The 241,213-nt window shown below is 45.6% G+C and overlaps 4 protein-coding genes and 1 long non-coding RNA gene across 5 annotated transcripts in view; 3 read left to right on the top strand and 2 right to left on the bottom strand.

Moving 5' to 3' along the window:
• Positions 1 to 14,066: 14,066 nt before the first annotated feature.
• On the top strand, positions 14,067 to 87,503 carry LOC129701297 (atrial natriuretic peptide receptor 2-like). The gene is made up of 27 exons (XM_055642464.1): positions 14,067 to 14,319; positions 14,569 to 14,883; positions 34,061 to 34,158; positions 43,467 to 43,557; positions 44,468 to 44,600; positions 45,212 to 45,223; positions 45,387 to 45,510; positions 48,534 to 48,638; positions 49,367 to 49,469; positions 51,740 to 51,885; positions 53,581 to 53,653; positions 53,742 to 53,886; positions 55,372 to 55,458; positions 58,836 to 58,979; positions 59,977 to 60,098; positions 62,416 to 62,557; positions 63,037 to 63,085; positions 65,509 to 65,523; positions 68,527 to 68,613; positions 70,588 to 70,707; positions 72,800 to 72,893; positions 73,653 to 73,740; positions 74,190 to 74,329; positions 76,714 to 76,866; positions 78,576 to 78,674; positions 82,549 to 82,640; positions 84,374 to 87,503. The coding sequence occupies exons 1-27, from the start codon at positions 14,067 to 14,069 to the stop codon at positions 84,431 to 84,433; spliced, it is 3,090 nt and encodes a 1,029-aa protein (XP_055498439.1). The 3' UTR covers positions 84,434 to 87,503.
• Positions 87,504 to 88,070: 567 nt separating this feature from the next.
• On the top strand, positions 88,071 to 115,587 carry LOC129700685 (lysophosphatidic acid receptor 3-like). Its single transcript, XM_055641266.1, has 3 exons — positions 88,071 to 88,321; positions 94,913 to 95,669; positions 115,035 to 115,587. The coding sequence occupies exons 2-3, from the start codon at positions 94,934 to 94,936 to the stop codon at positions 115,409 to 115,411; spliced, it is 1,113 nt and encodes a 370-aa protein (XP_055497241.1). The 5' UTR covers positions 88,071 to 88,321; positions 94,913 to 94,933; the 3' UTR covers positions 115,412 to 115,587.
• A 5,213-nt stretch (positions 115,588 to 120,800) lies between these two features.
• On the top strand, positions 120,801 to 168,546 carry LOC129700684 (uncharacterized). Its single transcript, XR_008724088.1, has 3 exons — positions 120,801 to 120,993; positions 164,949 to 165,070; positions 168,426 to 168,546. It is a non-coding gene; the product is annotated as an uncharacterized LOC129700684 (long non-coding RNA).
• LOC129700683 (di-N-acetylchitobiase-like) lies at positions 127,276 to 156,688 on the bottom strand. The gene is made up of 5 exons (XM_055641265.1): positions 156,203 to 156,688; positions 150,214 to 150,382; positions 148,696 to 148,793; positions 138,726 to 138,887; positions 127,276 to 130,236 (listed from the first exon to the last, which is right to left on the bottom strand). The coding sequence occupies exons 1-5, from the start codon at positions 156,323 to 156,325 to the stop codon at positions 130,051 to 130,053; spliced, it is 738 nt and encodes a 245-aa protein (XP_055497240.1). The 5' UTR covers positions 156,326 to 156,688; the 3' UTR covers positions 127,276 to 130,050.
• A 61,105-nt stretch (positions 168,547 to 229,651) lies between the features above and the next one.
• The window catches only part of LOC129700682 (di-N-acetylchitobiase-like), a 14,674-nt gene continuing 3,112 nt past the window's right edge, over positions 229,652 to 241,213 (bottom strand). The window contains exons 2-5 of the mRNA XM_055641264.1: positions 239,972 to 240,143; positions 239,798 to 239,895; positions 233,324 to 233,482; positions 229,652 to 230,475 (exon numbers count right to left, since the gene is read on the bottom strand). Coding sequence (XP_055497239.1) covers positions 230,290 to 230,475; positions 233,324 to 233,482; positions 239,798 to 239,895; positions 239,972 to 240,143 — 615 coding nt within the window. The 3' untranslated portion in view covers positions 229,652 to 230,289. The remainder of the gene's footprint in view (positions 230,476 to 233,323; positions 233,483 to 239,797; positions 239,896 to 239,971; positions 240,144 to 241,213) is intronic.

Genomic DNA, 241,213 nt, shown 5'->3' with positions numbered 1-241,213 from the left:
TTGGACAGGCTAGATGCAGGAAGATTATTCCAGATGTTGGGGAAGTCCAGAACTAGGGGTCACAGTTTAAGGATAAGAGGGAAGTCTTTTAGGACCGAGATGAGAAAATCATTTTTTACACAGAGAGTGGTGAATTTGTGGAATTCTCTGCCACAGAAGGTAGTTGAGGCCATTGGCTATATTTAAGAGGGAGTTAGATGTGGCCCTTGTGGCTAAAGGGATCAGGGGGTATGGGGAGAAGGCAGGGATGGGATACTGAGTTGGATGATCAGCCATGATCATATTGAATGGCGGTGCAGACTCGAAGGGCCGAATGGCCTACTCCTGCACCTATTTTCTATGTTTCTATGTTTCCTTCTTGATCTTACCGTCTCTCTATGTCTAATCTTTATCTGTGTGCTGCATGGCAAGACAAATTTCACTACACCATTTGGTGTATGTGACAATCAATGTCCTTTGTCCTTTGTCCTTGACCTGCATGGGTTTTCTCCGGATGCACTGGTTTCCTCGCAGTCTCCAAAGACGTACAAGTTTGTAGGTTAATTGACTTCTGTAAAGTGTAAATTGTTCCTAGTGTGTAGGATAGTGCTAGTGTACGGGGTGATCGCTGGTCAGTGTGGATTCAATGGGCCAGAAGGCCTGTTTCCATGCTGTATCTCTAAAGTCTAAATTAAACTCTAAAGTCAATTTGTATCAATTTCAATCTGCATAACACAAAAAAAAATAATTTGCCTTCATACTTAATTAAAAACTAAATTTATCACATTAAAAAAAATACATTTACCCTTGATCCAGGAAGTTCCTTATGGAATTTTTCAAAGACTTCACGAATAGCTTGAGTTATTCCTCGTGACTCCTTAGAATATTTAACAACACGCTCATTGACGTGTAAACTCAATCCATCCATACCTTTACTTTTTACTAAATCCACATTTTTTTTAATCCAATTTCTTCTTTTCCGTGCATTGTTTCGAATTTTCAATGGTGGGAGAGTGGCTGATGAATCACAAAGGTCATTGGTTATGAATGCAGTTTGATAAGATCAAAGATCCCCAAATAACCCCAATATTGAGTATGCAGTTGTGTTCGATAAATTCAGACATAAGAGTTTGATTCACTCAGTAATTTATGACACTACTAAATAAGGCACATGCACTCACGTATCCCCAAATATCCCCGATTGCACTCGCAAACCCCGAGTGTACAGCAGAGCACACCGCAGGAGGTTATGTTCAAGATCACCTGGCACCGTTCGCGACACGGTCCAAGGCTGGGGCTCTCTTCCCGAAACGGCGCCCAACACCATCTTTTATGGCATTTCTTATCAGAGCAGATCATGCCACTGCCCCCTACCCTAGCCAGTCATAAGCTCCCCTTGTCTGCAATGTTTCTGAGCGGCAGGGGGGGTGCGGGTGGTCTACCCATCGATTGCTGTTGTGTTTTGTTCACCAACGCTATGCTTTCCCATAGAATGGCCTGAGAAAGGCTATGCTCTGAGGCAATGAACACAGGTGCAAGGTCAATTTTTGGAGAAATTGTTTTCAAGTGGCTATGGAATGGAGGGCTGCAAATGTAGCTGATAACTCAATTTCACATTTTAGCTGAAATAGTCTGTTTAACCGTTACACGACATTTGCCTACTTTGCACTGTGAAATTTCATCAAGGTATGCCTACTTTGAAGAAGTTCTCCTCCTCACTTCGACCAGAGTTCTGCACCACCCTCTTTCGCTGCCTCCCCTCTGTGATTCTTCCTGCTCTCCAGCTCTATGGCCATCAACTGCTTTGATCTGTCGTTTTCACAGCTGACATTCTCTTTGAAACCAACCCTTCCATACCGTCTGGTTTCCCTCTTCCCTAATTCTCAGTTTGAAGAATGGTCTCGACCGGAAATCACCCATTCCGTCTCTCCAGAGATGCTGCCTGTCCCGCTGAGTTACTCCAGTATTCTGTGTCTATCTTTGATTTGTTAGGCAGAGCTCCCAAAGTCAGGGGGAAGTCAGAGCGAAGGTTTAGTGCAGTACAACACAGGAACACAACTTTGATCCACAATGTTTGTGCCGACCTTGATGCCAAATTAAGGTACCCCTATCTTTCTGCAGTGTTCCATACCCCTCCATTCATGCCTGCCTCTTAAATGCAACTATCATGTACTATATCATTTACTAGAATGTTGCCTGGGTTTCAACAACTAAGTTACAGAGATAGGTTGAATAAGTTAGGTCTTTATTCTCTGGAGCCCAGAAGGTTAAGGGGGGACTTGATAGAGGTCTTTAAAATGATGCGAGGGATAGACAGAGTTGATGTGGACAAGCATTTCCCTTTGAGAATAGGGAAGATTCAAACAAGAGGACATGACTTCAGAATTAAGGGACAGAAGTTTAGGGGTAACATGAGGGGGAACTTCTTTACTCAGAGAGTGGTAGCGGTGTGGAATGAGCTTCCAGTGGAAGTGGTGGAGGCAGGTTCGTTGGTATCATTTAAAAATAAATTGGATAGGCATATGAATGAGAAGGGAATGGAGGGTTATGGTATGAGTGCAGGCAGGTGGGACTAAGGGAAAAAAAAGTTGTGTCGGCACGGACTTGTAGGGCCGAGATGGCCTGTTTCCGTGCTGTAATTGTTATATGGTTATATGGTTATCATTTCCACCCCTCCCCGCAACATGTTCCAGGCACCAACCCACACCTCCAGATTCAGGAACAGGTTGTTCCCAGCTGTTATCAGGCAACTGAACCATCCTATCACCAACTAGAGAGCAACCCTGAACTACTATCTACCTCAATGGTGACCCTCTGACTATCTTTAATCGGACTTTACTGGCTTTATCTTGCATTAAACGTTATTCACGGTATTTCCAATTATCATGTATCTGCACACTGTGGACGGTCAATTGTAATATTGTAGTGTCTTTCCGCTGACTGGTCAGCACGCAACAAAAGCTTATCACTGTATCTTGGTACACATGACAGTATAATACACTCAAACTCCATTGTGTAAAAAAAAACTTGGCCCTCTCACCTTGAACCTACCCTGGAGAAAATACTCCAACTATCTACCATACCTGTGCCTCTCCTAATTTTCTACACTTCTATCAGGGTTTCCCCTCAGCCTCCATGTTCTAGAGAAGCCAATCCAAGTTTGCCCAACCTCTCCGCATAGCTAAAGGCAGACACAAAATGCTGGAGTAACTCAGCGGGTCAGGCAGCATCTCTGGGGAAAAGGAATAGGTGACGTTCAGGATCGAGACCCTTCTTAAACATTTCCCATCCTGGTGGAGCGCATACGGACGTGAAGGGGGGGGGGGGGGGGGAGGGTTGGAGGGGGGGGGGGGTGGGTGGGAGGGGAGGGACGAGCAGACCTGAAAGGATGAGACGAGGATGGAATTCAAAGCGGACGTGATAAAGTGATGTCCGAGCGGACCTGGGAAGATTACGGCAGGTGCAGCCTAAGCGGACGTGAAAGAGACTGGGGTTCGATCTTGCCCACGGGTGCTGCCTATATGGAGTTTTGTACATTTTCCCCCGTAACATGTTTACTCCGAGAGCTCCAGTTTCCTCCCACATCTCCAAATACACCGTTCGTAGGTTAATTGGCTTGGTATAATTGAAAATAGTCCCGAGTGCGCGTTGGGCAGTGTTAGTGTGCGAGGATCGCGGGGCAGCACGGACTCGATGAGCCGAAGGGCCTGTTTCCACATTATATCTCTAAAGTAAACTGGTGGCGGGTGCAGTGGGAATCTCATTTCTGTTCTGTCGAGGGGAGGTGGAGTGAGGATATGGTGGGACAATTAACGGCAGTGGGATGGGAGCCACATTTCCTAAAATAAAGTAGAAACAGCACAGAAACAGGCCCTTCGACACAATTGGCTCATGCAGCCCATGATGGCCCATCTATACCAGTCCCACTTGCCACGTTTGGCCCATATCCCTCTAAACATTTCCTATCCATGTACCTGGCCAAATGCCTTTTAAATGTGCCTCTACTACCTCCTCTGGCAGCTACTTCCATATACCCACCACCCTCTGTGTGAAAATGTTGTCCCTCGGGTTCATATTAAATCTTTCCCCTCAGCCTCTGGTTCTTGATTCCCCTACTCTGTGGTAAAAAAACAATGTGTGTTCACCCTGTGTATTCCTCTCATGATTTTACACACTTTCATAAGGTCTCCCCTCATCCTCCTGCACTCCAAGGAATAACGTCCAAGCCTGACCCACCCCCCCCCCCCCCCCCCCCCTGTAGCTCAGGCCCGCTTGTTAACGTGTTGGAGATGGCTGGAGCAACTCGAGGTACCAAGGCTACCCTTGTGCCTCCCTTGGTCATTATCTTAGATCTGTGACCCATCATCTTCAGGATGCAGAAAAACATTTCATATTTTTGAAATAAAATTAATTACCTCGAATAACAACTCGAACACCATTGGCATGAGCATGGCACAGGAGTTCGGGATTATATTTCCCCATGGCCACAACAGTCGTAACCTTAGGCCAATTATAAAACATCCAATCTGTTCCTCCAGTGTCAAAGACAAAGACCTGGTACAAGGGGTGTCAGTTACACATTACTGTTACATTTGCAAATCGCAGAGTTGTAGATGTAGCCCAGTCCATCACACAGACCATTCTCCTCATCATTGACTCCATCTGACCTACATGTTACCCCGGGAAAGCAACTAACCCAATCAAAGATTTGTCCCAGTACACCCAGTATTTCGGGTCTGGACCCTTCTTCAGACTGTCTAATTATCTGCTATGGGTATGAAAAGCTTTTCACCGTGCCTCGCTCCATGTGACAATAGTATACTGATACCAGGACCAATTTATTAACTTAGGAGGATTGTAGTATTTGGGCCAGGACTTTACTTGCCTTTTTTTTTTGGTTCAAGATTCCAGCACAGATTAGAGATACAGCACGGAAACAGGTCCTTCAGCCCACCAAGTCCACACTGACATTTGATCGCCCGCCACACTAGTTCTATGCTATCCCACTTCCTCATCCACTCCCTACACTCTGGGGCCAAGTAACCGACAAACCAGCATATATTTGGAGGAAACCGGAGCACCCGGAGGAAACCCACGTGGTCACAAGGAGAAGGTGCAAACTCCACACACACACACACACACACCTTACCACCCGAGGTCAGGATCGAACCCGTGTTTCTGGTGCCGCGAGGCAGCGGCTCTACCAGCTGCGCCACTGTGCTGCCATCTCTTGCGCCTTCATGCCAATACACCCTAGCCCTCGCTCCCCCCCCCCCCCCCCACCCTGTAAGCCCGTTACATAGCAGTACGTGTCACCCACCTCCACTGCATGGTGAATCTTCTGGGGTATAGGTTGGCAGAGGGCTGCATGAATACATTTACATTTGTTGCTTGGTTTCCCAGATCCACTGCCAGCCCATATCACCAGCACCGCCAAGACCACATCCAAACCTCGGCACATGTTGTCCTCCGCAGCTTTGTCCTGTCCTCGGGACCTCCGGCGGATTTCACTTAAGCCAAGTGAACCGTTGACGCAAGTTTCAAACCATCCTCTGTCGAAAATGGTTTGTAAAGTGTAAAGTCTTTCCAAAGAGTAGCTCCACCCTCAGCAGAAGATAAGATCTGAATGGTGGCCTCTCGGGCTTTTGATCAATGTTTATTTGGTTCTCTCTGTCCGCTGTGTTGCAGTTCCACGGTGATAGCATCAGGCAGCAAAGAACAGCACCGTGCTAACGCCAATAGAACTGCCCTGGACAGGTCTTTACTGCGCAGAGATGGAACACACAGATTGCGAATCCCTGCTAATGGCAACACGGGAATGTATCAAAGAGAAATTGTAATGTTTGGCCCATCTGAAACTGAGAAGGTGGCATGCATCATTCCACAGAAGAAGGGTTCCGACCTGAAATGTCCCGCCACTAATGCTGCCCGTCCCGTTGAGTTCCTCCGTCACTTTGGCTTTAGCTGGAGATTCCAGTTCTTCGTGCCTCGCTGCACAATTTCTGTTGGATTACGCAGCTCACGTACATCTCTCCAGTGTCCCATTGTGGTTACTGATATGCCCAGCTCATCCTGTTCCATGGGCAGGCCTTTGTACAGGTTTGAAGGAAGGAACTGTGGATGCTGGTTTAAACCGAAGATAGATACAAAAAGCTGGAGCAACTCAGCGGGTCAGACTGCGTCTCTGGAGAAAAGCAATAGTTGATGTTTCAGGTTGAGACCCTTCTTCACACCATATTTCAGGTCGAGACACATCTTCAGATAGGCTGAAGAAGTGTCTCGACCAGAAACGTTACCGAATGCTCGTTTCTCCATAGATGCTGCCTGACCCTCTGGTTTAGCCCAGCATTTTGTGTCCATAGTCCATTCCAAAGGGTTACAGCCATGATAATGATGGTTTCACTGGTCCCACTTGTGCTCATTTACAGCAAGCACATTGCCCTTGGGAGGATTGGTAGTCAACCATCTTCTTGACCTGCTGCGATCCCTCGGATGGAGGACTTCCTCCTGTGGTCCCAGGCGTCAACTCAGTGACGGTGGAGGATTTAGAAAGGATTTATATCAGGATGCATCACAGCTTTGTTTGAGAACAGCTCCATTCAAGACCGCAAGAAATTGCAGCGAATTGTGGACGCAGCCCAGCCCATCACACAAACCAACCACTCTTCCATTGACTCCATCCACACCTCAAGCTGCCTCGGCAAGGCCAGCAGCATAATCAAGGACGTCACACCCTGGCCACTCCCTCTTCTCCCATCTCCCGTCAGGCTAAATGTATAGAAGTGTGGAAACACACACATCCCGATTCTGGGACAGTTTCTTCCCAGCTGTTATCAGGCAACTGAACCATCCTCCCACAACCAGAGAGAAGTCCTGAACTACTATCTACATAATTGGTGACCCTCGGACTATCCTTGATTGGACTTTATTGGCGTTGCCTTCAACTAAATATTAATCCCTTATCATGTATCGGTACACTGTGAATGGCTCGATTGTAATCATGTATTGTCTTTCTCCTGACTGGTTAGCATGCAACAAAAGCTTTTCATTGTACCTCGGTACACGTGACTATAAACTAAACTGAAACTGAGGAGCAGAGTTAGACATTCATAGCCTGATGGAGTGAGGGGCGCCTGCAGGTGGTGGCGTACCTGCGTGCCTGCCGCCCTCGTGTTGCTTGACGGTGGAGGTGTCGAGACTGGGAGATGGAGATCCAAGTTGAGCAATGGCTAAGACACAGGCTCCAGACATGCGCACTGGCAATGGAGAGGGTGGACCATTGGATGGATGAAAAGCGCAAACTAGTGGCCTGCATTGTCCTAGATTAGACTGAATGTGGTTACAACTGCACGGTGGCGCAGCAGTAGAGTTGCGTCAATCATGGCTGATCTATCTCTCTCCCCTAACCCCATTCTCCAGCCTTCTCCCCATAACCCCTGACACCCGTACTAATCAAGAATCTATCTATCTCTGCCTTAAAAATATCCATTGCCTTGGCCACCACAGCCTTCTGTGCCAATGCATTCCACAGATTCTCCACCCTCTGACTAAAGAAATTCCTCCTTATCTCCTTCTTAAAGGACCATTATTTAATGCTGAGGCTACGACCTCTAATCCTAGACTCTCCCACTAGTGAAAACATCCTCTCCACATCCACTCTATCCAGACCTTTCACTATTTGGTACATTTCAATGATATCCCCCCCATAGCCAGTGAGTACAGGCCCACTGCCATCAAAGGCTCATCATGTGTTAACCCACTCATTCATGGGATCATTCTCATAAACGTCCTCTGGACCCTCTCTAGAGCCAGCACATCCTTCCTCAGATATGGGGCCGGAAATTGCACACAATATTCCAAATGCGGCCTGACCAGCACCTCAGAGAGCCTCAGCATCACATCCCCATTTTTTGCATTCTAGCCCTCTTGAAGTAAATGCTAGAATTGCATTTGCGTTCCTCACTACCGATTCAACTTGAAAATGAATTTTTAGGGAATCCTGCACCAGCACTCCCGAGTCCCTTTGCACCTCCGATTTCTGGATTACTTTGTACTACCTGTTGAACTTGTGCGTGGTTTAATTGCACACATGTATGTAATGACCTGAATGGATAGCTTGCAAACAAAAGCGTTTCACAGTATCTCAATGCACATGACAGTAAGAACGCAATATTAATAGTAAAAGACTGCAGGCATAAAATGGAGAAATGACGACAGATGAGGACAAGGTTCAGATACGGAAACAATTAAAGTCTAAATTGTAAAAACATACAGATCCTTGGAAACCAACTGATAAGGAATTGTTTTCACAGACAGCGAGGCAACACTGGGGACACCATGTCTGTCAGCCTCCTGAAAATAAAATTATTGACAAAGCGATTCAAAGAATGAGATTGATCTGGCGAGAAATCATGTTTTGCATCAAATGTTTAACCCTCTGATGGGTGAAATTTAAATGGTTTTTTTTTCAGTTAAGTTTAGAGATACAGCACAGAAACAGGCCATTCGGCACTCCGTTTCTGCACCGACCAGTGATGCCCGCACAATATCCTACACTCGAGGCAATTTTTACATCAATACCAAGCCAATTAACCTACAAGCCTGTACGTCTTTGTAGTCTTGGGAGGAATCCGAAGGTCTTGGATGAAAACACACGCAGGTCACGGGGGGAATGTACAAACTCCGTACAGACAGCACCTGTAGACAGGATTAAATCCTGGTCTCTGGAGCTGTGAGCGCTGTATGGCAACAACTCTACCTCTGTGCCACCCAAGCGTAAGTTTTAGGGTAAGTTTCTGGGAAACATTGTAATCCAAGATTTATTAAAGTGGAGACGGTGCAGAAAAGTTGCACAAGGAAGTTGCTGGCACTGGCCAGATAAGAGGTGAGAATGGATACATTGGGACTATTTTCCCTGGAGAGAAGGCAGCCTTGTTGAGGTTTATAAAGTCACGAAGGGTGTCGATATGGCAGTTTAGTATTACAGATTACAGATTTTACCAGGTTAGGAGAGTCTAAAACTTGAAGGTTTAGGTTTAGTGCGGCACGATGGTGCAGTGGTAGAGTTGTGCCTGACAACGTCAGACCCCCATGTTTGACCCTGACTACGGGAACAGTCCGTATGGAGCTTATACATTCTTCCCGTGAGCGCGGGGGTTTGGCTCCGTTTGCTTCAGTTTCCTCCCACATTCCAGAGATGTACAGGTTTGTAGGTTAATTTGCTTCTGTAAAATTGTCCCTAGTGTGTAGAAAAGAGTTAGTGTTTTCGTGATTGTTGGTTGGCACGGTCTCAGTGGGCTGAAGGGCGTGTTCCGTGCGGTTCCTCTAAAGTCTAAAATCTAAAGGTTAACTTTAGATTTAAAAGGGACCTGAGGAATTGAGAAAGACAAGAGAGGAGATTACTGGGTCAATGATGAAGACCTTTGTATCATCTCTAGCCACAGGTAAGGTCCCAGAGGACTGAAGCGTAGCCAATGATGTTAGGAAGGAAAGGTGGTATATTCCAGGGAATTACAGAGCCTCATGCGAGTGATAGGAAGCTGTTGGACAGGATCCCTCGGGATAGGATTAACTCTCATTTGGATGAAAATGGGTTAATTAGGGACAGGCAACATGGCTTTTTATGCAACAGCTCGTGTTTTAGTAACATTATTGGGTTTTTTTTTCAAGGAGGTGACAAAGATGATTGATGAGGATAGTGTAGTGGATGTTGTCTACATGGATTTCCGTAAGGCATTAGATAATGTCCGCTAAGGTAGGCTGATCGAGAGGATTATGGTGAATGGGGTAGTGGTGACATGGTGGCGCAGCGGTAGAGTTGCTGTCTCACAGCGCCAGTTTAATCCTAACTATGGGTGCTGTTATTTTCCCTTTTCCCTGACGTATGTAGTTTATGTATAAGGAGGAACTGCCAATGCTGGTTTAGACCAAAGATCGTCACAACATGCTGAAGTAACTCAGCGGGTCAGGCAGCATCTCTGGAGAGAAAGAATGGGTGGCATTGCTTCTGCCTGCTCCTGTCCCACTGAATTCATTTCCACACACCTCGACTCCAACCTAACTGCCCTGGCCCAATTCCTACCGACCTATGTCCAGGACACCACACACACTCTTCGTCTCTTCAATTATTTCTGTTTCCCAGACCCCCTCTCCAGGGGCAGATTAACCATTAAGCAGACTAAGCACGTGCTTAGGGCACCAGGGCCAAAGGGGGCACCATAAAGTTGGGAAAAGGGTGAAAAGAAAAAAAAACGAATGAAGATTTGTAAAAAAAAAAAAAAAAAAGTTTGTACTGCTGCAACCTGCATTGTATATCTGGTCAGACAGGTCAACAACTAAAATGGACTGGGTCAGTGTGGAAAGGAGGGGGGCACCAAGATTGGTCAGTGCTTAGGGCACCAGTGAGCCTTAATCTAGCAATGTTACAAAATTTTGAGATTTAAAAAATCAAGTCTGCAATTTATCCCATCAGATAAAGCATAACAATAAGTTTAATTTGACACCAAATTCACTTTCATATCTCAAGTATTAAAAAAGTTATGACCATTTTCATACTCGGAAATTAGCATCTTGTTCCCTATTGATTTTCAATGGACATTACAAAAAAGCTGTGATCTTGGATAATCAAAAGCCCATTTCTTAAGGAAAGATTAACATTTTTAAATAGCCTAAGTGTCCAAAGATTATTCACAAATAATTCACAATATAACATGATTTATTTATAGGCCAAATGGAAGGAATTTAGTGTTCAATTGCTGTAAATAAATGCCCATTTAAATCGGCTTTCTAGTGGGTTCATGTGGAACGCGCTGGTTTAGAACGTTGACATAGCGCTGGATTAGTGCCCTCAAATGCCGAGAAAAATACTGCGGGATATAAAAAGCCCAAAATGAGCTACTCGCTATAGATAACTTGATATATAGGGTTATATATATGCCCCATTTAATGTAAAAATAAGGTACATACCTTTAATTGTTTGCTCTATAAAACCCTGGGGCTGCGAGAGGTTGCGGAATGAAACAGTAATTTTAAAACTATTAGAACTATATTATCGAGGCCTATAAAACTAATAATACCTTTTGCGACCGGGTCTTGCAGCGATTTTTCATTAATGATTTACTAGGCTGAACATGTGCGATTAGTACAGCCTAGTAAAAATCGCGTTTTAAACCCGCCCCCTCCAAACAGCGCCAAAATCGCGGCCATGGCTGAGGGCAGATTCCCAATGACGATTCAGGTAGGTTTTGTAACATACCTACTTAATCTGCCCCTGCCCCTCTCCCTCACCTATCTACATTATACCAAGGCTCTTCCCTTTGTTCTTAACATTCTAAATGTCTGTGTGAGCCGGGCTTGCGTTGGCTTTCTTTTAATCTCCTTAATTTGTATCTTCTTCCAAATGCTAGGCCACAGCCTTCCCATTTTCACACATGCCACTCACATGTTCTCCCTCAACAGGATAAATATTTTCCTGTTACATTCCAACCTATATTTCCAAAGTTTTTAAAGTTTTAATAAATTATTTCAGTGGGAGACTCTTGCAGCACTTTCCATTGATGATGTCACAGTGCCTCCTCACAGACGTCCAATCACGATGGACCTAATTGGGACAGGGGTGGAAGATTGCAACCCCCACGTGGTCCACCCTGTTTCCACCAATCTACTCACCCCTGGCATGCACAATCAAATAAGATCAAATAAAACAAGTTGTCCTTCCCCTTCCTCTCTTTCTCCCCTCCGTATCTACACCCTCGCTCTTAACCCCCCTTCCAGGACAAGGGGTCACAGCTTAAGGATAAGGGGGAAATCCTTTAAAACCGAGATGAGAAGAACTTTTTTCACACAGAGAGTGGTGAATCTCTGGAACTCTCTGCCACAGAGGGTAGTTGAGGCCAGTTCATTGGCTATATTTAAGAGGGAGTTAGATGTGGCCCTTGTGGCTAAGGGGATCAGAGGGTATGGAGAGAAGGCAGGTACGGGGATACTGAGTTGGATGATCAGCCATGATCATATTGAATGGCGGTGCAGGCTCGAAGTGCCGAATGGCCTACTCCTGCACCTAATTTCTATGTTTCTATGTTTCCTCTCTATCCCCTACCCTCGCTATCCTCTCTCTCTCTACCCCCTCCCTCCTCTTCCCTCTCTACGCCTCTTTACCCCCCTCCCTCTCTGTCCACCTCTGCCACTCCATCTCTCTGAGTTCCCTCACGTGCTCTCCCTAATACCCCATTTACTGCTACCTCCCCTAATTCCCCATTAACCTACAAACCTGTTGTCTGGAATGTGGGAGGAAACCAGAGCACCCGGAGAAAACCCATGTGGTGATGGGAAGAATGTACAAACTTCATACAGACAGCTCGTGTGGTCAGCATGGAACCTGTAAATCAGCAACACTACCGCTGCGTCACTGTGCGCTCTCCGAATACCCCATTTACTGGTCCTCTTTCCCCCATTCCCTATTCTTCATGTTAAATATTTCGCCTCTCACCTTAAGTCCTGAAGTTGACAACCTGGTGCTCAGAAAACAATCTGGCTCTGAAAACCAGGAAAGCAAAAGAGCCCATTGTCGACTTCAGGAGGCACAGCACCGACTTAGTCCCCCTACATATCAACGGCGAGTGTGTGGAGAGGGCCAACACCTTCCGGTTTCTCGGGTCCATATCGCTGCTGATATCTCCTGGACAGACAACACGACGGCGGTCATCAAGAAGGCTCAGCAGCGGCTGCACTTCCTGAGAGCCTCAGGAAGCACAACCTGGACTCCAACCTGCTGCTGACCTTCTACCCCTCGTCCATCGAGAGCCTGCTGACATACTGCATTACAGCATGGTATGGCAGCTGCACCATGGCAGACAGGGAGAGGCTTCAGAGGGTAACTAGGACAGCACAGAAGATCATTGGCTGCCCTCTCCCCTCCCTGATGGATATTTACACCTCCCGCTGCCTTAGCAGGGCAAAGAATATCATCAAGGACAGCTCCCATCCTGCGTTTGGACTGTTCGACCTGCTGCCCTCTGGAAGGCACTATAGGTGCATCAAATCCAGGACAAATAGACTCAGGAATAGTTGTTTTCCGAAAATTATAACTACTCTTAACTCACACATGCACTGACTTCACAGCCCAACACCCGGACTTCCATCTGTATATATGTATATAGCGCCGCAGAATTGTGCACCTATACCCCCCCCCCCTCTCTCCCTTCTGTTTTTGTTTTCTGTTTCTTGTTTTTTGTACTAAATTATATGTATGCACTGAGTACAAGCAGCTTTTAATTTCATTGTACATGTATAGTGACAATAAATGGCATATCTATCTATCTAAACCTATCCCCTCTGGTTCTTGATCCCATACTCTGAGTAAAAGATCTTCCCCTCATGATCTTATACACCTCTATAAGATCACCCCTCAGCCTTCAGAGCTCCAAGGAATAAAGTCCTAACCTGCTCAAACTCTCCCTATAGCTCAGGCCCTGAAGTCCTGGCAACGTCCCCTTAAATCTTCTCTGCACTTTTTTCTCTAACAGGATGACCAAAATTAAAAGCAGTAGTCCAAGTGCAGCCTAGTGATAATTAGCTGACAAATCTGTACATCTTTGGAGTTCACAAGTTATAGGAGTAGAATTAAACCATTCGGCCCATCGAGTCCACTACCGATGCCATTGAAACATGGTTGAGCTCTGCATCTTAATCCCATTTTTCCTGCCTTCTCCCCATAACCCATGACACCCGTTCTAATCAGGAATTTGTTTATCTCTGCTTTAAAAATATCCACTGGACTTCCGGTAGGCAGCAGAGCATGGTGGCTGATTAGATAGAGAGCTCCATACAGTCAGATAAATAAACCTCCCCTAAATTCCAAGTAAGCGAGTATTTAAGTTTTAATGAGTACAGTATGAGTGGGGGAGTCAAAACAAAGAGCAGAAAGATGCAAGAAAAGATGCTGGAAAAACAAGAAACAGAAGGACAGGCTTGAAGCGACACAGACAAAGACAAAAACAAACTGGCTGGTGGGGACGATGCAACAGAGGCCCTTCATGAAGGATTAAAAAGCATAATTCACATCATTCAAAGACGAATTCAAGCGGGATATGAAAGAGCTGGCTGGACTTAAACATGAAATTAATAATCAGATGGCGGCAAATGTGCAAACAATACAAGACCAAAAAATGGAAAAAGCCGCCGCCCAAATAGAGGAGCTGGAGGCATGGAGTGTCGCTGCAAACACCCTACTCCAAGAAACACTGAAAGACCAGAAGTTACTTGTCGACAAATTGAACGATCTGGAGTCCAGATCCCAAAGAAATAATCTGCGGATATATGGTGTGCCGGAGGGTGCGGAAGGTAGCTCAGTATCTCAGTTTGTGGAGAAACTGCTCAGAAATGTCAATCCTTGAAATCACAGATTTACAGATTCAACAAGCACATAGAGCCCTGGCACAGAAACCAAGCCCTAGCTCCCCTCCGAGATCCACAATTGTCCACTTTCTCCAGTTTAAAGTTAAAGAGATGGTTATCAAACAGGCATGGCAAAGGAAGATCCAACTTAAGAACGAATACTGTCTTTTGACCACGACTATACTACCACTGTAGTACAACAAGATAAGGCATACAAACATGTTAAAAGCATCCTAAAAGAGGAAGGAATCCGCTTTTTACCAAGATACGTATTCGCTGGGACAGCGGACGCTAAACCTACAACAATGCAAGGGAAGCCGTGCGATAGCTACAATGTGGAAGAGCCGCGGGGAGACACGGATATGCCGCCGCTGCGTGAACAACTCCGCCAAACGGTGCTGTGGCAGCTCATCGAGAGACATGGAGATCAGAGACAATCAGACGGGCACGGGAACACCTTCAAGAATTGCAACGAAAGACTCATGCTTGAACTGAGATATGATTATGAAGGTACACATAGACATGGATAATGCAGTGGTCCCCACCACAATATGTTAGAATACTGAGTTGTTATGGCATCCTAATTTTACAAATATGTGTATAGATATGCATATTCATAGACAGATCTGTTTATGCCTGATTCTAAAAATATCACCAAGCATCACAGACCTCATGTGAGTGTAATAGTAAGATTAAACAAGAACTTACCAGTTTGAAGTTTGATCTTTATTTTATGAGGAGTTACGATGAGCGATTACGTGAAGAAGAACCCCGCCAGTCCGCATGCGAGTTAATCTTCAAAGCAGCGGTGTGAAATCACAGGTAACAGTAATTGAAGTAACATAGTAAGATCAGAAACCTAGAATTACCAGATGACCTTTGTGACATGAGGGTTAGGAGCGGTGGGCATGTAATCGCTCATCGCAACTCCTCATAAAATAAAGATCAAACTTCAAACTGGTAAGTTCTCATTTAATCTTACTATTTTACTTCGGAGTCACGTGAGTGATTCCGTGAAGATTTCAAAGCTCTGTGATTTCATGCCGTGAGAAACGAGTCTACACAACCACAACCGCTTCATTGACAGATGAAGGAAACATTCATAATAATAAATAATAATAATAATAATAATAGTTATCCCCTCTCATCCTGGAGGAAACTATACAACTGAACCTCAAAATAGTTGGCAAATACCCCTGGTCTGGCAATGGGTTATTATAAAATGTTTGGAAGGTTCGTTCATTTGACCATCCTGCAGCCGCTAGGAAGTAGTCCAGCGGAACAAAAATAACCCTTGCTGCTGATGTCATAGCAGCCCTGGTGGAGTGAGATTTGAAAATTAGTATCTACTCCTGCATAAACCAAACCCCTTTTTCACCACCTGGAGATGGTCTGAACTGATACCTTCTTATAAAGTTTTTTGTAACTAACAAGCATTGCTAGTTCAGAGCCTCTAAGGCTCTTGGTGACCTTGACGTATTGTTGTATATTTGTGCCTTCACATAACCGAAGGTCCCTGGGTATGCCATGAAACTAGTTTGAAACCTGACGCCCCTTCTGCTCAGCTTAACTAAATCATAAACATAAAATATTATATTATTTACAGATGTAACCATCCTGTCCAGTCGCAATTATGTAGCGACTGAACCCGTTGCGCTGAAACCAGCGCCATGAGGATAACTACTTTATGAAAGCCGGCCACAGCTGAGGATGTAGCTGGAGCCCCCTGGTGAAGTAGTGTTAACACAATGTCAATATCCCATACTGCCCTGTACTTGTCCTGGGAAAACTTGTGTTAAAGATATCCTTTACAAACTCGATATCCAGGGGTGAAAACCTCAGAGTGGGTCACGTTTGCTGCAGCAAATATGATGGGAAGGCACGTTGGGCACAGTTAATGGCCCTATTGACTCAATTATTGACAAAAGACCAATTTGAAAATGAACTCTAAGACATCAGTAATCTGTACCATATTAAATATAACATTAGCATTAAACAAAACGCTTCCCATCTCCTGAAGACGAACTGTACTGCTTTTTTGGTGCTATCCCTGCACTCTGCAGTGAGCACATACATGGATCGGTGCGACAACCTGAGCCATAGGAGAAGTCTACTCAGAATCTGCAAGTCAATACATTGATTGTATCATGCAGTGGCTGGTTTCCCAAGCCACAGGCTGAACGAGTAAAGTTTTACATTTAGAATAACCATATACGATTGTATTATTATTCCTGACAAAAGCGGGAATCATGGCTGCATAGGCCAGTCAGACAGTATGAAAACCTAAAGCGGGATCTTGCTACTTTATTTCAAGACCCGACTGATGAGGCAAAATGAAGGAAGACATAGAAGAATGCATCTCTCGCCACTGTTATGCCACATATTTTTGCAACCAGTGAATAAGCATGAAAACAACATATCGATATTCGGTGTTCCATTGAACCATAATTTCATAAATACTTTGTGATCCAACACCCATTCTGTGTTGTCATTGATCTGTACTTGATGATACACCAGTGGCAAATGAGATTAGGTAGATTATTACAGGATACTTTTACTTGATTGTACCCATGTGACTAACATATGCCACCACCATAGTGTATCAACTTGAAGTTGAGCATGCAGATTATGTATATTCGCTCAATAACCCTTTAACCCATAGAATGCACCTAGTGTCTATAGATAGTTGATACCAATAACTGAAGAATTGGCATCTCCTCCATCTCCGAACTAGAGATGACATTCGCAATTGTCCGCCTTAGAGCACTTAGAATCAGTTTGTAATATAACTGAAATTTTACTGACCAAACTACTGGAGCAATGCTGAATATTGTTCGTCCATCATTGTGACTTTGGTAGCTTCAACTGGTAATAGCATAGGTTTGTTAACAATGACCTACATGGCACTTGAGAGGTTGCTACTTTGCACAATGTCAGTTCCCCCACTTACAGCTGAATTTGATTTGATTTGTTTTGATTCAACTTTATTGTCATTGCACAAATACGAGTACAGGTACAACAAAATGCAGTTTAGCATCTGGTCAGAGTGCAAGATTGTAGAAATAAAAATACTGGTTAGATAATATGTGCAATGTGGATGAATTAAACTAGTACATAGGAAATAAATGTATGCAGATGGGAGAGTATAAAAGATAGCTAGCGTCGGGACTGTTAGTTCAGCAGTGTAATGGTGTTATTGAAAAAGCTGTTCCTCAGCCTGCTTGTGCGAGACCTGAGGCTCCTGTACCGCCTCCCTAATGGGAGGAGGATAAATAGTTCATGGTTAGGGTGAGAGGGGTCCTTGATGATTTTCCTGGCCCATCTCAGACACCGTTTGCGGTGGAGGGCATCCATGGCAGGTAGCGGGGCTCTGATGATGTGCTGAGCGGTTTTCACCACCCGTTGCAGTGCCTTCCTGTCAGCTGTGGTGCAGCTGCTGTACCATACCGTGAAGCAGGTGGTCAGGATGCTTTCGATGGTACAGCGGTAGAAGTTGGACTGGATCTGGGGGGACAGGTGAGCTTTCTTAAGCCTCCTCAGAAAGTAGAGGCGCTGCTGCGCCTTTTTGAACAGTTTGGTGGTATTGAGGGACCAGGACAGCTCCTCTGAGATATGTACCCCGAGGAATTTGTAGTTGGAGACGCGCTCTACCTCAGTCCCGTTTATGTGGCTGGGGGTATGTCTGCCCCTCTGGTCTTCCTGAAGTCAACGATGATTTCCTTCGTCTTCTTTGAGTTGAGGACGAGATTATTATTGGTACACCAGGTTGCCAAGTTCTGGACCTCCCCCCCATAGGCTGATTCATTATTGTCCCTGATCAGTTCTACCACCGTGGTGTCATCGGCAAGTTTTATGATGGCGTTGGAGCCATACATAGGGACGCAGTCATGGGTGAAGAGGGTGTAGAGGAGAGGGCTGAGCACACAGCCCTGTGGCACGCCGGTGTTCAGTGTCAGAGTGGAGGAGGTGAGGTTGTTGAGCCTAACAGACTGGGGTCTGTTGGTGAGGAAATCCAGTGCAGAGGGAGGTGGTGATGCCAAGTCCACTGAGTTTGGTGATCAAGCTGGCGGGGATGACGGTATTAAATGCGGAGCTGAAGTCGATGAACAACAACCTGATGTAGGAATTGTTCAAGCAGGAACTGCAGACGCTGAAAGGCGGGAAGGAGGGAGAAAATAAAGACCAAAGTATCTTTGATGGTGCACTCCCATAACTATTTAATGGTGCCCTCCTTTAAATATGTAATTATTTTGTGGTCAACACTCCCACCTAGTGGTGTCTGGCCACAATGACAGGTCCCCTGTAATTTATCTATAACACTTTAATTCATGTTCACAATAGCTAGGAGGAAAATTAGGCCATTCCGCCCATCTTGCCTACTCTGCCATTCAATCGTGGTTGAGCTATCTTTGCCTCTCAACCCCATTCTCCTGTGAAATGGCATAAATTCAGCTCTGAGAACTTAATGAACATAAAGTTAAAAAGTTATCTACCTACCTCTATACTTATAAAACTCTGATCTTGGATGTGTATTTATTTTTGTGACATTCGTGTGCATTTCACATCTCCTCGAAAACACAACGCGCTAATGGTGAAATATTAACATATTCCGATTTACTCCGTGGTCAAAAATCGCCTTATCAGAAAATGTCATGCATTATTTCTCATAGAAACATAGAAAATAGGTGCAGGAGTAGGCTATTCGGCCCTTCGAGCCTGCACCGCCAATCAATATGATCATTGCTGATCATCCAACTCAGTATCCCGTACCTGCCTTCTAACTCCCTCTTGAATATAGCCAATGAACCCTGATCCCTCTAGCCACAAGGGCCGAGTTTTTCTCATCTCGGTTTTAAAGGATTTCCCCTCTATCCTTAAGCTGTGACCCCTTGTCCTGGACTTCCCCAACATCGGGAACAATCTTCGTGCATCTAGCCTGTCCAATCTCTTAAGAATTTTGTAAGTTTCTATAAGATCCCCCCTCAATCTCCTAAATTCTAGCGAGTACAATCCGAGTCTATCCAGTCTTTCTTCATAAGAAAGTTCTGACATCCCAGGAATCAGCCTGGTGAACCTTCTCTGCACTCCCTCTATGGCAATAATGTCCTTCCTCAGATTTGGAGACCAAAACTGTACGCAATACTCCAGGTGTGGTCTCACCAAGACCCTGTACAACTGCAACAGAACCTCCCTGCTCCTATACTCAAATCCATTTGCTATGAATGCCAACGCCATTCGCTTTCTTTACTGCCTGCTGCACCTGCATGCCTACTTTCATTGACTGGTGTACCATGACACCCAGGTCTCGTTGCATCTCCCCTTTTGCTAATCGGCCACCATTTAGATAATAGTCAGCTTTCCTGTTTTTGCCACCAAAGTGGATAACCTCACATTTATCCACATTATACTGCATCTGCCATTCATTTGCCCACTCACCCAGCCTATCCAATTCACCTTGCAGCCTCCTAGCATCCTCCTCACAGCTAACACTGCCCCCCAGCTTCGTGTCACCCACAAACTTGGAGATGTTGCATTCAATTCCCTCGTCCAAATCATTAATATATATTGTAAATAGCTGGGGTCCCAGCACTGAGACTTGCGGTACTCCACTAGTCACCTTCTGCCATTATGAAAAGGACCCGTTTACTCCTACTCTTTACTTCCTGTTTGCCAGCCAGTTCTCTATCCACATCAATACTGAACCCCCAATACCGTGTGCTTTAAGTTTGTATACTAATCTCTTATGTGAACCCTGTCGAAAGCCTTCTGAAAGTCCAGATATAACACATCCACTGGTTCTCTCCTATCCACTCTACTAGTTACATCCTCAAAAAATTCTATGAGATTCGTCAGACATGATTTACCTTTCGTAAATCCATGCTGACTTTGTCCAATGATTTCACCACTTTCTGAATGTGCTGCTATCCCATCTTTAATAATGGACTCTAGCAGTTTCCCCACTACCGATGTTAGACTAACTGGTCAGTAAATCCCCGTTTTCTCTCTCCCTCCCTTTTTAAAAAGTGTAGTTACATTAGATACCCTCCAATCCTCTGGAACTAGCCCAGAATCTAAAGAATTTTGAAAAATTATCACTAATGCATCCACTATTTCTGGAGCTACTACCTTAAGTACTCTGGGATGCAGCCTATCTGGCCCTGGGGATTTATCGGCCTTTAATCCATTCAATTTACATAACACCACTTCCCGGCTAACCTGGATTTCACTAAGTTCCTCCAACTCATTTGACCCGCGATCCCCTGCCATTTCCGGCAGATTATTTATGTCTTCCTTGGTGAAGACGGAACCAAAGTAGTTATTCAATTGGTCCGCCATGTCTTTGTTCCCCATGATCAATTCACCTGTTTCTCATTGCATGGGACCTACATTTATTTTCACTAATCTCTTTCTCTTCACATATCTATAAAAACTATTGCAGTCAGTTTTTATGTTCCCTGCCAGTTTTCTTTCATAATCTATTTTCCTTTTCCTAATTAAGCCATTTGTCCTCCTCTGCTGGTCTCTGAATTTCTCCCAGTCCTCTGGTATGCTGCTTTTTCTGGCTAATTTGTACGCTTCATCTTTTGCATTGATACTATCCCTGATTTCCCTTGTTATCCACGGATGCACTACCTTCCCTGATTTATTCTTTTGCCAAACTGGGGTGAACAATTTTTGTAGTTCACCCATGCAGTCTTTAAATGCCTTCCATTGCATATCCACCGTCAACCCTTTATGAATTAATTGCCAGTCAATCTTGGCCAATTCACGTCTCATACCCTCAAAGTTACCTTTCTTTAAGTTCAAAACCATTATTTCTGAATTAACAATGTCACTTCTCAAGTTATTTATGAAAATGTTCAAAAATCTCTAAAAACATGGAAAAAACAACTGTCATTCACATATTCCCTGTTACTTAGCCCTGCTCGCAACATTGTTGGTATCCAAGTACACTGAGTTCTGTTAGCTAGAAAGTGCAAATGCATTTTTTTTTAAACTTAAAAAATGAGGGAAGCTGAATAAGGCGAAATGAGCATCCATTGTGCAGTTGACAGCTATGGGTGGGTGCTGGAATATTGCGTTGGGGGAACGGGTTGTGTTGGAGAAAGGGGAACGTGTTGCATTGGGGGACCAGGCCTCCCTTGGGGGCTATGGGTGAGTGGTGGAATATTACGTTGGGGACTGGGTTGCGTTGGGGGACCAGGCCTCCCGTGTGACAGGGACCCAACGTCCCACTTGGTCTAGTATACATAATTTTTTTTAATTTTTATTTATTAGAAGCAAGTGTACAAAAATATAACCAATGGCATATGACATAATACAGTTATTGTACTGCTTTAATTTTGACTTTTAGCTATAGTTAGAAGAAAAGAAAGGTGAAAAAGCAAGAGAGAGAAAAAGTGGAATGTGCAAGGATAGAACCCCTAGACTTCCAAAGTGGTGTAGCTAAAGAGTGAGTAAATAAAAGAAATAAGAAAGGAATAAAAAAATAAAAAGACAAAAAAGAAAGAAAGAAAAAAGTGATGATATACCTGCCTCGCATCCCTCCCCATCCATCACCCAACCCGTAATTAGATTTAACTCCAAAATTGTGTTGTACCATACTATCCTTGTAATAAATCAATGAATGGTGTCCATGTCTTCGAAAAATGATCTGGTTTTTCTGCTAAGTCAAGTCTGATATTTTCAAGATGTAGCGTCTCAGACATGTTTGTAATCCACATTTCAAGAGTAGGGGCAGATGTATGTTTCCAAAACTCTCTCTCCATTATTAACCAATTTACCTATTGGCCTGTATTGTCCAGCCAATAAATTACATTTTTAATATTCGTTGCACAATAATAGTATAAGAAGTTGGGGAGAGCCAATCCACCAGTTTCTTTCGTTTTACATAGATGCCGTTTATGAATTTTATGTGTTTTATAATCCCAAATAAAGTATGTAATCAGAGAATCAAGTTTTTTGAAATATTTTTTAGGAAGATATATCAGTATTGATTGGAATAAGAAGAGGATTTGTGGGAGGAAGATCATCTTTATAGCATTTATTCTACCTATTAGAGACATCGGAAGTGTTTTCCAAAATTGATTTATATATTTAGTGTTTTGCTATTATTCAATGAATTTATTGTCTCTTCTAATTCTTTAATTGAAATCTGTGCTCCTAATTCATCTCGTTCCACCGGATTAAGTGTCGGAATATTAGTTATCAAGAAAGTTTGTAATTTTTCTCCTTTCTGTTGATGTTTTGGATGTATATAAATGTTGATTGAATTGGGAAAATCTTTCATTAATGTCTTTTGGAAGTGTTAACAATACACCTTTATCTGATTTGATTTTTTGGATAGTTTGGTCCTTTTCAACTTTTCTCAACTGGCATGCTAGAAGTTTGTGTGGTTTGTCGCCAAATTCAAAAATTTCCTGTTTAGTAATTTGAAATAGTCTGACAACTGTTGCAGAGAATATTTGATTTAGCTTAAATTTTAATACTGTTATCTTATTATGTGTATCTATAGTCGGATCTATCGCGTTTTCTGAGTCAAGTTGTCTGATCTGTTCTTTTAGTTGCAATTGTTCCATCCTATTCTTTTTGTTTTGGCATGCTTGATATGAAATGATAGAACCTCTAATAAAAGCCTTAAAAGATTCCCATAATAACGAGGGTGAAATACCTGGAGTATCATTGGTCTCAAAAAAGAGTTCCATCTGTAGTTTTAAATATTTACAACAATCTGGGTTATTTAGTATTTGAGGATTAAACCTCCAGAACGATTTTTTATTAAACATTCCTTCTAGTTTTAAGGAGAAGGTTAGCGGGGAATGAAATAGTACTATTATGGTATTTAGGGTTAGTTGTGAAGGGTATTAATTTAGTGTCCACTAGAAAGTAGTCAATACGTATATAGGTTTCATGTACTGATGAAGAGTATTCTCTTCCCGATGGGTGATCGATCCTCCATACGTCTGTTATATTTGTATTTCTTATATACGTATTTAAAAGTTCATTGGATTTTGATTTTGTATTATTCAACATTTTATTAAAAAATTGCGGGTTATCGAAGTTAGGAACATAGATATTTACCATAGTGAGTGGGGTAGAATATATCTCCCCAGAAACTATGACTTACCTGTAAAAATGACTTATTGCACACACAAGTATTTTACTGTAACTGTTTATTAAACTAACTCTTTACACTAAGCTGTAGCTGTCCGTGGTCATCACTGGAGCTAGAGAGCGAGCTAGAGGTGGGGACACTGCAATTATACTGGAGACAATGGGGAGTGGTTAGTAGTGGGGAGGTCACTATGGTTAAAAGAACATGCACTGATCTACATCCTTCCTCTTAGAAATAAAAGCATGGCAGGTAATATACAGAGTGACCACGGCTCATACGCTACGAACACAAACCGCACCAGTAACAGTTTAAAACTATGCGAACTCCCCGTAGCGGACAGGCGGCTTGACCAGCCGGCCAGAGCGGGTGCGCAAACCGCACTCCTCCTCCTCGGCGGGAACAGAAGGGACGGCAGCCGGGGCATCGGCAGTAAAGGCGGGCGGTGGAAGGAGAGGAGACGGCGGGGAGCCGGCCGGGGAAACCGGTTTGGCAGGCGAGGCAGGTTTGACAGGCGAGGCAGGTTTGACAGGCGAGGCAGGGGAACGGGGCTGTGGGGAGCGGGGGACCGATAGTTGGGAGGGGAGTGTGCGCGGCATACGAGGAGTTGCTGGGGCCGGCGGGGCAACTGGAGTGCTAGATGGAATGGGGGGGTGGAACGGATCCGCGGGAGGCGGAGTGGGCTCGTTCACGAGCAGCAGGTGCTGGCGGGAGCGACGGTAGATAGCCCCCTCGTAGTCGACGAAGTAGGAACGCGGTGAACCGGCGTCACCGACCACGACGGCCAGGCGGTAATGACCCGAAGGGGACTGCATGCGAACCACCTGCCCCGGGAACAGCCGTGGAAGGGGCCGGGCGGACTTGTCGAAGGAGCGCTTCTGGGTCTCCTGCTTTTGGACAATGCGCTCAGTGACAGTGGCAGGGTTCTGGACCGAGGGTTTGAGGGACTGTTGAGAGACCGGCAGGGGAGGTCTGGTGGTGCGGGACATGAGGCGCTGGGCAGGGGAACCGAGCGCGGGGTCGCGGGAAATGTTGCGGAGGTTAAGCAGGGCAAGGTGGAAATCGGAACGGAAAAGGCGGCAGTGTTCCAGCAGCTCCTTGGCACTGCGGACGGCCCGTTCAGCAAGTCCGTTGCTTTGAGGATACTCGGGGCTGCTGGTGATGTGGTGAAAGTTCCAACGGGCAGCAAAGGCACGGAACTCAGCGCTGGAAAATTGGCTGCCGTTGTCCGACCGGAGGGTCACCGGGGAGCCGAAGGTGGAAAAGTGGCGGCGAAGCTTCCCGATGACAGCGGCAGAAGTGATGGAAGGCAGCTGATCCACCTCGAACCAGCTGGAATAGGAGTCCACCAGGACCAGGAAGTGCTTACCGCGCCACTCGAACAGGTCAGTGGCAACGGCCATCCATGGGAGCTCTGGAGCCGGCGGCTGCAGGAGAGGCTGGCGCTGCTGATGGGGATGCAGGGTGTTGCAGGCAGCGCAAGCGGAGACTCTGTCACGGATGTCTTGAGCCATACCTGGCCAGTAGAATTGGCTCTGGGCCTGGGACAAAGTAGCTTCCACCCTGGGGTGGTCGCTGTGAGCAGACTGGAAATAGTGATCCCGCAGAGCGGCAGGCACCACGACTTTGTGACCCTTCACCACCACGCCGGCGTGCAGCACCAGTTCATCCCGAACCAGGAAGTAAGGTACTGCGCCTGCAGGCAGTTCGGAGCGTCGGTCAGGCCAACCACGGCGGATAACGTCCGCAAGTTGTTGCAGGGCAGGATCATCAGCAGTATGTTTGACCAGGGACTGCATCTGCTGTGAAGGAACAATGTTAACGTTCAGTACCAGAAGAACCGACGATTCGTAGGGGTGACGGGCAACGGAAGGCAGCGGAGCACGAGACAGGGTGTCAGCTACAAACATGTCCTTGCCCTTACGGTAGACGATCTGGAACGTGAAACGCTGGAGTTGCAGCATCATCCGCTGCAACCGAGAAGAAGCAACATGGATGGGTTTATTCAAGATCGTGACCAGCGGCTGGTGGTCAGTCTCGATGGTGAAAGAGTTGCCCAGGATGTAGTCCTTGAACTTGGAACAAGCGAATACCACGGCAAGCAGTTCTTTCTCAATCTGGGCATAGCGTTGCTCGGCAGGGGTCATGATGCGAGAAGCGTAGGAGACGGGTAGCTGCAGGCCGTCATAAAGCTGCAGACAAGCGGCACCGAGACCGAACTTGGAGGCATTGCAAGTGAGGACAATGGGTCTGTGCAGATCGAAAAATTTCAGAGTCGGAGTAGCGGCAAGCTTCAATTTCAGAGTCACGAAAGCCGACTGGTGATGCGGGAGGGACGTCGCTGAGCACGACCTGAACCTCCGCAAAGTCCTGGACAGGGCTCGGGAGATAAACCTTAAGCTTAACCCGAAGAAATGTCGATTCCGGGTCCCGGAAGTCACTTACGTTGGCCATGTCTTCACGGCAGGGGGTCTCAAGCCCGACCACCAGAAAACGTCGGCGGTCACCGAAATGCCCGCTCCTACCGACGTCCCTGGCCTGCAGCGCTTCCTGGGCTTGGTCAATTACCTGGGTAAGGTCATACCCGACCTCAGTGAACTGAGTGCCCCCCTGAGGGAACTAATCAAAAAGGACTCCGCGTGGGTGGTGTTAAAGGAACATGCACTGATCTACAATACCTACCATCTTTGTCTGCTAAGGTGTTTTTATGTTTAAATGGTATGCCCTTACGGATCATAATTGCAGTGCCTCTGGATTTGGAGAGATAAGAGGAATGATATATTTGACCGATCCAGTTAGCCTTCAGCCCGGTCTGAGCGTGATCTTTAAGGTGCGTTTCCTGTAAAAATATTATATCTGCATTAGGTTACACAGAAAAGCTGGAGAAACTCAGCGGGTGCAGCAGCATCTATGGAGCGAAGGAAATAGGCAACGTTTCGGGCCGAAACCCTTCTTCAGACTGATCAGGGGTGGGGGTGGGTGGGGACAAGAAAGGGAAAAGGAGGAGTAGCCGGAAGGCTGGAGGGTGGGAGGAGACAGCAGGGGAGCTGAGGAAGGGGAGGAGACAGCAAGGACTAACAGAATTGGGAGAAGTCGATGTTTATGCCCCCGGGGTGCAGACTCCCCAAACGGAATATGAGGTGCTGTTCCTCCAATTATATCTGCATTAATTGATTTTAATTGGGCAAGAACCGTACCCCTTTTAATTGGCTCGTTAACGCCCCTAATATTCCAGCTACAAAAAGCAATTCCTCCAGTTTTCTCCAGAGTGTCGTCTTCCATTATAGCTTACATGGATTCCCTTGCTTCAGATGGTGCAACACAATAACTCAACCTTCTGGGTATTGGGTGGGTGATCCCAATTTCAGAACTCTGATGGTATATCCCAAGGAAAGGTGCCCTATGAAGAAAAAGCAAAACAAGTGACATAAATGATACAAAAAAACAGTAATTAAGTAAACTGTGTGTGTCCACCCCCTTTTCAGGTGATTTCAGGTGAGCTTCCGTAGGTGTTGATTACATTTAGCTCCGCCCCTTACAAAATAATATTATGGAAAAGAAAAAACAGGCCAGAACAGAATATTATAGGCACAGAAAGAAAACAGAACAAGTACTGTAAGTAATTCATCTTATAGCTTGGTGTAAGTAGGTATTTACTATTTAAATACCGTATTTAAATTAACTAAAATTTTGCTTATTGATATTCATATATTAAACAGTCAAAGACTGTGAATAATTTCCTCTAAGAGGATTACATTTCTTCATATAACTAGGTCTAAGTGGGTAATTACTATTAAAATACCCAATTTTAATTAACAAAATTTCTTACTTATTAGTATTCGTATATTAAACACATACTCGGTTGGAAATCATCGGGCTTGAAGGGGTTAATTGAAATCACCAGCATGCCGGCCAAACGAGATCTCTCTCTTTCTCTCTCTCTCTCTCACTCACTCCTCCCCTCTCCAATCACCGTCACCTCCCTCTCGCTTTGGCCTGGCAGTTGCTGGAAGCTCCAACCCCCCCAATCGGATAGATATTAAACATATTTTAAATATAAACCGATACATTGGCCGTTGCCTAAAGGTCGTAAATCTAGTAACTGTTAGGTATTAGCTTTAAAAAAGAGCGGATTAGCATTAGGTGTTAACATTAGGTTTTAGGTTAAAGTAAACGGTTTAGTACGTTTGTTAGTTTTTTATGTGTTTTTTTTTGTTTTGTTTATTTTATTAGAAGTTAATACAGTACAAAACAGTACAGTGGGAACCTAATTTTAGGTGCCAACTATGTCATACCGTAATCCATTCTATGTACAACCTCTAGTTTTATGTTATGAAAAGGAAGTAAGCAAGACAAGAAAAAGAAAACAATAGAAAGAGGAAAAAGTGGAAAAATAGATGGTAGAGAGTAGAAAAACGTGAAGTGTGTATATAAAAAAGAAAAAGAAAAAGAAAAAGTGGAAAATAGAAATAGAAGAGAAGGCCCCTTAAAAGAGAATTTTTCAAAGAAAAATTCAAAGAGTAGGAGTAAACGGGTCCTTTTCACAATGGCAGGCAATTATACTCTCTAGAATTTAGGAGATTGAGAGGGGATCTTATAGAAACCTACAAAATTCTTAAGGGGTTGGACAGGCTAGATGCAGGAAGATTGTTCCCGATGTTAGGGAAGTCCAGGACAAGGGGTCACAGCTTAAGGATAAGGGGGAAATCCTTTAAAACCGAGATGAGAAAAGAACATTTTTCACACAGAGAGTGGTGAATCTCTGGAACTCTCTGCCACAGAGGGTAGTTGAGGCCAGTCATTGGCTATATTTAAGAGGGAGTTGGATGTGGCCCTTGTGGCTAAGGGGATCAGGGGGTATGGAGAGAAGGCAGGTACGGGATACTGAGTTGGATGATCAGCCATGATCATATTGAATGGCGGTGCAGGCTCGAAGGGCTGAATGGCCTACTCCTGCACCTAATTTCTATGTTTCTATGTTTCAAATCCGTATTCGGAGATGTAGATCTATCCACGTCTTTCATTCGGGGTACCTAGTGGGTCGGCTCCTACCGTGATAGACAGGGCTTTTATAGCATTCATAGCAAAAGGATTTGAGTATAGGAGCAGGGAGATTCTACTGCAGTTGTACAGGGTCTTGGTGAGACCACACCTGGAGTATTGCGTATAGTTTTAATCTCCTAATCTGAGGAAAGACATTCTTGCCATAAATGGAGTACAGAGATGGTTCACCAGACTGATTCCTGGGATGGCAGGACTTTCATATGAAGAAAGACTGGATAGACTCGGCTTGTACTCGCTAGAATTTAGAAGATTGAGGGGGGTTCTTATAGAAACTTACAAAATTCTGAAGGGGTTGGACAGGCTAGATGCAGGAAGATTGTTCCCGATGTTGGGGAAGTCCAGAACAAGGGGTCACAATTTAAGGATAAGGGGGAAGTCTTTTAGGACCGAGATGAGAAAAAAAATTTTCACACAGAGAGTGGTGAATCTCTGGAATTCTCTGCCACAGAAGGTAGTTGAGGCCAGTTTATTGGCTATATTTAAGAGGGAGTTAGATGTGGCCCTTGTGACTAAGGGGATCAGGGGGTATGGAGAGAAGATTGGTACGGGATACTGAGTTGGATGATCAGCCATGATCATATTGAATGGCGGTGCAGGCTCGAAGGGCCGAATGGCCTACTCCTGCACCTATTTTCTATGTTTCTATGTTTCTACTAATTCTGCCACCATTGTCAAAGTAAGCTGATTTATCTAATAAATAGTTGAACGAAAGGTCTTTCCATATTCAACATATTAAGCAAAAGTTTATTCAAATCATGTGCAACAAGGCAAGAGCATATTGAGTTGCTGCTTTTAAGGAGTTACATTTGCACAATGACAAGCCCTGTTATTCCCAGCTCAACACTCCCACCCAGTGGTGCCTGCCGCAATTACACGTCCTGTCATTCCCTGCTCAACACTCCCACCCAGTGGTGTCCCGCCGCAATTACAGGTCCTATTATTTCCTGCTCACCACTCCCACCCTATGGTGTCCCGCCGCAATTACACGTCCTTATTATTCTCTGCTCAACACTCCCACCCAGTGGTATCCCGTCGCAATTACATGTCCTTATTATTCTCTGCTCAACACTCCCACCCAGTGGTGTCCCGCCGCAATTACAGATCCTATTATTTCCTGCTCACCACTCCCACCCTATGGTGTCCCGCCGCAATTACACGTCCTTATTATTCTCTGCTCAACACTCCCACCCAGTGGTATCCCGTCGCAATTACATGTCCTTATTATTCTCTGCTCAACACTCCCACCCAGTGGTGTCCCGTCGCAATTACAAGTCCTTTCATTTTTGTGGTAAACACTCCCACCCAGTGGTGATCCGCAGCAACGACACTTTAATTCAGGTTCATTTGAGATAGGAGCAACATTATGACCCACCAAGTCTACTCCGCCATTTAAACCTTGGCTGATCTATCTTTCCCTCTCAACCCCATTCTCCTGCCTTTGCCCCAGAACGCCTGATACCCGCACTAATCAAGAATCCGCTCCTCCAATTTAATGAATTTATAAAGTCACCTCTGGGTCCACAATCCATGAAGGCTTGTCATCACAAGCAAAATCCACAAAAAAAAGCTAGATTTAGATTTTAAAAACTATTTTATTCATAAAATATCCTGATATCTTTAAATACAGATGTGGTATGAATGTCAAAGTGACAACAAAATAACAGGACCTGTAATTGCGGCGGGACACCACTGGGTGGGAGTGTTGTCCACAAAATAAAGGGTCAGCCCTTTCAATCTTAAAATAATCTTAGGTTACACAAAAAAGCTGGAGAAACTCAGCGGGTGCAGCAGCATCTATGGAGCAAAGGAAATAGGCAACGTTTCGGGCCGAAACCCTTCTTCAGACCTTAAAATAATCTTATATTCCCATATATTATATTCTTTATATATCCGGAAGTTGTTAGTGAATGGGGAACCTGCATATGGAGTATTATGAGTAGTTTTGGCCCCATATCTGAGGAAGGTGGTGCGCTGATGTTAGAGAGGGACTAGGGGACATTTAGTTTGATTTAGTTTAGTTTAGAGATACAGCACAGAAACAGGCCCTTCGGCCCACTGAGTATGCATCGACCAGCGATCACCCCGGACACTAAAACTACACAATAGGGACAATTTAATATTTTCACCGAAGCCAATTAACCTACAAACCCGTACATCTTTGGAGTGTGGTATGAAACAGGAGCACCCGGAGAAAACCCAAAGCCAATTAACCTACAAAATCCATACAGAGAGCACCCATAGACAGGGGGAACCAGGGTCTCGTTCCCCCTCTCTTTCTCTCCCCCTCTCTCTCCCTCTGCCCCTCTGACCTCGTCAGCCAAGCTTCCTTACATTTGCCTGTTTTGCCTTTCACTCCAACAGGGACGTACACATCCTGAGCTTTCTTCAGTACACTTTTAAAAAACATCCCACTTGGCCGATGTTCCTTTCCCCTCAAATAACCTGCTCCAGTCAACTTGAGCGAGACCTTCTCTCATACCCACAAAGTTGGCCTTACCCCAGTTGAGCATTTTAACACGTGGACCCTCTCCGTCCCGATCCATAACTATCTTAAACCTAATCGATCTGTGTCCCAAAAGGCTCCTCTACACACACTTCATTAACTTGCCCTTCCCAATTTCCCAATACTAGATCTGTGCCTCTTCATCCTGTTTCAGAAAACTCTCCTGAACACTTTTGAGGAATTGCACCCCAATTAAACCCTTCACACTATGATTTGTCCCAGTCTATATTGAGAAAGTTGAAATCCCCCACTACAGCCACCTTATTTGACCTGCAGCTGTCTGCAATCATTTGTTCTTCTAATTCCTGTTGACTATTCGGGGGTCTGTAGTACACCCCCAACAAGGTGATCATCCCTTTATTGTTCCTCAGCTCTACCCATATAGCCTCACTAGACGAGCGTCCATAATGTCACCTCTGAACACACCCTCCCCCAAACACCCCCCCCCCCCCAACACCCCCCCCTCCCCCCACACCCCCACTCCCGTCCCCCACACACCCCCCCCCCCCCCGCCCAGCCCCCCAACGGGCCCCGCCTGAAGCCATCCCCATCCCCTGACTGCAGGACGCTCCCCACCTGAAGCCGTCCCCGTCCCCAGCTACAGAACCCTCCCGCCGTTGCTTTGGGGGAACAGGTGAGTGGTGGAATATTGCGTTGCGGCATGTGTTGCGTTGGGGGACCAGGCCTCCCGTGTGACTGAGACCCAACGGGCCCCACTTAGTCTAGAGTACTGTAACAATGTTTAAATGTTGTTATAGCATCTGCCTCAAAACCCTCCTCTGGCAACTTGCTCCAAGTGCTAGTGTAAGGTGTGATTGCTGGTCAGTGTAGAGAGAGTGGGCCGAAGGGCCTGTTTCTGCGCTGTATCTCTAAACTAAACTAATTTCAACTGTAATAAACAACTTGCCATAAACCCCTTTTGCATGCGGGTTATTTTCCAGTTCTGAAGTGTTTCAGCTCAAACCTCTTCTGGAGATTTAGGGTGAAGAAGGTTCTTAACCCGAAACGTGACCTGTTCTTTTTCTCCACTGAGCCGCTGAGTTGCTCCAGCATTTTGTATCTTTCAACCAGAGATGACTTCAACAGACTCTTTATAGAATGGACTCACCTCCACTGGGTATTGCTATTTTGGGGACAGAGGCTGGCACAGTGCAGTCTTTGTGCGTTACAGAGCCTGGCACAAGAACTGCTTGTGACCCATAGTGCAAGCACAGCCAGAGACAAGAGTCCTGCCACACTCCTGCACATCTTCTCCTCCAATCCTTGCTGGACACAACGGACACAGCACGGCTACTTATGTACCGAGCGGCAACACAAGATGACGTCTCCTTGATCTATTCATATCTTGACGATGTTGCAATTGTGAAATGCTGACGTGAGCTTCACGTTGTCAAATGTAACTTTGTCTATAGTCAAGTCAAGTTTATTCGTCACATACACATACGAGATGTGCAGTGAAATGAAAAGTGGCAATGCTCGCTCGTGGACTTTGTGCAAAAAGACAAAACAAACAAACAACCAAACAAACTACAAACAGAATCACGTATAACTCTCCTATATGTATCTCCTGGACAACATTTAGTCTTGACCTTCTGTATTAATCAGGCACAGATCATGGAAACTGGCCTTGTGCCTTTTAGACAAGAGGGATATGGGCCAGACATAGGCAAATGGGCCAAGTTTAGATGGGACATAATCTGTGGAATTCATTGCCACAGACGGCTGTGGAGGACGTCAATCAATATTTTTTAGGTGAAGATTTGCAGAATCTTGATTAGTATGGGTGTCAGGGGGTTTATGGGGCAGAGGCAAGGGGATGAGGTTGAGAGGGAAAGATGGATCAGCCATTATTGAATGGCTTAGACTTTGGGCTGTGTGGACTGATTGGAGAGGATGGGACGCGGTGAACACATGACGGGTAAGATCAGACAGTGTGATGCTTGCAGGATGTGGCAGCCCAGGGACACGGATGGAGCCTCTGGCTGCTACAACTGTGGCAAGTGTGTCCAGGTTCAGCTCCTGAAGGACCGTGTTGGGGCACTGGAAAAACAGCTTGGTGACCTCAGGGCCATGCGGGAAAACGAGAGTGAGTTTGTCACACCAAGGATACGGGAAGAACGAAGGTGTGTGACGGAGAGAAAGGGTGGAAATCGTGGAGTGCAGAAGACCCAGTTGGCCGTGCCTAATGAAACCAGGTACGCCCCCTTGGGAACTATCCGGAGAGACATAGAAACATAGAAACATAGAAATTAGGTGCAGGAGTAGGCCATTCGGCCCTTCGAGCCTGCACCGCCATTCAATATGATCATGGCTGATCATCCAACTCAGTATCCCGTACCTGCCTTCTCTCCATACCCTCTGATCCCCTTGGCCACAAGGGCCACATCTAACTCCCTCTTAAATATAGCCAATGAACTGGCCTCAACTACCCTCTGTGGCAGAGAGTTCCAGAGATTCACCACTCTCTGTGTGAAAAAAAAGTTCTCCTCACCTCGGTTTTAAAGGATTTCCCCCTCATCCTTAAGCTGTGACCCCTTGTCGTGGACTTCCCCAACATCGGGAACAATCTTCCTGCATCTAGCCTGTCCAACCCCTTAAGAATTTTGTAAGTTTCTATAAGATCCCCTCTCAATCTCCTAAATTCTAGAGAGTATAAACCAAGTCTATCCAGTCTTTCTTCATAAGACAGTCCCGACATCCCAGGAATCAGTCTGGTGAACCTTCTCTGCACTCCCTCTATGGCAATAATGTCCTTCCTCAGATTTGGAGACCAAAACTGCACGCAATACTCCAGGTGTGGTCTCACCAAGACCCTGTACAACTGCAGTAGAACCTCCCTGCCCCTATACTCAAATCCTCTTGCTATGAAAGCCAACATACCATTGGCTTTCTTTACTGCCTGCTTCACCTGCATGCCTACCTTCAATGACTGGTGTACCATGACCTCGCTGCATCTCCCCCTTTCCCAATCGGCCACCAATGTTTGTGTTTTCAAACAATGTTTTCAGTCCGAGCGGCGGACATGTCGGTGGCTCCCATCCTGGAGACTCGACCGGCAAGACCGACGTCGGGCAGAATAACAGTGGTCGGTGACCCATTGTCCGAGGTGCGGACAGAAGATTCTGTGGCGACATGCAAGACGCGACGATGGTCTGTTGCCTCCCTGGTGCCAGGGTTCAAGATGTCACAAACCAAATTCAGAACATCCTCGAGAGGGAAGGGGAACAGCCGGCAGTAGTTGTGCACGCGACAAGAATGACATCGGGCAGAAGAGGAAGGAGAGCCAGTGGATGTAGTGTACCTGGACTTTCAGAAAGCATTTGATAAGGTACCACACAGGAGATTAGTGGACAAAATTAGGGAACATGGTATTGGGAGTAGAGTTCTGACATGGATAGAAAATTGGTTGGCAGACAGGAAACAAAGAGTAGGGATTAATGGGTCCCTTTCAGAATGGCAGGCAGTGACTAGTGGGGTACCACAAGGCTCGGTGCTGGGACCGCAGCTATTTGCAATTTACATCAATGATTTAGATGAAGGGATTCAAAGTAACATTAGCAAATTTGACTATGACACACAGTTGGGTGACAGTGTGAACTGTGAGGAGGATGCTATGAGAATGCAGGGTGACTTGGACAGGTTGGTGAGCGGGCGGATGCATGGCAGATACAGTTTAATGAGGATAATTGTGAGGTTATCCACTTTGGTAGCAAAAACAGGAAGGCAGAATATTTTCTAAATGGTGTCAAGTTGGGAAAAGGCGAAGTACAACGGGATCTGGGGGTCCTTGTTCATCAGTCAATGAAAGTAAGCATGCAGGTACAGCAGGCAATGAAGAAAGCGAATGGCGTGTTTGCCTACATAACAAGAGGAGTGGTGTATAGGAGCAACGAGGTCCTTCTGCAGTTGTATAGAGCCCTAGTGAGACCACACCTGAAGTATTGTGTGCAGTTTTGGTCCCCTAATTTGAGGAAGGACATTCTTGCTATTGAGGCAGTGCAGCTGTAGGTTTACAGGATTAATTCCAGGGATGGCGGGACTGTGATATGCTGAGAGAATGGAGCGGCTGGGCTTGTACGCTCTGGAGTTTAGAAGGATGAGAGGGATTCTTTTTGAAACAAGAGTTCAAGAGTTCAAGAGACATTTATCATCACATGCACCAATTGGTACAGTGAGATTAGAATTACCATACAGCCATACAAATAAAAAAAAACACAATACACGATAGAATTTAACATGAACAACCCCTCAACGTTTCCCAAGGTGAGGGAAGGCAATCAAGTTCAGTAATCTTCCTCTGTTCACCTGTGGTCGGGGCCTTCATTATTATTATTAAACAGCAGTCCAACACTCGGGAGCTCCACATGGCTATCCCCGGTAAGGCATCGTCCCGCTCCGCGATGGAATCCAGTGCTGCGCTGCTGCTGAAGCTCTGGCTGGTCTCCGGTAAGAAAGGCTGCGCCAATCCAGTTGGTAGGCCGCGAGGAGGGGGCGAAGACGCATCCTCGACCAGGAAGTGACTGAGAAAACAGTTTCCCCTCTCCGCCCCTAAGTACCATCTATATCTCTTGTCCCCCTTTCCCCGACTCTCAGTCTGAAGAAGGGTCTCGACCCAAAATGTCACCTATTCCTTTTCTCCAGAGATGCTGCCTGAGTTACTCCAACTTTTTGTGTCTGTTGACTACTTTCTCTGCAGCTTGTTCCATACACCTACCACTCTGTGTGTGAAAAGGTTGTCCCTCAGGTTGCTATTAAATCTTTCCCCTCTCACCTTCAACCCATGTCCTCAGGTTCTGCAGATGCTGGTTTACACTGAAGATAGACACAAAATGCTGGAGTAACTCAGCGGGACATGCATCATCTCTGGAGAGAAGGAATGGGTGACGTTTCGGGTCGAGACCATTCCTCAGACTGAGAGTTAGGGGAGAGGGAGACATAGAGATATGGAAGGGTAAGGTGTGAAAACGAGAGATCAAAGGGGACGATGTTCAAGGAAATGTAGAATGGTTCATTGTTAGCTATGGGGAAGGTGACAACAAGGCATATAATCAGTAAAATATAGTCGGCAGGACAGTGAAGCTAGTCAGAGAACTTGGATGGAGAGGGACAGAGAGAGAGAGGTAAAGCAAGGGTTATTTAAAGTTAGATCTCTCCTTTTCACACCTTACCCTTCCATATTTCCGTGTCTCCCTCTCCCCTGACCCTCAGTCTGAAGAAAGGTCTTGATCCAAAATGTCACCTATCCCTTCTCTCCAGAGATGCTGCCTGTCCCGCTGAGTCACTCCAGCATTTTGTGCCTAAACTCTGGTTTTTAATTCTCTTCCAGATGGCGGTCAGCTGGAGAATTCTCTCTATTATTTCTGCCTCTTCCCTGACAATGAGTGGTGATTACAACTCTTGACTCTCTTGACTCTTGATTGACCCAATTATGTAGAGCGGAGAGCAGCAATTTGACCAGCCTATCATCTGCGCACTAATTACAACGCGGGGACAGAGGGGTACAAATCATTATCTCACCGCGGAGAGGCATGAAGATCACGCGGGACACAATGACAGCTGCAGGATGCTGCAGGGAGCGGGATCAGAATAATCTGCCCCAAAACCTGGCAACAACAGGACAACAATCTCTACTCTCCTGGGACCACAGAAATCAACTTATATAGGGAAGGTAGACACAAAGTGCTGGAGTAACACAGCGGGTCAGGCAGCATCTCTGGAGAACATGGATAGGTGATGTTGCAGGTCTGAACCCCTCTTCATTGGTTCAAAAGTGACAGGAGCAGAATTAGGCTATTTGGCCCATCAAGTCTACGCCATTCAATCACAGCTGATCTATCTTTCCCTCTCAACCCCATTCTCCTGCCTTTTCCCCATAACCCCTGACACTCTTAATAATAAAGGATCTATCTATCTCTGCCTAAAAAATATCCAATGACGGCCACCACAGCCTTCTGTGACAATGAATTCACTGTACTGAGGTACAGTGAAAGCCTTTGTTGTGCGCTAACCAGTTAGTGGAAAGGCAATACATGATTGAAATTGACATCTACAGCGTGATTAACGTTTAGTGCATGAGAAAGCCAGCAAAGACCAATCAAAGATAGTCCAAGGGTCTCCAATGAAGACTTTGGGTTCTGGGCATGTACTCGCTGGAGTTTAGAAGGATGAGGGGAGAAACTTGTTGAATAGTGAAAGACCTGGATAGAGTGGATGTGTAGAGGATGTTAGTCTACACTAGTGGGAGAGTCTAGGACCAGAGGTTATATCCTCAGATTAAAAGGATGTTCCTTTAGAAAGAAGATGGGAAGAAATTTATTTAGAGAGAGGGTGGTGAAGATGTGGAATTCATTGCCATAGACGGCTGTGGAGATCAAGTCACTGGGTATTTTAAGGTGGAGATTAACACATTTTTGATTAGTACGGGTGTCAGGGGTTATGGGCAGAAGGCAGGAGAATGGGGTTAAGAGGAAAAGGTAGATCCGCCATGATTAAATGGCGGAGTAGATGATGGAACAAATGGCCTTGGTCTGATCCTAGCACTTACGAACTTATAACGTAGAACTAATGTGAATGGTTGATCAATTGTCAGTGTGGACTTGGTGGGCTAAATGGCTGTTGCCATGCTGTCCTGGGGCCGGTTTGAGTCCTTGTCCTATAATGTGGTGAGAAACCTGTTTTGCTACTTCTCTTGCTGAAGAGAATGCATGACACTTTCCGTGGCTTAGTGTACTGAAGATCGAACTCAGGTTGGTAATTGTATCCCCCAGGAGGAGGGATCATTTCAATTAAAGATGTTGCTACGTGCAGTTAAACATAAACCATTCTCTCCCCCCCCCCCCCCCCCCCCCCCCCCCCCCCCCATGAATTCACATCTGGATTGAGTGCCCCGGTTAGTTTGAACACAGAGTGTTTCTGTAATCACGCTGGCTCCCTTCCTTCCTTCCTTCCTTCCTTCCTTCCTTCCTTCCTTCCTTTTCCTTCCTTCCTTCCTTCCTTCCTTCCTTCCTTCCTTCCTTCCTCCTCCTTCCTTCCTTCCTTCCTTCCTTCCTTCCTTCCTTCCTTCCTTATTTACTTAGTTACTTACTCAGTTACTTACTGACTAACTGACTGACTTAAGGGCCTGTACCACTTTGTGATTTTTTTTGTCGACTGGCCGCATAATTGATTGACGTATCGAGTCTCCGAAAAATCTGTGGCGTGATGCGGTGTGATGCGGCGTGGTGCGGTGGTGACACGGCGTGGAGACCTTTATTTTGGCGCCGCTGGATTTTGAAACGTTCAAAATCTTTTGGCGACCCTGATATGACGCCGGCAGTCGCCGAAAAAATCACCAAGTGGGACAGGCCCTTTACTTACTGGAGATGCGGAGGCCGAGGAGCCTGAAGCTTTTGACCATCTCTACAGCAGCTCTGGTGATGAGGAGATATCTGTGTTCATCCTCTCATGTCCTTCGGTTAACCATCAACGCTTTTTGGCTTGCTGAAGTTTTGGCTAATTGGCCTCTGTAAATTGTCTCTTGTGTGTAGGGATTGGAATGGAAAGTGGGATAACATAGAAGAAGTGTGAAGGGGAGATAAGATGGTCGTCATGGACTTGGTGGGACAAGGGGTCTGTTTCCATGCTGTAGTTAACCTCAATTATGGTCTATGCTACAGCTGGTGATCACTGAGGCAGGTCACTTTACTTTTCTTTGGGACTGAACTGATGGAGGTTTCCTTGAAGCAGATAGAGTACAGCAGACAAGAAATACAAGGAACTGCAGATGCTGGTTTACGAGAAAAGACGCACAGTGCTGGAGTAACTCAGCCGGTCAGGCATCATCGTTGGAGAACATGGACAGGTGACGTTTTGTGTTGTGACCCTTCTAAAAGTAGGTTGAAGTGAGAGCATAGAGTCATAGAGTAATACAGTGTGTGAACAGGCCCTTAGGCCCAACCTGCCCACACTGACCAACATGTCCCACCTGCCTACATTTGGCTCATATCCCTCTAAACCTTCCCTAACCATGTACTTGTCTAAATGTTCCTTAAATGAGAAGTTGGGGGAGATGTCAGTGAAGGCAGCAGAAGGTGGAATTTAGCTTTCTATCCCAGATTCAGGAGCAGTTTCTTCCCAGCTGTTATCAGGCAACTGAACCATCCTACCACAACCAGGGAGCAGTCCTGAACTACTATCTACCTCATTGGAGATCCACGGACTATCTTTGATTGGACTTTACTGGCTTTATCTTGGACTAAACCTCGTTATTCCCTTTATCATACACCTGTACACTATGGATGACTCGATTGTAATCGTGTATTGTCTTTCCGCTGACTGGTTAACATGCAACAAAAGCTTTTCACTGTACCTGAGTACATGTGACAATAAACTAAACTCAACTAAACTCAACCATATTGCTGGCGTTGAAGGGATGGTGACAGAGGTGGTGAATGCTAAAGTTAGCACAAACCCAGAGGAGGCAGCGAGTCTCACTGATTAGCTCTTCAGAGGCATTTAAGCAGTCAAGTGGCTTCTATTCCATGCTTTCCTTTGACATCAGAGACCTGTAATCACCATCACCAAGGGCGGAGATTAATCTCCCCCCCCCCCCCCTCCCCCCCCCCCCCCCCTCCCACCTGTCAGGGACTGAGAAAATACAGTGCCAAGTGCTAGCGATGACCCAGGCTGGTCACAGTAGCTGGAAGATCAGCAGAGCTGAGCCCATGGATGCTCCAACAATGAGCAGGATGAAGCACACAGCTCTTTTCCAAATCTTTTCCCTCTTCCTCGTGGTGAGTATCATCCTCCTTACACATCGCTGCTAATCCACTGGTGACCCTCGGACTGTCCGTGATCGGACTTTACTGGCTCTACCTGGCCCTAAACGTTATTCCCTTATCCTGTATCTGTACACTGTAAATAGGTCGATTGTAATCATGTATTGTCTTTTCGCTGACTGGTTAGCACGCAACAAAAGAACCGTAGGGTGGCTCAGTGGTAGAGTAGCTGTCTTACAGCGCTTACAGCACCATTCCCAGATTCGATCCCGACGACAGGTGCAGTCTATATGGAGTTTGTACGTTCTCCCTGTGACCGCGTGGGTTTTTTCTGAGATCTTCGGTTTCCTCCCACACTCCAAAGACGTACAGGTTTGTAGATTAATTGGCTTGGTATACATGTAAATTGTCCGTAGAGTGTGTAGGATAGTGTTAATGTGCAGGGATCGCTGGTTGGTGGGGACTCGGTGGGCTGAAGGGTCTGTTTCCGTGCTGTATCTCGAAAGCAAACTAAACTAAACTAAAAAACTGAACAATAGCTTTTCACTGTACCTCGGTACACGTGACAATAAACTTAACTGAACTGGTGAACAATCACCTCTCGGACCTGCCGAAAGAAGTCCTGCTTGGATCAGCCGGGGTCTTATTTCCCAACAACCTGCTGGCAGCGAAAGGCTGGGGATTTTGAATCGTTCTCCCCTTGACCGTGTGGGTTTTCTCTGAGATTTTCGGAATCCTTCCACACTCTAAAGACGTACAGGTTTGTAGGTTAATTGGCTTAGTATAAAATGTAAATTTCCCCTAGTGTGTGCAGGACAGCGTAGGTGTGGACGCGGTGGGCCGAAGGGCCTGTTTCCGTGCTCTATTTCTAAGCTAAACTAAAACTGTAGATGCTGGTTTCCAAAAAAAGACACAAATGCTGGAGTAACTCAGCGAGTCAGGCAGCATCTCTGGAGAACATGGACAGGTGAGAGTTAGGGTCGGGACCCTATAGAAATGGTTCAGATATAGATTGAAATAACCGGAGAGTGTGGATGATAGATAGTCCTCTAAAAAGGGTAGGGGAATCACAAACCAGGTTTAAGGAGACAATTAGGTTTAAGAAGACATTGGCACTATTTCATAGTAACCTGAGGAGCAACTTTTTCACTCTAAGGGTGGTAAGTGTATGGGACGAGCTGGCAAAGGAGGTAGATGAGGCAGGTTGTATAATAGCATTTAAAAGACGCCTGGACAGTCAAATGAATAGGAAAGATTTAGAGGGATAAGAGCCTAGGGGGACTAGATTTTGGTCGTCATGGACAAGTTGGACCGAAGGGACTGATTCCGTGCTGTACGACTTACAACATGACTTGACAAATGAAATCGGAAAATGCTGGGAGCACTCGGCAGGTCGAGCAGTGTCTGTGGAAAGGAGAACAGAGGTAAAGTTTTCAGTTGAAGACTCTCTGTTAAATAATAATAATAATAATAATAATAACTTTATTTATAAAGTTAAATCCAGGAAGGGTCTTTGATTTGAGATATTAACTGTATCCGGCGGTGCAATGGAAACTGTGATGCAGACATCGAGAGGGCAAGGTTCTTTGATCTGAGATATTAACTGTATCCGGTGGTGCAATGGAAACTGTGATGCAGACATCGAGAGGGCAAGGTTGTTAGTTGAGGGAGTCAGGGACCGGGGTAATTGTCTTACTTTGCTGGGTTCTCAGTGTTGATGAACTTGGAGCCTGGCTTTGAGGCACGTTGACCTCAATTTTGATCTCAGGGATATAAATTGCACGGTCGATCATTCTTCAATGCTGACTGGCTTAGTTTTAACTCAATTAACATGTTGTTTAGTTTAGTTTAGTTCAGTTTAGTTTAGTTTAGTTTATTGTCACATGTACTGAGGTTCATCCAGATGTTTCCAACAAAGATAAGAATGAAGGGTTGACTGCTGATGTAATCGAGTTGGTTAGGGGACGGGATCTAGTGATTAATGAGAATGTCTTTCCGGGGGGGGGGGGGGCTAAAAAAAACAAGGGAATCTTAAATCCAGCAAAGGAGTAAATCAGTGGGTCAGGAAGCATCTCTGGAGAACATGGATAGGTGACATTTTGGGTCGAGACCCTTCTTTAGATGGAAGTCCGAAATTTCAGCTAGTCTGAAGAAGGGTCTCGACCTGATACCCCACCTATCAATCTTCTCCAGATACCCCACCTACATCGACCGGCGATCCCCGCTCGCACTTTGTGGATGGGGTCCATTGACCCCATGCTGTGATTTATATCTGAGATAATGGTTTCAGAACTCAACTGGGCAGATGAGGTAAATTGAGAAATAATTGAACTTAAGAGTGGAACTGCCCCAAGGGGCTGAACATAGAACAGTACAGCACAGGAACAGGCCATCCAACTCACAGTCCCCACTGAATATGATGACAGGTTAACCTAACTGCATCTGCCTGCCCGTGATCCATATCCCTGTATTGCCCACATATCCATTTGCCCATCCAAAAGTCTCATTAATGGCACTATCTTATCTGCTTCCACCACCACCCCCAGCAGCGTGTACCAGGCACCACCATCCTCTGTGTAAAATAACTTGCCTGCACAACTCTGTTGAACTTTTTCCCTCTGACCTTAAACCTCTGCACTCTAGCCTTTGACATTTCCATATTGTGAAAAAGGTTCTGATTGTCTACCCTATCTATGCCTGCTAATGTTAGTCATTTTGCCAGGTCTCCTCTCAACCTCTGGCATTCTGGAGAAAACAATCCAAATTTGTCCAACCTCTCCTTGTAGCTAGTAACTCAGCGGGACAGGCAGCATCTCTGGAGAGAAGGAATGGGTGATGTTTCGGATCGAGACCCTTCAGAATGAGAGTCAGGGGAGAGAGAAACTAGAGATATAGAGATGTGAAAGCAGACGACGATGAAGGAAATATAGAATGCTTCATTATTGGCTGAGGGAAGATGATAACAAGATTAAGGGGGGTCTTGATAGAGGTCTTTAAAATGATGAGATGGATAGACAGAGTTGACGTGGGTAAGCTTTTTCCATTGAGAGTAGGGAAGATTCAAACAAGAGGACATGATTTGAGCATTAAGGGACAGAAATTTAGGTGTAACATGAGGGGGAACGTCTTTACTCAGAGAATGGTGGCTGTGTGGAATGAGCTTCCAGTGGAGATGGTGGAGGCAGGTTCGATTTTATCATTTAAAAATAAATTGGATAGGTATATGGACGGGAAAGGAATGGAGGGTTATGGTCTGAGTGCAGGTAGATGGGACTAGGGGAGAATAAGTGTTCGGACAATATGGACTAGAAGGGCCGAGATGGTTCCATGCTGTAATTGTTATATGGTTAGATGGTTATACAATTAGTAAAATGAATCAGGACAGTGAAACTAGTCAGAGAACTTGGATGGGGAGGGACTGAGAGAGAAAGCAAGGGTTACTTGAAGTTAGAGAAAACAATATTCATACTGCTGGTTTGTAAGCTGCCCAAGTAAAATATGAGGTGCTGTTCCTCCAATTTGTGTGTGACCTCACTCTGACAGTGGAGGAGGCCCAGAACTGAAAGCATCCCAACACCTATGAACAGAAAGCATCCTACATATATGTTGTCATGTGTCTGGCTGAGGTGATGGGTCTGTCTGTAATCTCCCTCCCAAGGTTGTACACGGCTGGCATGACCTGGACAACAGTGAATATGACTGCTGGCCCATGAAGAATCCTGATGAGCAGAACATGATTGACTGTGCTGGTAAGGCCTGTACGCGATAAGGTATATTGATGTAACGCAGTAGAGGGTGGCACGGTGGCGCAGTGGGTAGTGCCGCTGCCTCACAGCGCCAGACACACGGGTTTGATCCTGACCCCGAGAGCTGCCAATGTTTGCACATTCTCCCTGTGACTGCGTGGGCTTCCTCCAGGTGCTCTGGTTTCCTCCCACATCCCAAAGATTAGATTAATTGTAGATTAATTGGCCCTCTGTAAATTGCCTCTAGTGCGTGGGGAATGGGTGAGAAAGTCAGATATCATAGAACTATCATATACCTACCTATACACTGTAAATGGCTCGATTGTAATCATGTATTGTCTTTACTTGCAGCTACTAATTTCCCTCATCCATCCTACCAAAAACTAGAGAGCAGTCCTGCACTATTAGCTACCTCATTGGTGACCCTCGGACTATCTTTGATCAGACTTTATTGGCTTTACCTTGCACGAAACGTTATTCATGTTATTTCCTTTATCCTGTATCTGTACACTGTGGACGGCAAGACTGTAATAATGTATTGTCTTTCCGCTGGCTGGTTAGCACGCAACAAAAGCTTTTCACTGTACCTTGGTACACGTGACAATAAACTAGACTGGAACTGAACTGATACTGATTGTAATGGGACGACTACTCCGGCATGCAATACACATGAGTGAATGATTGATCAGCCATGATCGAATGGTGGAGTAGGCTCGATGGGCCAAAATCTGCTCCTGGAACTTACGAAATGACAATCAGATTAGATAATACTATAAATAAATACAATCAAGTCAAAAGTACGATATAGGAAAGGGATACACAGATTATAATTCTCGGCATTGTAGAAGATTTAGAAAATGTGCTGTACTTACAGCTACTAATCTCACTGTGATTTCTGTCCATGTTCTTCCAGGATTGGAGATGAGTTGGGTAGTTAGACCACCGGAGAAAGTGCGGAGTGGAGAGGAGTTTAACGTCACTTACGCTGTCAGTGCATCCAATGCCTTCTATGAAATGGCTGTGAAAAATGGTATCCTGAAGCACAGGTGAGGAAGAAGCTGGAACATAGAACAATAGAACATGTGTGGCACAGTGGCGCAGCGGGTAGAGCTGCTGCCTCACAACGTCAGAGACCCACAGTGCCCGGTTCGATGCTGACCTCGGCTGCTATCTGTGTGTGGACTTTGCATGTTCTCCCTGTGACTGCATGCTCCGGTTTCTTCCAACATCCCAAAGACATGCGGGTTTGTACGTTAATTGTCCCTCTGTAAATTGCCCCTGGTGTGTAGGGAGTGGATGAAAAAGTGGGATAACATAGAACCAGTGTGAAGGGGTGATCGATGGTCGGCACAGACTAGGTGGGACAAAGGGTTTGTTTCCATGCAGTATCTCTAAAGTAAACTTCATTATGGTCAATGTTAGAGCTACAGAGCGGTGGGCACTGAGATAGGTCACTTTACCTTTCTCCGGGACTAGAGTGACAGAAGCTTCTTTGAAACAGATGGGCTACAGTAAACTGGAAACACTAGGAACTGCAGATGTTGGATTACAATAAAAGGCGCAAAGTGCTGGAGTAAGTCAGTGGGTCAGGCAGCATCTCTGGAGAACATGGATAGGTGGTGTTTTGTGTTGGGACCCTTGTAGACTACGGTTGAAGTGAGATCACAGAGTCATAGAGTCATGCAGTGTGGAAACAGGGAGTGGATGAGAAAGTGGGATAACACAGTAGTAGTGTGAACGAGTGATCAATGGTTGGTGGGCCGAAGGGCCTGCTTCCATGCTGTATCTTTCAAAACATTTTTTAAAATGTCTGCTTTTTCACTTTGATGCAGCAACGCCAGCGAGGCCAAACGGTTCTGTGAAGAAAACGAGTGCCCATCTGAGTGGAAACACGCGACAGAAAGCAATTGTTGCATTTACCACGCCAACATCCACTCCTGCCCAATGGCATTCATGGTGGGTGGCTCTTTATACACTCTCACCATTATTCACTGGACATCCGTACCCCCCTTCTGTCTCCGTGAACCCCTCCAGCCCTACGTTACTCCAAAACTAAGATGGAAAGTGTGCACACAAACCAACCTCCCTTCCATTGACTCCATCTACACCTCACGCGCCCTCGGCAAGGCCAGCAGCATAAACCAGGACCTGTCTCACCCCGGTCACTCCCACTTCTCACCTCTCCCATCCGGCGAAAGGTAAAGCAGTGTGACAACGCACACCTCCAGATTCAGGAACAGTTGCTTCCCAGCTCTTAGCAGGCAACTGAAACATCCTATCACCAACTGGAGAGTGGTCCTGAACTACTATCTACCTCATTGGAGACCCTCGGATTATCTTTGATCGGACTTTACTGGATTTATCTTGCACTAAACACTATTTACATTATTCCCTTTATCATGTATCATCTTAAAAGAGAGTTAGATGGAGTACTTGGGCCTAGCGGAATCAAAGTGTATGAGGAGAAGGCTTATTGATAGGGGATGATCAGCTATGATCACAATGAATGGCGGTGCTGGCTCAAAGAGCCGAATAATAACAATAATAATAATAATTATAATAATAATAAATTTTATTTATGGGCGCCTTTCAAGAGTCTCAAGGCCACCATACAAAAATTTAGCAGGTAGAGGAAAAACATGTAAGGGGAATGAAATAAATAGTAGAGATATGACTAGTACACAAAGTAAAGACAGAATACAATTCAAAACACAATATGAGGCAATTAATGCACAGATGAAAAGGGAGGGGGACGTGGGGCTAAGGAAAGGCAGAGGTGAAGAGATGGGTCTTGAGGCGGGACTGGAAGATGGTGAGGGACACGGAATTGCGGATCAGTTGGGGGAGGGAGTTCCAGAGCCTAGGAGCTGCCCTGGAGAAGGCTCTGTCCCCAACACTGCGGAGGTTGGACTTGTGGATGGAGAGGAGACCGGCTGATGTGGATCTGAGGGACCGTGAGGGTTGGTAGGGAGAGAGGAGGTCAGTGAGATATGGGGGGGGCAGATGGTGGAGGGCTTTGTAGGTGAGGATCAGGATTTTGTAGGTGATCCGGTGGGAGATGGGAAGCCAATGAAGTTGTTTGAGGACTGGAGTGATGTGATGCCAGGATTTGGTGTGGGTGATGAGTCGGGCGGCTGCGTTCTGGACCAGTTGGAGTTGGTTGATGTAGGTGGAGCTGATGCCAAGGAGAAGTGAGTTGCAGTAGTCCAGTCGGGAGGAGATGAAGGCATGGATGAGTCTTTCAGCAGCGGGAGATGTGAGAGAGGCCTCCTCCTGCGCCTATTTTCTTTGTTTCTATGTTTGAGTTGATTGAGTTGTTTATTGTCACATACCGAGGCACAGAGAAAAACTTTTGATGTTTGCTAACCAGACAGTGGTAAGACTATACCTGGTTGCAATCGAGCCATCCACAGAGTACAAATACATAGAAACATAGAAGAGTCAAGAGTCAAGAGGTGTTTTATCGTCAAATGTCCTTTTCTTTCTTTTCATTTTTCTGAATTTTTGTTATATTATTTATTATAATTACATATTCTGTTGTGCTGCAGCAAGTAAGAATTTCATTGTTTTAACTGGGACATATGACGCAGAACGCAGCCGCCCGACTCATCACCCACACCAAATCCTGGCATCACATCACTCCAGTCCTCAAACAACTTCACTGGCTTCCCATCTCCCACTGGATCACCTACAAAATCCTGATCCTCACCTACAAAGCCCTCCACCATCTGGCCCCCCCATATCTCACTGACCTCCTCTCCCCCTACCAACCCTCACGGTCCCTCAGATCCACATCAGCCGGTCTTCTCTCCATCCACAAATCCAACCTCCGCAGTTTTGGGGACAGAGCTTTCTCCAGGGCAACTCCCAGGCTCTGGAACTCCCTCCCCCAACTGATCCGCAATTCCGTGTCCCTCATCATCTTCCAGTCCCGCCTCAAGACCCATCTCTTCACCTCTGCCTATCCTTAGCCCCACGTCCCCCTCCCTTTTCATCTGTGCTTGAATTGCCTCATATTGTGTTTTGAATTGAATTCTGTCTTTAATTTGTGTACTGGTGATGTCTCTACTATTTATTTTATTCCGCTTACATGTTTTTCCTCTACCTGCTAAATTTTTATAAGGTGTCCTTGAGACTCTTGAAAGGCGCCCATCAATAAAATTTATTATTATTATTATTATTATTATTATTATTAGACAATAAAACACTCTTGACTTGACTCTTCTACATTTCTATGTATCTGTACTCTGGATGGCTCAACCAAGAATCGTCTTACCGCTGTTTAGTTAGCATGCAATAAACGTTTCTCTCTGGTATATGTGACAATAAACCAGACTCAATCAACTCAACTCAGAAGATTTACAAGGATACAGGGGCTTGAGGGCTTCAGCTATAGGAAGAGGTTGGGCAGGCTGAGGCTTTATTCCTTGGAGTGCAGGAGGCTGAGAGGTGATCTCATAGAGGAGTATAAAATCATGAGGGGGATAGATAGAATGAATGCACAGAGTCTTTTACCCAGGGTAATCAAGAACCAGAGGGCATTGGTTTAAGGGGAAATATTTAATTGGAACCTGAGGGGAAACGTTTTCATACAGAGAGGCGAGCACTGTATATGGACCGAGCTGCCAAAGGGGGCAGTTGAGGCAGGTTGAAAAGACATTAAAGGATTGAAAGGTTTAGTGGATGGACCACATGCAGGCAAGTGGGACTAGTGTAGATGTGGCATCTTGGTCAGCATGGGCAAGCTGGGCTGAAGGGCTTGTTTCCATGCTAACTGACTCCATGAGATTCCTGCCTTTGTCCATTACCAGCCTCTGTCTCCATCCCTCCAACACTGGTAACAATCTTCTGTTCCTGACCACTCCACTATCTTCTAGCATTGCCACCAACCCTGACCCTGTGACCCAGAGCTATAGATGTAGCCCGGTCCATCACACAGACCAGACCTTAGCTTCAATCCCTAGTGTTCTCTGTTTCAGAAAAAAGGTGGAATCTGTGGCCCCTGGGTTCCAGATGATGGGAAACTAATGACCCACACTGTGTCGCAAGCTGGGAAGATGTCCCAAAAGAACTGGACAACTAAGGTACAATCTCAGGACCACTTGGGTTGGTAATTTGACCCGAATAGTTGCCTCGCAACAGTTTGTCTCGTCCTTTTCTTCTTTGTTGATTTTGAGTATGTGTTAAATGTATGTTTTAGTGCTCTTTAGCTTTGTTTTATGTGGGTGGTGGGGGGGGGGGGGGGTGGGGGGGGAAACTTTTTAAAATCTCTTACGTCATTGGAGATGCGATTTTTTTTCCGTATCGTATCTCCGTCCGCACTGTGGCCTAACATCGAGGAGCTGGATGTTTCTTGCTGGGGATCGAACTCGGGAGCTCCAGCCGCAGGGGCCTGCGGTCTTTAAAATTGTTGTGCTCGCGGTCCCTGGTTGGGGACCGACTTCAGGAGCTCCAGGCCGCAGGAGCTTCGACCGCCCCGATCGCCAAAGTTTTGACCGCCCCGACTTGGGGGCTTCAACTGCCCTGACCGCGGGAGAATAAAGAGTGAAGATTAGATTTTATTGCCTTCCATCACAGTGAGGAATGTGGGGAATCCATTGTGGCGGATGTTTATGTTATCTTTTTTGCAGTTGTGTGTCTTGTTGCTTTTTTTAGTATGGCTGTATGGTAAATCGAGTATCACTGTACCTTAATTGGTACATGTGACAATAAAATACTCTTTTAACCCTTTGATCCACATTGTGTGGCTTTGCTAAGATCGTAGACCAGGCAGAGGCTTGATGCAACTGACTCAACTCCTTTCTGTTTCCAGGTTGTGCTGGTCCAGATTGGGGTGACTTCAATGATTGCACACGTCAAGGTGGGACGAATGCACGGGGCCTTGGAGGCAAAGACAAATGTACAGAGCGCACAAGGTAACAAGCTCTTTGCTACTACAGGGGCATTCCTGGGCTGTTTCACGCTTGTAAGTGGAAGTTTTATCTTAGACACACCCGCACTTGCACTTGCACACATACACACACAAGTATACACACATGCACACACACACGCACGCACACGCACACAAAAACACACATGCATTTCCACTAGCGGGTGAGTCCAGGACCAGAGGGCACGGACTCAGAATAAAAAGACGTACCTTTAGAATGGAGACGAGGAGGACTTTCTTTAGTCAGAGGGTGGTGAGTGTGTGGAATGGTGGTGGCCAAATCATTGTGTATTTTAAAAAGCGAGATTGATAGCTTCTTGATTAGTAAGGGCATCAAAGGTTATGAAGAGAAGGCAGGAGATTGGGGCTGAGAGGGAAAACTTATCATTATTGTATCATTGTGTTAAACCTCCTCTGAACCCTCTCCAAGCCTTCACATCCTCCCTGCAATGGGGCGGTCAGAAATGTAAGCGATATTCCAAATATTCCTATAACCAAAGTTTTATAGAGCTGCACCATGACTTCATTGACATCATTGGTGACCCTCAGATTATTTTTGATCGGACTTTACTGGCTTTACCTTGCACTAAATGGTATTCCCTTATCACGCATGAATGAATGAATAAATGAATAAGTTTATTGGCCAAGCATTCACATACAAGGAATTTGCCTTGGTGCTCCGCTCGCAAGTAACAACACGACATATAGTAAACCATTAAGAATAAAACATAAAACATTAAGGATAAAACATTATAGTTTAAACATGTGAATTTAATAAAATGCCAGAGCAAAAGGAGACTACAGACTTTTGGTTATCGAGTAGAGCCAGTGCTCGTGGAAAAAAAGCTGTTTTTATGTCTGGTTGTGGCGGCTTTGACAGTCCGGAGTCGCCTTCCAGAGGTAAGTGATTCAAAGAGTTTGTGGCCAGGGTGAGAGGGGTCAGAGATGATCTTGCCAGCTCGCTTCCTGGCCCTTGCAGTGTACAGCTCCACAATATAGGGAAGGTTGCAGCCAACAACCTTCTCAACTGATCGAACGATTCGCTGCAGCCTCTGGATGTCGTTCTTGGTGGCTGAGCCAAACCAGACCATGATGGAGAAGGTGAGGACAGACTCTATGATGGCAGTGTAGAATTGGACCATCATTGCCTATGGCAGATAGCGTTACCTCAGCTGTCGCATGAAGTACATCCTCTGTTGGGGAGAAAATAGGTGCAGGAGTAGGCCATTCAGCACTTTGAGTCAGCACTGCCATTCAATATGCTATTGAGGGAGTGCAGTGTAGGTTTACAAGGTTAATTCCCGGGATGGCGGGACTGTCATATGCTGAGAGAATGAAGCAGCTGGGCTTGTACACTCTGGAGTTTAAAAGGATTAGAGGGTATCTTATTGAAATATAAGATTGTTAAGGGTTTGGACACGCTGGAGGCAGGAAACATGTTCCCGATGTTGGGGGAGTCCAGAACCAGGGGCCACAGTTTAAGAATAAGGGGTAAGCCATTTAGAACGGAGACGAGGAAACACTTTTTCTCACAGAGAGTTGTGAGTGTGGAATTCTCTGTCTCGGAGGGCGGTGGAGGCAGGTTCTCTGGATGCTTTCAAGAGAGAGCTGGATAGGGCTCTTAAAGATAGCGAGTCGGGGGATATGAGGAAAAGGCGCTGATTGGGGATGATCAGCCATGATCACATTGAATGGCGGTGCTGGCTTGAAGGGCCGAATGGCCTACTCCTGCACCTTTTGTCAATTGTCTATTGTTTATTGTCTAATATGATCATGGCCGATCATCCAAAATCAGTACCTTGTTCCTGCTTTTGCCCCATATCCCTTGATTCTGTTAGCTCTAAGAGCTGTATCTAACTCTCTCTTGAATATATCCAGTGAATTAGCCTCCACTGCCTTCTGTGGCAGAGAATTGCACAGATTCACAACTCTCCGGGTGAAAATGTTTTTCCTCATATCAGTCCTAAATGGCCTACCCCTTATTCTTAAACTGTGACCCCTGGTTCTGAACTCCCCCAACATTGGGAAAATGTTTTCCTGCATCTAGCCTAACTCTGCACTGTAAATGGCTTGAATGTAATTGTGTATTGTCTTTCAGCTGACAGGCTAACACGCAACATAATCTTTCCACTGTACCTCGGTACAAGTGACAATAAACTAAACTGAATTGAGCTTCTTGTCGGTGTTGGTGAAGGGGGAGTGGGTCTCCAAGGGGCAGATTGTAACCTGTGCTTTCTGTTTCCCATTTGACCTTAGTGTGCGATGATGGTGTATGTGACGTGGATGAGCGGTGTGACACTTGCCCGGCTGACTGTGGGCCGTGCCCCATGACCATCGGCATCAAAGCTGCCATAGGCCTCCCAATTGCCCTCTTCAGCACCGGGTTCATCCTCACGGTGGTGGTAGGTGGACTCCATCCCCCGACCCACTCTTCAGTCAATCACTGAGACCGTTGACCTCATGTCTAGAAAGGAACTGCAGATGCTGGTTTACACCGAGGATGGACACAACATTCTGCAGTAACTCAGCGGGACAGGCAGCATCTCTGGAGAGAAGGAATGGGTAACGGATTCGGGTCGAGACTCTTCTTCAGACTGAGAGTCAGGGGAGATGGAGACACAGAGATAAGGAAGAGTAAGGCATGAAAGTGAGATATCAAAGGGGATGTAGTTCAAGGAAAATGTAGAATAGATCATTGTTAGCTGGGAGAAGGTGACAACGAAGCATGCAGAGATAAAATGTAATCAGGGGAACAGTCAGTCTGGTCGGAGAACTAGGAAGGGGAAGGGATGGCGGGAGAAGGAAAACAAGGGTTACTTGAAGTTAGAGAACTTGACTTCTTTTTTGTGATCTTTTTATTTTATGTTCTATTGAGTGACGAATTTACAAACCTGAAGATCGGCATAAAAAGCTGGTCAGGCAGCATCGCTGGAGAAAATAAATAAGTAATGTCCTCAGTCTGATGAAGGGGTTTGGCCAAAAACGTCACCAATTCCTTTTCTCCAGAGATGCTGCCTGATCCACCGAGTTATTTCAGTGTTTTGTGACTATTTTTGGTTTGGTTAAATCAGCATATGTGGTTCCTTTCCTATACATGTTTAAAAACCTATTGTGTTGCTGCAAGTGCAAATTTCATTGTTCTGTTTCGATACTTAAGACTATAAAATACTCGAGTTGACTTGAGCTGCCAGAGGTGATCATTGAGTTATAGAATCATAGAGTCAGACAACACAAAAACAGACCCTTCGGCTCATCTCGTCCATGCCAACCAAGATATTCCATCCCATCTACCCAAGTATGGTCCATATTTCACTAAACATTTCCTATCCATGTACCTGTCCAAATGTATTTTCAATTCTGTTATAGCACCTGCCACAACTATCTCCTCTGGCATCTTGTTCTATACACCCACCATTATTTGTGTCAAAAAGTTATCCCTCATATTCCTACTAAATCCTACGTCCTCTGGTTCTCGATTCCCCTTCTCTGGGCAAGAGATACTGTGCGTCATTCCGATCTATTCTTCTCATGATTTTATACACCTCCATAAAATCACCCCTCATGCTCCTGGGCTCCAAGGAATAGCGTCCCAGCCTAATCAACCACTCCGTATAGCTCAGACCCTTGAGTCTTGGAAACATCCTTGTAAATCTTCTCTGTATCATTTCCAGCTTGACAACATCTTTCCAATAACATGGTGCCCAGAACTGAACACAATACACTAAACGTGGCCTAACCAAAGTCTTATATGACTGCAACATGACCTCCCAACTTCTATACGCAATACTCTGACTGATGAAGGCCAATGTCCCAAAAGCCTTTTTGACCATCCCATCTACCTGTGATGCCACCTTCAGGAACTATGTACCTGCACTCCTAGATTCCACTGCTCTACTCTGCTCCCCAGAGCCCAGCCTGTGTAGGTCCTGCCCATGCTAGACTTCCAAAAATGCAACACCTCCAAAACTCTGCTTCTATGTCCTATGATCTTATGGTCTGATGAACTGCACTTTTCGGACAAATGTACCTCAATGAGTGCCTTGGCGATTATCCCTTTACCCCGTTCTTCTCAACTGTGCGAGTGCCTGTGCTTTCAGTGGCTGCAGTACCAGAAGCGGAAGATGCTGTGGGATGAGAGCTGGATCATCAACCTGAAGGAGATCAGCACAGGTACCTGAGCCCATTCACAATGCCTCACATACGTTCTCCACTTGTGTTCCCCCTTTTCTCACCTCATGTTCCGACCGTCCCATTTCAGGCAGCAAGTTCCCTCTGGGAATCGGCAGTGCCGTGACCATCCAACAAGCCAACGGCACCTCCGTCCCAAGTCTCCATGACGACTCGGCCAGTGGATACATTGACAGCCCGGACAACAAGCAGGGCTTCATACAAAGCGGAATCTAGTAAGTCCAGCCTCTGGTTTTAATGCAAGGTGCACATTTTATTGAACTTTAGTTTGGTTTATTATGTTATCTATTGAGTACAGTTGTGTTATGTTGTTATGCTGCTACCTGTACAAGAAAGAAAATCATTGATCCATTTTGATACCTATGATGATTAAACACTCTTGACTTGACTCTTGACAATATGGGCAATCATGATTCAGTCTCCACATGTGTTAGTTAAACACACGTGGAATATCTGTGGAATTATTTCCAGTGGAAACGATCAATATATATTAATAAGGCAGAGATAGATACTTGAGGTTACCTTGATTAGTATGAGGAGATGGCAGGAGAATTGGGGTGAGGGAAAGATAGATCAGCCATGATTGAATGTCAAAGTAGATTCGATGGATCTCCTCGCTCTCCCCCCCTCCCCCCCCCTTCTCCCCTTCTCCCTCTCCCCTATGGATTCCCTCCCCCTCTCGTAGCCACTAGTACTGGGATTGCCTTAATTTGAAAAAAAAAGTCAAGTCTGATTGGTTTGTAGCCCCATTTAATTTGAACCTAATGCCCTTTCCCCAATTATGGCCAATTTACTCGAATAGCTAGTTATTGTTTTCTAGATAAACATGGAGCTGGGTGAGCCTGGACTAAAAGCCATAACCTTCTAGATAGGTAGATTGAATGAAATTTTCAGTTATCATAGATTGAAGCATTCTGAAACAAATAGAAAATAATAGACTTGGATGACCTGAAATTAAAGAATATAATTAGGTAGTTACCCAGGAGCTAATTTCAAACTTCAATTACCAGATCTAATTCGGCCTTTCGAGCCTGCACCGCCAAATAATCACAATATGATCATGGCTGATCAAATCTCAACTCAGTATCCCCAAATGTACCTGTTTTAAACCTTCTCTCCATAAATCCTTTCCTTGTGAACGCGCTGGTTTAGAACGTTCACATTGCGCTGGATTTGTGCCCTCAAGGCCCACAAATACTATATAAAGAGCTCAAAAATGACCTACTCTTAACATATACAAGCAATGTAAAAATAATCTTGCCTCAAACTACCCTCCCTGTGCGCATAGAGATTTTTACCCTCTAAATCAGAAATATTCACCACTCTCTGTGCGAAAAAACAGCTTTCAGCGATTTTCTAATGATTGTTGAACAGCCTAGTTAGTTTTTAAACCCGCCCCCCTCTAAACAGCGCCAAAATCACACACAGGGGGTAGGGCAGATGCTCAGCCACGATTCAGGTAGGTTTTGTAGCAATTCTTAGATAGCCATGGCCAGATAGATTGATCCCTCTGTTCTACATTTGTTGTTGTTAGCTAGATCAACAAATCTTTGTATTACTAATGTACTATCTCTCTCTCACTTGAAAGAGTGAACTAGATAGATCTTGCGAACTCGGTCTTGCAAACTAGATCTTGCGAACTAGATGCAATTAACAGAGGGCCAATAAACCTACATCTTTGGTGTTTCTCTTTCTTCTAGTGATGGTCGGACAGTGGCCATCAAAAGGATACGGAAGAAAACCTTTACCCTCTCAAAGATCGTCCGCAAGGAAGTGAAGCAAGTGAGGTATGGCACACACCAGGGGATTTAGCAATCCTTCAGATTCCTATTAAATATTTTCCCCTACATCTTGAACATATGTCTTCTGGTTGTCGATTCCCCTACTCTGGGCAAAAGTCACTGTGCATCTACCCGATCTATTCGTCTCCTGATTTTGTATACTACTATAAGATCTCCCCTCATCCTCCTGCGCTCCATGGAATAGAGATCCAGCCTACTCAACCTCTCCCTGCAGTTCACACCCTCTAGTCCTGGCAACATCCTCGTATGCCTTTTCTGAACCCTTTCAAGCTTCACAATTTCTTTCCTATAACTTTTCAAAAGTCTTTTTGACCTTATGTATCTGTGACTCGACCTTCAAGGAACCATGCACCTGTACTAGATCCCTCTGTTCTACAACATGACCCAGAGGGCTACCATTTACATTTGACGTCCCAAAATGCAACACCTCACACTTTTCTGTATTAAAATTTAACAACTATTCCTCCGCCCATCTGGCAAATCAGTCCTGATCCTGCTGCAATTGTTCACAACCATCTTCACTATCTGCAAAACCACTAACTTGTGTATCATCAGCAAACTTGCTAATCTTGCCCTGTGTATTCTCATCCAAATCTTTGATGTAGATGACAAACAGTAACGGGCCCAGCACGAGCCCTGAGGCACACCACTAGTCATAGGCATCCAGTCCGACATGCAACCTTCCACCACTACCCTCTGCTTCCTTCCATGGAGCCAATTTGCTATCCATTCAACTATCTCTGCTTGGATTCAATGTGATCTAACCTTCCAGAGCAGCCTACCGTGCAGAACCTTGTTGAACGCCTTACTGAAGTCCATGTACACAACGTCTACAGCTCTGCCCTCATCAACCTTTTTGGTAATGTCTTAAAAAATAATCAATCAGATTTGTGACACACGACTTCCCATGTACAAAACCATGCTGACTATCCCCAATCAGCCCTTGCCCATCCAAATGCCTGTATAACCAAGCGCACCGGCCTATAGTATCCAGTGTTTTCCCTGCCACCCTCCAGCACCGCTCCTGTATTTAAAGACGACTCGTAAATGTCAACCAGTGATCCCACAATTTCCTCTCTAGTTTCCCGCAATGTTCTCGGATATATTTGATCAGACCCTGGAGATTTGTCTACCTTCAAACACGACCGTACCTTCAGTACTTCTTCGACGGTAACAATGACTACTCTCAAGACACTTCCATTAACTGGCCCAAGTTCCTCCTTCCTACTGTTTTTCTCCTTGGTAAATACAGAGGAGAAATTCTTATTTAGGACCTTGCCCATCTCCTTTGGCTCCTCACAGATGTGACCACTTTGATTCCTGAGAGGTCTCACTCTCTCTCTAGTTACGTTTTTCCCCCTTACGTATTTATAAAATCTTTTGGGATTGCCCTTAATGCTACCCGCCAGAGCTATTTCCTGGCCCCTTTTAGCCCATTCTGAATTCCTTTTGCAGTAATCTCCTTAGTTCCCAAAACTCCTCTAGGGATGCACTTGATTCCAGCTGCCTATATCGGTCCATGCTTCCTCCTTGTTTTTGACTAACGTCTCAATTTCCTTCTTCCGCCAAGCTTCCTTACATTTGCCTGTTTTGCCCTTCACTCTAACGGGGATGTACACATCCTGACTTTCTTCAGTACACTCTTAAAAACATCCCACTTGGCTGATGTTCCTTTCCCCTCAAATAACCTGCTCCAGTCTACTTGAGTGAGACTCTCTCTCATACCCTTTAGTTGAATTTACCCCAGTTGAGCATTTTAACACGTGGACCCTCTCCATCCCTATCCATAATTGCACCCCATCTAAACCCTCCACACTATGTTTTTCCCAGTCTATATTGGGAAAGTTGAAATCCAAGTTCAAGTTCAAGTTACATTTATTGTCACATGCACCAGTTGGTACCGTGAGATTTGAGTTGCCATCCAGCCATACGAATAAAAGGAACACAATACTCAATAGAGTTTAACATAAACATCCCCACATTTCCCACTGTGAGGGAAGGCAATAAAGTTCAGTCAATCCTCAACTACAGCAATCTTATTTGAACTGCAGCTGTCTGCAATCTCCTGGCACATTTGACTATTGGGGGGTCTGTAGTACACCCCCAACAATTGATCATCCCTTTCTTGTTCCTCAGCTCCACCTATATAGCCTCACTAGATAAACTGTCCACACTGTCACCTCTGAACATAGCCGTGACATCCTCCTTAACCAACAATGCAACTCCTCCTCCTCTTTTTTCCCTCACCCCTGTCTCGCCTGAAGCTCCCGTACCCCGGAACTGAGTTGCTAGTCCTGTCCCTCTGTTAACCAGGTTTCAGTCAAGGCTGCAACGTCCCAGTCGCTCGTACCTATCCATGCCCAAAGCTCATCTGCCTTACCCGTCAGGCCCCTTGCATTAAAATACATGTAGTTTAAACCAACCTTCCTTCCTCATTCTCCTATCGTCCATGAACCTTTCCCAAACCATACCATCCTTTAGCCTCTCACGTGCCTCTGGCCTGCACGAGATTCACCCCCTGCCAATCTAGTTTAAACCCTCATGTTGAAGAATACTTGAAGAATCTAGTTTTATTAATCTCTAAAAACTGTGTATGTTATCAACATTGATAGATTCTATCAAGACCATCTCTCCCAGCTAAAACAGTTATTGAAAATAACTCTACATCCTCGTGCAGTTTGATTTCTATTGTTTGAACATTGAAGCTTCTAAGCTTAACAGGTTCTTCCCAGTGGCCATCAGGCTCCTAACCCAGCCTACGATAGAGTCACAGAGTCATGCAGTGTGGAAACAGGCCCCTCAGCCCAACTTGCCCAAACCAGAACCATGCTCCATCTCAGCACAGAGTCATGGCCGTTTGTATTTTGGTGGCACTATGTACTTCAGTTTGCTAGGAAATGGATGAAGAGCTGGAGGTGAGAAAAGACCAGGTCCATGGCCGGCAACAGATGACCTCAGGTAAGGTAAAGTGAATTAAACTAAAATGTGCAGCAAAACGGTTACTGAGTTTATGTTTGGTCTCGCTGATGTACAGGATCCACAGATGCTGCTCAATCTGCTGGGTGTTTCCTGCACTCTGTTTGCTTTGCACCATGACACGAGTTGTGATTAGGATGTAGGTCGGTTAATGGACCATGCAGGGTTCAGAACTCAAAGCTGCTCTGTGGTAAATATTGCACATTCCATTTGTTGCGTGCACTGTTCTGCTACTGCTATATACGTACTGTATCTGAGATGCTTATCTAAGATGTATCTAAATGCTTAGGTGCAGTGATACTTGTACTGAACTGTATATAAATGAATTTCACTGTACCTCGGCACATGTGACAAATTAATTACCATACTATTTCTCATTGTTCCAGGGAGCTGGATCACCCAAACCTGTGCAAGTTTATTGGCGGCACCGTGGAGGTCCCCAACGTTACCATTGTCACCGAGTATTGTCCTAAAGGCAGCCTGTTTGATGTCCTCTACAACGATGACATTCCCTTGAACTGGGGGTTCAGGTAAAACCCTTCATCAACTTCTTCCCCTCATCAATTCTTGAGTCAAGGGAGAAGAATTTGGCCATTCGACTGATCGAGTCGACTATGCCATTCAATCATGGCTGATCTATCATTCCCACTCAATCCCACAACCCCTCACCCTGCCTTCGCCCCATAACCTGAGACGACCTTACTAATCAAGAACCTGTCAAATTCTGCTTTAAAAATACATACCCAATGACTTGGCCTCCACAGTCATCTGAGGCAATGAATTCCACAGATTCACCACCCTCTGACTAATGGCATTCCTCCTCATATCCTTTTTAAAGGTACATCCTATCATTTTGAGACTATGCACACACATCCTAGACACTCCCACTAATGGAAACATATATCCTCTGTCTCTCTCTGTTTTTAGGCTTCTGATGGTCCTTCCATAAGCTAGGGTTCTGTTTGATTCACATATAGACCATTGCGAACTTTGGACTTTGTCTCTGGAGCTGATGCACTACAATACTGAGAGCTATATTCTGCACTCTGTATCTTCCACTTAGCTCTAACTGTGGTACTTGAGTTTGACAATTATATTTATGTATGGTATTGGTATGTCTGGTCTGTTTGGATAGCATGCAAAACAAAGCTTTCCATCGTGCCTCGGTACACGTGACTATAATAAACCTAAACCTACACCAACATCACCTTCCCTCCAAGCCTCTACCTTGTACTTCTCTTTCTCCTCAAAGTTCTCCTCAAAGTTCTCCTCATGGTGGGAAACTTGGACACTCTTTCCTACCCTCCCTCCCTCCACTCCTCACCCTCAACACACCTCTCGTCCACTATCCCCATCACCAATATCTCTTTCCCCTGAGACAACCTGTTGGTCCATCTCTTGCTCACATTGCTAAAGGCAACGTACATGGTCTCAAGGCACAACGTTTATATAGGTGGGGGGGCTTTGACCAGCTTTCTCTCTCTGTTGATACTACTGTGTGACTGTGCATCCTTGTTATTGCTCCAGATTGTCCTTTGCCACTGATATTGCACGTGGCATGGCCTACCTTCACCACCACAAGATCTACCACGGGAGACTGCAGTCAACCAACTGTGTCATCGATGATCGATGGGTGTGCAAGATCGCAGGTAACCTCAGCGCTTATGTATCCCTGGCATCTCACCGTCCTTACCACCTGGAGACATAGAGCAGAACAAACAAACCAACCTCCCATCCAATGACTCCATCTGTATCTCACGCTGGCTCGGCAAGGCCAGCAGCATAATCAAGGACCAGCCCCACCCTGCCCACTCCCTCTTCTCCCCTCTCCAATCGGGCAAAAGGTATAGAAGTGTGAAAATGCACACCTCCAGATTCTGGGACAGTTTCTTCCCATCTGTTATCAGGCAACTGAACCATCCTACCAACAACTGGAGAGCAGTCCTGAACTACTATCTACCTCATTGGAGACCCCCAGACTATCTTTGATCAGACTTTACTGAAGTCCTTCTTGCACTAAACGTAATTCATGTTATTCCCTTTATCCTGTATCTGTACACTGTGGGTGGCTCGATTGTAATCATGTATTGTCTTTCCACTGACTGGTTAGTACGCAACAAAAGCTTTTAACTGTACCTCAGTACACGTGACAATAACCTCAACTCAACTCAACTCAACCCAAACGAAACGGTGCCTTTAGCCTACTTAATCCGTGCTGACCAAAGTTGGCAATTTGGTCTAACATGGAATAAAAAGGAACTGCTGATGCTGGTTTACACCAAAGATAGACACAAAATGCTGGAGTATCTCAGCGGGTCAGGCAGCATCTCTGGGGAAAATGGATTGGTGACATTTCTGATCTGAAGAAGAGTTTCGACCGGAAACGTCGCCTATCTATGGTCTCCAGAGATGCTGTCTGACCTGCATCTAGTATTATGTGTCTATCTTTAGCAAATTGGGTCATTCCAATTTACCTGCTTTAAAAGGCCATCAATTATACCAGTGCCCAAGAAGAGTAAGGTGATGTGCCTCAATGACTATCGACCAGAGACACAAACATCTGTGGTGATGAAGTGTTTTGAGAGGTTGATTATGGCGCATATCAACTCCTACCTCATCAAGAACCTCGACCCACTGCAGTTCGCTTACCGCCACAACAGATCAATGGTGGATGCGATCTCACTGGCTTGCCACTCCGCTCTGGACCACTTGGACAACAAAAACTCATATGTCAGGCTGTTATTCATTGACTACAGCTCGGCGTTTAACACCATCATCCCCTCCAAGCTGGTTACCAAGCTGTCAGATCTGGGTCTCTGCGTATCCCTCTGCAATTGGATCCTCAACTTCCTTATCCACAGATCACAGTCTGTCTGTATTGGTGGAAATGTGTCATCCTCGGTACTCAAGACTGCGTGCTCAGCCCCCTGCTGTACTCACTCTATACTCATGACTGTGTAGCCGGACATAGTGTGAACTACATCATCAAGTTCGCCGACGACACCACTGTTGTGGGACGAATTAGTGATGGTGATGAGTCAGAGTATAGAAGTGAGATCAACCAATTGACCAAATGGTGCCAGCACAATAACCTGGCTCTTAACAGCAGCAAAACCAAGGAACTGATTGTGGACTTTGGAAGAGGTAGGATAGGGACCCACGATCCCGTTTATATCAACAGGACGATGGTGGAAAGGGTCAAGAACTTCAAATTCCTGGGCGTGCATATTTCCAAAGATCTTTCCTGGTCACAGCACACTGATGCAATTTTAAAGAAAGCACATCAGCGCCTCTACTTCCTGAGAAGATTACAGAGAGTCGATATGTCAAAGAGGACTCTCTCGAACCTCTACAGGTGCACAGTAGAGAGCATGCTGACTGGTTGCATCGTGGCTTGGTTCAGCAACTCAAGTGTCCAGGAGCAGAAAAGAATGCAGAAAGTTGTGACCACTGCCCAGTCCATCATTGGCTCTGACCTCCCACCATCGAATGAATCTATTGCAGTCACTGCCTCAAAAAGGTGGCCAACTTCATCAAGGAGCCACACCATCCTGGCCACACACTCATCTCTCTGCTGCCATCAGACAGAAGGTACAGGAGCCTGAAATCTGTTACATCCAGGTTCAGGAACAGCTCTTCCCCACAGCCATCAGGCTATTAAACTCATCATCAAACAAACTCTGAACTGTAACAGCCTATTGCACTTTATCTGTTTATTTATGTGTGTATATATATGGTCTATGCTGCATTGACACACTGAACTGTTCTGTATTTATGCTTACAATATTCTGTTGTGCAGCAGCAAGCAAGAATGTCATTGTCCTATCTGGGACAAACTACAATAAACTCACTTGACTTGATATCCCTCCAACCCCTCTTTATCTGTATATCTGTGAAAATGTCCTTTAAACTTTATAGTTCACATCTACCTTATCAACTCACGCGGTGATCTGTTTTTTTGTGTAGATCATGGGCTAGCAGTCTATAGGAGGGATGATTTCGAAGACTTGACCGATTCCTTTATTCCAAGAGCAAGCCGCATTCACTGTGCTCCCGAGGTGATTGCAGGGATCGCAACGAACATGTGCCCAACAGTGGATGTTTACAGGTGAGACCTCCGTAGCTTCAACTCCTGTTCCCATTGCAAAAACCAAAGTAGGCTGAAGAAAGCTGGAAGAGAGGTGAAGGTGGGACAAAGCTTGGCAAGTTATAGGTGGATACATGTGGGGGGGGGGGGGGGGGGGGGGGGGTATTGGTAGATTGGTGGAGTAAGCGTAGATGCTGAAAACATGAGATAAAAAATAAATACTGGAAACATTCAGAAGGCCAGGGAGCATCTTTAAAGAGAGAATCAGAAATGACGATACATCATTGGTGGAAGGGTGTTCATTATTTATAAGACCTAGATTGTTTGATTGCAGCATAATTGTATTTGTTTTTATGTTGTTAGAATCATACAGCATGGAAACAGGCCCTTCAGCCTATTTTATCCATGCTGATCAAGATGGCCTATATACACTAGTATTTATTACATGACCATAAGCTAGCAACCTTCTAAAAAACTCTGTATTGTCTCTGTATTTCTAGCTTCTCCATAATACTGCTTGAAATCGCAACACGGAGTGACCCATTGCCGGTACGTACAAAACTTTCTTGATTATCAATTTTAAATCAAAGTCACGCATGGTGTGAGCATAGGAGCAGTTCGAAACTGCTCTGGCAAGTAAGGGATTTTTGTTTCAGGAACAGGCTGCTGATCCGAAGATAGGTACAGCGGGCCCCGAGAAGCTGGCACAGCCTGTGCAGCTGCCGCTGTGGAGGCTCCTTAAGGGGCTGGTGGCGGGAATTAATCGGCTGATGGCTCGGCCGGTGCAGTGACATTCACAGGATTCTCCAGTCAGATGCCTGTGGAAGCAACACCTGGCTCAGGGTTGTGTTATATATCTCCCGCTCAGAAGAGGGGAAGCAATACCTGGCTCAGGTTTGCGTTACAATATCTCCCGCTCAGAAGAGGGGAAGCAACACCTGGTTCAGGGTTGCGTTATTTTATCTCCCGCCCACTAGAGGAGATAACTGGAGATTATTACATAAGTAACTTCGACTATGGGGTGGTCGTCAACGAATTTGAATCCCCTGAACTTATGGGGGATATGCTGCAGTTTAATCATATGAAGGAGTTCCGGCTCTTGTCACATAATTTGGAATCCCTTCGGGGATAGGACATCCACTGGAGGCGATCTGGCTAAGAGCATCAGTGATTTAACTCCTCATCAGCTAAGGAGGTATGTGTTGGATACGGCTGGGAAATATACCAGTCCAGATGAACTGCCAGACTTGGGATGTTCCAAAAGTCAATCTCACCATTTGGGATATCTCAGTGGTGATACGTGGGCAAGAATTAAAATTTCAGTGTATCCAAAGACTATTAACTGATGTCATTTCGGCCTTTGCAAGGGCAGTAGATGGGTTCAGCTCTCGATAGTGCAGAAGATGCTTTAGCACTTCTATGTAATACGCAGTTGGAGCTAAATTGCCTCCGCAAAATGCTATAAGGCCTGAGGTAATTCCCCCCAAAATTGCTCATTCATGCAGGGCCAGTAACATGCAGCCTGCAATGTACCTCTTCGGCGAGGACTGATGTTAGCAAGTTTAAGACTTGCATGGAGAAATTTAGGCGACTGCGGGGGTGGTAGAACCATACTATGTGGGTAGGGCACCAGTATCTTGGCGGGCATATCACCTATATATATAAACTAAAACTGGAATCGCTGCTCTGAGGCTGGTTGGAACACCTGTCCTACCTAATTCAGATCTAGCCAGAGGCCTTTGTTAGGCCCAGGGCCAACGCACCCACCTTGGTGAAGGGAATGTGCTGCGCTCTCTGTCGACTGAGATAGGTTGTTCCAGGCAGAGGACTGCGTCAGCAATTCCTGGTTCAGGGTTGCTTTATGATATTTTCCACTCTGAGGTTGACTCTGACTGTGAGGAGTCGACAGGGAACTCGTGTTCCCACACCAAGCGGCTGCTACGCTTCAATTCTAGTCGCATAAGGATCTGATGTATGTTCTGATCCAGTCAGACACTGGAGGTTGTAGGTTAATGCCATCAGTTAAGGCAAAATCTAAGTCGAAAGGCTTTAACCTCAGACTTCTCAGGGAAGGATTCACCTTGTACAAGGTCAGTAGAGGGTCTTCTGTGTTATACGCAGTCTAAGCTCAATTTGGCTAGGATGGTATAGGCCTGAGGCCTATCCAATTTATGCTAAAATTTCTCAAGAGTAAGAGGATACCACTCCACAGTGGCTGGTTGGAGCACCAGGCCTACTCTTCTATCAAAGCCAGTGGGCTTTTATCCGCAGGTTCAGCGCTCACCATGGTTGCTGTGCTCTCTTCATACTCAGTACTGTTCCCAGCGGGTCATGGTGTATGTGCAAAGGGACAGAGCAAAGTCTAGGATCAGCTGACTTAGTCTTCTGTCTGATGCCAAGGATCTTCTTGGTGGATTTTATAACAAGTGCTTTCTCAGAAACTGCCTTGATCTCATCTTCAGTCATCGTCTTCTCATGGACAGCAAAGCAACATTGAGCTGAAGGTGGTTTGAGTATGCAAATTTCATTACATTAATCACATGAGAACTGCTGTCGATATTTAAGTCAGGGTTCGACAAACAGGTGGGGACAGATAACCTCTCGAATTTTCCAGTTTACAAATCACAACCAATTATAAGATTCATTTTCTGGTTGATCATTCCTCTGTGGCAAGAGAAGCCAAATATTCCGTTCTCATGGGCAATAGAGGAAACTAAGGCTATCCAAGTGGAAAAAGAGACATCTCACAAAGGATGAGTAGTCTGCCCAAAAACAAGCGGGGTATATTTCTAATAGTTTCTCAAGGTTGAAGAAAAGTGGAGCATGCCAAATCAGGTGATGATTTGGCTAGTCTGATCATGTGTTTGGTTAACCAGTTTAAGATGGATAATTGTCTTTTAGCAATTTAGCTGATTCAGAGGATTTAGGGCCTCAATCGATCTTGAAGGTGCATATTTTTCCATATCTATAAGGCACAGGAATATCTGGTGTTTTTGACTACAAAGCCAGTGGTGGAAATTTTAGGCTCTAGCTAGAGGTTGTCTTCAGGCCTAGGCTATTTACAAAGATTCTAAAGCTAATGCTGCCCTACTCAGATCAAAAGGGCATTGTGTCATGGAGTTTATAGATGACATGCTTTTGTAGCTGATAAGACTCAGGGATGTTATCAGTATATGGCTCTTACGATATTAAAGATGAGGCAACATGAATTTTAATAGTGCCAATTTGGCCTACTCATTCAGGGTGTCTATTGTAAAAGGTGGCTGAAAGAAGGTCCTATTTACTCGAAGTCACGAGTGATGGCTAGTTCAGCCTATTTCTCGTGCAGCTAGCTCTGCACGGTTGTATGGGAAGTTTGTGAAGAAGACTCATGTGAGCTACTTTTAAACAGAAGTAGCAGAGGTTTGTGGTTCTTTCAGTTTAGGCTTGGAGAAGTGATTATGTTATCGCACAATTGACACTGCTCGTGCTGCTTTGTCCTTTCTCATACTATGTGGGACAATAAATGATTGGTTATTCACTCACTGTTGACTAACATTATGCAAGGTGCCTTTTATATGAACATTCTAAAACCTAGACATAGTAGTGTGGACTGTGTATCAGTAAAAATTATTATGCAGATATTCATCTACTGTATTCCTAATGGTAGCAGTATCTTTTAAGTTGATTATGCTTTTAGCAACTGATTTCAGCACAAAGAACACAGTATTTACTCAATCTCAAGCTCGGTCTCTGGGTCATAACTGACATGGGGGTAGCTTGTTCTGGGAATGATCTCATAAAGCAAAACAGGCATGGTTGAGTACAATTTGGAGGTGACAGCATACCTACCAGATCGGAGATTGTGGGTGTTATTATGTATACAGGTACACGGCGCTTACTAGTACCTATGAGATGAAGGATAGTTTCTTCATTGTTATTTAATAATTTACTCAAGAGATGGCTGGTGCAGACTATCTCAATATGAATAGAGTGTAAGCTGCTAATAGCAGGTGTGAATTCAAATAATTTCAAGTCTCACTCTTCCAAGGGGGCTGGCTCATTAGCAGCCAATAGAATGGATATTCTCATTTGATCATCTTGCAACAGCAGGAGGCTTACATAGTGCACTTCCAGAAGTTATAAAATTTGGTTGAATATGTCTCGATGATTGCAGATAGAATTCTGAACAGCTATTGTCTAACTCAAAGCCAATTGGGACCGTGGTCCAATTATGGGCAAGGGACATGTATGTAAGTTAGCATCATGTTGTTAATAACCCATGTCTTTTCTACCATTTATGGTTTATCTGTTTAAGTGTTTCACACACAGATTGGTTTACTGCATGAAACCACAAATCTTCGAAGGCTTCACGTAGTCACTCACGTGACTTCAATATCAAATAGAAAGATTAAATGAGAACTTACCGTTTGAAGTTTGATCTTTATTTCATGAGAAGTTGAAGTGAGGGACTACATGCCCTCCACTCCCAACCCTGAATCTCATAAAGATCACACGGTAAGTCAAGGGTTATTAATCTTTCTATAGTTTAAGTTCGTGCAAGTGGTCTGTGGTTTCATACAGTTGTTCTGAAGATTGACGCGCATGCGGGCTGGCGGGCTCTTCACGTAGTCCCTCACTTCTCATAAAATAAAGATCAAACTTCAAACGGTAAGTTCTCGTTTAATCTTTCTATTTGATGTTACAATTCATGTACTAATTTAATTTAATTTAGTTTAATCAAGTTTATTGTCACATGTGCCGAGGCACAGTGAAAAGTTTTTGCTGTGTGCCAACCAGTCAGCAGAAAGACAATACATGATTGCAATCGAGCCATTTACAGAGTATAAGTGCATGATAAGGGAATAACGTTTAGTGCAAGGTAAAGCCAGCAAGGTCTGATCAAGGATAGTCCAAGGATCACTAATGAGGTAGATAGTTTAGACCTGCTCCCTGGTTGTGGTAGGATAGTTCAGTTGCCTGATAACAGCTGTCCCTGAATCTACAGGTGCGTGTTCACACAGCGTACAGATACAGGATAAAGGGAATAAGAGCAGAGTTAAATTAAGAAATGCTATTGGAGTAAAGGTTTAAAAGAGTGGATTGTGATCATGAATATAATGCGTGATTGCAGATCCACTTCTGTGACTAGCACACAAAGAGTCGCCCGGCTTGGTTTATTATTGTCACCGGTACTGAGGTACAGTGAAAAGCTCTCTTCTTGCATGCTATCCTGTTGCTATTGTCTGTTAGCACGCAACAATAGCTTTTCACTGTACCTCGGTACATTGAAGGGTGTAGTGGGGACCTCATTGAAACTTACCGAATAATGCAAGGTCTGGATAAAGTGGATGTGAAGAGGATGTTTTCACTAGTGAGAGAATCTAGAACAAGAGAGCACAGTCTCAGAATAAAGGGACATAACTTTAGAAAGGAGATATGGAGGAATTAATTTAGTCGGTGGTAAATCTGTGGAATTCATTGCCATAGAAGGCTGTGGAGGCCAAGTCAATGGATATTTTGAAGGCAGAGATTGATATCTTCTAGATTAGTATGGGTGTTTGAAGTTATGGGGAGAAGGCAGGAGAATGGGGTTGAGAGGGAAAGATAAATCAGTCCCGATTGAATGGCAGTGAATTGAATTGATAGAATTGAGGGGTCGAATGGCCTAATTCTTCTCTCATAATTTATCAACTTATGAAATTAAACTCAAACTAATCAAACTAAACTCAAACTCAAACTATCCAATCAGCAAACAAACTACACATGATTAATCAAGCCGTCCACAGTGTATAGATACATGATAAAGGGAATAACATTTATAGCAAGATAAAGTACAGTAAAGTCCAATTAAAGATAGTTTGAGGGTCTCCAATGAGGTAGATGGTACGTCAGGACTGCCCTCTAGTTGTTGACAGGATAATTCATTGCTTGATAACAGCTGGGAAGATGACCCCACACCAATCTGTGTTTTCCCTTTCTGTGTCAAGGACAATGTTGACCTGGCCAAGGTGGAGTTGACCTGGCGACCCAGTCTTCCCGAAATACACACCAGCAAGTCCGACAACGATTGTCCCAGCCAGGAGGAGTATGCTGAGGTAACTCATCAGAATTTTGGAACTAAGTCTTCTGCACTCTTGCCCTCATCGGTGGTGTATAAGAGTTGGGGCACCATGCCACGATTGTCCAAAACGTTGGGTAAATTGCACTTGGAGCACAGTGAGCAGTTCTGGTCGCTACACTATAGGAAGGATGTGACAGGGTGCAGAGGAGATTCATTAGGACAGGACACAAAGTGCTGGAGTGACTCAACGGGTCAGGCAGCATCTCTGGAGAACATGGATAGGTGACTTTATGGGTCAGGAACTTTCTTCAGACTGGTATATCTGGATATATACTTTCCCTACACTCACGGAAACCTTATTTAAGGAATCCATTGTGGGGTTGTGCCAGCTTTTACTAACAAGGTCAGTGTGGCGCTTTCTCGTCTCTCCATCATGACGTCAATGGAGCGTCGGGGTCACCAATGTGGTGCGTGGGTCTCAAAAGGAGGCACGAAGTCCAGTGTTTGAGAAGCACCTTTATTGTATTCCTCCCGGTTGAAGGGAAGACGAAACCAGAGGAAGATGGCACCCAAACCCTGCCTTTTAAACCCTCCGGCTGAGGGCCGCCTCCGGACTGCACCACTCCTGTGCCGAGGGGTTCGGCAGTATAATGGCACGACCCTTAGGAGCCGCCACATCAGGACCCTTCTTCAGATTGATTGTGATGTGCAGGGGTGGGGGGGGTGAGAAGGAGAGGTGGGGGCAAGTCAAAGCCTGGCAAGTGATGGGTGGATACAGTTGAGAGTTTTTTCGATTGCCAGAAGTTGGACAAAGAGTAAAACTTAAAATTAAAAACATGCAAGATAGGGTTATAAGGGGCATGACATGTGAAGTCAGAGGAAGGAATATAGGTGGAAGGGGGAAAGAGTAAGGGGAGAGGGAGAAATGGGTGTTTATTCAGGTGTAGTACAGAGAAGAGGGGAGAGGGGGTGTGTTCCTCCAACATTCCTGAGAAAACAAGTCAAGTTTGTCCAAATTCCCCATTCAGATATTACCCTCTATTCAGGTGGCATTCTGGAAAACCTCATACACTCTCTCCAAAGCCTCCACATCCTTGCTGTAATGGGACGACCAAACCTGCATGAAATACTAAAGGTTTATCGAACTGCAAGATGACTTCCTGACTATTACAATCAATGCTTCGCCCAATGAAGCTCAGCCTTGTTTACCAGTCAGCCGTCTTGTGCTGCCACTTTCAGGCAGATGTGAACTTGGACCCCAGGATCCCTCACCAAGATAAATGATTTGGTTCTGCTTCAATTTCCAGTTCCACCAAGATGCATAGAAACATAGAAAATAGGTGCAGGAGGAGGCCATTCGGCCCTTCGAGCCAGCACCGCCATTCATTGTGATCATGGCTGATCGTCCCCTATCAATAACCTGTGCCTGCCTTCTCCCCATATCCCTTGACTCCACTAGCCCCTAGAGCTCTATCTAGCTCTCTCTTAAACAGCAGTACAGAATGCTACAGGAGATTCTTTGTCCCTGTGGCTATCAAACTGTACAACTCCTCCCCCTAGGGTAGACCAACTTCCCCCCCCCCCCCCCCCCCCCCCCACCCCCTCCCCCCCTTCCCCTTCACCCCCTCCCCAATCTATGCACATCCCCAATCCTTTCCCCTCATCACTTTAATTTCATGTTCCATGTATCTTGTGTTTTATGAGTGTCGGCAGACCAATTTCCCTCCTGGGATAAATACATTTATATCGTTTGGTATCATATCATATCGTAGGTTCTTGAATGCCAAAGTTAATTTGACAAAGTCTTCAAAAACCCACAGAGTGATGAGAAAAAAGAAAGAAGCCAGGGACTAATTGGAGCTCACACAAAGAAACTAGCATTGACTCAATGGGCTGAATGGCCTCTTTCTGTCTTGGGTCATTGTAAGATTCTATGGGACAATCCCAAAAAGTACTCATTTGATTTTAAAGGCCATTATGATATATTTTTCTATTTTCTTTTTCAAAGTTGATAAAGAAGTGTTGGGCTCATAATTCTCTCCTGCGGCCAACGTTTGAACAAATTAAGAAGATGCTTGAGAAGATGAACCCCAATAAAGTCAGCCCGGTGGATATGATGATGACCTTGGTAAGAACCTTGGATGTTGCATCCTTCTCCTGTGGGTATGTCAGGTGATAGGAGCAGAATTAGGCCATTCGGCCCATCAAGTCTGCTCCTCCATTCAATCGTGGCAAATCTATCCTCCCTCCTAACCCCATTCTAAAGCCTTCTCCCCATAACCCCTGACACCCGTACTAATCACGAAACTATCTATCTCTGCCTCAAAATATACATTGTCTTGGCCTCCACAGAATTCATGGCAAAGAATTCCACAGATTCACCACCCTCTGACTAAAATAATTCCTCCTCATCTTCTTAAAGGTGCGTCCTTTTATTCTGATAAAAAGACATCCACTCTATCCAGGCCTTTCACTATTCGGCAAGTTTCAATGAGATACCCCCTTGCTCCTCCTAAAGGATGAGCAATCCTTCTGGTTGATCTTGTGTGGGCCAATAGCTACTTAGCTGGGATCATGGACCAGTCTCATAGGACCACAACATCCTTCACTCTGTCACAGGATCTCCAATGGATCCCACCCCCAAAACACTCCTGACTGACAGCTAACAAAGCCCCGCCCCAGCTATGCAGACTGTCAATGGATTTTAATTGTTGAAACATATTGAAACAAAGAACTGCTTTGGTAGTTTAACCGAAGATAGACACAAAGTGCTGGAGTAACTCAACAGGTCAGACGACATCTCTGGAGAAAAAGGATGGATCCTGACCCAAATCTTCACCTATCCACTTTCTCCAGAGATGCTGCCCGACCTGCTGAGTTACTCCAGCACTTTGTGTCCATCTTAAGTTTTAATAACTTCTGACTTTCAGAGTTCTTTAAAAAAACATGAAAATTGGTTATACTGGGGCTGCAGATGCAGGTTTACAAAAAAAGGCACAGTGCTGGTGTAACTTAGCAGGTCTGGCAGCAACACAAGCGAACATGGAAAGGTGACATTTCACTTTGAAAGTTTTCTTCAGACTGATTATACTGCAGGGGGAGGTGTAAGAGAGGTGGCGGCAAGACAAAGCCAGGTAATTGATTAGATTTGTTTAGAGCTACAGCATGGCAACAGGCCTTTCAACCCACCATTATCACCTGCTCACACTTGTTCTATATTATCCCACTTTCTCCCTGCACACTAGGGGCAATTGCAGAGACCACAACCCCGCACGTCTTTGTGATGTGGGAGACAGAAGAGGCAAATTCTACTTCAGGGAGGGTCATGGGGCTATGAAACTCTCATGTTCAAAGGAAGGTGGAATCAGAGGTTGTGAATGGTGTAAAGGCACAATGAGATAGATTCTTGATTGCATCAGAGGCAAAGGTTACCAATGTAGCTGGGGTTGAGGCATTGAGGTTGCAATTTGGTCAACCATGACAGTGTGGGATAGACTTGAGGGGCCGGGTGGCCTAGTCCTGCTCCCATTTCACATCATGGAGTCATAGAGTTGTACAGCTCGGAAACAGGCCCTTCGGCTCATGTTCGCCTTCACAAGTGTGCATGAAGGAATTGCAGATGCTGATTTAAACCAAAAATAGACACACAATGCTGGAGTAACTCAGCGGGACAGACATGCTGCCTATCTTCGCCTTCACAAGTCTGGATGAGCAAGACTTAGATGTAATTTTTATTCTGAGATTCCTGAGTTTTACCCCACGCTTGGCATCAAATTCTGTCAGTGAGTCGTTGTTAATGTCGCCGACTGGCTCCTGTGTTGCAATCAGCTCACAGTGGGCGGTGGGGGCCTGGAACACGTTGCCAGGTGTGGTACTGGAGGCAGATGCGATAGTGGTGTTTAAAAGGCTTTTACATAGGCACATGGATATGCAGGGAATGGAGGGGTATAGATCATGTGCAGGCAGAGGAGATCAGTTTAACTTGGCATCAAGTTTGGTACTGACATTGTGGGCCGAAGAGACTGCTCCTGTGCTATACTGTTCTATGTTCTTTATTCTATGTTCTGTGTTATGTTCTGTGTTCTGTGTTCCATGTAACATGTTCTGTGTTCTGTTCCATGTTGTAGGTTCTACGTTCCGTTCTATGTCCTATGTTGTATGTTATGTTCCATGTTCCATGTTCAATGTTCCATGTTCTGTGACCTTACCCTTTGTTCCAGATGGAAAAGTACAGCAAGCACCTGGAACTCATCGTTTCTGAGAGGACTCAGGATCTACTCCAGGAGAAGCAGAAGACGGACTCGCTGCTGTACAGTGAGGAAGCTCAGTCTCACAGCACGGACACAGGCCCTTTGGCACAAGTCGCCCATGATGACCAACATGCCCCTACACTAGTCCCAAGGCCTGCATTTGACCCATATCCTTCTATCCTATCCACGTACCTGTTCAAGTATTGTTTAAATGTCATTATAGTTAATGCCTCAACTACCACCTACGGCAGTTCCATACACCCACCATCCTCTGTGATAAAGTCACCCCTCAGAGTCCTATTAAATCTTTCCCCTCTCACCTTAAACATATCCCTTCTAGTCCTTGATTCCCCTACCCTGGGTAAAAGATACTGTGCCTTCACCGTATCTATTCCCCCACACTGGGTAGAATACACTGTATATTCACCCTATCTATTCCCCTAACCTGGGTAAGCGACTCTGTGCATCCATGCTATCTATTGCTTTACTCTGGGTGAAAGACTGCATTTACCCCATGAATTCTCTTAGCCTGGGTTAAAGACTCTGCATTCACACTGCCTGTTCCTCTGCACTGGCTAAAATACTGTACATTCACCAAACCTATCCCCATACCCCGAGTAAAAGTGTGCATTCACCCAACTCTGGGTAAACTGCTTTATTCACTCAATCTATTCCCCTACCCCGGGTAAAACACTCATTCATCCTCAGTGTGCATTCATCCTAGTAGACTCTGTATTCATTGTTCGCCCGGGACTTTGGGACTGTGTGTAATTTGCTGGGACGTTGGGACTGCCAGTAACCTGACTTGGTGTGCTGTTTTCAGGCATGTTACCCAGAGCTGTGGCCGATAACCTCCGCCAGGGGATTTCTTCGGAGGCGCAGAGTTACGCCAACGCCACCGTCTATTTCAGGCAGGTTGTCCGTGCGGATTGCGGTCGTGGCGATGAGAGTGTGTTTGCTGGATTCGCTTTAGCCGCTGCTTCAGTGGGTTGTGGGAGTTGCTGCTTCTAAACCTTTGGCGAAACTGGGGGAGAAAATTAAAGACCGATCCAGCCAGGGTCAAACAATTCTGCACAGGAAGTTTACAACGTAGCTCTCCCCCCTTGCCCCCTACTCCACCCCAGTTGTTGACCACAGTTCCCCACATGGTATCGTTCTTGAGATCACACCTGCTCTGGACAACTATGAGCCTACCAGGCACCACCTTGCCTGAAGTCATTTGTTGCCGGCCCTTATTGTTCCTGTTCCCGCGCTGTATCTCTAAAATACACTAAAAGCTCATGGACAGAATGTGATCCTGAGTGTGCGGTGTAAAGCTCTGGTGGGTGATGGTGGTAACGGCGGTGTCTGCTCTCCACAGTGACATTGTTGGCTTCACCAGCCTGTCCAGCGCCAGCACTCCGTACCAAGTGGTGGACTTCCTCAACCGCCTTTACACCACCTTCGATGACATAATCGACAACCATGACGTCTACAAGGTGGAGACCATTGGAGATGCCTGTGAGTGGACTGCATAATCTGATCAAATGGTTAATGGGCCAATAGGTCAATAGGCCAATGGGTCAATAGATCAATGGTTCAATAGATCAATGGTTCAGTGGTTCAAGGGATCATGGTCCTTTATTACCACGTGTACCTAGACACAGTGAAATCCCTTATTGCATACAGCTCAGTGAGATTATTGCCATACAATCCCTGATAAGCACCAAATGCATAGAAACATCCACTGTGTCCATATGCAAGAGTGGCCCGTTTTGGCACCATTCCACAGTCCCAGCTGCAGTTGGCCATAAAGGCACGTTGCAGCCGTCGCCTCAGTCCGGGTCGTCCCGCGAACCGTTGTCTCTCTGCTTGTCCGGCTACCTTCAACCCACGTGCCCTGGGGGTGCCTCCCGCAGCCGATCTTGAGGGCGCAGAAGGTAATACCCCCCATTCTTCTTACCGGCCCTTTGTCCGACTTCCTCCACCCTCCTCTCTGGTTCCCAGTTCCTGGTCTTCAGAGCCGAGCAGGAGATGAGGCTCGGATGAGGGGATTGGCAATGGCCAACGGCCTGTCGGCAACCTCTGTCATGTGTGGCCCTCCAGGAAATTGATTGCCATTGTTTTCTGTCCTTGGGCTTTGCCCTTGGTAAAGAACGGTCCAGTGGTGCAGCGGGTAGAGCCGCTGCCTCACAGCAACAGAGACCCGGGTTTGATCCTGACCTTGGGTGTTGTCTGAGCAGTGTTTGTACTTTTCCCTCTGTGAGCGCGTGGGTTTCCTCTGGGTGAATCAGTTTCCTCCAAAAGATGTGGGGGTTTCAAGGTTAATCGGCCGTCTGTAAATTGCCCCAGTGTGTAGGGAGTGGATGAGAAAGTGGGATATCAGAGAACAAGTGTAAGCCGGTGATCAATGGTCGGCATGGATTCAATGGGCCGAAGGACCTGCTTCTGTGCTGTATCTTTCAGGTAGATAAGGTGGTTTAAAAGGCTTTCGGCACTTAGGCCTTCATCAGTCAGAGTATTGAGTATAGAAGTTGGGAGGTCATGTTGCAGTTGTTTAAGACGTTGGTGAGACCGCATTTAGAATATTGTGTTCAGTTCTGGGCATCATGTTATAGGAAAGATATTGTCAAGCTTGAAAGGGTTCAGAAAAGATTTACAAGGATGTTGCCAGGACTGTAGGGTGTGAGCTATAGGGAGAGGTTGAGCAGACTGGGTCTCTATTCCATGGAGTGCAGGAGGATGAGGGGTGATCTTAATCATGTACAAAATCATGAGAGGAATGGATCGTGTAGATACACAGAGTCAATTCCCCAGAGAAGGGGAATCGAGGACCAGAGGACATAGGTTCAAGGTGAAGGGGAAAAGATTTAATAGGAATCCGAGGGGTAACTTTTTCACACAAAGGGTGATGAGTGTATGGAACTAGCTGCCAGAGGAGGTAGTTGAGGCTGTGGTAATCCCATTGTTTAAAAAACAATTAGACCTGGATAGGCCACATAGGTTTGAAGGAATATGGACCAAGCACAGGCATGTGGGACTAGTGTAGCTGAGACATTGTTGGCGTGTGTGGGCGAGCTGGGCCGAAGGGCCTGTTTTCACACTGCATCACGCTATGACTATGACTCAATCAAAGTGTGTCTTCAATCATAGAAACATAGAAATTAGGTGCAGGAGTAGGCCATTCGGCCCTTCGAGCCTGCACCGCCATTCAATATGATCATGGCTGATCATCCAACTCAGTATCCCGTACCTGCCTTCTCTCCATACACCCTGATCCCCTTAGCCACAAGGGCCACATCTAACTCCCTCTTAAATATAGCCAATGAACTGGCCTCAACTACCCTCTGCGGCAGAGAGTTCCAGAGATTCACCACTCTGTGTGAAAAAAGTTCTTCTCATCTCGGTTTTAAAGGATTTCCCCCTTATCCTTAAGCTGTAACCCCTTGTCCTGGACTTCCCTAACATCGGGAACAATCTTCCTACATCTAGCCTGTCCAACCCCTTAAGAATTTTGTAAGTTTCTATAAGATCCCCTCTCAATCTCCTAAATTCTAGAGAGTATTCAAATTATATAATGTTATAAGATACAACTGCAGATGCTGGCTTATATCAAAGATAGACACAAAGTTCTGGAGTAAGAACAGGTCAGGTAGCATCACTTGTGAAGATGGATAGGTGTCCTTTTGGGTCTGAAGAAGGGCCTCGACCCGAAACGTCACCTATCCAAGCTCTCCAGATATGCTGCCTGACCCGTTGAGTTACTCCAGAACTTGGTGTCGATCTTCAATAAAATTATGCCAGGCAAAATGCAAAGTGCCGATGGATCAGTGTCGGTATGCAGTTGGAGGAAGGTCACGGTGGCCTGGAGTTGATGGCTTTGTCTTGTCTACCTCTCTCCGCAGACATGGTAGTTTCGGGGGTGCCCAACGAGAACGGGCTGAACCATGTGGCTGAGATTGCCAGCATGGCACTGGACCTGGTCTCCGTCTGCAGGTCCTTCGTCATCCCACACAAGCCCGACGTCAGGCTGAAGATCCGTGCCGGAATTCACTCAGGTAATGGGACCGGTGCAGGGGTGAACCTTCATCCCAACTTGCCCACACCAGCCAACATGCCCCAACTACACTGGTCCCACCTGCCTGCGCTTGGCCCACATCCCTCTAAATCTGCCCGATCCATGTACCTGTCTAAATATTTCTTAAACATCGCATTAATACCTGCCTCAATTACCTCCTCCGGCAGCTCATTCCATACACCCACTGCCCTTTGTGTGCTCTGGGATTTAACCCAGATCATAACCCATCACTAACTCACTCCGTCCTAAACCCGATGATAGACACAAAAAGCTTAAGTAACTCAGCGGGACATCGCTGAGGAAAAGGAATGGGTGACATTTCAGATCGAGAGCCTTCTTCAGTCCTTAACCCTTTGCTAACCTATCCTCAACATAACCCACTGCTAACTCATCATAACTATAACCTGTCATGAACTTGCCTAACTATAACCCACTCAACTATATCCCTAATTCAATATAATTTTGATGGGTTATTACCCTAACGCATTCCTTATTCACCCTAACTCTAGATCTGATACTAATGTACCCTAACCCTAATGCACCAAATTCCAGCTCTAGTCCTAACACAAATGCCATCTAAAAATGCATCTAGACAGTAACTCCATCTTTATGCTTTGCTAAAGAATCCTAAGCTTGACAAAAATGCTGGATACGCTCAGCAGGTGAGCCAGCATCTATGGAGCAAAGGGAATAGGCAACGTTTCAGGTCGAGAGACCCTTCTTCAGACAGATATGAGGGTGGGGTGGGGGCGGGAAGAAGAAAGGAAGAGGCGGAGACAGACATTGACTTCTTAATTTCAGGTAGGCCCTGCTTTCTTCTCCCCATCTCAGCTCTCCCTCAGCCCACTGTCTCCGTCTCTTCCTTTCTTCTTCCCACTCTCCCCACCCTCACATGGTCTGAAGAAGGGTCTCGACCCGAAACGATGCCTATTTCCTTCACTCCATAGACACTGCCTCACCCACTGAGTTTCTCCAGCATTTGTCTACTTTCGATTTTCCAGCATCTGCAGTTCCTTCTTAAACAACTAGTCCTAAGCTTAATGTGATTAGTCTACCCCAACCCCAGTCACTAACTCCAGTTCTAATGCACCACGACCCTCACACACACACTCTCAGCCCCTTCCCACATGCACACAAACCCTGAACCTATTCACAACACATCCAATACCTAATCCTAACCCAACGAACTGTAATCCTAGAACTAACCCTATCTGCCTGGAACCCCACAGCAACTTATAAGACCAAAGCTCCCGCACAATGCCATGCTAACATTGAGCCCAAAACTAGGCCAAGTTACAAAACACAATCCGTCACAAAGTCACCATGAACCCCTCTAGCATTACAACCACGAAGGAGGCTTGATGGGCCTAATGGCCTAATTCTGCTCCTATAACTTTTGAATTACCATGAATCCCCTAAAATTTCCAAAGCGCTCTGAACCCCCTTAAAGTATCCGAAACATTTTGTGTTGGGACCTTTGTTTAGACTGTTTGTGGTACTGGGGAGAGAGGTGGGGGCAGGCCAAAGCTTAGCAAGTGATAGGTGGATACTGAATATGCCACGAGCTATATGTATAGACATTAAAATTGTATTGAGATTGCGTACGGTTTTTGTTTTGTTCATATATTTTATTAAGAATTTTTAAATAAAGAAATCTTTCATCTTTTTGCCTTTTAATGATTTTGCAAGGTCCTGTTGTGGCCGGTGTGGTTGGAACCAAGATGCCTCGATATTGTTTATTTGGAGACACAGTAAACACTGCGTCAAGAATGGAGTCAACCAGTGAAGGTAGGTTCTCTAGTGAGACGCAAGCTCATCAGGGCTGGTTCAATGACAATGGATTATTATTATCACATGTGCAGATAAAGTGAAATAAATGTCTTGCATACGGTTCAGTAAAGTATCTCCATACCTAAGCACAATCCCTAATTAGTGCAAAAGTCTATAGAAATAGTCCACTGAGACCGCATGCAAGAGTCGCCAGGTTTTTGCGCCATTTTCAAGTTCATGTTCTCGGAACAGAATTAGGCCATTTAGCCCATCAAGTCTGTTCCGCCATTGAATCATGGGTGATCTATCTCCCGCTCAACTCCATTCTCCTGCCCTCTCCCCATAATCCTCACACCCATACTAATCACAAATTATCCATTGACATGGCCTCCACAGCCGTATGTGGCAATGAATTCCACAGATACACCACTATCTGTCCAGTCCGATCCGTGCGCTCGGTCTCAAGTCCCAGGCTGCTGCAGGGTCTCCAGCCGTCTCCTCCATCCAGATCATCCAGCGAACCATCGTCCCTCTCCTCACCTGGCCCCGTTCAACCCTCGTGCCCAGGGGGTGCCTCCCGCAGCCAACCTTGATGGCACGGAAGGTAAGATGCTGGTTCGTAACACTCATACGAGACTTTGCTCCTCGTGCCCGCCATTGCCGACTCCCTCCATCCTCCTCTCCATTGTCCAGTAGTCAGATGAGCAGGAGCCGGGTCCTTCCTCTGGCCACATGTCCTGCCCATGGATGTTCTGGCTGCTTAAGGAGTATATTCCCAAAACAGGCATGTATCAAACTTTGGTTGGGACACATTTGGAGTATTGCATGCAATTCTGGTTGGTCCATTACAGGAAGGATGTGGAGGCTCTGGAGAGGGTGCAGAGGATGTTTACCTGGACAAGAGAGTATTAGCTATACAGAAAGGGCAGATAAAACCAAGTATAAAACAAACATTTTTCAACAAAACCTTTACAGGGTGAGGTCAAACAGTGTGTCATTGTATAGTGGTGAGTGTGCAGATATCAGGAAGGTTAATGTTTGAGAGACCGTGATCTGAACCGTGAGATCAAGCGAAGGTAAGGTCATGTTAAGACTCAACATTTTCAAGAACTTTGGAACTTGAAGGATGCAAGATGATGCTGGAAACGTGGCGAGTCGCGTGGCGAGTCAGTGTGATCTACTATCCTTACACTCAAAGGTTCAATGGTTCTTTATTCTCACGTATGCACAGCACAGTGAAATTCTGTTGCACAATGCCCAAATGCACAGTCACCATATTTTGGCGCCGTTTACAAAGAACAACTCTTCTAAACGAAGGAAACTCTGACCGTGTGGCCCTGCCTCAGTTCTTCTGTGGAAGTGTTGGGCTTAGATCTCTGAGGTGGGACTTGAACTCATAACCACATTCATCAACAGCTACAGACTTCCCAACTCCCTCGATAGCACAAGATAATCGGACAGTAATTGTGCAACGTAGACTCACCAGGTTAATTCCCGGAATGGCAGAACTGACATGTTGAAACAATGGATTGACTGGGCTTATATTCACTGGAATTTAGGATGAGAGGGTATCTTATAGAAACACAGAAACATAGAAAATAGGTGCAGGAGTAGGCCATTCGGTCCTTCGAGCCTGCACTGCCATTCAATATGATTATGTCTGATCATCCAACTCAGATCCCATCCCTGCCTTCTCTCCATACCCCCTGATCCCTTTAGCCGCAGAGAATTCCACAGATTCACCACTCTCTGTGTAAAAGATGATATAGAAACATATAACATTTATTAAGGGATTGGACTGGCTGGATGCAGGAAAAATGTCCAGAACGAGGGGTCAAATTTTAAGAATAAGGGGCAGGCCATTTAGGACTGAGATAAGGAAAAACCTTTTCACCCAGAGAATTGTGAATCTGTGGAATTCTCTGCCACAGAAGGCAGTGGAGGCTAATTCACTGGATGTTTTCAAGAGAGAGTTAGAGATAGCTCTTAGGGCTAACGGAATCAGGGGATATGGGGAGAAAGCAGGAACAGGGTACTGATTCTGGATGATCAGCCAGCAAAGAGTAGGAGTAAACGGGTCCTTTTCACAATGGCAGGCAGTGACTAGTGGGGTACCGCAAGGCTCAGTGCTGGGACCCCAGCTATTTACAATATATATTAATGATCTGGATGAGGGAATGGAAGGCAATATCTCCAAGTTTGCGGATGACACTAAGCTGGGGGGCAGTGTTAGCTGTGAGGAGGATGCTAGGAGACTGCAAGGTGCCTTGGATAGGCTGGGTGAGTGGGCAAATGTTTGGCAGATGCAGTATAATGTGGATAAATGTGAGGTTATCCATTTTGGTGGCAAAAACGGGAAAGCAGACTATTATCTAAATGGTGGCCGATTGGGAAAGGGGGAGATGCAGCGAGACCTGGGTGTCATGGTACACCAGTCATTGAAGGTAGGCATGCAGGTGCAGCAGGCAGTAAAGAAAGTGAATGGTATGTTAGCTTTCATTGCAAAAGGATTTGAGTATAGGAGCAGGGAGGTTCTACTGCAGTTGTACGGGGTCTTGGTGAGACCACACCTGGAGTATTGCGTACAGTTTTGGTCTCCAAATCTGAGGAAGGACATTATTGCCATAGAGGGAGTGCAGAGACGGTTCACCAGACTGATTCCTGGGATGTCAGGACTGTCTTATGAAGAAAGACTGGATAGACTTGGTTTATACTCTCTAGAATTTAGGAGATTGAGAGGGGATCTTATAGAAACTTACAAAATTCTTAAGGGGTTGGACAGGCTAGATGCAGGAAGATTGTTCCCGATGTTAGGGAAGTCCAGGACAAGGGGTCACAGCTTAAGGACAAGGAGGAAATCCTTTAAAACCGAGATGAGAAGAACTTTTTTCACACAGAGAGTGGTGAATCTCTGGAACTCTCTGCCACAGCGGGTAGTTGAGGCCAGTTCATTGGCTATATTTAAGAGGGAGTTAGATGTGGCCCTTGTGGCTAAGGGGATCAGGGGGTATGGAGAGAAGGCAGGTACGGGATACTGAGTTGGATGATCAGCCATGATCATATTGAATGGCGGTGCAGGCTCAAAGGGCCGAATGGCCTACTCCTGCACCTACTTTCTATGTTTCTATGCCAGTGATGCAGGGGAGGGAATGGTCACAATTGTTCCACGGGCTTTATTTATTAATAACAGCAGTGAAAATGATTTGAATCAATCGATCAACTGAATGTGTGAATAAATTAATGTAAAAGAAAAGCAGGAGATGGGTGAAATATCTGTGTCCATTAACGCAATTTTGGATTATACAAACAAACTGTACTGGAGGAATTCAGCAGGTCAGGCATCACTTGTGGAGAGAAGGACAGACAACGTTTCAGGCTGGGACCCTTCTTCAGACAGACGGAGATGTAGGGACAAAGACTGGCGAGTGACAGGTGGATACAGGTGAGAGGCTGTGAATGGCAGATGGGTGGAGTGAGAGATGAAGGTGAAAAGGAAACAAAAGGGTGTTAGATAAGGAGAGGAGGAGGAATTAAAATGTAAAGCTAGAGGGAGGGATATGGGTGGGAGGGGATGGGGGAAGGGATAGAGGTGGGATTAATACAAGGGGTATTGGGGGATTCGGGATGGGAGTTGATTGTAAGGAGGAGAAGAAAGGAGCAGGGTGGTTCTTTTCCAGCTTTCTCCCCCAACTCCATCAGAAGGGTCCTGACCCAAAACTTCATCAGTCCAATCCATCCACAGAGGCTACCTGATCTATTGAGTTCTTCCAGCACTTTGTTTATTGGTCAAGATTCCAACATCTGCAGTTCCTTGTGTCTCCATTGGATTGTACACGTATAAATATGATTTTTAATTTCATGAATGTTGATGGTTGCAAATTTTCCTTTCCAGCACTCAAAATTCAATGTAGCTCCAGCTCGTCAGAACTGCTGAAGGAAATTGGCGGTTATCTCCTAACCTGCCGCGGCCCGCAGATCGTGAAGGTACAAGTCGACTGGTCACCGCATTAATATTTCTATTAAATTATTCCACACACTATTTATTCCATAGGTTCATGTTCATAAGCTCCAGGAGCAGCATTAGGCCATATGGCACATCGAGTCTTTTCCGCCATTCAATCATGATTGATCTATCTACTCCGTTTAGTTTATTGTCATGTGTACCGAGGTACAGTGAAAAGCTTTTGTTGCCTGATAACCAGTCAGCAGAAAGCTCCTAAACCCATTCTCCTGCCTTCTCCCCATAAACCCTGACACCCGTACTAATCAAGAAACTATCTATCTCTGCCTTAAAAATATCTATTGACTTGACCTCCACAGCCTTCTGTGGTAATAAATTCCACGGATTCACCTCCCTCTGACTAAAGAAATTCCTCCTCATCTCCTTTCTAAAGGAACGTCCTTTAATTCTGAGACCGTGACCTCTGGTCCTAGGCAATCCCACTAGTGGAAACATCCTCTTCACATCCACTCTATCCATGTTCTGGCTTTGGTAAGGGCTTGAAATGTGCCCATCACAAGTCATCAGCATACTTTAGTTTAGTTTATTATTATCACGTGCCGAGGTACAAGGAAAAAGTTTTATTGTTGAGCTATCCAGTTAGCAAAATGGCTATATATGATTAGAATCGGGCCGTCCACTGTGTACAGATACAGGATGAAGCAAATAACGTTTTGTGTCTGTTGAAGTTAGTCCGAGGTTAGATGGGAGATCAGGACAGCTCTTTAGTTGGTGATAGAATGGTTACGTTACCTGATAACAGCTGGGAAGAAACTGTTCCTGAATCTGGAGGTGTGTGTTTTCACATTTCTGTACCTCATGCATGATGGGGGGGAAGAGGGAGTGACCGGGGTGAGACCGGTCCTTGATTATGCTACTGGCCTTGTAGAAGCAGCTTGAAGTGTAGATTGAGTCAATGGAAGTGTGATGGTCTAGGCTGCGTCCACAAGTCTCTGCAGTTTCTTGTGGACTTGGATGGAGTTGTTCCCAAACTAAGTTAGAGCTGTTCCCACTTTATTTAGGTGGTACAGTGCTAGGTTACCGGACTTGCAACCAGAGGCCCAGCCCATCTCTGGAGGCATGAGTTCAATCCCATAATGGTGGCCTGGAATTTCAACATAGAACATAGAAGAAGCTTAAAAATCGATAGAAAGTACTGGAGTAAATCAGCAGGTTGGGCAACATGCTTAGAGAACATGGAGAGGTGACGTTTTGGGTTGTGACCCTTCAACAACATTTAAAAAATATTTGGACAGGTACATGGATAGAAAAGGTTTAGAGGAATATGGGCCAGGCACGGGCAAATGGGACTTGCTGCAGAAAATGGTTAGCATGGACAAGTTGGGCCGAGGGGCCTGTTTTGGTGCTGTATGACTATGGTTTAAGTGGGAGACTCCAGACCTGCCAATGGTAGCTGCTGCACAATTATATTTTGAGCAACAGCAGCAAGGGATGGACAAGAAATGCCCACCATCCCTGGCATTTCCATAGCCTGTGAATGAATGAAATATCCTTTAGGGTGGAATCAAGAGAGAAATCCTCAAAGGGGAAGTGGATTTGCTTTGAGTTTATTTAACTTATGAGTAGAGACCAGTTTCTGAAACACGCAAATCCCTGCCTCAGATTGCATGGATTTGGTGGGCCGAAGAGTCTGTTTTCATGCTGTACCTCTTTGACTTTCTATCACCGAGACTACATGCTATGCTTTTCCTTACAGGGAAAGGGCGAGATGATCACCTGGTGGCTTGATGGGAAGGAAGGTGATGTATCAGAGTGAGTCATGGTGCCAGGAAGGGCAAAACCAGTCGAGCATTCGATCCTGACCAAAGGCAGCCGTTTCTTCTGAAGTTCGTCAAGTTCAGACTCCAGACGGCATTGGATATCCCATTGAATGTTTCATAACCACATCCTTGTATGTAGCTTGTGCTGGTTTGTTGAGGCGTTCCCCACTTTTGGTGTTTGTTAGATTTTAAGCTTTAGACTTTAGATATACAGACTTTTCACCGAGTCCACGCCAACAGCGATCACCCCGCACTATCCTACACTTGAGAGACAATTAACAATTTTACTGTCGCTAATTAACCTACAAACCTGTACATCTTTGGAGTGTAGGAGGAAACCGGAGCACCCGGAGAAAACCCAAGCGGTCACAGGGAGAACGTATAAACTCCGTACAGTCAGCACCCGTAGTCAGGATCGAACCCTGGTCTCTGATGCTGTGAGGCAGTAACTCTACCGTTGCGGCACCGTGTTGCCCCAATGTTGTTCATAGCCTTTGTGTCGTCCCATCTCCTCAACACGTCACCAGGGAAGGAGCGGAGACAGTCCCTTAAACTATGAAAGCCCCTTGAAAAAGTAATTCAAAATCAGTGGCACAGACAACAGTCTTGGTGGCACTGTTCCAACAACTTACACTTCCGATGTTTATCAAACCTGCACTCAGCATGAGATAGATACATGTTCCGGTTTAGGCTTATTATTGTCAAGTGTACCGAGGTACAGTGAAAAGCTTTGTTTTGCATGCTATCCAAACAGATTGGATAATACCATACAATCAAGTCTAGTTCAAGTACAATAAGCTATTCCCATTAATACCAAGCACATATTGCATATTGCACAACAGATAAACAGTAGGTAGAGCAAAGGGGAAGATGAAGAGTGCAGAATATAGTTCTCAGCACTGTAGTGCACCAGTTCCAGAGACAAAATCCAATGTCCGCAATGGGGTGAATCTAATGGGAGGAAAGAAGCACGATGCTAATATAGACGATCAAAACATCCATCACACAGACCACACTCCACCATTGACTCCATCTACACTTCACGTTGCCTCAGGAAAGCAGCCAACATAATCAAAGACTTGTCCCACCCCGGTCATTCTTTCTTCTTCCTGCTTCCATTGGGGAGAAGGTACTGAAGCTTGAAAGTGCACACCACCAGACACAGGAACAGCCTCTTCCTGTTCTGAACAGTCCTTCCATAAGCTAGGGCACTTTCCAATGCACTGTCCCATGCTAGTCTAGTTTTAGAATCCTCTCTCTCTTCCTGAATAGGTGTTGAAGCAGAATCTTTAAACAGTTTGAAGGGCAAGGTGAGAGAAAAACAGTGAGTGTTCACTTTATACATGTCCCTCATGATCTTGTACACTTCAATAAGCTCACCCACTGTGTGGAGTTTGCACATTCTCCCTGTGACCACAAGGGTTTCCTCTGGGTGCTCCGGTTTCCTCCCACATTCCAAAAACATGCAGCTTTGTAGGTTAATTGGCTTTTGTAAATTGCCCCTTGTGTGTAGGATAGTGCCAGTGTACAGGGTAATCATTGGTTGGTGTGGACTGGTTTGGCCGACGGGTCTGTTTCCATACCATACCTCTAAACCTAAAACACCCCTCAGCCTCCTACACTCCAAAGAAAAAAGTCACAGCCTGTCGAACCTCCCACTACAACTTAAATCTGCAAGCCCAGGTAACATCCTAGTGAAACTCCTGCATACATCACACCCATTCCCTGTGGAAAGAGGTTTTTCCAGAACTCGGCTCCTGATCAGATGTATTGAGAACTGCATATTTCTGATCCAGGTTCATAGGTTCATGTTCATAAGTTATAGCAGAATTGGGCCATTTGACCCACCAAGTCTACTCCGCCATTCAATCATGTCTGATCTATATTTTCCTCTCAACCCCCTTCTCCTGCCTTCTCCCCCAAACCCCTGACACATGTACTAATCAAGGATCTATCTCTGCCTTAAAAATATCTATTGACTTGGCTTCCACAGATTCACCACCATCTGACTAAAGAAACTCCTACTCATCTCCTACTGAAAGGAATGTTCTTTAACTCGGGTCCTGGACTCTCCCCCTTTGATCTGTCATTTTCACACCTTATCCTTCCATATCTCTGTCTCCCTATCCCCTCTCTCAGTCTGAAGAAGGGTAATGACTCGTAACGTCACCCATTCGTTCTCTCCAGGGATGCTGCCTGTCCCACTGAGTTATCTTCGAGAAAACAAATCACCTTTATTTTGCTGCATTGAGTAATAAGTATCCAAAATAAATAATCAGTAAAGGATGTCTTTTGGTTTCTGCCATTTGGCTTGATGTTCAGAATTCTACAAGAATCACTCACCGCTTGACCTTGACTCAATACTGATGATGGGGTCACTTGAGTTGCAATATATCTCATAACTATCAAATGTCAATGCCTGTAGATTCAAATCTAAATGTGCAATATGTTTCCTTGTGTTTCGTGAGAAACCAAATGCTGAAGTAATTCAATTAATCAGGCAGCACCTGTGGAGGGAAGGATGTGATGTTTTGGGCCGGGACCCTTCTTCAGACTCAACATCCCTTTTCAGTCTGAAGAAGGGTCCTGACCCAAAACATCGCCTGCCTATTCCCTCCACAGATGTTTTGGGTCGGGACCATTCTTCATAGATGTTCTCCCAGATGTACTCCCCAGATGCTTGAGTCCAGTCTGAAGAAGGGTCGTGAGTCTGAAGATCGGGTCCCGACCCAAGACCTCACCTACCGATTCCCTCTACAGATGCTGCCTGATGCGATGAGTTCCTCCAGCACTTTATGTGTTACTCTTAGGATTCCAGCATCTGCAGTTTCTTGTACCTCCCTTTGTCGGTGATTAGGTTTGTGAGTGTATTGTGTATTGTGAATGTACATGACCATACATGGATAGTGTGTTCGTCAGTAAATCACAAGCAGTGAACGTTTCTCAGTCCCATGGTGTAGAGAGTGGCCACGGCTACCAACATCCCACACATTTATCATCACGAGGACTTTGTAAACCCGCAGAGTTACCACCGCCTTCAACGCTGTACTTAGCAATGCGTACAATAAAAGATGATGCTGAAAATATGAGTTGGGATTTTTTGCAAGTTTCTTGCCTGCTTTAAAACTTCAGACTTCTCTTCTCAAAATGGTGCTGGAGGCTGTCACTGTGTCTACTCTCTCTCATTGATGACCCTCAGACTATGTTTGATTGGACTTTGCTGGCTTTACCTTGCACTAAAAATAATTCCCTTATTATGTATCTATACACTGTAAATTGCTCGATTGTAATCATATATTGTCTTTCCGCTGACTGGATAGCAGAAATGGCCTCATTATGTATCTATACACTGTAAATTGCTCGATTGTAAATTGCATATATTGTCTTTCCGCTGACTGGATAGCAGAAATGGCCTCATGCTGAGAGAATGGCCTCCAGATGGCCTAATGCTGAGAGAATGGTCTCCAGGTGGCCTAATTCCACTACTATCACATCATGACCTTATGACCTAATTAAATGTGGGCACCTTCTTCCTCCCTCGCCCCACAGTCCCTGTGCTTCTGTCAATAAACTCAACTTTGACCCTTCATTCCTCTATCACCTGGAGGAGTTGAATCCGACTGTTGCTCAATGAAGCAGCTGCCCGGCGGATCCCTGCGACCTGTTGAACGAGTCGGCTTGATACCGCCTTGCCTCCCGCCCTGATGCAAGTGTGTGTGTGTGTGGGCGAAGCTACCTACAATGACCCAGCCCACACTTCCTCAAGCTCACCCAGCCCCGGCATGCAGACTACACACACACACGGGCTGTATTCAGAGGGCATCAAAGGGCGACCATAGCCTCGCACCGGCCGCGGGTGAAGAAGCGACCTCCTATCTCTCCAGGTGAGTTACCTCCGCGCTGCACCCCTCACCTTCCCAAGGCGATTTTAACTCGGACATCCGCCGTCCTTTTCTCCCAATCTCTGCCCGTGTCCCAGGAGTTAACTAACTGTGTGCCTCTGGGGAAATCTTCTAAAGGCAGCCGAGTCCCCCATACCTTAACTCCAACTTGCTATGAGCTGTCTATTTTATTTGTGACAGGGGATATACTCAGTTTCAGGTCGGTACCTTCTTCAGACTGATAAAGTGGGGGGTGAGAGAAAACTAGAGAAGAGTCACCCTCTTTCTTTCCCCCTTCCTACACACATCTTCCACCCCTCCCATCCCAAGTACCTATCTCCTATTTAATCTCCCCCCCCATCATTCCTGTTCCTCAGTACACTCATCTCCCATCCACCAGTCCTCCATTTTCCTTTAATCCCTCTCCTCCACTCCCCTGTCCCCTCCACACTCTCATCTCCCACCCCTTCCATCCTTGTCCCATATTTCCCTTTTATGTGCATGAGTAGTGTGCATGTTTGTGTGGCTGTGCGCAAGTGTATATGTGTTTGAATGTATATTATGTGTGTGTTTTTGTTTGTTTGTATGTCTTGTCTGTGTGCATTTATGTGTCTCAATGTATTGACGTCTACGTGTGTTTTGTGTGTCTGTATTTAAGTATGTGTGTGTGTGTGTCTGTATTTGAGTATGTGTGTGTTTTTGTGTGTGTGTCTGTATGTATTGATGTGTATGTGTCTGTATTTGAGTGTGTGTGTGTTTTTGTGTGTGTGTGTATTTGTATGTGTGTGTGTTTTTGTGTGTGTGTGTGTGTGTGTGTGTGTGTGTGTGTGTGTGTGTGTGTGTGTGTGTGTGTGTGTGTGTGTGTGTGTGTGTGTGTGTATGTGTATGTGTGTGTGTGTGTGTGTGTGTGTATGTGTGTGTTTTAGTGTGTGTGTGTGTGTGTGTGTTGTGTGTGTGTATGTGTGTTTCAATGGTTCAAAGCTGTTTTATTATCACACGTGCAGAGTGGAAACGCACGGTGTAATTCCTGTCTTACAAACAGTCCAGTGTAGTATCACTATACCATCCCCAGTAAGTGATTGTACAGAAATAGTCTACTGATCCCGCATGCAAGAGGCACCATGTTTAGGTGCGATGTATGTGGGGAAGGGGCAGAATTGTTGATGTTTCTGTCAAGACCCTGCATCAAGATGTTATGTGCTTGCTTAGTCTCCCAATCCAGGTCCTACAAGTGCCTTGGAGGTCTTTGCCCTGTGCTGTAGGCATAAGGTGAATGTTTTATGGCTTCTTGGACAATTTACTTTCCTCCAGAAGTTTCAGTTCAGTCTGAGTTTAGTTCATTGTCACATGTACTGAGGTACAGTGAAATGCTTTTGTCGCGTGCTGACCAGTTAACGGAAAGACAATACATGATTGCAATCGAGTCATTTACAGTGTATAGATGATACATGATATGGGAATAATGTTTAGTGCTAGGTAAAGCTAGTAAAGTCCGATCAAAGATAGTCTGAGGGTCACCGATGTGGTAGATAATTTAGATAGTAGAAGTAGATAGACAGTTTGCCTTTTGTCTCTGGATTCCAGCATCTGCATCTTCTTGTGTCGTCCTCGCTCTGTATCAATGTAACTATAGATCATAAGGTCATAAGTGATAGGAGCAGAATTAGGCCATTAGGCCCATCAAGTCTATTCCACTATTCAATCATGGCTGATCCATCGTTGCCTCCTAACCCTATTCTCCTGCCTTCTCCGCATAACCCTTGACACCAGTAGAGATGGAGGTTGCAATCATCAGAGTGCAGCTATGAGTTTCTCCTTACCCATCACTATATTCCACTTTATGAGTTGCTCCTCTGATCCTAACCATCAACTCGAGGCCAATCCAAGATCATCCACAGCCATGACTTCTAGTGGCCCCCCATCACCTTTCCCAGACAACAGCGAGCTCATGGCTAAACTAACAGGATGGCTGGCTTAATGTATGAGGAGTGTCTGAAGGCTCTGGGCCTCTACTCACTGGAGTTTAAAAGGATAAGGGGTGATCTCATCGAAACCTACCGAATAATAAAAAGCCTGGATAGAGTTGATGTGGAGAGAATGTTTCCACTTGTGGGAGAGTCTGGGAGCAGAGGGCACAGCCTCAGAATAAAAGGACGTACATTCAGAATGGAGCTGAGGAGGAATCTCTTTATCCAGAGGGTGTGGATCTGTGGATTTCATTGCCACAGATTACCGTGGAGTTTGACATTGTGCATTTTTAGAGCAGAGAGTGGTAGATTCTTGATTAATAAGAGTGTCACAAGTTACGGGGAGAAGGCAGGAGATTGGGGTTGAGAGGGATAGCCACGGTTGAATGGTGGAGTGGACTTGATGGGCTATATGACCCATTTCAGCTCCTAGGGTGTAATTTTGCAGGAACATCACACCAGGTATGATTATCCTCAATTACAAAGTCCCCGTCTGATCTAACACCTTCTTCCTCCCCTGCCCCAGAGCAATACAGTCCAAACACATCTTGCACGCACTTCCCACCTCTGCCTATCTGTGTCAGTCATTATATTACACTGTAATAATTTGATTAAAATTACAGGTGATTACTTCAATTACAATGGAGTTATATTTTAAGTGAGAAACTGCAGTTTCGATAGTGACATTTCAGGTGGGGAAATTATAAATTCCCACGAGCTCTAGACTGCACTTTTTGCAGGTTGTTTCCTTGTTATTAACTGTGATAATTGCACTCTGTTGCTGATGAAATGCCAGTAAATAAGTAGACATTGCGCAATGTTGGAGTTTTGACTGGAACAACTTTGTTCATACATTGTCGTTGTTCACGTGACTTTTAATGCAACAGTTGTTCAACCAGTTTCCAAATACTTTGAGTCTGAATCCAGATATTTTGGAGGTCTGGTTGTTTTGTGTACTTCATTGGTGTTGATAGAGGCAAAGAAGAGTCATAGGGTCAAGAGCTAAGTGTTTTATATTTGTGTTTAGTTTAGTTTAGAGATACAGCACAGAAACAGGCCCTTCAGCCCACTGGATCCCCCTACACTAACATTATCCTACACACACTAGGGACAATTTACTATTATACCAAGCCAATTAACCTAAAAACCTGTACGTCTTTGGAGCGTGGGAGGAAACCGAAGCACCCGGAGAGAACCCAGGCAGGTCACGGGGAGAAGGTACTAATTCCGTACAGACCGCACCCGTAGTCAGGTTCGAACCCGGGTCTCTGGCGCTGTATGGCAGAAACTTTATCGCTGTGCCCCAAAACGGATCAATGAAATTCCTACATGCAGCAGCACGAGATTTATAAACACAGTACTCAATTGAAAATATACTAAACAATGTTTGTTCATGCTTGATGCCTTAGTAAACTGATCTTATCTGCCTGTACTTGATCCATCTAAGGAAGTGGAGGCGTTGATGGGCTTTCTCTATCCTGTGATAAATCAATCATCACGAGCACAGAAAAAATGTTCTTTGGTGAAAGTCATCTGTACCGATCACATTGCCCTCTCATAGCTAGACACCCGCACATGTTTGCTCCAAATCCCTCTACACCATTCCTATCCATGTGCTTGCGCATTCAAGCCATTCAGCCAATGAAATCTACTCTGCCATTCAATCATGGCTGATCCATTGTTCCCTCTCAACCCCATTCTCCTGCCTTCACCCCATAATGTGACACCCTTACTAATCAAAAATCTACTAATCTGTGCTTTAAAAATAACAAATGTCCCCTGCCTCCACAGTCTTCTGTGACAATGAATTCCACAGATCCATCACCCTCTGACTAAATAAATTCCTCCTCATCTCCATTCTAAAGGTATGTCCTTTTATTCTGAAGCTGTTCCCTCTGGTTGTTAATAAAGAGGAATGTGAGGTGTTGTATTTTGGGAAGTCTAACATGGGCATGCCCACACCATGAATGGCAGGCCTCTGGGGAGTGTTGTAAAGCAGAGGGATTTAGGAGTGCAGGTGCATGGGTCCTTGAAGGTGGACTCACAGGTAGATAGGGTGGTCAAAAAGGCATTTGGCACATTGGCCATCATCAGTCAGAGTATTGAGTGGGGAAGTTGGGAGGTCATGTTACAGTTGTATGAGACTTTGGTGAGGCCACATTTAGAGTATTGTGTTCAGTTCTGGGCACCATGTTATAGGAAAGATGTCAAGCTGCAAAGGGTACAGAGAAGATTTGTGAGGATGATGCCAGGACTAGAGGGTCAGCTATAGGGGAGGTTGAGTAGGCTGGGACTCGGAGTGCAGGATAATGAGGGTGATCTTATTGGGGTGAATAAAATCACAAGGAATAGATCGGGTGGTGTGAGTTTGTTGGGTAATTAGGTTCTCTAAATTGCCCCTAGTATGTTGGAAGTGGATACGAACTAGTGTACGGATGTTCGTTGATCGGCATGGACTCAGTGGGCTGAAGGCAACAGTTTCCATGCTGTATCACTAAACTAAACTAAATATACCCATCTTTAACCAAACGTTTAGCATAGATTGGCCATTTTGGTGAGCAAGGATGAGTTGGGCCGAAGCTCCTGTTTCCGTGATGTCAAGTCAAGTCAAGTGAGTTTATTGTCATGTGTCCTTGTATAGGACAATGAAATTCCTGCTTTGCTTCAGCACAACAGAACATAGTAGGCATTGACTACAAAACAGATCAGTGTGTCCATATACCATTATATAAATATATACACACATGAATAAATAAACTGATAAAGTGCAAATAACAGGTAACGGGCTATTAATGTTCAGAGTTTTGTCTGAGCCAAGTTTAATAGCCTGATGGCTGTGGTGAAGTAGCCGTTCCTGAACCTGGTCATTGCCGTCTTCAGGCTCCTGTACCTTCTACCTGAAGATAGCAGGGAGATGAGTGTGTGGCCAGGATGGTGTGGGTCCTTGATGATACTGCCAGCCTTTTTGAGGCATGTATAACTCTATGCTCCACGACTCTATGTATCGAACCCCAAGGCTGATCTGCACTGAGCACCATGAATCAGATTGCATAATAACACTGTTAAACAATCATGCTCAATACCACTGGATTAGGAATTTCCTGATGATTTAGTTTAGTTTAATTTAGAGATACAGCATGGAAACAGGCCCTTCGGCCCACCGAGTCCGTGCCGACCAGCGATCCCCGCACACTAACACTATCTTACACCCACTAGCGACAATTTACATTTATACCAAGCCAATTATCCTACAAATCTGTATGCCTTTGGAGCGTGGGAGGAAACCGGAGCACCCGGAGATAACGCACGTAGGTCCCAGGGAAAAAGTACAAACTCCATGCAGTCAGCACCCGCATTCAGGATCGAACCTGGGTCTCTGGCGCTGTGAGGCACTAGCTCTATCGCTGTGCCACGGGTTTGGCTCTGGGATCAGGGAATTTCATGGGATACTCCCCACAGACGAAGGCAAGCAAAACATGCAATAAATAAGATCGCAGGCAAGAGAACACCCTATCCAAACAGCAGCCTCATCAAATAACCAGTCCATTGCTCACTCCAAGCACGTTGCTCCAAGTTCATGACGAGTCTGGATCCTGGCCATATGGAGGCACCAGAAACTGCAGATGTTAGAAGCATGACCAAGATACAAAGTGCTGGAGGAACTCAGCAGGTCAGGCAGCATCTGAGAACATCTGGAGAGAGGTCTCCACCTGAAATATTGCCTATCCGTTCCTTCCACAGATGCTGCCTGACCCATTGAGCTCTTCCAGCACTTTGTGCGGAGAGGCGACATTTTGGGTCAGGTCCCCTCTTCAGGCTGATATATCGGGTTATTGGGACTTAATCCTTCGAGTGCAGGAGACTGAGGGGTGAGGGGCCAAAGCTCCTGTTTCTGTGCTGTACAACTCTATGACTCCGTAGAAGTGTATACAATCATGAGAATAGATAGCGTGAATGCAAAGTCTTTTACCCAAATGTAAGGGAATCAAGATGCAGATAACATAGGTTTAAGTTGAGAGACGATAGATTTAATAGATCCCGAGAGGCAACTTTTCCACTCAGATGGTGGTGATTTAACGGAATGAGCTGCCACAGGAGGTAGTTGAAAAAAGTCCAATGACAATATTTAAGAGGTTTAGGTTTATTTTTGTCATGTGTGCCAAGATCAGATATTATGTGATAAACTATATAATCAATTCAAACCCAAATACAATACTGTAGATGGAGCATGGGGAAGATACAGAGTGCAGGATATACTTCTCAGCATTGTAGCGTATCAGTTCCAGAGACAAAGTCCAATGTCCACAATGGGGTAGAGGTGAATTGGACAGTACCTTAGCTTATTGAAGGACTGTTCAGAAGCCTGATAACAGAGGGGAAGAAGCTGTTCCTGGGTCACGTGGTGCACGCTTTCAAGCTTCTGTAACTTTTTCCAGATGGGAGTGGGGAGAAAAAGGAATGACCAGGGTGGGACAAGTTAATGGACATTTGGACAGGCAATTAAATGTAGAAACAATGAACTGCAGATTCTGGCATATGAAAAAAAGATGCAGAGTACTGGAGTAATTCAGCTGGTCAGGCATCATCTCTGGAGAGGTTACAATCTGATTGCAATTCTTGTTCACAGATAACCACCTCAGTAAGAAAGATGTCCACCTGCCACTATAACGAGACCATGCAGTTCTTTTACAGCCTGAGCCGGACTGCCGGCCAAGAGGACAGCTCGAAGACTGCCTATTACATTGCATTGGTGATTGGCGCCATCTGCATTCTGCTCATCTTCCTGAGCAATGCCTCCATCATCTTGGTGATTGTGCTCAACAGACAGTTCCACTTCCCCTTCTACTACCTGCTGGCCAACCTGGCAGCGTCTGACGTCTTTGCCAGCCTGGCTTACATCTTCCTCTTGCTCCACACGGGCAAGCCGGCCAGGATGATGTCGGTGCAGCTCTACTTCCTCCGCCAGGCGCTGCTGGACATCAGTCTGAGCGCATCCATCTACAACCTGCTGGTCATTGCCATCGAGCGCTACTGCTCCGTCATCAAGATGCAGCTGCACAGCACCCTGTCCAAGCGCCGGGTTTTCTGCCTCATCCTCGGCATCTGGACGGTGGCCGCCCTCATGACCGCCATCCCCAACATGGGCTGGAACTGCATCTGCAACATTAGCACCTGCTCAACACTGGCACCCATCTACAGCCGCAGCTTCCTGGCCTTCTGGTCCTCCCTGAACCTCCTCACGCTCTGCATCATTATGTCGATGTACTTGCGACTCTACCTCTATGTGAGGAATAAAACGTCCAAGATTTCATCCCACACCATCGGTTCCATCAAACGTAGGAAATTGCCAATGAAGTTGGTGAAAACCATTGTAACTGTGCTCGGTAAGTCATTTAGTCACTCAAACTGTATCATCTCGTAAGCAGAATCTAGTAGGCTTGTGTACAGCGTAGAATCCTGGAGCAGTAATGGAATGAGTTGCCAGAAGTAGTGGGTGAGGCAAGTGCAACAACATCATATATCGATAGATACATGGGTGGGACAGGCTTAGAGGGATATGAGTCAAATCGAGCAATTGGAACCAAGTCAAGAGTGTTTTATTGTCATATGTCCCAGATTGAACAATGACATTCTTACTTGCAACAGCACAACAGAATATGTAAAGGTAGACAAAAATGCTGGAGAAACTCAGCAGGTGAGGCAGCATCTATGGGGCGAAGGAATAGGTGACGTTTCGGGTCAAAACCCATCTTCAAAGTCTGAAGACGTAGAGTGAAGGAATAATTTTGGGTTGAGACAATAGATAATTTCACACTTATTTCACACAAATAATAGACACACTTTTTCACACAGAGAGTTGCGAGTCTGTGGAATTCTTTGCCTCAGAGGGCGGTGGAAGCCAGTTCTCTGGATACTTTCAAGGGAGAGCTAGATAGGGCTCTGAAAGATAGCAGTCAGGGAGAAGGCGGGAACGGGGTACTGATTGGGGATGATTAGACATGATCACATTGAATGGCGGTGCTGGCTCGAAGGGCCGAATGGCCTACTCCTGCACCTATTGTCTATTGTCAGAGACATCATTTCAATCCTGTCTGTTGGTGCTGTCTTCATGGAGTCTGCAGATAAACTCTGGTCACCGAACACCCTTCACGGGGATGGTAATGAAGGAGGCTTGTGCCTTGTTAGGAATGAAACAGTAATTTCAGTCCCCCACCACCGATAGAGTTCAGAATGAACAGGACACTTGAAAACTACCCAACTAAAGCTTTGCTCAACACCAGGTCAGAGTAAGAAATGCTGTCGGTGAAATAAAGAGTGGGCTTGGTTTGTAATAAATGATTGCAGATCCACTTCAGGGACCAGCACGCAGATTTGCTTGGCTTTGGCAGAGCCGCCAAGTAGTACAGATTTTCTGTATTTCGTACAGAAATACGATAAGAATACAGAAGTACGATTTTGCGTTGTTAATACGGATTTTTAAAAAATCCGACCATAATCGTAACAACAAGTCACCGCTGTAAAGGCCGAGGAACAACCGAGATCGGCCCGACTTCCTTTCATTAACATACCACTCGCCATTGGAAAAGTAATAACCCGGTGAAATTGACAAGATCTTGGTGCTCAAAAAATGCAAGGATATATAGTCATACTGTACCTCTAAAAAATTATAGGAGATTAAATATATTAGTATTTTAAATTTCAAGATCTGGATGATTATTTTTGTAAGCGTTAATCTACCACAGTGCTCGCGGTTAAGAGGCAGGGATCTCTCTATGTCTCGTTCCTTCTCGCTCTCTCTCCTTCTCTCCCCTCTCTCTCCCTCTGCGCTGTATTTCTGTCTTTCGCTCTTCCACTCCCTCTCCTTCTCTCCCCTCTTCTCTCTCCCTCTCCCTCTCTCCCCTCTCCCTCTCTCCTCTCTCCTCTCTCTCTCCCTCTCTCCCCTCGGCATTCCGGAATCATTTGGCGTTTTGCAAAGACAACTGCATCTGCAGTTCCTTCTTATAGAAGAAGAAACTGGCCCGAAACACCTAATAATAAATTTTATTTATGGGCGCCTTTTAAGAGTCTCAAGGACACCTTACAAAAATTTAGCAGGTAGAGGAAAAACCTGTAAGGGGAATTAAATAAATAGTAGAGACATGACTAGTACACAAAGAAAAGACAGAATTCAATACAAAACACAACAATAAGGCAATTAATGCACAGATGAAAAGGGAGGGGGACGTGGGGCTAAGGATAGGCAGAGGTGAAGAGATGGGTCTTGAGGCGGGACTGGAAGATGGTGAGGGACACGGAATTGCGGATCAGTTGGGGGAGGGAGTTCCAGAGCCTGGAAGCTGCCCTGGAGAAGGCTCTGTCCCCAAAACTGCGGAGGTTGGACTTGTGGATGGAGAGGAGACCGGCTAATCCATTCCCTCCACAGATGCCTCCTAGCCCGCTGAGTTCCTCCAGCACTCTGTGTGTTTTATTTAACTCTGAAATTGAAGATAGATACAAAAAGCTGGAGTATCTCAGCGGGACAGGCAGCGACTGGAGAAAAGGAAAGGGTAACGTTTCGGGTCAAGAGCCTTCTTCAGCCAATCACAAGTACTCTCACCGACGAAGTTTCAGCTCTGTCTGAAGAAGTGTCTCGACCAGAAACATCACCCATTCCTTCTCTCCATAGTCGCTGCCTGTTCCACTCCAGGTTTAAACAGAGCGCTGTCAGTTTAACAATAGACAATAGGTGCAGGACAAGGCCATTTGGCCCTTCGAGCCAGCACCGCCATTCAATATGATCATGGCTGATCATCCCCAATCAGTACCCCGTTCCTGCCTTCTCCCCATATCTCCTGACTCCACTATTTTTAAGAGCCCTATCGAGCTCTCTCTTGAAAGCATCCATAGAACCTGCCTCCACCGCCCTCTGAGGCAGAGAATTCCACAGATTCGCCACTCTCTGTGAGAAAAAGTGTTTCCTCGGCTCCGTTCTAAATGGCTTACCCCTTATTCTTAAACTGTGGCCCCTGGTTCTGGACCCCCAACATTGGTAACATGTTTCCTGCCTCTAGCGTGTCCAAACCCTTAACAATCTTATATGTTTCAATGAGATACCCTCTCATCCTTCTAAACTCCAGAGTGTACAAGCCCAGCTGCTCCATTCTCTCAGCATATGACAGTCCCGCCATCCCGGGAATTAACCTTGTAAACCTATGTTGCACTCCCTCAATAGAAAGAATGTCCTTCCTCAAATTAGGGGACCAAATTAACGTGTGGGAATTTAAACAAAGAGCTGTTGGCTGCAGCGCTATGGGTTCTAAATGCAGCGATAAGGGCTGGAGCGCTATGGGCTTTAAACATAGCACTATGGGCTTTACACATAGTGCTATGGCCACAGCGTTATGGGTCACAGCGGGAAAATTCTCATATAGCAATGAGTCCTTGGAATTCTCTTTCTCAGTGGAAGTTGAGCCTTTGATTATTTTTCAGGCAGTGGTAGAATTCTTGATAAGCCTAGTGTTGAAAGGTTACCAGGGAGATTGCAGTTACATTGGGATTGGCCTTGATTTTGTAGAACCATGTGTGGGCTCAAGGGGCAGAGAGGGAGGGGTGGAGAGAGGGGGGAGGGGGAGGGGTGGAGAGAGGGAGAGGATGGAGAGGGGAGGGAGAAGGAGAGAGGGAGGGAGAAACGAATAGGGGGAAAGGGGGAAGGAGGGAGGGAGAGAGAGCAGAGACTGAGACACAAGAGCAGGTTGAAAAACCGAAGACAATGAAAGGTGTTGGAGGCAACGAAAACTGCCTTGCATAACACTCTACAAGTGAGTAACAGAAGCAGGCAGACATGGTGTAGTTACATAAATCTGTTTTGCCCTGTTCTTCTTTGTGTTGTTAACGTGTGCCCGTAAAAATCCCCAACAACAAATAGCACGCAGGAAACATTTTGAAAATTTCAGGAAATTTGCATTATGAATAAATATTTTGAAAAAGGGCGAAGCAAAAAGTAGCACGTGCTCTGGAAAAGTTTATCATAAAATAATTGATCGGAAGGGTGTGATTTTCAGTCAGGACGTCTGTATCATTCAGTCAGTGAGCTGTAGATGTGGACGATATGACGGTAATTGCGAGCATATTAAGATGGCGCGAAAAATTACCCATGACGTACTAAGGCTTTGATCTTTGGTCGGGGCGTCACAGGCGCTCGCGCGCGTTACGTACCACGTGCCTGGTGGATGTGAAGCTGTTGCAAATCGAGGGATGAGGCGCGACAAGATTAGAAAGAATAGGGATTAAAAATGCAAAATGGCTTCTACATCATCATCTGGTGCTAAAAGCAGGAAGTAGCCGTTCAAACAGCAGTATACAAAGAGATGGCAATGAATGCAGTCAAGTAAGGTGTGTAGAAGACATTTCAATTGGTAGCAAAGTTATGTATTCTTGCACTCTTGTATTCTTGTACTCTTACATGGGTATGACCGTACGTTAAAAAAAAACATTTTTTTCAGCCAAATGGCACCGCATAAAAATACTGATTTCCTCAGCAAAATACTGATTTTCAGGCACTAGAATAATGAAATGCTCTGACAAAACTTGACAGCTCTGCTTTGGTGCCACCTTGCCTAAGCGCCATTATTTCCCAGAGACCTCTGTCATTTTGCACAATTTGAAAGGGAGAACAATGCCAGACCAATGAAGCTCCACTCAGACCCGACCATTTCTGAGGCCGAACGTCAGAGCATCCTTCAAGATGGTGAATCCAGGCAAAGTGTCCGGTACAGATGGTTTAGCCGGCAGCTGAAGACCCGTGTGGACCAACTGACCGGACTATTCAAGGCAACTGCAACCTCTCGGTGGCGCAGTGGTAGAGTTGCTGCCTCACAGTGCCAGAGACTCGAGTTTGATCCTGACTATGCATGTTGTCTCCCTGTGACCTGCGTGGGTTTTCTCCAGGTCCTCCGGTTTCCTCCCTCACTCCAAAGATATACAGATATACTAGTGTGTGCAGGATAGTGTTAGTGTGTTTGGATCACTGGTCAGCGCAGACTCGGTGGGCCGAAGGGCCTGTTTCCATTCTGTATCTCTAAACTAAAACTAAACTCTTGCTTCTGCAGTCTGAGGTTCTCACCTCTTTCAAAGGGCTTGTAGCATATGCAAGGTGAGCATTGTGATCGGCTTCAATGACTACTGTCTGGCAGCACTTACTGTACATCCACCATATGAAGTGCTTCGAGAGGTTGGTTATGGCCTGAATCAACACTTGCCTCAGAAATGACCTGATCCACTACAATAAGCGAGTTCGGTATTCCGACTGAGCATACTTAGGTCATAGGTCACTCGCGATAAACATTCTCGGCAGCTGTGCTGCTGCATTTGTGCAGGCCTGTGTTTCGACTGTGGTCGGGTCCGGATCTCTAGTGCTGCGGGCGCTGTTGCGTTGCTACTGGGCCGTTCCCGTCCCCTCCCAGGTGTCCCGTCCCTGTCCAGGGTGGCACTGGGCTGGCGTGGCAACCCCAGGCTTGCAGTCGGCGCGGGGGGGGTGGAGGCGCTGGCTCCAGCTTGGCTCTGCCTGTCCTGGCGTGGTGGCCGGCACCCCTGGACTGGCGGGGCGCTGGCCCGGAGCCGTGGCGACCCCGTGCTTGCAGCCGGCACGGGGAGCACTGGCTCTGGCTCGGCTCAGCTCGGCTCTTCTCCGGCTCCCAGGGGGCCTGTTCCCCGGCGGGTCGGGGACCATCAGCTGCGCCTCTCGCCTTGTCCGGTGGCTGTCGGTTGGCCCTCTCGGTGCCGGTGGGGACCGAGCTTCGGTCATCGGCGGGTATACACATGGGGTGACGTGGTGGCTCGGCGGGTCAGGGAACATTTCTGGAAAAGGGTCTCGACCAGAAACGTCACCCATTCCTTTTCTCCGGGGATGCTGCCTGTCCCGCTGAGTTGCTGCAGCGTTTTGTGTGTGTCCCTGTTGATGGCTGATGCTCAGCTTTCGCCAGCGCCGGGGGGGGTTGGATTGTACCCAACCTCTGAAAAACAACAATGTCAACACACTAGTAATTAGTGTGACACATGTTATGTTGCCAGAATGCTGAAGTATTAAATACAAGGATGTCTTGCTACAACTGAATCGAGGACCAGAGGACATAGGTTTAAGGTGAAGGGGAAAAGATTTAATAGGCATCTAAGGGGTATATTTTTTACACAAAGGGTGGTGGGTGTATGGAACAAGCTGCCAGAGGAGGTACTTGAAGCCAGGACTATCCCAACGTTTAAGAAACAGTTGGACAAGTACATGGGTGGAAAGATTTGGAGGGATTTGGACCAAACACAGGCAGGTGGGACTAGTACTATGTTATCGCACTTTCTCATACACTCTCAAGTTGGGCTGAAGGGTCTGTTTCTACACTATCACTCTATGACTCTATAACTGCACAGGGTGTTGATAAGAAAAGTTCCCAACACTGAAGCTGGACACGTCCTATCCCGGTTAAGGACAGCTAATTAAAACTACCATGACTAATTGTCATAATGTTGCACAGCAACAGAAACCCTTCAGCCCACCGTATCCATACCCCCTTCATACCAATCACAGCCCTTGATCCATAGTCTTCCCTGCCTTGGAAATCCAGGTTCCAGTCTAACTTAGCACCTGGAACAGTGTAGCACAGGAACAGTCCCTTTGGCCCACAAGGTCCGTGCCGAACATTATGCCAAGTTAAACTAATCTTCTCTGCCTGCACGGGATCCATGTGCCTTCATTCCTTACTTGTCTACCGGCTTCTCAAACAACTGTTGTATCCACCTTCATCACCACGCCTTTATGGTTCAGGTTTAGGTTTATTATTGTCGCCTGTATTGACATGTTGTGAAAAGTATGTTGTGATTGTATGTGACGTGTATGTCACATGTTGTGAAAAGCTTTGTTTTGCGTGCTGTACATTATTTACAATCAATTAAAACACAAGTACAATAAGTAGAGCAATGGGGAAGATTCAGAGTGCTGAATATAGTTCTCAGCATTGTAGCGCATCAGCTCCAGAGACAAAGTCCAATATCTGGCAGTGTGTTCCAGGCAGCCACAACCCTCTGTAAAAAAAAAATGCCCCACGTATATCCTTTAAATTTTGCCCCTCTTGCTTTCAAGCTATGCCCTCTAGTCTTTGATATTTCCACCCTGGGAGAAAGGTGGTGAGAGTCTACCTCCACCAGCCCCTCATGTCTCCATCCACTGGATGAAGAAAAATGTATTCCTCTAAACGTGCAAATTAGGACAGTGCAGTGCCACAGTGGTAGAATTGTTGCCTTATGGCGCCAGAGACCCGGTTTGATCCTGCCTACAGGTACTGTCTGCATGGAGTATGTATGTTTTCTTTGTGACCACGTGGGTTTTCTCCGGGTGCTCCAGTTTCCTCCCACACTCCTAAGCGTGCAGCTTTGTAGGTTAATCGGCTTTGGTAGAATTGTAAAATTGTCCCTAGTGTGTAGGATGTCGTTACTGTATGGGGTGATCGCAGCTCTGCGCGGACTCGATAAGCCGGACATAAAGACAAGGTGTAATAAAAATAAACTGCAAAGATAGGCACAAAATGCTGGAGTAACTCAGCGGGTCAGGCAGCATCTCTGCAGAAAACAGACAGGTAACATTTTGGGTTGCGACCTTTCTTCAGACAAGACAAATGGACAAGGTGATGTTTCTAGAGTGGGCGAGTTGGTGAGTGGGCAAATGCATGGCAGATGCAGTATAATGTGGATAAATGTGAGGTTATCCACTTTGGTGGCAAAAACAGGAAAGTAGATTATTATCTGAATGGTGGCCGGTTAGGAAAAGGGGAGAAGCAACGAGACCTGGGTGTCATGGTACACCAGTCATTGAAAGTAGGCATGCAGGTGCAGCAGGCAGTGAAGAAAGCGAATGGTATGTTAGCATTCATAACAAAAGGATTTGGGTATAGGAGCAGGGAGGTTCTACTGCAGTTGTACAGGGTCTTGGTGAGACCACACCTGGAGTAATGCATACAGTTTTGGTCTCGTAATCTGAGGAAGGACATTCTTGCCATAGAGGGAGTACAGAGAAGGTTCACCAGATTCCTGGGATGTCGACTTGGAGAAGGTTCACCAGACTGATTCCTGGGATGTCGACTTTCATATGAAGAAAGACTGGATAGACTCGGCTTGTACTCGCTAGAATTTAGAAGATTGAGGGGGGAATTTTATAGAAACATACAAAATTCTTAAGGGGTTGGACAGCTAGATGCAGGAAGATTGTTCCCGATGTTGGGGAAGTCCAGAACAAGGGGTCACAGTTTAAGGATAAGGGGGAAATCTTTTAGGACCGAGATGAGAAAAACCTTTTTCACACAGAGTGGTGAATCTCTGGAATTCTCTGCCACAGAATTTAGTTGAGGCCAGTTCATTGGCTATATTTAAGAGGGGGTTAGATGGGGCCCTTGTGGCTAAAGGGATCAGGGGGTATGGAGAGAAGGCAGGTACAGGATACTGAGTTGTACGATCAGCCATGATCATATTGAATGGCGGTGCAGGCTCGAAGGGCCGAATGGCCTACTTCTGCACCTATTTTCTATGTTTCTATGTTTCCCTGACCTTTCCCTGAGGCTCACTTTGATATCCTGCATTTTTCAGTGTTTTTAGGTATTTGCTGTTCTTCCTTCTCGTTGACCTCTTTGCCAAGCCTCCCGCCTGCCTCGGTGTCCTGGTGAGTCACCGCAGACTATTACAGCCTGCGGTATCTTCCAACCTTGTTCATTCCCCTCAGCATCAGAAGGTGCAGGTGTCACCATGCATCACTAGCCCTGGCCAGACACACCCTTAATAATTGCAGGCCTCAACAGGCCACAGTCCTCACACAACAAATTCCTCATTGTCCTCCTCACTGACTCTCCTTTCTTTACCGAAGACCCACTAAACTGGTTCTGCTCCTCTATTTCACAACCTCTCTCCACACGTGACCCAGTCAAAATTCCACACAGAGAGTTGGTTGAGCTCCCAGTCTAGATGTAAGGGGAAAGTATTCAATTAATGGCATGAGCCTTAACAATATTGATATACACAGGAATCTTGGGGGTCCATGTCCATAACTCTCTGAAACCTGCAACACAGGTAAATAAAGAAGACATATGTTATGCTAGCTTCCATAGGTTAGGGCATAAGGAGTTATAGTTATAGTTAGGGCATAAGGAGTATAAGTGTCAGAAAGTCATGATGGAGCTTTACAGGACTTTGGTTAGGCTGCATTTGGAGTATTGCATGCAGTTCTAGTCACCTCATTACAGGATGAATGTGGAGGCTTTGGAAAGGGTGCTGAGGAGGCTTACCAGGATGCCTGGAATAGGTATTAGCTACAGGAAGAGGTTGGACAGACTTGGATCGTTTTCTCTGGATCTTTTAAGGTTGCGGGGAGACCTGATTGCAGTATAGAAAATTAGAAGAGAGATGGGTAGGGTAGACAGAACCTTTTTCCCAGGATGGAAAATTCAAATACTAGACAGCATAGCTTTAAGATGAGAGAGGAAAGTTTAAAGGCAATATGCTGGGAATGTTTTTTACACATAGGGTGGTGAGTGACTGCTCACTACCAGGAAGGCACTGCTGGGGGTGGTGGTGGGGGCAGATACGATCGTGTTGTTTAAGATACGTTTAGATAGGCTCATGGATATGCCAGGAAAGGTGGGGTGTGTTTCTGACGTGGGAAGAAACTAAAACTCCTGGAAGAAACCCACATGGTTACGGGGAGAAAATACAAACTCCACACAGATAGCACCCAAGGTCAAAAACTGTGAATAACTTGTTTAAAATCTTTAATGTAATAACAAAAGAACTGCAGATGCTAGTTTATACCAAAAATAGATACAAAGCGCTGGAGTAACTCAGTGGGTCAGGCAGCACCTCTGGGGAAAATGGATAAGTGACGTTTCATAAAGGATAGGAGTAGAAATAGGCCATTCAGCCCATCAAGTCTACTCCGCCATTCAATCATGGCTGATTTATCTCTCCCTGCTAACCCCATTCCCCTGCCTTCTCCCCATAATTTCTGACACATGTACTAATCAAGAATATATCTATCTCTGCCTTATAAATATCAACTGGTGGCCTCTACAGCCTTCTGTGGCAAAGAATTTTACAGACTCACCACCCTCTGACTAAAGAAATTTCTCCTCATCTCCTTCCTAAAATAAAGTTTTTTTAATTCTGAGGCTATGACCTCAAGTCCTAGATTCTCCCACTAATGGAAACATCCTCTCCACATCCACTCTATCCAAGCCTTTCCCTATCTGTATGTTTCAATGAGGTCCCCCCCCCCTCATTCTTCTAAACTCCAGTGAGTTCAGGCCCAGTGTTGACAAATGCTCATCATATGTTAACCTACTCATTCCTGGGATCATTCTTGTAAACCTCCATTGGACCGTCTCCTGAGCTAGCACGTCCTTCCTCAGATATGCTGCACAAAGTTGCTCACAATATTCCAAATGCGGCCTTCCATGAGCCTTGTAGAGCCTCGGCATTACATCCCTGTTTTTGTATACAAGCCCTCTTGAAATAAATGCTCGCATTGAGTTTGCTTTCTTTACTACTAATTTGACTTGCAGATTAACTTTTTGGGAATCCTGCACCAGCACTCCAAAGTCCCTTTGCACTTCCGATTTCTGGATTCTCACCCCATTTAGAAAATAGTCTACGCCTTTATTCTTACTACCAAAATGCATGACTCCACACTTTGCTGCACTATATTCCATAAGCGACTTCTCTGCCCACTCTCCCAACTTGTCCAAGTCCTTCTACAAAGTCCTTGCTTTCTCTACACTACCTGCCCATCCACCTATTTTCATATCATTCGCAAACCTGGCCACAAAGCCTTCAATCCCCTCGACCAAATCATTAATATACAACTTGAAGGGTAGCGGCCCCAGCACTGACCCTTGCGGAACTCCACTAATCACTGGAAACGTTTCGGTTTAAGACTCTTCTTCAGACTCGCTTTGATGTATCTGGACATAAAGGTGCCCCACACTCACGTAAACCTTATTTAATGAAATCTATTGTGCGGTTGCGCCAGCTTTTACTGACACCAAGTTGTAGAGTCAAACAGCATAGATGCAGGCCCCTCAGCCCAACTCATCCATGCTGACAAAGATGCCCCATCGAAAGGTCTCACCTGCCAATATCCCTTTAAAACTTTCCAAAACCATGTAGCTGACCAAATGTCTTCTAAATGTTGTTATTGTACCTGCCTCAACTACCTTCTCTTTCAGCTAATTCCATATACCCACCACACCTCATGTCCCTATTAAATCTTTCCCCATACACCTCCAATGAAGCTTCCAAGACGGCGCAGTTTTGGTCTCCAAATTTGAGGAAGGACATTCTTGCTATTGAGGGAGTGCAGTGTAGGTTCACAAGGTTAATTCCCGGGATGGCGGAATTGTCATATGTTGATAGAATGGAGCGACTGGGCTTGTATACACTGGAATTTAGAAGGATGAGAGGGTATCTTATAAAAACATATAAGATTATTAAGGGATTGGACAGGCTAGAGGCAGGAAACATGTTCCCAATGTTGGGGGAGTCCAGAACCAGGGACAACAGTTTAGGAATAAGGGGTATATTTAGAACAGAGATGAGAAAAAACGTTTTCACCCAGAGTTGTGAATCTGTGGAATTCTCTGCCTCAGAAGGCAGTGGAGGCCAATTTTCTGGATGCTTTCAAGAGAGTTAGATCTTAAGATAGCGGAGTCAAGGGATATGGGGGAAGGCGGGAACGGGTACTGACTGTAGATGATCAGCTATGATCACAGTGAATGGCGGTGCTTGCTCGAAGGGCTGAATGGCCTACTCCTGCATCATTGTCTATTATAGAAACATAGAAACATAGAAATTGGGTGCAGGAGTAGGCCATTCGGCCCTTCGAGCCTGCACCGTCATTCAATATGATCATGGCTGATCATCCAACTCAGTATCCCGTACCTGCCTTCTCTCCATACCCCCTGATCCCCTTAGCCACAAGGGCCACATCTAACTCCCTCTTAAATATAGCCAATGAACTGGCCTCAACTACCCTCTGTGGCAGAGAGTTCCAGAGATTCACCACTCTCTGTGTGAAAAACGTTCTCCTCGGTTTTAAAGGATTTCCCCCTTATCCTTAAGCTGTGACCCCTTGTCCTGGACTTCCCCAACATCGGGAACAATCTTCCTGCATCTAGCCTGTCCAACCCCTTAAGAATGTTGTAAGTTTCTATAAGATCCCCTCTCAATCTCCTAAATTCCAGAGAGTACAAACCAAGTCTATCCAGTCTTTCTTCATAAGACAGTCCTGACATCCCAGGAATCAGTCTGGTGAACCTTCTCTGCACTCCCTCCATGGCAATAATGTCCTTCCTCAGATTTGGAGACCAAAACTGCACGCAATACTCCAGGTGTGGTCTCACCAAGACCCTGTACAACTGCAGTAGAACCTCCCTGCTCCTATACTCAAATCCTCTTGCTATGAAAGCCAACATACCATTCGCTTTCTTTACTGCCTGCTGCACCTGCATGCCTACCTTCAATGACTGGTGTACCATGACACCCAGGTCTCGCTGCATCTCCCCCTTTCCCAATCGGCCACCGTTTAGATAATAATCTGCTTTCCCGTTTTTGCCACCAAAATGGATAACCTCACATTTATCCACATTAAACTGCATCTGCCAAACATTTGCCCACTCACCCAGCCTATCCAAGTCACCTTGCAGTCTCCTAGCATCCTCCTCACACCTAACACTGCCCCCCAGCTTAGTGTCATCCGCAAACTTGGAGATATTGCCTTCAATTCCCTCATCCAGATCATTAATATATATTGTAAATAGCTGGGGTCCCAGTACTGAGCCTTGCGGTACCCCACTAGTCACTGCCTGCCATTGTGAAAAGGACCTGTTTACTCCTACTCTTTGCTTCCTGTTTGCCAGCCAGTTCTCTATCCACATCAATACTGAACCCCCAATGCCATGTGCTTTAAGCTTGTATACTAATCTCTTATGTGGGACCTTGTCGAAAGCCTTCTGGAAGTCCAGATACACCACATCCACTGGTTCTCCCCTATCCACGCTACTAGTTACATCCTCGAAAAATTCTATAAGATTCGTCAGACATGATTTACCTTTCGTACATCCATGCTGACTTTGGCCAATGATTTCACCACTTTCCAAATGTGCTGCTATCCCATCTTTAATAACTGACTCTAGCAGTTTCCCCACTACCGATGTTAGGCTAACTGGTCTGTAATTCCCCGTTTTCTCTCTCCCTCCCTTCTTAAAAAGTGGGGTTACGTTTGCTACCCGCCAATCCTCTGGAACTACTCCAGAATCTAAAGAGTTTTGAAAGATTATTACTAATGCATCCACTATTTCTGGAGCTACTTCCTTAAGTACTCTGGGATGCAGCCTATCTGGCCCTGGGCATTTATCGGCCTTTAATCCATTCAATTTACCTAACACCACTTCCCGGCTAACCTGGATTTCACTCAATTCCTCCACCTCCTTTGACCCGCGGGCCCCTGCTATTTCCGGCAGATCATTTATGTCTTCCTTAGTGAAGACGGAACCAAAGTAGTTATTCAATTGGTCCGCCATATCCTGGTTCCCCATGATCAACTCACCTGTTTCTGACTGCAAGGGACCTACATTTGTTTTAACTAATCTCTTTCTTTTCACATATCTATAAAAACTTTTGCAGTCAGTTTTTATGTTCCCTGCCAGTTTTCTTTCATAATCTATTTTTTCCTTTCCTAATTAAGCCCTTCGTCCTCCTCTGCTGGTCTCTGAATTTCTCCCAGTCCTCCGGTATGCTGCTTTTTCTGGCTAGTTTGTACGCATCATCCTTTGCTTTGATACTATCCCTGATTTCCCTTGTTATCCATGGATGCACTACCTTCCCTGATTTATTCTTTTGCCAAACTGGGATGAACAGTTTTTGTAGTTCATCCATGCAGTCTTTAAATGCCTTCCATTGCATATCCACCGTCAACCCTTTTAGAATTACTTGCCAGTCAATCTTGGCCAATTCACGTCTCATACGCTCAAAGTTACCTTTCTTTAAGTTCAAAACCATTGTTTCTGAATTAACAATGTCACTCTCCATCCTAATGAAGAACTCAACCATATTATGGTCACTCTTGCCCAAGGGGCCACGCACAACAAGACTACTAACTAACCCTTCCTCATTACTCAATACCCAGTCTAAAATAGCCAGCTCTCTCGTTGGTTCCTCTACATGTTGATTTAGATAACTATCCCACATACATTCCAAGAAATCCTCTTCCTCAGCACCCCTGCCAGTTTGATTCACCCAATTATCTATATCTATTGTCTATTGCTGATTGCAGAAGTGGATCTGCTATCATTCATTGAAATCTCTCCTCTCTTTTAAATCTTAATTTCAACAGCAGCAATTCTTACACTACTGAATGTTTTACCCTGTATCTGTACACTATGTATAGCTTGATTGTAATCATGTGTTGTCTTTCCTCTGACTGGATAGCATGCAACAAAAAAACTTTTCAATGTACCTCAGTACACGTGACTATAATAAACTAAACTAAACTAAACTAAGTGAAGCTGTGGACCAGTGCCATGGTGGTTTAGAGATACAGCGCGGAAACAGGCCTTTCGGCCTACTGAGTCCGCGCCAACCAGCGACCCCTACATATTAACACTATCCTACACACACTGGGGACAATCTTTACATTTACCAAGCCAATTAACCTACAAACCCGTACGTCTTTGAAGTGTGGGAGGAAACCGAAGTTCTCGTAGAAAGCCCATGCAGGTTACGGGGAGAATGTAAAAACTCAGTGCAGTCACAGCACCCATAGTCGGGATCGCACCCATAGTCAGGATTGAACCTGGGTCTCCAGCGCTGCAAGTGCTGTAAGGCAGCAATTCGGCCACTGCGCTACCGTGCCATCCTAATCTGCTCAACCACACTCTTCCACCGATGCTTTTGTATTCAACAACATATTTACAAGGATGTTGCCAGGACTCGAGGGCCTGAGCTACAGGGAGAAGTTGAGCAGTCTAGGACTCTATTCCTTATTTTTAAACTGTGGCCTCTGGTTCTGGACTCCCTCAACGTCGGGAACATGTTTCCTGCTTCTAGCGTGTCCAATCCTTTAATAATCTTATATGTTTCAATAAGATCCCCTCTCATCCTTCTAAATTCCAGAGTGTACAAGCCCAGTGGCTCCATTCTTTCAACGTATGGCAGTCCCGCCATCCCGGGAATTAACCTCGTGAACCTACGCTGCACTCCCTCAATAGCAAGAATAAGCGATAGCAAGTGACGTTAGAATGTTTTGTGCCTTCTTCCTTAAGGGCTTATTACAAGGTTATTAATTAGTTCTTTCTCGTTGCACAAAATTGAATCTAAAATAACCTGGTCTTCAACATATTGATCTTGAAAACAATCTTCTTATACTTGGAACATAGAAAATGGACCAGTACAGCACAGGAACAGGCCCGTCAACCCGCAGTGTCAGTGCGGAACATAATGCCAAGTAAAACTAATCTCCTCTTCGTGCCAATGATCCATATCCCTCCATATCCATGTGCCTATGTAAAGGCCTCTTAAACGTCACCATCATGTCTGCCTCCACCATCATGTCTGCCTCCACCAGCAGCACTTCCCTTGTCAGTGCACTCACCGATCTCTGTATAAAACACTTGCCCCACACATCTCCTTTAAACCTTTCCCCTCTCACTTTACAGAAATGCCTAGTCTTTGCCATTTCCACTCTGGTTAAAAGGTTCTGACTGTCTAATATATCTATGCCTCTCATAATTTTATAAACTTATATAAGGTCTCCCTTTAACCTCCAATGTTCCAGATAAAACAATCCAACCTCTCCTTATAGCAAATATACTCTAATTCCCGCAGCAGTCTGGTGAACTTCTGCACCCTTTCTAAAGCCTCCCATCTTCCTCTAATGGGGCGACCACAATCTCATACATTTCATAAACGTGTTCCGTCCCTTAAGATTGTCGATTTGTCTTGTCCTTCCTATACACAGATTAAAGTTTCTCGCACCATTTCTTTAGGAAAGAGATGAGGAGGAATGTCTTTAGTCAGAGGTTGGTGAATCTGTGGAATTCATTGCCACAGAAAGCTGTGGAGGTCAAGTCAATGGATATTTTTTAGGTAGAGATAGACAGATTCCTCATTAGTACGGGTGTCAGGAGGAGAACGGAGTTAGGAGGAAGAGATAGATCAGCGATGGTTGAATGGAAGACTTAATGGGCCAAATGGCCTAACTCTGCTCCTATCACTTATGAACATATGAATTTATGAAGAACAAGCAACTATAATTCCCGGATTAAATCAGTCCAAAAAAGACACTAAATTGTGGGATGAGTAGTTGTCCTGTCATGAAAATCTATGCCCTTTGAAGTAGAGAAGTATGAGGAATGATCTTACTGAAATCTACATCAGGTATAGGTTTATTATTGTCATGCATACTCAGGTACAATGGAAATCTTTTACGAGAACAGCAGAAATTGTGCCTAGTTGCATTGTAAGTGGTGCCATCTCTACCCACTTGATCTCTTCTGCCAGGGCTCTCAATGAACTGGCACCCCTGCAGCAATGATCTTGTATCAACCTCCACAGAGGCACCATATTAAGCATCCTATCGGGATGCATCGCATCTTGGTTTGGCAGCAGCTCTGCTCAAAACCGCAAGAAACTTCAGCAAGTTGGAGCTCAGTCCATCACACAGACCCCCCCAGACCCCCCCCCCCCCCCCCCCCCCCCCCTCCATCACACTGCCATGGGAAAGCAGCCAACATAATCAAGGACTGAAGAAGGATCCCGACCCGAAACATCATCTGTCCATTCCTTCCACAGATGTTGCATGACTTGCTGAATTATTCCAGCACTTTACGTTTCACTCAAAGTTTTAGCATCTGCAGCTCCATGTGTCACTATAATCAAGGATCACTGACTTCTCAGTTATTCCTTCTTCTTCCTTCTCCCATCTGGCAGAAGATACGAAAGCTTGAAAACACATGCACCAGATTCAGGAATAGATTCTTCCCCGCTGTTATCAGACTATTGAACAGACTTCTCACAAGCAAATTCCCAATCTACCAATCTACTTCAATGCAGCACTTGCAGTCTTTTTAACCTCTCTCCAGTTTTATTATTCACCTGATTAATTTAACTGTGTGTACGCCTCATTGTCACCTTCTCCATAGCTAACACCGAACCATTCTACATTTCCTTGATTGTCTGCTTTGATCTGTTATTTTCACAACTTACCCTTCCATATCACTGGTTTCCCTCTCCCCGACCCTCAATCTGAAGAAGAGTCTCGCCCCGAAACGTCACCCATTCTTTCTCTCCAGACATGCTGCCTGTATGTGGAGTTTCTCCAGCATTTTGTGTCTATCTTTTTCTGTAGCTGTTTATTTTCTCTTTTCCAGTACCTGTTGGCCTCACGTATCGCATGACTTACTTGGATAGCACACACACAAAGCTTTATCTCGGTACACGTGATGATAATAAGCTGGTACCAGTGTAGGGAGAATGTGCAGCCATGTGCCAGGTAACTTTGGCTCTGCTCCCGTATGCAGGAAAAGGTTGATTTGGCTTTGATGTCCCTCTTTCACAACACTCCAGGCATTCCTTCCTTCAATTCTCCCTAACATCTCTTCCCTTTGAAACCCACAGCAACAGTAACGATGGAAACATAGTCTGAAGGCTCCAGATTTGAAAAAAAAGTGATTTTTCTAATAATTTATCAGCCATGCCGTGAAAAATCATGAAACTGAATGCTCATTGATTGATAGTGTGGAAACAGGCCCTTCGGCCCAACTTGCCCACACCGGCCAACATGTCCCAGTTACACTAATCCCACTGCCTGTGCTTGGTCCATATCCCTCCAAACCTGTCCTATCCACGTACCTACCTAACTGTTTTTTAACCATTGGGATAATCCCTGCCACAACTACCTCCACTCGCCGCTTGATCCATACACCCACCACCATTTGTATGAAAAAGTTAATCTTCAGGTTCCTATTAAATCTTTTCCCCTTCACCTTAAACCTGTCTCTGGTCCTCGATTTGCCTACTCCGGGCAATAGACTCTTGTGCAGCTACCTGATATCATTCCTCTCATGATTTTGTACACCTCTATAAGATCACCCCCCATCCTTTTGCGCTCCAAGGAATAACATCCTAGCCTCCTCAACCTCTAAATCATTAGAAACGATTGAGGGAATGTTTGGGGACCAACAGTTATGTGATTCACTGCCTGGTTCTCTATCCAACGTTGCTGCCTGTCCCGCTGAGTTACTCCAGCAGTTTGTGTCTGTCTTCGGTGTAAACCAGCATCTGCAGTTCCTTCCTACACATTTGGTCTGCCCCCACTGCGAAATCTCCTCAAGGTATGCCTGCTTTGAAGAAGTTCTCCGCTCTCCGACGAGAGTTCTACCCTTTCATGTCTCTCTCTCCTCTGACTCTCAGTCTGAAGAAAAGTCACCCATTCGTCACCCGAAACACCACCCATTCTTTCTATCCAGAGAAGCTGCCAGACCCGTTGCGTTGCTGCAGCATTTTGTGTAATCCTGCATCTATAGTTCCTTCCTTCACAAAACATCTCGGCAGACGGACCAGTTTTAGTCAGCCCCCGCACATCCAGCAGGGAGGCTCCAGCTCACAGGTTGGGACTGGCCCAGTGACGATCCACACACACACTGCCAACTCCCCATGTTGTGTGCAGAACATGTTTGAGAGAATCTAGCATGTTGTTGTCAACAGGTAAAACTGCCCGGAGCAGGATCGGGCAAGCCCACAAGGAGAAATAACTGCCAAAACAATCCAAAATGGGTGGGGCACAGTAAATTCCTGGAAAATGCCACAATTCACAAAAAAACAAGATTATAACATCTGAAGGATCAAAGTGGGAGTTTTTTAAATAAATGAGAAATGCAGGAGAGGTAGAAGTGGGCTCAGAAAGGCAGCCAGCATCATCAAGGAACCACACCAACCTGGCCACCCTCTCACTTCATTCCCGCCATCGGGAAGCAGGTACAGGAGGCTGAAAACTTTCATAGAAACATAGAAAATAGGTGCAGGAGTAGGCCATTCGGCCCTTCGAGCCTGCATCGCCAATCAATATGATCATGGCTGATCATCCAACTCAGTATCTGTACCTGCCCTCTCTCCGTACCCCCTGATCCCTCTAGCTACAAGGTTCAGGATCAGGAGCAGTTTCTGCCCAGCAACAATCTGGCTCATGAACACTACTATACTGTGAACTGTCTTGGTTACGCGAGGGACTTTGTATATTTTTCACTAATATTGGTTTGTTTTTAAGTTGTTGAACCTTGGGTGGGGCAGTACTGAGGGAGGGCTGCACTGTGGGAGGGGATAGTTTAATTTAGTTTAGTTTTTGTCACGTGTACTGAGGTTCGATCCTGACTACGGGTGCTGTCTGTACGTAGTTTTTACGTTCTCCCCGTGACCTGCGTGGGTTTTCTCTGAGATCTTCGGTTTCCTTCCACACTCCAAAGACAGACAGGTTTGTAGGTGAATTGGCTTGGAGTAAATGTAAAATTGTCCCTAGTGTGTAGGATAGTGTTAATGTATGTGGACCGCTGGTCGACGCGGACTCGGTGGGCCCAAGGGCCTGTTTCCATGCTGTGTCCCAAAACTAAACTAAATCACTTATGACCTTAAGCTGTAATGGGGATGGGATTCCAAAAGGTTGCGCTAACACTTACACTGTCTCTGTGTTCCAGGTACGTTCATCATTTGTTGGACTCCGGGGCTGGTCCTCATTCTTCTGGACGGCTTCCACTGCACTAGCTGCAGCCTGGAGAGCTTGAAGAAATGGTTCCTGCTGCTGGCTTTGTTGAATTCCCTCATCAACCCCATCATTTACTCCTACAAGGACCAGGAGATCTGGAAGAGCATTAAAAGACTGTTGTGCCAAGGCTGTGTGCGGACTTCTAACGCAGACCACGATCATTTAAACACGAGCTCACACAGGCAAAGCACCGTGTCTGAAATTAATGGGCCGAGTTTCAAGGCCTACGGACATCAAGCCACCACTCGGCAGACTGGCAATGCATCCAGTCTACCTACCCCAGGAATTGCTAAACTGCCACTGAGCTAATTTGACGAAAGGACGTATGAAATTCTGTAAGCTTCTCACTGCCTTTTGGGTGATGCAATAATTGGGGCTCCATGGGTGTAAATTGGTCTGAGCTCCTAACTGAATCTCACTTTCTCTAAATCATCCACTGAGCAAGCAAAGATTTCCCCTTAAAAATAAAGACTTCTTGGTTTTAATTTTTTTGTACCGAGAATTTCTCATTCAATGGTCCTTTATTGTCACGTGTGTACTGCACAGTGAAATTCTTGCATCCGTCGCCAATTTTGGCGCCATTCCCAAAAGAGAAAGTCCGGTCCGCATGCAGGATGTACTGGAGCGCCCGATCCCGTAAGCCCCAGGCTCTTGGAGGGCCCCTTCCGTCGCCCTCGATCGGCTTGGCCCGCCGTCCGAAGTCCCTCTCCTTGCACGACTGTCTCTGTGTCCGAGGAGGCTCCTCCTGCAGTGACCTTGATGGCACTGGAAGCAATACACCGGTCCCTCTCCAACCGGCCCACTCCTTGCGTCCATAGTCACCAGCCGCTCCCTCCTCCTCCACTCCTCAGCCTTCGAAGCCGAGCTTGGCTTCTTCCGACCTTCCCTTGCAGGCAGCGGCCCATGACGGCAAACCAGAACAGCCGCTGCACTAGGCCGCGGGCGGCTGCTGGGTCTGTCATTGAAAGAAGGCAAACGCAATGCTAGCATTTATTTCGAGAGGATTGAAAACCAAAACAGGGATCTAATGCTGATGCTTTTTAAAGGCGCTGGTCAGACCTATTTGGAGTATTGTGAGCAATTCTGGGCTCCATATCTGAGGAAGGATGTGCTGGTGCTGGAGGATCCAGAGTAGGTTTATGAGAATGATCCCAGGGATGAGTGGGTTAACATATGATGAGTGTTTGAAGGCGTGGGCCTGTGCTCGCTAGAGTTTAGAAGGATGGGGGGGGGGGGGGGGGGGACCCTAATTGTAACAACAAATAGTGAAAGGCCTGGATAGAGTGGATGTGGAGAGGATGTTTTCATTAGTGGGAGAGTCTAGGACCAGAGGACATAGCTTCAGAATGAAAGAATGCTCATTTAGGAAGGAGATAAGGAGGAATTTCTTTAGTCAGAGGGTGGTGAATCTGTGGAATGCATTGGCACAGAAGGCTTTGGAGGCCAAGTCAGTGGATATTTTTAAGGCAGAGATAGATAGATTATTTATTAGTACGGGTGTCAGGAGTTATGGGGAGAAGGCAGAAGAATGGGATTAGGAGGGAGAGATAGATCAGCCACGATTGAAATGCGGAGTACAATAATTTCTACTTTCCACTTTTTCTTTTTCTTTTTTATGTTTTATATACACACTTCATGTTTTTCTACTCTCTACCATCTATTTTTCCACTTTTTCTTCTTTCTATTGTTTTCTTTTTATTGTCTTGCTTACTTCCTTTTCATAACATAAAACTAGAGGTTGTACATAGAATGGATTACGGTATGACATAGTTGGCACCTAAAATTAGGTTCCACTGTACTGTTTTGTACTGTATTAACCTAATAAAATAAACAAAAAAAAACAAAAAAAAAGAAATGCGGAGTAGACGATGCACAGAATGGCCTAATTCTGCTCCTATCTCTTATGTCTTTTGTGACTTTTGTGTGTACAGGAAGGAAATTGAGAACCTTGGAGTACAGGAAGGAGATTGAGACAACAACTTTTCTCTCAATGCCAGCAAGGCAAAGGAGACATAGGAGATAGTGATCGACTTCAGGAAGCGAAGCGGTACACATATCCAGTTTGCATTGACGGTGCCGATGTGGAGATGGTTAATATCATCAACAACTTCTCTTGGTCAAGAGTCAAGTCAAGAGTGTTTTATTGTCATGTCCCAAATAGGACAATGAAATTCTTACTTGCTGCCGCACAACAGAATATGTAAACATAGTACATAACGGGAGAAAAAAAGTTCAGTGTGTATATAGACACAAACACATACTAAATAAATAAGCAAATATAGTGCAATAATAATAATAATCTGTTGTAGTTCAGAGCTTATTTGTGGTCGTGTTTAATAGCCTGATGGCTGTAGGGAAGAAGCTGTTCCTGAACCTGGACGTTACAGTTTTCAGGCTCCTGAACCTTCTTCCCGATGGCAATGGTGAAATGAGTGTGTGGCCAGGATGGTGTGGGTCCTTGATGATGTTGGAAGCATTTTTGAGGCAGCGACTTCGATAGTTCCCTTCGATGGTGGGGAGGTCAGAGGACTCGGCAGAGATCACAACTTTTTACTATCTTTTCCGCTCCTGGACGTTCAAGTTGCTGAACCAGGCCATGATGCAGCCAGTCAGTATGCACTCTGCCGTGCACCTGTAGAAATTCAAGAGAATCCTCTTTGACATACCGAATCTCCATAATCTTCTCAGGAAGTAGAGGCGCTGATGTGCCTTCTTTATAATTGCAACAGTGTGCTGTGTCCAGGAAGGATCGGAAATATGCACACCCAGGAATCATTCCATTGATATAAACAGGGTTGTGGGTCCTCATTCTTCCCCTTCCAAAGTCCACAACCAGTTCCTTGGTTTTGCTGGTGTTGAGAGCCACGTTGTTGTGCTGGCACCATTTGGTCAGTCGGTCGATCTCATTTCTATACTATGACCTATCACCATCTGTGATTCGTCCCACAACAGTGGTGTTATCGGCGAACTTGATGAAGAAGCTCGCACTATGCCTGGCTACACAGTCACGAGTATAGTGTGAGTAAAGCATAGGGCTGAGCAGGCAGCCTTAAGGTGCACCCATACTAATTGTTTCTGAGGATGAAGTTTCTGAGGATGAAGTATTTCTGCCAATTCGAACAGACTGTGGTCTGTGGATGAGGAAGTCAAGGATCCCATTGCAGAGGGACGTGCAGCCACCCAGTTCCATGAGCTTGGTAACCAGCTTTGAGGGGATGATGGTATTGAACGCAGAGCTGTAGTCTATAAACAACAGCCTGACATAAGTGTTTTTATTGTCCAATGTGAGTGGAAAGCCAGTGATATCGCATCCTCCATTGACCTGTTGTGGCGTTAGGCAAACTGTAGTGGGTTGAGGCTCTTGTCGAGGTAGGAGTTGATATGCATCATAACCAACCTTTCAAAGCACTTCATCACCACAGACGTTAGTGCCACTGGTCGATAGTCATTGAGTCACATAACCTTACTCTTCTTGGGCACGGGTATTATTGATGCCCTCTTAAAGCAGGTGGGAACCTCAGACCTCAGAAGCAGTTGAAAGCGTCTGCAAAACCTCCAGCCAGTTGGTCTGCACAGGTTTTGAGAACTCGACCAGGTATACCATCAGCTCCAGGCGCTTTCCGAGGGTTCACCGCCCTAAAGGATCTTCGGACATCAGCCTCTGTGACTGACTGTAATACCATCAGGGCGAATGGAGGCTCGGGAAGGCACATCAGTGTTTTCCCTATCGAAGCGTGCGGAGAACGCATTGAGCTCGTCAGGGAGTGATGCTTGGCTGTCGTTTGAGCTACCTCCTGATTCTGCCTTCTAGGAGGTGATGGCATTCAAGCCCTGCCACAGTTGCCAAACATCAGTCTCATCCTCTTGGCCTTTTTGATGGCCTTATCAAGATCGTATCTGGGCTTCTTATAAACTTCTGCATAGCCAGACCTGAATGCCCAGGATCTGGTCTTAAGCAGAATGCGGATCTCATGGTTCATCCAAGGCTTCTGGTTAGGAAACACTCGGAAGGTTTTTGGAACACTTGGAACAGTCCTCCACACATTTCCTTATGAAGTCTGTAACGACTGGAGAATTCATTCAGGTCCGTTGCCGAGTCCTTGAACATTGCCCAGTCTACGGACTCCAAGCAGTCCTGTAGTTGTTCCTCTGCCCCCCCCCCACCCCACCGACCAGCTCTGTACAGTCCTCACCTCTGGGGATGCTCTCTTCAGTTGCTGCCTGTATGCAGGAAGAAGCTGCCTGTATGCACTGCTGAATGGTCGGATTTCCTGAAGTGAGGGCGAGGGATAGAGTGATCGGTGTCTTTGATGGTTGTATAGCAGTGGGCAAGGGTGTTTAATCCTCAGGTGCTGCAGGAGACATGGTGATGGTAGTTTGGGAGTGATTTTTGCAGGTTGGCTTTGTTTAAGTCCCCGGCTATGGTGTTAAAGGCTTTGGTGTAGGATATCTGGTGCTTGTTGACCACGGCGTGCAGCTCCTGGAGTGCATGGCGGATGTCTGCCTGGGGTGGGATATAGACTGCAGTCAGGGTGATGGAGGTGATTTCCCTCGGGAGGTATGTGGCGGCACTTCACTGCCAGGTGTTCCAGGTGCAGAGAGCAGGAGTTAGACAGAATTGCCACATCTGAGCAGAGTGTGGGGTGAGCAGAGTGCAAGCTGCGTCTGCGGTGACCACAACCACAGCCACCACACCCCTCCCTCTCCCCCCCGTGCCACACAAGCCTCTCCCAATGGTGGGTCGGGGGGTAGGCCCCCACACACACCCCCCCTCCCGCACACCCCTCTCCCCCACACCTCCCCTCCCCCACATTCCCTCCCTCTATCCCCACCCCCACATTCCCCACACCTCCCCTCCCCTTCCCCACACCTCCCCCTCCCCACACCCCCGCACATCACCCCACAATTTTTCGCCACCTTACTCACAATTTTCCTGTGCTGCAAATGCACCAAGTTTTGTTCCGATCGGTTATATACTTTTAAACTTATTATGGTTTAAAAATCTACGCTGTCAGTCACCGGCTGCGGCCCACCTCCCTGCCCGCGCCCACCTTCCTGCCCCCTAGCGCGCCGACCATGCCGGGGATCCCCAGGCCTGGGAGCCGACGGCCGCTGCCCCTCTGGGGCATGCAAAAGGGAGAGGAGAAGACAAGACAAGACAAGACAAGAGACATTTATTGTCACACGCACCTATTGGTACAGTGAAAATTGAGGAGAGGCAACCTCGAGATCCTGGGGAGGTGAGGAGGGAGAGTGGGGGGTTTGAGGGAAAGGAGGAGGTAGGCAGAAAGGGAAAGGGGAAAGGGGGGAGGTGAGGAGGGATGCTGGAGGAGGATGGGGGGTAGAGGGAGAGGTGGGGGAAGGGAGGGGAGAGGAGTTATGGAGGAGGGGAGGGAGTGACTGAGGGTAGGGGAAAGGGAGGGATTGAGAGAGGGTAGGAGAGGGGAAAGAAGACTGAGGAGGGAGGAGGTGAGGAGGGAGGAGGGGGAATATAGGGCACTCCTTCTTCTTCTTATAGGATTCCGGCAGTGTAGACGCTGCTAAGCGTATTACTGCCCTCCACAGGTCAAAGTTTGAACTAAATTCTTACATACAGTCCTGTAACTTGCAGGAATTGAAATAGAGGGCTCCTCCGAGCACATTGAGTTTTGTTCCGATCGGTGAAATAGTAGAAAAGTTTAGGAAGGTTGAAGAAATCGTGAGAACAGCCGATTGGTCCTCGCCTGTCAGTCACCATGAAGGTAACGCCCCTTCCGGTACCCGCAGAGAATAAAGTCCTGGAGGCGGGTCTGAGTCTGTGTGCAGGCAGAAACAAGTTGAACCGAAAGCCTCTGAGTGAAGTTGGAGTGGGACCGAGAGCTGTGCATGATGCCAATAGCTGAAGGCGCAGGGTGAGCAGAGAACCCACACCCTACTTCTCACATGCACTAACTCCCCATCCCCCACACACACCTTCCTCTCCCACACACCTCCTCCTTCCCCACACACCCCCTCCTTCCCCACACACCCCCTCCTTCCGCACGCACCCCCTCCTTCCCCACACCCCCACATCCACAAACCTGCCCCATGAGGGGTGTGAGGGGGATGAGTGGAGTGTGGGGCAGGGGGGGGAGAGTGTGGAACCAGGCCCTCCATGTAATTAAGTTGGACCTAATAGGTCCCACTTAGTCTAGTATACTATGAAAAGACTCATCTTGTATGTATGTAGGTGTGTATCCGTGTGTGCATTTGTGTTTTTCTAGCTTTGTCAAATCGCTACTTGCTAGAGTCAACATTTTTACTGATTATTACTCACATTATCCTGGTCGACGCAATAAACAGATTCCCTTCACATTCCATGCTATATTCAAAAGTTATTCACCATTAAAGTAAAAAAAAGACAACCGAACCTGCCTTTCAAACAGCAGCGGTAGGCCACGGCAGCGGGGGTGATAGTCAGCGGCAAGGCTAGGCAGGGGTAAGCAGTGGCAGCGATAGGCCATGGTAGCGGTAGACCACGACACTGATACGCCACGGCAGCACAGGCCACAGCAGCGGTACCAGTGCGGAGGCAGGCCACGGCAGTGCCCCCCTGCAGGCCCCGTCTGGTGCCGTCCCCCTCCCCTTGCTGCAGGATGCTCCCCGCCAGCCCCCGCATGAAGCCGTCCCCATCCCCCTTCTGCAGAACGCTCCCACCGGCCCCCGCCTGAAGCCGTCCCCCTCCCCCGGCTACAGAACGCACCCTGCCTGATGCCGTCCCCGTCCCCAGCTGCAGTCTATTTGGGACACAACGCCCGTACTAACCCAATAAATGTACATTCAGCCGACAATGTCTTACTAGCTTTCCGGAAACCAGTCCCTCTGGCCAATACAGTCCCTCTGCCCCCCGACAGCCCCCGCCTGAAGCCGTCCTCCTCCCCTGGCTACAGGACACTCCCCCCTCCCACACCGGCCCCTGACAGACCCCGCCTGAAGCCATCCCCCTCCCCCGGCTGCAGGACGCTCCCCCCTCCACAGGCCCCGACAGCCCCCGCCTGAAGTTGTGCATGAGTGGTGGAATATTGCATTGGAGGACCAGGCAACCCGTGTGTGAATGGGACCCAATGGGTCCCACTTAGTCTCGTACATAACTAAAACTATGATCTTGTGCTCTTCTGGTTTTGTGTTTTTTTCTATTTGCGCCAAAATGGTACGCGATAGCAGTATGATTTTTCGCCACCTTACTCACCATTCTCCTTATCTACAAGGGCCACAACCTTTGCTCCGATCGATGGTATATTTAAAAAGTTATTACGACTAAAAATGTTAAAAGCCGCGCATGCTCAGATTGGTCTCCTCTCCTGTCGGTCGCTGGGACGGCACCACCCCTTCCTGCACCATCGTTGCATTGATTGGCCGGGTCCGCTGTCAGTCACGCGTCACTCATCTGTCTCGGTGAGGATATAAAGCTGAAGGAGCGGAATGAGCATCACTAAAGCTCCGCCGGCTGCAGGTGTGTCTGCAGGTGCCTCCATGGTGCCGAGCAGGTGAGCGGCTGAGTCCACTTCACGGCCTCTGTGGTGTCCAGCCGCGGGCACCATCGGCTGCTTCATCCATCCTGGGCTGCTACCCACGAGGGCCGGGGTACTACTATGCGGCAATCAAAGAGGCATCGAGACCACGGCAGTGAGGCCTTACGACGATGATGCCGCCGTGGCGGTGGGGCCTTACCAAATTTCAAAATCCGCGGAGAAATGTATTTCTTACTCTTTTTTTTTTGTTTTTCCCTGTCTCATGTCTGGTGGGACGAGGGGGGATAGTGGGAGAGGAGGGGAGTGCAGGAGGTGTGGACGGATAGTGGGGGGTATAGGGGGAGGCGAGGAGTCGGGATAGAGGGATAGGAGTGGGGTAGGGAGAGAAGAGTTATGGAGGGAGGGAGTGACTGAGGGTAGGGGAAAAAAGAGGGTGGGAGGGATTGGGGAGAGGAGGTGACAGGAAAGAACCTGGGGAGTTGAGAAGGGAGAGAGCAGGGGGATTGAGGGAGAGGAGGGAGAAGGGGGAAAGTGGGGGCGGTGAGGAGGGAGAGTGCGGGAGGAGGGGGAATAGAGCAAGAGGAGGTAGGGAGTGTGGAATAGAGGGAGAGGAGGGCAGTGGGGAAGGTGAGCAGGGATAGTGGGGGTGATAGGTTAGGTGAAGAGTGAGGGAGGTGAGGGAGGTGGGGGATAGAGGGATACCAGGGAGGTATAGAGGGTAGAGCAGTTAGGATGGAGGGAGGGAGTGACTAAGGGTAGGGGAAAGGTGAGGGATGAAGAGGTGAAGGATGAGGAGGTCAGGGATGGATTGGGGAAGGGGAGGAGGAGTGGGGAAAGAAGAGGGAAGGTGAAAAGGAAGGGAAGGGAGTCCTGGCGGATGAGGGGAAATGAACTGCGCGTGCGCAGTTGGGGGCGATGCGTGAGTGGTAGAATATTGCATTGGGGGAACGGGTTGCTGCAGATTATATAGGCATGGATTAATATAGTTAATCTCCACTACACACTCCAACTGGAGGCGTGGGTTCGAATCCCACTTTTGACATGATGTAAACAAGATATTCACATGATATGTAATCCAAGATCATCTTTAATCGTTATGCAAACTATAGCAGTACAGTAGATCGTTAGTTGTCAGAGCATCCTGACTGCTTCCAGAACTGAACGGTGTAGGAAGTGGGTGTTAATATAAATGGTACAGTAAGGTGAGGTTAGTGATGCTAACCATGACAATTGGTTGTCATGCATAAACCAATCTACAACTTTGTAATGGATTGCATTCAGACTTGGTGTCAGAGTGCTTGAACTATTTCTCCAGCTTGTTTTGCCTGAGTTTATTTTCAGATTCAGATTCAGATTCAATTTTAATTGTCATTGTCAGTGTACAGTACAGAGACAACGAAATGCATTTTTTTTTTTTTTAAACCATCAGGCAGCGCCCGTGGGGAACAGAGTGGAACTTGTGATAAGTTGGTGCTGCGATGTACCCACTGAGCTAAAGCTGGACGGCATTTTAGGGTTTTATTTGTGCCACAGATTCTGTTCCTTGCCATGGCTGGGTCTTTTCGCAAACCTGATCCTTTGGTATTCTACGGCGACCTCGCAAAACATTGGCACATCTTCGAGGTGGAATTTGGAGTTTTCATTTGTGCAGCCCACCTTAATGCTACCCCCGAGGTAAAGGCCTCCATCCACCTCAATGTGGCTGGAACTGAAGCCACTCTGCGGGCACAGGACTTCCATTACACCCCAGTGCAACATGATCAGGCAGGCCATGTTGTAGTCCAGGCAGAATCTATTGACGACCCTGTCTGCCTCCTCCGAAGGTTCCGGCAGTTGTGCCAATTGCACACCAACGTGATGATTGAGCACCACAGATTCTTTTCTTGCAGCCGAAGAGAGGATGAGACAGTCGAATCCTGTATTCCTTTGCTGAAGAGCATCGCTGGTAGATGTTAATTTGGCGACCTATATGACAATCTCATCCGTGCCAGACTCGTATGGCATCCGGAATGACAAGGTGAGAAATGAACTGCTCCGGGATGAGGAGCTCACCCTAGAAAAGGCTGAACGTACCTGTCGGGTTGCAGAACTAACTGATAACCATACCAAATCCCTGGGGCTGGGACCCCATTCTGCCTACAATGTTCATGTATTCTATAAGTCTCCACACCAGCCACAAACTGCAAGATTTTGTAATGAATGCCCCGCTTACGGAAAAATTTGCCATTATTGTAAGAAAATAAACCACTTCAAGCGATGCTGCCGCGCTCGTGGGAACAGAGTTCAGCCACACCAAATTCTTCATACACTTGAGCCCGTGCTTTCTGATGAGGCCCTAGTGGGCATATTGGCACCTGCTGCACAGGTATCGTATGACTCACAAAACTGGAAAAAATATAGTATCTTTTCGGAGAATATTTGAGCAAGCAAGTAAAAAACCTGCAAGAGAAATACAAGGCTGCCGGGGGTGTGGCAAAGACACCCTCTGTGGATAAGTCTCGCGACTACCGGCATGCATATCATCCCTACCAAGCTAGTGGCAGAAACCGCTACACTGAGGCTGGTTGGAGCACCAGGGCTACACAACCTAGACAGAGCCACAGGCCTTTTTTAAGCGCAGGTTCACAGCGCCCACCATGGAGGCAGCGTGTTCCACACACTCAATCTCGACCCCCAGCAGGCCACAATGCCAGAGTCAAAGGGAGGGGACAGGACAAAAACTAGAGTCAGTAGACGCTACCGGTCAACCACCTAAGCCAGTTGCAGCAGGTGAATGTAATTCCTACAGCTGCATGAAATGTGCTGAGGAATTTCAAGTCGGAGGAAGATTGAGCCTGTTCAAAAGCACGTGGGGAAAAAGTAACCACTTACCCTTTCATTTTACACCATAAATGGCTATAAGATTGAGTTTCTGTCTGACCAGTTTCCTCCATGGCAAGAAAAGCCCAATTTCCCGTACAATCGGTCTGCAGAGGGTGTTGCCGGGGTGTCGCCTGTATGGTCGTCAGTAGTCTCCTCAGTCGCCCAAAGAGTACTAGCGTCTTTCTGTTCGCAGCTGGATTTTCAACATAGAAATTTTTCAGTGACCTACAACAACCTATGACCTATGCCTAAAAAGTCGCGTAGGCTGGACAGGCCCATAAGGCTCTATCTAATGGGTTGAGTACAGCCCCTAGGCTATTTACAAAGATCCTAAAGCTAGTGTTTGCTTTACTCAGAACTGAAGGGCATATTGTTGTGGGATTTAAAGATGACATACTCATTATGGGAAAGACAAAATGTAACATAGACTTAGCTGTTTCAGCAACCAAGACACTCCTTGAAGATCTCGGATTTGGTATTCATCCAGGAAAGTCCATGCTCGAGCCGACAAAATATCGCATATCTAGGATTTGTCATAAACTCTTCAGATATGTCTGTGACCCCATCCACAGATAAGAAACTGAATATTGTAGATGCATGCAAAGCCTTACTTAAAAATAAGAAGTCTACTATACGGCAGGTTGTGAGGGTGATAGGCAAGCTGGTAGCTGCCTTCCCAGATACACAAAATGGGGCCATGCATTATAGAAGCCTGGATTGTGAGAAGGTTTTTGCCCTAAAATTGAATAAGGGACATTTTGATAGATGCATGAGGCTGACGATAGAGTCGATATCAGAGTTATAGTGGTGGATTGAGCACACACACGAGTGTACAGGTTTCATTGTACCTGGTGAACCCACAATGACATTATAAAGTGATGCTAGTGGACAGGGCTGGCGTGCAACTGACACCAATACTAGTAGTGGTGGTGGGCGGAAAGAGGACGAGTTGAGGCTTGGCCAAAAGTATGGCATCAACCTTTTGGAAATGCTAGCAGCATGCCATGCCTTGAGAACGTATTGTGGGAATGACCATGATATGCATATCAGGTTACAATTGGGAGCTCATGTTGTCGACCTCCCCGTGGTGAGCCCCGTCTACTGACCTCAGTCAGGCGAACGACAACAAACAGAGACAGCAGCAGCGCCGCAGCTTGGTGCCAACCCAGAACATGCGCCCTTTTTAGGGTGGGCACCAAGGGATGTTGAACCGGATGGCATCACCCTGCTGCAGACTTTTGCTGCCTCAAATGCAAGACAAAGAAGATTTCAATTGGACAACACAACAGCAGTAACGTATGTAAACCATATGAGTGGCTCTAAGTTTCAATCATGTGATGCACTGGCAACGTCCATTTGGGCGTGGTCTGTAGAGATGAGAATATGGGTGTCAGCTGCAGACCAGGTAGATACAACATTGAAGCAGACACCAGGTCAAGAAAATTCAATGAACGAACAAAATGGCTGTTGAATCAATCAGTGCTGAAGATAAAATCTCGATATGGAACACCTGAGGTTGATCTGTTTGCTTCAAGACATAATAATCAAGTACCAAGATATGTAGCCTGGCAACCAGTCCCAGCGGCAGAGGGAAGGGATGCGTTTTCTTTGAACTGGAGAGGATTAGCATTTTATGCTTTTCCCCCCATTGTGCCTTATCGGAAAATGCCTGCAAAATATGATTCAAGACAAGGCAACAGGAATTATAATAGTAACAAATTGGCCTCCTCAGCCATGGTTCCATTATTAAAAGGACTGCTGAAAGAAGCTCCTATGATTGCTCACACACACAAACAGTTGTTGGTTCAACCTGTCACTCGTGCGCCTCACTCACTGCATGATTGTATCGATTTATTAATTTGCAGGATTTAAGGAGAGCCTTCAAGCAAATAGGAATATCCAGCAGGACAGTTGATGTGATCACTGCAGCTTGCCAAGTTGGCACAAGAAGGCAGTATATAACCTACATAAAACAGTGGAAAAAGTTTTGGGATGATACACATGTGAACTACTTTAAAGCAGAAGTAGCAGATGTTTTGGGATTTCTTTCAGTATTCTTTTATGAGAAGTGACCAAGTTATAGCGCAATTAAAACTCCTCGCAGTGCCTTATCATCGTATCTAGTGCTCGGAGTAGGACAACAAATGATTGGCACTCACACACTGGTGACAAAGTTTATAAAAAGGTGTCTTTAATATGAACCCTCCAAAGCCTAGATACAAAGAAGTCTGGAATGTAAAATCAGTATTAAGATGTCTACGTAAATTAGCACCAGCTGCATCGTTAACGTTGGAGCAGCTCACTCATAAATTACTGATGCTTATGGCACTTACTTCAACAGAAAGAGCTCAGTCTTTACACAAACTTCGCCTGGATAACTCTGTCGTACCTGACAAGAAGATAGTATATTATGTGGATGAACTCATAAAGCAGAGCAGGTCAGGCACGGCTGGGTACGTTGGAACTGGCAACATAACCACCAGATTGGAGATTGTGTGTTGTTAAATACGTCAAAAGGTACATTGCGGTTACTAAGAACCTACAATATGATGAAAAAGCTTTCTTCATAGTTTTATAAAAAGCCACACAAGAGTGTCGGTACAGACTATTTCAAGATGGATAAAGTGTACGCTGTTGAAAGCGGGAGTGAATCCAGATATTTTCAAGTCACACTCCACCAGGGCTGCAGCCACGTCAGCAGCCTCTTGATGACATTCTTGCAACAGCAAGATGGTCAGATGAACGCACATTTTGGAAGTTTAATAATAAATCGCTTAAAAGGTCTGGACAATTTGCGGATGGAATTCTGGACAGTGCTACATGTGCTATTTGTAACTCCAAGGTAATGGGACTGCGGTCCTGTTAAAGCCAATGTACATGCATGTAGTTTTATGAACATGTGTTGATGGCCTATGACACATCTACCATCTATGGTTTATCTGTATAGATTGGTTTACTGCTTGAAACCCTAGAGCTTTGAAGGCTTCACGTAGTCTCGTAATGAGACTTCGAAATAAAATATAAGGATTAAACAAGAACTTACCATTTGTAGTTTGATCTTTATTTTCTGAGAAGTTGGAGTGAGCACCTACGTGCCGTCCACTCCCAACCCTGAATTTCATAAATAACATTTGGTAAGTCAAGGTATATTAATCTTTCTATAGTTTGAATCTGGTTCAAGTGGACTGTGGTTTCATACAGTTGCTCTGAAGATTGACGTGCATGCGTACTGGTGGGTTCTTCACGTAATCTCTCACTCCAACTTCTCATAAAATAAAGATCAATCTACAAACGGTAAATTCTTGTTTAATCTTTCTGTTATTACGCCACATTTACATAATAACACACAAATGATTAGTGATACAAGACGGCATTAAAATTATAGACAAAATTGTAGTGACAGATTTTACATCATTTCAATGATTTAGTCCTCGATAGTCACTATAATTGAAGACCGTGGATCAGAAGGCAATCTATATGCATCCACGAGCTCTCCACGAGACATTCAACGCCGTCGAAAGATAAATCTTCCGAAAACTGTCTTTGGATTAATTAGTTTCTTTATTGTGGTTGTACAAGCAGTAAGGAAATCCTAAAAGCTTCTTCTTGTATAAGTATATTTCAATCATACTCGTGGTCATGCTCGTGCATGATCAAAAACGATGTCTCTTCCCCGATCTTCATTGAACTAAACTAAACTCCTACGGAGTCTGCACCAGAATCCCAGTCACGACCAAGCCCCAGACTATGTATAAATCCCACCCACATAATTACAGCCATGCAGATAAAATTTAAATGTAACTGGTTATAGTTATAACATACTGAGTTAAACTAAATGACTACTACATACTGGCTCCTAATGTTCTGAGTATATAACGAGGCAATTACCAATAGACATTAAAAAAGGAGTTATAAAAGCTTAACATATATCAAAAACTGTAGATTTTTGTAGCAAATTGCGAAGAAAGCCACAAAGTGATTGTGTAACTCATTGGGTCAGGCAGTATCCTTGGAAAACATGGATACGCGATGTTTTAGGTCATGTCCCTTTTTCAGACTGATTGTAGTAGGGGGTAGAAATCTGGTTGAAAGGTGAGGGCTGGACAAATCCTGCCAAGTGATAGGTGGTGATTGCAGGTGAGGGGGATTTGGGGTTCCATTGGCAAATGTGCGGTCAAAAGTCAGAAATGAAATGTCAAAAGGCCATGAGATAATAAGACAAGAGGAATGAATTGTGAAGCCAGAGGAAATGATATATAGGTGGAAGGAGATAGGGGAAAGGGGACTGTACATATGTACAGATGTAACATGCCAGATCTGGACTCATAAGCAAAGGAAAAGATAAATTAGTTTCACTGGGTTATAAGAATTTAGGTGAGGGGAAGATTATGCAGTTTGAAATAACTGCAATTATAAAGCCTCTTGAAGTTGTAAATCTTCTTGTGCAAACCTATAAGTACACATGGCTTTCATTAAAGGGAAGTTTGCTTGATGGATCAAACATTACACAATTGACCAGATCCATGCTTCTTACATTTCTCTTGCTCACTAATACTTGCAGCTTAGAATTATGGCCTTAAGTGCTCTGCACTATCCTCAGGGAGGGCACAGAGCATTCCACATTGCCTCAGTCTGCATCAAGGTCCAGGCATTACTACCGTAGTTAAGGAAATTTGCAGCCCACACACCAATGCCGCGCAGTTTGAGCCTCTTCAAGATAGTTGACTTCATTGAAATGCTCTCTGGATCGTCATACCAGACCTCGTGGTAGGTTTTGCCGTTCTGTTGTAAAACCAGAGAGAGTTACACAGATTAGAAGACAAGGTTGGGCCAATGTACATTCCCATGCACAATGCTGAGATTGTTTATCAGAACTTTTCAAGACACATCAAGCCTGCAAAAATAGGACAAGTGGTTAGATTCAGCAAAAAAAAGGCAAGTCAGGTGGCACCGCTGGTTTGGAGGGCTATGAGCCAAATGTGGGCAAATTAGACTAGCTTAGATGAGCATCTTGGTCGGCATGGACGAGTTGGGCCGAAGGGCCTGCTTCTGTGCTGTATGATATTAACCTATTTGGCACCGGAGATATTTCCTTTTTCTCTCCCCATTCTTTCCCCAACTTCTCAACTACACAAAACTAACATGTTTTTTAGCAGTTTTCACAAAGGATCTTTGGACTGAAACATTAACTCATTTTTCCTTGGGCGGCACAGTGTGTAGCAGCACAGTTGCAGCCTTCCAGCACCAGAGACCGAGTTTGGTCCTGACTACAGGTGCTTGTTTGGAGTTTGTACATTCTTGCTGTGACCTGCATGGGTTTTCTCCGGGATCACCGGTTTCCTCCCTCATTACAAAGACATACAGGTTTGTAGGTTAATTGGCTTGGTATAATTGTAAATTTGTCCATAGCATGTGTAGGATAGTGTTAGTGTCCAGGGATCACTGGTCGGCCAGACTTGACTGGTCAAAGGCCCTATTTCCGCACTGTATCTCTAAACTAAACGTTCACAGATGCTGCCTGACCTGCTGAGAGCTTTCCAGCATTTTGTTTCCAGTTAAGTTTAGAGGTATAGCATGCAAGCGGGCCCTAGAGCCCACTGAAGATAGAGTCACAAAATGCTGGAGTAACTCAGTGGGACAGGCAGCATCTCAGCCAACCCAATCCAGGTGGTAGGCCGCGAGGAGGGGGACGAGGACATTAGCTGCATCTTTGCCAGGAAGCGACTGGGAAACTGTTTCCCCCTTACCCTACCCCTCTCCCCCACATAGAAAAGCTAAAGAATCCCCCAAGAAATGTTAAGACAAACTAAAATTTAAAAAAGATAGAAAAAAACGGACAGACTGTAGGCAGTGTCTGCCTTCAATGCAGCACCCCTAGTGGACAGGTATAGCATATAAGCGGGCCCTACAACCCACTGAAGATAGAGACACAAAATGCTGGAGTAACTCATTGGGACAGGCAGCATCTCTGGATAGAAGAAATGGGTGACGTTTCCGGTCGAGACCCTTCTTCAGACTGAAGATGGGTTTCCACCCGAAATGGGTCTCACCCATTCCCACTATCCAAAGATACTACCTGTCCCGCTGAGGTACTCCAGCATTTTGTGTCTATCTTTGGTGTAATCCAGTATCTGCAGTTCCTTCTGACACCCCATTGAGTTCACGCAGACCATCGAACTCCCGTTCATACTAATTCTATGTTATCCCAGTTTCTGATCAACTCCTTACGCACTAGCGGCAATTTACAGAGAGCCAATTAACCTACAAACCCATAAGTCATTGAGATATGGGAGGCAACTGGAGCAATCGAAGGAAACCCACGTGGTCACAGGGAGAATGTGTAAATTCCACACAGATAGCATCCAAGATCAGGATTGAAACCTTGTCTGTAACACAGTGAGGCAGCAGCTCTACCAGCTGTGCCATTGTACTTATTCATTAAAGGAAATAAGTTAGAAACATAGAAAATAGTTGCAGGAGTAGGTCATTCGCCCCTTCGAGCCTGCACTGCCATTCAATATGATCATGGCTAATCATCCAACTCAGTAACCCGTACCTGCCTTCTCTCCATACCCCCTGATCCCCTTAACCACAAGGACCACATCAAACTCCCTCTTAAAATAGCCAATGAACAGGCCTCAACTACCTTCTGTGGCAGAGAATTCCAGAGATTCACCACTCTCTGTGCGAAAAAGGTTTTTCTCATCTCGGTCCTACAAGACTTCCCCCTTATCCTTAAACTGTGACCCCTTGTTCTGGACTTATCCAAAATCGGGAACAATCTTCCTGCATCTAGCCTGTCCAACTCCTTAAGAATTTTGTAAATTTCTGTAAGATTTGCCCTCGATCTTCTAAATTCTAGCGAGTACAAGCCAAGTTTATCCAGTCTTTCTTCATATGAAATTCCTGACATCCCAGGAATCAGTCTGGTGAACCTTCTCTGTACTCCCTCTATGGCAAGAATATCTTTCCTCAGATTAGGAGACCAAAACTGTACGCAATACTCCAGGTGTGGTCTCACCAAGACCCTGTACAACTCCAGTAGAACCTCCCTGCTCCTATACTCAAATCCTTTTGCTAAGAATGCTAACATGCTTTCTTCACTGCCCGCTGCACCTGCATGCCTACTTTCAATGATTGGTGTACCATGACACCCAGGTCTTGTTGCATCTCCCCTTTTCCTAATCGGCCACCATTCGGATAATAGTCTACTTTCCTGTTTTTGCCACCAAAGTAGATAACCTCGACAAGTCACCTTGCAGCCTCCTAGCATCCTCCTCACAGCTAACACTGCCCCCCCCCCCCCCAGCTTCGTGTCATCCGCAAACTTGGAGATGTTGCATTCAATTCCCTCGTCCAAATCATTAATATATTAATTATTTAACTTAAGGTCACATCAGAGAAATTAGAAAAGGTAGAATTGAAGGCACTGGATGAGAATTCATAAATATCTTACAACAGATAGAAAATTTAATAACACAAATATCCAAGTTTTAGAATGCAGTTGAGGACTTGCCAGCAAAACATTACCCAGGCAACCAATGTTCAAATGCTTAACTTCATAAAATTCACATGGGTAAATACTGACATTTCACTTTAGGTGGGCACGAGGAACTGCAGATTTTATATCAAAGTCACGTGTGACTATGTGAAGAGCCCGACAGCCCGAATGTTCGTCAATACGTCAACTCATGGCACGAGAATCGGAGCAGTTCGAAACTGCTCCGACAGGTACGAGGAAAATGTTCTTTCAGGAACGGGCCGCTGCTCCGAAAATAGGGGCAGCGGTCCCGGAGAAGCTGGCACAGTTTGTGCAGCTGCCGCCGTGGAGGCTCCGTGGAGCTGGCGGGATTAAAATAGCAGCGGCCGGCGTGGCTGGGATAGCGAACGCTGTGATGGCTCCGTGAGAGCTGGCATTCTAAAAATAGCAGCTGCCGGCTAAGGCCCGGACAGCAACCGCTGTACAGGCTCTGTAAGGAGCTAATGGCTATAAATAGCGCAAACGCCGCGGAAGCTCATCAGGAGTTGGCGGTTTTTAAAAATAGCACTGCCGACTCGACCGGGACAGCGGCTGTCATGGCAGAATGGGGCTCCACTGGAGCAGCGGCTGTTCGGAACATCTGACGGGCCATGCCTGTACAGATTGGAGCTCTGAAAGGGAGTCAGCCAGAGGCCTGAGGAGGCAACACCTGGTTCAGGGTTGCGTTCTATTTCCACCCCTAAGAAACTCCGTAGAGGCTCCAGAAGGGAGCAAGGACTTGGAGTCACTAGCAGGCGCAACTTGTCTAGTAAGTTAAATAAATAAATAAATAAATAAACAGATATATAAAGAAAAAATAAATGGATGAATAAATAAATAAAATGGAAAAAGGAAATGTGTTCCTAGCTCAGGAGACATTTACAGGCTGTGTCAGTCAGGTGCCTGTGGAAGCAACGCCTGGCTCAGGGTTGCGTTATAATATTTCTCGCTCAGAAGAAGGGAGTGTTGGAGTTTCTTACAGAGATGACTCCAACTATGTGGATATCAATAAGGAAATTGAATCCCTGAACTAATGGGGATATGCTTCATTTTATATCATATGAAGGAGCTACTGGCTCTTTTCACATATTTGCCATCCCTCTGGGGATAGGAGATTCACTGGAGGAAGATCTGGCTAAAAGTATCCGGGAATTATGCCAGTCCAGATAACTACTAGACTTTTGGATGTTTCCATACGTCAATTTCATCAGTTGGGATATCCCAGTGATGATATGTAGGCAAAGAAATTATGTCAGCAAGTCCAAAATCGCTCTGGAGTCATTTCAGCCTTTTGCAAGTCAGTAGATGGGTCTCAACTCTCGGAAGTGCAGGAAATTGCATTATCACTTCTCTGTAATACTCAGTTGGGGCTATTGCCTTCGCAAAATTCTATAAGGCATACAATAATTCCCAAAATGGCTCAATTTTACAGGGCCAGTAACGTGCAGCCTGCATAGTACCTCTTCAGAGAGGACTTGCAGGGGGAATTTAAGGCGGTTGCGGGGTGGAGTACCATTCTAGGTGGTTAAAGGTCCAGTATTCCGGCTAATTTTCACCCTGTATTCAAGCAGGAAGCGCCATTGAAGCTCCGGTAGGAGCAGTCGGGAGTCACTAGCTGGCCTTGCAAGAACAGCTTGTTGAACCAGGCTTGCAGTAATGGCAGGCATGACCTGTCCAGTCAGCCCCACTAAGGCTCCGAAGGAGCAGCTGGCCAAAGGAGCAGCCTGTCGATCCAGGCTGGGAGAAACTGGCAACGCGACCTGCACAGTCAGCTCCAGTCAGCTCCAGCAAAGGCTTCAATAAAGGCAGAAGGCCACAGAAGTAGCCTGTCGAGGCAGGCTCGGAGTTATGGCAGGCGTGGCCTGTTCAGTGAGGCTCCGAAGGAGCAGAAGGGGTCGAAAGGAGTGGCCTGTCTAACCAGGCCGGGAATAACTGGTAGCGTGCCCTGCACAGTAAAGCTCCAGCAAGGCTCTAAGAGGCTGTAGGCCGAAGAAGTAGTCTGTCCGATTCGGCTCAGAAATGCTGGCAGGCGTGCCTTGCACAGCAATATCGCTTTTGAGCTCCGGAAACGAGCTGTTTGGCAAGCGTGGGGCTGAAGATGTGGTCAGACAGGGTCTGCAATGGAACTTCCCTGAAGCTCCAACAAGCAGGTCGACCCGGTTCAGAGACGCTGGCAGGTAAGATCTCTTTATTAACCTCCGTAAACTCCGAAATGGAGCGGAGTGTCGGCCCGGGTTTGGATTTACTGGCAGCATGGGCTGTCTAGTATCTTTCACTGGCTCCGGAGAAGATCAGGTTGATGCAGAGACATTGGCAGGGTGCCTTGCATAGTAACCTCTGTAAGTTCCAAGTAGGAGCAGCTTGGTTCAGGGTAGACCATCTTGGAACTGGCTGGTCATAAGGGTCATATTGACCAGGGGAGCACTGCCTCAACATCTGTGATTGAGGTTATCAGGCAGCTCAGTAGAGTGAAGTAGTTGAAGTTTCCGTCAACACATGTTTATTTTTTTCAGCTCAGTTAGTCGAGTTGCCAGTTCGTTGGAAACATCATTGCCATCCTTTCTGGGGCAGGTAGCTACCGGCAGGAAGCCGGTCTGGCATGTAGCATTTTTTATCTGACCTGCAGGTTCATGTTGTGAATAAAAAATGTATATATAATAATCTGTAGGCTCTCAATACCAGTATTCCTGATTGAGTGGTTGGTCGAAGAGATTGTGTTGCGCACGCTGGCGACTGAGACAGGTGGTTTCAGTCAGTGGACAGCGGAGCAATTCCTGGTTCAGGCTTGCATTATGCTATTTTCCACTCTGAGGAAGAACGCTGAGGATTCATGGTGACTCTGACAGTCAAGAGTTGACTGGGAACTCATATTCCCACATCAGGTGGATGCTGTGTTTCAGCTCTAGTCATAAGGTTCAGATTATATGTTATGAGTGAAATAAATGAATAAATAGATAAATGCATCTTCCGTGGCAAGAGAAGCCAAAAATTTCAGTCCGTACGGTCAATAGAGGAAACGATGGTTCCAAGTGGAATCAGAGACATCTCACAAAGGATGAGTAGTCTGCACAAGAACAAGAGGGGTATTTTTCTGATATTTCTCAAGATTGATCTATACACGAGAGGCACAGATATATCTGGTGTTTTTATAACAAAGCCAGCGGTGGAAAGTTTAGGATCTACCTAGGGGTTATCTTCAGGCCTGGGCTATTTACAAAGATTCTAAAGCTAATGCTGCCCTACTCAGGTCAAAAGGGGATTGTGTCATCGGGTTTATAGATGACATGAAAAATTTGTAGCTGATAAGACTCAGGGGTTTTATAAGTAGATGCCTCTTACGATATTAAGGATGAGGCAATATGAAATTTAATAGTGCCAACTTCACCTATTCATTCAGGGTGTCCATGGTAAAGGCGGCTGAAAGTCACGAGTGATGGCTGGTGCAGCTTTTTTCTCGGGCAGCTAGCTCTGCACGATCGTATGGGAAGTTTGTGAACAAGACATGTGAGCTACTTTTAAACAGAAGTAACAGAGGTTTGTGTTTCTTTCCGTTTGGGCTTAGAGAAGCGATTATGTTGGGCTTAGAGAAGCGATTATGTTATAGCACAATTGACACTGCTTGTGCTGCTTTGTCATTCTCTACAGTCCCATAAGTGGGACAATAAATGATTGGTTATTCACCCGCTGTTGACTAATGCTATGCAAGGTGTCTTTTTGTATGACCGCTCTAAAAGCCTACTCATAGTAGTATGGAATGTATATCAGTAAATTATTATGCAGATATTCATCTACTGTATTCCTAATGCATAAAGCAAAATGGGCATGGTTGCATTCAATTTGGAGTTGACAGCATACCCACCAGGCGGAGATTGGGGGTGTTATTATGCATACAGGTACACTGAGCTTGCTAGTACCTATGAGATGAAGGATAGTTTCTTCATTGTTATTTAATAGTTTTCTCAAGAATTGTTGATGGCTCATTAGCAGCCAATAGAATGGATATTTCCTTTTCATACAGCAGGGGGCTTACATAGTGCACTTTCAGAAGTTATAAAATGTGGTTGAATATGCCTGGATGTTTGCAGATAGAATTCTGAACAGTATTGCATGAGTTATTGTCTAACTCAAAGCCAATTGGGACTGGTCCGATTAAGAGCAATGGCCATGTCACTAGTCAATAGTCAATAGTCAATAGTCTATTTAATTATCATTTGGACCCCTGGAGGTCCAAATGAAATGCCGTTTCTGCAGCCATACAATACACACAAATAGACCCCAGACACAACATAATTTACAATTTTACATAAACATCCATCACATAGCTGTGATGGAAGGCCAAAAAAACTTATCTCTCCACTGCACTCTCCCCCCCCCCGATGTCAGAGTCAAAGTCAAAGCCCCCGGCTGGCGATGGCAATTGTCCCACTGCCATTAAAGCCACGCCGGGTGGTGCGAGGTCGCACACCGGGTCTTGATGATGGAGACCCCGGCGTGCGCTCGCAGTCCCGCGGCCATTCCAAGCCGCGCGGGGCAGTGATGTAGGCCCAGCTCCAGGAGCTCTTCGACCCCGCAACTCGGGCGGGAGAAGTCGCCGTTGCAGGAGCCCTGAAAAGCGGTCTCCCTCCAGGGACCCGCGGGCTCCCGGTGCCGCCGTCCGCAGACCCGCAGTAGCAGCCTCCGCAGCAGCAGCAGCAGCGGCAGCAGCAGCAGCAGCAGCGGCAGCGCTCCTCCACTGCTCCGGCCTCGGCCAGCTCCGCGACGGTGAGGTGAGTTGGCACCTGAGTCCCCGGTCTCTTCCTGTTGGAGGCCGCTCCTCGTTGCAGCCTCAACGCCAACTGAGACCCGACGAGAAAAGGTCGGGTCTCCAGTGCAGGGAGAGATGCAAGTTAGCATCATGGTATTAATAACCCATGTTTTCTACCATTTATGGTTTATCTGTTTAATTGTTTCACACACAGATTGGGTTACTGCATGAAAGCACAGAGCTTTGAAGGCTTCATGTAGTCACTCATGTGACTTCGATATAAAATAGAATAATTAACCGATAACTTACCGTTTGAAGTTGGATCTTTATTTCATGAGAAGTTGAAGTGAGGGATTACGTGCCCTCCACTCCCAACCCTGATTCTCATAAAGATCATCCGGTAAATCTAGGGTCGTTAATCTTTCTATAGATTAAGTCCGTACCACTGGTCTGTGGTTTCATACAGTTGCTATGAAGATTGATGCGCATGCGGGCTGGCTGGCTCTTCATGTAATCCCTCACTTCAACTTCTCATAAAATAAAGATCAAACTTCAAACGTTAAGTTTTTGTTTAATCTTTCTATTTTGGTTAACAAAAAAAAACTGGAGTAACTCAACGGGCCAGGGACGTTCTCTGGAGAACATGAAGAGACTACATTTCAGATTGGCTTCTATCTTCAGGCTGATTATGGGTGCAGGATAAAGGCTGGGAAGTGACAGGAGGATACAAGTGAGTGTGGTTTAATTGGCAGAAGGGATGAAGGTTGAAAGAGACTGGTGGAGAAATGTATGTAAAATATATTATGATGAAAAGTACAGAGGTATGCAGACACAACAAACTGCAGGTGCTGGTTTATAAAAAATAACACAAAATGCTGGAGTAACTCAGTGTGAGTCAGGCACCATCTTTGGAGAACATGGAGAGGTGACGTTTCATGCCGGGACCCTTTCTTCTGAAGTTACTCCGGCACTTTGTGTCTTTATTTTCCCAATTGGCGCTTGTCTTACCAGATAAACAAAATAAGGGTTATGCAAATCATCATCCCAGATTCTGCCTGTGATGGACTTTGATAGAAGCTGCATGATACCTTTAAAGGTAATGGAAGATACAGAAATTTTATCACAGGTTGTTTTGTTGTCAGAACGATGTCCCAATTCGCAAAAGCCTGCCTGAAAAACACAAAAACAAAAAAATTAAAGGTAGACAAAAATACTGGAGAAACTCAGCGGGTGAGGCAGCATCTATGGAGCAAAGGAAATAGGCAACATTTCAGGTCAAAACATTTCTTTAACAAAAAAAATAATTTTTACTCATGAACCAGCTGCTCCAATGATATAGAAACATAGAAGTATAGACATAGAAAATAGGTGCAGGAGTAGGCCATTCGGCCCTTCGAGCCTGCACCGCCATTCAATATGATCATGGCTGATCATCCAACTCAGTATCCTGTACCTGCCTTCTTTCCATACCCCCTGACCCCTTTAGCCACCAGGGCCGCATCTAACCCTCTTAAATATAGCCAATGAACTGGCCTCAACTACCTTCAGTGGCAGAGAATAGTAAGATTAAACGAGAACTTACCAATTTGAAGTTTGATCTGTATTTTATGAGGAGTTACAATGAGGGATTACGTGAAGAACCCGTCCAGCACGCATGCGCGGCATACTTCAAAACAGCAGTGTGGAATCACAGAAAGACACAATAATTGAAATAAATATAGTAAAGAAAAGGAAAGCTTAAATACCAGTTGATCTCTGTTATTGAGGGTGGGAGCGGAGGGCACGTAATCCCTCATCGTAACTCCTCATAAAATACAGATCAAACTTCAAACTGGTAAGTTCTCGTTTAATCTTACTATTTTACTTTGGAGTCACGTGAGTGACTACGTGAAGATTTTAAAGGTCTGTGATTTCAAACCGTGTAACAGTTCATACTTCACTCACTGCCAAAGTCGTCGACGGAGGAAGTATGTTATCGTAATCGTTATCGGAATCTGTTTGTAAAAACAATAATGGTGTTTATTAAACAATAACAAAAACCAAATAACTCCTCCGCGCTAAATTATATATTTGCAGATTCTAATATTTTTTCTGCAAATGATGCAGTTTCTGCCAACGGCTTATTATAAAAAGTTTGAAACGTTCTTTCCCCAGACCACCCCGCTGTAGCCAAGATGTAGTCTATTGGTACGTCCATTCTCTTAGCCGCCGACGTGGATGCTGCCCTGATGGAGTGAGATTTATACATGTTAGTATTTATACCAGCGGCTTTCAGCACCTGCTTGAGCCATCTTGAAATGGTTTGGCTTGTCACCCGACCATAAGGTTTCTTGTGGCTGACCCATAAGGCTTTTTCTCTCCCTCGAGGGATTCTAGTTGTGTCAATATAGTTCAGTAAGTGGGTCATGGCACATAACCATGGTTCTGGTGGGTAACCCCGGAATTCCATGACTGGGTTTGATGTTCCTGGCCTGCTCTGTTTGACCAGTCCCTGGATAGTTAATGAGACATGGTCTGGTGTTACAACCATGTTGTCCAATCGTAATAGGTGAAGTGACTGGACTCTTTGTGCTGACAAAAGTGCCATCAGCATGATCGTCTTCAGAGTTAATTGTTCCAGGGTGAGGGACCTAGCTGGTGACCATCCCCTAAGGTATGTCAGGACCACACTGACATCCCAGATTTGGGTGTACCTAGGTCCGGGGGGGATTGGAGTTAAATATCCCTCTCATGAGCTTGATCACCAGCGGATGGGATCCCATGGCCTGTTGTCCTGGTGCCTGGTGATGCAAATAGGCTGACAGAGCACTTCTGGTTGTATTAATGGCACTGTAGCAGAGTCCTTCATTGTGGTGAAGGCCTGCCAGGAACTCCAGTACAATGGTTACAGTTGTAGTTGAGTATGTGGTTCCTGTGTCCGAACAGTATTTTTCCCACTTCTTGATACTTGACAAGTATTGTTTCCTTGTGGATACACGGTGGGATGCTGTCATGGTGTTGATGGTGTTTTCTGACAATCCCAGGCCCAGCAGAGGCTTTTTCAAAATCTGCAACCCAGGAGTTTAATTTTATCGTGGCATGGGTGGCTTATGCCAGATACTGGGTGAGTTAGCAATTTTGGGCTACTGGGGGAAAGTCATTGGGGTCTCGACGACCATGTGGGGAGCACTGGGAACCATGGCTGTGTAGGCCAGTCGGGTACTATCAAAATACCTGAAGCAGAGTCCATTTGTATTTTGCCTAGTACCCGACTGATGAGGCAGAAGAGAGGAAATGCATAAAAGAAGAATTTTCCCCAGTCCAGCGCGAACGCATCTACCGCTGCTGCCTCGGGGTCTGGTTCCCAAGCGACATACATAGGAACCTGGTGATTTAGTCTGGATGCAAATAGATCGATATCTGGCATGCCATATTGTTTTGTAATTTTAGCAAATACTTTGGGATTTAACATCCATTCGGTGTTATCATTGAATTTGCGTGACCTGGTGTCTGCCACTGTATTTAGCTTACCTGGTAGGTATGTTGCTGATAGCCAATATTTCTGTCGACACACCATTGCCAGATTCGGTTGACCAATTTGTCACATAATATTGATTTTATGCTGCCCATATGGTTAATATAGGCCACCACCCTGGTATTATCTATTTGTAAACGAACATGCAAGTGATGCATATTTGTTGAATATGCTTTGAATCCATAAAATGCACCCAACATTTCTAGATAATTTATGCCCAGTGTAAGTAGTAACGATGACTCTAGGTTAGTCCATCTACCACCTGTGCTGGATATAGAATTAGTTGCTCCCCAGCCTTGAGCACTGGCATCTGTTTGAATAATTAATGTAAGGTTAATGATGATGATAGGGCTGGAACTATGCCAAATGTTCTCTACCCACCACTGTAACTGATATTGCTTCAGTGGGTAATTTCATGACTCGGTCAAAGTGACCTGCATTTCGCTCTTTGTAAGTTTTGATAGTGCAGAGGTCCAAATTGTATAGCTGGAAATGCTGCTACCATCTTTCCAATTACTCTTGCCACTTGTCGAATGGTTGGTCAATCGTTGACCATTAAATTGTTACATGTTTGTGCCAATTCTGCTGCTTTGTCTTTTGGCAAAGTTACAGACATGTGGACTGAGTTAATTGTGAATCCCAGATAGTCCATGGTTGTGGATGGCATCAACTTAGATTTATCTGGATGTAAGACAAATCACAAGGTTTCAAACAATTGTTTGTTAGCTGACACAGCTGATTTAGCCAATTTCATGGTTTTGCCTACTATTAAGATATCATCAAGATATGCCATGACAATATGTTTTTGTTTTCTTAATATTGCCAAGGCTGGTTTTAATATCTTGGTGAATAATCTTGGGGCTGATGTTAATCATTAGGCAACGCTTTAAACTGCCATAGTTGCCCCATCCAGGTAAATTTCAGTTATCTGCGATGATCCTTTTGAATGGGTACTGAATAGTAAGCATCTTTAAGGTCGATGCTTGCCATGAAGTATCCTTTGGAAATCAGTTGTTTGGCAGTTACAAATGTTTCCATTTTGAAATGTATATACTTAACGAACATATTTAGTGAAGTTAAGCCAATGATGATGCAACGTCCACCATCTTTTTTAGTTTTAGTGAATATATTAGAGACAAATTCCAAGGGTTCATGTTTGGTTTTTTCAATGATACCCTTTGTAATTAGCCTCACCAGTTCAGCTTGTCCCTCTCGTTTTTCTTTAACTGAGAGGTAAAAGACCCTTTGGGGTATATGCTGAACTGGTGGCATGTTTTCTTGAGTAAATTCTATTTTGTATCCACGAATGCTGTTGAGTATATATTTGTCATTTGTGATAGACCTCCATGCTTGCACAAACAGGTGTAATCTCCCCCCTGTTAGTATAGAACCCCCACTTTTTATATGCTGATAGGAACCAGACCCACCTACCTCCATGGTTACGGGTGTTTCTTTGTCGGACAATGTGTTTTCTGATGTGTTGCTGGTTGGGGGGTGGCACATTTTCCATGGGGTCTGCTCTGGGCCCTGGCCTAAAAAAGGCTTCCGGTGGTAATGTGTGGACCCCGAGCTTTCACCAGTCCCATAGGGTTGACGTCGACTGGTGGATGCGGTGGGGTACTGCCGCTTGGGTTTTGTGGGTTTGCTCGTCCCGGGGCCTGCCCTCATGAGGCCAAATGTTTTGGATTCCTCCTCCATGTCCTTTACTTTTTTGGAGAGGTCCTTGCCGAAGAGCAGGATTTCTGGCTCTGTGGCCGGCGTTTTGCACAAACCCGCAAATTTCGGGTTGAGGGCAAGTCTTATTATCTCCTTACGGAGGTTGTTGATTTCGAATTGGGTATTGCACAGCAGTGCCAGTGTACCCTGCTGATTCGTGGTCATTTTCACCCCATCCACAGAACGAGCATAGGAAGTGATGGCTGACGTCAGGAGCCTGAGGATCCGCTGTAGTTTTAGTTCTTGGTTGCGGATGTTTGGCCCAACGTGTCCCCAGAATTGGCTATTGACGGCCGGCACGTTGAGCGAGGCGCAATTCTCTGGGGCCGAATACAGCTCTAGGGCCTTATTAACTACCTGCTCCTGTAGGGGCTTGAAGGACAGGTAATTAATGCTGGTCGCCAGTTTTGGCTCTAATGGCCGTCCTGCTCGTGGAGCTGCCACGTAGCGGTCTACCACACCCGGCAGCTCTTCCTGGTCCTGTACCCCAAGCGTACTCACGACAACTTCGGCCAGTGACCCTTCTTCTTGACCAGCCCAACCCAGGTCGCCAAAGCTGCCCTCGGTTGAGGGGGAAGCGATGGCCAGTGCGTTGTGAGGCACTGTGGTGGGAGTGCCTGAACTCCCTTTGCGAGACTGCTCCATCTCCCAAAGCAAGTCTCGCTGGAGCCTTTGCTCCATGAGCCGCTCCATGCGGCTCAGGCGGCTGTCTCTGCCCCGCATGGGCGGCGAGACGTCTCCATCCGAGCAGTCGGATACCACCGGCCGGTTGGTCTTCCGTGCTGATTTACATCCAGCCCGCTGCTCAGGCTGCGCTAGCGGGACTGGGCTCGGCACGGTGTCGGGGATGGCGGACCGCAGGGTTTGCAGTACTACCGCCTCTTGCCCCCCCACTGATGGAACGCTCCTCTGTTGGAGCACGGGGTTCGGACTTCTTGGCTTGGCTTGTTTTGCTTATATTCCTGGTGAGACAAAACAAAACAACTTCTTTTTGGAAAAAACGACCTCAGAATAAACCCCTATCAGTCTGAAGAAGGGTTTCGGCCCGAAACGTTACCTATTTCCTTTGCTCCATAGATGCTGCTGCACCCACTGAGTTTCTTCAGCATTTTTGTGTACCTCAGAATAAATTGTACTCCCGTTCGTTGCTGTTGCACTGCGTGAACGCTCATGTCGCGCATGCGTGCTGGACGGGTTCTTCACGTAGTCACTCATGTGACTCCGAAGTAAAATTCCACAGATTCACCACTCTCTGTGTAGAAAAATATTTTCTCACCTCAGTTCTAAAAGACTTCCCTCTTATCCTTAAACAGTGACGCCTTGTTTTGGACTTCCCCAACATCGGGAAAAATCTTCCTGCATCTAGCCTGTCCATCCCTTTAAGAATTTTGTAAGTTTCTTTAAGATCTCCCCTTAATCTTCTAAATTCTAGCATGTACAAGCCAAGTCCATCCAGTCTTTCTTCATATGAAAGTCCTGCCATCCCAGGAATCAGTCTGGTGAACACTTCTCTGTACTCCCTCTATGGCAAGAATGTCTTTCCTCAGATTAGGAGACCAAAACTGTGCGCAATACTCAAGGTGTGGTCTTACCAAGACCCTGTACAACTGCAGTAGAACTTTCCTGCTCTTATACTCAAACCCTTTTGCTCTGAATGCTAACATACCATTCGCTATCTTCACTGCCTGCTGCACCTGCATGCCTACTTTCAATGACTGGTGTACCATAGCATCCAGGTCTCGTTGCATCTCCCCTTTCCCTGATCGGCTACCATTCAGATAATAGTCTACTTTCCTGTTTTTGCCACCAAAGTAGATAACCTCCACAAGTCACCTTGCAGCCTCCTAGCATCCTCCTCACAGCTAACACTGCCCCCCAGCTTCGTGTCATCTGCAAACTTGGAGATGTTGCATTCAATTCCCTCGTCCAAATCATTAATATATTAATTATTTAACAAGGTCACATCAGAGAAATTAGAAAAGATAGAATTGAATGCACTGGATGAGAATTCATAAATATCTTACAACTAGATAGAAAATTTAATAACACAAATATCCAAGTTTTAGAATTAATGTAAATGAGATTTAAAAATCTTGTTTTATTGTGAATTATTTGTGAATATTATTTAGACACTTAGGCTATTTATTAAGAAATAGATAGATGTTTAGATCTAGTAATTGAAATTTGAAATTAGCTCCAATTGGGTAACTAACTAATTATATGCTTTAATTTCAGGTCATCCAAGTAAGATTGATTTATATTTGTTTCAGAATGCTTCAATCTATGATAACTGAAAATTTAATTCAGTTCTCTTCATTTTTAAGAAAGTTATGGGCTTTTGACTGTCCACGATCACAGCTTTTTTGTTATGTCCATAGAAAATCAATAGGGAACAAGATGCTAATTTCCGAGTATGAAAATGGCCATAACTTTTTAAATACTTGAGATATGAAAGTAAATTAGGTGTCAAATTAATTTTTTATTATTTTATACTTATTTTTATGCTTTATCTGATGGGATAAATTGCAGACTTGATTTTTTAAATCTCAAAATTTTGTAACATTGCTACTAGGACACATTAAAAAATAACAAAAGTGGACAAAACACACGCGCTGCTGCTGGGCTGCTGCGTACGGCACCACATTAGAGGTAAAAATCCAGGACCAACTATAATCTGGCCACCACTAATATCCTGCCTGCAACAGCGCAGGAGAGAAACCTATTAGGGGGGTTGCACGAAAGGTCACTGGGTCAGAGGGCTCGACGCGCGCAGCCGCTAAATCCAACTGGAAGACATCCGTCACTTCCGATATGTTATGAATGCTAGAAACGCGTACTTTCCTACCTGTGATAGACATGTACCCAACTTCAGAATTCCAAACGTGAAGCGAAATGAAGGTATAGAGAAGCGAGAACTGAAGGGACAACAGCAGCTAAAGTGCTTGGTAAACATTGAAAATATTGGGAATTATCGCGTTTGCTCACTGTAGCAATGTTACAAAATTTTGAGATTTAAAAAATCAAGTCTGCAATTTATCCCATCAGATAAAGCATAACAATAAGTTTAATTTGACACCAAATTCACTTTCATATCTCAAGTATTAAAAAAGTTATGACCATTTTCATACTCAGAAATGAGCATCTTGTTCCCTATTGATTTTCAATGGGCATTACAAAAAAGCTGTGATCTTGGATAGTCAAAAGCACATTTCTTAAGGAAAGATTAACATTTTTAAATAGCTTAAGTGTCCAAAGATTATTCACAAATAATTCACAATATAACATGATTTTTATATCTAATTTACATTAATTTATAGGCCAAATGGAAGGAATTTAGTGTTCAATTGCTGTAAATAAATGCCCATTTAAATCGGTTTTCTAGTGGGTTCATGTGGAACGCGCAGGTTTAGAATGTTGACAGCGCGCTGGATTAGTGCCCTCAAATGCCGAGAAAAATACTGCGGGATATAAAAAGCCCAAAATGAGCTATTCGTTATAGATAATTATAATTATAGGGTTATATACATGCCCCATTTAATGTAAAAATAAGGTACATACCTTTAATTCTTTGCTTTATAAAACCCTGGGGCTGCCAGAGCTTGCGAACTGAACGAGAGCTTTTAAATTTATTATATCTACTATTCGAGGCCTATAAAACTAATAATAGCTTTTGGGACCGGGTCTTGCAGCGATTCTCCGTTAATGATTTACTAGGCTGAACATCTGCGATTGGAACAGCCTAGTAAAAATCGGGTTTTAAACCCGCCCCCTCCAAACAGCTCCAAAATCACACACAAGGGGTGGGGCAGATGCTCAGCCACGATTCAGGTAGGTTTTGTAACATACCTACTCACTGCATTTCATCAAGTAAGGCATTATTTGTGTTTTTTCTTGTTTCCTTTGGTATCTAAAAATTCTCAGAAGTGATAAATCTGGCTGTAATTTTTTCTTCAGATGTCCATTTTCATTTTGTATGTAAAAACCCACGAGAACCATGGGCGATTTAAAAAAATTACAGCCAGATTTATCACTTCTGAGAATTTTTAGATACCAAAGGAAACAAGAAAAATCACCTGAAACTTTTTAGATGCCAAAGGAATCAAGAAAAAACACAAATAATGCCTCACTGTTGATGAAATGGAGTGAGCAAACGGCCAATGTTCGCCAAGCACTCGGTCGGTTGTCCCTTGAGCTCTCGTTTCTATCTACCGTCATTTCCCCTCACTTTTGGAATTCTGAAGTAGGCTAAATGTCTCTCACGCTTATCCCGATTTCCACAATTATTTACAGCGCAAAAATTGACAATTTCAGCGGGTTTTTAACGAGTCAGCTACGCTGGAAACAATGGTAAGTGCCTACCTGCAGCTCATCGCGTGTACTCCATTTGCAGTAGCGTGGCAACAGTACGGGTCATGCGTTGTGACCCGACTGCCGTGAAACCTCCCTATAGACTAGGAGAGAGAAGACACAAAGTGCTGGAGTAGCTCAGCGGGTCAGGCAGCATCCTTGGAGAACATAGACATTAACATTTCGCATCGGGTCCCTTCTTCAGCCACTTAATCACCTAACAGCGTTTTCCAGCAATCCTGCTTGACCTGCTGAGTTACTCCAGCACTTTGTGTCTTCTTTCGTAAACCAGCATCTGCAGTTCCTTATTTCTACAAGCCATGTCATCTTCCATTTTTCAGCTTTCTTCCACCAACTGCATCAGTCTGAAGAAGGCTCCCAACTCGAAAAGTTGCCATGGAGTCATTTAGCACATAAATTGGGTCTTGAGCCCATGATGTCCATGCCGACCATCTATACATCCTAGTTACCAGCACTAGGTCTGTAGTCTTCTCTGCCTTAAAAAAAGGCACAGAGTGCTGGAGTAAGTTAGCGGGCCAGGGAGCATCTCTGGAGAAATTCGATAGGTGACATTTCGGGTTGGGATCCTTCTTCAGTCTACTAGCATTTGCAATAAAGCAGCATCTACAATTCCTTGTTTCTACCATTGGACCAGCCATTTGGATCAATTTTGACAAATTTGGCAGGATAGCCCCGGGTGATACTAGCTTGCCAGACCTATGAGTGCAAAAACCGAAGTCCGTAGTGAAACTGAAGCAAGGTCCTTAAAAGTTCATAGTTACTGAGGTAGGGTTGTGGCTAATGTAATTTCTTATATAGCTCAATGCTGGACTGCTGTCATTGATTAAACTTGGAACACATTTTGAAGTAGTCCATTGACAGGACAAAACAGATATTGGGCTGTTCACTTCACTGAGTAACTCAGGAGGACAGGCAGCATCTTTGGATAGAACGTATGGATGACATTTCGGGTCAGGACCCTTCTCTTCCCAACAACCATCAGGCTGTTGAACTCTACGAACTACAACTAAATTCTTAACTACGAACTGCCTGGGTTGCACTCGGGACTTTGGGCTTTGTTTTGTTTTTGCACTACATCAGGTTTATTTATTTATTTTACTATTTTTCCCTTTGTTTATCATATTATCTATTGAGTACTACATCTACAAACCTGTCGTGCAGTCGCTGCGACTACATATGCTCAGGACATATGACAATAACACATTCTTGACTTAAAATTCAGCTGTGTTTTGTGGGCCAATCAACATGCCAAAGGAATGAGCTATCAGTGAACTGATTGCTTTGCTATCTCCTGAGAGAATTCTGCAGAAGAGAATTATCGGGCCTTTGCAAGGCCACAATAAAATTGAGAAGGATGTTTACTTGATAGGACTAACTTACCTCATGAAAGTGGCTGCAAGTGAAGTCCTGACCAAACCATGGAACTGCCATCAGGATCTTTCTAGAGTCAATGCCCATTCTTATATAGGAAGAGAGACCTGAAAGGGCAAAAACAATTATTTAGATTTCAATTAGTCTCCTATACTGGTGTCAACATGTTGCCTGGTTTCTACAGGTCTTGAACTTCTACAGGACAGTAAAGAACATATTGAATGTTTGCATCACAGCTTAGTTTTGGAGAATGCAGGAATGGGGTACTGATTCAGATGGGCGGAAATCACTTTTAAAATATGGGGGGGACACATTGAGGCCTGACATCTAGGACAGGGGTGGGCAACCTACGGCCCACGGGTCGGATCTGGCCCATAACCCGAAATCATCCGGAATGCAGTCGTATTATTTTTCAATTAGTTTTCGTGACCTGGGAACTGCAGGTAGTCCCGGGCATGCAGGCAACCTGGGAACTGGAGCCCGGCCTGGGGCAAGTGAGCTGACCTGGGCATTACAGCCAGACCAGCCAACTGACCTGGGCACTACAGCCAGTCCCAGGGCAGGCAAGTGGACCTGGACGCGCAGGGGACCTGGGAACTGCAGGTATTTTGGCCCACCATGTCCGCACCGATCAGCAATCACCCCATACACTAGCACCATCCGACACTCTAGGGACAATTTACCGAAGCAGTTAACCTACAAACTTGTTGTAGCTTAAGTCCCTCTGTTCCCCCCCCCCAAGATCCGATGATCAGCATGATCATATTAAATGGTGGTGCTGGCTCAAAGGGCTGAATAGCCTACTCCTGCACCTATTTTCTATGTTTCTAACACGAAAGTCCAGGAACGAAGAAGATTGCAAAAAGTGAATACTGCCTGCTCCATCATGGATACTGACCTCCCATCGTAGTGATCTACAAGAGTGTCTGCTCCAAAAATACAGCCAGAAACATTAGAGACCCACCCTGGCCACACTCTCATTTCACTCCTACCATCGAGAAGAAGGTATGGTAGCCTGAAATCGGTAATGTGCAGGTTCACGAGCAGCTTCTTCCAAACAACCATCAGATTATTAAATGCTACCACCTCACACTAAGCTCCGAACTACATGAGGGCATTGTTTTGTCTTTACACTATTATTGTTTTTTAAATTTACCAAACCTTCTGGTTGATTATTGCATTTACTGGGTTCTATGTTTAGTACGACATAAGGATGGTGCGATGGCGCAATGGTAGAGTTGCTCCCTTACAGGGCCAGAGACCCAGGTTCGATTCTAGATCATCTGTGAATTGTCCGTAGTAGGTAGGTGCGAACTAGAGTAAGAAGATCGCTGGTCGGCATGGAGTCAGTGGGCCGATGGGCTTGTTTCCACGCTGTAGCTTTGAAACTAAAAATAACTAAAACTATAATCTGTTGTGCTGCTGCAAGTAAAAATGTCATTGTTCCGTTTCAGGATATATGACAATACAATACACTGGACTCTCTTTCTTGTGATGCATTGAAAGTGGAGGTCTTGTTGAACATACCGTCAAAGACATCGCGGTAGGCAGAAAATGGCTTTGCAACACAGTCATTCAAGTATTTTGGAATATCAAAGGATGTCACAAATAGAATGTCACTGTGGTGTGAGATTTCTTGAAGGGCAGCGCATTGTGTCACAGAGCAGTCTGGACGCCAAGGGACCATCATGGAGATCTAAGAGTCAAATGTAACAAGAAGTTAATTTCATTTACTACCACATATAATATTTTATATGCCTCCTGGCATGCATAAAATGTAGAACAGTACAGTACAGAAACAAGGAACAGCAGGTGCTGGATTACAAAAAAGACTTCCAGGTTCGTAGATTAATTGGCTTGGTATAATGTGAATTGTCCCTAGTGTGTGTAGGATAGTGTTAATGTGCTGGGATAGCCCGTCGGAACTTGGTGGGCAGAAGGGCCTGTTTTTGAGTATCCCTAAAAACAAAAAATCCCACAGTGATGGAGTAACTCAGTGAATCAGGCAGCATGAAGCAGGATCTGAAGAAGGATCCCTTTTTTAGATAGCATGCAAAATAGTAAGATTAAACAAGAACTTACCAGTTTGAAGTTTGATCTTTATTTTATAAGGAGTTATGATGAGGAACTACGTGAAGAACCCCGTCCAGCCGCACGTGCGTCAATCTTCAAAGCAACGGTGTGAAATCACAGATAATAGTGACTGAAGTATAATAATAAGATGAGAGAATACTAGAACTACCAGATGACATTTATGAGGGTTGGGAGCGGGGGGCACATAGTCCCTCATCATAACTCCTCATAAAATAAAGATCAAACGTCAAACTGGTAAACTCTCGTTTAATCTTACTATTTTACTTCAGAGTCACGTGAGTGACTATGTGAAGATTTCAAAGCTCTGTGATTTCATGCCGTGAGAAAACGAGTCTTCACAACCACAACTGCTCCATTGACAAATGAGGGAAAACATTCATAATGCATACAGTCATGACATAGATTTAAACATGCTGATGCTGTTAAATGAAGTAATAATAATAGTCACATCTCTCATCCGGATGCAACCTATAACAAAACGTAAAATAAAGTTGACAAATACCCCTGGTCTGGCAATGGGTTATTATAAAATGCTTGGAAATTGGTAAGTTTGACCATGCTTTTAGGATGTGGTCCAGAGGAACGTAATTAACCCTAGCTGCTGCTGTTGTAGCAGCCCTGGTGTAGTGAGATCTGGAATCAGTATCTACTCCTGCATAACATAACTCCATTTTGACACCTGGAATGGTCTGAACAGTTGTATATGTGTGCCTTCACATAACAAAAGGTCCCTGGGTATGCCTTGACCTATTTTGAGACCTGACACCTCTACTGCTCTGCTTAAATAAATTATAACATAAAATACTATACATATTATTTACAGATGTAATCATCCTGTCCTGTCGCAATTATGTTGCGACTGACCTGTTGCGCTAAACCAGCGCCAGGAGGATAACTACCTCATGAGATCTGGCCAAAGCTAAGAATGTAGATGGAACCCACTGGTGAAATAGTGTTAACACAATGTCAACATCCCATACTGCATTGTACTTGTCCTGGGAAACTTGTGTTAAAGATATCCTTTACTAACTCGATATTCGGGATGCACCCAACAAAGTGGATCTCATTTGCTGCAGCAAATCTGATGGAAAGCACATTGGCACAGTTAATGACCCTATAACTCAATATTGTCAAAGACCATTTAAAATGAACTCCAAGAGCTCAGCAATCTGTACCATTTTAAATGTAATATGAGCATTAAACAAACGCTTCCCATCTCCTGAAGAAGCGAAGTACTGCTTTTTTGGTACTATCCCAGCACTCTGAATACATACAAGGGTAGGTGTGACAACCCATGCCGTAGGCAGTCTATTGAGAATCTGTAGAACATAAATTGATTTTATCCTGCAACGGCTGATTTCCAGAGCCACAGGCTGAACCAGCAAAGTTACGTTTAGAATAACCAAATAAGGTTGTATTACTATTCCCGACAAATCGGGAATCAAACTGCATAGGCCAATCACACAGCAGGAAACCTAAAGCGGGCTCTTGATTACTTTATTTCAAGACCCAACTGATGAAGCAAAATGGAGAAAGACATAAAAGACCATTCCTCCTGCTTGTAGCGAGAATATATCATTCGCCTTAGTCATGCCACATATTTTTGCAACCTGTGAATTAGTATGAAAACAACATATCTATACTTGGTGTTGCATTGAATCAGAATTTCATAAATACGGTGTGGTCCAACACCCATTCTGTGTTGTCCAACACCCATTCTGTGTTGTCATTGATCTGTACTTGATGATACTCCAGTGGCAAATGCGATTATGTACCTATTACAGGATTCTTTTACTTGATTGCACCCACGTGACTATCATATGCCACCATCATAGTGCATCAACATGAAGTTGAGCATGCAGATATGCATATTCGCTCAATCACTCTTTAACCTATAAAATGCACGTAGGGTCTATAGATAGTTGATACCAATAACTGAAGAGTCAATAACTCATGCAAATCTCCTCCACCAAATAGAGATGACATTCGCAATTTCCCACCTTAGGCCATTAGCATCATTTTGCAATATAATGTAATATTTATTGATCAAACTATTAGAGCAATGCTGAATACTGTTTGTCCATCACAGTGACTTTAGTAGCTTCAGCTGGTAATAGCAAAGGTGTGGTATCAATGACCTTCATGGCACTTTAGAGTTTGCCATTTAGCATGCTGTCAGTTCTCCCACTTGCACAGCTGCATCACATTTATTACATTGCCAATTAGTCTAATGAATAGAAAGCTGCTTTATAACAACAAGGATGTTCCAGGTTTCTATTGACTCCAATCTGTTGCCCAGGGCGGAGGCACAGGCACAGGCACAGGCACAGGCACAGGCACAGGCACAGGCACAGGCCAACTATCCATTTGATAACAACTTGATTTTAACTGGATAGAGGAGCCCAATTTCTCAAGTAGCTTGAGATTGAAATAGTGGATTTTAGTCAAATACAGCATCAAAAAATCATCCAGACAATACATAACGTGTTTTTGAACTCTGAGTAGTCCTCTTTGAATGATTTATTGTCATCATACTGTTAAATTGCCTCATCACAGCAATGCCTCCAAATATTTCCGATGATCACTGTAAATGGAAACACCCTATGAAATCAGTTTAATAAGCCATCTTTCATAATGAACAGGCCACGCCTGCCATCATTTGGAGTCTGCCCTGAACTACAACTTTGGCCCGATTACCGACAATTCTAACTTGACCCAAGACCACTCTTGCCACAATTCTGACCCTGCCTTGAAAGACATTTCTGCCTATATTTCCGAGCCTGTCTCGAAGGCAAACCTGGCTAAAATACTGAACCTACCTCAACACAATTCTGGCCCAATTCCAACCTGCTTGGAATGCTAGTAATGTCCAGTTTACCTGGTTAAATGTCTCTGAGTAGATGACAATGTCTTAATCATTTGTGTATTGTACAACCAAGTGTAAATCTTACCAACTTGTAAGTGGTCCCCTAGTTGTAGAGTAACTGGTAGAGTGTGTGGACCCTCTGGCCAGCTTTCATGCTGCTACCAGCTTCAGTGAACCGCTTACTGCCGATGAAGCCGTGGGGTGGTTTGTCACCGAAACTATGAAACCTTGCTCGTCGTTGGCCTAATTGGTCCAACCGCTTACGCTTTGTCCTCCAGGTTTTGCATGTGGAATAGGTCGTACCTGAATAGAAGATTCGGCGGGTAGCTCTAACCTCCCCTGATTCTAACGTTCACTGCATTGTGTTGGGATGGCAACCTTGCTGCCAGACACGTGCCCTTCATCCCTTGGGGCGAAAGATGGCAGATGGAGTTTAATGCTGATAAGTGTGAGGTGCTACATCTTGGCAGGACAAATCAAAATAGGACGTACATGGTAAATGGTAGGGAATTGAAGAATGCATTTGAACAGAGGGATCTGGGAATAACTGTGCACAGTTCCCTGAAGGTGGAATCTCATGTAGATAGGGTGGTAAAGAAAGCTTTTGGTGTGCTGGCCTTTATAAATCAGAGCATTGACTGTAGAAGTTGGGATGTAATGTTAAAATTCGCATTGGTGAGGCCAATTCTGGAGTATGGTGTACAATTTTGGTCGCCTAATTATAGGAAGGATGTCAACAAAATAGAGAGAGTACAGAGGAGATTTACTAGAATGCTGCCTGGGTTTCAGCAACTAAGTTACAGGGAAAGGTTGAACAAGTTAGGTCTTTATTCTTTGGAGCGCAGAAGGTTAAGGGGGGACTTGATAGAGGTCTTTAAAATGATGAGAGGGATAGACAGAGTTGATGTGGATAAGCTTTCCCCTACTCGGGAATGCCAGCATCTATATGCATATCGGAGGGAAAACCCTCCCGACACCCGGTCTGCTGGCTGTCCCCTCCCCTTGAACCCCAGCATCTTTAAGTTCAAGTTCAATTTCAAGTTTATTGTCATGTGCCCCTGATAGGACAATGAAATTCTTGCTTTGCTTCAGCATACAGAATATATGCCTATTGGAGGGTAACCCTCCCGGCACCCGGAGAGCCTGGATGTCACTGACCACCTTGTCACGTAACCCGACATTCCCCAGCTATCCGCTTCCGCGGCGAGAACCGGGGTTTCCCCACAGCCCATAGCTGGTTCCCTCGTCGGCCCTCGCGAAACATCCAGCAGGAAACCCCTGCAACAAGAGGTTCCTGCAAGAAAACAAAACAGGTAAGAAATACAAGCTTACCTGAAGTTTAAACTTACCGCTGGAGGAGCTCTGCTGCTCCAACCGATTGCCTGCACCAATGCGTCTGACATAATGATGCACGTACGGCTGGACGGGGTTCTTCACGTAGTCACTCACGTGACTCTGAAGTAAAACAAGGCTTTTCTCTGTACTGTGGTATATGTGACAATATTAAACCTAAACAGTGTGCAAACCCAGTTTGCGTGCTTGTTCAACATTTGCACCATCCAGGTTTGGGTTCCAAATAGCAAACCGATGGTTCCTTTGCTGCTCCCACTTTTCTGACCCAGTGACAAGGGAGGTGGGAGCTGAGATCTGATAACCCAGCACTGAGCAGGGTCTGCATGGCTCATAGAACCACAGGCTTCACCACAGCTCAGCAACACCATCACGCCATTCTAGGGCAACAGCCCTGGAGTGTGCACTTTTTAACAGCAAGTAGTTTCCCTCTACTTTCACCCCAATAAATGCGGAGAGCAGTTTCTTTACCTGTTTTAATTGATTGATTGAAAGATGCAGCATGGAAACAGACCCTATGGCACCGAGCATGCCAACCATCATTTACCCATTCACACTGGTTCTATGTTATCCCACTCACTCATCCAGTCCCTACAAACTAGGGGCAATCTTACAGAGGCCAATTTACCTACAAACCCGCATGTCTTTCGGATATGGGAGGTAACAGGAGCACCCTGGGGAAACCCACGCGATCATAGGGAGAACATGCAAACTCCACACAGACAGCACCCGAGGTGAGGAACGAACTCAGGTCTCTGGCACTGTGAGGCAGCGGCTCACATTAGCAGCGGCTCACAAGACCTTTCCATGTCCTTCAGAGATGCTGCCTGACCCACTGAGTTACTCCAGCACTTTGTGTTCTACACAAGACGCCAGCATCCACGTCTGAAGAAGGGTTTCGGCCCGAAACGTCGCCTATTTTCTTCGCTCCATAGATGCTGCTGCACCCGCTGAGTTTCTCCAGCAATTTTGTGTACCTTCGATCTTCCAGTATCTGCCGTTCCTTCTTGAACACAACAGCATCCACAAGTCCTTGTGTTTTTGAATGAAGGGAGATTGGTGCGTTAAGAGGGTGAGTTACTAGAAGCCACAGCTCTAAACTCAACCATGAAAAAGCAATGTTGCAGAGATACACATCCATCAACTGAAACTAAAATCTATGATTGCTATTGATATTCACATAATTGTTAAAGCATGTGTCTTTACCTGAGATCCAGGTATTTCGTTATGGAATTCTTTTACGACATCTTGAATCAAGCCGTTTATTTTAGCATATCGATTCTCATCTGCTAAAACAGCACTGCTCACACCAAAAATGATACCATCCATAAATAATCTTTTTGTCTCCTCGATCCACGTTCTCACAGTTTTTCTTTCAATTAAGTTAGCGGATGTTAGGATTTCTGACAAAGGATGAAGAAACAATATCAATTAACCAGCAGGGTACAAAGTGCTGTTATTACAGGCAGCATTTCTGGAGAAGATGGACAGGTGACGTTTCAGATCGAGACCCTTCTTCTTCAGGTTTTTCAACGAAACATCATTAATTCATGCTCCAAAGATGCTGCCTGACCTGCCGAGTTACGATACGATAGAACTTTGTTTATCCCAGGAGAGAAGTTCATTTGACTATCTATCTATCTATCTATCTATCTATCTATCTATCTATCTATCTATCTATCTATCTATCTATCTCTTGCTCGGGGATGAGGGGAAATGAGCTGTATCTGCACAGTTTGGGGATAAGGGTGAGTGGTGGAATATTGCTTTGGGGGAATGGGTGAGTGGTGGAATATTGCATTGGGGAATGGGTTGCGATGGGGGATCAGGCCTCCAGTGTGTCTGGGACCCAACGGTCTAGTAGTCATTAAAAACACAAAATACATGAAATATAAAAATAAAGTGACGAGTGGTAAGGCTAGGTTCAGCTCCAATTCAATAATTAAGTTTGCTGATGACACTGTGGTGGTGGGCCTGATCTCAGACAATGATGAGAGGGCCTACCGGGAGGAGGTGGCTGATCTAGCACTCTGGTGCCAGGAGACCAGCCTCCTCTTGAACATCAAAAAAACGAAGGAGCTGATCACCGACTTTAGGAGGGCACATCATCCGAGGACGTACACTCCATTGAGTATAAATGGGGATCCTGTGGATAGGGTGAACTGTTTTAAATATCTGGGAGTCCACATCTCTGAGGATATGACATGGTCATCACACGCCTCAGCACTGGTGAGTAAGGCAAGGCAGCGCCTTTACCACCTCAGGCAATTGCGGAAATTCAGAGTGTCTCTGAGGATCCTCCAGTGCTTCTACGCAGCAGCGGTGGAAAGCATCTTGTCCGGGAACATTACCATCTGGTTCGGGAATTGCTCTGCCAAGGACAAGAAGGCTCTGCAGATAGTAGTGCGTTCGGCCGAACGCACTATGGGAACTTCACTCACCCCCCTGCAGGATCTATACAACAAGAGGTGCAACTCCAGAGCAAACAAAATCATGAGAGACCTCTTCCACCCCTGCAACAGACTGTTCCAGCCGCTGCGGTCAGGCAAACGCCTCCGTTGCCATGCAGTGAGAACGGAGAGGTTGAGAAGGAGTTTCTTCCCAGAGGCAATTCGGACTGTAAACGCCTTTCTCACCAGGGACTAACTGTACAGAACGTTTTTCCTTCTATTATTTATTACGTAAAATAATATGTGTGTTATGATTGTGTTTATAATTTGTTTGGTTGTTTTGTTGTTCCGCGAGCATTGCCACTTTCATTTCACTGCACATCTCGTATGTGTATGTGACAAATAAACTTGACTTGACTTGACTTGACTTGGGCTTTGGTAATATGCAAAGATTGAGGATGTGAGGCGGCGGGGGAGGGGGAGGTCAGTTTCAGTCTACCCCATGACAGAAGGGTGAGGAGTCGTACAGTTTGATAGCCACAGGCAAGAAGGATCTCCTGTGGTGTTCTGTCCTGCATCTTGGTGGAACCAGTCTGTTGCTGAAGGTACTCCTCAGGTTGACCAGTGTGTCAAGGAGGGGGTGAGCTGTATTGTTCAGGATGTTCCACAGTTTGAGGAGCATCCTCCCCTCAAACACCACCACCCAAGAATCCGACTCCGCCCCCACCACTTTGTGACTTTGACTGAAGGGGTCTGAAAACTTGGGGTCTGAAAACATAATTTTGGACCAGTTTAGGTGTAGCATCTTGGTCAGCATAGACCATGGAGTTGGGCCAAAGGGCCTGTTCCAGTGCGGTGCGACTCCACAACTATGACATAGGTAGGAGCCATGGTTCAGAGGGCTTTTACTTTTCCTGCTCCCTTTCAACTCACCAGGTTCATTAGAAATTTTATACCAGTTAATATAACTCTACTTATAATACAATAATTATATTATTGAATCTTTCTGTGTATAAACGAGTATCTGCTGTTCTTTATTTCTTCAATTAAGCAGCATTATTCACAGTATCTTTGTGTTCCAAGAAACACTGCAGAATTGAATAGTCAAGAGGCTGAGCGTCAGAGGTGGAGACCTGGATGGGATTCACATTTGCCAGCGCTTCCCGCAGGGGTTTTGGAATAAGTCCTCCATCGTTGGTGTGTACAAATTATAGGAAAGTCAAAGTCAATTTTATTCGTCACATGCACCCGAAGGTGCAGTGAAGTGAATTTGCCAGCAGCGATACACTTAAAAAGAACACACAATACACAATAAGATTTAACACAAACATCCACCACAGCATTCTTCACTGTGATGGAAGACAACAAAGTTCAGCCAGTCCTCCTCCCTTGTTCGCCTGTGGTCAGAGCCATGAATCCTCCGTAGTCACCACTACGGACGGCCTGATGATAGGCCCTCTCGTCGGGATGATCCAAACTCCGATGTCGGAACGGTCAAATACACTCCGCGGCTTGGAGTGCCCGATTCGGCACTCTCCTACTGGAGACCATGGCTTCAGGATGTTATAGGCCGCAGGCTGGCATTCGGAGCGCTTCTCCGGCAATCCCCAGCAAAGGATCTCAGACACCGCGATGGAAAGTGTATGCCGCGCCCGTGGTTAGAAGCTCCGCAGACAGCAGCTTCAGGATGTCGTAGTCCGCCGGCCAGCGGTCGGAGCTCTTCTCCGGCGATATCTGGCAAGGGATCCCAAGCTCCAGATGGTAAGTCCATGCCACGCCTACGGCTAAAATCTCAGCAGACCACAGCCCCATGATGTCAAAGCCTCCAGGACAGGGATTGGAGCATTCTTCTCTGGCGCCCCCCGGCAAGGGTTCGCCCGCTCAGCGATGGAAAAGTCCACGCTGTGCCTGCAGCTGAAGCTCTTGGGCCCAACTCCGGGAAAGGCCGCTCCAATCCATGCTGTTAGGCCGCGAGGGAAACGACATGGAGAAAGCCGCCTCACCGTCGAGGAGGCGACTAAAAGCGAATCGCCCCTTACCCCCCCCCCCCCCCCCCCCCCCCCCCCCCCCCACCCCACCCCTCCTGCACAAAACATACCGAGAGACATTAAAACAAAACAAACATTTGGACACACCAAAAATAACGAACACACTGTTGGCAGGACAGCCGACTCGCAGCGCCCCCACCGACAAAGCCCATCCATGCCGCTACTTCCTTGGAAGATTAAAGGGACTTTTGGAGTATTATGCTCAGTTTTTGGTCACCTTGCTATAGAGATGATGCCAAGTTGGAAAGTGTGCAGAGAACATTTACGAGGATTTTGCCGGGACTTGAGGGCCTGAGACATAGGAAGAGGTTCGGCAGGCTAGGACTTTATTCCATGGAGCGCAGGAAGCTGAGTGCTGATCTCGTAGAGGTGCATAAGATCAGGAAGGGAATAGGGAGGATGAATGCGTAGAATATTTTACCCAAAGTAGGGGAACCAGAGGATATAGGTTTAAGGTGAGAGAGGAAAAATTTAATAGGAATCTGAGGGATAACATTTTCACACAGTGGGTATATGGAATGTGCTGCCAGAGGAGGTACTTGAGGCGGATACTATAACTTTTTAATATATAATTAAAAAGAATTGGACAGGATCATAGATAAGAAATGTTGAGAGGGATATTGGCCAAAGATGAGCATGTGGGACTATTGTAGTTGGGGTAGCTTGGTCGGCAAGGGCAAGTTGGGCCAAAGGGCCTGCTTTCTGACTATATGAGATTTGGTACTTCAACGAATACTCTCTTGAACTTGTACATGAGTACGGTAAAGAGCATATTGACTGGTTGCATTACATAATCTCATTCACCAAGGAACGAATGAGATTATAATGAGATAATGCTAGAGGAACTCAGCAGGTCAGGCAGCATCTGTGGAAGGAATGGACGGACCATGTTTTGAGTCATCGCCCTTCTGGAGTCTGAATGAGGATCCTGACCCAAAATGTTGTCTGCCCATTTCTTACATAGTTTCCACAGTTTAGTTTATCACGTGTACTGAGACTAGCCTTTATGCAAATAGCTTTTTTGTTGTGTGTATTCAGTCAGCAGAGAGACCAAACATGATTACAATCAAGCCGTCCACAGTGCACGGATACAAGGTAAAAGGAATAACGTTTAGTGCAAGATAAAGGCCAGTAAAATCTGATTAATGATAGTATGAGCTGAGTTCCACCAGCACTTGGTGTTTTATCCATTGAATCTACTTTTCTGGCTGCCAACTCAAAATGTAACACAAACTTCAATTAGTGATTGCAGCCTTCATGTGGTCCGTCCTGTTTCGATGAATGCAACCAACGCGGCGTACACAAACAAATAAGATCAAATAGAACAAATTGTCCTACAACTTTAGGCTGTGCACGCACTACACAATAAGAAGAAAAATGGTGATCGTAAAATGTGTTTATCTCTTTGTTACAAAGTTACTTACTATAATTGATGAGTCGAATATTGTGTGCGTGGGCATGACACAGAAGCTCAGGGTCATATGAAGCAATATTAACAACTGATGTGATCTTCGACCAATCATAAAACTTCCAATCGCTTCCGGTTTCATGAAATACAAAGACCTGGAACACAGATAAAGCTGTGAATGCAATTTAATGTCTATTATCTATATGGTGGCATATTATCTAAATGGTGGCAGATTGGGAAAGGGGGAGATGCAGCAAGACCTGGTGTCATGGTATACCAGTCATTGAAGGTAGGCATGCAGGTGCAGCAGGCAGTAAAGAAAGCGAATGGTATGTTAGCTTTCATTGCAAAAGGATTTGAGTATAGGAGCAGGGAGGTTCTACTGCAGTTGTACAGGGTCTTGGTGAGACCACACCTGGAGTATTGCGTACAGTTTTGGTCTCCAAATCTGAGGAAGGACATTATTGCCATAGAGGGAGTGCAGAGAAGGTTCACCAGACTGATTCCTGGGATGTCAGGACTGTCTTATGAAGAAAGACTGGATAGACTTGGTTTATACTCTCTAGAATTTAGGAGATTGAGAGAGGATCTTATAGAAACTTACAAAATTCTTAAGGGGTTGGACAGGCTAGATGCAGGAAGATTGTTCCCGATGTTGGGGAAGTCCAGGACAAGGGGTCACAGCTTAAGGATAAGGGGGAAATCCTTTAAAACCGCGATGAGAAGAACTTTTTTCACACAGAGAGTGGTGAATCTCTGGAACTCTCTGCCACAGAGGGTAGTTGAGGCCAGTTCATTGGCTATATTTAAGAGGGAGTTAGATGTGGCCCTTGTGGCTAAGGGGATCAGGGGGTATGGAGAGAAGGCAGGTACGGGATACTGAGTTGGATGATCAGCCATGATCATATTGAATGGCGGTGCAGGCTCGAAGGGCCGAATGGCCTACTCCTGCACCTAATTTCTATGTTTCTATGTTTCTATGTTAAAGAATCCTTTCCCAAATATCATCAATCCCTCGGGATCTGAGGTAAAGGACGTGCCCATGAATTAAATCTGAAATCAGCAACTGTTCATGTTCTCCATGGATGCTGCCTGACTCATTGAGTTACTCCAACACTTCCTATTATTCACAAGATTGCAGCATCTGCAGTTCCTTGAGCCTCCTGTGTAACAATTGGCAAGTAATTTTCCATGTATATTTGAAATTATTGAGTAGGGTCTATCAAGGACCATTGCTCTGGTATCTTAATATGTCCAGACCTATTTATACTATCTACAGGTTGATAAAATCATCCAGGGTGGGTGAATCAAGAACTAGAGGAAATAGGTGGTGCATATATGAAACGAGCTGCCAGAGGAGGTAGTTGAGGCAAATTGGATTACCTTAGATGGGGCATACAGGTAAGCATGGACAAGTCGGGTCAAAGGGCCTGTTTCCATGCTGTATGACTTGATGACTCTAACTCCAGGAAGCTTAGAAAATAAGTGTAGTAGGCCATTCAGCCTTTCAAGTCAGCACCTCCATTCAATATGATCTGATCACATGGCTGATCATCCAGAATTGGTACCCTGTTCCAGCTTTCTACCACATCCCTTGATTTTGTTACGGAAGTTTGGAGGCAGAGGAAACTGTAGGTGCTGGAATTCTGAACAAAACACAAAATGCTAGAGGACTGAAGTTGTGCCTCAACTCAAAACGTCGTCTTTCCAATTCCCTTCTCAGATGCTGCCAGATCTGTTGATTTCCTCTTGCAATTTGTGATCCACACCGGCATCTCAAATTTACGTTGTGTGAATAATGCCCCATGTTAAACAGTGATGGCTGATTGCAAAACATTGAAAACTGCGCTGCGGCAAAACATTTAATAAAGAACAAAAGAACCTTTGTCGTAAAAACAAAAGCAAATCCAAGTCCCACACACAGATGGACACACAATTACTGAAAGTGAGATTATAACGCGGACCTAGTGGCAGTTGCAAGACATCCTTTCTGTGTCTTACAGCTGTACGCTCCCTTCCTTATCCCCAATCGGCCCGACCCCTGACTTGTGTACCTCCAATGCAGAGCCCAATCAAATTAAGTCCACCCCAGCACTTTGGGTGTAAAGGACCCAGACTCTCAGAGGAGAAACACCTGCTTGTGATAAGCAACTCTATCTTAGAACATAGACCCTTCGAGTCTGGACCCTTCATCACGTTGATTGTGGTGGGGGGAGGAAGCTTGGTGGAAGGGGGTGGGGGGAGAAAAGGTCAAAGTGATCAGTAGATACAGGTGACGGGGAAAGTGGATCGCTCAGCAAATGGTTAGACAAAAGCCAGAGATGAAAAGATAGAAAGTGTGATATAAGTATACAAGAGGTGATATGAGGAGAGATAAAAAAACAAATGCCAAAAGGAACTGTGGGTCCAGATGGATCTGGGGACAGTTGACATTTCATGTTAGAACAGATTCGACCTCAATGTTTGACCATCCCCATGCCACCTCACATGTAGTTTGACCAGCCATATTCCTTCAGCGGTTTGTTTACTGCCCCGGTCAAAGACAACTAAATCCTCTTATTCCCCAGACTAGCTGAGAGAAGATGCGAGCAGTAGCTTAATTTAACTTAATTTAATTTAGATTTGTTTAGTTTAGCATGGGCCGCGGAACTGGGGGGACTGAGAGGTGGGGGGGTTGCAGCACCCCCACCCCCCCTTTTTTTGGCTTGACAGGTTTCAATGTTTCCGGCTTTGGACGAGGGCGAGCTGAGCTCTGAACAACCTGGTCCTGAGTGTTGGAGATCCAGGGCGGATGGAGGGATGGAAGCAGAAGCAGCAGTGAGGGCAGATGCGGATGGGGAGCCAGGGCTGGTGAGTGTTTGCCAGGCTGGCGGGTCGCTCGCTAAAGGCTCCGGCCATGGAGCAGCCCCAGTGCAAGAGACTAGGGCCGTCTGAGGTGTCGGAAGAGTTGCACCGCTGCCGTGAGAGTCTCTGTGCCAAATTCGCCCTGGTGACCGGCATGGACCAGGCTGCGGCTTGGTGCATCCTGGAGGACAAGCAGTGGCTGCTGGAAGTAGGTACCAAGAACAAGAAGGGTAGAAGTGATGGAAGATAGTGGCCTTGAAATGGGAGTGGTTGGAGAAAGCATCCTGCTTGCCTACTAGATTTTCACTTACTGTAACTGCAGGAAAAATGTTCCCGATGTTGGGGGACACCAGAACCAGCGGGGTCACAGTTTAAGAATTACACCATTTAGGACTGAGACTAGTCTAAGTGGGACCCATTGGGTCTCATTCTCACACGGTAGGCCTGGTCCCCCAATGCAATATTCCACCTCTCCACCTATTCCAATATTCCACCACTCAAGCATAGCCCCCAACCATGCAAGCGCGGCTGATGGGTTCCCGTTGTGACATTCCTGATCCGCCCTCTTCCTCTCACCCTCTCCATTCCACCCTTTGCCCTTCCCCCTCATGCACTCACTCCATCCCCAATCCACTAGTAGCGCGATTTGGCGGCGCAGCCATTCCCTCCCATTGGGTTCCCATTGTGATGTAGAACACTCAGGTATTACTGCTCAGGTGCAGCTGATGGGCACGGCAAGCGGAAAAGGGATTTATTAAAGCTTCAAATGTGAATAACTCTTAAAATATAACAGCAGTTTAACGTTAAAGAGGAAATTTATTGGGGTGTGGGCATGGGTGGTGAGCCCTGCCAACGTCCAGCCCCGCCTGCACCCTGCCCCACTAGCGCCCGGCTCCATCAATCCTGACATTGCCTGTCAGTCACCACTTGAAATTATAACACATTTAAACGTTTTTTGTCAAATTTTCCACACCGTGGAAGGTACTGACGTCGATCCAGGGGGAACACCCCACTCCCACACCCTTCCCCCAGTCAGTCACTCCAGTCCCTCACCGGGTACCACCAAGGTCACCGATCAATGATGGCTCAGGCTCCCGTTTCAAAAACGCTCCACGGGCCCTGTTTAGAGATGCAGCATGGAAACAGGCCCTTTGCACACCGAGTCTGCGCTGATTAACGATCCCCGCACACTAACACTATTCTACACACACTAGGGACAATTTTACAATTATACCAAACCCAATTAACCTTTTACTCTGTAGGTCTTTGGAGTATGGAAGAAAACTGGAGATTCCGGAGAAAACCCATGCAGGCCACGGGGATAACATACAAACTCTGCACAGACAGCAACCATAGTCAGGATGGAACCCGAGCCTCTGGCGTTGTAAGGCAGCAACTCTACCTCTTCGCGACCATGCCGCCCTAAACAAAGTTTATACCATTTCACTGAACACTTAGAAACATAGAAAATAGGTGCAAGAGTAGGCCATTCGGCCCTTCGAGCCTGCACCGCCATTCAATATGATCACTGCTGATCATCCAACTCAGTATCCTGTACCTGCCTTCTCTCCATACCCCCTGATCCCTTTAGCCACAAGGGCTACATCTAACTCCCTCTTAAATATAGCCAATGAACTGGCCTCAACTACATTCTGTGGCAGAGATTTCCAGAGATTCACCACTCTCTGTGTAAAAAATGTTTTTCTCATCTCAGTCCTAAAAGATTTCCCCTTTATCCTTAAATTGTGACCCCTTGTTCTGGACTTCCCCAACATCGGGAACAATCTTCCTGCATCTAGCCTGTCCAACCCCTTAAGAATTTTGTAAGTTTCTATAAGATCACCCCTCAATCTTCTAAATTCTAGTGAGTACAAGCCGAATCTACCCAGTCTTTCTTCATATGAAAGTCCTGACATCCCAGGAATCAGTCTGGTGAACCTTCTCTGTACTCCATGGCAAGAATGTCCTTCCTCAGATTAGGAGACCAAAACTGTATGCAATACTCCAGGTGTGGTCTCACCAAGACCCTGTACAACTGCAGTAGAACCTCCCTGCTCCTATAGTAAAATCCTTTAATCAATGAATGCCAACATACCATTCACTTTCTTCATTGCCTGCTGCACCTGCATGCCTACATTCAATGATTGGTGTACCATGACACCCAGGTCTATTTGCATCTCACATTTTCGTAATCGGCCACCATTCAGATAATAGTCTACTTTTCTGTTTTTGCCACCAAAGTGGATAACCTCACATTCATCCACATTATACTGCATCTGCCATGCATTTGCCCACACATCCAGCCTATCCAAGTCACCTTGCAGCCTCCTAGCATCCACCTCACAGCTAACACTGCCCCCCAGCTTTGTGTCATCCTCAAACTTGGAGATGATAGAAACATAGAAATTAGGTGCAGGAGTAGGCCATTCGGCCCTTCGCACCTGCACCACCTTTCAATATGATCATGGCTGATCATCCAACTCAGTATCCCGTACCTGCCTTCTCTCCATACCCCCTGATCCCCTTAGCCACAAGGGCCACATCTAACTCCCTCTTAAATATAGCCAATGAACTGGCCTCAACTACCCTCTGTGGCAGAGAGTTCCAGAGATTCACCACTCTCTGTGTAAAAAAAGTTCTTCTCATCTCGGTTTTAAAAGGATTTCCCCCTTATCCTTAAGCTGTGACCCCTTGTCCTGGACTTCCCTAACATCGGGAACAATCTTCCTGCATCTAGCCTGTCCAACCCCTTAAGAATTTTGTAAGTTTCTATAAGATCCCCTCTCAATCTCCTAAATTCTAGAGAGTATAAACCAAGTCTATCCAGTCTTTCTTCATAAGACAGTCCTGACATCCCAGGAATCAGTCTGGTGAACCGTCTCTGCACTCCCTCTATGGCAAGAATGTCCTTCCTCAGATTTCTTGTCCTTCCTCAGATTTGGATTCAATGCAATGCATTGATGCATTCAATTCCCTCATCCAGATCATTAATATATATTGTAAATAGCTGGGGTCCCAGCACTGAGCCTGCGGTAACCCAATAGTCACTGCCTGCCATTCTGAAAAGGACCGGTTTACTCCTACTCTTTGCTTTCTGTCTGCCAGCCAGTTCTCTATCCACATCAATACTGAACCCCCAAAACCGTGTGCTTCAAGTTTGTATACTAATCTCTTATGTGGGACCTTGTCGAAAGCCTTCTGAAAGACCAGATAAAACACATCCACTGGTTCTCCCTTATCCACTCTACTGTTACATCCTCGAAAATTTCTTTCAAGATTCGTCAGACATGATTTACCTTTCATAAATCCAAGCTGACTTTGTCCAATGATTTCACCACTTTCCAAATGTGCTGCTATCCCATCTTTAATAACTGACTTTAGCTGTTTCCCCGCTATTGATGTTAGACTAACTGGTTTGTAATTCCTCGTTTTCTCTCTCAGACCCTTTTTAAAAAGTGGGGTTACATTAGCTACCTCCAATCCTCAGGAACTACTCCAGAATCTAACGAGGTTTGAAAAATTATCACTAATGCATCCACTATTTCTGTGGCAACTTCCTTAAGTACTCTGGGATGCGGCCTATCTAACCCTGGGGATTTATCGGCCTTTAATCCATTCAATTTACCTAACACTACTTTCCCGCTAACCTGGATTTCACTCAGTTCCTCCATCTCATATGACCCCCGGTCCCCTGTTATTTCCGGCAGATTATTTAAGTCTTCCTTATTGAAGACAGAACCAAAGTAGTTATTCAATTGGTCTGCCATGTCCTTGTTCCCCATGATCAATTCACCCGTTTCTGACTGCAAGGGACCTACATTTGTTTTAACTAATCTTTTTCTCTTCACATATCTATAAAAACTTTTGCAGTCAGTTTTTATGTTCCCTGCCAGTTCTCTTTCATAATCTATTTTCCCTTTCCTAATTAAGCCCTTTGTCCTCCTCTGCTGGATTCTGAATTTTTCCCAGTCCTCTGGTAGGCTGCTTTTTCTGGCTAATTTGTATGCTTCATCTTTTGTTTTGATACTATCCCTGATTTCCCTTGTATCCACGGATGCACTACCTTCCCCGATTTATTATTTTGCCAAACTGGGATGAACAATTGTTGTAGTTCATCCATGCAGCCTTTAAATGCCTTCCATTGCATATCCGCCGTCAACCCTTTAAGAATCAATTGCCAGTCTATCTTGGCCAATTCATGCCTCATACCCTCAAAGTTAGCTTTCTGTATGTTCAGAACCCTTGTTTCTGAATTAATTATGTCACTGTCCATCCTAATGAAGAACTCAACCATATTATGGTCACTCTTGCCCAAGGGGCCACGCACAACAAGACTGCTAACTAACCCTTCCTCATTACTTGTGCTTGGTCTGTCAAGCCTTGCTGGATCTCCCAGTTGTTAACCATTTTAACTCCATTTCCCATTCACACACTGACCTTGTGTGTAGGAAAGAACAGCAGATGCTGGTTCAAATCGAAGATAGAATCAAAATGTTGGAATAACTCAGCGGGACAGGCAGCATCTCTGAAGAGAAGGAATGTCTGAATGGTCTCAAACCTGAAACGTCACCCATTCATTCTCTCCAGAGATGCTGTCTGGCCCGCTGAGTTACTCCAGCACTTTGTGACCTTCTGTGTATTAACCTGCATCTGCAGTTTCTTGTTTCCAAGTCCTGCTGCAACTTAACTCAATGACTTGCATCACATACCTCAACGTTGAAGTCATTTTTCTTTTTCAGGGATTGACACAAAGTTGGGTCCTGACATATGCAGTCTTGTCCAAAGCCACAGCTCATGCACAGTATGATCACAGCCAGGACCAGTGTCGGGGCCAAACTGTAGCACATCCTCTCAGCCTCCACTCAGCAAATGGAAATCTAAAAAACAGCAACCTCGTTTATTTATATGTGGTGATGTCACGGACGCTGATAACTATCTCTCTGTGTAAGTGGGAACAATAAATGATTGACGCAAGCTTTGCATTGGCTGTTGTAACTTTGTAACAAATGTTCACCTCTCTCTTCTCTCAGCCTTGAGCAACATTGACCTCTCAACCCTCTGTCATTACTCCCTTCACAATTTAGCCACCATTCATCCGTGGGAATGAAGAGACATAAAGTACATGAGTAACCTAACGGGTCGGGCAGCATGTCTGGAAAACACGGGCAGGTGACGTTTCAAGTGGGGAGCCTTTTTCAGACTGATTGTAGCGGTGGTTGGGGGTGGGGAGGGGGGGGGGAGAAGGTGGAAGAGAGGTAGTTGCGGGACAAAGCCTGGTGAGTGATAGATGGATACAGATCGGGAAGAGGTTGAAGTTGCAATGTTACAAAATTTTGAGATTTATAAAATCATCTGCAATTTATCCCATCAGATAAAGCATAAAAATAAGTTTAATTTGACACCTAATTCACTTTCATATCTTCAGTATTAAAAATGTTATGGCCATTTTCATACTCGGAAATTAGCATCTTCTTCCCTATTGCTTTTCCATTGACTTAACTCAAAAGCTGTGATCGAGGACAGTCAAAAGCCCATAACTTCCTTAAAATTTAAGCGTACTGAATGAAAATTTCAGTTATTATAGATTGAAGCATTCTGAAACAAATATGAATATCCGGTAGGCGGCGCGACTCTCGTCAGCAGCGGCCTCTGCAGCCCGTCCGCGTTTTTATTATTTTTTTTCAGATTCAGATTCAGATTCAGATTCAATTTTAATTGTCATTGTCAGTGTACAGTACAGAGACAACGAAATGCATTTGTCTATGTTTATATGTAGTTTTTGTTATTTTTTGTTGGGGTGTGTGTGTGGGGGGGTGGGTGTGGGGTGGGAGGGAGGGGGCAACTTTTAAATCTCTCCCGGCACGGGAGACCCGACCTTTTCTTGTCGGGTCTCCGTTGTCGTTGGGGCTGCAATGAGGAGCGGCCTCCAACAGAAGAAGACCGGGGACTCTGGTGCCGACTCACCTCACCGTCGCGGAGCTGGCCGAGTCCAGAGCGGGTGGAGCGGTGGTGGAGCGCTGCTGCTGCTGCTGCTGCTGCTGCTGCTGCTGATTCGGAGGCTGCAACTGCGGGTCTGCGGACGGCGGCACCGGGAGCCCGCGGGTCCCTGGAGGGAGACCGCTTCTCAGGGCTCCTGCAACGGCGACTTCTCCCGCCCGAGTTGCGGGGTCGAAGAGCTCCTGGAGCGGGGCCTAACATCACCGCCCCGCGCGGCTTGGAATGGCCGCGGGACTCTGCGAGCGCACGCCGGGGGCTCCAACATCAAGACCCGGTGTGCGACCTTGCACCACCCGGCATGGCTTTAATGGCCGCGGGACAATCGCCATCGCCAGCCGGGGGCTTTGACTTTGACTCTGACATCGGGGGGGGGAGGAGAGTGCAGTGGAGAGATAAGTTTTTTTTTTTTGGCCTTCCATCACAGCAATCTGATGGATGTTTATGTAAAATGTAAATTATGTTGTGTCTGGGGTCTATTTGTTTGTAATGTATGGCTGCAGAAACGGCATTTCGTTTGGACCTCAAGGGGTCCAAATGACAATTAAATTGACTCTTGACTCTTGACTCTCTTGATGAAACAATCTTTTGGATGATCTGAAATTAAAGCATATAATTAGTTAGTTACCTAATTGTAGCTAATTACAAAATTCAATTACTAGATCTAAACATCTATCCATTTATTAAGAAAAAGTTAACATTTTTAAATAGCCTAAGTGTCCAAATAACATTCACACAAGAATTCACAATATAACATGATTTTTAAATCTCATTGTCATTAATTTATAGGTCAAATGGAAGGAATGTTTAATCCCCGTAAATTAATGGTCATTTTAATCATCTTGTGAGTGGGTTTTTGTGGAATGCGATCGATTGGAACGTTGCGGTTGCAGTGAATTTGAACCCCATATCGGCAGGAAAAAAAAACTGCCGGTTCGTATGGGGCCAAAATCACATTTTCGCCAATGAAATTTGGATTAAAGTCATCCTAAGGAGCACGTTTATATGTAAAATATACGACTTACCCTACGTGAGATCCATCCCGTTGTCGACGTTAGAAGTAGCTCTTTATTTTACTCCAGGGATTAAATTGTCCCGCGATTTTATTTAAAAAACTTCCGAGAACGGAAGTCGGAACGATTTTTCTGCAGCAGCTGAACAGCCTGAGAAAGTTCGACTCCGACAGGCAGGAGAAAACTGCATTTTAATCCCGCCTCCACTCCCTCAAAGGCGCCACATTTGCGCACACGGCCACTGGCAGAACTGCAGCGCCGCTGAAGGTAGGTATTGTAACATCACTAGGAGATGGATATAATAGTGGCATTAAAGAGGTTTTTGAAAGGCACATGAACATGAAGGGAAATGGATTACATTCAGGCAGACAAGGGTTTGTCTTAGCATCATGTTCGGCACAGACATTGTGGGTCGAAGGGCCTGTTCCTGTCCTTTAAACTGCCCTTCTCACCTTCAGGCTATGCCCTTTAGTGTTTGATATTTCCACCTCGGAAAAAGGTTCTGACTGTCTACATTATCTACGCCTCTGACATTTTATATATCTATATGGTCTTCCCTCAACCTCCGGTATTCTAGGGAACATAATCAAACTCTGCCCACCCTCTTCCTATAGCAAATACCCACTAATCCAAGCATCATTCTGGTAAACATCCTTTGCTCCCTCTCCAAAACCTCCACATCCTCCCTTTAATGGGGTGACCAGAACAGCAGACAATGTGGCCTGACCGGTAGATCATGACATCTTCTTATACTCAATGTCCCGACCAATGTCCCGACGGCAAGCTTACCATAAGTCTTCGGCACCACTCTGTTGCAACAATGTAGGTATAATAGTAAGATTAAACGAGAACTTACCAGTTTGAAGTTTGATCTGTATTTTATGAGGAGGAACGTTGAGGGAATACATGAAGAAGCCCGCTACTGCGCATGCGTGTCATCCTTCAAAGCAGCGGTGTGAGGTCACAGATACCCTATATTGACCTAAAATAGCAAGATTATCAAAGAGATACCAGCTTAAGATATGACCCTATGAGGGTGGGAGCGGAGGGCATGTATTCCCTCAACGTTCCTCCTCATAAAATACAGATCAAACTTCAAACTGGTAAGTTCTCGTTTAATCTTACTATTTTACTTCGGAGTCACGTGAGGGACTCCATGAAAGATTTCAAAGCTCTGTGACCTCATGCCGTGGAAACGAGTCCATGCTTCACAACTGCCTTGGTAGTTAGAGAGAAATTGTTAATTATATTCAAAACATTCATACCAATTATTTAATGGAAATGATAAATAATATTGAATTAATTCAATTCATAACCCTGTATTCTTCAGGGATAAATTATCATACAGAACTTAAAATTGTTCCCCGAAAAAACGTTCCCATACTGCTAACTGGTTTGTTAACATTTCTGAAACGTTTTCTCCGACAACCATCCTGCAATCCTGAGGATTTGGTCCATGGATACATCAAGGCGTTTTGCTGCAGATGTAGCTGCAGCCCTGGTGGGGTGAGAATTAAATATGTTATTGTCCACTCCCGCCTATCATATCCCATATTTCAGCCACCGCGAAATGGTCTGAGTTACACTCTATGGTACAGTATCTTATAGCTGATTAAACGCCAATTCCTTGCCTCTGATAGCCTTTTTTCTTACTGTATAACAAAACCGTACTTTACTATACAGAGGCATTGTCCTCCGGGTAGGCCATCAATTCTATGACCTGCCCCGCTAATCCTGGCCTATTTTGTTTAATAATACGGTCCTGGATCACAAACCTCAATCTTCGTGCCGCAATAGTGAAGCCATCCAGTCTTACTTTTAGCAATAACTGGAGCTTATGCACTGTGACTAGCGCTATCAGCATTACCATTTCTAGTTAGTTATCCAGATTTAATGCTGTAGCCGGCGACCAACTCCTTAGCAAGATCAAAGCCACACTTACATTCCAAATATAGTTATCTTACTGTTTCTTGCCATTAATAACTTGACAATGCACTTTCGGCACTATTCACAGTGCTGAAACACAGTCCTCCATATTGCAGGCTGGTAAGCAACTGTAGCACCCCCGGAACATCCTTATTTCTGTGGTCCAGAAAGTTATCATGGCAGTAATTAGTCCATTTTAATATGACCTAAATACTGTTATAGAGTAGACCTTCTTCGTGCTGCTGTGATCATGTCCACAGTTCTTTTGATAGCCCCATGTCCCATAGCGGTGTTTTAGAGTCTACAACCTACTAAATCAATATTTTCTATGACATGGATAGCTATCCTCAGTTACTGGATGCACCAGCAACTTAGGACTACGTCTACCGTTATACATAGTTCCAGCACCATGTCCTGTACCCCGGAAAACCATAGTTGGGTAAGCCAATCAGGTACTAAGACATCCCCAATGCCGATTCCTGTTGAATGTCCCTTCGTACCCCAAATTTATAAATAGACAAGGAGGTAATACATAAATGAAAAAACCCTCCCCTAGTGCAGTGAAACAGCATCTGTAGCTTCTGCCTCAGGATCTGGTATCAATGATACATACCTCGGTAACTGGTAATTTAACCCCGGATGCAATTCTAATATCCGGCCTTACCTACTTTACTGATTTTAGCAAATACCATCTATCCAACACCCATTTAGTACTTCCAATAATTTTTCGTGGCCTGGTGTCTGCCACTGAATTAGTATCCCTGGTAGATACGTAGCCAATAACCAAATATTCCTTTGGACACACCATTCCCAAGTTTAATTTGCCAATTCATCACAAGCTGGTGATATCTTTCCACCCATATGACTTATATATGCCATCACCGAGGTATTATCTATCTACCATCTACCATGCTGCAGTTTCATTCCTGAGCAATAAGATTTTAGCCCATGAAATGCACTTAACATTTCTAACCTTTAGTGTTATGTAGGTTAGCTTCTTATATATTCCATCTCCCCCATAGCTCGAGATGGTATCAGTTGTACCATCACCAATTGCACTGGCATCTGTTTGTAATAGCACAGCCGGGTTGCCTCTGTGGCTTTCCATATTAGTAAGTCATTAACATATTAAATGTGTTAATGGTGTCAATTTTGACTTAAGTGGATGGACAATGCATCCCAGCTGCACAAACAATTGATTAGTGGCAACCACTGCCTAACATGCCAATTCCTAAATTATTCCCACAATAAGGATATCATCCAACTATACCATAATTCTATGATTTTGGTGTTGCAGCAGTCCCAACACTGGTTTAAAATTTTCCCCCAGTTTGATATTGAATAGCAAGGATCTTAAATTAATACTTCCCATAGACTAGCCTGCTGCACACTAAATCTTAGCACTGCTAAACATATCCATTTTTAAAATGAATATATTGCACAACATTGTGAAGTATTGATAATCCATAACAATACGGCATCCCTCATCATTCTTATTTCTAAGAAAGATGTTTGAGACAAATCCTGGTGTTCAGGTTTAGTTTATTTCATACCAGCATGTATATCTATCCGGTTATGTACTGGAGGGTTTTGTTCGTGTAGAACTCTATCAGATATCCCTTAAAACTGCTAAGGATATATCTGTCCATAGATATATTACACCAAGCATCAACATGAAGTTGCAATATCCCCCCCAACTTCCGTGCTCCCTATTAATACTGGAGCCCCAAATTCACCTACCTCCATGGTTATTGGTGGTAACCAAGTTATTTTCCTTGGTTTCATATGCGGTTGTGGAGAGCCTAAAGGTTAATGTTACTTTGCATCTCCACAGTGGTCGTCCCGGCCAAACCCTAAACAGGACGCTGCTGCTGGGTACCTCTGCCCAATTCTTTGTAGTATAATTACAAAAACACACTACCTCTCTTAGGATGCACATAAGGTTAATGTCTTCCCCAGAAAACCTTTGGATGCTTTAATCAGCCCCAAAGTCAAGCCACCACGCCAATTCTTTACCTGTTTAGACAGGTCTCCCCCCCCCCCCCCCAATAACGGGGTCTATAGCCCTTTGCTCACATAGTATAGCGAACTAGGGTCTAGAGCTGGCTGAATGGCCCTTCAACTACACATTTCAAAAATAGTGCTAACGGCATCCTTAAGGTCACTAATTTTGTACACCTTTTTTTTTTTTTTTTTTTTTTTTTAAAACAAGCGGGCCAAAGCTGTATGCCCGCCATGAGACCTTTCAGAGTATTACGGCCTTCCCAACACGTCTGCAAATGCACCTGTAACAATGGCTACATTGAGAGCACCACAATATTCCGGGGTATAGAACCCTTGCCAACACTTCAGCAAACTATTAGCTTGAAGTTAATGGGTGGACTCACAGTCCTTCAATACTCACAGCCATCCTTCTCGAAATCATTCTCCGTGAGTTCTGCTGGCAGTACTGCTCATCATGTTCGGCAGGTCGTTTTCCCCCCCTTCAATAGGGGACAGTGGCTCCATCACCTGCTCAGGCTTTACCCCGTCAGACCTTCCATACCCTCCTCAGAGGCGTCCGACATTTCATGCAGCCCATATGGGAAACTGCTGTGGGACTTATATTATTTGCCCACTGTGGCTATCCTCCAATCCCGGAGCCTGCCACTATGGAGAAATTTACTCCAGCAAACCGCTCCAGCCGACTTACATGCTCTCGGGCACTAGTCGTCGCGGGTGCTTAATATATGGGACCGCTCCTGCCGACCTTGGTGCTCTCGGGCACTAGTCGCACGCGGTATATCCCACAGCCCGTCCCCATGCCTACGGGCACTGGACCGTTCCCCATGGTCCTGGTACTCACGGGCACCTCTACCCATTTAGGGTGAAGTTTGGCACTCGCTCCCATCTGGGAGATGCTGGTGCCGACATTTATTGCTGCCTGCTGCTGGTCATTAAACAACAGCAAACTCTGTGTTGGCAGCCCTTCAGCTCTATACTGACATCAGTAGCTGGTTGCCTGCTGTTCAGCAACACACCAGTAACGACCTGTGGCTGTGCCCTGACGTCCTTAGCTGGCTCCCTGCTGTTCAGCAACACACCAGTCTCTTCAGAATACAGCAGGCACGTCTGGAAAAAAGCACCAACAAAGGTAAGGGAAATTTGTTCTTACCTGTACTGGTTTTCAGCCTGCCGTTTTCGGAGGAACGTCCTTCCTCCCGCAGCCCCACGGACCCCGTAGCGCAGGTCCATGGGCTGCTGTCCCCGATGTCGGCTCTCTCTCTCTCCCGGGTGGTGCAGCTGCTTCAATCAGCTGCGGAGCCCCTAACGACTGCATCTAAAAAATAGACCCGACTTGGTCTAGAAACTCCCCGGGCCGTGTAGCTTTGTTTCCCGCCCGGCAGCAGTCAATCTTGCCGGTGCGGGGAGCGACGTCGGGCACAGCTGTTCTGTGCTAAAAATAGCCGTTTGGGAATCCCCTCCAGAGGATTCGCACTAACGGCTGCTGCTAGCCGCTGGCTGCAATATTTCTGCAGTCTCCTCTCCAGCTCCTGCAGCTTCTTGTATTTCCTACCTGCAAGGTAAGTGGAAACATTTTTTGCAGTCTCTTACCTGCTTCTTTGCATTTCTCTCTAGGGAGACGTCCTCTCCCACATCTGACTCGTTCAATGCGTGTATGCGATATGGCACGCATGCGCAGTAGCGGGCTTCTTCATGGAGTCCCTCACGTGACTCCGAAGTAAAATTTAACTGGATAGCATGCAGAACAAGCATTTTACTCCACACATAACAATACATAAACTGAACTAATTCTGAAAGTTCCTTTTGTGACTTCTCCCATGAAGACGGACACAAAGTAATTATTTAATATCTTTGCGGTTTCCTTCTTCCCCGGTTAAATTTAATCGTAGTTATACAGCATGGAAGGTGCTTGTTATTTTAGACTTCTCTAAGGTTGCTCCTCAGTCTCCTTCACTCAAGGGGAAACTGTCTGAGCCAATCCAATCTCTCTTCTTAACTTGAGGCCTCCAGTCCCAGCCTTCCAATTCTTCACCGACAATAGCACGTAACAATATTACCCGTTCCGCCAAGGCCTGCAGGATCTCCCGGTTGCTAACCATTTTAACTCCTAGTCCCATTGACCTTTATGTCGCGGGCCTCCTCCATTGCCAAAGCGAGGCTACACGTAAACTTGTGGAACAGCGCCTCATATTTAAAAGTAAGCCCATGGACTCCGATGAGTAGGGCCAGGAGGATTCTCCTCCCACTAGAAGCGACGTCTGTGGACGTCTGGCAAAGATGGAGCACCTGATAGAAAGGATGCTCCATCACAACATGCTCCAGGAGGAGCTTTATATCCGTGGGTCATCCCATGGGCCCGTGGCAGCAGCTCTGTTCAAGGGCTGTTTAGGGAAGATCTGCTCCATGAAGAGGAGCCTTATATCCACGGGTCTTCTTGGGGGCCCATGGCAGCAGCACCTGTAGAAGGGCTGCATAGTGTCTCCCTCATGGAGGAGGTCAGCTTACCAGGGCAGTTTTGTTCTGATCCTGAGGTTGGAGGTATTGCAGAGCATACCCCAAGGCATGAAAACCAAGAAGGCCTGGTGAGCCTATAAAAAGAGCTCCAGCATGATATGCTCCAGCAAAAGGAGCTTTATATCCGCGAGTCTCTTCTGGGGCCCATGACAGGAGCACCTGTTGGAGGGCTGTCTGGAAAGAGCTCCTGATGGAAAGGTTGCTCCAGCACGATATGCTCCAGCAAGAGGAGCTTTATATCCGCGGGTCTCCTCAGGAGCCTCTGGCAGCAGTACCCATAGAAGGGCTGCATGATGTCTCCCTCTTGGAGGAAGTGAACACACGGAGTCAATTTGTTCTGACTCCGAGATCGGAGGTATAGCTGGTGAGCATACTACGAGGCAGGGGCCTGCGGCAGTACCCTGTTCATGGCTGTCTACGAATCCCCCTCTCTGTGGAGGGGAGTGCGAGTGGTCAGTGTAAATGACTTCAAAATTCTAAAGTATGTCTGTGGAACGTACTGGAATACATGCGCATTGGTTCAAGGGAGTCCTCGCAAATGAAGGTGGCAGAATACCCAGAGGGGGCTAGAGTTCCCCTCATGCTATAAATGCCGGGAATGAACAACGCTTCAGGGATGACATTAAAGACAAGCCGCCGAACCTTCTCTTGAGGTAAGACCTATTCAACAGGTATAACCTGGATAAGAAACCAAAAGCTGTCGGACCAGTCGAGGTAAGCGATTGGAATTAATAGGAGCCTTGAATAATCTTGTGATAAAACAGCCTTCTATTCATTAAGTATAATTGGCAATATGGTGGCTGTAATTCAGCTGTGCAAGTGGGTGAATTTACATTGTGCAAAGTCGTAATCTCTCAAATGCCATTTAGGTCTTGTGACAGACCTTGTGCTATTACCAGCTGAAGCTACCAAGGTCATTATGGTAGACGAACAGTATTCAGCATTGCTCCAGTAATCTGGTCAGTGAAATTTCAGTTTATAAACTGATGGGGCTAAGGTGGAAAATTATGAATGCCATCTAGTTCAGAGGTGGAGGAGATTTGCATCAATTAACAATTATTCAGTTATTGGTATGAACTACCTATAGACACTAGGTGCATTCTATAGGTTAAAGGGTTATTGAGTGAATATGCATAATCTGCATGCTCAACGTTAAGTTGATACACTATGGTGGTGGCGTATGTTAGTCACATGGGTGCGATCAAGGCAGAATATCCTGTAATAATTTACCTAATCTCAATTTACGTTAGAATATCATCACGTATAATCAATGACAACACAAAATGGGTGTTGGATCACAAAGCATTTAATGAAATTATGGCTTGATGGAAAACCAAATTGATATGTTTGTTTCCAGGCTCATTTATCGGTTGCAAAAATATGTGGCATGACAGTGGCAAAAAATACACTCTCGATACAAGGAGAAAGAAGTTATATTTGTCTCCCTTCATTTTGCCTCATTAGTCGGGTCTTGCAATAAAGTCAGCAAGATCCCGCTCTGGGTTGTCGTTCTATCTGATTGGCCTATGCAGCCATGATTCCTGCTTTGTCGGGAATAATAATACAACCTTTTACGGTTATTCTAAACATAAAACTTGCTGGTTCAGCCTGTGGCTCGGGAAACCAGCCTCTGCATGATAAATCAATTATTGACTTAAAGATTCTGAGTAGACCGCTCCTGCGGCTTGGATTGTCAGACCGATCCATGTATGTGCTCGCTGCAAAATTCAGGGATAGCACCAAGAAAGGAAAGCATTACATTTCCTCTTCAGGAGATGGGAAGCGTTTGTTTAAATACTTAAGTTACATCTAATACGGTAGCACTGACGTCTTGGAGTTCGTTGGGCGGTGCGACTCTGGTCAGCAGCGGCCTCTGCAGTCTGTCCACGTTTTATTATTTTCCGTCTGTGTTTTTATGTAGTTTTTGTTATTTTTTGTTGGGGTGTGTGTGTGGGGGGGCGTGGGAGGGGGTGGGGACTTTTTAAATCTCTCCCGGCACGGGAGACCCGACCTTTCCTCGTCGGGTTTCCGTTGTCGTTGGGGCCACAACGAGGAGCGGCCTCCAACAGGAAGAGACCGGGGACTCTGGTGCTATGACTCACCGTCGCCGTCGCGGGGCTGGCCGAGTCCGGAGCGGGTGGAGCGGTGGAGGAGCGCTGCTGCTGCTGCTGCTGCTGCTGCTGCGGCCCGACCGGAGAGTCGGTGGCTCCAACGGCAGGTCTGTGGATGGCGGCACCGGGAGCCCGCGGGTCCCTGGAGGGAGACCGCTTTTCAGGGCTCTCGCAACGACGACTTCCCCCGCCCGAGTTGCGGGGTTGAAGAGCTCCTGGAGCGGCGCCTACATCACTGCCCCGCGCGGCTTGGAATGGCCGCGGGACTCTGCGAGCGCACGCCGGGGGCTCTAACATCAAGACCCGGTGTGCGACCTAGCACCACCCGGCGAGGCTTTAATGGCCGCGGGACAATCGCCATCGCCAGCCGGGGGCTTTGACTTTGACTCTGACATGGGGGGGGGGGGGGGGGCAGTGGAGAGATAAGTTTATTTGGCCTTCCATCACAGCGATGTGATGGATGTTTATTTAAATTATGTTGTGTCTTGGGTCTATGTGTTTGTAATGTATGGCTGCAGAAACGACATTTCGTTTGGACCTCAAGGGGTCCAAATGACAATTAAATGTATCTTGTATCTTGTATCTTGTATCTTGTTTCAAATGGGTCTGACAATAAATTAAGTAATAGGACCATTACAAATGTGCCTTCCCATCATATTTACTGCAGCAAAAGGGACCCACTCTGTCGGGTTTCACCCTATGATACCGAGTTATAATGGATATCTTTCACACAAGTTCTCCCAGGACAAGCACAGGGCAGTATGGGATATTGATGGGGTATTAACACTATTTCACTAGGGGGCTCCAGCTACATCCTTAGCTTGGCTTGGCTCTCATAAAGTAGTTATCCTCATGGTGCTCAGTGCAACGGGTTCAGTCACTACATATTGTGACTGGATAGGATGGTTACATCTGCAAATAATATTATATTTTAATGTTTAGTTAAGCAGAGGAGACGTGAAGTCTCAAATTAGTTTCATGGCATACCTCATGAACATTCGGTTGTATATAGTCACACAATATACAACAATATGTCAAGGTCACGAAGAGCCTTAGAGGCTCTGAACTAGCAATGTTTGTTAATTACAAAAAACTTTATAAAAAGTTAATGGTTTGGACCATCTCCAGGTGGTTGAAATGGGGTTTGGCTCATAGAAACATAGAAAATAAGTGCAGGAGTAGGCCATTCGGCCCTTCGAGCCTGCACCGCCATTCAATATAATCATGGCTGATCATCCAACTCAGTATCCTGTACCTGCCTTCTCTCCATACCCCCTGATCTCTTTAGCCGCAAGGGCCACATCTAACTCCCTCTTAAATATAGCCAATGAACTGGCCTCAACCACCTTCTGCGGCAGAGAATTCCAGAGATTCACCACTCTCTGTCCTCATCTCGGTCCTAAAAGATTTCCCCCTTATCCTTAAACTGTGACCCCTTGTCCTGGACTTCCCCATCATCGGGAACAATCTTCCTGCATCTAGCCTGTCCAACTCCTTAAGAATTTTGTAAGTTTCTATAAGATCCCTCCTCAATCTTCTAAATTCTAGCGAGTACAAACCGAGCCTATCCAGTCTTTCTTCATATGAAAGTCCTGACATCCCAGGAATCAGTCTGGTGAACCTTCTCTGTACTCCCTCTATGGCAAGAATGTCTTTCCTCAGATTAGGAGACCAAAACTGTACACAATACTCCAGGTGTGGTCTCACCAAGACTCTGTACAACTGCAGTAGAACCTCCCTGCTCCGATACTCAAATCCTTTTGCTATGCATGCTAACATACCATTCGCCTTCTTCACTGCCTGCTGCACATGCATGCCTACTTTTATTGACTGGTGTACCATGACACCCAGGTCTCGTTGCATCTCTCCCTTTCCTAATCGGCCACCATTCAGATAATAATCTACTTTCCTGTTTTTGCCACCAAAGTGGGTAACCTCACATTTATCCACATTATACTGCCTCTGCCATGCATTTCCCCCACTCACCCAGCCTATCCAAGTCACCTTGCAGCCTCCTAGCATCCTCCTCACAGCTAACACAGTTTTTATGTTCCCTGCCAGTTCTCTTTCATAATCTATTTTCCCTTTCCTAATTAAGCCCTTTGTCCTCCTCTGCTGGATTCTGAATTTTTCCCAGTCCTCTGGTAGGCTGCTTTTTCTGGCTAATTTGTATGCTTCATCTTTTGTTTTGATACTATCCCTGATTTCCCTTGTATCCATGGATGCACTACCTTCCCCGATTTATTATTTTGCCAAACTGGGATGAACAATTGTTGTAGTTCATCCATGCAGCCTTTAAATGCCTTCCATTGCATATCCGCCGTCAACCCTTTAAGAATCAATTGCCAGTCTATCTTGGCCAATTCATGCCTCATACCCTCAAAGTTAGCTTTCTGTATGTTCAGAACCCTTGTTTCTGAATTAATTATGTCACTGTCCATCCTAATGAAGAACTCAACCATATTATGGTCACTCTTGCCCAAGGGGCCACGCACAACAAGACTGCTAACTAACCCTTCCTCATTACTTGTGCTTGGTCTGTCAAGGCTTGCTGGATAGAATCTCCCAGTTGTTAACCATTTTAACTCAATTTCCAGCCTTTAAATGCCTTCCATTGCATATCCACCGTCAACCCATTAAGAATCAATCGCCAGTCTATCTTGGCTAATTCACATCTCATACCCTTACCTTTCTTTAAGTTCAGGACCCTTGTTTCTGAATTAACGACGTCACTCTCCATCCTAATGAAGAACTCAACCATATTATGGTCACTCTTGCCCAAGGGGCCACGCACAACAAGACTGCTAACTACCCCTTCCTCATTACTCAATACTCAATCTAGAATAGCCTGCTCTCTCGTTGGTTCATCTACATGTTGGTTTAGAAAACTATCCCGCATACATTCCTAGAAATCCTCTTCTTCAGCACCCTTGCCAATTTGATTCACCCAATCTATATGTAGATTGAAGTCACCCATTATAACTATTTTACCTTTGTTGCACGCATTTCTAATTTCCTGTTTGATGTCATCCCCAACTCCACTATTATTGTTAGGTGGCCTGTACACAACTCCCACTAGTGTTTTCTGTCCCTTAGTGTTTCGCAGCTCTCCCCATATCGATTCCACATCCTCAAAGCTAATGTCCTTCCTTTCTATTGCGTTAATCTGCTCTCTAACCAGCAACGCTACCCCGCCTCCTTTCCCTTTCTGTCTATCCCTCCTGAATATTGAATATCCCTGGATGTTCAGCTCCCAGCCTTGGTCACCCTGGAGCCATGTCTCCGTGATCCCAACTATATCATAGTCATTAATAGCTATCTGCACATTCAACTCATCCAACTTATTACGAATGCTCCTTGGATACCTTGGATTATGAATTCTCCTTGGAATACAGGAGAAGATACTGATATTAGTTTGAGTCTCACTCCACCAGGGATGCTACAACATCAGCAGCAAAGGTTATGAACGTTCCGCTGGACCACATCATGGTAATTGCAGGATGGGCGAACAAACTTCTGAACATTTCATAATAACCTATTGCCAGACCAGGAGTATTTGCCAACTTTATTTTAGGTTCAGTGGTTAGTTTATTCCTAAATGAGAGGAGTTACTATTATTTATTCATTATGAATGTTTCCCTCATCTGTCAATGAAGCAGTTGTGGTTGTGGAGACTCGTTTCTCACGGCATGAAATCACAGAGCTTTGAAATCTTCATGGAATCACTCACGTGACTCTGAAGTAAAATAGTAAGATTAAACGAGAACTTACCAGTTTGAAGTTTGATCTTTATTTTATGAGGAGTTACGGTGAGCGATTACGTGCCCACCGCTCCCTGCCCTCTCTCATAAAGAGCACTCGGTAGTTCAAGTCTTCTCTAAGTCTTACTATGTTACTTCGACTGCTGTTATCTGTGATTTCACACCGCTGCTTTGAAGATTGACACGCATGCGGACTGGCGGGGTTCTTCACATAATCGCTCACCGTAACGCCTCATAAAATAAAGATCAAACTTCAAATTGGTAAGCTCATTTAATCTTAATATTCACACACATTTTAAATGTCTAGTAAACTGTCTAATGAAACCCAATCCGAAACAATGAGGGCATTTACTTGAGCACCATTTGAAAACACAATTTAATGACAAACATTGTTTATGAAGAAAGGACAGAGCAAGCACAAATTCAAGCATTTACCGGAGACCAATTCATTCATTTATGTCGTAACACACCAAAGCTCTGAGTGTGTGTCATTTTCTACCATACAATTATTGAACCTACGATTTCATTACCAGAAATGTATTGAATGCTTTAATTAGCATAATTAGATAATTCTCAATATTTTCAATCTTGATATCTGCATGGCCAATGTTCGCCAACCACTTTAGCTGTTGGTGACCCTTCAGCTTTCACTTCTCTCTACCATCATTTCTCCTCACGTTTGGAATTCTGTAGGGTAAATACAGTTTTTAACAGTTAAGAACGTACGTGTTTTTGTGTGCTACTAGTGTATTCCGGAAGCTGCCTTGTACTCCAGAAGGATTGAGCTATGCCCTGCGTCACGCCCTTTGACCCTATAAACTTCCGTGCAACCTCCCTATGAATGTAAATTGTTCCTACTGTGTGTAGGATAAATTGCTAATAGGGTGGGATCGCTGGTTGGCGTTGACGTGATGACCTGTTTCCGTGCTGTATCTCTAAAAACTAAGAGATGCAGCCTGACTTGTTGAGTTACTCCAGTGCTTTATGTCTTTTCCCAGTGATGAATGTTGACTAAATTGAGGAGGGAGTGAGGACAGAAGACTGAAAAAGTTATTCACAGTACATCGGTACATGTGACAATGATAAACTAAACTAAATTAAATTAAACTATATTAAACTATACTAAACTAAACTAACGGTCAATGTTGCTCGAGAAAGGAGGGAGGTGAACAATTCTTACAATGTTGCAACTGCGGCACATAGCTTGCGTCAATCGTTCGTTGTTCCCACTTACACAAAGACATAGGAGTTGTCATCGTCAGCGACATGGGGACAACAATAAATGAACAAGATTGCTGTTTTTTTTACTTCCATCTCTGCTTGATCTGGGGCAGAGAGTATATGCTGGAGTTTGGCTGGTCCTGGCTGTGATCATACTGTGGATAGGTTCTGGTTTATAGCAGCTGGATGAGCGTCAGTGTGATAACCCAGCTTGCTGTTAACCCCAGGGGCAGCACATCAAGTACCAAGTTAAGTTGGGTGTCGCTGGTTACTGAAATTCCCAGTGGAAAGAGTTAATTGACTGGAAGTTCTTTCTTGAATTGCATTGCACAGAAATGTTTGGAATAGGGCATTGTGTTATTTTAATTTTCAGTTTTAGTTTTAACAGATAGAGCATGGAAACAGGCCCTTCAGTCCACCAGGATCACCCGTTCACACTGGTTCTGTGTTATCCCATTCCCTCATCCACTCCCTACACATTGGGGGTAATTTCAAGAGACCAATTAAACTAGAAACCTGGAGGAAACCCACATGGTCACCGGGAGAAGGTGCAAACTCCAGATCGAACCTGGGTCTCTGGCACGATGAGGCAGGGGCTCTAACAGCTAAGCCACTGGCAGTTTGGCCCACAATAGCTGAGCCAAACATGATGCCAAGTTAAACTGTTCTCCTCTGCCTGCACGTAATGCATATCCCTGCATTCCTTGCATATCCAGTTGTTCATTTAGAACCTCTTAAATGTCAGAAATACGTTAGATTAAACTTATCAAATTTTTAAAGAAACATTTAGGATCAATGATGTTTAAATAATGGATGAATTCCAGGTTAATTCAGAGCAAAGCATTAAGTGGTTAAAATGAGAGCAACGAGACTAACTGTGAATATTGCATTCTTCAATTACAACTAATATCCCCTTTTTCACTCTCCCATTCCTGTTTCCTCCCTCATCTCGATGTTCAAACACTTTATCCACAAACACACCATTCCCTCCCTCTCTGTTCCCTTCTACCTGCATTCTTCCATCTGTTTTTTTTATTTCTTATCTTATTTGCCACCATGTTGTCTGCATTTCATCACTGGACTTACTCCTCCAATCAGGAGGGATAGAGAGAAAGGAAAAGGAGGTGGGGTAGCGTTGCTGATTAGAGAGGAGATTAACGCAATGGAAAGGAAGGACATTAGTTTGGAGGATGTGGAATCGGTATGGGTAGAGCTGCGAAACACTAAGGGGCAGAAAACGCTGGTGGGTGTTGTGTACAGGCCACCTAACAGTAGTAGTGAAGTTGGAGATGGTATCAAACAGGAAATTAGAAATGCGTGCGACAAAGGCAAAACAGTTATAATGGGTGACTTCAATCTACATATAGGTTGGGTGAATCAAATTGGCAGGGGTGCTGAGGAAGAGGATTTCTTGGAATGTATGCGGGATAGCACCTGTTTCTGCTGGAACTGCAGGTGAGGTTGGCTGTGCTGCACCAAAGTGACCTCTGCTGGGGTCAGGTGGAACTACAGGCGGGCCTTGCTGGAGAGACTTCCCTACACTGGAATGCCCGTTTGAGGCCGGATTTTGCCGCGGTGGCCGACCGGGAGCAGCGGAGATGAGGTCGATAGCGGCCCCAAACTGCTCCGCACCTCCCAATGCCATGGGGAGGATGGCCAGCACTTCCAGGTCCTGCTGACTGGACATCCACAGGTGGTCGGCACGCTCAGCCAGCACCTGCGCGTCGTCAACGGGATCGATGGCGAGCTGTAGGCGGATGTCGGGCTGGAGCTGCTGCAGGTAAGCAAATAACAATTAAAAACAAGGCCAGTGGGCACCCATGTGGGAGAGCATGTCCTCCAGGAGGGCCGATGTTCAGTGGTCGCCCAAACCGTCCATTCAGAGAATCCGAGCTGCCTGCTCAGATTCAATAAGGCCAAATCTTCTGATAAGGAGGTCCTTAACGCCACTATATTTGTTAGTTAACGGGGAGGGGGGGGGGGGGGGGCGCTGAGGTAAGGCTTAACCCGCCTTTCAGTCGCCTGGACCAGCGCGCTGACCACGTTAAAGTATTTTGTTTCATCTACTACCGTTACCCCTCGCAGAGCAAACTGCCTCTGCCTGATGGAACCAGATATCAGGTTCAAGAAGAAACTGCAGATGCTGGAAAATCGAAGGTAGACAAAAATGCTGAAGAAACTCAGTGGGTGCGGCAGCATCTATGGAGCAAAGTAAATAGGCAACGTTTCGGGCCAAAACCCTTCTTCAGACTGATGTGGGGGTGGGGGGGGGGGCAGGAAGAAGAAAGGAAGAGGAGGAGCCAGAGGGCTGGGGGAGAGCTGAGAAGGGAAGGCTTCTTCGGTCCACAAAGTCGGGAGTTTTACTGCAACGCCGTTGTTATCCATCACGATGTGTGATGAATATCGGGGGTCACCAATCGTAGTGGCCTGGACGAGGTCAGGAAAAGGCCAGACACCAGGCAGGTCCAGGAGTGATTTAATAAAGTCTCGAGAACACATCAAGGCTGCGTGCTCAGCCTCCTGCTGTACTCACTCTATACTCATGACTGCGGAGCTGGTCATAGTGCGAACTCCATCATTAAGTTCGCTGATGACACTGTATCACTGTTGGGGATTAGTCAGAGTACAGAAGTGAGATTGACCGACTGACAATATGGTGCCAGCACAATAACCTGGCCTTCAACACCAGCAAAACCAAGGAATTGATTGTGGACTTTGGAAGGGGTACGATGGGGACCCACAGTCCTGTTTATATCAACCTGTCGATGGTGGAGAGGGTCAAGAGCTTCAAATTCCTGGGCATGCATATTTCTGAAGATCTTTCCTGGTCCGTTAATACTGATGCAATTATTAAGAAAGCACATCAGCGACTCTACTTCCTGAGAAGATTACGGAGAGTCGATATGTCAAGGAGGACTCTCTAACTTCTACAGGTGTACAATAGAGAGCGGTTGCATCGTGGCTTGGTTCGGAAACTTGAGCTCCCAGGAGCGGAAAAGACTATGAAAAATAGTAAACACTGCCCAGTCCATCGTCGGATCTGACCTCCCTACCATCAAGGGGATCTATCGTAGTCGCTGCCTCAAAAAGGCTGGCAGTATCACCAAGGAGCCTCACCAACCTGGCCAAACATTCATCTCCCTGCTACCTTCAGGTAGAAGGTACAGGAGCCTGAAGATTGCAATGTCCAGGTTCAGAAATAGCTACTTCCTCACAGCCATCAGGCTATTAAACTCAACTAAAACAAATCTCTGAACATTAATAAACCATTATCTGTGTATTTGCACTTTATCTGCTTATTTATTGATGTGTATATATTTATATAATGGTATATGGACCCACTGATATGTTCTGTATTCATGCCTACTGTATTCTGTTGTGTTGAAGCAAAGCAAGAATTTCATTGTTCTATCTGGGACACATGACAATAAAATTTCTCGTCTTGAAGGGTTTCGGCCCGAAACGTTGCCTATTTCCTTCGCTCCATAGATACTGCTGCACCCGCTGAGTTTCTCCAGCATTTTTGTGTACCTTCCATTTTCCAGCATCTGCAGTTCCTTCTTAAAAACTCTCTCATCTTGTCTGCTGAATGGCTGCTAAATCAGTCAGTGCTCAAGATAAAATCTCGATATGGAACACCTGAAGTTGATCTGTATGCTTCAAGACTTAATAATTCCGGTAGGCGGCGCGACTCTGGTCAGCAGCGGCCTCTGCAGCCTGTCCGCGTTTTTATTATTTTTTGTCTGTGTTTTTATGTAGTTTTTGTTATTTTATGTTGGGGTGTGTGTGTGGGGGGGGGGGGGGGTGGGGTGGGGAGGGGGGGGGGGGAACTTTTGAATCTCTCCCTGCACTGGAGACCCGACCTTTTCTCGTCGGGTCTCAGTTGTCGTTGGGGCCGCAACGAGGAGCGGCCTCCAACAGGAAGAAGCCGGGGACCCTGGTGCCGACTCACCTCACCGTCGCGGAGCTGGCCGAGACCAGAGCGGGTGGAGCGGTGGAGGAGCGCTGCCGCTGCTGCTGCTGCTGCTGCTGCTGCTGCTGCTGCTGCTGCTGCTGCTGCCGATGCCGCTGCTGCTGATGCTGATTCGGAGGCTGCTACTGCGGGTCTGCGGACGGCGGCACCGGGAGCCCGCGGATCCCTGGAGGGAGACCGCTTTTCGGGGCTCCTGCAACGGCGACTTCTCCCGCCCGAGTTGCGGGGTTGAAGAGCTCCTGGAGCGGGGCCTAACACCACTGCCCCGCGCGGCTTGGAATGGCCGCGGGACTCTGCGAGCGCACGCCGGGGGCTCTAACAGCAAGACCCGGTGTGCGACCTCGCACCACCTGGCGTGGCATTAATGGCCGCGGGACAATCGCCATCGCCAGCCGGGGGCTTTGACTTTGACTCTGACATCGGGGGGGGGGGGGGAGAGTGCAGGGGAGAGATAAGTTTTTTTGGCCTTCCATCACAGCTATGTGATGGATGTTTATATAAAATGTAATTATGTTGTGTCTGGGGTATATTTGTGTGTAATGTATGGCTGCAGAAACGGCATTTCATTTGGACCTCCAGGGGTCCAAATGACAATTAAATAGACTATTGACTATTGACTACTATTGACTATTGACTAATCAAGTACCAAGACATGTAGCCTGGCAACCAGTCCCAGGGGAAGAAGCAAGAGATGTGTTTTATTTCAATGGGGTGGTCCCCCCCCCCCCCCCCCCCCCCCCCCAACCCCCCCCCATGCCTTATCAGATGCCTGCAAAATATAATTCAAGACAAGGCAACAGGAAATATAGTAGTACCAAATTGGCCTACTCAGCCATGGTTTCATTATTAAAAGGACTGCTGCAAGAAGCTCCTATGATTGCTCAAACACACAAACAGTTGTTGGTTCAACCTGTCACTCATGCGCCTCACCCACTTAATGATCATATCGATTTATTAATTTGCAGGATTTAAGGAGAGCCTTCGAGCAAATAGGACTATCCAGCTGGACAGTTGATGTGATCACTGCAGCTTGCCAAGTTGGCAAAAGAAGGCAGTATATAGCCTACATAAAACAGTGGAAAAAGTTTTGTGATGATACACATGTGAACTACTTTAATGCGGAAGTAGCATATGTTTAGGAATTTCTTTCAGTATTCTTTTATGAGAAGTGACTAAGTTATAGCGCAATTAACACTCCTCACAGTGCCTTATCATCGTATCTAGTGCTTGGAGTGGGGTAACAAATGATTGGCACTCATCCACTGGTGACAAAGTTTATGAAAGGTGTGGTTTAATATGAACCCTCCAAAGCCTAGATAAAAAGAAGTCTGGAATGTAAAATCAGTGTTAAGGTTTCTACGTAAATTGGCACCAGCTGCATCGTTAACGTTGGAGCAGCTCACTCATAAAAATAGTGATGCTTATGGCACTTACTTCAACACAAAGAGCTGAGTCTTTACACAAACTCCGCCTGGATAACTCTGTTGCACCTGACAAGAAGGTAGTATATTATGTGGATGAAATAAAGCAGAGCAGGTCAGGCACGGCTGGGTACGTTGGAACTGGCAGCATAACCACCAGATCCGAGATTATGCGTTGTTAATTATGTCAAAAGGTACATTGAGGTTACTAAGAACCTACGATATGATGAAAAAGCCTTCTTCATAAGTTAAAAAAGCCATTCAAGAGTGTCGGTGCAGACTATTTCAAGATGGAAAAAGTGTATGCTGTTGAAAGCGGGAGTAAATACAGATATTTTGAAGTCACACTCTACCAGGGCTGCAGCCATGTTGGCAGCCAAGAGAATGGATGCTCCTCTTGATGACATTCTTGCATCAGGAGGATAGTCAGATGAATGCACATTTTGGAAGTTTTATAATAAACTGCTTAACAGGTCTGGACAAATTGCAGATAGAATTTTGGACAGTGGTACATGAGCTATTTGTCTGTAACTCCAAGATAATGGGATTCCAGTCCTGTTAAAGGCGATGTACATGAATGTAAATTTATGAACATGTGTTGATGGCCTATGACACGTCTACCATTTATGGTTTATCTGTATGGTGTGTACACATAGATTGGTTCACTGCATGAAACCACAGAGCTTCGAAGACTTCATGTAGTCTCGTAATGAGACTTTGAAATAAAATAAAGATTAAACAAGAACTTACCATTTGTAGTTTGATCTTTATTTTATGAGGAATGAGAGTCTACATGCCCTCCACTCCCAACCCTGAATTTCATAAATAACATTTGGTAGGTCAAGGGTTTTTATTCTTTCTATAGTTTGAATCTGGTTCAAGTGGACTGTGGTTTCATACAGTTGCTCTGAAGATTGAGGAGCATGTGTAGTGGCGGGCTCTTCACATAATCTCTCACTCCAACTTTTCATAAAATAAAGATCAATCTACAAACGGTAAATTTTTCTTTAATCTTTGTATTGTTACCTGCTGCAATTTAACAGCCCCATTTACATAATAACACACAAATGATTAGTGATACAAGACGGCATTAAAATTATAGACAGAATTGTAGTGACAGATTTTACATCATTTCAAGGATTTAGTCCTCGATAGTCACTATAATTGAAGACCGTGGATCAGAAGGCAATCTATATGCATCCACGAGCTCTCCACGAGACATTCAACGCTGTCGAAAGATAAATCTTCCGAAAACTGTCTCTTGATTAATAGTTTCTTTATTGTGGTTGTACAAGCAGTAAGAAAATCCTAAAAGCTTCTTCTTATATAAGTATATTTCAATCATACTCGTGGTCATGCTCGTGCATGATCAAAAACGATGTCTCTTCTCCGATCTTCATTGAACTAAACTAAACTCCTAAATTACCAATAAACATCAAAAAATGAGTTATAAAAGCTTACCATATCAAAAACTGCAGAATTTTGTGGCAGATTGTAAAGAAAGAGACAAAGTGATTGCGTAACTCATTGGGTCAGGCAGTATCCTTGGAAAACATGGATAGGCGATGCTTTAGGTCATGTTCCTTTTTCAGACTGATTGTAGTAGGGGGTAGAATTCTGGTTGAAAGGTGAGGGCTGGACAAATCCTGCCAAGTGAAAGGTGGTGATTGCAGGTGAGGGGGATTTGGGGGGTTCCATTGGCAAATGTGTTGTCAAAAGTCAGAAATGAAAAGACAAAAGGCCATGAGATAAGGAGACAGGAGTGAACTGTGAAGCCAGAGGGAATGATATATAGGTGGAAGGAGACAGGGGGAAGGGGAAAGGGGACTGTACATATGTACAGATGTAACACGCCAAATCTGGACTCATAACCAAAGGAAAAAGGTTAATTATTTTCAATGGGTTATAAGAATTTAGGGGAAGAATTGAGGGGAAGATTATACAGTTGGAAATAACTGCAATTATAAAGTCTCTTGAAGTTGTAAATCTTCTTGTGCCAACCTATAAGTACACATGGCTTTCATTAAAGGGAAGTTTGCTTGATGGATCAAACATTACACAACTGACCAGATCTATGCTTCTTTCATTTCTCTTGCTCACTAATACTTGCAGCATAGAATTATGGCCTTAAGTGCTCTGCACTATCCTCAGGGAGGGCACAGAGCATTCCACATTGCCTCAGTCTCCATCATGGTCCAGGCATTACGGCTGTAGTTAAGGAAACTTGCAGCCCACACACCAATGCCGCGCAGTTTGAGCTTCTTCAAGAAAGTTAACTTCATTGAAATGCTCTCTGGATCGTCATACCAGACCTCGTGGTAGGTTTTGCCGTCCTGTCATAAAACCAGAGAGAGTTACACAGATTAGAAGACAAGGTTGGACCAATGTACATTCCCATGCACAATGCTGAGATTGTTTATCAGGCTTTTCAAGACACATCAAGCCTGCAAAGAAAGGACAAGTGGTTAGATTCAGCAAGAAAATGGCAAGTCGGGTGGCACCGCTGGTAGAACTGCTTCCTCACAGGTTTGGAGGGCTAAGAGCCAAATGTGGGCAAATTAGACTAGCTTAGATGAGCATCTTGGTCGGCATGGACGAGTTGGGCCGAAGGGCCTGCTTCTGTGCTGCATGATATTAACCTATTTGGCACCGGAGATATTTCCTTTTCCTCTCCCCATTCTTTCCCCAACTTCTCAACTACACAAAACTAACATGTTTTTTTTAGCAGTTTTCACAAAGGATCTTTGGACTGAAACATTAACTCATTTTTCCTTGGGCGGCACAGTGCGTAGCAGCACAGTTGCAGCCTTCCAGCGCCAGAGACCGAGTTTGGTCCTGACTACAGGTGCTTGTTTGGAGTTTGTACATTCTTGCTGTGACCTGCATGGGTTTTCTCCGGGATCACCGGTTTCCTCCCTCATTCCAAAGACATACAGGTTTGTAGGTTAATTGGCTTGGTATAATCGTAAATTTGTCCATAGCATGTGTAGGATAGTGTGAGTGTCCAGGGATCACTGGTCAACCAGACTTGATTGGTCAAAGGACCTGTTTCCACACTGTATCTCTAAACTAAACATAGAAACATAGAAACATAGAAATTAGGTGCAGGAGTAGGCCATTCGGCCCTTCGAGCCTGCACCGCCATTCAATATGATCATGGCTGATCATCCAACTCAGTATCCCGTACCTGCCTTCTCTCCATACCCCCTGATCCCCTTAGCCACAAGGGCCACATCTAACTCCCTCTTAAATATAGCCAATGAACTGGCCTCAACTACCCTCTGTGGCAGAGAGTTCCAGAGATTCACCACTCTCTGTGTGAAAAAAGTTCTTCTCATCTCGGTTTTAAAGGATTTCCCCTTTATCCTTAAGCTGTGACCCCTTGTCCTGGACTTCCCTAACATCGGGAACAATCTTCCTGCATCTAGCCTGACCAACCCCTTAAGAATTTTGTAAGTTTCTATAAGATCCCCTCTCAATCTTCTAAATTCTAGAGAGTATAAACAAAGTCTATCCAGTCTTTCTTCATAAGACAGTCCTGACATCCCAGGAATCAGTCTGGTGAACCGTCTCTGCACTCCCTCTATGGCAATAATGTCCTTCCTCAGATTAGGAGACCAAAACTGTACGCAATACTCCAGGTGTGGTCTCACCAAGACCCTGTACAAATGCAGTAGAACCTCTCTGCTCCTATACTCAAATCCTTTTGCAATGAAAGCTAACATACCATTCGCTTTCTTTACTGCCTGCTGCACCTGCATGCCTACCTTCAACTACCTTCATGACACCCAGGTCTCGCTGCATCTCCCCCTTTCCCAATCGGCCACCATTTAGATAATAGTCTGCTTTCCTGTTTTTGCCACCAAAATGGATAACCTCACATTTATCCACATTATACTGCATCTGCCAAACATTTGCCCACTCACCCAGCCTATCCAAGTCACCCTGCAGTCTCCTAGCATCCTCCTCACAGCTAACACTGCCCCCCAGCTTAGTGTCATCCGCAAACTTGGAGATATTGCCTTCAATTCCCTCATCCAGATCATTAATATATATTGTAAATAGCTGGGGTCCCAGTACTGAGCCTTGGGGTACCCCACTAGTCACTGCCTGCCATTGTTCTAGTTCTATAAACGTTCACAGATGCTGCCTGACCTGCTGAGAGTTTGCCAGCATTTTGTTTCCAGTTAAGTTTGGAGGTATAGCATGCAAGCGGGCCCTAGAGCCCACTGAAGATAGAGTCACAAAATGCTGGAGTAACTCAGTGGGACAGGCAGCATCTCAGCCATTCCAATCCAGGTGGTAGGCCGCGAGGAGGGGGACGAGGACGCGACTCGGAGAATAGTTGCATCCTTGCCAGGAAGCGACTGGGAAACGGTTTCTCCCTTACCCTACCCCTCTCCCCCACATTGAAAAGCTAAAGAATCCCCCAAGAAATGTTAAGACAAACTAAAATAAAAAAAGATAGAAAAAAAAACGGACAGACTGTAGGCAGAGTCTGCCTTCAATGCCTCACCACTAGTGGACAGGTATAGCATACAAGCGGGCCCTATAGCCCACTGAAGATAGAGACACAAAATGCTGGAGTAACTCATTGGGACCGGCAGCTTCTCTGGATAGAAGAAATGGGTGACGTTTCCGGTCGAGACACTTCTTCGGACAAAATATTTGTTTCCACCCGAAATGGGTATCACCCATTCCCACTATCCAAAGATACTACCTGTCCCACTGAGTTACTCCAGCATTTTGTATCTATCTTCAGTGTAAACCAGCATCTGCAGTTCCTTCCAGTACCCCATTGAGTCCACGCCGACCATCGAACACCCGTTCATACTAATTTTACTTCGGAGTCACGTGAGTGACTACGTGAAGAACCCCACTGGACGCATGCGTGTCATATCGCTACACGCATTGCAACAAGTCACAGCAGGGGGAGGACGTCCCCTTAAGCGGCAGAATCAAAAAGCCGACAACAGCAGGTAAGCGACTCTGCGTTTTCCAACTTACTTTGCAGGAGGGAAAATGGACAGAGTGACCAGAAAGAAGGCTGCTAAAAAGCTGCAGGGGGAGAACCGCGGAGTTGCGGGCAGCCAACAGCAACAGCAGCAGCCGACGGCACGGGAATCTCCCGCAGTGGAATCAGCTGTGCCCGACTTCGCTCCTTCACCGGCAAAATCCACTCCTCGGCCGGGCGGGAAGGCGAAGCAAAAGACGCATCATATGCCAGACTCAGACGAGTCTGACTTTGAGCAGCCGCGAGCGGCCAGTGCCATAGAGCATTGGAGCCGGTTTGACCGGCTGCAGGACGAAGAACAACCGCGAGCGACCAGTGCCCGTGAGCACCGGGGTCGGTTGGAGCGGTTGCAGTATAACGAGCAGCCGGGAGCGGCAAGTGCCCGAATGTATTGGAGCCGGTTGGACCGGTTGCAGAATGAGGAACAGCCGGGAGCGACCAGTGCCTGTGAGCACCGGGGTCGGTTGGAGCGGTTGCAGTATAGTGAGCAGCCGGGAGCGGCCAATGCCCGAGAGCATTGGAGCCGGTTGGACCGGCTGCAGGAATTGGAACAGCCGCGGGCGGCCAGTGCCCGTCAGCACCGGGGCCGGTTGTAGTGGTTGCTGGAGGAGATCCTCCAAAGTGGCAGACTCCGGGAGATGGAGGCTAGCCACAGTGGGCAATCAATAAGCCCCACAGCGGTACCCCTTGTGGGGCTGCATAGTGTCTCTTCCTCCTCAGAGGAGAACATGGAGGATCAGTTCTGGGCTGACCCTGAACAGGGCACAGAACTACATACCCCCAGTAAGCTTGGGGTAAACGGAAACATACTGGACATGGTAACCCAGTTCTTCCAGCCAGACCAAACCGGGGCAGACCTTGAGCCTAAGATAGCGGCAAGTATAGATTACATGTCCTTTCATCAATTGCAGACACAGGCTCTTTCGGACACCATGGCACGGCATTTGCCTCCTGGTAACTGCAAGTCACTACATGTGCCAAGTGTAAACCAGTGCATCTGGAAGCATGTGGGGTCAGGGATTCGAACCCAAGATTTAAAAATTCAAACGGTCCTAAAAGGATTGACGGCGGGCATAACAGCTTTGAAGGAGACAGAAATGACCCGAGACCACCGGGATGCACTGGCTCTACTGTGCAACTCACAGTATGAGTTAAATAATATTAGGAAAAGTGCAATCCAACCAGCACTGGACCCCAAATTTGCCGGCCTTTGTAAACCGGGAACCTCCAAACCGTCGATTCTTTTGTTTGGAGGGGATTTATCCAAACAAGTAAAGGACTGGATGAAGAGGCAAATAAGCTGGGGCTAATAAAGGCAGCCACCAAAACATACTTTGACAAAAAATATCAGCCCTACGGACCTCCCAGACGGGGAACATACAGCGCAGGGAGCGCAAAAACCAGGGACACCCAACAGCGGTCTTTTTTAGGGCATGGCCCAGGACGACCGCCCTGGAAAATGCGCCAGCCTCAACCCCAACAGCAGACCAAAACAACGGAGCCTCAACATCCAAAGAAGATGACGAGGAAATAACACACCCACCACTGGTAACCATGGAGGTAGGTGGGTCTGGTTTTTTTTAAATGAAAGGGAGCACGAAAGTTGGTGGGAGGTTACGATATTATTTGGATGCATGGAATAAGATAACTGTAGACACTTACATTCTAAGCAATATCCAGGATTATATCATAGAATTTATACTAAAACATAACCTTCCAGTACAGCATGCACCCGACCGAATGTCCGTGCTCACAGGCATAGAAAAATCTAAAGCACATACAGAACTACAACGACTACATAAAAAAGGAGTAATTGAACACACCCAACACGAATCACAGGAATCCGTGTCCAATATCTTTGTAAAAAACAAGAAAGATGGTGGTTGCCGTATCATCATCGATTTGACAACTTTAAATACATTTGTACAATACATTCACTTCAAAATGGAAACCTTTGTTACTGCTAAGCAATTAGTTTCAGCAGGCTACTATATGGCAAGCATCGATTTAAAAGATGCTTACTATACAGTACCCATCAGAGGTGACCACAGATGTTATTTGAAATTCAACTGGATGGGACAGAGCTGTAAATACAGGGCACAACCAAATGGACTAACTTCAGCCCCCAGGTTATTCACAAAAATTTTGAAACCAGCCTTGAGAAAACAAAAACATATGGTAATGGCATATCTGGATGACATATTTATTGTTGGCAAAACTTTCGAATTGGCTAAACTAGCAGTAACCGCCACGAAACTACTGTTCGAAGAACTGGGATTCATCATCCATCCAGTTAAGTCTAAATTAACGCCTTCAACTAAAATGGATTACTTGGGGTTCACCATTAACTCGGTTCACATCAGTGACTTTGCCGATAGAAAAGGCTACAGGAGGCTTGCAGCGAAATCATTGACATCACCAAACCCTCCATTAGACGGGTAGCCAGGATAATTGGGAAAATAGTGGCCGCATTTCCAGCCACACAATTCGGACCTTTACATTATCGGAATTTACAGAGAGCAAAAATTAGAGCACTCAAAATTAATAGGGGCCATTTTGATAGGCCAATGGAGCTACCTACAGAAGCCATTATAGAACTAAAATGGTGGGAACACAACATCAAGTATTGTTCCAACCCACTAATTATCAGCAACCCGTCTATGACACTACAAACTGATGCCAGTGCACTTGGTTGGGGAGCCACCAATTCCATTTCGAGCTGCGGAGGGAGATGGAATGCACAGGAGGCATCATTGTTAAAAGCGCGAGGTATAAATTACCAAGAGATGTTAAGTGCATTTCATGGCCTTAAATCATATTGTTCGGGGTTAAATCACCAGCATGTTAGATTACAAATTGACAGCACCACCTTGGTAGCATATATCAACCATATGGGTGGAAATAAATCGACATCCTGTGACAATTTGGCCAACACAATTTGGCAATGGTGCATCCAGAGGAATATTTGGATATCAGCTACCTATTTACCAGGTAAACTAAATTTAGTGGCAGACATCAGGTCACGCAAATTCAATGAAAACACGGAATGGATGTTGGATAAAAATGTATTTGCTGAAATTACAGCACGGTATGGAACACCAGATATCGATCTTTTTGCATCCAGGCTCAATTACCAATTACCAAGTTATGTTTCATGGGAACCAGACCCTGGGGCAGCAGCTACAGATGCATTTTCGCTGCATTGGGGGAAATTGGTAATTTATGCATTCCTTCCTTTCTGCCTCATCAGTCGGGTACTAAGGAAAATACAACAGTGTTCTGCATCTGGGATTCTTATAGTACCCGATTGGCCTACTCAACCATGGTTCCCGGTGATACTAGACATAGCACTAGAACCATGCATCACAATTCAACATAGACCAAATTTGCTGGTCCATCCAGTAACTCAGGAAAGTCACCCATGTCATAAACATACCAACTTATTAATTTGTAGAGTCTGAAAGCGCCGCTACAAGACATGGGACTGATGAACCGAACTATGGACATGATTGCATCGGCCCACAGACAGTCCACCAAAAAACAGTACTTGGTGCACATCAAGAAATAAGGAAAGTACTGTCACGACAATAACCTCAACCACAGATCCAATAATATTCCGTTTGTGCTGGAATTTCTGGCCAGTCTACACTACGATGAGGGGCTCAGCTACAGTGCCATCAACTGTGCCAGAAGTGCTCTGTCAAACTACCTGTGGCAAGGAACAGCGCGGCATTCTGTAGGGACTCACCCCCTGGTAATCAAACTAATGAGGGGAATTTTCAACACAAATCCCCCAAGAACCAGGTACACCCAAATTTGGGACGTGAGTATTGTTTTGACCATGTTGAGGAACTGGTCTCCACCAACAGTTCTGTCCCTAGAGAAACTTACTATGAAGATGGTCATGCTGATGGCTTTGGTCACGGCACAAAGGGTCCAGTCGCTACAAAAACTAAGGCTGGACAACTTGACCATTTCATCTGGAAATCTGATTTTTCTAATACATGACTTAATAAAACAGAACAGACCAGGAACAACAGGGCAAATAATAGAATTCAGGGCCTACCCAACCGATGACCGCCTCTGTGTAGTAACTCATTTACTGCTAATACATTGAACATACTAGAATCATCCGAGGGAAAGAAATGGCTCCGTTAATTAGCCACAAACAGCCACATAAAGTAACAGCCCAGACCATCTTGCGATGGTTAAATCAGGTCTTAATGAAGGCAGAAGTAGACACTAACGTTTTTAAATCTCACTCCACCAGGGCTGCAGCTACATCAGCAGCAAAACAACTGGATGTTCCAATGGACCAAATCCTCAAGACTGCAGGATGGTCAACGGAACGAACGTTCCAAAGTTTTTATCATAAACCGGTCATAGAACTTGGAACATTTGCAGATACACTTTTAAGTTCTGTAGTATGATTTACCCACAAACTGGGGCTATGATTTGGATTTAATAAAAAAAATATTTTTTGTTGTATCAAGGTTGTATTGATATCTAATACTGTTAACACTATTCTCCCCACAATCAAGGCAGAAGTGAAGCATGGACTCGTTCCACGGCATAAAATCACAGAGCTTTAAAATCTTCACGTAGTCACTCACGTGACTACGAAGTAAAATAGTAAGATTAAACGAGAACTTACCAGTTTGAAGTTTGATCTTTATTTTATGAGGAGGAACGTTGAGGGAATACGTGCCCTCCGCTCCCACCCTTGATCATATCTTGAACTGGTATCTCTTCTTTAATCTTACTATATTTAGTCATTATAGCTATCTGTGATTTCACACCGCTGCTTTGAAGAATGGCACGCATGCGTCCTAGCGGGATTCTTCACGTATTCCCTCAACGTTCCTCCTCATAAAATAAAGATCAAACTTCAAACTGGTAAGTTCTCGTTTAATCTTACTATTCTATGTTATCCCAGTTTCTGATCAACTCCTTACGCACAGCGGCAATTTTATAGAGAGCCAATTAAACTACAAACCCATAAGTCATTGAGATTTGGCAGGCATCCGGAGCAATCGAAGGAAACCCAAGTGGTCACAGGGTGAATGTGTAAATTCCACACAGATAGCATCCAAGATCAGCATTGAAACCTTGTCTGTAGCACAATGAGGCCACAGCTGTGCCACTGTACTCATTCATTAAAGTAAATAAGTTAAGGTCACATCAGAGAAATTAGAAAAGATAGAATTGAAGGCACTGGATGAGAATCCATAAATATCTTACAACTCGATAGAACATTTAATAACACAAATATCCAAGTTTTAGAATGTAGTCGAGGACTTGCCAGCAAAACATTATCCAGGCAACCAATGTTCAAATGCTTATCTTCATAAAATTCACATGGGTAAATACTGACATTTCACTTAATGTGGGCACGAGGAACTGCAGATTTTGGTTAACAACAAAAAGACTGGAGTAACTCAGCGGGCCAGGCACCTTCTCTGGAGAACATGACGAGACTTCATTTCAGATTAGCTTCTATCTTCAGACTGATTATGGGTGCAGGACAATGTCTGGGAAGTGACATAATGACACAAGTGAGTGTGGTTTAATTGGCAGATGGATGTGAAATTCGAAGCTAGAGGAAGGGATGAAGGTTGAACGAGACTGGGGGAGAAATGTATGTAAAATATATTACAATGAAAAGTACAAAGGTTTGGAGATACAACAAACTTTATAAAAAATAGCACAACATTCTGGAGTAACTTAGTGTGGGTGAGGCACCATCTCTGGAGAACATGGATAGGTGCCGTTTTGTGCCAGGACCCTTTGTTCTGATGTTACTCCAGCACTTTGTGTCTTTAATTCCCCAATTGGTACTTGTCTTACCAGATAGACAAAATATGGGTTAAGCAAACCATCATCCCAGATTCTGCCCATGATGGACTTTGGTAGAAACTGCATGATCATTTTATAGGTAATGGAAGATAGAGAAGAATCACTACAGAATATTTCGGTAGCAGAATGGTCTCCCAATTCGCAAAGGCCTGCCTGAAAAACACAAAAACAAAAACATTAATTTTTACTCGTGAACCAGCTGCTCCAATGATATGAAAGGAACATGTGCTATGTCTGGTATTTTTCTGTGTGTTTTTTTTAAACTTTCAATTAGGGCCCAAGATCCAATTGATTAATCGAAAGATCCAGGCCCCCTGGCCCATCAAATTCATGCTGACCATCAAGCAACTGTTCACACTAATTCTCTGCTTCCACTTTCTCATCCACTCCCTGCATACTATGGGAAATTTACAGAGGCCGATTAACCTACAAACCCACACGTCTTTGAAATGTCTTGGAGGGAACCGGAGCACCCAGAGGAAATCCACATGGCCACCAGGAGAATGTGCAAACTCCACACAGACAGCACCAGATATCAGGATCAATCCCAGGTCACTAACACTGGAAGGTAGCGTCTCTATCCATTGCACTACTGGAATTGACAAGACAGTTCTGCTGAGAGAGATTTGTTGGGAAAAGGCAATAAAGGGTGGGGAACGAAGAAAAACAGGTGGGATTTTCATTCAGCGTGTGAATGGAGTCCTCTCCTGGACTGCAACCTTGATATGGATAACATACTTGTGTGCTCCAGTGATCCTGAGAGCTATGCCGGATGGGGTTTCATATCCCTGGCAGATTCAACCAAACCGGACAGGTCTCAGGCAAGGAGGCAGACAAAGCAGTCCCTGGTCCTCCAGGTTGGGGGTTGGGCGTGGGGTTAACTACCCCACCCTGGAAAAAAGTGTGGGTTAAAGAAACTTTGACGAATGAAAACTAAACCACACACTTGTTGAAGAAGGTGCCACAGCGATGGGGAACATGCAGCTACCCAGCCAAACCTGCAAGGGCGCTGGGAAGCTGACACACCTTTGACGCCAAAGAAATTCATCCTTGTGGGGACATGGAACATCCGAACCATGTTCCAGGCTGGCAAGACTGCCACAATTGCCAACAAAATGGTGCGCTACAATCTCTTAGTCCTGAGCTTGGCTGAAACAAGATGTACACAGTCAGGGAAGTTCAAATTGGTCACAGTCAGGGAAGTTCAAATTGGTCACAGTCAGGGAAGTTCAAATTGGTCAGCGGGAAGTCCATTATCTACTCCAGACATGAAGAGGAGGGAGCTAAGCATACAGAAGGAATGGCCATCATGATGACGAAGGACGCCAGAAAAGGCTATAACGGCATGGGAATCCATCAGCTCTCGCCTCATCTCCGCACCCTTCAAAACAAAATAGAGTTGGATTGGATGCACCCTCAGGAAACCTGCCACAAACATCACCCGGCAAGCCCTAAAAGGAAAAAGGAAAATAGGTCGCCCAGGAATAGCTGGAGAAGAGATGTCCAGACAGAAATGTCTGAGAGTGGGCTCAAATGGGGAGATTTTCGAAAGAACTGCCAACAACCGAGTGAGGTGGAGAACATTTGTCAATGGCCTATGCTCTCAAGAGGAGCAAAGGGCTTGAGAAGAAGAGGAAGCCGTAATGGAGTGATGGGGTTAGAATGAAGGAATGTGAAGAAAGTGGTAGACAATGACCTGCCCATTATTGAAGGAATCTACAGGACGCTTGGATTGAATCTTGGATTGTTTTCACTGGAACGCCAGAGGTTGGGGGCAGCACAGTTAAACAGCGTTAGAGTTGCTGCCTTAAAGGGCTAGAGACCCAGTTTCGATCCAGACCACGGGTGTTGTTTATACGGAGCTTGTATACTCTCCCTATGTGGGTTTTCTCTGGGTGCTCCAGTTTACTCCAACACTCCAAAGACATACAGGGTTGGAGGTTCTCCAGTTTCCTCCCACACTCAAAAGACAGGTAGGTCGGTGGGGGTGCTGCGAGCTGGCTCCCCTAACAGCACCGGCGGTAGTTTTTTCTATTTTTTTTATAGTGCATCTCAATGTGTGCTTTTAATGTTTCTCAGTGTGTTGTGTGGGGGGGTAGTGTGGAGGGGTAAGGGGGAAACCGCTTTGGTCGCCTCCTCCACGGAGAGGCAACTTTTTCCATGTTGCCTACCTTGTGGCCTAATATAGAGGATCGGTGCGGCCTTTCCCGGAGATGCGCCCGGGGCTTCAGCCTCGGGCGCAGCGAGGACTCTTTCGTCGCAGAGCGGGTGAGCCCTTGCCGGGACTCACCGGAAGGGAGCGCTCCGTTCACTGGTGCGGCGTCCAGAGCCTGAAGAACAGCTCCGACCGCCGGCCCGCGGCCTACTTCTAATCGCAGGTACGGCGGGGACTTACCATCCGGAGTGGGTTCCCTCGTCGGGGATCCCTGGAGAGGAGCTCCGAACGCCGGCCCTGTGGTCTGCGATGCTTCTGGCAGCGCGCAGCGAGGACTTTAGATCTTCGACCGCCGGCCTGCAGCCTACACCAACTTGAAGCCACGGTCTCCGATGTAGAGGCAGCGATTCAAGACTTACCTGGACTTACCTTGTCTGCACATCTGGACGCCGCAGCGAGAACTGCGGAGGGTTGAGGTCCCGAACACGGGGGAAAATGGAGGAAGACTGACCAAATTTTGTGCCTTCCACCACAGTGATAAATGCTGTGGTGGATGTTTGTGTTAAATTTTTATTGTGTATTGTGTGTTCTTTTTTTATTGTACCGCTGCTGGCAAATTCATTTCACTGCACTTTATGTGCACGTTGAATCGACTTGATTTGAGGTATGGAGCATGAGGGAGGAGCTAGCCAAAGTTGACTGAATGATACCCCAGCAGGCATGACAGTGGAACAACAATGGCAAACCTGTACGTCTGTTTAAACCGCCACATACGATAACTAAAAAGGCAATATTGGGAGAAAAAATTAGGTACAAAGGTAAGCTGGCCAAGAATCTAAAGGAGGATAGTAAAAGCTTCTTTAGTTATGTGAAGAGAAAAATAAATAGTTAAGACACGTTTCGAACCTTGAAGACTGAAATTATTTTTCTCTTCACATGGAGGTGGAGCAGCTGACAGTGTGGTGTGAAGAAAATAACCTGCTCCTCAACACCTTAAAGACAAAGGAAGTAATAATAGACTTCAGGAAGAACAAAACGGACATGGTACCATTGACTATCAGAGGGGACTGTGTAGAGAGGGTGGCGGATTTCCGCTTCCTGGGAATCCATATTGAGGAGGACCTGACGTGGAGCGTGAACACCACTGCGCTGCTGAAAAAGGTCCAGCAGAGACTGCACTTCCTGAGGGTGCTCAGGAAGAATAACATCACTCAGAGACTGCTGCTGTCCTTTTATCGGTGCTCCATTGAGAGCATACTAACATACTGTGTATGCGTGTGGTACACCAGCTGCACAGCGGCTCAGAGGAAAGCGCTCCAGAGGGCCATTGACAACGCCCAGAGGATTGTCAGCTGCCCTCTCCTTACCTTGGAGGACTTACACAGTTCCCGCTGCACCAAAAAATCCCAGAATATCATAAAGGACATTTCCCACCCCGGACACTCCCTGTTTGAACTGTTGCCGTCAGGCAGACGGTACAGATCTACAAGGACAAGGACAAATAGACTAAAAAACAGTTTTTACCCCACTGCTATAAAAGCACTAAATGTAGCCGCCAAGGAACGCAGGGGCGATACAGACTAAGGGACTGTGGTAACTGTGGAATCGACAGAAGGATGGAGGGTTGGGTGTGTATGCGTGCTTTGTCCGTGATATTTATTTAGTTGTTTATCTTTAATATTTTACCTTGTATGTATCATTAGCTTTTAGAAATGTTTGAATGCTGCACTGACTGGCTGACATTTTAAATTTCGTTGTACATGGTTCATGTTACAATGACAATAAAGAAACTATTCTATTCTATTCTATTCTATTGGGAACAACTAAATGGCAGACGAGTTGAACAGGATCCATCTTCACTAAGGAAGGCACAAACAATCTCCCTGATGTACTGGTGGCGGAGGAACTGAAGGAAATTCACATTAGGCAGGAAATGGTGTTTCGTAGACTGATGGGACTGAAGGCTGATACATCCCCATGTCCTAATGGTCTGCATCCCAGGGTACTTAAGGAAGTGGCTCTAGAAATTGTGGATGCATTGGTGATCATTTTCCAATGTTCTATAGATTCAGGATCAGTTCCTGTGGATTGGAGAGTAGCTAATGTTATCCCACATTTCAAGAAAGGTGGAAATCAGGGAATTACAAACCAGCTAGCCTGACATTGGTGGTGGGGACGATGCTGGAGTCAATTATAAAAGATGAAATGGCGTCACATTTGGATAGCAATAACAGGATCGGTCCAAGTCAGCATGGATTTATGAAGGGAAAATCATGCTTAACTAATATTCTGGAATTTTTTGAGGCTGTGACTAGGAAAATGGACAAGGAGAGAGAGCCAGTGGATGTAGTGTACCTGGACTTCCAGGAAGAATTTGACAAGTTATAACATAGCAGATAAATGGGCAAAATTAGGACACATGGTATTGTGGGTAGGATATTGACATGGCTAGAAAGATGGTTGGCAGACAGGAAACAAAGAGTAGGATAAACAGGTCCCTTTCAGAATGGCAGGCAGTGACTAGTGGTGTACCGCAAGGCTCGGTGTTGGGAACTTATTTACAATATATTTAATGATTTGAATGACTGGATTCAAAGTAACATCAGCAAATTTGCAGATGACACAAAGCTGGGTGACAGTGTGAACTGTGAGGAGGAAGCTATGAGGATGCAGGGTGACTTGGACAGGTTGGGTGAGTAGGCAGATGCATGGCAGATGCAGTTTAATGTAGATAAATGTGAGGTTATCCACTTTGGTGGCAAAAACAGGAAGGCAGATTATTATCTGAGTGGTGTCATTGGGATATGGGGAAATCAACAAGATCTGGGGGTCATTATTCATCAGTCCCTTGAGTGTAGGAGCAAAGATGTCCTTCTGCAGTTGTACAGGGCCCTAGTCAGACCACACCTGGAGTATTGTGTGCAGTTTTGGTGTCCAAATTTGTGGAAGGACATCTTGCGATTGAGGGAGTGCAGTGTAAGCTCACAAGGTTAATTCCTAGGACTGTCATATGTTGATAGAATGGAGCGCTGGGCTTGTATACTCTGGAATTTAGAAGAATGAGAGGGGATTTTATTGAAACATCTAAGATTATTAAGGTTTAACACGCTAGAGGCAGGAAACATATTCCCGATGTTGGGGGAGTTCAGAACCAGAGGCCACAGTTTAAGAATAAGGGGTAAACCATTTAGAACAGAGATGAAGACAAAAAAATTCACACAGAGGGTTGTGAATCTGTGGAATTCTCTACCTCAGAAGGCAGTGGAGGCCAATTCTCTGGATGCTTTCAAGAGAGTTAGATAGAGCACCCGGAGAGCAAACCAATTGGTCGCAGTGGGAACATACAAACACAATACAAACAGCACCCATAGTTAGTATCTAATCCAGGCCTCTGGCACTGTAAGGCAGCAGCTCTAGAAACATAGAAACATAGAAACATAGAAATTAGGTTCAGGAGTAGGCCATTTGGCCCTTCGAGCCTGCACCGCCATTCAATATGATCATGCCTGATCATCCAACTTAGTATCCCGTACTTGCCTTCTCTCCATACCCCCTGATCCCCTTAGCCACAAGGGCCACATCTAACTCCCTCTTAAATATAGCCAATGAACTGGCCTCAACTACCCTCTGTGGCAGAGAGTTCCAGAGATTCACCAGCTTCAGGAGCTGACCATGGATGCAACAGCCAAGATGTACGACACCCCGGCTAATTGTATCCTGCATAAAGTGCCGGCAGTGAACCATGCCATCTGGGGTCATATGGGAGTAGGCATCAGGGCGCAGGAAATGAGGCTGCAGAGGGTGTTGAAGCTGCTCGCATCAGGCATTACGGCATTCACCAGGTCGGTGGATGGTGGGCACCTCTGATGTACAGCAGGATGCCCTGGCTCTCATGTGCAATGCGCATTGAGATAAACTGCCTAAGAAAGAGTGCCATTCGCCCTACCATCAACCCAAAGTTTGCTGTTCTGTGTGAGCCTAGCAACATCCAGCCACCGAATCTGCTGTTTGGTGAAGACCTCGCAAAAAGGGTGAAGGAGCTGGACGACGAGGCAAGAATGGTCGGGCTCATTAAGGCACCAATGACCAGCAGAACTCTTCGGAGGCAGTACCCCTACAAGCGCTTTGCTGAAACCGGGTCCGGTCAAGGACCAAGCCGGCCATTCAATGTGCGCAGCTGGTACACTCCAGCAGGAGCACGGGCAAACATGCCTTTTCCCACCAGAACCAGGGGACAGAAAATTCCACCGGTAACCATGGAGGTAGGTGGGTCTGGTTGAAACATAAGTGAGAGTCACCTACCAGTTGGGGGAGGTTACACTTGTTTCTGAGGGAATGGTATGGGATAACATCAGATTTGTTTATACTGCACAGTATACAAGGGTTTCAAATTGAATTCCTTCCCAATTTGGGTCCACCCACACAGCACACAGTCGGTCACTCATTTTCTCACAAAAAGAGAATTTGGAGGTTCAAGCTGAAATTGAAAAGTTATATAAAAAACGGGTAATTGAGAAGGCAGTTTATCAACCTCACCAATTTGTGTCAAATATTTTTCCTAGGCCAAAGAAGGATGGTGGAAGTCGAATCATCCTGGACCTGACGAGCCTTAATCCTTTTGTGCAGTATAAACATTTCAAAGTGGAAACATTTGTTGGGAACATGGAAACATATGCAGATGATACAACGGTGATTGGCCTCATCAGCAACAACGATGAGTCGGCCTACAGGGAGGAGGTCCAGCTCCTAGCAGCATGGTGCGCTGACAACAACCTGGCCCTTAAATCCAAGAAGGCCAAGGAGCTCATTGTAGACTTCAGGAAGTCTAGGGGCGGCACGCACATCCCCATCCACATTAACGGGACGGAGGTGGAACGTGTTTCCAGCTTCAGGTTCCTGGGGGTCAACATCTCTGATGACCTCTCTTGGACCCATAATACCTCAACTCTGTTCAAGAAGGCTGATCAGTGTCTCTTCTTCCTGAGGAGACTAAGGAAGGTCCATCTGTCTCCTCAGATTCTGGTGAACTTCAACCGCTGCACCATCGAGAGCATCCTTACCAACTGTATCACAGTATGGTATGGCAACTGCTCCGTCTCCGACCAGAAAGCACTGCAGAGGGTGGTGAAAATTGCCCAACGCATCACCGGTTCCTCACTCCCCTCCATTGAGTGTCCAAAGCAAGCGTTGTCTGCGATGGGCACTCAGCATCACCAAGGACTGCTCTCACCCCAACCACGGACTGTTTACCCTCCTGCCGTCCATGAGGCGCTACAGGTCTCTCCGTTGCCGGACCAGCAGGTCCATGAACAGTTTCTTCCCTGCGGCTGTTACGCTACTCAACACTGTACCTCGGTGATTGCCAATGCGGAGTGTTTTTATATGTATTTCCCCCATTCTGCCTCATCAGTCGGTGCTTGCTCAAGATCAAGCAGGACTTCACCTCAGCAGTTTTGGTCGTACCTGACTGGCCTACACAGCCATGGTTCCCTTTCATTTCGGAGATAATAACACAGCCTCTTATGGCGGTTCCGAAAGGTAGTGACCTATTGGTGCATCCTGTGACTGGGGATCAACACCCGTTATATGACCGTATTAATCTGTTAATTTTCAGATTCTGAGGAGGCCATACCTGGGTCTTGGAATTATCCGATCGTAACGTGGATGTGATCACAGCAGCCTGGGGGGGATAGTACTAAAAAGCAGTACATCTCTCATGTCAGGAAATGGGAGTGTTCTGTTTACGGGGGAACATTACATATCACACAGCATGCATCTCAGATGTGCTAGAATTTCTGTCTACGCTGTATTTTGCTGAAGGGTTGAGCTATAGTGCCATCAATAGTGCCAGGAGTGCCCTGTCATCATACTTATGGCCGGGGTCGGAACAACATTCTGTGGGAGCTCTTCCGTTAATATCCCGGTTTATGAAGGGTATTTTTCATGCCAATCCCCCCAGGCCCAGATACTCTGAAATCTGGGATGTGAGCATGGTACTCGCGCTGCTTCGAAAGTGGGGTCCAGCCACATCCCTGTTTTTGGTCAAAATTACCCTTAAGGTGGTCATGCTCATGGCGCTGGTTTCAGCGCAACGGGTCCAGACTTTGTAGAAGCTGCGACTGGACAGGATGGTATCATCTGGGAATGACATTATGTTTTACATCTATGATTTAATTAAACAGAGCAGGCCAGGGGTGTCAGGATTCAAGCTTGTTTTTTCAGCATATCCCATGGATTTACGACTGTGTGTAGTGTTGCACTTGCAATATTATATCAAGGTCACCAAGAGCCTCAGAGGTTCGGAGGTAGCATTACTTGTTAGCTACAAAAAGCCGCATATGAAAGTGGCGGTTCAGACCATTTCAAGATGGCTGAAACAAGTGCTGGTTTGTGCAGGGGTAAATACTGACAATTTTAGATCTCACTCCACCTGGGCGGCGTCAATGTCAGCAGCGAGGGCAATGGACATCCCTCTAGACCATATCCTCGCGGCCGCAGGATGGTCAAATGAACTGACTTTTCAGAGGTTTTATAACAAACTGCTTACCGAACCCGGGGTATTCGCCCATTCCATTTTAAGTTCTGTTTCATAGCTTCCCCCTGGGAGAGAGGGGTCGCTATTGTGTTTCTTTTGTTTTGTGAATTAAAGCATCAACATGTTAATCTGTACCATGTTTCAATGCATTGCTCATTATTCACTCATCCTGAGTCAACTGATGCAGTGTGAGACGCCTGGATTCGTATCTACGGCATGAAATCACAGAGCTTTGAAATCTTCACAGAATCACTAACGTGACTCCGAAGTAAAATAGTAAGATTAAACGAGAACTTACCAGTTTGAAGTTTGATCTTTACTTTATGAAGAGTTACGATGAGCGATTACGTGCCCACCGCTCCCGGCCCTCATATGATAAAGGTCATCTGCAAGGTCTGGTTTATAATCTTACTATGTTACTTCAGTTACTGTTATCTGTAATTTCACACCGCTGCTTTGAAGATTGACGTGCATGCTGACTGGCAGGGTTCTTCACGTAATCGCTCATCGTAACGCCTCATAAAATAAAGATCAAACTTCAAACTGGTAAATTCACGTTTAATCTTACTATTTTTCAGTTTTCTCCCACCAACTGCATCAGTCAGTAGAAGGCTCCCAACTCGCAAAGTTGCCATGGAGTCATTTAGCACATAAACTGGGTCTTGAGCCCATGATGTCCATGCCGACCATCTATACATCCTAGTTACCAGCACTAGGTCTGTAGTCTTCTCTGCCTTAAAAAAAGGCACAGAGTGCTGGAATAAGTCAGCGGGCCAGGCAGCATCTTGGAGAAATTCGATAGGTGACATTTTGGGTTGGGATCCTTCTTCAGTCTATTAGCATTTGCAGTAAAGCAGCATCTACAGATCCTTGTTTCTACCATTAGACCAGCCATTTGGATCAATTTTGACAAATTTGGCAGGAGGATAGACCCTGGTCATACTAGCTTGCCAGACCTGATGAGGCCAATCACAACGGTGATTGGCCTCATCAGCAACAACGATGAGCTGGCCTACAGGGAGGAGGTCCAGCACTTAGCAGCATGGTGCGCTGACAACAACCTGGCCCTTAACTCCAAGAAGACCAAGGAGCTCATTGTAGACTTCAGGAAGTCCAGAGGCGTCACTCACACCCCCATCCACATTAACGGGACGGAGGTGGAACGTGTTTCTAGCTTCAGGTTCCTGGGAGTCAACATCTCCGATGACCTCTCTTGGACCCACAATACCTCTACTCTGATCAAGAAGGCTCATCAGCGTCTCTTCTTCCTGAGGAGACTGAAGAAGGTCCATCTGTCTCCTCAGATCCTGGTGAACTTCTACCGCTGCACCATCGAGAGCATCCTTACCAACTGCATCACAGTATGTTATGGCAACTGCTCTGTCTCCGACCGGAAGGCATTGCAGAGGGTGGTGAAAATTGCCCAACGCATCACCGGTTCCACGCTCCCCTCCATTGAGTCTGTCCAAAGCAAGCGCTGTCTGCGGAGGGCGCTCAGCATCGCCAAGGACTGCTCTCACCCCAACCATGGACTGTTTACCCTCCTACCATCCGGGAGGCGCTACAGGTCTCTCCGTTGCCGAACCAGCAGGTCGAGGAACAGTTTCTTTCCGGCGGCTGTCACTCTACTCAACAACGTACCTCGGTGACTGCCAATCACCACCCCCCCCCCGGACACTTATTATTATTTATTCAAATCGTTTGCTATGTCGCTCTTCCAGGGAGATGCTAAATGCATTTCGTTGTCTCTGTACTGTACACTGACAATGACACAATTAAATTGAATCTGAATCTGAATCTGAATCTAATAGTGCAAAAACCGAAGTCCGTAGTGAAACTGAAGCAAGGTCCTTAAACATTCATAGTTACTGAGGTAGGGTTGTGGCTAATGCAATTTCTTATATGGTTCAATACTAGACTGCTGTAATTGATTAAACTTGGAACACATTTCGAAGTAGTCCATTGACAGGACAAAACAGATATTGGGTTGTTCACTTCACTGTGTAACTCAGCTGGACAGGCAGCATCTTTGGAGAGAACGAATGGATGACATAGAAACATAGAAACAGAGAAATTAGGTGCAGGAGTAGGCCATTCAGCCCTTCGAGCCTGCACCGCCATTCAATATGATCATGGCTGATCATCCAACTCATTATCCCGTACCTGCCTTCTCTCCCTACCCTCTGATCCCCTTAGCCACAAGGGCCACATCTAACTCCCTCTTAAATATAGCCAATGAACTGGCCTCAACTACCCTCTGTGGCAGAGAGTTCCAGAGATTCACCACTCTCTGTGTGAAAAAAGTTCTTCTCATCTCAGTTTTAAAGGATTTCCCCCTTATCCTTACGCTGTGACCCCTTGTCCTGGACTTCCCCAACATCGGGAGCAATCTTCCTGCATCTAGCCTGTCCAACCCCTTAAGAATTTTGTAAGTTTCTATAAGATCCCCTCTCAATCTCCTAAATTCTAGAGAGTATAAACCAAGTATGTCGGGTCAGGGCCCTTCTTGCCAACAATCAAGTGTTGAACACTACGAACTACAACTAAATTCTTAACTACGAAATGCCTGGGTTGCACTCGGGACTTTAGGCTTTGTCTTGTTTTTGCAATATTTTAGGTTTATTTATTTATTTTACTTTTTTCCCCTTTGTTTATTATATTATCTATTGAGTACTACATCTACAAACTTGTCGTGCTGCCGCTGCAAGAAAGAATTTAGTTGTTCCATTTCAGGACATACGACAATAAAACACTCTTGACTTAAAATTCAGCGGTGTTTTTATGGGCCAATCAACATGCCAAAGGAATGAGCAATCAGTGAACTGATTGCATTGCTATCTCCTGAGAGAATTATCAGGACTTTACAAGGCCACAATAACATTGAGAAGGAATATTTATTTGATAGGATTAACTTACCCCACGAAAGTGGTTGCAAGTGAAGTCAGTACCTGACCATGAAATTAACATCACGATCTTTCTCGGGTCAATGCCCATTTGTAAATAGGAATAGAGACCTGAAAGGGCAAAAACAATTATTTGGATTTCAATTAGTCTCGTATACAGGTGTCAGCATGTTGTCTGGTTTAGATAAAAGATACCAGATACATTTATTTGTCACATGTACCAATTGGTACAGTGAAATGTGTGGTCGCCATACAGCCATACGAATAATAAAGAGCACAGAACACAATCGTTTTTAAACACAGACATCCCCACACAGCGGGATAAAAGTTTTTTCCACTGTGGGAACTTTCAGTCATCTTCCTCTGTTGTCCTCCCGTGGTCGGGGGGGGGGGCTCCCGAACCCCCGCTATTGCCGCTAGGGGCAGCCCCATGTTCAGGCCCGCTCGCCGAGGTGATGGAAGTACGACGTCGGGAATGGAGGACATCCTACATGGCTTGGACATCCGAATCGGCCACCTCCTACCGGAGTCCACGGCTCCGGAAGTCCACAAGCCGCGCTGGGCGGAGATTCAACGTTAGCGGCTCTCGGCAAAGGGCCCCAGGACTCTGTGATGTTGAAGTCAGCTCCACCCGCGCTGGAAGCTCTTCAAACCACAGCTCCGCGATGTCGTTGCAGTAGGCCCAACACTCCGGAGCTTCAACGGCGATCCCAGGTGAGGCCTCGCCCGCTCCGCGGTGAATCCAGTGCTGCGCCGCCACTGCTGGAACTCTGGTCCGGTCCCTGGTACCCGGCAGGAAAGGCCACTCCAATCCAGTTGGTAGGTTGCGCGGAGGGGGGCGAGGACACGACTCGGAGAATAGTTGCGTCCGCTCCAGGAAGTGACTGGGAAACGGTTTCCTCCTTATCCTACCCCTCTCCCCCACATAGAAAAGCTAAAGAAACTAAAGAAACATACTTATAAAACTAACTAAAAATAAAAATGATAGAAAAACAAACAGACTGTAGGCAGAGGCTGCCTTCAATGCGGCGCCCCTAGTGATCTATTGGTTCCTAGTGCTTTCTACAGGTCTTGAACTTCTAAGGACATTAAAGAGTATATTGAATGCATCACAGCCTGGTTTGGGAGAAAGCAGGAATGGGGTACTGACTCAGATGGGTGGAAATAACTTTTATATTATGTGGGGGGGGGGGGGGGGGGTGACACACAATGAGGCCTAACATCTAGGACTGGGTCGGCAATCTCAAAATCATCCAAACTGCAGGTGTCTTTTTTTTCAATTAGTTTTCACGACCTGGGAACTGCAGCCAATCTCGGGCATGCAGGCGACTTGGGAACTGCAACCAGACCTGGGGCAAGTGAGCCAATCTGGGCGCTGCAGCCAGACCAGCCAACTGACCTGGGTGCTTCAGCCAGTCCCAGGGCAGGCAAGCCAACATGGGCGCGCTGGGGATCTAGAAACTGCAGGTCTTTTGGCCCACCATGTCAAAGGCTCAAAGGGCTGAATAGCCTACTTCTGCACCTATTTTCTATATTTCCAACACGAACGCCCAGGAACGAAAAAGATTGCAAAAAGTGACTACAGCTTTGCTCCATCATGGATAATGACCTACAAGAGTCCCTACCCCAAAAATACAGCCAGCAACATCAGAAACCCACCCTGGCCACACTCTCATTTCACTCCTACCATCGAGAAGAAGGTATGGTAGCCTGAAATCGGTAATGTCCAGGTTCAGGAGCAGCTTCTTCCAAACAACCATCAGGTTATTAAATGCTACCACCTCCCACTAAGCTCCGAACTGCATGAGGGCATTGTTTTGTCTTTACACTATTATTGCTTTTTAATTTACCAAACCTTCTGATTGATTATTGCATTTGCAGGGTTCTATGTTTAGTACGACATAAGGATGGTGCGATGGCGCAATGGTGGAGTTGCTCCCTTACAGGGCCAGAGACCCAGGTTCGATTCTGTCTAGACCATCTGTAAATTGTCCCGCTTATGTAGGTGAGAACTAGAGTAAGGAGATCGCTGGTCGGCGTGGAGTCGGTGGGCCGATGGGCTTGTTTCCACGCCATAGCTTTTAAACTACAAATAACTTAAACCAGTATCTGTTGTGCTGCTGCAAGTAAAAATGTAATTCCGTTTCAGGATATATGACAATACAATACACTCTCTCTTGTGATGCATTGAAAGTGGAGGTCTTGTTGAACATACCGTCAAAGACATCATGGTAGGCAGAAGTTGGCCTTGCAACACAACCATTCAAGTATCTTCGAATATCAAAGGTTGTTACCAATATAATGTCACTGTGGTGTGTGATTTCTTGAAAGGCATCGCATTGTGTCACAGAGCACTCTGGACTCAAAGGTAAAAGAATTGAGATCTAAGAGTCAAATGTAACAAGAAGTTAATTTCATTTCCTACTACATATAATATATTATATGCCTCCTGGCATGCATAAAACGTAGAACATAAAACATACAGAAACAAGGAACAGCAGGTGCTGGATTACAAAAAAGACTTCCAGGTTCTTAGATTAATTGGCTTGGTATAAAGTGAGTTGTCCCTAGTGTGTGTAGGATAGTGTTAATGTGCTGGGATAGCCGGTCGGCACGAACTCGGTGGGTCGAAGGGCCTGTTTCTGAGCTGTATCTCTAAAAACAAAAAACCCACAAAGTGATGGAGTAACTCAGTGAATCAGGCAGCATGAAGAAGGGTCTGAAGAAGGGTTTTAGATAGCATGCAAAACAAAGCTTTTCTCTGTACTGTGGTATATGTGGCAATAACCTAAACAGTCTGTGCAAACCCAGTTTATGTGCTTGTTCAACTTTTGCATCATCCAGGTTTGGGTTCCAAATAGCAAACCTATGGTTCCTTAACTGCTCCCACCTTTCTGACCAGTGACAAGGGTGGAGGGTTAAGACGCCCTCAGGTGGGAGCTGAGATCTGATAACCCAGCACTGAGCAGGGTCTGCACGGCTCACTGAACCACAGGCTTCACCACAGCTCAGCAACACCATCACGCCATTCTAGGGCAACAGCCCTGGAGTGTGCATTTTTTAACAGCAAGTAGTTTCCCTCTACCTTCACCCCAATAAATGCCGAGAGCGGTTTCTTTACCAGTTTTAATTGATTGATTGAAAGATACAGCATGGAAACAGACCCTATGGCACCGAGCATGCCAACCATCATTCACCCGTTCACACTGGTTCTATGTTATCCCACTCACTCATCCAGTCCCTACAAACTAGGGGCAATCTTACAGAGGCCAATTTACCTACAAACCCGTATGTCTTTCGGATATGGGAGGTAACAGGAGCACCCAGAGGAAACCCACGCGATCACAGTGAGAATGTGCAAACTCCTCACAGACAGCACCCGAGGTGAGGATCAAACTCAGGTCTCTGGCGCTGTGAGGCAGCGGCTCTACCAGCTTTGCCACTGTGTCACAACTTTCCTTGGTTAATGCTTCATTAAATCGCAACCCAAGTCACTGATATTGACATTGGGATATTTCTGAACGCTTTTGGATGGCACAGCACATTTATACATATTTGGATTGCCAAAGAATAGAGCCCCCTGGGATACTGAAGGGAGCGACAATCAACTGCCATGGAAACAAATAATGTCATACACAAGAAAGGGCAGATGCTGATTGACAAAAAGTGAACACACGGTGGTGGAGTTAACACAAAGACAGCAGAAATTTGGAAACGTCATCCTGTCACCCATTCCTTCTCTCCAGAGATGCTGCCTGCCCGCTGAGTTAAAGAGTGCCCACGGTAGACTCACGAGTCAATAAAGTAAACTTACGGGCCATTACGTTCTTACAACGACTTTAAATGTTTTAATTTTCAACTTCAACAGTACATTTTACTTGTGGAAAACTTTAAACATGTTTGAATTTTTTCAAGAGTTAACAAGTTTCAAGGGTACCTGCTGTTAGCGCCACGAGTCGCTAATTTGCGTCCACGAGTTCCGACGTTCCCGCTACGTTAATAGTACGTGATTACCACGAGTTAAATTTGTTTTAAACTCGGGGTGCCTCGTGGGTCAACTCGCATCGTGAGACAGGGGTTTAATAAAACTTGCTGAGAGTGGTGAATCTCTGGAACTCTGCCACAGAAAGTAGTTGAGGCCAGTTCATTGGCTATATTTAAGATGTGGCCCTTGTGGCTAAAGATATCAGAGGGTATGGAGAGAAGGCAGGTACAGGATACTGAGTTAGAAACATAGAAATTAGGTGCAGGAGTAGGCCATTCGGCCCTTCGAGCCTGCACCGCCATTCAATATGATCATGGCTGATCATCCAACTCAGTATCCCGTACCTGCCTTCTCTCCATACCCCCCTGATCCCCTTAGCTATAAGGGCCACATCTAACTCCCTCTTAAATATAGCCAATGAACTGGCCTCAACTACCCTCTGTGGCAGAGAGTTCCAGAGATTCACCACTCTCTGTGTGAAAAGTTGGATGATCAGCCATGATCATATTGAATGGCGGTGCAGGCTCCAAGGGCCGAATGACCCACTCCTGCACATATTTTCTATGTTTCTATGCTGAGCTACCCACAAATTCGGCACCTCTGTTAATTGACCTTTAGATCTTTTGAAAATAATCATCAAATATTCATTCAATTTTCTAGTAAATAGTAAAATACATTACCATTCAAGACAACACGAACATTTTTTGCATGGGCTGTACAGAGGAGGGCCATTTGAACATCGGAGTTGACTGCAATTGTTGTTATCTTCGACCAATCATATTGATTCCAGTTATCATCATAGTCAAGAATGGTAAAGAGCTAGAATTAAAATTAAACCATTATTTAAAGCAGAGGTCTGCAACCCGGTCCTGCCTAGGGGCCGGGTCCCGTGTCTGTGAGCGGTTGGAGGGCCACATCTAACGCCATAGTTAATAAACTTTGACATATATATATATATATATTTTTTTTTTTAAAGAAATATTATGTCTACTGAACATAGGAGATAGTTTGATACACTGGTATTGAAATAACCCTCAAGAATCTTAAAATCAACTATGCGTTTATTGTGCAAAAACGATTTAATTTAACACAACCATTCAACACAATTTAACATAAGCATCGACTACAGTGTAATCAACATTGCAAAAACAACAATTTTACAACAACCAACACAATTTAACATTAACATCCACTACAGTAGAATCAACATTCCTCACTGACGACAGTCCGATGTTCAGAATCTCTCGTCACGATGATCGGAACTCTGGCGTCGAGACCGATTGTAACGCAGTACGAAAAGTTTCCCCCTATTCCCCGCCGCCCTCCTCACGTAAAACATAAACGATGAAGCACCAAAACATACCCTTGACACACACTCAAAAGTATACTCTGGAGTTTAGAAGGATGAGAGGGAACCTTATTCAAACATATAAGATTATTAAGTGTTTGGACATGCTAGAGGCATGTTTCCGATGTTGGGGGAGTCCAGAACCATGGCTACAGTTTAAGAATAAGGGGTAAGCCATTTAGAATGGAGACGAGGAAATGCTTTTTCACAAAGAGAGTTGTAAATATGTGGAAATCTCTGCCTCAGAGGGTAGTGGAGGCCGGTTCTCTGGATACTTTCAAGAGAGAGCTAGATAGGGCTCTAAAAGATAGCGGAGTCAGGGGATATGGAGAGAAGGCACGAACGGGGTACTGATTGGGAATGATCAGCCATGATTCCATTGAATGGCGGTGCTGGCTCGAAGGGCCGAATGGCCTACTCCTGCACCTATTGTCTATTGTCTGTTTTCTTCTTGTGTATGGCGTGCACAGCCTAAAGTTGTAAGAGAACTTGTTCTATTTGATCATATTTGATTGTGCACGCCGGGTTGGTTGCATTCATTGAAACAGGGCGGAGCACGTGAAGGTTGCAATCTCCCAACCCTTGTCTATTGTCAAAACAACAAAAACAGAAAAGGGCCACGACAGGCTGCTTGCGAGACGGCCATTACGACTCACCCCTCTCTGTCTGCTGACTGGAATGGCTCCAGGGCGCGTTGAGCAAAAAAAAATACGACTGCAGGCCGGATGGTTGCGGAACAAAATATCGCCTGTGGGCCAGATGATTTCGAGTTACGGTCCACATTCGGCCCATGAGATTCAAGATTCAAGATTCAAGATTCAAGATTCAATTTAATTGTCATTTGGACCCCTTGAGGTCCAAACGAAATGCCGTTTCTGCAGCCATACATTACAAGCAAATAGACCCAAGACACAACATAATTTACATAAACATCCATCACATCACTGTGATGGAAGGCCAAAAAAACTTATCTCTCCAATGCACTCTCCCCCTCCCCCCCCCCAATGTCAGAGTCAAAGTCAAAGCCTCCGGCTGACGATGGCGATTGTCCCGCGGCCATTAAAGCCACGGCGGGTGGTGCGAGGTCGCACACCGGGTCTTGGTGTTAGAGCCCCCGGCGTGCTCTTGCAGAGTCCCGCGGCCATTCCAAGCCGCGCAGGGCGGTGATGTAAGGCCCCGCTCCAGGAGCTCTTCGACCCCGCAACTCGGGCGGGAGAAGTCACCGTTGCGAGAGCCCAGAAAAGCGGTCTCCATCCAGGGACCCGCGGGCTCCCTGGATGGACCGCCGTCCGCCAGACCCGCAGTTGCAGCCTCCGAATCTCCGGAGGTCGGGCCGCAGCAGCAGCAGCGCTCCACCACCGCTCCACCCGCTCTGGACTCGGCCAGCTCCGCGACGGTGAGGTGAGTCGTCGGCACCAGAGCCCCCGGTCTTCCTGTTGGAGGCCGCTCCTCGTTGCAGCCCCAACGACAATGCAGACCCGACAAAGGAAAGGTCGGGTCTCCCGTGCAGGAAGAGATTTAAAAGTTACCCCCTCCCCCCCACACACACACACACCCCAACAAAAAATAATGAAAACTATATAAAAACATAGACAGAAAATATTAAAAACGCAGACGGGCTGCAGAGGCCGCTGCTGACGAGAGTCGCGCCACCTACCGGAGCCATTGGTTGCCGACTTTAATTCTGAATTAAATACTAAATCATTAACTGCATACAAAGCAGATGTTAGTTTACAGTCTGAATAAATTTATTCACGGCTGTGGTCCTGTCTTTCTGTGATGATTTGGATGGAATTTTGAACCAATTCATGAGGAGCAACATTCTGAGAAAGCTCTAGAATTAGCTAGCAAGAATTAGACTGCACAAACTTGAGCATTGTGCAGTACAGCACAGGAACAGAACCTTAAGCCCACAATGTCTGAACATATTGTCAGATTGTATTCATATAACCATATAACCATATAACAATTACAGCACGGAAACAGGCCATCTCGGTCCTACAAGTCCGTGCCGAACAATTTTTCTTCCCTTAGTCCCACCTGCCTGCACTCATACCATAACCCTCCATTCCCTTCTCATCCATATGCCTATCCAATTTATTTTTAAATAATACCAATGAACCTGCCTCCACCACTTCCACTGGAAGCTCATTCCACACCGCTACCACTCTCTGAGTAAAGAAGTTCCTCCTCATATTACCCCTAAACTTCTGTCCCTTAATTCTGAAGTCATGTCCTCTTGTTTGAATCTTCCCTATTCTCAAAGGGAAAAGCTTGTCCACATCAACTATGTCTGCATGTAATCTATATCCTTCCATGCAATGCATATCCTATCTAAAAATTATCGTATCTGCTTCCACCCCCACCCCTGGCAGAACATTTCAGGTACCCACAACTCTTTGTGCAAATAACTGCCCCACAAATTTCCCTAAAAATTTGCCCCTCTCACCTATAAACTGTGTCTAGTCATTGACATTTCCATCCAGGATAAAAAGGTTCTGACTGTATACCCAATCTCAGCCTCTAGTAATTTTATACACTTCTATCAATTTTCCCTGCAATCTCCGATGCTCCAGAGGAAACAATCCAAGCCTGTCCAATCCCTAATCCAGCCATCATTCTGATAATCTCCCCATCCTTCCGCTAATGGGGGCAACCAGAACTACACACAATACTCCAAATGTGGTCCAACCAAAGTCCTATATAGTAGCAATGTTACAAAATTTTGAGATTTAAAAAATCAAGTCTGCAATTTATCCCATCAGATAAAGCATAACAATAAGTTTAATTTGACACCAAATTCACTTTCATATCTCAAGTATTAAAAAAGTTATGACCATTTTCATACTCGGAAATTAGCATCTTGTTCCCTATTGATTTTCAATGGGCATTACAAAAAAGCTGTGATCTTAGATAGTCAAAAGCACATTTCTTAAGGAAAGATTAACATTTTTTAATAGCCTAAGTGTCCAAAGATTATTCACAAATAATTCACAATATAACATGATTTTTATATCTAATTTACATTAATTTATAGGCCAAATGGAAGGAATTTAGTGTTCAATTGCTGTAAATAAATGCCCATTTAAATTGGTTTTCTAGTGGGTTCATGTGGAACGCGCAGGTTTAGAATGTTGACAGCGCGCTGGATTAGTGCCCTCAAATGCCGAGAAAAATACTGGGGGATATAAAAAGCCCAAAATGAGCTACTCGCTATAGAAAATTATAATTATAGGGTTATATACATGCCCCATTTAATGTAAAAATAAGGTACATACCTTTAATTGTTTGCTTTATAAAACCCTGGGGCTGCCAGAGCTTGCGGAATGAACGAGAGCTTTTAAATTTATTATATCTACTCTTCGAGGCCTATAAAACTAATAATAGCTTTTGGGACCGGGTCTTGCAGCGATTCTCCGTTAATGATTTACTAGGCTGAACATCTGCGATTGGAACAGCCTAGTAAAAATCGGGTTTTAAACCCGCCCCCTCCAAACAGCTCCAAAATCACACACAAAGGGAGGGGCAGATGCTCAGCCACGATTCAGGTACGTTTTGTAACATACCTATATATAGCTGCATCGCGATTTCTTGACTCATAGTCAGTAGGTGAGAGGACCTGAGCGACAGGAGAAGCTCACCAAATCCTCCCATTCCAGAGATACTGCCCGTCACATTTCAAGAGACAGAAAGGTAAATGCAACAATTTCCACATGTAAACTCACTAACCTCATAACTCACCTCCACTTGGACTTCATGACTTGCAGCGATGGGTTTGCACATAGCTGAATCATCACACCAACAATCAAAGGAACGACTGGTTGAAATGCGGGCGGGGATGCAAAGTGTGTTTATGGCCAAGCTCAGCACCAATTCCAAATTCCACCTCATCCTCTTTGCCTGAACTCTACCAGAAATGCAGCAACTGGTGGTGTATTTATGCTAACCCACTGACGATATCTCTTCTGACGACTTTCTATCTTTCACTCTCTCTCCGCATGTGGCAACAATTAAATATTGACGTAAAGTTCACGCGATCAAATGTAACTTTGTAAGGGAACAGTAATTTTCTCTCCTCGAAAGGATACAGAGTGTCCAAGTGACACAAAGTAACAGCGGGTCAAGCAGCATCGCTGGAGAAAATGGATATTATGATGTTTCAGACTGGCCTCGACTGGAAACATCGCCTATCCATATTCTCCAGTGGTGCTGCCTGTTACTCCATTACTTAGTGTATTTTTATGTATTAACCAGCATCTGCGATTCCTTGTTTCTAGATTTCCTCTTCTCTTCCACAGCACTGACTGTCCTCACTTTCTCCTTCATCTGACTAATATTCATCTCCGTTACACTAAACCTCTTCCCTCACAGACTTGAGAAAAAATGTTCCCCAAGCCGTGATTTGCTTTTCAACCCCTCGACACGGAAGGAGGCAATAATAAGCAATGACCAATAAGCATAGAGTCATAGAGTGATACAGTGTAGGAATAGGCCCTTCGGCTCAACTCGCAAACACCGACCAGCAATGTCCCAGCTACACTAGTCCCACTTGCCTGCAGTTGGTCCATATTCTTCCAAATCTGTCCTATCCATGTACCTGTCCAACTGTTTCTTAAACTATGGGATAGTCAAGCCTCAACTACCTCCTCTGGCAGCTCGGTCCATACACCAATATCAATAACATCACCCCACATCCTCCTGCGCTCCATGAATAGAGATCCAGCCTACTCAACCTCTCCCTATTGCTCACACACTCTATTCCTGGCAACATCCTCGTAAATCTTTTCTGAACCCTTTCAAGCTTGACAATATATTTTTTATAACATGATGCCCAGAACTGAACCCAATATTCTAAATGCGGTCTCATCAACGTCTTATACAACTGCAACAAGTCCTCCCAATTTCTATATTCAATACTCTGACTGATGAAGGCCAAAGTGCCAAAAGCCTTTTTTGACCACCATATCTACCTGCGACTCCACCTTCAAGGAACCATGCACCTGTATTCCTAGATCCCTCTGCTCTACAACACTACCCAGTGGCTACCATTGACTGTGTAGGTCCTGCCCTTGTTCGACGTCCTAACACGCAACACCTCACACTTCTCTGTATTAAATTCCATCAACCATTCCTCCGCACACCGGGCCAATCGATCCTGATCCTGCTGCAATAGTTCGCAACCATCTTCACTATCTGCAAAACCACTAACTTTTGTATCATCAGCAAACTTGCTAATCTTGCCTTGTATGTTCTCATCCAAATTATTGATGGAGATGACAAACAGTAACGGGCCCAGCACTGAACCCTGAGGCACACCACTAGTCACAGGCAACAAGTCTGAGAAGCAACCTTCCACCATTACACTCTGCTTCCTTCCATGGTGCCAATTTGCTAACCATTCAGCTATCTCTCCTTGGATCCCATGCAATCTAACCTTCCAGAGCAGCCTACCATATGAAGTTTGTCGAACGCCTTACTGAAGTCCATGCACACAACATCTACAGCTCTGCCCTCATCAACCCTTTTGGTCACATTTTCAAAAAAAATCAATCAGAGACACGATCTCCCATGGACTATCCCAAATCAGCCCTTGCCCATCCAAATGCCTTTATATCCTATCCCTCAGAATACTCACCAGTAACTTACCAACTACAGATGTTAAGTTCACCGACCTATAGTACCCAGCATTTTCCCTGCAGCCCGTCCTGAAAAGAGGTACAACATTTGCCACCCTCCAGACTTCCGGCACTTCTCCTGTATTTAAGGATGACTTATAAATTTCAACCAGCGTTCCCGCAATTTCCTCTCTAGTTTCACATAATGTCCACGGATATATCAGATCAGGCCCTGGAGATTTGTCTACCTTCAAACACGACAGTACCTTCAGTACTTCTTCGACAGTAACCCTGACTGCTCTCAAAACACGTCCAGTGACCGCTCCAATTTCCTCCATCCTACTGTTCTGGGTAAATACAGAGGAGAAATACTCGTTTAGTACCTTGCCCATCTCTTTTGGCTCCATACAGAGGTGACCACTTTGATTCCTGAAAGGTCCCACTCTCTCTCTAGTTACCCTTTCCCCCCTTATGTATTTATAAAATCTTTTGGGATTATTCTTAATGCTTCTCGCCAGAGCTATCGCCTGGCCCCCTTTTGCCCTACTGATTTCAGTTTTTAGTTTATTCCTTAGTTCCCGAATGTCCTCCAGGGATGCACTTGATCCCAGCTGCCTATACCTGTCCCAAGCATCCTTCTTGTTTTTGACTAACGTCTGAAGCATCTGAAGTGAATTAGTTAAAAGATACCAAATGGTAGAAATTATATATTTTTCAGGTCAGCCAGCAAGCGTTAGATCTGTGCATTCAACTAATTATAACTTAGGTATTACATATTGATGAAAAGACAGAGGGATACATGTCAGATTCAGATTCAGATTCAGATTCAATTTTAATTGTCATTGTCAGTGTACAGTACAGAGACAACGAAATGCATTACACGTCCGCTGACAACACAAAACTGATGTCCAAGTGAGCTGTGAGTAAGAAACAGAGTTTGCAAAGATATGTGGATAGGTTACACCTGAAACTGCGGATGGGGTAATTTTAAGCAAGCAAAATGCCGGAAGAACTCAGCGGGTCAGGGAACATCTGTGTTTGGAATGTTTTGTGGTCAGGACCCTTCTCCATCTGGCTCTGATCAAGATTTTTGCTCTGAAATAGGTCCCCTCACGCTACAAGTGCCGACAGTGAACAGCGCTATCAGGGGTGACATTGGGGGCATGAAATCCAGGAAATGAAACTAGCCGCCGAATCTTCACTTCAGGTAAGACTTATCCAACAGGTATACCTGGATGAGGAAGCAAAAGCTGTCGGACTAATCAAGGTACCAACGACGAACAAAGCTTCATAGTTTCGGCGACGACACACCCCGCGCTTCATTGGCAGTAAGCAGTTCACTGAAGCTGGTGGCAGCTTGAAAGCTGGGCGGAGGTCTTTCAGGCCAAGGTCCAAGCCGGTCTCAGGAAATATGGAATCCACACACCCTACCAGTCCTACTCTCCAACCAAGGACGGGTATAGAACCCACATCAGGGGCCTTTGGGCTTACCATAAGACCACCGGTAACCATGGAGGTAGGTGGGTCTGGTTCTTCCAAAACATGGGGTATGTGGACCATTTACAAGTTGGTAATATTTACACTTGTTTTTGTACAAATGACAATGATAACATGAGATTCAGATCCGTTTATAAACTAAATGATAACGTGATTGGTTTATTTTTGCACAGTATACAAGGGTTCCAAGCATGGCTTGGAATTGGGGTCAGAGTTGTCTTTCGAGGCAGGCTCAATATTACAGCCAGGATTGCTTTCCGAGACAAGCTCAGAATATGGCCAGAGTTGTCTTTCGATGCAGGCCCAGTATTATGGCCAGAATTACCTTTCGAGTTGGCTCGGGAATATGGTCAGAGTTGTCGCTCGAGGGAGGCACGACATTATGACAGGCGTGGCCTGTTCATTGTGAACGATGGAGCATGCCGGGTCAACCTTAATTTAACTCGCATGTGCAACATAGATTTTTCAGAATATGAAACTTCGTTACTGTTAAACAACTGATTTCCATCCTCAGGGATCACCGGAGACATTTGAAATTTATCTGGATGGGACAATGATAACAGTTAAAGGGTTTCAAAATGGGCTAACTTCAGCTCCCAGGTTATTTACCAAATTACTAAACTGGTGCTTGGACTGCCAAAAGCTCAAAAACACTTGTCCTGGCTTATCTGGATGATATTTTAAACGCTGTATTTTGCTAAAATGAACTGTTTCAGCCGCAAACCATAGTTGAGAAATTGAGATTCCTCATCCATCCAGTTAAATTTAAGTTGATACCAACTAGCGTTATTGATTATTGGGATTTATCTTTAATTATTAATTTGTCTGTGACTCCGCCCTGGGGCAAGAGATTGGAAACAATAGAAGCCGGTAACAACCTTGTTGTTATGAAACAAGCGGACCTTACTCTGGAAAATCACCTGTCCCAAAAAGTCGCTTTCCCAACCAGGCGTGATGAGACAAGTGGCACAGAAAATACTTTAGATTTATTGTTCACTTCACACCCAGATTTAATTTCGGAAGTTTCATCGTGTGCTGGGATTAGCGATCATTATATTATCTAAGCAAAACTGCCCTTAAAGCTTAAAGTTCCTTCAAAACCACCGCGTAAAATTTCCCTCTGGAAAAAAGTGAACAGCGAAGAATTTAAAGTCTTAGCAAAAAAACTCGGAAAAGATTTCTTCAACCTGCAACCAGATAAAAGATCCGTAAATGACAACTGGGTGTGGCTGAGAAACTCTTTAAATAATATTGTTACAAATCATGTTCCTCAAAAACTCATTAAGGGCCGTATGCGTCCTCCTTGGTTTTCGGCAAAACTGAAACGTCTCTGCAGTAAGAAAGAGAAGTTTTATATCCGTGCCAAAAAAAGCAGTACAAAACTGGACTGGGACAATTTTACTAGCGTGCGAAAGCAAGTCGATCGTGTGCACTTCAAATGTGCACTGGGCCTCACACTGACAATGGAGGAGGCTCAGGCCAGAAAGGTCAGATTGGGAATGGGAGGTGGAGTTGAAGTGCTGAGCCACCGGGAGATCAGATAGGTTAGATCGGGGAAACTGGACCATTGACTGAGCAGGTCCATGCCAAACAAGATGTTTATCTAAGCTAGTTCCATATGTTTGCGTTTAGGCCATATCCCAATAAATGTTTCCCATCCATGTGCCTCTCGAAATGTTTTTTAAATGCTGTAATTGTATCTACTTCAACTATTACCTTTGGCAGCTCATACCATATATATAGATATATATGTATCACCCTCTGTTGGAAAGATTTGCACCTCATGTCACTTTTAAATCATTTCTTTCTCATTTTAAATCTTTGCTCACTAGTTTTAGACTCCTGTAGCCTGACCATCTACTTTATCTATGTTCCTTATGGTTTTATAAACTTGTACAAGGCCACCCCTCAGCCTCCTCAGCTCCTGGGAAAACAGTCCCAACCTACCCAACCTTTCCTCGTAACTCAAGCCTTGGCAACCATATGAATCTTTTCTGCATCCTTTCCAAATCAATGACTTTCTTCCTATAACTAGGTGGCCGGAATTGCACACGTTACTTTAAGCGATGTCTCACCAATGATTATATAGTTGCAACATTATATCAACGATTTAGATGAGATTGTACAAGGCATGATTAGCAAGTTTGCAGCAGACACAAAAGTGGGTGATATCAAAGATAGCGAAGGCGGGTAGCAAAAATTGCACTCTGATCTTGATTGGTTGGGCAGCTCGGCTGAGGAATGGTTAATTGAGTTTAATACGGATAAGTGCGAGTTGTTGCATTTTGGGAAGTCAAACCATGTTAGGACCTTCACAGTGAATGGCAGGCCTCTAGGGATCAGGGGGTATGGAGAGAAGGCAGGTACGGGATACTGAGTTGGATGATCAGCCATGATCATATTGAATGGCGGTGCAGGCTCGAAGGGCCGAATGGCCTACTCCTGCACCTAATTTCTATATTTTCTATGAATGTTGTAGAGCAGATGGAGTCCAGGTACATTATTCCTTGAAATTGCATCTTAGGCAGATAGAGTGGTGAAGAAGGTTATCAGCACATTGAACTTCATCAGTCAGAGTATTGAAAAAATATGTTGGGAAATTATGTTACAGTTCTAGCAGACATTGGTGAGACCAAATTTGGAGTATGGTGTTCAGTTTTGGTGCCCTATTATATGAAATATGGTGTTAAGCTGGAAAGGGTGCAAGAAAGATGAACAAATATGTTGCCAGGACCTGAGGACCTGAGCTATAGAGAGAGGCTGAGCAGACTAGGACTTTATTCCTTGGAGCGCAGCAGATGAGGGGTGATCTTATAGAGGTGTATAAGGTCTTGAGGGAAATAGATAGGGTAAATGCACGGATTATTTTACCCATTGTAAGGACATCTAGAACCAAAGGACATAGGTTTAAGGTGAGGGCGGAAAGATTTAATAGGAACCTGAGGTGCAACATTTTTACACAAAGGGTGGTGAGTATATGCAACAAGCTGCCAGAGGAGGTAGTTGAGGCAGTTACCTTCCTAACGTTTATAAGACATTTGGACAGGTACATGGATAGAATGGGTTTAGAATATGGACGAAATGCAGGCAGGTGGGACTAGTGTAGATGAGGCCTGTTGGTCGGAGCGGTCAAGTTGGGCCGAAGATGGCATCCCAACTCCTGTACTCAATGCCCTGACAGATGCCTTCCTCAAATGGTTCTTGTTTATGGAGACTTAAGAGACTATTTGAATCTCGAGCAGGAAACAAAGTGCTGATGGAACTCAGCAGTTCAGGCAGCATCTGTGAAAGAAAATAGACTGACCATGTTTTGAGATGGGACCCATCCCCCACCTCTCTCTACCAGCTTTCTCCCCTCTACTCCATCAGTCGGGATCAGTCCTGCTTCGGCTTGTACTCGCTAGAATTGTGAAGATTGAGGGGGGATCTTATAGAAACTTACAAAATTCTTAAGGGGTTGGACAGGCTAGATGCAGGAAGATTGTTCCCGATGTTGGGGAAGTCCAGAACAAGGGGTCACAGTTTAAGGATATGGGGGAAATCGTTTAGGACTGAGATGAGAAAAACATTTTTCACACAGAAAGTGGTGAATCTCTGGAATTCTCTGCCACAGAAGGTAGTTGAGGCCAGTTCATTGGCTATATTTACATAGAAACATAGAAATTAGGTGCAGGAGTAGGCCATTCGGCCCTTCGAGCCTGCACCGCCATTCAATATGATCATGGCTGATCATCCAACTCAGTATCCCGTACCTGCCTTCTCTCCATACCCCCTGATCCCCTTAGCCACAAGGGCCACATCTAACTCCCTCTTAAATATAGCCAATGAACTGGCCTCAACTACCCTCTGTGGCAGAGAGTTCCAGAGATTCACCACTCTCTGTGTGAAAAAAGTTCTTCTCATCTCGGTTTTAAAGGATTTCCCCCTTATCCTTAAGCTGTGACCCCTCGTCCTGGACTTCCCTAACATCGGGAACAATCTTCCTGCATCTAGCCTGTCCAACCCCTTAAGAATTTTGTAAGTTTCTATAAGATCCCCTCTCAATCTCCTAAATTCTAGAGAGTATAAACCAAGTCTATCCAGTCTTTCTTCATAAGACAGTCCTGACATCCCTAGAATCAGTCTGGTGAACTGTCTCTGCACTCCCTCTATGGCAATAATGTCCTTCCTCAGATTTGGAGACCAAAACTGTACGCAATACTCCAGGTGTGGTCTCACCAAGACCCTGTACAACTGCAGTAGAACCTCCCTGCTCCTATACTCAAATCCCTTTGCAATGAAAGCTAACATACCATTCGCGTTCTTTTCTGCCTGCTGCACCTGCGAAATCTACCTTCAATGACTGGTGTACCATGACACCCAGGTCTCGCTGCATCTCCCCCTTTCCCAATCGGCCACCATTTAGATAATAGTCTGCTTTCCCGTTTTTTTGCCACCAAAATGGATAACCTCACATTTATCCACATTATACTGCATCTGCCAAACATTTGCCCACTCACCCAGCCTATCCAAGTCACCTTGCAGTCTCCTAACATCCTCCTCACAGCTAACACTGCCCCCCAGCTTAGTGTCATCCGCAAACTTGGAGATATTGCCTTCAATTCCCTCATCCAGATCATTAATATATATTGTAAATAGCTGGGGTCCCAGCACTGAGCCTTGCGGTACCCCACTAGTCACTGCCTGCCATTGTGAAAAGGACCCGTTTACTCCTAATCGGAAGCGGGAGTTAGGTGTGGCCCTTGTGGCTAAAGGGATCAGGGGGTATGGAAAGAAGGCAGGTACAGGATACTGAGTTGGATGATCAGCCATGATCATATTGAATGGCGGTGCAGGCTCGAAGGGCCGAATGGCCTACTCCTGCACCTATTTTCTATGTTTCTATGTCTGAGGAAGGGTCCGTACCCAAAATGTCCCATCCTTTGTCCCTTAATTCCTATAATATCCAGACACGTTATCCCAAGACCCAAGAAACTGCTTGATAATAAGATAAAGGATGTATATGATTTTTGGCCTATTTGCAACCCTTAATGAAGCACCAATTATGAAGTTGAAATTCAAACTCATAATAAAAGTCATAACTGAAATAATAGTGTATAAAAAAGTAAAAGATGTACATAACCCATGTAAATGGTGCTCAATGGCAAAGATAAATGCCTACAATATAAGAATTCCATTGTCAAGAAGGTTGTGTTTGTGCTGAATTTAAGCAGATTGATAGATAATACAGTGTTGATGAATTTACAAAACAATTTCTGTTTCAAATTGTAAACATTCCAATACAAATTGTGTCATACATCATAGACAAGGAACTACAGATTCTAAAATCTTGAGCAAAACACAAAGTACTGCAGGAACTCTGGATCAGGTAGCTTCGGTGGACAGAAATGAATGGACAAAGTTTTGGGTCAAGACTTGCTTCCGATTTATAAATCAGCATCTGCAGCTCCTTGTGCCTCTACTATACTAACTCACAGTCAGTCTGAAGAAGAGTCCCAACCCAAAACGTTGTCTTCCCATTCCTTCCCGAGATGCTGCCTGCCCCGTTGAGTTTCTTCGTCGCTTTGTAATTTGATTAGTACGTTTCTTTGAATAGAGTGGATTTACTTAATTTTATTGGATAAAATATTGTCTGTTTTCCAGATCTATGTTTATTTCACTTCTAATGCTAAAAAGCAGCTCATATTTGTTCTGTTTCCCTGGAACACTAAGCGATAGTTTATACAGAGATTAAATGTTCTGAGCTCAGGATGATCTTCATGGAGGACAGAGGGCATTCCACATTTCCTCAGCATGTAACGTTGCCCAGGCTGTTCCATTGTAGTCCACGTCAGCTAGACTCCACACACCAATGCCACCGAGTTTGAGCCTCTTCAAGAAAGTTGACTTCATTGAAATGCTCTCTGGATCGTCATACCAGACCTGGTGGTAGGTTTTACCATCCTGTCATAAAACCAGGGAGAGTTACACAGATAGAAGACAAGGTTAGGTCCATATAATGCTGAAAACTGTTCACCACATCTGTAAATAAGTGGGGGAAGGGATTGATCTGGCATAGACTTGATAGACTGAAAGGTGTCTTTCAATATCATAAGAATATTTGTGAAACATAAGATGCATTAAACTTGTATCAGAAGAAGGTGACTGAATTTAGGAAATGAAAAGGTAAAAAGGCAGATATTCCAAATGTAATTGAAATGGATTAAGAAAACTTCAGCAGATTCGGCAGATTTGAATGCAGTAGCTGGTGTTTTTTTTATCCATTTAAATTACATTTGGTACATCTGCCGTTTTACCTTTTCCTTTCCTAAACCCAGTCTATCAAGTCTATGCCAGAACAATCTCATTCCTTATCATTTTCCTGGAAAACAGCAGAGAATTTGCCAGGGCCTGAGCGATACGGAGACGTTCGGCAGGTTAGGTCTTTATTCCTTGGAGCGCAGGAGGCTGAAGAGTGATCTTATAGAGGTGGGTAAAATTATAAGGAAAATAAATAGGATCATTTCACCTGAGAGACATAAAGTCTTTTACCCAGGGTAGAGGCCTAAAAAATAGGTTTAAGGTGAGAGAGTAAAGATTTAAGAGTTTAGTGTAGTTTAGAGATACAGCACGGAAAAAGCCCTTCTGCCCACCGAGTCCGCACCGGCCAGCGATCCCTGCACATTAACACTACCCTACACACACTAGGGACAAATTACACGTACACCAAGCCAATTAACCTACATACTTCTACTCTGCATCTGCTCCCAGGATGAGGTGTTCCACACCACGGCATCGGAAATGTCCTTATTCTTCAGGGAACGGGGGTTCTCCTCCCCCACTATAGATGAGGTTCTCACCAGGGTTTCTTCAATACCCCGTAACATTGCTCTCTCTCCCCATCCCCCCCTCGCGTAATAAGGGCAGAGTCACAATAGACACTAGGTCCAGGAGTAGGCCATTCGGCCCTTCGAGCCAGCACCGGAGGACAGGAGAGGCCCTTCGAGCCAGCATCGCCATTCAATGTGTGAGATTCAAAAATCACAAATGCTCTTGAGACAAATTCAGACAAAGAAGTGTTTTTATTAATTTCGTATTCTGCAGAATAGGTGCCTCTCCTCTGATGTCCCCTAGAGGCACCTATTCTGCAGAATATGAAATTAATAAAAACACTTCATTGTCTGAATTTGTCTCAAGAGCATTTGTGATTTTTGAATCTCACAAATGTGATCATGGCTGATCATCCCCAATCAGTACCCCGTTCCTGCCTTTTCCACATATCCCCTGACTCCGTTATCTTTAAGAGCCCTATCCAGCTCTCTCTTGAGAGCATCCAGAGGAACTGCCTCCACCGTCCTCTGAGGCAGAGAATTCCACACATTCACAACACTCTGTGAGAAAAGTGTTTCCTCGTCTTCGTTCTAAATGGCTTACCCCTTATTCTTAAACTTAAATACCCTAGTCCTCACCTTCCACCCCACTAGCCGTCAGATACAACAAATTGTCCTCCATCATTTTTGCCACCTCCAACGTGACCCCTCCCACTCGCCACATCTTCCCATCTCCCCCCCTGTCTGCTTTACGCAAAGACCGCTCCCTTCCCATCCGTACCACCCCCTCCCCAGGCACTTTCCCTTGCAGCCGCAAGAAATGCTACACTTATCGCTTTACCTCCCACCTCGACTCCATCCAAGCAGTCGTTCCAGGTGCGACAGAGGTTCACCTGCACCTCCTCCAACCTCATCTATTACATCCGCTGCTCTAGATGTCAGCTGCTCTACATCGGTGAGACCAAGCGTAGGTTTGGCGATTGTTTCGCCGAACACCTCAGCTCGGTCCGCAGTAACCTACCTGATCTCCCGGTGGCTCAGTACTTCACCTCCCCCTCCCATTCCAAATTCGACCTTTCTGTCCTGGGCCTCCTCCATGGCCAGAGTGAGCAGCACCGGAAATTGGAGGAGCAGCACCTCATATTTCGCTAGGGCAGTTTATGCCTCAGCGGCATGAACATTGACTTCTCCAATTTAAGGTAGTGCTTATTGTCTCCTCCCCTTCTCAGCTCTCCCTCAGCCCTCTGGCTCCTCCTCTGGCTCCTCCTCTTCCTTTCTTCTTCCCGCCCCACATCAGTCTGAAGAAGGGTTCCGGCCCGAAACGTTTCCTATTTCCTTCGCTACACACGCTGAGTTTTTCCAGCACTTCTGTTTGCCCGTCACTCTAACAGGGACATACATGTCCTGAGCTTTTGTCAGCACTTTACTCCCATGTCCCAAAGACCTGCTGCTTACCATGTTAATTGCCTTCTGTAAATAATCCCCAGTTCACGTAGCTGGTGAGTCTTAGGAGTTTAGTTTAACTTCGTTCAGTTTAGAGATACAGTGTGCAAACAGTCCTGCCCACCGAGTCCATGTCGACCAGCGATCATCCATCCAGACACTAGTCAATCCTACTCGATAGGGAAAATTTACAAAAGCCAACAACCAAAAAGCATGCATGTTTTTGGAATGTGGGAGGAAACTGGACACCCAGAGAAATCCCACACTGTCACAGGGAGAATGTACAAACTACACATACTCAGCACCCTTAGTCAGGATCGAACATGCCCCTCAGGCGCTGTTAGGCAGCAACTCCACCATTGAATCATTGTGCCACCAGTTTCAATGATCATGTGGGAGATAATTGGTTATGGAGTCATACAGCATGAAAACTTGCTCAATCCCTTACTGCAAGAAATGATTATATCCGCACATATACGGGGATATACGAGTTGTCTGAGGAGAGGTATGAATCACTATCTGCCAATAGACAATCTTACCATGTAGACAAAATACGGAGCTTTCTGGTCGTCACTCCAGAACCTCCCAGTCAGAGATCTTGGCAGACGTTGCATGATTGCCTTATACTGGATCGCAACTGCTGCTGTATAGCTACAGGGGTCATCTTGGGAAGTCATTTCCAATTCACAGATACCGGCCTGAGACATATAAACACAGACAATTATTGTGCACATACAAATAAAATTAATTAACAGAGTCAAAAGACAAGAATCAAGAAGTACACCACTGGTCACGGGACTCTCGAGAATAGGTGGACTGGCAGTTGACTCACTGCTATACCTTGAAATTCCATTTCAAGCAGGGTGCAAGGCCATCAAATTCAAGTGCAGTTTCATACCATTTCAAGCAGGGTGCAAGGCTACTGAAGACAGTGAATCGTGACCTCTCCCTCCTCCATCTTGCAGAGACTGAGCCACGCACACACTTCTGGGTGTTATAGTCCCTCCCACCAGAAGGGGCGTGGCCTTCATGTGTCCCCTGCTGCTTTCTCACTTCCGGGTTCACTACCTCCCTCTCCCACCAATATTTCTGGCGAGGAGGGAGAGGGGTTGGTCCATACGCATTCGGCCATATTAGTAGACCGCCTGACTGATACGGCGAGTATATTTAAATTCTGAAGTCGCATGTGTGTTTAACTATATTCGCTCTTTACGGGGAAGGATGTAGATTGGTTATTGCATGTGAACCAATTATAGTACAAATAACATCACTAACTCCACCCTACCATATGCTTTATACTAACACCCACTTCCTACACTGGTCAGTCTTGGAAGAGGTAACGATGAACCAACAACTAACAACCTGCTGCACCGCTATACTATGTGTACAAATTAAAGATGACTTTAATTTGTACACATAGTACTCCACTACGTAGCTTGCTTATTTACAGCATGATTGATAGGAGAGAGAATCGTAACATTTTTTAAACACTAATAACTCTTTTATTTTTCATCGATGGGAAAAATCCTCGGTGCCTGAAGAGTGGAGGGGTCTCTGAGTAAGATGGCCAAAAATCACAGCCGTACGTGGTAGCGTTTTTTTTATCAAAAATCAATATAATGCGCAAACAGGAAGTGGTCGAGATTAGACTTTTAATTATATAGAAGGCAAGGCAACTTTAATTATGCAAGGCAACTTTAATTGGGCAAGGCAACTTTAATTTGGCAAGGCAACTTTAAATAGGCAAGGTAACTTTAATTAGGCAAGGCAACTTTAATTCGACAACACAGCTTTAGCATTTCCAATTCAAAGACATAACAGCTTTAGCATTTCGAAACCAAAGGCAACACAGCTTTAGCATTTCCAAACCAAAGGCAACACAGCTTTAGCATTTCCAAGCCAAAGGCAACACAGGTTTAGTATTTCCAAACCAAAGGCAACACAGCTTTAGCATTTCCAAATCAAAAGCAACACAGCTTTAGCATTTCCAAACTATATTTTCAAACCACATGAAGGGTGCTGACAGGTCAGTAAAGCAACTCACAGTTTAGTAGACATGTGTTCAGTGTTATTCAAAGCTTAGACTGAGAGACGTGACCCTCTCGCTCCCCCATCTTGCAGAGACTGACTGAGGCACTCAACACTTCCGGGTTTTATAGTCCCTCTGGAAGGGGCGTGGCCTTCATGAGAGAGAAATCTCAACATTTTTTAAACACTAATCACTTTTATTTTTCAACGATGGGAAAAATCCCCTTATCCTGCGCAGCGGAGGGGGACTCTGAGTAAGATGGTCAAAAATCACAGATGTAAGTTGGCAGTGTTTTTTCTAAAATCAATATACAGGACAACACAAAGTGGTCAAGATCAGACTTTAAGTAATATAAATAAACTAGGGCAAGGGGGACCTATTGGGTCCCGTCCCCTCGAAGCATGGTTGCGGGTGGGGGGGGGGGGGGGTGCGGCCTTTCACATCAAGCGCATACCCTAACTACCCCCCACACACACTAACCCCTCATGATATTATATTAATATTATTAATTCGCTCCTTTTACCCCATCTCCCGCCCTATGCACTCACGCATAACCCCCAAATATGCAGACGTGGCTAGAGAGGGGGGTGGAGAAGGAGGGGGAGGGGGTAGAGATTGAGAGGTGGAGGGGCGCGGCATCACAGGGGAGGGTTGGTTCTCGAACACAATACTCCACCACTTACCCATAGGTCCCAATATTCACCACTCGCTAGAGAGGGAGGGGGGGCAGAGAGGGGGGGAGCAGAGACGGAGAGAGGGGCAGAGTAGAAGGGGGGGGCAGAGGGGAAGGGGGGCAGAGAGGAAGTGGTCAGAGAGGGAGGGGGGCAGAGTGAGGGGGAGAGTGGGAGGCTCCCCATCTCCTCCCTCTCCTCTCTCCCCTCCTACCCCTCTCCCCCCCACTGCTGCCCCCCCCCCCTTCTCCCCCACCTCCCCTCCACACCCCCCCTCTCCACCCCCTCTCCCCACCGATCTGAGGACAGTGAAAAGCAGCGGAGGGCCGGCCGATCATGGCTTCCGCGAGGGTATGCCCACCCACCAGCGTGACAGACGATTGGGCAGGGAGACGGAGAGGAGGTCATCCCCTGTAATGGCTGCCATGGCCACTTTTCCACTGCGCTTGTCTGCACCCGCCCTGAGAGAACGACCGCCGCCGCCATGTTGTAGAACTTGAAGGAGCCCAACACAACATGAGCACGTGTTTAGCTGCTTCAATATCCAGAGCCCTGGTGGGGAAGAAAGGCAGCTGGGCCACATAAATCACAGCTCATGGAAAACAGTGCCCCTGCGCATTGAAAATGCTGCGCAGCTTGCCGCTAGGAGCGGGGCATTGTGACGTCATCCAGCTCGCTTCAGCTCGTTAACTTCAAAAAAGATCTCAGATTGGTGAACAATTTTATTAAAAAAACCCGGGATATGAATCAAATTTTCAGATGATGGGATTTTTGAAATCATGAGGTAAATCTCTACCGGAATATGTAAACATTTCACCGTTACCACATCAGGTTTTCAAAGAGCTGTGAATCAAAAAAAAGGGCAAGCAAGCAAACCCATAAGTAAACATCCATGATCAGATTTTTATAAGAGCAAGGGGGACCCGTTGGGTCCCGTCCCCTCGAAACACGATTGCAGGGGGGGGCGGCCCTTGGCATCAAACACAAACACTAACCGCTCCCCCCCAGACACTAACCCCCCCTTGATATAATAATGTTATTAATTTGCTCCTTTTACCCCCATCTCCCGTCCTATCCACTCACGCATAACCCCCAACTATGCAGGCGCGGTTAGAGTTGGGGGTGGTGAGGGAGGGGGATGGGGAGGGAGAGGGAGGGGGTAGAGTGGTGGGGGGCACGGCATCACAGGTTCCCGAATGCATTACTCCACCACTCACCCATAGGTCCCAATATTCACCACTCCCTAGAGAGGGAGGGGGGCATAGCGGGAGCGGGGGGGGGGGGGGGGGGGGCATAGTGGAAGGGGGAGGGAGCAGTGATGGAGTTGGGTCAGAGGGGGAGGGGGGACAGAGTGAGGTGGGAGAGAGGGATGCATCCCCCCTCTCCTCTCCCCCTCTCCTCTCCCCCCTCCTACCCTCTCCTCTCCCCAATCCTCCCGCTCTTCCCCCCCTCTGCATCCCCCTCCACCCTCCCCCCCCCTCCACCTCCTCTCCCCCCTCCCTCCCTCTCTGGGAATAGAGGGGGAGGAGTGGGGGTGATAGGGAGTGGGGGGAATAGAAGGACTGCCTCCAGAGAGAATGGGAAGAGGATGAGGTGGAGTGGAGGAGGGAGGGCAGGAGGGAGATGGGGTAGGGGAGGGGAGAGAGGGGGAAGAGTGGGGAGGGAGGGGGAGAGGGGGAAGAGTGGAGAGGGAGGGGGAGATGGGGTAAGGGAGAGAGGGGGAAGAGTGGGGAGGGATGGGGGTTGGGGGAGAGAGAGGGGTGGAGGCAGTCCTATTCCCCACTCCCTATCACCCCCACTCCTCACCCTCTATTCCCACACTCCCCCTCCTCACCTTCCCCATTTCCTCCTCTCCCTTTTGTAGGTGGGAGGTTGTGTCTAACAAAACTGATGGAGATTTTTGAAGATGTGACCAAAAAGGTTGAGATGAGCAGAGCTGTAGATGTTATATATATGGAATTCAGGAAAGCATTCGACAAAGTTCCACATGGTAGGCTGCTCTGGAAGGTTAGATGGCATGGGATCCAAGGAGAGATAACTGAATGGATAGATAATTGGCTTCATGGTAGGAAGCAGACGTAATGGTGGACGGTTGCTTCTCGGAACAGCGCCGCCATCTTGAATAACAGCTGCGGCCCACCTGCAGTCCGTCTGTTTTTTTTTTCCTTTTCGTTTTGTTCCTTGTCATGTTTTAGTTAATTTTGTTTTATTAAGCTGTGTATGTGTATGGGTGGGGTGGGAGAAACATGCTTTTGTTTCTTCCTTAGGAGGATGCGAGTTCTTCTTCGGTCGTATTCCCCGTCCCCGTCTCCGTCTGCGCCGAGGCCTAATGGCGGAGCTGGCGGCATCAGAGCTGCAGCAACGGCATCAGCGGCGGAGACCCAACTCGGCACCGACGCTGTAGCGGCGGCGGCGGCGGCAGCAGCAGCGGCAGTAGAGACCCGACTCGGCCCCGAGGCTGTAGCGGCGGCGGCAGCAGCGGCGGCGGAGAGCCGACTCGGCCCCGGGGCTGCAGCGGCGGCAGCAGCAGCGGCAGCGGACACCCGACTCGGCCCCGAAGCTGTAGCGGCGGCAGCAGCAGCAGCAGCGGAGACCCGACTCGGCCCTGGAGCTGTGGCGGCGGCAGCAGCAGCGGAGACCCGACTCGGTCTTGGAGCTGTGGCAGCGGCAGCAGCAGCGGTAGCGGAGACCCGACTCGGCCCCGAAGCTGTGGCGGAGGCGGCGGACACCTGACTCGGACCTGAAGCTGTGGCGGGGGCTGCGGCAGTGGTGGCCCCGCTCAGCCCTGGAGCTGTTGTGGCGGCAGTGGCTGCAGCAGCGGCAGCAGCGGTAGCGGAGACCCGACTCGGCGCCGAAGCTGTGGCGGAGGTAGCGGCAGCGGAGACCCGACTCGGCCCTGGAGCTGTGGCGGCGGCAGCAGCAGCGGAGACCCGACTTGGTCTTGGAGCTGTGGCGGCGGCAGCGGCAGCAGCAGCGGTAGCGGAGACCCAACTCGGCCCCGAAGCTGTGGCAGAGGCGGCGGACACTGACTCGGCCCCGAAGCTGTGGCGGGGGCGGGGGCGGCGGCAGTGGTGACCCGGCTCGTCCCTGGAGCTGTGGCAGCGGCTGCAACAGCGGCAGCAGCGGTAGCGGAGACCCGACTCTGCGCCGAAGCTGTTGCGGAGGTAGCGGCAGCGGAGACCCGACTCGGCCTCGGAGCTGTGGCGGAGGCAGCGACCACCCGCGGAGTTTGAACCGTCGCCTCGGCGCAGAGGGAGAACAAAGAGGGAAGAGGCAGAGACTTTAATATTTTGCCTTCCACCACAGTGAGGAGGTGTTTGGTGAACTCACTGTGGTGGATGTTAAGTTTGTGTTGATTGTGTGTTTTGTCATTTTTTTAAATTATATGTATGACTGCAGGGAAACAAAATTCCGTTCAGACCGAAAGGTCTGAATGACAATAAACGAATCTAATCTAATCTAATCTAATCTAATCTAATCTATGACCAATGGTGTGCCTCAGGGTTCGGTGCTTGGCCCGTTATGGTTTATCATGTACATAAATGATTTGGATGAGAACATACATGGCAAGATTAGCAAATTTGCAGATGATACAAAAGTGGTTTTGCAGATCGTGAAGATTGTTGTGAAAAATCGCAGCAGGATCTTGATCGGTTTGGCAAGTGGGCAGGGTTGATGGAATTTAATACAGAGAAATGTGAAGTGTTGCATTTTGGGAAGTTTAGCATTTACCTACACAGTGAATGGTAGGACTCTGTGGAGTGTGTTGTAGAGCGGGGGGATCTGGAAGATAGGTGCATAGTTCATTGAAGGTAGAATCGCAGGTAGACAAGGTGGTCAAAGATGGTAGATTGCTCAGAATAGGCGAATCGAGGACCAAAGCGCATAGATGAAGGGGAAAAGATGTAATAGGAATTTGAGGGGTAATGTTTTCACACAAATGGTGGTGGGTGTATAGAACGAGCTGCCAGAGAGGTAGTTGTGGCAGGGCCTATCCCTACATTTAAGAAACAGTTAGAAAGGTACATGGATAGGACAGGTTTGGAGGGATATGGGCCAGACACAGGCAGATGGGACGTGTAGCTGGCACATGTTGGTCAGTGTGGGCATGTTGGACCAAAAGCCCTGTTTCCACACTGTTTACATGGCCTAATTTAATTAAGGAGCAAATTCTCATTGAAAGTGGGTGAGGACAGACAAAACCACCAATCCCTTCTCCAGAAAGTAATCAACAGACCGTTTACATGGCCACAATCAAATAAGAAGCAAAACGTCATTGAGAATGTTGAGGAAAGACAAAACCAATACTCTACCTCAGAAAAACGCTTGCAAGTGTAGTCATAACCAGACCATGGAACGCCCATCACAAGCTTCCTGGAGTCAACGCCCAGTTTGATGTAGTCGGTGAGACCTGAAAGGACAGATTGGTGAGTTTGGGTCCCAGTTATTTCAGTGATACGCGGCCAATTATGTGTTGTCTAACATACCTGTTAACACATTGTGGTAGGAGGAGCTTGTTGTTGCAACACAACCTTCCCGCATATCGTTGGGAATGTTAAAGGATTCAACAAAGAACAAGTCACTCATGTGTGAAATCGCCAAAAAATCAAAGCATCTTTTACTCTTGCATTTCGGAGTCCACGGCACATTAAAGGATATCTAAAGAGACCAAGAGTAATAAGAAACCTATTAAATCTTGTTATTTACATTGGCTCCCACCATCATTATGTTTCTTTTATATGAACTCCCTTTTCAATAATGAGTTATGAAGAGGCTTTAATAAATACAGAGTGGATGCAAGAGATGCAGATCTGAAAATCCGCAAAGGCCCCAACTGCGCACACGTGAGTACAGGGCCCACTGCTCACGTGAGGGGAGACAGTGTCATTTTCCGTCCCTGCTGTGTCACCAGCATCATTTTCAATTTTGCCACTGCTCACGGGCCTCCGTGGGCTAGGCCGGCAAGTGGTGGCGCTGTTTCAAGTTAATTTAAGTTTTAAATGTCAATAACTTCTAAAATATAACTTCAATCTGAACATCACAGGACAATGGTGAGTAAGGTGGGCTAAAAATTGTAGTGCTATCTTGTGCAGTTTTAGCGGAGTTTTGGGAACACACACACACATATATACAAACAAATAAATGGCAGTTTTAGTGATATACCAGACCAAGTGGGACCCGTTGGGCCCAGTTCCCCAACACAATATTCCACCTCTCACCAGTTCCCCCAACGTAAACCGTTCCCACAAAGCAATATTCCACCACTCACCAATAATATCAACTACGCAGGCGCGGATGACCGGTTCACATTGTGGCATAGAAAGTATTACTGTGCAGGCACGGCTGACGGGCATGACAAGTGGAAAAGGGATTTATTAAAGTTAAAAAGGTGAATAACTCTTAAAGTATAACAACAATTTAAACGTTAAAAATGCGATTTATTCAGTTCAGTTCTTGTTGCATCTCTTACTATCCTCTGTTTTGTGTAATTTCTCGTCGATCCTCGACCCCACGTTTGGGGGCGTGGTCTGCATTCCCCACAGACAGACGCCCCCCGGAGCCAATCACACCATCATCTCTCTCAAAAAAAATCTGGGATATTTTGTCGTAAATGAAACCTCTCCTCTATTCCACCCCTCTCAATGAAAACCCACACGTGGAGGTGTGAAATGGGGACATTTCCCATTACCCAACACATTTTTTTTGTAAATGAAACTCTGACCTGTTCC

Source organism: Leucoraja erinacea, chromosome 10 (assembly GCF_028641065.1).
Source record: "Leucoraja erinacea ecotype New England chromosome 10, Leri_hhj_1, whole genome shotgun sequence".
Taxonomy (NCBI): Eukaryota; Metazoa; Chordata; class Chondrichthyes; order Rajiformes; family Rajidae; genus Leucoraja; species Leucoraja erinaceus.
The sequence above is the reverse complement of the archived record's forward strand: the minus strand, read 5'-3'. Positions and strand labels throughout refer to the sequence as shown.

Bases quoted from the DNA above. Each gene is read 5' to 3' on its own strand.
- LOC129701297 (XM_055642464.1), top strand. From the start codon at position 14,067: ATGAAAGAGCTGGCTGGACTTAAACATGAAATTAATAATCAGATGGCG. The intron at 14,320-14,568 runs GTAGCTCAGTAT...CTACCACTGTAG, and splicing joins TGTGCCGGAGGGTGCGGAAG to TACAACAAGATAAGGCATAC. The intron at 58,980-59,976 runs GTAAAACCCTTC...TTATTGCTCCAG, and splicing joins CCCTTGAACTGGGGGTTCAG to ATTGTCCTTTGCCACTGATA.
- LOC129700685 (XM_055641266.1), top strand. From the start codon at position 94,934: ATGTCCACCTGCCACTATAACGAGACCATGCAGTTCTTTTACAGCCTG. The intron at 95,670-115,034 runs GTAAGTCATTTA...TCTGTGTTCCAG, and splicing joins AACCATTGTAACTGTGCTCG to GTACGTTCATCATTTGTTGG.
- LOC129700683 (XM_055641265.1), bottom strand. From the start codon at position 156,325: ATGGATGGTATCATTTTTGGTGTGAGCAGTGCTGTTTTAGCAGATGAG. The intron at 148,794-150,213 runs GTATGTTCAACA...TTGCCCTTTCAG, and splicing joins CTACCGCGATGTCTTTGACG to GTCTCTCTTCCTATATAAGA. The intron at 138,888-148,695 runs GTAAGTTAGTCC...TGTGTTTTTCAG, and splicing joins CTTGCAGCCACTTTCATGAG to GCAGGCTTTTGCGAATTGGG.